Source organism: Diplotaxodon limnothrissa, linkage group LG22 (genome assembly GCF_057381915.1).
Source record: "Diplotaxodon limnothrissa isolate DT_005_m linkage group LG22, D_limnothrissa_male_GT1.1, whole genome shotgun sequence".
NCBI lineage: Eukaryota > Metazoa > Chordata > Actinopteri > Cichliformes > Cichlidae > Diplotaxodon > Diplotaxodon limnothrissa.
This window is the reverse complement of record NC_140616.1, coordinates 25,414,076-25,629,637: the sequence shown is the minus strand read 5'-3', so window position 1 is coordinate 25,629,637 and position 215,562 is coordinate 25,414,076. Positions and strand designations below refer to the sequence as shown.

At 42.3% G+C, this 215,562-nt stretch overlaps 7 protein-coding genes across 8 annotated transcripts; 4 read left to right on the top strand and 3 right to left on the bottom strand.

Moving 5' to 3' along the window:
• Positions 1-4,036: 4,036 nt before the first annotated feature.
• Positions 4,037-22,401, bottom strand: LOC146610017 (SH3 domain-binding protein 5-like). Its single transcript, XM_085346070.1, has 9 exons — positions 22,114-22,401; positions 21,808-21,870; positions 16,503-16,631; positions 7,187-7,351; positions 6,970-7,100; positions 6,491-6,533; positions 6,170-6,386; positions 5,642-6,010; positions 4,037-5,391 (listed from the first exon to the last, which is right to left on the bottom strand). The coding sequence occupies exons 1-9, from the start codon at positions 22,189-22,191 to the stop codon at positions 5,216-5,218; spliced, it is 1,371 nt and encodes a 456-aa protein (XP_085202196.1). The 5' UTR covers positions 22,192-22,401; the 3' UTR covers positions 4,037-5,215.
• A 6,907-nt stretch (positions 22,402-29,308) lies between these two features.
• On the top strand, positions 29,309-36,041 carry mturn (maturin, neural progenitor differentiation regulator homolog (Xenopus)). Its single transcript, XM_085346683.1, has 3 exons — positions 29,309-29,690; positions 33,823-33,945; positions 35,874-36,041. The coding sequence occupies exons 1-3, from the start codon at positions 29,532-29,534 to the stop codon at positions 35,979-35,981; spliced, it is 390 nt and encodes a 129-aa protein (XP_085202809.1). The 5' UTR covers positions 29,309-29,531; the 3' UTR covers positions 35,982-36,041.
• Positions 36,042-38,145: 2,104 nt separating this feature from the next.
• Positions 38,146-44,858, top strand: LOC146610015 (E3 ubiquitin-protein ligase znrf2-like). The gene is made up of 4 exons (XM_085346087.1): positions 38,146-38,873; positions 40,309-40,404; positions 41,680-41,785; positions 43,889-44,858. Exons 1-4 carry the CDS (start codon positions 38,567-38,569, stop codon positions 43,944-43,946), a joined length of 567 nt encoding a protein of 188 aa, XP_085202213.1. The 5' UTR covers positions 38,146-38,566; the 3' UTR covers positions 43,947-44,858.
• Positions 44,859-47,039: 2,181 nt separating this feature from the next.
• On the top strand, positions 47,040-50,989 carry txnl4a (thioredoxin-like 4A). Its single transcript, XM_085346311.1, has 4 exons — positions 47,040-47,174; positions 47,390-47,569; positions 48,797-48,900; positions 50,496-50,989. Exons 2-4 carry the CDS (start codon positions 47,417-47,419, stop codon positions 50,665-50,667), a joined length of 429 nt encoding a protein of 142 aa, XP_085202437.1. The 5' UTR covers positions 47,040-47,174; positions 47,390-47,416; the 3' UTR covers positions 50,668-50,989.
• Positions 50,990-93,697: 42,708 nt separating this feature from the next.
• fam49al (family with sequence similarity 49 member A, like) lies at positions 93,698-109,049 on the top strand. 2 transcript variants are annotated; one of them, XM_085345908.1, is made up of 10 exons: positions 93,698-93,767; positions 99,423-99,544; positions 101,164-101,269; positions 103,989-104,125; positions 104,263-104,340; positions 104,630-104,746; positions 106,253-106,332; positions 106,627-106,753; positions 108,815-108,885; positions 108,986-109,049. In XM_085345908.1, exons 1-10 carry the CDS (start codon positions 93,698-93,700, stop codon positions 109,047-109,049), a joined length of 972 nt encoding a protein of 323 aa, XP_085202034.1. The 2 variants fall into 2 exon arrangements, with proteins under 2 accessions (XP_085202034.1, XP_085202033.1); XM_085345907.1 differs by lacking the exon at positions 93,698-93,767 and adding an exon at positions 95,694-95,766.
• A 20,329-nt stretch (positions 109,050-129,378) lies between these two features.
• trit1 (tRNA isopentenyltransferase 1) lies at positions 129,379-181,962 on the bottom strand. Its single transcript, XM_085346874.1, has 11 exons — positions 181,803-181,962; positions 154,239-154,379; positions 148,462-148,560; positions 147,918-148,075; positions 147,260-147,402; positions 147,028-147,139; positions 142,321-142,433; positions 142,080-142,157; positions 131,415-131,524; positions 130,411-130,528; positions 129,379-130,069 (listed from the first exon to the last, which is right to left on the bottom strand). Exons 1-11 carry the CDS (start codon positions 181,959-181,961, stop codon positions 129,864-129,866), a joined length of 1,437 nt encoding a protein of 478 aa, XP_085203000.1. The 5' UTR covers position 181,962; the 3' UTR covers positions 129,379-129,863.
• Positions 181,963-185,253: 3,291 nt separating this feature from the next.
• myclb (MYCL proto-oncogene, bHLH transcription factor b) lies at positions 185,254-189,722 on the bottom strand. Its single transcript, XM_085346222.1, has 3 exons — positions 189,479-189,722; positions 187,893-188,574; positions 185,254-186,117 (listed from the first exon to the last, which is right to left on the bottom strand). The coding sequence occupies exons 2-3, from the start codon at positions 188,527-188,529 to the stop codon at positions 185,339-185,341; spliced, it is 1,416 nt and encodes a 471-aa protein (XP_085202348.1). The 5' UTR covers positions 188,530-188,574; positions 189,479-189,722; the 3' UTR covers positions 185,254-185,338.
• Positions 189,723-215,562: the final 25,840 nt, after the last annotated feature.

Genomic DNA, 215,562 nt, shown 5'->3' with positions numbered 1-215,562 from the left:
GTTAAGGCTGCCGACCTTTGCCAGCGCCGACTTACCCTTCTGACCATACATACATTACACAAACACCACATGGGGAAGACAGGTCAGAGAGGTATAACAATGGAAAATGCACCACATGAGGAAAGATAAGGAGAAAAAAAACAACTCCCCCCAGACTGAGCTCCAACAGGGAGATCGGTTTGAGAACAGAAAAAAAAAAGTTGTGGGTGCTCCACACCAACGGTGCCAGAATAAAATATAAAGAGTAGAAAGCAGGAAAAAATAGCAAAAGAGGACAAATATATACAATACAGAGGAATATATTCGGAAATAAGAGAAAGACAGACATTGGAGAACAAAATAGCTTCAAATAGTGGCCTGAGTGATGAGGGTCACACAGACCATGGCTCAGATTCATGAGGTGGGTGTTTGTTAACAGTCTGAATGGCCCAGGGGAAGAAACTGTTACTGGGTCTGGAGGTGTGGGACCTGATTGACCTGAGGCGCTGACCAGAGAAGCGGGTAAACAGATGGTAAGCTGTGTAAGGGCTTACCTATGATTTTCCTAGTTTTCCTGAGACAGGAGGATCTGGCAATGGTCTCCAGGGTGTCAGAGGGCAACCAATAATTTTTTTGGGTGGTGTTGATTACCCTCTGTACAGCCGTCCTGTTGTCAGTAGTGGACTCTGTCTATCAAACACCCAGTGTGGAGGAGATGCTCTCCACAGAGGAGCAGTGAAGGCCAGCAGCAGCTTCTGGTCCACGTAATTCTTCCTCAGGACACGGAGGAAGTGCAGCCGCTGCTGGGCCTTTACCAGGGCGTTGGTGTTGTGGGTCCAGGTGAGATCAGGGGAGATGTGGGTGCCCAGAAACCTGAAGGTGGAGATAGATTCAACCCATTCCCCATTTATAATTAGAGGGGAGTGGACCTGTCTGTGTCTTTCCATTATGAGTTCTTTTGTTTTAAGGATGTTCAGCTTTAGGTTGTTTTCGGAGCACCAGCGGGAAAAGTTCTCTACCTCCGCCCTGTACGCTGTCTTATCTCCATCAGAGATGAGTTTAACCACGTTGGTGTAATTAGCATACTTGACAATGACGAGAGTTGGCTTGGTTGGTGTGCAGTTATAGGTGTACGGGGCGTGGGATCTGGTGCTGGATGACAGTCGAGGAGAGAGGTTGGGGGTTGGACTGATTGAGGCTGGTTTGTGAGGAAATCTTTGATCCAGGAGCAGGTAATAGGTGGTCCAGTTTGGTGGTGAGGATGTCTAGTATTATGGTGTTGGTGGTAAACGCTGAGCTGTAGTCCACGAAGAGCATCGTCAAGTAACTCTTCCTGTTCTGCAGATCATTTAGTGCTCTGTGAAAGGTGATGGTGTTAACAAAGAACTTATTTTAAATGGCATCTTTAAGCACTTTGTTTCTAATAGCCTGTTACAAAAAGACAGAATTTGTTCCCATTTCTTTTGTTGAATGTTTGAAAAATGTCAAAGAAAATGCAGTTTGACAAGCATGAAAAACTATTTTTACAACAACAATTTTATTCCAAAACAGCTATTGTCTGAGAACCTGGCATACTCAGCATGGTGTGCAGTGTGTCCTTAAAAAAGTAGCGGACAAAGGAAGTGTCAGGCCTAAAAAACTGCTGTAAAACACCCAAAAGAAGTGAAAATAAATAACCAATCGAGTAAGAGTTTTAATTCTCTCACTCTGTCTGTTAGAGACATGTTTTAATGGTTGCAATTGTTACAAAAGAAGAAGATGTGGTTTTGTGGGTGAGTCTGCATGCAAAAAGATTCATCTTGCTGATTTTCTTCTTGATTGGAAAGTGTAGAGCTGTGAAGGTGTGTGTGTGTGTGTTTTGTCTGTCTGTGGGTGTTTGAGTATGTTTGTGAGTGTTATGCTGGTGGAGTTTCAAAAGTGATAGTTGTTATTAACTACATGCTGAGTGTTTTCCATTTATGTTCCAGTGCATTTAAAAAAACACCAACGTGTGCACAGTGTGACATTTTAAAGAAGAAGAAAAACCTGACTCTTAGTGACAATGTCTTGTACGTACATTGTAGTTACAATATTTATAATTTCATTGTTAAAAGAAAGCATGGCCCCTGTCAGTTCTGAGGTTTTACGTCCCAGGATAACAACATTTTGATCCTTAGCAGGTCTCAAAATTAGACAAACCAAATGTCAGGTGAGCTACAACAACAGTCTTCTCATGAGTGGAAATTCTCCCCAATGCTCAGTTGAATTGTAAAACAAAAAAATCCAAGGGCTGCATCTCAGACTCTACAGGCCTCGGTTAGTATGTTATATGTTAAAGTTCATCACAGTACAAGTAGGAAAAGTCTGAACTAGTATGGCTGGTTTGGAAGGACTGCAGGGTGACAGCCGCTTCTCTCGAAAGAGAACCTGGCAGCACAGCTTAGGTTTGTACCTGAATAAGTTACAAGACTTCTGGAACAATGTCCTTTGGACAGACAAGACCAAAGTGGAGCTGTTCGATCATAATGCACAGCACCACGTTTGGAGAAAACAGAACACAGCATATCAGCACAAACACCTCAAACACTGTTGCTTGGTGGTGGAGGGGTGATGATTTGGACTTCTTTTGCAACCATGGGGCACTGGGGATATTGCAGTCATTGAATTGGCCATTAACTCAGTATAGCAAAGTATTCTAGAGTCAAATGTAAGGTCATCTGTCTGAAAACTAAGTATTGGCTGAAGCACAATCAGGCAGAAACCACGAGGATTTCCCAACCACAGCAGGAAATCTACAACTGCATGGCTGAACAAGAAAAGAATCAAGGTGCTGCAGTGGCCTGGCCAAACTCTAGACCTCAACTTGATTGTGATGCTGTGGTGGGACCTTAAGAGAGTTGTGCATAAGCAAATGCCCAAACCTCAGTGAACTGAAGTTACGTTGCAAAGAAGAGCGAGCCAAATTTCTTCCACAGAGATTTACGAGACTGATCAAGTGGCACAGAAAATGATAATTGGTCGAAGAGGTTCTATAAGCTATTAAATATCAGCGTGTACTCTGTTTTTCTGCATTTTGGCCTAATTTTAAATGAAACCAAACAAATAAAGTGAGAAATCTGATCTTTGCTGTGTTACCACTGAAATGAAACTAATTTAAAAACCTTTAAGAACATTAAAAGTGACAGAGGGCGTACTTTCTTTCTGCCATGACAGCAATTGTATAATTACAGTCATTCAGTTTTGTATGGTAAATGTTTTAATGCACTCATTTGTTCTTACGCAATCTGATTTCTAATAACCTAAAACCACAAACAACATTTAATATGCTGAGAGCGAGATACAGTCTTTTGTGCTCCATAAAAAACAGAACCCAACCCTGTCACTAGGTGTCAGTGTGTGACAGAGCATTGCTGTGCTGTTCCCCTGCCTCAGTGAAACCTCTGGAGTTGATCTGGCACAGACGGGGAGATCACAGGATCTTAAATAACTGAAAGGTAGCTTGCTGGCAGCAGCCTGTTCAGACAGACAGATGGACAAAGATTTTAGAGTGAGAAGTCGTTCTACGATCTGTCTCAGGGCACTAACTGAAGTCATGAGATTACTCTTAAACAGCTCAGCAGAGCTAAAAAAAGAGTGTGTGTCACTGCAAAAAACCAAAACAAAAAACAGCTGACTGGAAAAGGAATCAGCAGGAAAAGCGAAGGTTATCAAATGATACGACCAAATATCCCCAAACAAAACATTGAGCAGATAAAGAACTTTCACATTCAGCAGTTCCAGTCGGCCTTGCTGCCGAGCAAATCTGTAACTCTAGACCATCTTTACTGCACTACGCTGGCAGCTGTGGCAGCACGAGGCAGCTGTTAGTGCTTCATTTGATGACTTGGGTCACTTTTTTCCACCGGTGGCATGTTTTAACATAAAATAAAAAGTTCCCAAAAACCAGGCTGCAGTGATCACCACTATGACAATCAACAACCTGAACGTCTAACACACACCATCAATTCGCTGATGAGTTAGATGAAGTACGTGTTTATTGCTTATTTGGTGTTAAACAGCTACAACGATAACCACACGACATCGAATACAGGAGTATAAATATAGAGTATTTGTACTACAGGGTCAAAAAACACAAGACACACATTCAAAAAGTCATTCGCTCACACATCCGTGCAAACCGGCGACCTCACAGTGCGGTTTGCACTTTACACACATTCAGTCACTCATTCACAAATCCAAATGGAAGACCAGTTCTGCCTCAAAAACAGGGCTCAGTCCCCCACGTGAAGTCTCTTTAGTGTTCAGAGTGTCGCCTGCACTCGAGGTCCTACTTCTGCTCTCCAGAGCCGACGCCGTCGTTCTTCATTTGGAATAAACAGGAGTAGAAGGGAGGGGTTCGAAAATGGACTAATCCTTCAGGAGACAGCTCGTCTTTGTCCCAGTTTGACCCTCACTTAAAGGGGACGTATTATCCTTTATAAATACTATTACAGCGGTGGGCCAAAGTTTTAAAAAATGAGTTCAATTTAGGTACAAGTGATTAATTCAGATTGTTTCAAACACTATGTTTAAGATTATGATGTCACAGAAAGGGGATATTTTAGGTCCACAAACCTGTTTGTTCTCTGGCAACCAATCAAAGGAAAGCTGGCTTAACTGGAGGGTAAAAATAAGGATGAACTGACCCCCCGTATCTGACCTGAAAATCAGTCCAAGAATTTAGACATGGAGTAAGAAAGGAGCGTAACGCTGTTCAAAATAATGAAATGCATGTTACCGGTGCCAACAGTAGCAGGTTAACTATTAAAGTTTCCTGTGTTACCTTGGAAATATCCTGCATGACCCGTGAACATGTTAAAACACAACTGAAATCACCAACGTCTTCCACAGTCTGTAGAGGAACTTTGTCACACAGTCGTAATACGCAGTTTTTTTGGCACAAGATGAGAAGAACTTTGTCTTCTGTAGCAAATACAGAGCAGGAGGGAAGGGGAGGGTCCAGGGGAAATGCAGTGCTGACACTCAACACCACAAGGCTGAAGCAGAGTCCATCAGTCATCCTGTCCCTGATTTCATTTGTTTATAATGAAAGATGTTAAACACGTGACAGCACTGATGTTTAGACAGCACAACGAATGAGACACAAAGTCATGCGGGTGTGCAGCGCTTCACTCTCCTCCCATTGTGTCTTCTGCCAGTGAATCCACTGAGTCTTAAAGCTGCGCATGGCGAGAGTTCGCGCCACGACGCATCCTCGTCACACGCTGTTGAGGAGCAGGATGGACGTGGCGGAGGTGGGAGATGTGATTTCGGGGTTAATGTAGTGGGGGTCTCGCTCATCAGCGGGATCCTCATCTCGTTCTTGCGCTACATTCAAGGTCAGCTTGTTCAGACTGCTCTCCACTGTCGCCTCTGCTCCTTCTGCTCTGTTGCCTGGAAAACACGCAGGAAGAAAAGTGCAAGGAAAGGTTCAATTAAATCAGGGAAATTATCCGACATAGAGTTTTAGACAAAAGTTAACCAGCAACTTCTACATTACGAGTCCTTCACAAGGACTCCTACTTTTATTTTAAACCTGTAACATCCTCTGCCAAAATAATTCCTCAGTCATTAGATTTGCTTTTGTTTGTCAGGAAACGTGCTCAGGATCAGGTTGCACATCAGTGCTCAGTGGGACACACACCTCTCTCCTGGTCGCAGTCTGGAGAGGAGGCGCCGCTGCACTGGCTGCGAGGGCCCAGGAGAGGCGAGGCGTGCCCGGAACTGCACACTGAGTCTGGGCTGTGAGAGCCAGAGGGGCTCGCTAGCTCCAGGACACCGGTGGGGCAAGAGGAGGACAGGATGGAAGAGGAAGAGGGACAGGAGGAGAGATAGGAGGATGAGGAGGGGGTGTGGAGCAAGGAGGACGAGTAAGGTTGAGGCATGTCGACGGGGGTGGAGGCAGAGGTGGAAGGCGAGGAAGAGGTTGCTTGGGGCGAGGAGGTGGAGTGCGAGTCGGCCTCCTCCTCTGAGCTGCTGTGACTGCCCTCTTCGTCGATAGACACTGACACCACTGAAACACACACACACACACACACACACACACACACACACACACGGGGATGTGAGCTTGAAGACACACACATGCAAACGGCTCAACAAAAACAAAGAAATGATAACGCGGCTCGATGACGCGGGTGACTGCCCATCTCCGAGTGGGCGTGGCACTCACTCGACAAACCGTCCGACTCCATCTTGAAGTTGGCGATGTCGTCGCTGCCGCCGTCGCCTTCTGCTCCAACTCCCTGCTCCCTGGTGCCCATGGCGAGGGAACGTCGCTGGGCGTGGATCTCCTCTGAGATGCTCTCCAGGTTGCGCAGCGCCGTGCGGTACTCCGCTTTGGCAACCACAAGTTTGGCCTGAAGCTCGTCCACATGATGCTTTATTTGCTGTGAGAAATAAAACAGTGTTTCTCAGCAAAGACACCTTGTAATAAAACACAGATATATAGATTATGTTTACTCCTTCGAGTCTATGAGTAGGTGATACATACCTCCAGATGTAGGTAATACTTCGCTTTGAGTTCAAAATACGGTCTGCAGGGGGAGAAGAAGAAGAAAAAAGTGAGAGGGGGAGGAGAGAAATTTAGCCCGCTGGAAGAACAACCCTCCTCCGTGTGCAGTCACATTCCACGTCTCTATGGAGGGAGCGCAACCCAGTACTGTCAGCCAACACACAAAACATCTGGACTTCATCAGGTTACAGAAATTTCGCTTCCCCCATTTCTCGAGCGCCACTTTAGCTCAGTGGGTGAGCAGGCAACCACTTGCACCATGGCCAGAGTGCAGTGGCCTGGGCTTGAATCTGACCTACGGCCCTTTTCTGTGTGTCTTCGCACTCTGTCTCCTCTGTTTCCGGTCTATCTTCACTGCTAATCTATCCAGCAAAGGCAAAAACCCCCAACACGCTCGCATAAAAGGTTCAGGCGGCGGCAAACTTATGAGCAGCATTTCCCAAAATCCGATCACAAACCTCGATTTGTTGATGGAGCGTTTCAGTTTCTTCTCGAGCTGCCTCATGTGGCCTATGCAGGAATTGTGGTTGGCTGCTGTTTTCTTGTGCTCTGCTTCGCTGCACGTTCTCGCCTGCTCAGCCTCCATCACCTGAAACGACCGAGAAAAAAAACGCCTGAGGCTAAACCGCTCGTTCAGGATGGAATTTTTGGGCTGTGCTGCATTTATATACTTACTCTCTGTGTGGCGTGGTTAAGCATTTCCTGCCAGGCGGAGTCAAACTGCCGGGTGTCCTCCTCGAGCAGCCTCTCCTCAGCCAGGGCGATGGTCTCCTTGGCTGCCCGCAGGATCTCCACCGACCGCTGGAATTCCTGAGTGGCCTTCTGCGCTTCAATCTGAGCCTGGAGTTCAGGGAAGGACAAGCAGCGGTCAGAACTTATTAAGTCAGACTGGAAACCAAATGTTCCACCTAAAAATACAATTCAGGAGGTAAATATTACTGCTAACATTTCACACATTTCTGATGTGAAACAGCTCACTGCCTGCTCCATATTTTCCCTAATAGAGTACCTTTGCTTGGCTCACTGGTCAAAATAACGCTCATTTATCATCTACTGGTTCTCGGTGCAGTCTAAAAAAAAAAAAAAAAAAGAGCTGCTTATGCTTCTTTCCCTACTTGCTTTAAGCCAGCTTCATCCTGATTGGTTGCCCTTGAAAAACAAAACCAAAAGATTTGAAGAGCTGTGTTCACAGCCAAAGCATGGACTGTGTATAAAAGATGGACAACGGCACACCTCCACATGCCCTCTCATGCATAAGTGCCTTAACTTTAGCCGGTAACTGGGAAAAAAACCCTCTTGGTTCTTCTTAGATTCAGCAGGAAGGCTAAAGCAGCGTATTGTTATTGGTTAATGATCTGTCAATAATAAAACATTAGCCAATGGGTGTGCAGAGTCCCAGTGTCTTTGAGCCAGAGCTGTGTGCCCAAGATGACCATGTTAGAGATATGACATCATTAAGATTAGAAAAATCTACACAAAACTGATCTTGAAACCTGAAACTTGGCTCATAGCTGAAACTTTATCCAGAGTAGAAGAATGACAAAAACTAGAGAGAAGCAAAACAGGTCCCTTATAAATCATAGTGACAAATGACTTAAAATTGCTTTCATGAAGTAAAAGTTCACTAAGTTCTTACATGGTATGAATGAACCAGGAGTCTTTGTGTTGCCTGTGTGTTTAATTTAGGACCCATACCCGCCCTCGGCCTCCCTCCCCTCACACCTCTAACCCTGAACCTGGTTCTGCTTGAGATTTCTTCCTCTGAAAAGGGAGTTTTTCCTTCCCACTGATACCAAAGGCTTACTCATAAGGAGCTTGTCTGACTGTTGGGGTTTTCTCTGTATTATTGTTGGGTCTTTATCTTACAATATAAAGCAACCCGAGGCGACTGTTGTTGTGATTTGACGCTATATAAATAAAACTGAATTGAATCGAATTGGTTGAGTCCTTATGACGCCCAAACAGGCCAACATTCATAGAAAAAGACAACTGAGCCTTGATCCAATTGACAAACAGAATCTTTGTCACTGAGGAAATCTGACACACTGTCAGTGGGCTCCTCCTGCCCACAGTCACAGTTAACAGGAGGGTTATTCTCATCACGTTGGACATATTTGGACCCACTCAGACAGGCATAACTCCAAGGTCATTGCACTGGCTGAATGCTAACATGAAGTAGTTACAGTAACTCCAATTCAATGTCCTTGAAAGAGAGAATAATAATAATCAGGGAGAAACTTTCCCTCTGGTGATTAGTATTTAACAAGTGTATTATTAACAGTACAGCAGTTCAGAGCGACATATTTCATGCTGCCTGTCTGTCGGGTTTACAATGGAACCAAACCTGCTCGTCTACTTTGTGTTTTTATCTCAAAGTGTTTTCAATGGACGATTGTTTCTACTAAATGGTCCTTTTAAACTAAGAAGTAAAGCTGTGTATTCATGTTAACACTTATTATTATGTTAACATGAATGCACAGCTCAACGTCTCAAACATCTATTCTTTAAAATCCAAGAGCGATTTCTCTACCAGCGTTTTCCATAAACAGATGCAGACGCAGAGGAAAGCAAAACCCAAGCTGAAACACATGAATTGGTCTGTATGAATGTAATCCTGCTGACATGACGTCAAGGATAAGAAACTTATGTCACTTTTAACACATAGCCTACACATTGAAGCCTATACTTGGATTTACATTATAGAAACAGTGAAAACAATTATTTTTCTTACTTATTGTGAAGCTGAAATGTAACACAGTAACACTAAAGTCACTGTGTAATATACACCATTACAACAAGAGCACCGGGTCACCTACATGCTCAGCCATGAGGTGAAGCTCCCGGTTTACAGTTTTTGTGCTTTTGTTAATAACAGAGGAAGTTTGGAGCGCTACAGTTATGGAGTCAGCAGCTCGTTGGCCATGCTTAGCTGAAACAACAATACCACTCACAGCTGATGGTTGAATATCTCGGAGGAAAGAAATTTCACTGTTGATTTCTTGCAACAGTGGCATCCTGTTACAGTGCCACACTCAAATTCAGAGAGCACATTAAAACAAGACAGACTGCATGGCTTTGTGCTTGACTTCAATCCTGTGGCAATGAGACTGAAACCACCTGAATTCAAAGGCAATATAGTGCCATCAAAATAGTCTGTCTATGATAGATAGGTACAAGTACAGTACCTGCTAACACTTTTCTGGAGGGGCTTTTTGCCTTTGATTAATAGGTCACCAGTGAGAGGTAGACAGGAAAGAGGGGCAAAGAGAGTAGGGGAAGGCATGCAGCAAAGGGCAGCAAGTTGGACTTGATCCCAGGGCCACTGCAACATATAGCCTGCTCAAGCAGTGAGCTGAACTGACACCAACCTTCTAGCAAGTATACACCTGTATACTTTGAGTGACTGAAAACAATGTGGACAACAGCAGTGTTAATGAGCTACAAAAAAAGTTGGAGTATAACCAGGAGATTTTCTCTGTCCTTGTCCCTGATAGCAACGCACTTCACGTTACTAAGGTCAGTGTAGTCACACAAGCTGTTAACCCGTGTAACGTCGGCCATGTTTAAGATAAACCCAGCAGTGATCAGAGGTCTGCTCCAACTAGGGCTGCTCAATTAATCGAATTTTAATCACGATTACGATCTGGGCTTTCAACGATCATTAAAAATGACTGAGCCGATTATTAGCCCCTCCCTCATTTATCCGCGACACCTAAAGGCCGGTCCGTGAAAATATTGTCGGGCATAAACCGTCCGTGGCGCAAAAAAGGTTGGAGACCGCTGATTAAGAGGACCCGAGGGAAGCCCGGAAAGCTAAGCAGAAGTTATTTGGAGAGGAGAGTGACTGCTGTTGGTTGAAAAGAGAGGTAAAAAAAAAACTTCAGTGGTGTTGCACACTATTTTATATTATTTTTTAAAGTCATTATTCAATACATTGTTATTGTTAACCCTTTAAAGCCTTTCAGAGCTGCACGCTCCGTTTTGCGTAACTATTTTTAAATCCCTGTAGAACCTGGACCGTGTAAGCTAGCGCAATAATTTTTTTTGCATATGAAACCGGAGGAGTTGTACTTACATCTGATGCCATCAGCTTGTCCTCGGTCACGGTTTCCTTCCACATAAAGCTTTGCAAAAATTGCATAAAAAGCGCTTGCAGGAACAAAAACATAATATTCCAGAAACACGCTTTGCCGATCCGATCAGCTGTTCGTAACACTTCCCACAGTGAAACAGACGTCAGCGCGAACTGTCGCATGTCCGCCATTTCCTGGCCGAAACCGGAAGTGACGTCATTTTCGCGGAAAATGTATTTTTTTTTACTTGTACGCCTTAAAAGCCTATACTGGTCATGTTTGACTTTTCTGAATAGTTTCTGGGATGCTTAGAACTCGAATTGCACTGCTGGAAATAGTTTGTTTTGATGCACCTGCTGTTTTCTTTGCAAATTTGCATCATAGGATTGTTTTTTTGTTTTTCCTGCAGTATATAAAAATTGGTGTATCTCCAAAATAAAACTATGAAGACACTCAAAATAAATTTCCTGTTGTTGTAAACTATTTTTTGCAACTTTTTTGTATTTAAAGTTTTGAGGGATAAACCTCTTAAATTTCTCCAAGTAGAAATATATGTAAAAAACAAAAAACAAAAACGATTTTCAATTTTTTTGTAGTTTATTGCACTTTTTTGCAATTAATGTAGTTACTATGGACTTAATGCATACATATTATTAAAATATGGGCTATAACAGTTGCATAGCAACTTGAAATGCTCCCACAAACGGCACTACAACATGTAAAACCGTTTCTTCGCCCGCTTTGAGACGACCAAGCCCTCAGCTGCCACACCACTTCCACCCGCCCCCAGCACTGGCACACTAACACTTAGGGAGCACCAAGTGAGGTGTGTTCTAAGGTCAGTGAATCCCAGGAAGGCGGCAGGTCCTGATGGAATACATGGAAAGGTTCTCAGAGCATGTGCTGACGAACTGACCGGAGTCTTCACTAAAATCTTCAACCTTTCCTTGTCATCAAACACCGTCCCGCCCTGCCTCAAAACCTCCACCATCATCCCCATCGCCAAGAAGACAGCTGTGGCCAGCCCAAATGACTACAGGCCTGTTGCACTTACGCCTGTAGTGATGAAGTGCTTTGAGAGACTGGTCTGTCAGCACATCAGGGCCGGTCTGCCTCCCACTCTGGACCCCCACCAATTTGCCTACAGGAAAAATCGTTCCACCGAGGACGCTATCACCATAGCGCTCCACACTGCGCTGAGTCACCTGGAGCACCGAGGAAGCTATGTGAGAATGCTCTTTCTGGACTTCAGCTCAGCATTCAATCATATCATCCCGGAGATCCTGGTCCAGAAACTGTCTCACCTGGGACTCTCCACCCCCATCTGCCTCTGGATCAAGGACTTCCTGACAAATAGACCACAGTCTGTCAGACTCCTGTCAGTCCCCTCCTGTTTACGCTCTACACATCCGACTGCTCCCCTACCCATCTCTCAAACACCATCATAAAGTTCGCGGATGACACCACAGTGGTTGGACTCATCTCAAGGGGGGATGAGTCGGACTACAGAGATGAGGTCAACAGACTGACTGAGTGGTGTTCAGTTAACAACCTCCAACTGAACACCACGAAAACTAAAGAACTTATCTTGGACTTCAGGAAGGGCAGAGCAGACCCGGCCCCACTTTACATTCACGGGAGCTGTGTGGAGAGGGTACACTCCATGAGGTTTCTGGGCGTGCAGTAGGGCTGAACAATATATCGCATTTGCGATAATATCGCGACATGATCAAGTGCAATTTTCTAACCGCAAAGGCTGCGATTATACTGCGATTATAAGGCTGTCCAAATTACTACCATATCCCAGAATTCATAGCGCGGCCCAGCCAAACTCCAGTTTCCAGCAATGGCGGCCGCTACTAAGTTTTAAAATTACTTATACTAATCTTTCTGGGTCACAAAATAAACTTTTAACATATTTTCAGGCGAGAAAGTAGTTGTGTAAACATCAAATATCTGCTCGGTTTATCAAGATATCCCATATTTGCAAAAGTGCTTCGACGTTTTCAGAGGCGTCTGCTACCCACCAGCTCGACAGCTAGCCGGGAGCTCGAGGGTTACTGATGCAGCCGAGAACGGCACAACTCCCGGCACATCATTTTCAGATCACCGCGGAGTTTCGCTGCTCGGGTTAAACGTAATATATAAGTCACTTAGACAACCTAAAAATGTTATTGTTGGGCTTTTTTCAGTGTTTTGTTTGTTCGTGAGTAAATCGGTTTGGCTGAGATTAAAGTTATTAGATTAGATAAAATAAAACTTTATTAATCCCCCGGGTGGGTTCCTCCTTGGTTTTCACACAGCTGACTAAACGTCAAACAGAAAACTTATTAAACAGAAGTATGAGACAGTCGAGAATTTACACCAGTGTCTGGTTATATTTTAGATAGCAAGAAGCAGACGGCCGAGTTTATTAAACTCCACCGAGACAGCGGTGACGCTAATCAGAACTAGACCGTCCAATTTCACGCCTTTAAATTTTAAAGGCGTGTTTGTGTGTGTGTTTATACAATTGCTATTATGTTTGCACTTTATGTGTAATGTTACTGACTGCAGAGATCAGTAAGATGTGTGTATTTTTTATTTATTAGTTTTATTTATTTAATATTATTTTTTAATTGAATGACTGTCTAGTAGTTCACAGATGTCGAAAAACTGAGTGTGGTAAAGCCACTGATTTTTTTTATATATATTTCTGCAATCTGCACATTGTACTGACTTTCATTTTAATGTTTACACCAGGGTTCCTTGTCAGCACTTTATGCTCAGATGTTTGTAAGCTAAAAATAAACTATTGTGTATGTTCAAATATACTGTTGTGATTGAAGAAGTTAAATAAAAATGTCAGTCATCAATTCATGCATCACCTCATGTCATCATAACAGAGGTCTGTCTTCCAGGAAAGAACAGTTTAAAATTAATGTAATATAGTATTGGCCATACTATATGATGTATTGCTTGTCTTTGTTTAATAATACAGAAGACAAAGACCTTAAAAAATAATCGCATATCGCATCGCAATCGCAATATTGGGGCAAAAAATCGCAATTAGATTATTTTCCATAATCGTTCAGCCCTAGCGTGCAGATATCTGATGACCTCTCCTGGACTGCAAATACTACAGCGGTGGTTAAAAAGGCCCAGCAGCATCTCCACTTTCTGAGAGTGCTCAGGAGGAACAACCTGGAGGAGAGGCTGCTGGTGACATTTTACAGAGCCACCATAGAGAGCATCCTAACGTACGGCATAACAACATGGTATGCAGGGTGCTCAGCTGCAGACAGGAAAGTACTGCAGAGGGTCATCAACACAGCCCAGAAGATCACTGGCTGCTCTCTGCCCAGCCTGGAGGTCACTGCAAACTCTCGGTACCTCAGCAGAGCTGGCAATATCATCAAGGACTACTCTCACCCCAGCAACCAACTGTTTGAACTATTACCGTCAGGCCGACGGTACAGGTCACATAAAACCAGGACAAACAGATTCAGGGATAGCTTCTTTCCCAGAGCTATCACCGTAGTAAATAAGCACAAAAACAACTGAACCTATACCATACCGTCACAGTCATTATATTATGCTGCTATTCATACTGTCATTATATTAATGCTGCTATCCTGTATATATTGTACATACTATTGTTTGAGTACTTACGATTGTTTTTTTTGTACTTTTTATATTTTACATTTATATTTATTATTGAAACTTGCACCAAGGGAGTGGCACTCCAATTTCGTTGTACTCTGTACAATGACAATAAAAGCTATTCTATTCTATTCTAAAAAAAATAATATAAGCTCTGGCGGACTTGGTTCTATGGTGGGTCTTAAAGGGTTAAATAAATATCGTCAAATAATCGCGATCTCAATTTCAGTGAAAATAATCGTGATTATCATTTTTGCCATAATCGAGCAGCCCTAGCTCCAACTCACAAAAAATGTAGAAAATACAAAATCTTTGGCATCAATTGTCGTGACAGTGTTGTTGCTAAGGCCTGTGAAAGGTGACGAGAGAGAGAAAAGAGGCGGAAGATAACAGCTTTTTATTGCGCGCGATCTGCTATTTCAACAAAGTGGTAAAGATGAATCCTTCCTCTTTGTCTCTCATCGTGACCCATTTCCCAGGCTCTAAGAGCAGGGAGGTTGAGGGGGGAAACAGAAGGAGGGTAATAGATATTTAATGAGGCAAAAACAAGAAGAAAAACAGAAAAAAGGAACTGAAACATTAAAACAACATCCATCAAGATGAAGACAGAAAGAGACACAAAAATACCAGAACTTCCCAATCAGAGCAGCTTTTCTCGTTGCTGGCTTGGTGGTGTTTCCATGAAGTGTCAGTGCTGTGTGAGTTTCTGCCTTTTGCAAAAAGCCTGACGAAAAGTCTTCGCTTGAGAACACAATTTGCCATTATCTTCATGGCACAAAAGCACACTGAGCTTCAGACACCACGCACATAATGAATGGGCTTTGTTATCAGTTAATTAAGTTGATGTCATAGAGACCAAATCATGTGACACTCAGAACCAAACAATATGATGTTCTTTGGATCTGAAATAGCCTGGCAGGCTGTGATATGCACCATGGCTGCGTGTGTGTGTGTGTGTGTGTGTGTGTGTGTGTGTGTGAGACTCATTCATGTGTCAGACACAGTCACCCCGTCTGATGTCTAAGTCTCTCTAAAGACATCCTATTTACAATTTCAAACGGGTGAGATGGTTGCAGGGCTGGGAAAGGTGGAGAAAGGTGACTAATACCCAATGTGGTGAGGGTGGGATATGCAGGGCGTGGACACAGACAGCCAGACAGGCAGCGGTGCAGAAGTGAATGCTGGGTAAAAGGGACAAAAGAGAGGACAGTGCAGGAAAATACCCCCCACCCACCCCAATCGTTGTTGGAATGTAAGGGGGAAAACATGGGGGGCGGTGTTTGAGGGGATGTAACTGGCTTATGGGTGGGGGTAGATGGAATATGTGTGTGTCTGTGGTGGAGGGTCAGCGAGGTCATGCATGAGTCCTTTTAAAGTAGGTCGTGTATTAAATATTAAATATTTGTCTATAAATCATAACCAGACAATACGCCAGTTTAAACCCGAGACCGTTATCGGCTTTGCTCTGTTTAAATCACCCAAACACACGCGCGCGCACACACACACACACACACACACACACACACACACACACACACACACACACACACACACACACACACACACACACACACACACACACAAGCAAAGGATTTTGATCCTTTCGTGCAAATGCCGGTCCCATCAAAATTCAAAACCTGCAGTAATCCCTGGCTCTCACGTGTTAATACCAGAAGCAGATGCCACCTGCAGGTATTTTGTCACAGCGCAACAGAGATAAGCAACATACACACACATACGTACATTCACACACACACGTGTACAAAATCTATTTCAGTTTGACATGCAAATGTCAGCCTTCTGATGCATGACTCATAAGCTCCTGCATTGGCTAGGATGGAGGGGTGGAAGCTTCAACAGCCTGGAGCAATAAATGAGATGAGCCACTGCAGAGGGAGAAGCACAGACTTGGTGTCCTAACCTTTAGGTTGTGTTGCCCTGCTTTGTGTCTCCCTGCAGCAGTGCTGCAAGCATGACAAGTACTCCCAGATCCAGCAAAAAGAAACAAATCAGGCCATGCAAAATGTCGCAAGTCTATCACCACGCAGAGACTGCGTGTGTGTGCGTGCATGCGTGAGACACTAGCTTAAGATGCAGAGCTGTGACTGAGTTTAAATATAGGCGTCATGTGACCGTACTCCCTTTAAGTAGATAGAAGCGGCTCTGTTTAAACTTCTCATTGTTAATCCTCAGTAATCCTGCCCTCACACTGTCTGCTGACCTTGGAGTCACTCCCGCTCACTCTTGTGAATGTGTGTGTGTGCATGTGTGTGTACCTGTCTTGCCACTTTGCGGGCCTCCCAGTAGGGTTTGGAGTCATCCACGGCTCGCCCGATCTTCTTCACCTGCTCATCCAGTTTAACTGTTGCCTCAACCAGCACTGCTCGGAACCTCTGACGGAAGTCCTTCACACACACACACAAACACACACACTTAGAAATGAGGAGAGGAACTTATCGGGTCACACTATTAGGTTGGACATGGTAGACTGTTCAAAGCACCACTGTGTCTTCAGTGCAGCGTTACAGAACAACAACTGTGGTTATTATTTATATCTGTGTAATATCAGGCCTTATTGTGGTGTGAGATTTCCTGTTGCCCCCATTAGTCATACCCATATACAAGAGCATGGTTTACCCATGTAACACACAACTGTAGAGTGTGTAAACTATATTTTGTTTTCTTTGTTTTATGCAGTGGGTGTGTCAGCTCTCATTGTTGCTAAGCAGCATTGCTTATGTTTTTTGGTGGTGACCCACTGAATGAGTATGAGTAAGGATGAAGCATTACTGCAGGAGGGCCCAATATCCGTGTGCATTTATGCAGCTACTTTTGTGTGTCTGTGTATGCTTTAATTTGCTGAAGAGGGGTTTAAAAGCAGCTGCATCCTCTTCACAGAGCACAGATCGGCATAAATGAGCGGTTAAAGAGGGAGAAGGGAGAGGGCGCTACAGGAAACACACTTCCTGTGACATCATCGCATTTCCTACGTCCTGTTCCTGCAAAGACGGGTGACACGTCACAGAATCTACAAGGTAAACTCTGTGAGCACGCTGCTGGCCTTACATACTGCTCAGGAAACTAAATAGGGGCCCGATTGTTGGAACTGGGCACGACCATACACAAATATAATGTTTGTGCATTCAAATGCCAAATGTTCAAAACTAGTTTAATCAAACAAATTCAAGATTTATTGTAAACAAATGGAATAACTGCGGTGTGAGAAAGTCTTGAGTCACCCCTTATTTCTTTATATTTTACTAAGAAAGTGGGAAACGTGCAGAGGTTACTGAAACATCAGCAAACATCATACAAGACAACAAAAGAATGAGGTAATGTCAAAGACAAATCTACTGAGAATAAAACTTATTGGATGACTCACTTTTTTTGTTTGAGTCACCTATTCCACGCTGCACCGTGACACTGAAACCTGGGGTTTCCCCACCTGTCAACACCTACTTTAAGCCCTGCTATGACCACCTTTACTCATCATCACAGTCTGAACTCCCTTACATAAGCATACTGGCCATTTCTTTGAGTCGTCTTCAGGAATAGTTCTCCAGGCTTGTTGAAGGACATTCAAAGCTCTTCTTTGGATGTTTCTGCCTTTTGTTTGGTTCTCTGTGAGCATGATCGCACACTGCTTCAATAATGTTGAGGTCCAGGCTCAGGGGAGGCCAATCCATGACTGATAGTGTTCTTTCATTGTGCGCTTTTCTATTCAGGCATGTTTATAATGCACTATCAGTGTGTTTGGTATCACTGTCATACTGAAAAATGAAGCTGCTGATCACACACTGTCCACTTTTCTTGATGGTAGTTTTCTGCATTCAGGGCCCAAACATTTCAACTTAACTGTAATTTATTTATATAGCTTCAAATCACAACAAGAGTTGCCTTAAGGCGCTTTATATTGTAAAGTAAAAACCCTACAATAATACAGAGAAATCCCCAACAATCATATGACCCCCTATAAATGACTGCTTGGTGGGAAGTAAAAACTCCCTTTTAACAGGAAGAAACCACCAGCAGAACCAGGCTCAGGGTTGCCATCTGCAATGACTTGTTGGGGTTGAGTGGACCAATACAGGACAAACACACGCCGTGGAAGAATTTGGATTTGGATTCATGTCTCCATCAGTCCTGTTGTCACTTATTTTCAGTGGCAGCAGGGCCAGATGCATCTCTCAGGTCCTGTTTCAAGGCTTTTCTGGATTTAAAAAAATTCCTGAAAGATACTGCGTTTAACTCAAAGTTCGTCTGGGTGGATGCTCCCCATAAGCAAAAGACCAGAATACTCAAGAGACATTCAAGAGGTGTGTACCCAAGATGATATCCCTTCAGTGACATCATACAGAGCCAAGAGTAGAAAAAGCTTAATTTAACTTTTCCATACAATAACTGCATTATTTCAATTCACCACAGCAAATGTTATATGTATGACAAAAAAATAAGGACATGTATATTAAGCTCGTTAAGGCAGCTCAGCTCATCAGGAGCTGACAGATTCAATTGTTCCTCTGGGACAATAATAAAGAAGACTTAGTTATCGCTTCATAATAAAGGTTAAAATTTAAAATTCTGTTTATTTTCTATGGGAGGCTCATGATGGCACGCATCACAAGGGCACAGTCCCACATCTGCCAGACATAGAAGAGATTTAACGTTGTGTTGGCAGGCAGAGTCAACTGTGGATTTAAGCTCTCCGCCCCAACTTACTCATCCTCTGAATCTACCGTACATCATTTTTAATCAGCTCCAGGCTGCAGGAGGACCCCCTGCAGCCTGCCAGGGGCTCCTTCCATAGTCCTTAGCTCCTCCTTAGCTTTTTTTTTGTTGCCTCCAGATGCATCCATGTTTCTTCTTCTGTTTGCTTGTGTATTCACATCGATCACCCTACTTATAATGCTGTTTCCTGTAAACACTGCCAAAGCTGTGAAAAAGCTGAGCTTTCCAAAAAGCACCAAGAAACAATACGTTAAAAAATAAAATCAGGATATATATATATATATATATATATATTAGGGGTGCAACGATACACAAAATTCACGGTTCGGTTCGATACTTTGGTGTCACGGTTCGATATTTTTTCGATACAAAAAAATGTTCATGCCTTTTTAATTTGTCATTTATTAAAATTATAAATATATATTTTAACTCAAAAGTACAGTTTTTAAATTTAACCCTAACCCTTGTGCGTGTTTTTTATTTTGACAGCGAATGCACACCTGCGGACCACTTATGTGCAGCCCTGGTTATTTAGCTCGTCATATTGCAGCCACAGAAATTCTTTTGTCCATGAAACCATAAAGCTGCACTTTCTTTTTGCCTTATAGTCTGATTTGTCATAACTTCTCAGTTTTGTGGTAAGCTTTTCTTTGGCTGTCACTTCTTCACCCTGACCTGTCTTATTTGGCTCAGCAGAACTAAAATATATATCTGTCTGTGAAGGTCATCGTAGTCAAATATAAATCCTGCTGCTTTTACACACGCACTCACATAAGCTCAGCGATTCTCTGCGCGATCAACCTCTCACATGTTTAAGCTTGCTGCGGGAGATTTCACTTGTCATGTTTGCATAGTAAGCTAACAATTAATAAGACGATGTCAGAGGAATTGGTGCACAAATTATCATCACTCACAGATCAGTGCTGTCATTGCAAAGTGAAAGCAAAAAAACAAGCGCAAATTCAAACGCGATTTCAATATGTCACATATTGACAGTGGCTCACCGATGCCAATGACATAATTACCCAGCTACATTTCTGAAAGAATGCAAAAGCATTGACATATATTTTTCCTTCCTACAATAGCCCGACGGGCAGGGCAGAGATAGATTTTGGTAGCCCGACTGAAAAGATCGCTAGCCCCGGGACGTCGGGCTAGCGATATTGCGAGCCCTGTATCTGATTGAGGAATCACTCATCTTTGGAAAAAGAGAGTTTATTACAGAGAAATGTCTCTTTCCAAAATAAAAGCTATACTATCCGCTTCTTCTGGGCTATATTCTCAGCAGCATAAGGAGAATCATGTGCTAACAGCTGTCTAAATGACTCGGCTAAAGTTAGTAGCATGCTTGTTGTTTTTGTCTTTGCACTAGGATGATGTCTGCGTAAATGTGCAGTCATATTCGTTGTGTTCCCACTAGTGCTTTCAGGTTAATCTCGTTGAAATGACCTTAACGCCACAACACGGCAAATCTCCGTTAACGAGCTACCGCCGATCGCCCCGTGCATGGGGCTAGACGGCCAACACGTTAACGAGCTAACTGCGCTAACACACTAGCTCCCACCCATGTAATTGAGCATTGCATGGCACATCCAACATACTGTTTTACTTTAGTGCATGACTCGCTTACCTTCAGGGTCATACGTCACATGAAAACCAAAATAATTCCAAACGCCAGATCTGAATGAGGGTGGGGGAGGTCCATGTTGTAAGGAGAGCTTAACTTCTGTCTCGCTAGCTTGCCCTGCACTCTTCCTTCTGATGATGCTGTCTGTGTTGAGCGCTCAGTGAATCTGCGTTCGACTACTCCGCCTAGGCTGCACTGTCGAGCCTAGGCGGAGTAGTCGAACGCAGATTCACTGAGCGCTCAACACAGACAGCATCGTCAGAAGGAAAGTTGATAAAATAAATTAAAAATTTTGTATTGTTCGATACATATGCGTACCGAACCGAAAGCACTGTATCGAACGGTTCAATATCGATACGAATATCGTTGCACCCCTAATATATATATATATATATATATATATATATATATATATATATATATATATATATATATATATATATATATATATATATAAAAAGTTAAAATTCAGCTAGAAAACATGGATTAAAACATGGATTACAGGAAAATCTCTCCTCCTGTCCCTCTCTGTCTCTGTGCGTGCTGTTACGGTCATTCCAGCTGTGGTTTGCTGGGTTTGGATGTGAGCGCAGGGCTAATGAGAAACAGAAGAGGCCTACTTTCAGGAAAACAAAAAACTGAGGCCTCGCTCTGGAATGTTTTCACTTTTCCTCAACAGTGACCCAGCTAGCACACACTTGAGCCGAAGCTGCCCCTTCTGTGTGCCGTCTGCCCTCCTGCAGTTGTTCGCTTCACTTTACATCCTTTATTCCTCCATAATGTGTCTGATTCCGGTTTCTGTTCAGACTCCTAAATGAACGTGAGTGTTATGAGCAAATAGATGAATTTCACCAACCGCTCCACGGCAGTGTTTCCGACTAAGACCACAGCTGCACTAGGAGTTTATAAAGTGCAGGGAGGGACAGTTCCTGCTTCAGTTTTTCCACCTCTTCCCACTGATGCACATTTAGTAGTTTTCCATCTTTCGAAAGCTTTCCGTTTAGACTGTTTTAAAACAATGGCACCGTTGCTAGGCAAATCCCTGACACTACAGTGGCAGAGAGACAAATCTCACAGCGCTGACACGATTTCTCACCACTTTAGAGTTTTAAAAAAAGTGAGACTTAGTGACTGCTGGGTGGGTGCCAGAGCTCGGCTTACGCCCTGCTCTCGGTGTTTGAGGGGCAATAATTCTGATGCCAGCAGTGTGTGTTGTTGGGTCTCACCTCCAGCTCACTCTCCCAGCGGTTAATGTCGTCTGTAGACTGGTTCAACTTCTCCAGCTCTCCCTGTTTACAGAAAACACACCAGTGATGGAAAACACACACACAGAGAGGGAGAAAGGGAGGAGTGTGATTAAATAAGACTGGCAATCCTCAGGCTGTGACTCGTGTTAACCAAATTATTGAACTTACAGCTCTCAGTAGGTCATTTTGGAGACAGTCAAAATATGACACACACACAAACGCTCTGACATTTTTTTAACCTACTGTCACTCCACATCTGGAATCATTGTCCTAACCCCACCTTACCTGTATCCTGGGGTCCACTTCTTCCTCCTCGTCAGCACCCTGCAGGTCATCCTCACAGGTATTCCCATTTCGCTCCATTGTCGGAATTTCTGGGAGATTTCTGGTAACCAAACGAGGGTCTTCGGCGCAAACTAAGCGCGACCCCGGGGTGCTGAACAGCACAGGAGCGATCCAAACACCCTCTAACCTTTAGCGCGGTGCATAGCTGGGCTTTTTAAAAGCGGGCAGCGAGTTTAAAGAGACGTCCACCCGCGGGAAGAGCGGACACGCGAACTACAGCGGACCACAACCTCGCGGAGGACGAGCTGCGAACGAAGAAAGCGTTTAACTACAGCGAGACCTACGGCTACTTCCGTTTGGGACATTCAAAATAAAAGCGGCGCGTAACGTTTACAAGCCGGACCTGAAAGGGGGAGGGGCCAGGCACGTGTCTTATAGGGCTTCGAGTTGACGTCACGCCGCAATGCATTGTGGGAGCGCGGCGGCATTTTCGGGGTCTACGAATCAAATCAAACACACTGTGTTGGAACGACGATTACAAGATGCTTAAAAGCAGCTTAAAAGAGAATGGACTGTATAGAGACCGATTGCGTCCAGAGGCGAAGCGGCGGTACTTGCAGAAAATAGCGTGCATTGGAAATGTGGACCCGTATGAAATACGGCCGTGGAGTAGAAACCCTGAAGACTAACCGCTATTGACGTAGCCTGATATATTTCATACCTTATCTGTGGAGTCAGCGCGTACAAGTCGTCATTCAATCAAAGGTAAGTCAGCTCGAGTACAGCGAGTGAAATGCGTTTGATTTCCCTGCAAACATTCAGATTACTGCAGCATAAATTCATTCATGAGGGGAAATTACAGTGAGAACATGTGGAGACTGTTAGGTGGATAACATAGTGAGTTCAGTGCATTGATGAGACACTGTCCTGAAGGATTTAGTTATTCTCTATGGTTAAAGAAATTGCAATGATTTATTAATGTTTATTATAAATAATTCTAATTATACATCTTGCTTCCATATTTGTATCTTGTGTCACTAAAAATACATTTTATTTTAGTTTTATACTTTGATTAATGACCTGCAGAATCTCCTTAACATATTAAGTGATTCATAATTGTCACTTTATGCTTTCTCCATCTCTAAAGTGATGACATCCTTGCATTACATACTTTAGGTTCATTTTCTGCAGGCAGGTTTCTGACAGAACAGACAGATTTAGACTATAACATGCAGCGTTCTATAGATGGACACATAAAGAAATGAAAAATTACATGTATGTGCTAACTTTCTTGACACTTTGTTACATTTATGATAAAGTAGATTAAACACATTTGTGTCGGCCTTGGCTCATAGTTCTTGTCTTTAAATGAACTTTGTCTGTGTGTGTTTCAGGTGCTGCACTCTAAGACTGAATGAACCAGCATTGCAGCCATGGGTCACTGTGAGCATCACAGGGAAGGTTGAAGCCGCCCGCTGCACCTGTATGGCCGGAGTCGCAGAGACCTGCACCCACGTCGCTGCTCTTCTGTCTAAAGTAGACGGAACAGTGTTGATCCGTGGCACAAGGACTGTTACAGATGAACCTGCATACTGGGTTTTGCCTGGTAATAATACCAAGATACACCCAGAGGTTGGCCATAAGATAGACGACTTCTCTTCAGCTGCCCAAAAAAAGGCTCTTGATCAAAACATACACAGACCATCTGTAGTGACAGGTAAAAGGAGCCGTCCTCAAAAAAGAAAAACCCCACCTGCTACTGTGGAGGAGTTGTCACTGCTATAATGCCATCATGTTTTATCTAGGGGTCTAGATGTATGCCTGTAGTGCACTGCTGTGTAAATAACTTGCATTTACTGAATATGTACTGACTGAGTCCCACTGTTCAAAAGTTGAATAAAGAAACTAAATTATTTTGCCTTTTTTTTTTTTTTATTAAAACCACTTTATAGAACATCACATCAGTAACAGTGTAGAATCCATGTCATTTACAGTTTACAAATGACAAAATGTTTACACCAAATCATGAGTGTTTACATGATATCACCCACTACTAACATTACTTTATTTACTGTATCTTTTGAAAAAATAACAGCACAAGACTTAAGAACATTTAACAGGAGCAGGTTTCATTCTTCTCTGGTTTTATTATCACACTGTTCACCAAACGCAGCAAACCTTCACCATCTTATCCAGGAGGGTCACCTCTTCACCCTCACATGGAAGAAGTAATCTGACTGGCATGGTGGTTTGTTTGAAGCAGGTCCCTCGTGTAGCGCTGGAAACCAGTCATGATGTTTCATCCATTTCATCGGCTGGTTTGCTGCAATAATGCCAAATAATTAGCAACTCTATAAATAGACGGTAGTTCTGCAAAATCACTCAGTAGGATGTTTGTTCTAATTTGCTATGAGCTCAGAGCGCATCGAAAATGAAACTATAGGCTATAAAGAGAGATATGAACATATTTAGAACTTACCGGAATGAAAATGTCTGGAGCACCAACAGATATTTGGAGATGGAAGAGAGCTGCACGTCAGCTCATCTCACAGCTGCTATCCAGGCTAGACGCCTTCGTTTGGTAACATCGATACACGAGCTGCCTCATGTCGCTTCCAGGTTGGGAAAGCATAAAAAGACAATCCAACCTTATTCCCGTGCCGGTCGTAAGATCGAACATTGCAGCCGAGCACACAGCAAGTACGAACCATGGCTATGCTATCGCTCCTAGCTTAGACCCCCAAAATGGTGAATCGGGCCAAAATCCTTTCCACGCCCACCCCCGTGACATCACGCTCCGAAGCCCTGTTAGCTTAAAAGTGGCGCTGCGCGTGAGTTTATGTTTGATGGATACTTGCTCTCAGATTATTTATCTGGACATTATATTTTAGTTACTTATAATCTTACTGCACAAGCTTTTTAAACCAGATACAACAGATGAAAGTACCGATAAACGTATTATCGATTTTACCGATAAACAATCACATGCATGATCTGTTGATGTATGCTCAGTCATCCAGGTAAGGACATCCCTCAAGGTTGATTTTGTGTATCTGGACTTAACGTTTTCAGTGGGAGAAACATTTTGTCACTTATACAAGTGACTTCGTCTGTCTCAGCTGACTACAGGTTTGCCCAGCCTTATAAACAGTCCATTTACACAATGACTGAAACTCCCACACTGAATGAACAGTGGGCTTTGACGCCAGTTTCTTGATCATTGCAAACTGTCATGACCATTGATCTGCAACCACCGATCAATGGCTGTATCCCAATTCAGGGTCTGCAGCCTAAAAGTACGCAGCCTTAACGGCCCACAAGGGCCGCGTACTCAAAGACCGCTAAGGCCGGAAGTGCGAGGCTTGTAAAATGGGACGGTCTAGCCTCCGTCGCGCTGCCCAGGTTGCCTAGCAACCATGATACTAACAGCTGGAAACGTTTCATACAGCTTTGTTTGACAGAAATGAAGGAGAAAATCTTTTGTTCATTTGTTTGTTTGTTTCTACATGAGCTTTGATCATTCTCTGTAAGATTAAGGTCAGCTATTGGACGGCGTATATTTTAAAGTAAAGGCTTTAAAACCAAGTTAGTACAAACGTCACATAACTTTGCCGACATGTGGCCAACAGTAATGTTTTAGTGTTCTTCGTTATTAAACATTTGCACATAAATAAGTGACATAATATTCAGTATTTACTTAAAGTTTACTCTTCGGGCGCCCCTCATCCGCCGTTTTTTTCCGGCAAAATTATCCACACCCAGCACCGCGCTATGCATTCTGGGATATGTTGGGCCACGAAGTCTACACCGCCACATCCTTAAAATTCAGGGAAATTAAGGACGCATTTGAGGGCCGCAATTCGAGCAGCCTTTGAATTGGGACAACCTTCGTCGCGTCGCTGCGACATAATCGGCCTTAAAATGCGGCCCATAAGGCTGCAGACCCTGACTTGGGATACAGCCATTGACCACTGATCATTGGCCATAAGTACCAGTTGGGGAATTTTACTGACCACGCTTTACAGCTGTAGGTCATTTTAATTACTTAGGATCTATAGCGGTGGGTAGCTTAGCAGTGTTGGTCAAGTTACTTGAAAAAAGTAATCAGTAACTAATTACCGATTACTTCCCCCCAAAAAGTAATCCTGTTACATTACTGATTACTTATTTTCAAAAGTAATTAATTACTTAGTTACTTTTTAAAAACACGATTTACAACCTGAATAGGTAATAAAGCGATAGATCTTTCAGCCCAATTCTACTTTTTCTGCATAATTCATCATACAAAATGTAATCAAATGGAAAAGTCCTTTTTTAAAACTTGTTTTATTAGTTTTAGTCTTTTAACTTTATGCATCAAGCAAAAAAAGTAACGGTAATCTAATTATTTTGCAATAGTAATCCCTTACCTTACTCGTTACCTGAAAAAGTAATCAGATTACAGTACTTCCCATCTCTGTAGCTTAGTCTATAACCCGGGCAAACATGAGGCCTGGGGGCCAGAATTAGCCAAGCAAAGACTCCATTTCGGACTACTGGACGGCTTTGGAAAATGCAAAGGACGGCATAAATACTTTACCTTTTAAATGTATTTTAATTTGTTTAGCAGCTTTTTCTTCTGGTAATTACCAGAATTACACGTCTTTAAAGACGTTCCCTATTGCCATTCATACTACAGAGTAATACTATGTAATACTAAGTAAATATAGGGCCAGTATTGCTGATAACAATACAGATACTGATACTTTTCATCTTTAAAGACAGCTTAGCAGTGTATCATGATTTATGACTCATCAGAAGTTTGCAAATTCTGAACACACTTTAATGTCTACTAAATCACTGTGATTCTACAATAACGAGTTAACACAATAAAAACACACCTTTCAGCGTTTTATGCATTTTGAAACTGTTTATTTTTGGAGACCTGATATGTAAATGTACCTGTCCCTAAAGCACAACGTATGTTGTTTACATGTGCTATAAGCTATGAATAAAATAGACCTGACAGTCAACACAAAAAGACTTACCGTTATACCGTTATATGTATATTTTTATATATGGTATATGTTTTAATTCACAAAGAAGTGACTTCACACAATTCAGTGAACTTAGAGGATAGAAACAAAGTATCGATCCAAAACCAGCATTGTTATTGATACTATTAATATTTGGATTGATCTGCTCACCTTTGCCCATGAAATAAAATATGTTTAAAATCCCTGGCTTGTCATAACACAACTGATCTACAAAGACCAGGCACTGAACAAATGATACAGAGTACAAAGTACAGTATTTGAATTGATAGTTAGATTAGACATCCTCGCCACAGCCTACTGGTTGGGTAGAGGAGCAGAATGCTCTCTTCACCATGCTGCAGTCCGGGCGGACCTTTGCAGCCCTCAAATCATCTTCTCTCACTCACACTTCTGGTACTGCCACAGTCTTTTATCCTCTGCTATCTTTAAATGTTTTTATCCCTATTTTTTTTTAATATAATTTAATTATTTTATTAATTGATTTATGGTTATGACTGGAGGAATACTTATTTTTTAAAATGATCTGCTGGATATTTGAATTTGAATAAACAATCTATATCAAGTAGAGTCAGTGTAGGAAAGTTACATTCCCACTGATATGATCTGCAGTAATCCAGTGGTGTTATATCTATTCATTTATTATTATTCACTTATTCTTTCAAACCACACCCTGCAGATACATCCCCATACTGTAATATTAGTTTATCACTGAATATGTTTTGTATTTATTTAACATTACTGACTGAATCAGATTAGCAGGATGCTACAGGTGGGATTTGAAGTAAGCCATGTGCTGATAATATTCGGTCATGTCAATTTTAAAACAAATATAAATAATTGTTTTTTGTCGCAATCTACCAAATTTCCCCAATATTATTCTTTTATCTCAAACAGACTTCCTCTTAGACCCGTTCCAACTTGACATAGCCCATTATGGGAGGTACAACAGTTACTGGTTTCACGGGTGTCGCTCGCCCCCTGTTGGTGAGGACTCCGTGGAGCAGGCAGAGTCAGACTGGGCGGCGGGGGGCACTAATGGAAGCGGGCTGGATTAATGGAAACACTGTAGACACACTGTTTATGCAGAAGAGTGGTTCCCAGTACTGTGTGGGCTACATGCCAGTATAGTTTTTAAGGGTCATCAGTAAACAGAGAAGAAAATGGAACAGTTTGGAAATATTTTACACTTATTTTGGCTGCCAGTAAAGCTGATATAGTGCTTATTTCAGCTTATTATTATAGCAAGATCAGTGCTTACTATGTAAGACATGCTGACTTTTAACAGGTTATTTATTTTGTGGCTCTTTTTGAGTTTGACTGACACATACAGTTCCCTTTGTCTAAAACAGATATTGTGAAATGAACAAATGTGATAATTATGGCTTAATCATTTTTAATGCAAAAATGAGTCAGCATTGAGTCTGTATCAGGTGAGCTATTTCCATTATTTAAATAAAGCATTTTTCAGTTTAACTTGTGATTTCCTGCCTCTTTGGAGCTAAAACAGGCCACCTAAACTCACTATTGAGCATCAATATCAGGACCTGGTACGGTAGCTCAAATAAGTCAAAAAAATATAGACCCAAAAGCAAATGTCCATTACAGAGGACATAAATGAATAGGCTGGGTCTCGGGAGGACATACCACTTCATGGTGGGACATAAATCTAACAATTGACCCCGTTTTAAGATGACGGGCGCTCACGTGCTTTCGGTCACATCAGGTGGCCTTCAGAAGAGATGCAGTTGGCATAATGTCGAAAATTGGAAGTCTGTTTGGATGGAAAACCGGAGAAAATGTGTGTGTGTCTGTGTTTTTATTGCTTGCACACTAGAAACCAGTAACTGTGTCATGGCAGCAATGGCCCATTAATATATGATGACCTCACACTCTTTCATATGGAAGTATGGCAGGACTTGCAGGCTGTCGCATGATCTCAGCTCTGTGGGTGATGAGAGCAGGTTAAACGCTTCGCTGGCGTTGTCATCCTCCTGTGCCAGCAGTGAGAAAGTTAGGGTTAGGCTTATACCGTCTCCGTTATGGACGGCTGCCCGGCTCCACTCGTCGTCATCGCGTTTTCTCCAGCGTCCTCCTGCGTATGCATGCATGCGACCGAAGGGCTGATTTCATAACGTGAGGAGGAAGAGAGGAATGGGGTTCTGAGCACGGATGAGCGCCAGACCCCGCTAGGCTGTGTGCGCCAACAGCGTTATCTTTATTCCCGGGCCATGCAGAAGGCGCACTGAGGGAGATGCGGTATAGTGGAGGCTGCTGATGCTGCGGGCAAATCAGCTGTTAGGCCTATTTTGCGTCTTGAGCATCATCGCCGCGACGGCCAAAGAGACAGAGACACCAGGGACACCGCAGAGCGGATAACAGAGGATGGAGTTCAAGCATCTGGTGGAGGCGGCGGAGAAGTGGTGCTCCGGTAACCCCTTCGACCTCATCTTCGCCGAGGAGGACGACGAGAGGCGGCTGGACTTTTACGCAGAGCCCGGCGTCTCTTTCTACGTGCTGTGTCCCGGCGGCACCGACAGCTTTGTAAGTGCTCGATCTCCTGCAAGGCCTCGTCTCTGCGCGCTCTCTCCTAGGTGTGTCGAGGTTCGGCTGGAGGTGCGTTCGGCCCGGGTTTTCTAGCTGATGGATGTGGGAGAGGAGAGGAGGGGATGATGTCATTTCAGTTTGGGTGCACCTCACCCACCCCTCCTCCAACCGCCCTTCTTTCCCCTCAAAGTGTATATGTTGCTTATTTATCCAACATATAATCAACTCTGCTATGGGCACAAAACAGGAAAGCCTTATGACTTTCATAATAAAAGCCGTCGCCATCATGTGGATTTTGCGACACTAAACAGTTCATTTTTATTTCTAAATTGAAATTGATTTAGAAATAAAAATAAAAGCTTCCTATTTCGAGCGTTTATGTTTTCCCCTTATTTGAAGGCAATTTTATTACTTGAAAAACTTTAAAGGCCAGTGCTTGTTGTCACAAATGCAAAAAATATTTTACATTTTTGCCATCATGCCTTTATTTTGAAAGAGTTATTGCTGCTGGGTTTCAGGTTAAGCCTACTCTTATTAGAAATGTTTGTCTAGAGACGGCAAAGTTTACCAGTTGACGTTTTATTTCTAACACTTGATTTACTTTGACTAAATGTGCCTCCTTAGAAGATAATCCAAACAGCTGTGACTGCTATGAAACACTGATTCCTGGTGTTTTCTCTGAAAAGGTCCTAAATAAAAGGGGCGTGGTTGAAGAACCACCCATCCTTCCTTCTCTTCATTACTTTTCAAAAGTGAACTTAAAAATAAGACAAGAGTGAGAAATTTTTAGCTCAGTTTCTTTGCAGTTGAATGTTGTGCTTCGAAGCAACTGCCATTTTTTGATGGGGCCGCCGTGACTCGTTTGGCCCCCGTGCCACCACATTTTTAAAAATCCTGGATACGCCCCTGCTAAACAAGAGACTCTGCTTTAAAAACAGCGTGCACTAACCACTCTAAAGAAACTAGATGGGCTCATTAAAAGCCCCAAACCTCCAACCACACTGCAGCTATGCTGTGAGCTCAGTGTCTTTGTAGCTCCAGCGCTGCTGTGATCAGCCACATGCTGTCTTGAAGCATAGCTGTATCATATATCAGTGTGCTGCAGTGGTGGCGTTATGACTCCTAAAGCCCCAGAGGCCAGGCCCGCCCTCCTCGCTCCTCCTGCTCAGTGACAGGGGCCAACAGGGCGGGGAGCAGATGGTGATGACCCAGGAGCCAGGGCGTCTGCTCGGTCAATATCACATTATGTCCCTGTCTGCGTTGTGTGTGTTTGCAAGCATCGTCTGGACTATCCTGCAGACAGGAGAGCAGCATTAGAGCCGGGGTTTTCCATAGCTGTGCGTGAAGAAACTGTGACGTTTATAGCTGCTGCACAATTAATTACCCAGTCTCTCTGACACACACAGACACACATAAAGCGCAGGTGCTTAAATGCATCATGTGACTCGATGTCTTTTAGCACCAACTTCCTTTTTTCTCTCTGTTTCTCTCTCAGCTCACAGTTTTCTACAGCTTTTTAATCTGGTGCTCGCCAACTGCTGCAGGCCTGCCACTCTCTCTCTCTGTTTTTAACACACACACACACACACACACACACACACACACACACACACACACACACACTAACAGTTCAGCGTCTGCTATGCACATTTAAATAAGCTTGAATAACTCTCTGTCTCTCTGCAGGACTCTTGAGATCTAGTTACTCTCCCCGCGATCAATACTGCTATGAGCAGGACGTCTCACATGCTGTTTTTCTCTGATTCTCTCTCTCTCCCACACACACACACACACACACACACACACACACACACACACACACACACACACACACACACACACACACACACACACACACATGCAGGGCATCATCTTGTCACCTAGCTGCACCATAACAATAACCATAACGATAATTTGTTTCCTTCCCTGTAATTTCCCTCTGGATATGATACAGTAGTGTTTGTTTTTAGCAATCCACATCACCCGTTGTGGCGTTCAGCTGCTGAAAAACAAGAAGAATTGAACGTTCCACGTGACTCCACAGACGCCCCTCTGCTTATCAGAGCTGTAGCTGCCGTACAATCAATTACAGAGTCACGCACACAGCTGTGCTTGGTGGGTGGGGTCAGCTGTTTCAGTGGAGACGCTGGCTGATGTGAGAGTCCGTCCATCGGGGTTGAAGTAGAGCGCATTCCCAGGAAAGTCGGAGCTGAAGAGCCGTTTGCGTGTTTACATTTTCAAGTCGCACCCCCCCCCCCCCCCCCCCCATTCCCCCCTCCTGGGCTGTTTCGCACCATTTCACATGAATCGCTCTCTCTCTTGACTCTTGCAGTTCTTATCTTGAATTTTCACTGAATCATCAGCAGTGATGACATTAAGATAGTTTTTGATGAGATTTTAAGGGACTAATCAACAGATGACGCAGTATAATGAAGTACTCAAGGGATTTCAGTTTTCAACTGAGATTAAATTTCATTGTCTTTTTCCCCAGGATGTTAGGATAACGATGATCACTGTACCACAAATGCTGCAATAACCAACCAACCAACAAAGCCTCACGGCTGCATGTAAAACAACTTTTTGTGTTTGTTTTGCATCTGCTCCTTTTTTGCCATGTCATTCTGCACATTTGATTTGGTTTAGCGGACGACATTGCCTAATACATAACTTAACACAGTGGCCTTTAGACTCTAATTAAACTATAACTATAAACATGAGCCAAATAGAGCAGCTCCAATGGGCTTTGTCATCAGTATTTATCTAACAATTCCTGTAAAGACTTTGAGGTGGCCGACAGTATGTGCTCATGAGGAAGCTGATTTTAATCAGCGTGGAACTCGTACATCTGATGTATCAGATTTACATGGTGATAATTCACCGTGCTTTTGTGCTGACCATAAACACACTCGCTTCCATTTCCATTGAGGTGTGCCTAAACTGTCAGCCCACGCTGTAAACTGATCCCGACTCGAAACTGCACCTGTGGTTTGTGCGTTTTGACCTAAAATACAGACAATGTAAGGCAGTTATTGTCTTTATTGTAGCTTGCCATCGCCAGTGTATGAATGTGTGTGTGAATGTGTGAATGACTGAATGTAGTGTGAAGCGCTTTGGGGTCCTTAGGGACTAGAAAAGCGCTATACAAATGCAGGCCATTTACCATTTTATTGTCTAAGAAGATTGTATCTAATTCACAGAGATGGGAATTGTGTAGTAGTCTGATCTCAAGAAGTCTGTACAAAAGCCTCAAGCCACCCTCATCTGATTACATTTTGCTTTTTAGGAGCCAAAAATGTTTTAATGTGATCTTGATTAGCAGTTCTCCAGGATTTCTTTGGACCTCAGCTGCTTTTTTACTCACTTTCAGTCCAGTCCGTGTTTCATTTTCAGAGGTATGTTTTTAACACTGAGCATCAAAAACAGAACCTAACTCAAAGGACAAACCAGTGTCACCCCTACATGTGACAGGACACTTAGCAAAGAACCAATTTTAAATGGCATCTTTAGGCAGTTTGTTGCTAGCAGCCTGGAGGAAGTCATGAGAGCGGCACAACAGTGAGCATCTGCGGCCATCTGTGAAACACGGTGGAGGCTCCGTCATGATGTGGTGCATCATTTCAGCCAGTGGTGTTTGGGATCTTGTCAAAACTGATGGAATTGTGAAAACAAAAAAGCACAGTGAGATTTTTATTTAACATAAAATACCAACTAAACTGTATGTAAAACATATCTGAAGCATGGCACTGATCCCAAACACACTGACCATGCGGTAAAACACAAAATCGGTCATGATGTAAAGTCTGAACCTCAACATTACTGAAGCAGTGTGAGGAAGTAAAAATCCCCCCAAAAAGCAAAAGAAACACTGAGGATTAAAACAACAGACCGTGTATCAACACAAAGATCATGACAACATGTCTTTCTCAGATTTAGTTGCATTGCTCTGTTTTTTTTTCCTGTGCTGAATCTCGTGTGACTCAGTTTTGCTCACTTATCCATTAATTAAGTTGTGTACAGCCCACATGAGGCTACACCAGTGGAGGAAGTGTGACACTGTTACATCATGTGCTCTATTGTGTTTAAAGTGCATGGACAGAAATTGAAAGATTTTCATGATCTGTGTGTGCAGCATGTGTGGAGTGAGAGCGAGGACTGCCTTCCCTTCCTCCAGCTGGCCCAGGACTACATCTCATCCTGCGGGAAGAAGACTCTGCTGGAGGTGCTGGAGAAAGTCTTCACATCCTTCAGGCCTGTAAGGAACAGAAGCGGGGATGTTCCCGGGGTCGCGTTTCACTTTTGGTTTTTGTACCCAACACACTGCATCAGCCACGGCTCTGTTTGCTGCGTCTTTTGCAGTCCTGAAAAATTCTGTTCTCTCTCAAAATCATCACAACACATACTCTTAGAAATCAGACATTTCACTGTTGGCTTGTTTATCACTCGAGGATTTTGTGCATTTGTGCAATTTTCTTGTCTCTCAGGAATAAGAGAAATGATCTTTATTTCCCCAAATGTAAATCTGAAGCAGTTTTTTGGTAAATAACATATTTAAAAGGTGTAACAAGCAGTAATCAGTTTTTAAAAATCATTCAGTAAAAGGACTAGATGTTGTAGTCCCTAATACTGCTTTGCTTTAAATGGTGAGAATCTTGAGGGATGGCTGTTATGAGGAAAGGCAGCCCAGAAACTTTACCAGCAGCACACATCGTTGTGTGCCTCAACTTTCGGTCTTTTACCCAAGCTAACCTGCCATTTTTTGGGGGGGATTAGAGATCTGATCTAGGTTATCGTATTAAGATTTGGGACACATCGTCAGTAGTGGACCTTGGATTCATCGGGTGTTTCGGCCATTATCACTAGACACCCTCATCCAAGGAGGCCCTGCCAGGGTTGATCAGGAGTGTGTCACTGGTTTATGTGAAATTGTTATTTGTCTTATTCTTTCTTCTTTTTAGTTTCCTACAGTTTATTTTATCCTATCTATTCACTGCAACTGAGAAATAATACTTAACTCTTTAGCATTTATAGAGCCTAACTTCTTTAAAGGGATAGAAAAGGTGATGGAGAGAAGTAAGACAAGAGGGACAAGATAGGAGAGCTGGAAGGGGGGCGCCCGATCTGGCTTCCCACACCTCCCCGCCGGATCGGGCTGTTACTGCTTGGAGGTTATCATCACAAAAACAAAAATCCATTTATCTATTTACTTAAGTATTGCAAGTTTCACTACTCTTAGCGACAGCGCTTCTTTGCCGTCACAAATGTGAAGCAATAATTTTGTGTAAAATGCATCTGAAATATATCAAATCAAAGATTTATTCAAATAATTAATCATGAAAGAAAATAAATTTGGATTAAACTGAGTGTATATCAATCAGGTGAATTTCATTTGAACAGCTGTCGCTAAATTTAACGCTTTACACCGTACTTACAGAGTAAGAATATCTGTAAAGGTACAGTACAATGTACCGTTTTAATTTTTTACGGATATTTTCACGTATTCTATTCCACACATTGAATTTAACATTTACCATTTATGGAAGCCTGCGTAAAAAAATGGATAATGTACTAGCAGAATATTACCAGGACATTTTTTGCCTTTTTTAAAAAAGTGTATGTAAAAAAAACTGCATGAAAATGTTTAATTTTATAATATTTTAATCAATGTTAATAAATAACTCTACAAACCTGAAACTGGTGAGGCTTGGAGACACATTTAGATGATAGTAAGTTACACAAGAGAAAAAGGCGTTTTGTATCAAGTCACAACTGGAGAAAAAGTCAAAGAAATGAAAAATGTTTAGTTTCCAAAAAAAGCTTTACATAATGTGTTACTTGTTTCGAGGTAGAGTTGGGCTGTTCCTGCTGTTTCCAGTCTTTATGCTAAACTGAGCTCACTGCCTTCTGGCTGTAACTGCACAGACGTGATAAGGGTATCATATTATATAACGCTCCCACTGCAAGGTGTGTTTTTCAGCAGTGAATCAAGGAATAACTGAGCAGAATTGGAAGGATTGTTTATTTAGTGGAAGAGAGAGAAACTAGACCGCTGACATAAAGGCTTCTTCTGAAAGACACTGAGTTTGTTTGCTTTGTGATGTTAGTTAGCAAAAAAGAGAGAGAGACAACGTAAACACACTTCATGGTCTAACACTGCATTCTCTTCCTCCCTGTCTCTGTTAGCTGCTGGGTCTCCCAGACTTAGAGGACGACAGTTTTGAGCATTACCACGCTGACATGGAGGGGGAACCCGGGCCCGACCACCAGCAGATGGGGGTCAGCCAGCAGTGATAATGCCCAAGGAGAAGCCCGGGCCTCAACACATTAAGCCCAATCACCTAATGACACACATTCGTACATATTTAAAGTGAACTTGCTTTAAAAAAAACAAAAAAACAAAACAAAACAAAAAAATTGCACCGCCATGTTCTTGAATGTCTCAGTGGCTTTGCTTCCCAAAGAGTGCACGCTGCGGCACTTTTTTTCAGCCCCCTCCCCTTCGCCTCTCAAAATAAAATGAACACACTTACACAACAATTTGGAGGCTACGTGAGCAGTAGCCATGTACAATGCAAGTATCTCAATCATTCACCATCTGGTTAGTTAAAGTTCCACAGCACAGCAGTATTACATCAGCCTCAGCTGTTTCTTACGCAGGAATACAGTCAGATGTTACCGCAATACCCACTCCCCCCCACCACCAACCCCCTCTCAAACGGGGAGATGAATGTTGCAGATAGCCTGCTTTCTTTACCTGACATGCGCAGGGGTGAAAACTAACGGTTTGTGGCAACATGAGGCAATCGGCGCTCTAGCAAAGTTCATTTTCCACCTCATGGAGGGAAAGAGGGAGGGAACTGAAAAACGGCTCTCAGACCCTTCCCTGTTTTAAACACACGCTTAGAGAAGTCATATAGGAAACCGTTTTAAAGACGTTTTACAGTCGCTCCTCGCGTGGAAATCAAAGTGCGCAGCTTTACAGTAGCATGGAACCTTTCCCCCCCCACCCACCCCCATCCCCAAGGTGTGTTTGTGTTAATGTTTCCAAATGCAGCACACCTCAAAAGACTTTCAAGTCACTTTATGAGGATGTTTTAATCATGTAATTATGGTATGACCGTCACAGCTATGACCCATGCTGCAGCTTGATAAGCCCTTACCCAGACTGGGTGTCCCAGACTGCCCCCTTCCAAGTTCTTGTATCCAGTAGTCTTCCTGGTTGTTGGTGGTTCACACTTTGCCCTCTTTTCTTGGCAGCATCTGAGGAGATACCTTCTTTAAAGCTTGTACATCATCATAAATGTAATAAGGGCACACACCCAGACCCCTGAGTGGTATCACAGGGAAGGGGGAACATATTTGTTGTTAGCCACCCTCAGCTTAGCCTTGTTACTTTCTAACCTCAGTATTGTAGTGTCACACCTGATGCACTGCAACGCATCAGGCCACCCACGCCCATCCACAGCTGCCTTCAACCACTAGATCTACATGCAAGACTCTTTCAGACCTTTTACCCATTTACTTTTTTTTGCTTGTACAGTTTTGTCTTCTTTGTTGCCTGGGCGTTCCTCATTCAGTGTATCTTTTGTTTGTCCTCATGTGTGTGAAACTGGTCAATAAACAGTGTGAACAGAGTGTCCCGACAGCTGTTTTTTTCTTTAATCTCAAACGCCACGAGTTAATGAAAGATAAAGCACCAAATATGGAGGGCATTTCATATCAGAGTGGACTGGTGACCTGCTGCTGTGCCAAAGGCCTGCTGGTGTTACTGGGGTTGACGTCACGCAGCCACTCAGGGCCGAGTTAAGCTTCGGACTGAAAAAGGAATCGCTGACAGGAAGTAGTGGTTTAGTATTCAAATTAAAAGCACAGAAGTCATTGCAAAGGTGCCTTTTTCTGTCTTGTCACCACGTGCACATTTATAGGATACATTTGAGTATTTGTAACAGTTATAGAGGCAGGGTTGTGTATTTTTCTGGTTAAGATTTCACATAGGAGGAAAATATGAGCTTACCCACAAAAACTGCTCAACAGTGAATGAAATTGTTTAAAATCTAACATCAGCTGGACAAACTATGACAGTAAAATGCTACTTTTCAAAATAATACCCCTAGAAGTGAAATTTCCAGCAAAAATACACGCAGCAATAAAATTCAGTAGTTACAATCCTGGTAATTCCCCCTTTGACGGCAGGTACTGTACTTCTTATTGGGTCAGTTGTGTGTCACTCAACTTCATATAATAAATTAAGCTGCTGCAAAGCGTGGTACACAACTTGTGTACAATCTTCATAGAGTAAATAAAAGGAATCACTATCTGTCAAATTGAACAATTGGATGCTTTTACTTTGAAAGAAAACGTACTGTGTTCGGTGGAGTTGATTACGGCTGACAGCGTTGGCTTACCGGAAGAGGAGGGAAATCCCTGCTTATATTTTTCTTTCCAGACACCATAGTTGAACACAAAAACAAACTTGAAACCAGACGAGCTTTGGGGTCAACGCTTGTGCGTGTGTTCTCGGCTAAAGCGAAGAAACACAAACCTTGTTACTTAAGAGATTTTCTCTCTCTTTTTTTTTAATACATCTGTTGTTGGAACAAAGGGGGAGGACTTTGAAACGAAGAGGAAAAAGAAAAAAAGAACCTTTGGAAAGGAGGTTTTGCGTCAGTGAGTGCGCACTTTACGCACAGTGCGCACTGTGAAACTTTGACATGTTGAATAACCTCGGCTGTATCGCTGCATACTTGTTTGGCTGCATTTCCTTTGTTGTTTTCGACTCTCCGGGGCTCGCTGTGATCATGTGTCGTGGCTAAAAAAAAACTTCTTTAAGAAAGAAAAACGCACTGACAAACAAAACCCCTAAAACTTGCGGCAGTATGGGGGCCAAGCAGAGCAGCCCTGTGTTTGACAGCAGAACTCGAGCTTATTCCAGCTCCGATCTTCCATCTGGAAATTCCAGCAGAGGAGAAAGGTTTGCGGGGTTCAGGTACACAAATGGACCCGATGGCCCAAGAATCCGGTTCACGAGTGGAGGGCCAACAAATTCTGGGCTCAACATACCGGCCGGCGGCAACCAGAGCCTCGACGGCACAGATGGTGACGATGAGGGCCAGCTGCCCCCAGAGGGACACCGGCTGCTTATAGGGTCCCTGCCGGCCGAACTGTCCTCACGCCTGCTCGGGGGTAAGGCGCAAATTTATAAAAGTACACCTGGAGAGCCCAGGCCCATTATTGCTCAGTGCACACTTGGATTTTTAATGCACTGATTTCCTCTTTGTACTCGAGGTGCACTTCCGCAGTGTCAGTATAGCTTTAATATCGTTTTATGCAGTGCATTTCGCCTTCTCTGATATTACCACTCATTATTCTAACGATTCTAATCAACATATAAAATCCTGCAGCACACAACTGCCCACACTGCATATCCGAGCTACGTTATTATGACTTAAATTTCTATTTAATGTAAGGTACCCTATCATTATTTCTCAGTTTCATCTCCAAAGTTGTATGTGTAATTTTGGTGTCAGAGTTACTTATTATTTTTCCATTTGACATGCGATACCTGGCATATGGTTAAGGCCGTCTGATGACTGAGCCCTTTGTTTTGCACTTCTGCACTTTTATTCCAGCCACAGGTGGCTCTGCTGCACCACGCTTTCTTTTTTTTCCTTTTTTTTTTGTTGGGGGGGCTCTTTCTTCTTCTACTGCTTCTTTGTTTTGCAACACCAGCCTGTTTTGTCACTCTGGCTATGAGAGGGAAGAGTAGTGCACTATGTAGGTCAGCAGATAAGAGCTTCCTGCTGGTTACATATTGCTTGACAGAAACACACACTTGCACACACACACACAACAAACTTCCTGAATCCGCAGGTCTTGCTGTTTCTCAACTGAAGGGGTGTCTCACTGGGCCCAACCTGCAACAAAAGCGGGAGTCAAACTTAACATAACGTAACATTCAGAGAGCCTTTAAACACCAGTGTTGCTGACAGCTCAAAAGCTGTTTAAGCACAGGTTGAATTGAGTTTTCTAGGTTTTTTGTTAGAGGCCTAAAAAGTTGTGACATGATCTCCATATCCAGCTGTGTTCCTGCCCTCTTCTCTTCCTTTTTCCTTACCAGCATATAATTCCCCCGATGAGGAAATGTAATCATTAATCGCACCATCAATAATCTTCACTCACGAGAACCACATGACTGGAACTCTGCAGGTCTGAGACTTTATCTCAGGCCTGGAGGTAAGCTTATCTAACGTCGAGCGGTTCTTGGCCTATTAATCTTTGTGCAGCTGTGCAGATACAGGGGGTCAGAAGGAAGCAAGCGATCGGCCAATCGCATGTTTTATAGATGCTTTTGCAGTAAAGATCACATCTGTGTTTAAGTGTGCGCTTGCAGTAAGTTTGCAGCGCTGCAGTGACATCTGCAAACTGTGTGAGGTAAGCAGATTGTTAGTTTATGGGAGATTTGAGTTCGTGCAGTCAAAAGGTCCCGTAGGTCACAAGATTAAGCACAAGCCAACAGTCCCACGTCCTGCCATGTGTACATATCAATATGAGGTTATGAGCGGTGCACTGCCACATCAGGGTCCCTTAATGTTTTCTCTTTGCGTTTTTTCCCCTCCAGGCTTCCACTGTCCCGTTTGCTCCAAGTTCATGGCGTCGGATGAAATCGAGAAGCACCTGCTCATGTGTTTCAGCAAGACGCGCCTCACCTACAACAGTAAGACTGAGGGGGAGATTTGATTGATTGATTGATTGATTGATTGATTGATTGAATCTTTATTTTGAACATGTTGAAAAAGTATAAAAAAAAAAGATTCTGAACGTCTTCAAGACTGTTATTTTGTTGCCCACTGCTAATTATTAAATGAAACTGCACGTGACAAAGCAAGATCATTAAAATTGTGTCCTTAAGTAATGTAGCAATTCTACATTGTAATAAAATGCTGTAGTCGTTTAAGGTCTCAACCTGCTGCACTGATGTACAGCTGTTCTAAAGGTTACTGTAACGGCCCTGGCTTCTGTGGTTACAGCTAACTGATATTTACGGTGGAAACCATGCGTATGGTCGCCTAAAAGCCCACTGAGCTAAACCAGTGCCCCTGTTTTTACCTTTTTAAAATAAATCTTTTTGTACTATAAATATAAGCGCTAGAGCCTGACTGATAAGACTGTCAGACCAATGCCGATATTTGGTGATTTAAAATCCCGATAAATAGGCACACAAAAAGATTTCCATAATATTTGTTGTTTCTTTTGTTTTAAGTTCTTACAAAGACAAAATGACAATGCGATTTAAAAATAATCTTGCTTTATTTTTACAAGTCGCCAATTACTTGTTTTCCCTTGCCCAACGCCTCTCAGATAATTGTCCCGTTTCAAGTATTAGAGTGCCCCCTGGTGGACAACCTATGCCACGCCAACATTCGTAACATGGTTGAAGGGTGTTTCTCCCACGTTGTCTTCAGTTTTTTTTTTCAGTTTCATTTTGCGACAATTATAAATGCTGAGATAATCCTAATGATAGATCGACAAATAGCTAGAATCAAAATATCAATTTTCCTCGAATAAATGTCAAAATATTTTTCAATTTTAGAAATTTAATCATCATGTGATGTCTAAGCTTTATCTTGTTTGTCGTTATTTTTCCTCATTTTTAATTCTGACATTAGAAACCACTGAAATATAATTATTGTAATGGTCATTACTGTGTAAGTAGCAATTTATTGGTGCAAAAAGCTGTAATGTACTGGTGTTTAGTTTTCACCTCCATTATTAAACTACACCTTCACATTTTCATACAGAGGAACTGGAGAATAAAAAGTGAAATTACATTCAGCCCAAAAAGCAGCACATTTCCGCACAGATGATAGCAGGTATTCTGGTATCAAAGGTTAAACAGATGGTTGTGCGGGATTCGGTGAAGTGAAGATTCGATTTGGTGTGCGAGGCAGCTTTTTGCTCATTTGGTCTGTGTTTGTATTGTCTTTCTCAGAGGACATCCTGTCCAGAGACTCTGGGGAATGTGCCATCTGTTTAGACGAGCTGGAGCAAGGAGACACCATTGCCAGACTGCCTTGCCTCTGCATCTACCATAAAGGGTAGCTAATGTGCACAAACACACACAGATAAACAGAATCAGCTGGAAATACTTTGACTAATGCATACCTCTAATTTTAAACCTGTAGTACGTATATGCACAATATAAATAAACATACCAATTAATGCTCAAAAGGCCATTTGTTGTTGTTGTTGTTGTTGTTAGATGGGAAGATAATAAAGCACTCATGTTTAAACCTATAGACTACATTAATGTAAAGCCAGCTTAGAAAAAAAAATACAGAAAGCAGTTTAAAAACAGGCTGTGAAACTTTAATGCATCCTGTAAAATACTGCACCTCTTATTGTCTATGCATTTTCAAAAAACTAAGACATAAGTAGTTACGTAATAGTGGCTAGCAGCCAGTCTAGCAATTTCACCCTGCTTCTAATCTTTAAGATAAGATAGTGTAATCTTAATTTTTCTTTCTTTCTAGCTTTTACCATTACCTGGTCTATTTGATTATATAGCACCGACAAGTTTGAACCTGTCAGATTAAAAGAAAAAGATCCTGTAAATGGAAAGCATTCTTAGTTTTCTCGCAGAAATCATAAAATTATGAAACTATTACTTGCAGCTAGTCTGGTGATATGTAAGGTGCGTTCCTGCACCTATAGTTCGTTCGATCTGATCCAAATCAGTTGATAATTTTGGAAACTTGTAGCTTTTTCCTGTGGTTTGGTTTGTTTTCACAAAGAAAAACTCAAAGCAAATTCTGAACTAAAATACGTCACAACAAAAAGGTCTGGAGCAAGAATAGTAAATACTGGAAGAAGGTGCTGTGTTGTGGTCTTGTGGATAACATGAAGAATTTACATTAATTTCACAGCTAGTTGCTAACCCAAACCCTGCGTTTGTGTATTTTGGACATTTATGGTACCTTGCAGCATCCCAGAATGCAAAACCTACCTGGCTACAAGAAAGCATTTAACTCAAACCTGCAGCATACACCTTGTAGTTTGCTGGGATCACACCATAAACTAACCGCTGTGGAGTTTGTTTGGAGGTGGACCTCCACGGGTCTCAGTGCGGTTGTTTTGGTGTGCGTTGTGTGTGTTCTTTTGTTAGGTTGGACTAAAACCAGGCTAGCTGTTTTTCACTTTTCGAACAAAATGATGCTAACTTGTCACCAACCTTAGCAGAATATCCCTCACTGATCAGTCCGCTTTGGTGGTTTTATAAGCATTTAATGCATTAAAGCATTCAAAAAGCAGATGTTACAAGGAAACACTATACAAATGTTTTCACTATTTCATATTGACATTTCCTAACAACAGGCTCTTTTCTTTTTAATCTGCATGTTAGCACTTTTCTTAGATGGACACCTATCATCAGCTGTAGAGCTATGTATGTCCCACAGTTAGCATGTAAAGGCTGTAATATGTACAGAGAGATCCTGCTGTTCCCTTTGTTGGTGCAGGTGCTCAGATCAGATCTGGGCTCAAACGTGTACAGAAGGTCGTGAGAAAGCCCCATTCCCAATCAGGAATGGGAATTTAGTTAGTAGTGCTACAGTTTTGTTTAGGAACCTTTAAGCCAGCGAGAGGAATAAACAGTGCCAACAGCGACTGGGTGCTGTCCCCTCTGCAGGCTTTCAGAAGGTGACCAATCGGGAAAACTTTCAGTGAAGTGGGGCCTGAAGGAAGCCTGGGGATAGCATGAGCTGTTCCATGCAGAGGCTGGACTAGGGGGCCGCATAACAATCTGAGATAAGGCCAAGTGTTTTGACTGGGAGCAATGCCAAGATACACTAGAGGAGTCCCAGAATAAAAATGTGGAGTTGAAACAAGCATAATATTTACATTAACCTCATTGGTTCTAAGAACAAGAATTACAGCTTTTCCATATAGATCCTAAAAAATAATAATCAGTGAGAGGAACAAAACGATACACAAGCACATTGGCATAAGTGAATAAGTTCTTCATAATTGTTGTGATAATATTTTATTTTCCATTTTTAACTTAAAAAATATACAAATTAAAATATACATAAAAATATTTTGGTTTTTTTTTTTTACTTCGAGCTGGTTCCATTTGTTGTGTTCACAAACACTAAATATGTTTCCAGCTCCGTTTGAATCAAGCCTCCTTGTTACTGTTGCAGGTGTATAGACGCGTGGTTTGAGGTGAATCGCTCCTGCCCGGAACATCCCAGCGACTAGGAGCTGCAAATGTCCACTACCACAGTACATCACTGGGATCGACTGTGTGCCCTGACCTCATCCCAACACTGTCTTTTCCAGTCACGCATCAGCGCTCCTCAGGGATTATAAGACATTATTGTGTGCAGAGTTTTCACATTGCCTCATGGACTTTGGATATGCCTCCTTAGGTGAAGTGAAATGTTCAAGGAGCCGCACCGGTGGAGTCATTTCAAAATATGTGACATCCCTCGTGTCACCTACTGGCCTAAAGAAGATTCATGAGCTGGGCTGTGTTTTTGATTTGTTTTTTTTTTTGTTGAGCTGGGCGTGGTTTTTATAGGAGAGGACTTCTAAGACCGACATCTCTCTTCAGGAGGGACGGAGGCCAACAGACTGTGGAGAGAGACGATGAGAAGGCTGATGTTGTGCAATATGAAAAGCAGCCACAGGGACTGGGGAGGAGAAAAATGTCTTTATCAGCTTTAAGGGATGATTGCAGTGTTGACGTAAGGAAGCAGATTTCAATGTTATTGCAAAATAGGCTGTTGATATTGTTTGGTAAACAATCATGTGTCATAGACCAAGCAGTCTACCGTGAAATAGTTGGACGATTACCACTCGGCCATTTAGAACCACATTACTGTGATTGCGTAGTTTAGTTGTGGGGGTTTTTTTTGTTTTGTTTTTTAAAGTTGGGTTGTAACATATCTAATGGTGATTCATGCTCGCTCTCTCTCTTTCTCTCTCTCTCTAAAAGAGTGCCATAATGTGCTGCTATGTGATAGACTGGAAAGTTTTTCTATAACCTTTGAACCTTTTCAGTCAATGTTCTTTCTGTTTGTACTGTGATGAGTTGCACAACAATAAATGTTTTGTCTTTGTGTCTTTTTCCTGCATGCGAACTGTTAATGTACATTTGTGTCTTTACACTCGTCCTCCAATTAAAAAGTCATATAAAGTGTGAAGTTTGCATTCTTTCCAACCGACAGCTGTACTTACTTACAATCACGCAAAGGTATTACATAACATCTGCAGTTTATCCCGCAAACATTATTTTGTTGTTTTAATTGTTGAGAAAAATTAAAATCTTAATGGCACCATTACTTTTGACAGTAAGTACTAAAACTAGCAGCTTAAAAAATGCAGGGATGATGTGTGATACCTGTTTAGAAGTCAGTGAGCAGAGGCATGAAGAGCCAGGAGTTATTTGTTTGTCTGAGGACTTGCAATCTTTTCATTGGTTACAGAGTGTTTGGTAATGAAATGTATGCGTGCCAGAGAAGGTATTTTCATATGAGGGCAAAGGACAACAAATTAAAATATGACAATACTTGCTGATGATAGTAGTTTACCTCCACCAAGATTAGACAGCTTTAAAACAAAGTTCTAGGAATCCTGAAAGTCTCCTTACGTGAGTCCAAAAAACGAATCCACATACTACTGTATGCATGTATACCTCTATCTATCGATCTAAGTTCAATCAAACACATTCGGTGAGTTAATGGTTTATACTTGTGTTGCAATCAACTTTTGGATACATTTTCAAGGAGGAGCATTTGATATGATGTAATAAAGTAGATAAAATGCAGCTGTGCCTTAGTCACATTAAACAGTAACCAAATGTAATGTTACTATAATAATAAAAATTAAATCTAATAAAATGTTATCAACTATGAAACATAAACACCTTTTCACAGCCCATGTGTAAAATGAAAGGACCAAAATAGATCCCAAAGGTTGATTCTGTTCATCTGGACGTAGAGTTTTCAGTGGGAGAAACATTTCGTCACTCATCCAAGTGACTTCTTCAGTCTCAGCTCTCTATCAACTCTCTACTCATGGCCATTGATCAGTGGTCTTTGATCAGTAGTTGTTTGCATATTAATGATCAAGGAACTGACCTCCCACCCATTGTCCCTTCAGTGGTGCTAGTTTCAGTTGTTATACAATGAACTGTTTATAAGATTGGGGAATCCTGCAGTCAGCTGAGATTGAAGAAGTTACTTGGATGAGTGATGAAATGTTTCTCCCACTGAAAACGCTACGTCCAGATACACAGAATCAGCCTTTGGGATTTACTTACCCGGATGATTGAGCATGCATCAAGATATCAAGATAAGACCAAAATAGAAGGGAACAAGTTTCAGTAATTAGCCCACAGTACTATGTCATTCTCAAACCTTTATAGAAATGTTTCACTGGGTAAATCACCTTAAATGAAGCTCATCTGAACCTTATTTGTCTGAAAGTACTTTTGTGCAGGGACCTGTAACTGTGTAATGTTTTTCACTGCAACCACAGTATAAACCTGTCTTCTACAATCACTGGTAAAGACCAAAAGTTCTTCCAGATGGGGCGGGGCTATAGGAGTGGGGTGGCTCTGACTTATCTGAAATTTGTTTGCTCCTCTTCTTCACACACATTCATTACTTAAGTAGAAATACAGATAGTTGTATTTAAAAATGCTCTAGTAAATATTAACATACTCATTCAATGTCCTTACTCAAAAGTTTAAAAAAAAAGTACAGGCTCTGAAAGGTACTCTAAACAAAAATAAAAAGTAGCTCTCTGTATTTTTGACAACTAATTAAAACTGATGTTATATTATTATTCTTTTTTTTTTTTTTTTAAACTTAACAAAGGCAGTAAAAATGTGGCTGTATTTGCTGTTGTCTAAATTGTAGATGGGTGACTTTGGCTACATCGAGGTTTGGCAGGTGTGGAAACCCTAAAATTACCTGAAAAGAAAGACGTAGAAACAAGTGACAAGTTGTCTCGGATTGGATTTTCTGAATTCCTATGACTCCCACACCCCACCAACCCCCTGTGCCACCCCATTAAAAAAAGAATCCCGGAAATGCCCCTGCTTCCAGTTAATATTAAGAAAATTCTTCCATGTTGCAGCTGGAAAGGAAAGATTTCCTGAAATCTGATTTTGGAAGTCTCATAAATGAAAATCAGAGGTTACCTAAAGTATAGGGTCTAAACTATAGGGTCAGGACGTCTTACAGTATAATTCACTAAAGAAAAACTTAAAATCTGGCTGCATCTGACTAAAACGTACACACGGACGTGACGTAAACACGTCTGGCGCTGAATTGATGACGCCACGCGCCTAGAAGCGAACCTTCTGCGACAAAGTACACAGCGGCTGTATTATTCAACAAAGTTTCTCTTTCTTAGAGTTGCGAATTGCGTTTTTACCACATACGTGGCCCAATAACACGGATTTATTTACATTTTTAGGTAAGTGTTTCCGAATTTTGTTCACTTCTTTTCATGCAGGGCTCACTATTTCTCCTTCCAGATTTTTCCTTGCTAACCTCAACCCAGACTGCCCCGTTAGCAGCAGGCTTACTGCCTGTTATGACTAACACGAACAAACGCAGAGGTTTTATTGGATGTAATTTATAATATATTACACATTTGCTACTGTTGTAATGAAACGTATTTATTTGCAGCTTAGGAATCAACAACTTTGGATCAACATGTCGTACATGCTACCACATCTCCACAACGGCTGGCAGGTCGACCAAGCCATCCTGTCTGAGGAGGACCGAGTCCTGGTTATCCGTTTCGGACACGATTGGGACCCGACATGTATGAAGATGGACGAAGTTCTTTACAGCATCGCGGAAAAGGTCTGAGTAGTTTAAAAAGGCCACTGTTTGCTAGCTTATGTTTCTTATCTGAACTCCTGTAGAGGGCGCTATTTGTGGGGGTTTAATGTAATATTACCTGAGTGTTAAGCTGATAAAATTTAATATACTTTAAGGTCAATACGTGGACTATTTTACCATTTATTGTAACATTTAAATAAGACATAAAAACTTACAAATTGAAAATATATGCTCAGCATCTTTGGTGGGGTCTTATTCTGGGATGTAGTGATTTTTCTATCCTGCAAATAATCATTCTAAATGCAAGTCTTTCTCTTACTGTTAATTTCAACTTAAAAGGTGAAATTTTGTAGAGCCTATAATTTATACAAATGTAATGCTGGCACTTCCCCCCCCCTCCCTCTCCTGAGTCGTCTTTGTTTTGGTAATTTTGTTTGTTTTCATGGTTCAGGTTTTTCCCAAGTCTTTGAGTTTCAGCAAGTTACCTCCAGTAATTTGCTGATATATGTTAGTCAGTGTGGCAACAGTTTTTATTCTTTCACTTGTAAACTCAAAACCCGGAGGGAAAAGTAGCCATAAAAGACAGTGTGACTTTATTAATTACTCAGTTCAGAGAGCCAACTTCACCCATGTTTCTGGGTCACTCCTTGAGAGCAGTGTTATGGATACAACAAGTCAAGAAGAGGGGGAAAAAAGTGCACTTAGCTACATTTTCGCTATGATAACTGCAGTGTCAGTGCAGTTTGATTCAATATTACTGAATTCTCCCATAGATTAAATTTAGTTTTGTTTTGGTTTTTTTGGCCTTTTAGCCTTTAATGGATAGAGACAGATCGCTAGACAGGAAAGTGGACATGCAGCAAAGGGCCACAGGTCAGACTGGAACCCAGGCCTGCTGCTATCTGGCCACAGGCCTGCTTACCAACAGAGCTAAACCGGCGCCCCTGTTTAGTATTTATTTATTTATTTAAACCCACCCAGATTTTTTTTTCTTTGAGACTTTTTAATGCCTCTTAAAGGGGCCCGGAGGCTCCGTACTACATTGACTGGTCATGGAAGATTATTGCTGATTGTACAACCAAGGCTTTTGCTAGAGGATTTGGCTCTGAGGTAGCAATTTGTTGATGATTTTCCAGATGTAACCTTGCTACCCATAAGAGCAACACTTTTCTTCATTTTTTTTTTTGTGTGTGTCTGTATTTACTTTGTTTTTCTGAACTCATGGTTTTTATATCTGTGCCTTGACAGGTTAAGAATTTTGCAGTCATTTACCTGGTGGACATCACGGAAGTACCAGATTTCAACAAGATGTATGAGTTGTACGACCCCTGCACTGTCATGTTCTTCTTCAGGTGAGGCTGTCAGTGCCAGCTCTGCATTCTGTCACTGTTGTTGTTATTTAGTAGACTGGCATTGCTGAAAGGCACTCAGGTTATTAATTATTAAAGCTAATCAGATTAACAAAACTGCAAAATCTTTTTTTCTTGATAAGTGAGTGCAGTCATTATCCTTACATAAATGAAGTGTACAATCCACTTCTTTCAACACTAAAAGTGCTCAGCTGTGCTCTCCTGGACTCTGCTTCACATCAACCTCACAACACATTAAATAAACAGACCAGAAGACTCTACTAGAAAGGTATGAGGGTGCGTGGGGGAAAACACCAGATACTGATATTTTAATAAAGAAGTTAACATACTCTGGGAATACTTTGAACAAGAGGACACATCTCATGCATGACGGTCCCGAGAAAACTTAACCGAAACACTGGACACGCTTATCTTAACGCAGCTGCCCCCGCAGAACAAGCAATCACTTTTTGATTGTAAGGCGACAAGGTACCTGATGGGAGGCAACCTTTATGCAAACAGTTGCTGTTCGACTTGAATGAGCAGTCACACTCTGAGAGATTGCCGTATGTTTGTAAATACGTGCTGTCTAATTTGTAAATGCAGACAGGTTGCCAGCATGTTGCCATCAGTTTGAATGAGTCTTAGGCTACGTCCACACGTACCCGGGTATTTTTGAAGACGCAGATTTTTCTATGCGTTTGCACCTTTCGTCCACACGTAAACGCCGTTTTCGGTCACTGAAATCGGAGATTTTTTAAAATTCCAGCCAGGGTGGATATTTTTGAAAACTCAGTTTTTGCATTTACGTGTGGACGAGAAAAACGGAGAAAACGCAGCGTCAAAGGTGTGCGCCTTTTTTGACGTCACACTGTGCGCCACGTTATTGTTTCGGTGAAATGAATTTCTACAATACTGTTACTGGTAATTCTACTCTCTGCAGTGTTTAAATGCTTACATATACACACAGTTACTGTCCGTCCACACATATGACTCGGTTCTGCTTCTATGCCCCAGCTTTGTTTACTTTTTCCCACCGAGGCTTCTAGACTTCTGATTGGCCAACATTTCTACACGGTCAGGAATATATCGCCACCTGTTGCTTTGGCATGTTCATAGTAGCGTTTTCCTTCATTTCTGCCTTTACGTGTGGACGGGATTATTTTTTAAAATGAAAACGGAAAATCTCCGTTTTCAAAAATACCCGTGTACGTGTGGACGTAGCCTTTGTCAAAAGCTGAAGGCAAGTCGACTCACCTGGCTGCCAGCTGGTTGTATTCCTATAGTTTATGCTCTGATCATCATCAGGAGCATCATCTATCAGCAGTCTTCCTCATGATTGTGATTGGCTGTATCAAACTAGACAGATGGACAGTTATTTGTTTTTGACTGAAGACCATAATTATAAAAATTAAAAGAAGAACACTCGTAATAATTCACATTATGTCACTGAAATTTCAAAAGGAAAAAAAACAACAACTTCAATTTTTAGTTTTAATCTGTTTTCCACATTAGAACACAGATAGAAACCCAGTTTTTAGTATTTAAATGTGATTTAAAGGAACTTGACATCAAACTTCATTTCATCCCATTTTCAGGAACAAACACATCATGATTGATTTGGGCACCGGTAACAACAACAAGATCAACTGGACAATGGAGGACAAGCAGGAGATGATAGACATTATTGAAACTGTGTATCGAGGAGCAAGAAAAGGCCGAGGTCTGGTAGTGTCTCCCAAGGATTACTCTACAAAATACAGATATTGATTCTTCTTTTACTTCTCTTCTCCTTTTTGTTGGAGTTCTCTTTTTTTTCCATCCCTGCTGTTTTGGACAGAGACTACAAATTTCAGAAGTCGAGGATTTTCTTTTCCAGTATTTTCTTTTTGCCAGTGAAAGAGGACGATATTGTTGTTATTGGTTGTGTATTTGTTACTTTGTGCCATTTGGGGTTTTTGTGTGTGGGTATCAGTTTAACTCGGTTCCTTAATGAACTGATTATTGTGCTTTTTTAAAATTTTCTTGTGTGAAATGAACTGAACAGATCACACACAGTGTACACGGCCCATATATTTAAAAGTTGTAATAAACCTGGATTTTTACTGAGATTTTTTTCCTGAGTAAAGTTTCTGTGGCTGGTAAAGTTTATTTATTTTATGCTTTTTTTCTTCCTGTAAGGAGGACCACAGCCACACAGTGGCTGCAAGATGGGTAGAGACAAATGAGCTTCTAAGTAATGTGTTGATAGCTTGTTGAATGGCTTTGAGTTAGATTTTGTCTAATTAGAGTTTTAGCTCTGATGACCACGCTAGACGGAGAACAGGAATTTAAAAAATGCCTAAGGAGCTTGGAGCTTTTCTGTCCAAGCTCCTTACACTACGATGACCTGGATGACTGAGAACCTTCACAGACAAAAAAACTACGTTTTTCTGTGTCCTCATGTTGAAATCTAATCTCAGTATTTCCCGACCTAGTTGGGTCCACAGGCAATAAACACATAAGTAAATAGTTGAATATCTAACTATTTTAATTCAAACAATTAAAATATAAAGTGCAGATTTTCAATTTTAACACAGTGTTTGACAGATAAGCTGAGCTGAAGATCCAACCTATAGACCTAAAATACAATTCCCTGATGTCTCCACTAGATGGAGCCAGAGCTATTTGGAAGAAGACTGCATCGTTATAACGTTACAGGTTCCAGCCTTACTGCTGAACATTGGTCAAGTGTGCTGTCACAATGACCTAATTCCAATTGTCCCGGCACCCTCCCATTCAGTAACTAGTGTAACTCCGTGTGGATGCCCACTTGGAGCTGCAGTAGTGCCTCGTTTAAGGGATAAGGGTTTAAATGCAAGCTCTGGGACCGCTTTGTCCTCACACAGGAACAGGAGCTTCCACTCAGCACCTGCAGCTAATTCTACTGCTGTCAGATGGATGTGTTAACATAGTCCTTCATCTGCTGTGCTTCACTTTCATTCATCATTTACAAAAATCCGACTTGTCTTTAATCTTTCTTGTTATTAGTATTTATAACAACAATAAGGCAAATAAGAGATTAATTTTTTAGCACAATACAGAATTTCACTAAGTATTCCTCTTATTACTGAAATAGATCATTTGAAATAATCATAACTCAAACGAATGGGGCCAACATCCAGGCATACAAACTTAAATAAAAGATAAGACTTTTTGCTCACTTTCACAGTTTAAATGATTAAAATTTAACTGCTTAACTAAAATATTACCAGACAGCAGCACGGCAAACAAGTGCTCCGTGTGTACACGTCACAAGGATAAAAACTAAATTATGCACATTTTACAAACACTAAACAGGATAAATCAAATTATCAAGCCACATGTAAAAATACATAAATAAAAAATAAACACTATTGCTTACACGAGCTAGAAAGATTACAATATACAGGAAATCGCTGTAGTTTCTGTCAGTTTGATCACATTTTTTCCATTTTGCTTCACATCTGTAGAAAAGTTGGTTTGATGTAATAAAAAAAACAAAGAGACGAAACTATAATAACCCTGGGACATGTTCACACACTGAACTGTTTATGAGTGTGATGTCCTGTGGGAAGAAGCATTTCTTGTGTCAGCCTGTTTCGGAGCTCTTTAGCACCTGCCAGACGGGAGAAATTCACATAAGTTCTGGACAGAGTGTGAAGTGTCTGGGATGGAAAAATAACCCTCAGAGGAGTCCTGGTTACTGTTATATCTCTGCATTTACATTTTAAACCAAAGTATATACATTTTAACACAATTAAAGCTTAGATGGATAATACTTCTGTTAGAAAAACAACAACACTTATAGGTCTTCATAGTTGCAAACTCCCGAAACATCAAGGGTAAGAAAATGAAACCAGGGTTTGAATCTTCCACAGTCTTTGGTTTTAATCTCTATGCAGCATTTAAAGAAAAGGGGGGAAAGAGAGCGGTGAGGAGTTTGAGAATAAGAGAATCTCATTAGTATCCTTCAGCTGTCAGCTCCATGTTTTACAGCTCCTTCCGGTTGGACACCGCACACCAAACGGGAGTCCAATTTGCCGAGTGACAGACGAGGTGAAAGGAGACAAACTCCGTCTCTCTCCGTCTGTTTCGTTTTACGTGAGCGTGTTTGGACCGGAGACACAAAGAACAATCCAGAGAAAACAGCCTGACCTCTTCACCTTTAATCTCACAATCAGGGTGTGTGTTCGCTTCCAGTTCACTGCACTGTATATTTCTGCCCAGTGTGTTGGGCACAGAGAGTAGACAGCTGGCCACTGAAAGGAGATGAGTGAGGACCGAAAAGGGCCAATAACTGCTTTGGCTGCTGCCAAAACCAAACACTCTGACCACACTGACATAACATGTGAAATATCTGTTTTTCAGGAAACAGAAAAATGCAGTGTTTTTAAAGCTGCTGTTGATTTTTTAAGCTTAACATTATGAAAACTAAAGCCAAGAAGTAACCTCACTGCCTTAATTTGTGTACAGTGGCAGGCCTGAGAATATTTGCAGTTCAAAATAAACTAATATCCTCATACTAGTCTGTGTTTATAGACCATGTTGGGAATCTATACACACACCCTTAAGGCCTTGCATGTTCTTTCCACTTAGATTAGCCTGGCATGGCTTTGTCTTTGTCTGGCCTGTCCCTGCAGGGCGCGCACACCATTACTGTGCCACTGTCCTCATATGGAGCACGGGGCCAAAGGCCAACTCCATCGGTCCATTATAATTCACATTATCATGCGTTGTGTTGTTCCCTGTAACTGTTAATCAGCTCAGCCTCCGGGGAAAGTGGAGGGAAACTCCAGTCTAGACGCACACAGTGAAGAGCATGTAGTGGAGTCGTTGCTCTTATGCACTATACAGGGAATGTGCACGCACTAAAGCTGCATTAATCCAGGATCTGTTTTCAGCTGATAGTGTTTAAAGTGGATCTGCACAAAGAAGGGTGCAGCATGCAGACCACGAGGATCATCTGGGTGCCAAGGGGGAAGACACGCTGGCATCTCTCCATCCCTTTCTCTGCTCCCTTTCTCGTCTGACACTAACCATGTGGATGGAGAGGAGGGGGGCAATTGCCAATTTCTGGGACACCCCATCCCCCTAGCCCTGCAGCTTCCCCTGTTGGCACTGATTCAGATGCACACTCATACACAAATATTGTATTTACCCATTTCTCTTACCCGGTGACAGTTTGGTCACAGCCTAACCCAAATGTGTGCCACATGACGATCTGAGCCACTGCTCTCAAAGTTAGCATCAACTGTCATCCTGGGTAAAGCACTGCTGACCCCTAAAGCTAAACAAAGATCTTTTAACAATTTGGTCCACAGAATGAGTCAACATGGCCTTTTCAACCAGATTCAGACTCATTAGATTTTACAAGCCTAAATTAGATTCTTTCTCTATAAATTTAAAGTGAATTTTGTTTTACTTTTGAATTATCTGTTGTATTATGTCACGTTAGCTATGTTTGCTGTGCACACTTACAGTTATGGCAGTTTTGTTTTCACCATACAATAACTCAAAAAATTGTACATAACCTTAAAATCACTGAATTTCCCAGAGGAACCCAGCATAGGGATTAATAAAGTTTTATCTAATCTATCTAATGTAATCTAAAATCAAAATCAACACCTCTACTATGCTGCTAGGTAAAGAGCCAAGCTAGCTAATGAGACAGGCTAGCGGCAAACAGTTCAGAAGAATTTTAAACAGATGAGATTGGCAAATTACAAAAATTAGTTTTTGTTTTGTCCCCCACCCCCACCCCCACCCACAACAAACAAAAACAAATAAGAAAAGCTAAAATATGTTATCAACAAGCTAGCATTTTAGGTAACATCTTAGCTTAACTAGAGCTTAGCTTAGCTTAAATAGAGTGTTATAAAATGCACACACTTATAAACCAGTAAAAGGTAGAAAATGGTAGAAGTATTATTTGATTTTCTACTTTCCACAAGGTTGTGAACCCCTTAATTTTTTTTATTAGCTTTAACTGGAATGATTTAATCAGGTCAAACAAGAAGGAAATACAATAAATCCAGATTGCATTTGAAAAGATGTGAATTTAATCCTATAGCTGTAACATTAAAACCATTGAATCTTAAAGTGGACATTGTAGACCCAGTATACTGGTTCCTGTTATTCATGTATGTGTTTTGACATATGCCACCAACCCAAATGTCGTTGCAGACCAAATCAATACATGTATGGAAAGTTAATTAGCCATACACTTTTTGTTTATGGTTATTAAGACACATGGAAGATATCCATCCATGGTATGTCAAATAAAGTTATTTAAAACTAATATATATATATACATATATATATATATTTTAGGGGTGCAACGATACACAAAATTCACGGTTCGGTTCGATACTTTGGTGTCACGGTTTGATATTTTTTCGATACAAAAAAATGTTCATGCCTTTTTAATTTGTCATTTATTAAAATTATAAATATATATTTTAACTCAAAAGTACAGTTTTTAAATTTAATGTTGCTGAAACAACAAAATTTTAAACAATTAAATAAATCTATCTGCTCAAGAAATCACTCATCTTTGGAAAAGAGAGTTTATTGCAGAGAAATGGCTCTTTCCAAAATAAAAGCTATACTATACGCTTCTTCTGGGCTATATTCTCAGCAGCATATTAAACATATCAGGTCCCCATAAGGAGAATCATGTGCTAACGGCTGTCTAAATGACTCGGGTAAAGTTTGTAGCATGCATGCTTGTTGTTTTTGTCTGCTTCCACTTGTCTTTGCACTAGGATGATGTTGGCGTAAATGTGCAGTCATATTCGTTGTGTTCCCACTAGTGCTGTCAGCGTTAATCTCGTTAAAATGACATTAACGCCATGACGCCGCAAATCTCTGTTAACGAGTTACCGCGGATCGCCCCGTGCGTGGGGCTGGGCGGCGTCAACACGTTAACAAGCTAACTGCGCTAACACACTAGTTCCCGCCAATGTAATTGAGCATTGCGTGGCACATCCAACATACTGTTTTACTTTTGTCCATGACGCGCTTACCTTCAGGGTCATACGTCACATGAAAACCAAAATAGTTCCAAAAGCCAGATCTGAATGAGGGTGGGGGAGGTTCAATTTGCCATGTTGCAACGAGCTTAACTTCTATCGCTCAGTGGATCTGCGCTTGACAGTGCAGCCTAGGCGGAGTAGTCGAACGCAGATCCACTGAGCGCTCAACACAGACAGTATCGTCAGAAGAAAAGTTGATAAAATAAATTAAAAATTTTGTATTGTTCGATACATATGCGTACCGAACCGAAAGCACTGTATCGAACGGTTCAATACCAATACGAGTATTGTTGCACCCCTAATATATATATATATATATATATATATATATACATATATAATGTACATATGAAACATATTAAATAAATAAATAGTATTTGTGGAACTTCACTTCTTTTTGGTCCATATTTAAAAAAAATTTCTTGCTTTTTGTTTGTCAGCTCTCCTATGAACTATGTTCTTAATTACAAATATTTTGTGACTGTGCTGCTGCTGCCACTCGCAGTCTGTGTTTATATATCTGTACATAATCATCCCGTCATCAAGCCTCCATCACTGCAAACCCGCGACCTCGTTCTTGATTGTCCTTCAGTTCACTCTCTCCCCGATCTCCACCTCTCCTCTTGGGTTATATCACGGGCTCTTTTTACATAACTGACACAGCAGGGAGAGTTATCAAGTCTCATCTCCTCCTCGATAGCTTTAGTTCTCTAATTTCTTCAAGGGAAATATCAATTCAGAGACCCGATGGAGAGATAGGACTGTTAGATTTTCTGAGAGAAGAGATGATGAGCACTGGCTTATCTCCAAACTCTGAATCAAGATACTGTTTATTCATCTGATATTTTCTCCTCTTCTAAGATCGACTTATTTGTGTGGGCTTTAGGGTGGGTTTGAGTTTTGGCCCCATTGGGGAATTACTCAGAGTGAATGAACCATTGCCCACAGGTTGCAATAGATTAGCAAGCGGCGATCAGTCATACTGATTATAACCCTAAAGAAACACAAACCTTACGCCATCAGCCAGCTCCTCGCCCGCCTCAGTTCATAAACGCTGACACACTTAGCAGCTGACTGTTGTGTTGGTTTAATTCCTTCCCCCTCCTCTTGTCTGCCTTTTCCTCCACTTAGGGACCTGTGACTAAATGGATTTGCATCTCTTTTTCTGCATCATTCCCAAGGGGGTGCCATCCCTCCATGCGGGACGGTTTACTTAACTCAAGTGAAACAGATACCAGTGTGTACGGGAGAGGAGGTGTGTTTATGCAGTCTGTCGCAATGCTAACACACCTGATGTACTGTACACATGCTGAACCCCCCATCACCCCGGGCTTAATGCACTCACTCCATTCATGGCAGCCACTTCCATTCAGAAGCTTCAGAGCCAATTAGCACCTGCACAGTTCTCACAGGAAGACCAGGCCTCCTGCTACATGGGAAGTGTGATGTTGTGAAATGCCCCAGCTGAACCAACAAAACCAATGCACGTGCTGGTACTCGTGCACAAACGCCCCAACGCACTTGCACAAGTACAAGAGTGGAAAAACTCAATTTCCCCCCATTTTAAGAAGTGGCTCGTGGGTAATGTGTGCAGCAGGATTTGACAAGCAAGAAGCAATCCAGTGATTTTACACATTAAGCTGTGCTCAGGTGTCACTGCTCAGCCTGTAAAATGTTTGTGGCAGCAAGGGAGGAGCTTTGAGAGGTGTCAGGAATTAGTGATGTTGTAGGGGTTAATGTAGCTTTCAAATTTTTTATTTATTTTTGTGAACATCTCAGGGTGGATTATGTGAAAAGAAATTTATTTTTCACTGTCCCATAAAAAGGATTACATAATTGTGGAGGAAATAAACGAAACTAAAATACACGTCTGAATATAATGTTTTACATACAAAATTACACTGTTCATAAGTGCTCAGTGTTCTCGCTTTGGACACACAGCATATGTCCCCATACTTTTATGAGCATGTCGGGAGTGACTGCAGTCATGGCTGCTGTTATGCTACCTACCAGCAAACACGTGAAACTCATGATTTCACTCTTTCTAACAGTACACGTTTGGACATCAGATGATTTCTTCTGATGCATGCTGTCCTAGAGGGTCCTAGAGTCCTAGAGGGAGCTACAGTCATGCATCCTTTCAGGCTTCAGAAAATCCATCCATCTTCTGCTTATCCAATTTAGGCTCGAAGGGTAAAATGTGCGGTACACCCTGGAGTATTTACCAGCCTTATATTCTAAGGTAGAAAGAGTTTGAACAAAGTACAACATGGTGTTACATGTGATCTGAATATAACATGCAATCAAGCTGTTAACATGACTGGGCCAAGCAGATAATTAGCACAGAACGAAATAGTGGACGAATTGTAGCCTGTGGTAGTAACATCATACTATCATACTTCACCACACAGTCTGTAAATTCTTTCTTACTATCTTCAAATTCCAGTGATTTTTATTCTAATGGTGAGATAAGTAAGATCTGAGTGGGTTACATATACGAGGACACATACACATGCACTCATAGCTGACGTCCAAGTGTTTTTATCAGCTACTTAGACACACAAGTATAACTTTTCCTCATTTACAAGAAATGAATAAAGTGATCAGACATAGTAAGAACGTGGGCGGAAAGGGATGTTGATTATTAAATGCTGATGACTTGTTAAAGTTCCTAAACAGTGGGTCTGATTACAAGCTCATAAAAGTTTCTGTTGTAGCCCTGTGGGGATAATAAATTACTTCCACTGAAAGGATGTTATCTTGTAGGGTACACATATTTCATGAGCTATGGTAAAATATGAAAGTTTGGAATTAAAGACTCGTATTCACACAATATGACTGTTTTGTCACGCACTCAGAAATAGGATTAAGTGTCCCTACAGGTACATGCTACACCTAGGGATAAATACAGAACTGGAAGGCAATTATGTGTACTCTTTCAAGTATAAACACTTAAATTCTAGGACCAAAAAACAATTTCTAGTTTAAAATTTCTTTTTGTATTTGGGTATCTCCTGGTAGGGTGGCTTGGTGGAACAGTGGTTTTCACCGTCGCCTCACAGCAAAAGGTCCTGCGATTCAATTCTGCCTGTGTGGGTTCTCTCTCAGTTCTCCACAGACATGCATGTTAGTTATTAGCTTTACAAATTTGCAAATCCAATTTACATCACTAGTGACAGTTAGGATTAACCAAGAATTTGGCTAACTTAATACTCAGACAACAGCACTGGCCAGCTCATGATGATTACATCATCATCTTTAAATCTAATGGAAAAAATACAATTATATACATTCCACTCTTGCTGGGAAACATGTACCTTTTAAAAAAAAATAAATTTCCTTTGAAAATCAGACTAGAAAAGCTCTGTACACTTGCCAGTCCATTTCTAAAGGAATAAATGAGTAAAAATATATAAAACAGATTCACAGATACCGCTTAATACTACTTTGTACCTTTTTTTTAAGCATCTGATTTTGGATATCAAGGTACAAAATTGTCACTACAATACACAAAACTGCAGTAACAGGGTACAATAAGATGAATAAAGAGTGGACAGTAATGTATAGGGCCACCTCCTGTAATAATTCACACATGTGAAGCAAATATTAGCATGCTGTAAATGTTCCACTGTTTTAGTACATTAGAAACACATTGATGCGTAGAGGTATTAAAGGAGTCTTTGGGTAAATGTTTGCATTGGCGGTTTTTCAGAAGCTGCTTTTAGAAATCTAAAGGCAGGCTAATATAGAAATATTTAATTCTGAGGAATTATTAGCTATTAGCCATCTTCAGTGAGTCTAAACTGTGATGTTTTTTCCTGTTGCGCAGTGGGACAAAGGCAGAAAAACCTGCACAAGCCTGAAAATTGATTGACAGCTATACCCTCCTTTTAAAAATGCTGCTGTTTGCTTTCAAAAGCTCTGAAAGCTTCGGGTTAAGCCCTGTTCTTATCAAACAATCGCCCGTCACCCTCGTTCTCTGGCCATTTTCATCACTCCTTCTCCTTGTTCACTGTTTCCTAATCTCTGCTTCTCTGCCTTTACATCATCTCTCTCTCTCTCTGCCTCTTTTTTTCTCTCTTTTCCTCCGTTTGAGCCGCTGTCCCCCTATCTGCCAGCCTGTGCTGGTACATCCCCTTCTCTCTGCCTTTGTCAATGTATTTTGCCCTTATAAGGAGAGAGCACAGGCAGACTGTACTAACCGCATGAGCTTAGCGGGGGTGTTGCAGGGGCAGGAGGACCACGGCAACTGTAACGGCAGGGTGAGATGGGAGGAGGATGGAGGAGAATGGATGGATAGCTGGGGACGGGGGGGTGAAGCCACCAAACTTCTGTCAATGACCACCCCTTCACCCCCACCCACCCCCCAAGTGAGATGACAGAAATAGGCACAAGAGAGGAGGAGGAAGGATGAGAAAGAAGAGGCTAGAGGCTGTAGAGAGATGATGGTGAGGAAAGGCAGGTGAACGAATGTGGGAGTCGGGAGGCTTGCACGTCAGGTCGAGGCTTTAAGAGGCAAAGAGCTTCACAACATCGTTTACCTCTCATTTTAAAAGCCAAAAGTTGGTCCACGCTGATTATATACGTTCACAAAGCTTCCATTTTCTGCTCTAAGCAGTATCTGCATGATGCCAGCTCACCAGCTGCCCACATACTCATCGATACAGAAGTCTAAAATTCAGCTGGTGAGAGTCATGGAGGGAGAGTGTGGGCTTCAGTGTGGTGCATGTCAGTATGGTGCAACGTGACTGGTCCAGGACTCAGATTTTGATGAGAGGAATAAGGCGCCCTTTGACTGGGTGAACCTGATCACACAACACAATTGAGTATGATTACATAACCTAATTATTCAATCTCACCCCAAATGAAGGCAATATATTACAGGCTGTCATATGTAAAATGTAAATGAACAGCATGTTAAACAACTTTCCTGTTACTGCTGTATTTAATTTTAGTTGGGTTTTTTTTGGGGGGGGTGGCTGTAGCTCAGGTGGCAGAGCAGGTCAGCCACTAATCAGAAGGTCGGTGGTTCGATCCCAGGCTGCTTCCTGGCTGCATGCCAAATATCCTTGGGCAAGATACTAACCCCGTGTTTGCCTACTGGTGGTGGCAAGCTACAATGTAGCTTGCCATTGCCAGTGTGTGAATGGGTGAATGACTGAATGTAGCGTAAAGTGCCTTGGGGTCCTATGGACTAGAAAAGCGCTATACAAATGCAGACCATTTACCATTTAAGCACTGATGTTTCTTCTTCCTCTTGCAAGTGATTAGAAATAAAGTAAACCCTTCCTTAATTCAGTAGACTTACAGTCTTTGTTGGTAAACCTGTCCTATTCTCATATGACCAGAAGTTTACGGTGGCTTAAATTAGTGTTGCTATTGCTGTGTCATTGATCTTGCTGAGGGACTTCTTTGGGGTTAACAACTCATTTTTTTTCTACTTAAAGTGGACATGAAACGCTACATGTACAAAAGCTAATTTACAGTACGGAGCCCTGCTCTCAAAAAACGTTTTTCCTGGTGTTGCCTCTCTACCATAGGGATGAGGAGGGATATGAATAATATGGTCATCTCAGCCATCTCAGGTCTGGCTACAAGCATAACAGCCTCTCCCACCTTGGTAAAAGGTAAAAACAGTACATTTCCCAACACTGCACAGCTATCACTTCTCATTGCACATGTAGCAAAGAGGCTACTCTTTGGAAGCATCAACCACTGCTTTTACCACCAAAGGGTTGTGCAGAATTCATCAGTCCATCAGTCTGTCTGTCCTCTTAACTACTTTTCTAGTTTGTTTGTTTGTTTGTTTGTTTGTTTGTTTGTTTGTTTGTTTGTTTTTTATTTAAAATTAACCTAAATAAAATAATAGTGTAGGGCAGCACGGTGGTGCAGTGATTAGCCTTCCGTGACCGCAAGAAGGTCCGGACTTTGACTCCACCATCTGGCCGGGGCTTTTCTGTGTGGAGTTTGCATGTTCTCCCCATGTTTGCATTGGTTCTCTCTGGGTTCTCTGGCTTCCTCCGTACCCTTTTTTGAGTTGGACAAGGCAATCAGCTATGTCCCTTGGATTGTCCTCTGGGGTTTGAATTGGGAGTATGGGGTGTCTGGTTCCTGTAAAACCATTCCAGGGGCTTTGTCCGCACAAAAAGTCGGACTTTTTTCCTGGTGGATATTGGACTCTGCCAGGGCTGCCCTTATACATCTATTCTGTTCATAGGGTCTATGGACCAGATTTCTAGGTGTAGCCAGGTGACGAAAGGCTTCCACTTTGGTGGTCTCAGAATCTCATCTCTGCTTTTTGCAGATGATATGGTGCTGTTGGCTTCATCAGGTGGTGGCCTCCAGCTGCCTCTGGGGTGGTTTGAAGCTGAGAATCAGGACCTCCAAATCTGGGGCCAAATCATGGTTCTTAGTGAAGTGGAGTCCCCACTCAGAGTCAGGTATGAGTTAATGCTCAAGTGGGGGTGTTTGAGTATCTCGTGGTATCGTTCACGACTGAAGGGAGAGAGGAGCTGGAAATGGACAGATGGATTGGGGTCACAGTTGCAGTGATGTGGATGTTGGATTGGTCTCAGAGCTGAGAATAAAAATTAAGCTCTTGATCTACATCCCTACCTTCACCTGAGGTCACGAGCTCTATGTAGTAACCAAAACAACGAGTCAACAATACAACTTGGAGAAATTAGCTTTTTCCGTAGGATGGCTGGTTTCTCCCTTTGAGATAAGATTAGGAGTTCAGACCTCTGAGAGAGGCTGAGAGTGGAGCTGCTGCTCCTCCACATCAAAAGGAGCCAGTTCAGGTAGTTCAGGCATCTGACTAGGATACCTCCTGGGTGTCTCCACGGTGAGGTGTTCCAGATGTAGGACAAATTAGAGCTAGATCCCTCCTCATAGGCTCCTTCATTTCAATTGAATTCAATTTTATTTATATAGTGCCAAGTCACAACAACAGTTGCCTCAAGGTGCTTAAAAAGAATCTAAACAACTCAACCTTTCTGGTGAAATGTGTGCATGTTGTAACATTTCTGTATTAAAGTCTCCTCAGCTCATATTTCCTCACCACAAGCATCACCCCACATTTTACACCTAATGTGAGTTGTGCACTTTACATCTCCTTATAATTCATGAAGCAAGCCTTTATGGACACTTAACTCAGACACCACAGGCAGTCTGTGTCATTCATGCAGTGGCAAGCAAGACAGGTCGACTGACCTAAAAAAAAAAAATCAGACACTGTATAAATAATCCAAGCTGTTCCACCTTGTGTCGGTTGGCAGTTATGCTACGGTATAAATATTTCACCTCCGTATCTCTCTCTGTGCATCGTGGACTGGTCTTCCCATATGGAAAAGATGTATATAAATATTATAAAGTTTGTATCTGTCTTGTGTGAAACTTGTTTGAAAACCAAACAAGAGTGAAAACAGATATAAGATCCCGAGAAAAATTATATAAATGAAACTTGTATGTTTTGGATACTTACAAAAACAATATATGAAAGTGGCCACTTTGATGAGTAAATCATATAAGTCTTAAATGATTCACTATATGAAGTAGGCCACATTTGATGCAAGTCTTTTATAAGTTTTTTCTATTTCTTTTCCATATGGGAAAGGCCCTTTTTTGCCTTCCAATCAATGTAGGAAAACAGACTGCGAAGGCTTTCGATTCCACGGATGAACTGAAAGGAGTTAAACATGGTGATTACCAGATGCAGAGCTTCAAATACCTCTGGGCAGCTTAGCAAACTAAGAGACTGTATACAGTAGGTATCTTTGGAAGCAAACTTTCCCCAGAAGCTTATGCAAATTGACTTACTCATCATCCTCCCTCGGTATCCTTGGATACGAGTTATTTATTCATTTTGGTCTCCTTCACTGCAGAGCCGCTGCCTCTTGGAGCAACGCACGCAGATCAGGTGATGATCATGTGTCTCAGCCGGGGTCTACACTCTCTGCTGTTCACACACACACACACACACACACACACACACACACACACACACACACACACGCACGCACGCACGCACGCACGCACACACACACACACACACACACACACACAGAAAGACACTGATCTGAGTGAGCCCTTTTTCACAGTGTGCTGAGATTTGAATTGATCTTTTAGCCGGTGAGTTCAGCTGGTTGTGAGGGATCAGTAGGAAGCCTCCCATCAAAGACAATGTTTATTAACAGACAACAGGCAAAACTGACTCTCCAATCCTCTCTGGTTTCAAAGAGAACATCTGCTCCTGTGCATATTTGAGTCATTAGGCCAGAGGGTGGTGGTGGTCGGGCTTGTTACAACTGTGAAACTGGAGTGTTTCACTGTTTGAAAGCCTTCCAGATCCTGTTAATGAATGATCAGAGTCTTTTCTGAGATGAGAAATTAAAAGCGGTGGTGCTGGTTGTAATAAGGGAAGAAGAAAATTCAGAAAAACCAGTGTCATCACGCTGACACTGCTACACACCGCCATCAACAGATGCTATTTTTGAAGCTTCATTTTCGAGTGTAATTCCCGAGGATACTTAGGTTTTTGCATTTGGGTCTTTTATTGCGACGCTGGATTGAATTTACTGCACAGCTCATTAACATTGGAGTAAATTTCATTTACCTGAGTAAGGAGGGGAACCAGACACTGTCACTAAATAAATCATAACTGACCAAGGTGCATCATCATAATAAGTCTCACACCAGGTTTATAATAACCTCCCACTCAATGAGCTCGAGTGACTCATGAAAACTCTCTGACGTTGATTCTTTTTTCTTAAGCCTCACAGGAGACAAACTCTCCTACCAGCATTGTGCTGTCAAGCTGAAGAACTTGCTCACTACTGATGAAAAAAATGGTGATGGAGATGGTTCTTCAGCTAACAGGAAGCACTGCAGCCCTACGTCCATGATGAGCTTTTTACTCTGTGGTGGACAACACGTGGCACAGGTGTATCCTGATATATGCACTTCTGCCATGACTTTCTTTGGGTGTCTGCCTGGAGACTTTAATGCTCATAGTCAATACGCTTTAGATTTTCACATAAACCGATGAGCAAAAACATGTTGAAAAGTCAACTAAATAAGTTTCACGATGATGTAAAAGATGTTTCACGTCTTTTCAGATCATTTAAGGGGCCAATACATCTAAACTGTCTAAAGTTTATGCAAATAAATGATCTTGCAACACATACTGAGACATATATAGATGATATAAATGTCTTTTTTACAGTATTGTCCAAAAATCCTGCAACACACCTCATTGCTTTATATTTTGCTTGGGAACAAAAAGGAGAAATGGGTGCAAACATACATGGAAATACAGTATACAAGACAAAAATGACAGCCACTCTTCCACTGAGACCTTTCTGGTGAGGCCTTGGTGAGCAGATGACAAACTGAAGGACCAGATACATCTCTCAGATCCTTTGTCAGGTCTTTGCTTTTTTTTCCCTTCTTGTTTCTTACAGACACGACTTTCTGACACTGTTCATTGTTCTCATCCATTGAGTTATGACTCCTTTTTTTGCTTGAATGAAATAGGTCAGTGTTAAATGACCTATTTCCTCACCCCCCCCCCCCCCCCCAAAAAAAAAAACCAAAAACATTTTTCTAAAATTGGTCAGATAGAAAGATGAAGCTAATTGCTAAAAAACTGCTGCTCAAGCCCTGTTTAAAAAATATACTAGAAAGTCTGGCTAGTGTACTTCTGTTACTGGTCCCAAGCCCAGATCAATGGAACAGCTGCACCAGGAAAGGCAGCTGGGAATTGTAAAACCAGTATCAAACAGCAGATCTATTTAATGTGGCTGTCTCGTGGGAAATAATGAAGGGGCTGAAAGTGCCTCGTGTATACTGTTAAGATGTATTTTAGCTCTACAATAAAGAGAAAATTTACCAGAAATTATTTTATTTTTGAAATTAGGTTGAGCTCAAGCCAGCGTTAATGTGATTATGGTGTTAACATCATTGTAACGAGATTAACGCTGACAGCACTAATATGCACACACACACACACACACACACACACACACACACACACACACACACACATATATAGATATAGATATATAGATATTTTAACCTTTCAACCAATTTCAGACATAAACTGACGACTTTTATACGTCATGACTGACCGAGCAGACGGAGCCCAGAAAACAACCTCTGTAGATGTCTAATGCTTGGTGGCAACATTTTTTGGGGCCTGCTAACCTTCATATCTGGTATGACTATGCAATACTATATATGATGTTATAAATGTGTGAATGTATTGTGAAAGAGAAGGTGTGCAAGCTGCCAGCTCTTGAGTGTGTTTAAGTAATGATGGAGAATATTTGCAAATGTGAAAGTAGAAGAAAGAAGAAGACCTTCTCAGGCAGAACCACACAACAGGGGGGCCTCTGGATGTCTGGAGTTTTGATCTCCTCCATACCCGCTTCACACCCTGGAGGACGGGGCTGTGGCCCCCCCACACTCCCTAGCAGATCATTACATGGAGAAACCTTTGGAATGCAAGCATGCTGATCCACACAGGTATGCACACATGGGTATTCACAGACGCGGACTAAAGCTTTCTTGGCTGCTGCCTCAAAGCACACTGTGCGCTGTCTATCTTGCGTGCTGCACAATATCGTTTATTATTTAGTAAATATTGATATCTATGGCTAGCTAGTTTATTGTGATGGTGCTTTGTTTTCTCTATTATTATGTTGCTCTTTGTTGTTTGCTGTCTCCTCTGTTTGTTTTTTTTGTTTGTTTGTTTTTTTTTCTCCATACAGGTGACCCAGGAGTTCTTTTTTTTTCTCTCTCTCTTCCCCCCCCCTTCTCACCGTCTCTTCTCCCCTTTGGTTTTCTTTCTTTCTCTCCCCCTCTTTCTCTCATTCATTCCCCCTGTCCTATTTATTAAAAAAAAAAAAAAAAAAAAAAAAAAATGACAAAGGATGAACTGAAGCTCTGCCATCACGTAATGTCGCATACTGCTGTTTCTGATGTCATTTAAAAAAAAAAAAAAAGAACCACACAACAGGAAGATCCCCTGTGTACTTGTTAGAGGTTCAACTCTGGTTTACATTTAGGCATGCAGAGGTGTGAGGAGTACAGCTTTGGTGTATCTTTACTGGACTGACTCACAAAGATCCTTTCCTATCAATAATGTACAAAACATTAAGGGTTTGAAAATGTGCAGAAAGACAGCGCTGTTATTTGCTGCTCTCTTTGCTATGCTAGAAGATGGTATTATTAGCTACTACAATGCTAGCATGCTACTTAAGATGAAAGAAATGATCACACAGATAGCTGTGCTGCGTAGACCTCCACCAGAAATGAGTGAGGCAAGTTTTTTTTTTATAGTTACCTCAAATGTCAAATGCTATTTTGACATTTTCCATCTGATTGGCCAAGTCAAAGTTTGGCTCACATTTCTAGGGTTTCGCTTCAACGTTTGCTTTAACCTCTTCAATGCTTGGGGCACCTGTAACAGATACAATGCGTGCAGTCCCATTTTTTTAAGGTTGCCAATTCTGTCACATTGGTCACCTACAATACCAGTAAGGTAAGGTCTATTTTTAATACCGACACAACAACACATTGTAAAACTGTCATCAAGGTTCAAGTGGTCTACATAAGTTACACATCACAAAAACAAGTTAACAGCGTCAATATTATTAGCCCCCTGAAAAATGGATCTTTTTATTGAGCCATAGCACAAACCACTGCTGTGTAGTGATGTGCTTTAATTTTGTGATGCTCAAAACTTTTAAAAGTTAAAAGCAAGGGTTATCTTCCAATTTACACACAGTACAAAACTTCAGCACGGGTTTGAGCTGTCACTTGAGAAAGCATCATGTCAGAAACAAAATAAATCAGTTTAGACTTGAGAAAAAGAATAATTGATGCTTACAAAGCAGGATATGGATATAAGAAAGTTATCTAAGTATTTCCAAGTGTCAAGAACTGGAGTGAAAATATCATCAAGAAATCAAACAGAGCCACGCTGTGGAGAACACGCCTGGCAGAGAAAGGAACTGGAAGGTTTAATAGACCCAGAAAAGAAAACTAGTTGGAGATGTGCCTAAAAACCTCAGAACAACTGCCAAGACAGTATAAAAACAACCTAACCAAGTCAGTTGTCTCAAAGAAGCGAATCACTGGAACTCTACACAAGAATGGACTGTGAGGTTGCAGAACAAGGAAAGCCCCACTTTTACAGAAGAGACACCTTCAAGTCAGACTGAAGTATGCTAAAGACAACCTGGGGAATGATTATGCAATACTGGAATACACTTGAAGTCCGTCGTTTGATCAGATGACTTCAGAGCCACAGAGTGCTGCTTATGTTTGGAGAAAGAAGCCGGGCAACCCAAAGAATACCATCCCCACAGTGAAACACGGTGGTGGGAGTATTATGTTGTGGGGACGCTTCAGAGTTTCTGAAAAGGGAATCTCGTGGAAAGAAGGATATGTGAAGATTTCCAAAGGAAACATCAAGCAATCCGCAGCAAAACTGGTTCAGGGTCATTACTTTGTCTTCCAACATGATGAACCATAATATACATCGCTTTTCCAACACCAAAGAGAAAATTATTGATGGGCCTGCACAAAGTCCATGACTTGAATCATTAAAAATCTGCAGGATGAACTGAAGACTAAGGTCAATTCCAGAAGACCATCTTATCTGGAGGAGCTTGAGATATTCACCAAAGACGAATGGGCTGGGATTTTGAGACTTGTTAAAAACTACAACAAACAACTGCAGGACGTTATCCAGCTAAAAGGATGCACAACTGACTGTTAGCATCAGGGCAGCTAATAATTCTGACCCCGGTAGTTTCAGTTTATTTGTGACATTATTTTCCTTCTGTGTGAAAAAACCCCAGGATGTTTGGAACAGGTGTGTTAAAAATTACTTGTTCTGTTTAACAGGTCTTGGAAAATCCATGGGGAGGCTAATAATTATGTCCTCATCTGTACATACTAGGACTTAAAATTGTTTCATGATTTTCAAAAGGGCTGCCAAATGTTCATGACCAGTCCAGGGTGTACTTCACCACTCGCTGGCATAGACTTCAGTTCCCCTGTGACCCTGAATTGGATAAGCAGAAGAAAATGGATGGATGGATGGATGGATGGATGGATGGATGGGTGGGCTTTCAAAAGGGGTGAATAAACTCATTATGAAGCACTTTTAAGTCTCTGTATGCGAGTGTAAGCTTCTCATTCTCAGAGAACAAGTGTCCTTATATGACCCATGAGGCTTTTAACTGCAGCCATGGTCAGAACATCAATAATGGCCACTGGTCAAGTCAGATTTCCTCACATAACCTGACTGTAAGAGGGCAGCAGGTCATTGTAGCCTCACTCTGCATCGCAGCATCACGCCTTTAAATTTTTGTACAGAAAAAACAGAATAAAACAAACAAACAAAAGGGGGATGCCACAAGCACTGATCTGGGTACAAGACCACCAGATAATAGGCATTCTCTCCACTCTCACACACACACACCCACAAGGACAAGCACACTGAGTGACAATTTAGCCACGGCTCATTTAACCTACAGGCTGTGACCCCGAAGTAAGGTTCCCTACTGGGAGTTTTCACCAGGCCAAATTCTTGCTGAAGGACGAGAGCACAGAGGAAAGTGACGACGCACACAGTCAACCACATACTTCGTAGGCGTTCTAGCGAAAGAGGTGCCCATGATGCTCAAAGTTTCATAAATAGGAGCTCATTTTGTTCACACTTATGTACACTTCGGCCTAGCTGTAAATAAATACACCCTCGTGCTCCCGCTACCCATAACCACAAATAATGCGAATTTCCTTCCCTTTCTGCAACGTGGCAGCGAGTGATGCTCAGCAGTCACCCACACAGTTTGCAAAAAATACCCCCGATGCACATCCCTGCTCATCGCGGTGCATTTTCTCACCGTGCGGACAGAATAAGTCACTCTGCCACTAGAACAATGTCAAACACAATGCAACTCTGCACTCTCTGTGTCTCACACACACTCACACAGCAGTGCCCCCTCCTCTTGTTGCCAGCAGGCTAGTGGGAGATGTTAGTCAAAGGGGGAGGGGGTGTTGTGAGGATATGCTGAGTGTGAGTGTGGTGGGGGTCTTTGTGAGCGACAGAGGTAGGAGGAGAAGGACAGAGGGAGGGGGACATAGCGTTCTATTTCTCATAGACCAGCAGCTGCTGTCTATAGTGGAGAGAGAGAGAGAGAGAGAGAGAGGAAGAGGGAGGGCTGTGTGGCGTGAGGCAGTGCGTGTGCTCAGTGTTTAGGTGAATCCACAACCCTCTGGCTCACGAGGATAAAGGATCCACACAGAAAACAAGAGAGAGAGAGAGAGGGAGAGAAAAGCAGCGCGGGGACTTTGTCTTCTTCTTCCTCTTCTGGCATCCTCTGCGCTCTTTCTCCTCACTTCATTTTCCCGCAAGCCGACAGCAGCTGTTTTTGCTTCTTTTTTCCCTCCCATCCTTCCCTTTTGTTCTCTGCATCCATCTCCGTTTCACCTCGGTCCAGCAGAGGAGGCAGGAAGAGCATAGTCAGAGGCATCATCCTCCCTCCTGCACGCCGAGCCGGTAAGCTGAGCTCTTTTTTTTTTTCCCCTCTCCCTTCGTTTCACCTCTTACCAACGTTCTGTCCACTCAGCACAGGAAGGGGATCGGATAGTCCCACCCTTCACCTTAAAGAGAGGCTGGAGAAGGAGGATGGAGGAGGCATGTGGGTCAGGTTTTGGAGTGAGGCTGGTGGGTGACTTGGGTGGTTAGTTTTAGCAGGGTAGATGGACCGGATGGGAAAGACTAGCCTGGGTCAGAACCCCCCTGTGGAGTAAGGCGGGAGGAAGGGAGCATGTGGGGCTGGTCAACTGGGACTTGTCCTCTTTCACTGCAGTGCTTAGCCAGAGCGCCACAGTCACTGCCACAGTCATATACACATCTCTACACACACACACACTCACACACACACACACCATCAGGGATCTGCTCTGCATGTTGGAAACCATCAGGAGAGCTCATGTGTGCAAATTTCCTGTGAAGGTTGGTGGCTCGGTCATAGGACATATGTGACCTAGAACCATTGCAGCACATGCATTGTATATTACACTGAAACTGTGGGAACAATGTGGATAAATTGCATGCCAGGCATGGCCTCTCGCACATTGAGATCCATTCACCGCACACGCGTTATATCATCTAATTGTCGACGCGTACAAAAGGCGCCTGGCTTTATGCAGCGAGATGAGGTGTTTGAGGTTCAAGCTCAGGCCGGTCATTTCTGCAAACAGACCTGCTAAAAACAATAGCCTCAGAATTGCAACGCTGATCAGAAGGGGTGGGTGCATGCGACTGGAGTGGATAACAGGGAGGAGGGAAGGAAAGGATGGATGGAGGGGAAAAAAACTGAATGGAAAGATGAATGAATGAGGGCTAAGGATGTTTGGACTTTTCAAATGTAGGAAAACAACTGGTGAATGAGAAAGGTGTGCATTTGGAGCAGAAAGAGTGAAGCTACCATGTGACTCTGCAGGTCTTCTTTTTGTGTGTGTGTGTGTGTGGGAGGGAGGGGTGATGTGTGGATGGACAGATGCATTTGAAGCAAGGTAGAAAGAGAAAGCATGTGTGTAAGAGTGGACTGAGATGAAAGGTGTGTAATTCCAAGTATGAGGCTGAATCCATGCCTGCTGCAGCCGCTAGGAATGTGGTTATGATTATGATAATGAATGACTCACTGTAATTTAAGTTTGCATGCATAAATTGGTTTGCATACCAATGTATGTATACCAATCATACAAATGACACACATGAATGCGTATGTGTGCGTGGCCAGTGTTCTATAATATATCTATATGTAGGACTTTATTATACTGTACAGGTGCATGCATACATATTTGAAAGTATGACATGTACAATATGTGATGTATTTATTAACAATTATTATATTTATCACTGTAGCACATGTAGTGACTGAGGTAAAACTGTATAAACAAATATATTTAACTAAAACATGTCTTTAACATTAGACAAAAACTGCTCAATGCGAATCAGTTTATTTATATCTATATATAAAGCATACCAATGTGTTAATCAAATTGTGTGTGTGTGTGTGTGTGTGTGTGTGTGTGTTTGCGTGCATGCAGGATTTTTCAGTCTGAGGTGGAATGGTGGCTGCTATGGTATTTACTCCGCTGTTGCTAGGACACTCCCTTTGAACATTTTAACGGAGCCTTTTCATTGGCTCGCCACGATGATGCAAGAATCCCTCACCCCAAATCTTTCCTGAGCGCCCATAGAAACATGCCCGTTTGCATTTCCCCCTGCTCTCCTCTCCCCCCCCACTTTCCCCCATATCTCTCCCCCATTCTCTCCCATATCTTTTTCTCTTTGTCTTCTTCTCTCTTCTTCATTATTGCTTAATTTATTAATTCCTTGCTCTCAGTAAGTCACTCCTCCCATCAGTCTTCATCAGCTTGCCACTTTCTGACACTTCCTTCTCTCTCATCCAGTCAAAATGCTCGCTGCAAAATGGTGTTGACAGTGTGCGGTGGTGGCTTCCAGCGCTGCACGATCACTCTCTCCTGCTGTCTTGCGGAGGATTAGCACTGTGTGTGTGTGTGTGTGTGTGTCTCACACTGTCCTGTTTCGTCTGTCCATGCGAGGTGAGGCATCATCAGGCTGTTTTCCATGTGTCAGGATTATTAGCCTCGACAAGGCAGAAGACAGGAATAGGGGCTTGGGTGTCACGGCGGAGGAGGTTCTCGTAATAGACATCACCTTATCTATTTTTGTCCTTTCTCCTCCACAATATGTGCAGTTATTGGTGTTCACCTTATCACTGCAATAACCTCAGGTTCACAGCCATACATTATTTCCTGTCATGTATTTCACTGTGGAGTCATGCAACCTTAACAGCTCCAGTCTGTTGGTTAGCACATGTTAAGGGAGTGGGGGTAGAAGATTAGGTTATTTAAGGTTAGGAGGAAGGAAAAAGGGGAAAGTACGAGTAATTGTAGTCTTGTTTTCTGATCTTCTCACTTTTGTAAAGTGTGAACAGAGTTTCTGCCTGAAAGAGTGTTTCGTCAAAACATTTTTGCACAGAATAGTGGCTAGTTAGCTAGTAGTAGCCTAGCCTAAAACAAGTGAAAGTCAGGGAAGTTAGTGATTACATCTCAAACATGCACTCTCTTATTTTGTAAGGTGTCTTCACACAAACATTTGTTTTATTTGTAGCTGTAAACTCAATGCTAGTACTAGCTAGTTAGCTAGCAAGCTTCCCAGAGACCAAGAAGCTCTCATAATAAATCGTCTAAGGGAGCAGTATTAAAAAGGCTTTATGCAGTGTTGATAGTTTTTTACTTCATAACAACTGTACTGGCTGAAACTGGAGGCTCACCACTCTGATTGACAGGTTTATGACATAGGCTACTATAGCATATAATTAAAATAGCTTAACTGGACCTTGCTGCTGTCTATGTGTGTTGGAGCCTTTTTAATGAAATTGTCCAACAAATGATAAGGTCTGCAATGAAGTACACATTCATACCCAAATTTCGCACTAAAATCCCTAGTTTAGTCACCGTGTTTGTCAGAATATACTTCTGCTTTGGAAAAGCTAACATGGTGGCAGTCAAAATGCTAATGTTGGGGCTTATAAATGCCATTGACATCTGGCTGCGTCTATCTTCTGGCTGACATCTTCTGTATGTTTGTGGCATTGTTGGAGTTTGTGCATATTAGTGTTGTCTTCAGTGTAGTATTAGTTGTGGCTGCAAAATGCAGCAGCTAGCATTTCAGTGACAGTCAAACTCTGAAACTGTCACTTCCAATAAGTGGACCAGTTGACATATTCAGTTTGACTACAGGACTCTGTTGAACTTCATGCAGTATGAAAGGAAGTACATGATATACATATTGTACTACATGTAAGTTTATTAAGAGAGCTATCCAAATCAAGTCACTGTGAATTTTCTGCTCATCCTCTCATGATGCTTTGAAATGGTTCTTGTCGAAGCCCAAATTGAAGCCCAGAATTAAACACTTGCCCCACCAGTGCCTTTGGAAAGCAAAACAGTGTTTTAAAAGTATATTTTGGCTTTTTGTTTTAAAGCATAGCCTTCTACGATGTCAAACAAACACGTGAAAGTACAACCATTCTCAGTCAATCCTTTTACTAAAGTACACCATCATCCATATGTTTGCCCATGTGGCCACACAAGCTTTCTCAAAATGTGTGACAGCCCACACTTTATCTCACCACTTCTAATCTATTTGACTTCCCTGCCCATCTGTCCAACAGCAACATCTGTCACTTCAACATCTGTCACTTGAGCTCTCATGCTTGCGTTTGAGGTCTTCTTTTGTTATCATTTGAGTTCAGAGGTCAGATTGGTGTCATAGACAGAGCTGAAATAATTGAGGAATTTGAGATTTGAGCTGTCTCTAGCCGCTAATCTTGTAGTATTTAATCCAGTATTGTCAGGAATTATGGATTACTTCCTGCGAGCAGAGATGATCCTGTTAAAGGGGCATTGGGTGGAGGAACAGAGGGTGTGGGACGAGAGGTGTAGGCGTAGGATGCTGGAGGGCAGTATGAAAGAAGAGCGTTTACTAAATCCAGTATTAGTCAGAAAACTCTTGTGAGATAAAAGACAAAATGTAAATACCACCATTATTAATTCAGTCTTAAAGTCTTAGGACTCTTAAGTAGCTTGACAAACTGGAACATATGCATAGTTTCCTTTCTTGCTGAGAGTAATTTGTAAAGATAGACAACACTTTTATGTTTGTAGAGTAAAGTCAGATTCAGGGTCTTGGTCTGGATTCACGCCTAAGACAGGGATTATGTGAATTTAAACAATACAGAGGCTGCACTTTGACACCGTCCTACAAAAAAGTCAGCATAGATTATGCTTAGGTTGAATTCGTCCAAAAGTGCGCACGAACAGGAAAGAGAGCCACAGCAAACATCACCACAAAGAGAAACAAGTGAAAAAAACAAACCAACCCCAAAGCCCATCAAAGATTTAAAAAAGCACAGACGAGAAATACAAACAGTGGCTGCTGTGGGCAGTTATAAATGTTTTCAACACTCTACTGCAAAGAAGTTTTTTGTCTATCATGATTTCTAGATTCTCTGTGGCTAAGCTAGTAGACCACCAACAGCACAAACATCAACACAAGCAGCCGTTGGGCCTGCAAAGGTCCATGTAGCACCTACAGACTATCAAGACACAATAGCTTTGTATTAACAATGAAAACTAGTGGAAACACTAACATGTGTGCCCACATATAACAAAAACTCCTTACCACTCTCTCTTAAGGTTTCGAATGAATACGCCAACAAATTAGTTGATTTCATTCGTATTGGTAGTTCTCAGTCATATTCTGCAAAGTCATTTCCAGAACAGGAAAAAAGATACAGTTTGGGTTTTGAAATCAAAATCAACTCCAAAGCATCAGCAAACTATTGCTTATTTTTCCGATAACGTTCATATTCAATAAACTTAGTCTCGCTCCATATATTGCTCATGGTCGTCCATGTAAACCAACAAGACTAAAAAAAACGTGTCCTCAAAGGACTTGCTAAAGACTTGCTAACAAGATAAGAAATTTTGTTAGTTAAATGAAATCAACGCGTTCAACTTGTTTTAGAGTAATTCAGGTGTTCTTCAGGAATTTTCTCACGACATTTTGAAACGAACAGGAGAAATTATAAGAACTTTAAGGCCCATTAGAGGGTAAAAAATCTCGACTAACAAGTTATCAAAAGGGCTAATGTAACACGTCCTGAATTCATCCACTAAATCAGTAAAAAACTAGATTCAGGAGCCAGTGAGATTTAATTCTTTGTGACTAGGGAGCCGGGATCTGATAGGTCATCGATATTGCTTTATTCTCAATGCTTGATTGCACTTCTGAAAACTGCTGCGAAGTCTTATTAAACTCTGTTATCATCCTTGTTATGGGTGTTCTGCTGAAACTCTTTGAAATTTGTGCTGTTAAATCCGGGAAGACACAGAGACGAGCCACAGTGAATCCTCTCCAGCTTCTAACTTCGACATGACTTGGCTTGTCAAACTCGTTTTCTTCTGTGGTAGCGAAAGATGATGTAATCAGATTACTTTAGTTACGCTCACCTTGGGTTTACAATAACACCGTGGTCTGTTGTCTGTTGATGAGAACAATGAGCCTCCACTAACACCAACGAAAAGTCCAATTGCTCACCCTCTGGTCATATTTAAGGTCAATAAATGAAAGGTGAAATCAATTTATGCTGGTGGGAGGCTAAAGAGAGCAGAGCGAGGGGAGAGGAAGCAATACTGTGTTGCAATTAGTGTGTAAAAAGTGAAAGACAAGTTATCTACTCTGCAATGGCTCTAACTTCCTTTATAAGGTCTGCTATAAGGCTATATCCTAATGTTTGGTTCGAGGCTAAAGGTAAATATACTTACTGTGGAGTGGAACACTTTCCCTGTGAGAGAAGAATGACTCAGTGATTGTGTATTTACTTTAGCAGCCATTATGCGCAGCGTAATCGAGCATGTCTTTGATCGTTGCTTAAACCTCATCCCTTCGTTTACGCTTTCTTAATTGTTAGCATGTAGCCTACAGCTAGAAAGCAAATGGTTCTACTTCCAAAACCAAAAGACCTTTTCAGTACCAAACTACATTGTTGTGTAAGGGTACACGTTATGGTAAAAAGCATTTACTTACAGTTTGGAAATCCTTAGTGAAACTACATTGGAATTTAGGCTAACTTTAGGAGCTCTTTCCTGGGAAGGTTTACACTTCAGCAATGAGACAAGACACCATTACATTGCCACATCCGGCAATTACTTTTGTCAAAGACTTACAGTTTATAGCATAAACATAAAAATAATATAATTTAAAAAAACACAACAACATTAAAACTTGCCCAATATTGCACCAGTTTACCTTGTACTGCCAAAACAACTTTAGATCCATCTAGGCATGGATGTGGGGCCTCGGGGATGTACTAGGATGTAGGCAGCTGGACCTGAAGGTGGTACTGGAATCTGGAGGTCCGGTGAGTGTCCTGGATTCTCTATTGTGTTCCTCAGGCCATAGGACAGTGTTTGCATTGTGGTGTAGAGCATTCGAAAGGCTGTGCCATGACAGGGTTAATGGGTGGAGTTTGACCTAGTCCCAACAAAGCTTTTAATTCAGCTGCACTCAAGGTTCAAACCCCGATGGGAGAGTTTGGACTTCGTTAGTTTTTTCCAGAAAAAAGAAAGCATTTCCAAACCATGATTAACATTCTGAAAACTTTAACCCAACACATGGCCTATCCCTAAACCGAGTACTACTGTTTCATAAAACCAGTAAAAACTGAAGATGAAGAAGAAGAAAAAATCCAGCTAAGCCTGGAAATTCACTTCCAAGGCATGATAAAATTTTGATTAGCAGGCAGCATGAACTAAGCTGGCTGTGACTACTTTTGGTTATGTACAGCATATTTCTGTTTCTTTTAATGCAGTCTTCACTCAGTTGATGATACTGTGTAGCCTCTGTTATCACTGTAAAGCTGGACAGGTGGGCAACAGTAACTATGGCAGATCTTAGTAAATGTCACTGCTGCTTGTGTGTGTGTGTGTGTGTGTGTGTGTGTGTGTGTGTGTGTGTGTGTGTGTGTGTGTGTGTGTGTGTGTGTGTGCATGCCCTTCCATGGGCAAACTAAGATGCTGGCAGCCATACTTTTATACTGTGTTTGATCAGGCTTGCCAGATTGTACACAGAAACTCCCCCCCCCCCCCCCCCCCCCCCCCTGCCCCTCCGCCAATATGCACATAGACACTGAGATATCCTCACTAATTAGTTTAGCGAGGATTTGTACGACTGTATATATCACTCTTTTTTAATACATCAAACAGCACTGAAAGAAGCTTTTAAGTCCAAAATAAATCACCGGACAGAAATAAACCAGGAAAACAGCCAAGAGCTCAAACTTTCACACCAGGGATCCACCAACATGTCCCAAATGTGCTCTCTTTTTTGTCTGTTCTTATCCTCTTCCATCAGTTTCTCTTTTTTTCCATTCTTTGTGTCAGCTTGAGCCCATACCTCAGACTGCAGCCAGTCTCCTACATTTAAGAGCCTCTGCCCCTCCCAGTGGGACGGGGAACGGTGAAACACCCACCGCATCCTCTGCCATGTGAGACACACTGCAGCACAGTGTGCACAGCAGAGGTGTCAAGGTCTGCTGGCAGACTTTGATGCTAAATATAGATTGGCTCTGTGTACATAAAGGTCAAATTGGGGTTAGAGGTCACCTTGTTCATTTATTCTCTGTGGCCATGTTCCAATGGAGTGAGACACATAATATCTCCCAATTCCAAGCATCACTATTACTGTCAGTTTACCATCAGCACGAGCTCTGGCCTCTTCTCACTCTCCTTCTTGGTCTCTGCATTATGCAGTCTGACATCAAGGTGCATTCATGTTAGCTGTTTTTTAGCAATAAGTGATGCATTTGCTACACTAATGTCATTTTCAGTTAACAGAGAATTTATATTTATAGAGAATTTATATCCAGATTTAAAGCCTGCTTAGGGGCTCTGTGTCATTTAGGTTGGAGTTTAAGGAGCTTTTATTTGTAAAGTTTCACTTTCAGGTATGTGCACTGCTCCTTCCATCCGCTTCATGTTGCCTTCATTTGCCATTTGGAGCAATTTTTCTTTCACTATTTTTATGCACTTGCACAGGAGGATGACGTTTCCATTTTTAGGCACCTCTAATGGGCTCAGTCGCTTTTGCAAACGCAGCACAACTGCCAGTAGACACCAGATCTGCTGGAATCTGCTTTGCTGTTTTGTGCTAAGGAAAAATTGGGCAAGATGTGCATCCGTGGAAATCACTTACCCGGAACTCAACATCAAAGATGGCGCTGAACTCTTCTCTAATTTCCTCTACTTAAGCAAACAGCAAAAATTGTGCAATCAGAAGCATTTTTATCAGGCATGCAGACTTCATGAAATTTACTGTACTGTCAATTTCTCAGTATTTATTTGTCAATAGGGCATCCTTCTGCCCATGCCATAGCTTCTGTTTGATGAAGGTGAATAAGACAATAGATACTGCTTATATACTGGAGCTGGATCACAACTAGAGAGTTTGGAGTTTGAGGCTCAAGATAAGGAAGAGTTTTGGTGCTCGAGTGCTACTTGAAAACAATTATTGTTAAAGAACAGAACAGTGGCTAGTGGGTGCAGGCAAAGAGGGAAGTGGACTAAAATATACAGCCAGACGTGGAATGAGTGGAATGAAAGAGTGAAGGAGAGTTGAAGGGGAGGGGAGTATCACAAGACAGCGAGACTCCAGGGACTTGACTTCAAACTGCCTTTACGTACCGTTTTATAGTAGTCCTCGTCCTTGTGACATTCACTCTCTGTGTTTTACACACACTGTGTCTCTCGCTGCCTCTCTCACTTAAATCCCCTGACTTGACTACACAAGTCAACAATGATAAAGAAATTATACAAAAACAAATTAAATATTTAAAAAGAGATTAAGTTATTTAAGGTATTAAGTGGAAAAGATAGTGACAGAATTTTTTTGTGTTAAAAAAGGAAGCTCTGTTAAAAGCTTTGACCAAATCACATTTACGCCCATAAGCAAAGACAGTTTTTGTTTGGCAGGATTTTTGTCTATAGCCAGTCTTGAGCATCAGTATTATGGGATATTTCATTTTAATATTAAACACAAAATCTCTGTGTGTTTGTTTCTTTGTCTACAAACTCCTGCTTGACCACCAGGAGTCCAGTAAACAAACTTTGCACACAGATAGAGCTTAGGCCCCTGAAGGTTCTCATCTACATCACGCATTAGGATGTCAATATGCTGCCTAGCAACCACCTAGTAACAGGCTAAAATAACCCATTTTTAGCATATAAAGAACATCTACTGCTTGTAGTTTTTCATTTTTGTCAGTGAGGCTTAGTATTGTCAGTTTGCCAACTGCACAAACAGGCCTAACAATGGTTGGGTACATTTTTAGAGTCATATTAGAATATTGTATTGATGACTTACAAAAACAGGTTGAAGCATGTGATGATCTCCTTTTTAACTACATTTTAAAACCATGCTCATCTTCTACCCATGCTTCCTTACTGGTCAAAACAATTTTCAAATACAGTCATATTTTAGCACCTGTGAAGCTGAAATTTTTAATCTAGTTATAACAATGCAATTACGATAAAGCACGCCTCATTTGGTCCAGATAGGGTGGACAGAGGTCAGCTGAACAGGTAAAACAAAGCATTCGACTGGTTCTTACAACCAAAATTTTAGGTCCATAAGATACATTATTACTCAGTGTAATTAAAGTCCATCCTGACTGATGTAGATGATGTTGATTCAGCCAAATGCACGCTCACTGCATGTGGAAGCATCTGCTCTAATGCTCACGCTGTTCACGTCTATCCTTGCAGTTATCGTCACATGTAAAAACACAAACATACACACTCTCCTCTGACCTATATAAAACACAGTGCAAGCAGTCCATCAAGAACAAAGAGCGCCAGCATGCACGCACGCATATTCTGTCTGTCTTTGTTTACAGGTAGTGGGTGGTGGGGAGTTCTAGAAAAGGGGGTTCAATGGGGGAGGGGGACCACAATAACTAACTACCACACACACACACACACACACACACACACACACACACACACACACACACACACACACACACGAGCCCCCCTGCGAGTGCATGTAGAACCCTAAAAGCCTATCCTGTTCTCTTTGATGGTAGCTAATTGGCATCCCGCAACACAAATACAGATAACAAGAGCTCGCAGATACATTCCTTTATGTCCTCTGACAGCCGAAGCACAGAGACAAAACTGCTATTAAAACTGATATATAAAGCTGTAATTTTTCCAGATCTGCTTTGCCAAGTTTGAAAATGCCCCGGAGCCAAGTCATGGTATTCAAATATTAATGACCACATTAAATATAAGGCATATATTAATCTGTGCTGAGAAAGAAAAGAGAAAGAAACTACAGAGGAGAACTCAATTTAATTCCCAAGATTTTCCCATGTTCAACGCTTCAGCAAAACGAGCTGCCGCAGCAAAGGCAAATACACATCAGGTGTTTTTTTTATCCACCTCTGAACAAATAAGCTATGAAATCCCCCAGTCGCTGCCCCACTTCTTTATTTCACTTGAGAAAAGATCACACTGAAGGATGTTCCACTGTAGAAACGGATTCAAGTGCAACTTAAACGAGCCGCACATCTGCCTGCCTGCCATTTTTTTCTGCCTCTCATTATATCCTCTTTTCTTTGTCAGCAGCGCAGACTCACAATGCTCATTTGCAATCGGCCTTTCACGAGGCACCGTGCTCTCCTCCGGACTGGTGTGTGTGAAAGAGAGCGAGAGAAGGGGGAGGGGTAGCGGTGGAGAATCGTAACCTCCTCCTTTGATTTCCATCCCTCCTTTGCACTCCATCTTTTGCTCTCACACTCAGCCTCTCTCTTCTTTTCATTCTCCATCCCACCTCACTTCAAGGAGGGACAGCGGTATCTATTATTGTATATGAATGTGGATGGGGAGGGCCTGAGGCAAATTGGCTGTAACATTCCTTCAGTGGTCAATCTTTGGTGATGGTCTGGCCTTGTCTGACGCTGCTACCTCCCATTCTGCTCCTGGAAAAGTCTCTTTGTCTCCTCTCGTGTCCTCACACACTGCTTGGGCTCTCAGCAGGGTTCAGCGGCCATAGCCAGAGCTGTACCTGTTTCTCTCCAAACCTTAACTTTGAAGCGTTAATAGATCTTTAAAGCTTCATCTAAACACGCTGCCTGACTGTTAAACACACACCTCACTTGTGCACTTGAATGCAAAGTGTTTCCTTACTGAGGCATGTAAGTTATTTTGAAAGAATTCACACACACAACATCAACTATTCAGCCATTTTTGCCCTTCCTTCCTGCTTGTAGGTGCATGACGGGTTTCTGTGGGCTGTATGAGAAGTTGACATGCCACGCAGTGGTCAAAGTTCAACCAATCTGACAGTGTGAGGAGCTCCCAGAGCACTTCAACATACAAGAGCTCCACGAGGATGATGCAAGCCCAGCATCACTCTGGTTGTCTCAGTAAAATAGCCAGCGGTATTTTTTTGACAGGCTTTTTGGATTCTTGGAGAAAACAGGCGTTTTACTGAGAAAGATAATCTCCATGAAGTGACGCCACTTTTGATCTTCAAAGCTTGAATGCAATCAGCACTGAGACTAACGAACTACTTGAGCGTCATCGTCGCTAAGCTGCTGTGCTCACTGTCACGGTGTTTAATATCGCTTGCGGTCATGTTTAGCCACTTGTTAGCAAACTCCTTTCTGGGACACATAACACCTTTGAAATTTACAGGTCAATTATTTACCTACATATTTAATGTTGTAGTGCAAAGCTTAAAAAAGTCACAGGTTTGAGGTCTTCTCTTTCTAGATGAAGAGAACTGGAAGTACAAAATGCCAAATTTCTTGGTTTTAGGATTTTGAGACACATGCTCCGTTACTTTTTGCGCGAGATCAAAATTAGCAGCCATGATCATAGAGACTACTTACAATTAATGTTAGTATAAAAAAAACAGATGTATCCTGTGATACCACACTTATCTGCATCTGGCAAGAAAGGACAAACGAGAAAGTGAACAAGTCAAAATTGCAGGTGGTGAGAAGTGAATGATTGGCTGCATAAAAAAGAAGGTTGCAGAAAAAGTGGAATCTGTGAATCTTCTAATCTGTGTCTTCTCCTGCCCCACCTATAATCCTCTAGTCTGAGTCTCTACATATCAGCTGTCAGGTTGCTGAAAAAAGCAGCTAGAGTGCATTTAAACACTGTCCCCTCCAGCTGGCTCGTCTAACAGTGTCTGCCATCTGGAGACGGCAGAGTAGTCTGATATTTGATTAACATGACACTGATTCACGATGAGGCTCATGAAGGGCAAAAAGACGAGTATTCATTGATTTGTTTTGACCGTTTCCAAATGAGGACGGAATGATTAGCACTTCATAAAAATTTGTTCCCAAATTGTGTTAAACAGAAACACAAATTTTTCAAATAGCTTTTCCTAACCTCATTTTTTGGGGGATGCTTACATTATTTTACTTTGAACATAGAAACGAAATTATTTCACAAAAACCAAAATCTACCAGGGTCAAAATTATTAGCTTATTGCTAATATACAGTTGTGTATCCTTTTTGCTGGATAACATCCTGCAGTTGTTTGTTGTAGTTTTTATTTGTAGTCTCACAAATGTTTCCTGAGCAATCCCAGCCCAGTCTTCTTTGGTGAATCTCTCAGGCTCCTCCAGATGTGCTGGTCTTCTGGCATGACCTTGGTCTTCAGTTCACCCCACAGATTTTTAATGATTCAAGTCAGGGACTTTGTGCAGGCCAGTCCAGAACTTTTACTTTAATCTTCTGCAGGTAGCTCTTCACCAATAGCATGTTTTGGGTCATTATCGTGCTGGAAGGCAAAGTGACGACCCAGAACCAGTTTTCCTGCTGACAGCTTGAGGATTTCTTTTAAAATCTTCACGTCCTTTTTTCTTTATGATTCCTTCCACTTTGTCGAGATTTCCAGTTACAGAAATCCTAAAGCGTTTCATTGTAGGGATGCTGCTCTTTAGCTTGTACACCTCTCCCTTCTTTCTCTAAACTTAAGCAGCACCTCCCTGGCAAAAAAAAAAAAAAGCTTTATGAGCATCAACAGTTCTCAATTTTAAACTAATTTATGTTGTTTTTGCCGTGATGCTTTCTCAAGCTTCAGCCCAAACCCTTGCTGAAGTTTTTATACTGTGTGTAAATAGTAGATAACGCTCAGTTTGACCTTGATTTCACGAGCTTTGAGCATTACAAAGTTAAAGCACATCATTGCACAGTGCTGGTTCATGCTATTGCTCAATAAAAAGGTCTGTTTTTTCAGGTGGCTAATTATAATGACCCTGGTAGTTTTTGTTTCTGTGTCCAAATATAAACAAGTTATGCTTTCTAAAGAAAACTAGTACGATTAGAAAACAAATGTGGCCAATAATTTTGTCCTCTGTATATATATTAACACTGTAATAACACAGATCAGATTTGTGTAAGTAAATTCATCCATAAAGTTAATCATATGAATTATTTGCTCAAATCTTGAAACAGTTTTACGAAATTTTGTGCGTGACATGCTAGATAGCATCCTCATCTTACTGAGTCCCTGAGACCATTTTTCCTTCATTTTTACTCATCTGTATAAAAAAATAAACTAAATGTATTTACTTAAATGTTAATCAAGCACATTAGTCATGAGGACCATTTTTACGCCTCCTGTAACACTGCAGTATTACTCACTTAGTGGTGATTGGATTTTGAAATGAAAAGTTGTGCACTATAAAGGTGGATGCATCTTAAACCCTCGAGCTGTAAATATAAACATGTATGCTGGAAGTAGAGATGAAAACTGAAGTTTGTGCATGGTGAGAAAGCAAACAAGTGGCATGTAGCTTTAATGGAAAAGTGGACCATTTGATTAGCAATTAGCAGATTTAAAAAAATAGTTCTCCATCAAAGTGTGTACTTGAGGCCCTCAAGCAGGGGTAAAATTAGATATCTATTCTTGTCTGGTAAAGGCTCAAATAGTTACAGCTGCAACAAAAAGGGCTCGTGTGAGAGCTCCACAGTTAGGAGCAAGAATAAAGTTCACAATAAGTCTGCAAACTTAAACTGCGCTTGTTAAGTGGATAAACGTGTAAAGGCTACTCACTGAGTTTTCTGTCTGCACCGAGCTGCAAACTCACCAGATGTGACTTTGCATATTAAATTCTTCTACAGTAAAGACGACAGTTTAACACAGATGAACACTAAACACTGCCACAACACATTTAATCTGTGGTTTTTACATATAGCGCCTGTGGATTGGGCTTTAGTCTCTTGGGTTTAGTCTCCTTTGAAAGGCTTGACCTTTGCCCTTTCACTGACAGAATAAACATTAGACTCCTGAATTAGTCCATGACTCCCCGATAAGGTAGAAGACGCGATTCCATGATTGCACAGCACTTTAACACTGCTACAGGAAAGTAAATGCTTTGGTGTCCCCTCGTGCTCCAGATATTGAGCGAAGTCCATCTATCCATCCCACCTCATTGATAACACCAAACTGTGCGTTGCCATGAGAATAAGAGGCTGTGTTTCCCTGGCAACTATTCTGCAAATATCCTGCCTTCCTCCTGTCTGCACTCTCCCCTGATTCAATTCAATTCAATTTTATTTATATAGCTCCAAATCACAATGACAGTCACCTCAAGGCGCTTTATATTGTACAGTAGATTGTACAATAATAGATACAGAGGAAAACCCAACAACCATGTGACCCCCTATGAGCAAGCACTTTGGTGACAGTGGGAAGGAAAAACTCCCTTTTAACAGGAAGAAACCTCCGGCAGAACCAGGGTCAGGGAGGGGCGGGGCCATCTGCTGCGACCGGTTGGGGTGAGAGAAGGAAGACAGGATAAAAGACATGCTGTGGAAGAGAGACAGAGGTTAATAACAGATATGATTCAATGCAGAGAGGTCTATTAACACATAGTGAGTGAGAAAGGTGACTGGAAAGGAAAAACTCAATGCATCATGGGAATCCCCCGGCAGCCTACATCTATTGCAGCATAACTAAGGGAGGATTCAGGGTCACCTGGTCCAGCCCTAACTATATGCTTTAGCAAAAAGGAAAGTTTTAGCCTAATCTTAAAAGTAGAGATAGTGTCTGTCTCCCGAATCCAAACTGGAAGCTGGTTCCACAGAAGAGGGGCCTGAAAACTGAAGGCTCTCCCTCCTATTCTACTTTTAAATACTCTAGGAACAACAAGTAGGCCTGCAGAGCGAGAGCGAAGTGCTCTAATAGGGTGATATGGTACTACAAGGTCAATAAGATAAGATGGGGCCTGATTATTTAAGACCTTGTATGTGAGGAGCAGGATTTTGAATTAAATTCTGGATTTAACAGGAAGCCAATGAAGGGAAGCCAAAACAGGAGAAATATGCTCTCTCTTTCTAGTCCCTGTCAGGACTCTTGCTGCAGCATTTTGGATTAGCTGAAGGCTTTTCAGTGAGTTTTTTGGACATCCTGATAATAATGAATTGCAGTAGTCCAGCCTGGAAGTAATAAATGCATGAACTAGTTTTTCAGCGTCACTCTGAGACAGGATATTTCTAACTTTAGAGATGTTGCGCAAATGGAAGAACGCATTCTTACATATTTGTCTAATATGTGCATTGAAGGACATGTCTTGGTCAAAAATGACTCCAAGGTTCCTCACAGCGTTACTGGAGGCCAAGGTAATGCCACCCAGAGTAAGAATCTGGTTAGATACCATATTTCTAGGCTTTTCAGGGCCGAGTACAATAACCTCAGTTTTATCTGAATTAAGAAGCAGAAAGTTAGCGGCCATCCAGGTCTTTATGTCTTTAAGACATTCCTGCAGTTTAACTAATTGGTGTGTGTTATCTGGCTTCATGGACAGATAGAGCTGGGTGTCATCTGCATAGCAGTGAAAATGTATGCTATGTCTTCTAATGATGCTGCCTAGGGGAAGCATGTATAATGTAAACAGAATTGGTCCTAGCACCGAACTCTGTAGAACTCCATAATTAACCTCAGTGTGTGAAGAGGACTCTCCATTTACATGTACAAACTGGAGTCTGTTAGATAGATATGATACAAACCACGGCAGCGCAGTACCTGTAATACCTGCAGCATGTTCTAATCGCTCTAATAGAATATCATAGTCAACAGTATCGAACGCTGCACTGAGGTCTAGCAGGACAAGCACAGAGACGAGTCCACTGTCAGAGGCCATAAGAAGATCATTTGTAACCTTCACTAAAGCTGTTTCTGTGCTGTGATGAGCTCTGAAACCTGACTGAAACTCTTCAAATAAGCTATTCCTCTGCAGATGATCTGTTAGCTGTTTGACAACTACTCTTTCAAGGATTTTTGATATGAAAGGAAGGTTGGAGATTGGCCTATAATTAGCTAAGACTGCTGGGTCTAGAGATGGCTTTTTAAGTAAAGGTTTAACTACAGCCAGCTTGAAGGCCTGTGGTACAAATCTCTGATGAGATTCGATGATGCAATGGCAGCAGCAGCAGTGTTAATAGTTACACCAGTCAGCGGGTAAGAGTGCTGGAGGTGTGCAAGACGCTCAGTCAGTAAGATGAGCTTAACAAGCTTAAATGAAGACATAAAAATGGAAAGAAGAAAGCAAGAAGCACCATTCACGGGCTCCCAGACTGAACAGATTGTTAAGCGTCTGTATTTTAAATGGTATTACTCCATCAAAACCACCCTGGGACATAGAAAACGTCTATAATCCACAACTGTGTGTGGATTACAGCTGCTTTTAGTGTATGGTCTAAATATGTGAATCAAATATATATAATGCTGTGCAGTTGCTTATGGTAAAAAGAATTGTTACCCGACTCTGCAGATGCTCATTAAGGCAGCTGGAGTAGATTGTCTACCAGTCAGAAGGCTGGTGGTTTGACTCCTCCATGTCTGAATATCCTGAACCCCAAGTTGCCCCTGATGCATCTATTGGAGTGTGAATGTTAGATTAGGTGCTTATGTAACAGAGGTGAAGGTAATTTTTGCACAAGTGTTACTAAAGGAGGGAAACCCTCCTCAAAAACGGACGGTGCAGTGGAGCAGCCAAGGGAATGCACTGAATTAAAGACTGTATAATTAAAATATAATTTATTATATTTAAACAGTTAAAAATGTAAAATGAATTAAAACAACCCTGGCCAGGGAACAACACAATAAACATTAATAAAACACAACCTTAAAAACCCAGTGGCGTCCGCCACGGTATAAAAGTCACTCAAAATTAAAATTCCAGGCAAGCAGTGTGCAAGGGGGAAACCCGGCGGCGTCCTCGCCTTCCTGTCCGTGTTCTCCACTCGGGCCGAGCTCTTAACTCTGCCCGCCGCTTCCTTGTAACACGCCAATCGGCACCGGCCTGTCTCGCCGCGGAAGGTAGAGCACTGTCTCACCGCCTATAGTTCCCCGCAACAGCGTGATCTGGCCTCCAGTTACTCCAGCAGCCGGAGCGCTCTCTCCGATCCCTGCTCGCTGGCGTCGTCTCCTCGTTCACAGCCCACGCCAACCTTTACCAGCCCTCTGGGCTTGCAGGTGCCACCGCCTGACACCATTCACTCCGCCACTGTTGCCTGTCTCTCAAGCCTCCCCTCAAGCCTCCTTCTCTGTGGTCTGCCAGGCCCTCTTATTGACCTCTGGGACCTCCCAGGTGTGATCAGGTTCATAATCAGGTAGGGGCGGAGTCTTTCCAGGACAAGTCACCAATAAATACCATAAAAACATGCAATAAAACTCATAAAAATAAACCAGTGTACAATATTAAAACATTAAAAAGGTAAAACACAGCAAAACATGCATAGTAAAAAACCCTAGATAACTTGTCCCTTTTCCACCCCGTGACACAAAAAGCACCTGTATGAATATGTGTTTGGGTAAAAATCTAGTAAAAAGTGCTGTGAGTGCTCAGTTAATGTAGAAAAGAAATATACAAGGCCAGCTATTTATTCTGCCTTAGCCTGCCAACAGCGGTATGCTCTGCAAGCCATTTTGCAACCCACCCCTAACCGAGCTCCATGTTAATGCTTTATCTGACTCACTCAGGCAGTTTAAATAAATACAGATTAAATTAACAATCTTCTTTGACTGTCGTGGTCTTGACTGACCTGTTTTCAGTTTCTGGTCAAACCAAGGTAGCCTTCATCAGTTAAAAACAACTAGATACAAAGTTACTGGCTATCTAAAGAAACAAGCATGGTTAAGATAAAGAACAGAGCTGAAGGAGAGTGAGTGTGTGGCGAAAAATCTGTTATTTGTAGGTTTAAACAAAGGCTTGAACATTTTTTGGATGACGCCACATGTTCAGTCTGGCCAATTATAATCATATCACAGTCATATTTGTTCCTAATTTGTTGCCGTTACCAACTCTTAACATCTTGATATCCAAATAAACAACACACTACATTCCTGTTTTTCCCCACATTGTCTCCACATGTAGTTGAAATTTACGCCGACTCCCCTCCCTCTGCTTTTTTCTTCTTCTTGTTACCCTCCTTAATCTGTTTCTCTGTCTTTGTCAGGTTGTGGGTGCTGATGCTGTAACCACTGTTTGGAGCTGACAAGCCCTGGTTGATGCAGTGAAGTGTTCCAGTGGGATAAACACAAGCAAAGGTAGGAATGCAAGCAGATAACTCGGAGAAAGAAAAACAGAAGCATACAAAACACCATTCGGGGAAAGAGGAGAGGCAGATTTTCTGAATAAAGATTGGTGAAGATGAGAGCTGAACGAGTGCAGTCGCTGCATCCGTTGCATACAGTACAGCTGCTAAAGGGTTTGATTCACAGACCACTGAATACTCAGTTAGTGACAGAAAGATTGTGGTTAGAGACAGAGAGGGAGAAAGACAGAATAGAAAGGGAATGCGGATGGTATTATTGGTGAGTTAATAGAGGTTAGGCTTGGCAGTGCCATTCCTGTGCTCACTAAATCCACACTGATGAAGCTCCTGGGCTGTAACAGGAGGAATCTTTCAGTGAGAGCTGAAAGGAGGCTGGGAGGCTTAGCGCTGACGCTTGGCTTCCAGTCTGGACCAGATTTGCTTTCCAGGCCCATGTGGGAGCCGGGCTGCGTCTTTATTAAGGCTCGAGGAGCCCCTCGCTTTGGTGTCTCTTGCCGGACTACAGATGAGAGCTGTGTGTGCTGTGCGGTTGCATAAGAGAGGCACTTTCATCCACTCAAACGCCGGCAGACTGCAAACACTGTGCGTGTGAGAGGAGCTGCAACCGGTGGCCACCAAAGACACACTTCCTAATTCCACAGAGTGCTGCGTCTCAGCGCCCAGAGAGTCCATCTGTGATGCATCCAGTGGCTTCGTGGAAAGTTTTAATAGCAAACGTGTGTTTGCGCTACCCTATCACCATTTCCATTCTGCCACTTGGATTTGTTTGCACCCGAGGGCCACCAGTGAGGCTGAATGGCACCTTGACAGAGATGTGCTGCGACAAGACAAGGCCAAAGAAGCCGGGAGAGTGCTGCTGAGTGATGAAATAGGGAAGTGAAGCAGAAAGGAGAGCTGAAGGGGATATTTTTGAGGAACCCATTCTGACGTCAGAAACAAAAAAAGAGAGAAGAGACTTTTCTCTATTTGAGTAGAAATGATATAAACGCACACACAAAAAAAGAGAGAGAGAGACATCTTATGTTCTGTAGACTCACAAGCTTACAACAGCAAAAACAAAACAAAAAAAAGCCCATAGAGCAAATAGAAAAGGAAAAAAACCCACAGGCCTTTAAATAGATGTCTAAAAAAAAGAGAAGTGTGAAGTGGACAGACTGAGGGAGAAAGAGCGAGAGCAGAAGTTTACATCAGTCTCTAAGACAAGCCGAGAGTGGAAACTGGTGGAAACCATCGTGGGACTCCCGTTGTCACTCTGGGATTTACATACAGGAGGCGAGGACGTGCGAGAAGAAGCTGAGGACCAAAGACAAACGAAAAGGCCACACACTCATAGGAAAGCAGGGTAAGAGGAGAGAGGCTGGCTTTAAAGCTTAATGAATCGCGTTTACCATCCGTGCCACAAAATAAAGACCAATCTCATGAGTAGTAACAAGTGAAGCATCGGATCGCTGTTGTGAGCGATTGACCCGGTGTGCGAGTGAGCTGGATGCTGTTTTTTTTTTTTTTCCTTTTTTCTTCTTCATCTTCAGCTGAGAAGATATTACCAGGCCAACAGTATCCTGGCAACCATCAGCCCAGCTCTGCTCTCGGCACGGACCACATGCTGCTCCAGACTCAGTGTGTGTTAATGTGTGCGTGTGTGGCTGTTGTGAGGCTGACACGCACCAACACTTCAGAGAAATCTTTCTTTGCTTTATGCGAGGTTGTGACGTGGATCTCAGCTTGACTTCGCCTTTGTAGTCACCTTGTCAGGCCGAAGATGAGGATCGGTTATTCATATATTCACGGTGTCGGCTCGGTTTGCATCTCTCGGAGCAGGTGGTGGAAAAGTCAGGTCGGAGACGAGGTGCGTTTTGGGCCAACACTCACAGGTTACAGCCGTGACTCAGCACACAGCCGCGTTTAAGCAATTTACCTGCAGATGGAGCAGACACAGAGTACGGCAGGTAACTGCAGTCCTCGTGTGAAACTGTCTCAGCGACCGGACAGTGTAACCCCATCCCTTCCTCTGTGCTGCAGTGCAACACCCGTTCTTGCTGAGTAACAGGGAAAAGACTGTTGATACATTTAATTTATTTTCTGCAAGATGGCATCTAGAGAACATGCAAATGCCGGCTGTAGCTTATTCTTGAAGCCGGAAACTGATAGACCTCAGCTGTGAGCTAACACAGCACATGCACAAACACAAAGGGCACGGCAGAGGAAGTGAAACTTGGCAGCCGCTTACCTTCTGCTACCAAAGCGAGCAAGAAGCAGGAAGACGATTAAAGGCGACCTGTTATGCTCATTTCCAGCTCCGTGCTTTTACTGTAAGAGCAGATGCATGAGTTAAAAATAATCGTTATTTAACTTATATTGGTTATGAGGACAGATGTCTTGTGATTGGATGCCCCTCCCAGTTAAGGTTTGAACTGGGAGGGGCATCCAATGCTGACATATAAAGGATATCTACTCTCACTCTCAAAGTACTCTCTCGTGCGTTTGGCTAAGTCATGTTTCTTATCAACATTTATGATTTTTAAACTACTCAAAAAATTAAAGGAACACTTTCATTGAAGTGTTGGAATTAAACTTGTGGGATATTGATCTGCTCGGTTTAGTAGCAGAGGGGTTTTAATCAGTTTCAGCTGCTTTGGTGTTGATGAATTTAACAACAGGTGCACTCGAGGGGCAATCATGAGACAACCCCCAAAACCATTCCTGTTTTGGGGGTTGTTCGTAGCTACTTGTAGCATGAGGCATGGTTGGCATCAACATAATACTCCAACTCCTCCAGGATGGCACATCAATACGTGCCATTGCCAAAAGGTTTGTGGTTCCTCCCAGCACAGTCTCAATCAGACCTGATCTGACCAAACAATCATGAGGGTGGCTCCTGAAGCCAGGTTTGCATTTGCTATAGAATACCAGGATTAGCAGGTCCATCACTGGCGCTCTGTGATTTTCACAGATGAGTGCAGGTTCACCCTGAGCACATGAAATAGACATGAAAGGAAGTGGAGAAGCTGTGGAGAACATAATGCTGCCTTTAACATCATTCAGCATGACCGATTAAGTGGTGGGTCAGTGATGGTCTGGGAAAGCATATCCATGGAGGAACACACAGACCTCTACAGGTTAGGTACTCCCATTAGGTATCAGGATGAAACCCTTACTTCCATTCCCAGACTTTATGCTGGTGCAATGGGTGGTGAATGACAATCTCCAACTTCATGTGGCACGAGTATGGAGGCAGTTCTTGGAGAATGAAGGACCTGACACCACTGACTGCCCCCCTTGCTGTTATAGGCAAAATAGAGTAATCTGCTCTATAATTTACTTGGATAATTTACTTTGATTTTCAGGGTGTCTTTGAATTCAGCTCTCTGTAAGATGATCATTTTCATTTCCATCAAACAATGTGGGATGCTTTCATGCCTAACACACTACAGAGTCAACATCAGCATAGAAACATCTGATGTGTTTTTTAAGTGTTCACTTAATTTTCTTGAGCGGTGTATAAACAAAAATAAGGAGCTTCCTTAACGGCATAACAGGTCCCCTTTAAGGAGGATGACTTTTTTTGGTGTTTTTTGCTCTAAACTTCCTGTTTAAGCAGTTTTAACATTTTAAAAATCTTCTTGTTCCACAGTATGAAATGTTTTGTGCACGTGTTACTGAAGCTGTGTGTGATTCAGTCAGAGGTAAATCATCAGCATCATTTCAGACACAGAAATAAAATTCAGCTGGCACATCTGATATTTTCATTGAGATGTGGACAACTTAATGCATATGTACTTACTAGTAGTTTGGAGCATAGACGCTCCTGTTAGTGTGATAAGTGGCAGAAAAAGAGCCTCACCAGTTGCCAAATTGATCTTAAATGGGCCAGACCAGTAAAGCCGTTAAACACCTTGAAATTATTATTTTTTAATTCTATGAAATCATTCTGAAAACCTCTGTATTTCATGGAGAAATAAGCTGAAAAGCCCGAGACTTTATAACGTACCTGTCTGACCACAAATTTTATCTCTTGAGCTTGGATCCTTGGGTTCACGCTCTGGCATCTGGCCCTGTGGTCTGAAGAAGTATCTATAGACTGCTGTATATAAAGAGCATTAGAGGGGAGCAGTCTGCACATGGCAGGCTTTTAGTGGGTTACTATAGTAATGTAAACGGATTAAAACCACCGCTCAGCTCGAGCGACTCCCAATGAGTGAGCTAAATGATTCATGGCTGGATTTGGGCCGTGCTGTAATTGAATACAGCATATGCGTATCGGACACAAACTGCGATCGGTGTCATCTGTGACTGGACGTCCGGCTTCGCTCTGCACATATTGCTTAGACAGAAGGATGCAGAGGGGAAAATTAGACAAGTGCAGATGGGTAAGAAACTAAAGTGCGTCTGCTGCGTCCTCCATGTGCCGGTTGTGTATTTTGATGCAGGTTGCCAGATCCAGGGTACTGTATGCATTTTGTTGTTTCCTCCCGTCCAGGTCGCCAGCCATGGGGAACCTCATTAAGGTCCTTGGCAAGGATTTAGAGAACTGTCCACATTTTTTCCTGGACTTTGAAAGTAAGTGGGCGCCAGGGTTGCGTGCGTGTGTCCGTGTGGTTGAATTGTGAGTGTGTGGAGTGGAAGTGTGTGGCGGGGAGGGGGTGGGGCCAGCTGGTGGTGATTTGATGGAGTGTTGTTGAGGGTGTGGTTTGTCATTAACAGACACTCTTTAGTCCCACTCTCCACACGAGGAAACCTTTGTTTCATGAACTTGTCAGCCGTCCACAGAAATCAGATATGATAAGAAGCCAATAAACAGAAACAAACCAAACCAACAACCTCAGAGACTTGACCGTAAAATAGAGAACAGTGACCACAGGTAATTGAAAGCAGCACATGGGGTTTTTGTCTCATAGAAACTCACCTTTTAAAAATAAATCTGTTTCACTGCTCCAGTTTTGAGTCACATACATGACGCGCAGCTTTCATAAAGCGGATGCAAACACTCCGAGCTGCACCAGTGCTACGCAACCAGCTGTACTTTGCATCAAATTATACCAAACTAGAAACAATCTGTTTTTATTACACAGTAAACAAACACAGTCATATCCTAATTACACTGCAGTTATGGGCTAATTAGAACCTGTGCATAATGTTTCTGGATCCAAAAGTATTAAACCTAATTACATCAGGTTTGGCCTTTATTACAATGGGATGAAACACAGAGCAAGACTTTATTCTTTCACTTCATTTTACCGCACGGTTCTCTTGTAATGTGTTTCATTCACACTCTGGATGGGTCCAGTGTTCAGACAACAGAATTATGATAGTTTGGCATTTAAAAAACTGTTGTTTCATTCTCAATTTTCTTTGTATCAGTTTAGTTTTAGTTAGTTTCCAGAGTGGGCAGGGTGAACATTTGTTTTAACACTTTACAAAGGCCCTCGCAGTACTGCAGACATCACAGGCTCAACAAAGCCTCATCAGGCAAGCTGTTAGTGGTTTATCAATGAGTGTATTCCTGTTTTACAGTTTATTTGTATTTTAAAATAACTGATTTTTTTAATCACCTAGTTTTAGCTTTTAGTTTAGTTTTAGTTAACTATAATAACATTGCCTGACTAGTTTTAGGCCAGTGTTAGGCTGTTGGAGGTAATCCTATAACAGGCAGAATGCAGGAAAACTGATACGAGCTCACTAACTCAACAGGACTTGAACGCATCAAGATGCATGTGAAGCAGTTATAATGAGCAACAAATGGCCTTGTAATAAAGTAAAAACATGGTCAACAAAGGCCCAGTAAATGTCCTCTGAGTGCAGTGTTTTCAGTGTCAACCAGTAGAACTGGATACTCTGGATCTGACAGTATATGGAGTTTCTAACTAGATCATAATTAAGGTATTGTGTCTAATCAGAACATATTATTCCTAGTGTTTGTCTAATTTGATAAAAGGAAGCACAGCTGATTAAGTGTTATTAATGCAACAAAAAATAAAGTGCGCCCCTGAAGTATTTTTTAAGTCGTTATCTTTATATTTCATGACTTTATTGCAACTTTTGATTTAAATTTTCTGCACCAGACTCAGGTAGTTTCTTGTATTTGAGTCTTAATGAGTTTCCTGTCTTCCAAAATAAATAAATTCAAACTGTTCTTGCGACAAACTGTCTTGAGTTTGAGGCTAGTAGCGCATTCCTGCGACCTTTGATCTTTAAGTTTGATTGCTTTTGGAGTCGGCACCTCCTCATGAAGGACTATTTTATCTCAGAGGAAACAGTGAGAGTGGGATTAAAGACGTTCTGCGTCCACGTTGTCACGCTCCACCCAGGACATATTCCCATCATGCCATTCCAACAACGTCCTCTCATCCACCTCGACACCCTCACCTCTCGCACAACGCACACCCACCTACACCTCACAGGCACGCACACGCGCGCACAACCCCTCCCAACACCCATCCCCCCATCACCCACAGACTTCTCCCCTCTCTCTGTTCCAGGGGGCTCATGGGAAACCTCCTGAAAGTGCTGGCTTGCGCCGAACTTGAGCATGGCCCAATAGTTTTCCTTGACTTTGAACGTGAGACCATCCGCTTCTTATTTTTTTGAGTTATCCCTTTCTCTCTGTTGCTTCCCCCCTCCTCCCTTTTATTTTTTGGTCATATCATCCATCTTAGCTGACCATTGTGTCATCTTTAGGTCCTTAGTTATATTTTATTTCCTCCTCAGCTCTCCCCCTCCTCACCCCTCCTCCTTTTCTTTATCTTTTTGATTTCTGCTCTGGGGACCGGCATTTGAAAGGCATCTGGCTTTTTTCTGAAGGGTCTTACTCACGCACGCTGCATCCTATTAGACGCAGACAGATGCACAATAGCAGGGTGGCACTGCAGCAAAAAGAAAATAAATTCATTAATGTTAAAAACTGACAACAATAACACTTTGCTCTCCAAAGCTACAAAGAGCTGAGGAGAAACAAACAGAGAATGCCAGTCCTGTGTGGGTTTCTGTTGCTCGGGGATGACGATGGCTAACAAAAAGTCTATCGTCATCCCTCCACCTCCTCATCTCCTCATCCCCTATTGTACGTCTAATCTATTTGTGAGTGTGAGTGTGCGTTAGGAGAGTGAGACTGATAAAGAGAAGCTGAAGTATGACTGCGAAGAAAGGCTAATGATTTCACCTCTGTCCCCTCTTTTCTAATTTACCCAGTCAGTGAAGTATGAACTTTGCAAAGCATCCATCCTAACAAATCTTTTTTTTTACTTCATTACTCAGTGTTAAAATCTTTTTGTAGTTCATGTCAATTTATAATTTACTTTGTTAGCAGGCTCGGCATTTAACACGAAGTTCAGTAAGCGAGCTGACATGTTTAGAGGTTTTCTTGAATTGTTGGGTATCTTTGAGATTCAGATTTTTTTGTTCCTCTTTTGATGAGTTTAAAAAGCTGTGAAAAAACATCTCCAGTGAAGATCTTAACACTGATTATGAATTTTTAAGATGTAGATGTTTTGCACTGTATCCCCAACATGCTCTGCACCTCCTCAAACATCCCCTTCTCCCTTTTAACAGCTGCCTTCCTCCCCCCTCTTTCTTTACCCGCTGTTACAGTGGGAGTGGGAGAGCTCACTGCTGGCAAGAGACGTCAGCCGTCAAATAGGTTGAATTTCCCCTTCGTGTGTCGGGCCTGTGATTCACTTTACTTCAAAAGCGAGTTGGGATGAGTCAGACTCGGGAATGGCAGCTTTGGGAGCGTCCCTCCCCCTCCTCATCCACCCCCCTGTGCCATCTGTGAGCTCTCCTTCTCCACCTGGAGACACACACTCACCTCTGTCACACAGCTTCAAGTTTGGTTTCTCGTTAAACTATTTATAGCTCGGCGCTGATCGCACCTCCCTAACACCATTTGAAGGATAAGATGCAATTCTGACCACTGACAAAAAGATTATCAGGATGGATGTCTGGACTGAGCTGCTGTCTGTGAAAATCATCAGTCAGCTTGAAGTCATCCTCAGACTGAATTATAGCAACCTCTGTGTCTTAAAACATCTGAGAGAAATGGTTTGAGAATCAGGGAAGATACTGCTCTCACCGTGAAGCTGTAATCAGCCAACCTCGGAGAGAGAAACAAACTTGCACACATTGTAAAAATCCCCCTGGGAGCACGACTAAATACAAAAATCAACAAGTGAAGCTTGAGGTTTATCAGAGTTGTGTAATACTGTGATAGTTATGGCCAGATTTCCCATATCCATAATGAGACTTCTGTCACAAACAGTGTGTGCGAATCACTCACTGCACTGTGTATTATAGTTAGGGTCGTCCATTTTATTCAATTATCTAAATTTTGTGTCATTAAATTTATATCGACGACTCCCCGCAGTAATTCCATCCACTGCATGAGCTTTATATATGCAAAGTAATAAAATTAAGTAATTTAGCTCAATTCATTTTAATTTTTATGTTGCTAAATTACAACAACGAATGAACCATAAAAGTGAAGTCGAAACCTTAGACCCTATCCCTGGCTTTTTTCGTTATACTAGCGCATGCTAACACATTCTCTGCTCCGGGTTCATATCATTAACTGTATATTAAAAATGGACATCACAACTGTAATGCAACCAATTGTTTTCTGGAAAATAATTTTTTTAACGCCTCTAATTTGGCATTTTGACTGTCAACCTTCTCTGCTGATCAGCTAATACTGACTGCTAGCTAGCTAGCTTAGCTAATGAGGTGCATCTGTTATTTACTTAGCTGTACTTGGGATGCTAATTTGGCTAATTTGGCTAGCAAAAGACAGGGTTAAAACAAAATAAAGAAAACTACACAGCAACGCCTTTTAGTAGAACCAAAAGTGTGGGCTGGATATGAATGAGAAAACTATATGATCACAATGTAGCCTTGCCTGAAGTATACTATGCTGTATTGTTTGAACTACAGCTTACAAAATGAAATCATTCTGTATTAAGGAAGACTTTAAATTTGCAACTCAGACCATAAATAGTTCTTTAGCTAATAAATCAAATTAGCAGCAGGATAATTGTCTGTAAAGATCTATAATTGATTAATTTTTTCCAACCAAAGGCGTCCCCCCTGCTGGCCAGTATAAAGAATGCAGGTTTAAGGCAGTTCAAGACTGATACCTGAATATGTCCATCTTTTATATAGAACTAATTTAGCTTACAAATATGAGGGCATTATCAATCACAAGATCTTGGCATAATAACTGTATTTAATACAAAGCAATTATGCTATACTTAATTAATACCAAGTAAACATAATGTGTTGTTTACCAGAATAATGAAGGGGGGCATTAGAGAGAATTCACTAATGTTGCACTGCTTGCTGTGCTTATAATGGCAGCTGGTGTGCACGCAGGACAGCAGATATACCTTGATTACTATTTCTCCGCAGGGAAGCAGCGCCTCGGGGTGCAAAAATAATCAGCAGAGCTACCACATGTAGCGAGCTGCCTGGGCACACTCCCACTCTTTATACCTGAGTCAGAGGCAAGAAAAACCAAACACATCGCTGACTCAAGAGAACCCCTCCTAATTGTGTCCCTGTAAGCACTTCATCTGTCCTGCGTGCATACATGAACGAAGCAAAAACTATGACTGGAAAAAAACTGAGATAAAGACTGAGCATGCCCAGAGGTTTCCCTCTCTGCTGCTTATTTTTTCTCACAATTAAACTTAACAGTCATTAAAAAAATCATTTCACAGACGTGTAAAGGGAAAAGGAGAGTGAGAAAAATCTATAAGACTATTACATCAGTCTGATTCTGCTGTTACACCTACCCAGGCTTTGGTACATTTATGCTGAATGGGCAGTGGACATGAATGGTTGCTTTTACAGCGACTGCAGCCCATCAAAATGCAAAACTCTGTTCCCTGACACGAAGCCGACTTGTTATATGAGTAACCACAAACCTCGCTGTGTGACAGAGCGCTCTATGAGTGTCCTGTTATTGTTCTACCTGTAGGTTGTTTATTGGCCAGATTTTAACCTTAGATATTTACACATGCAATGATTACTCGTTGTCTTTCTAATTCTTTGCTAATCTCAGGTTTCTATCTGGCCTTCTAGGACATCATCATCTAAGCTCCTCACTAATGCTCTCCCTTTCCTCCCTCCTCTCTGTATCCCATCACCTCTGCTCTTGATATTTTCATCCCGTCATGACACTTTCACTTCCCACTCCCCGTCCTTCTTCCCTCCCTGCCCTCACAGATGCCCAGCCCACAGAGGCAGAGACGGCCGTGTGGAACCAGGTCAGCGCCGTGCTGGAGGAGGCTCACGGGATCTTGGCCGAGCTGCAGTCCTACAACGGAGCGGGCCAGGAGATACGAGAAGTGAGCATGAATCAGTCGAGCCCCCACTGCAGCATGGGGAAACTAGCGCTCATGTGTGATGCCAGGGTTGGAATTCTGCCGTGCAGCAGGCACCGAATCTAAATCCAAGCAGAAACACCAGAAACATTTCATGCAATATGTCGTTTCCATAAATATAATCAGCTACAAAGCTGGTACACTGGTCCTGATGATCACATGGCACACAATTAACTGTCTTCAGAAACATTAATGAGAACCACTGCTGATAGCTTAGCTGTCAGGATAACTACATTTATAAGTGCTGAATCATTTCCTTTCCTTGCATCCTAACTCTGAGGACACAGATACTGTATGCCGGGGGCTATAGAGAAGATAATGTATTATTAATTCCACAGCAGAGAGAAACTGAGGAGAGTATTATTACCAAACCTGAGTAAAGATAACTAGAAATATATCTTTAGTGATAACATGCAACCAACAGATATCCTGCTCTGCATTTTTTTTACACTGAGGCATTTGTGAAATATTAATCTTGACTAAATATGTGTCAGTTTGCACACTTTTCCAGGACAGAAATGGGAACATTTAGATGATCCGGGTTCAAAAAGTCTTCTTTCATATTGTTGGCAAATTGGAATAAAAGGGTTTTTTTTGCAGGAGGGATTTTGGAAATCTGTGTTTATCACTCCATAACAGCCATTAAAAAGTCAATTTTCACTGTGTTTTAGCAATGAAAGGGGCCATAAATCAGGCTTTGAAGGGCTATATGAACAGCTGATTGTGTAAAAACCATCAGGATAGAGACAGAACAGTAAAGCTGTTCGAGTGGCGCTTTTTGGCTCAGAGAATTAGAAAAACTCATAGTTCTTTCTTTTTTAAAAAAATTGGGGATATCTGCTGGCAAAAGAAAGTGCCGTCACAACAGGATTATATGTCTTATATATTCAATAGAATAATTTACAGGAAAACAAATAATGACAGTCATAAGGGCTTATTATGGAGCTGATATGTATTGATTTGCTGCTGAAAATAGCTCTGAGCAAATGCACCAATTTCCTCTTGTTTAAACAGCTTTAAGCACTGAGTTAGCCTCTGCAAAATGTTTTTGTGCCCTATTTAAAGATTTACACCAAAAGTAGGCGCAAAACGAATATATATATCCACACAATGCTGACTTTGACAAATTTGATTACATGTAAATTTTACCTCTAATTTTTTTTATAGGAGTACAACATAGAAGGCACATTGGCTTTAATGAAACTCGAGGAATGACTAATTAAAAATGAATAATAATTTGAAGAAATAAATGCTTGATTTTATACATTTCAGTTACATTTTACCCAAAATAATTATTTAATGTTTATGAGGGCAAATAATTGTTGTTGTTTTCTTTCAGTGTAAAGAAATTGAGAGTTGGGATTAACATGTTTTGATTTGATTTATTTATTGATTGTTATTTGTTGATGCAAAGAAATATAAACCATTTATACTTTTTCTTATCATATTGATCAGGTGAGATTATTTGAGGCCAATTTGAGTGTGTGATACTGTGTGTGAGATCACTGGTCAGAGGAAAGGACAGGGAACAAAAAAGATGGCAAGGTTTTTAAAAGTAACATCTGTCTGTTACTGGGCTGCAGGCCATCCAGAACCCGGGCGACCTCGCTCTTCAGGAGAAGGCCTGGAACGCAGTGTGCCCTCTGGTGGCCAAGCTGAAGCGGTTCTACGAGTTCTCCCTCCGACTGGGTGAGTGTGGCCGTTGCAGTCTATGAAAGCATTTCAGAGAGTGATGTAACCCCATCTCTGGTGGCCATGTTGGAGCTGAAAGCATCTGTAACATGAACCTAAAATCTAAAGAGACGGCATTTGCTGTCAGCTGCTCATTTATGAGCGAAGCAGGGTTGTCAGCTGGGTGGATGTGCTGCAGAGCCAGAAGAAGGCAGGAAAATGAGTGGAGATGAGGTGATGGGTGCACCCCTCAGATTAAAGTCTCTGTCCTCTGTTTATCTCAGTTTGAAACAGCTGTTTTGGTATTTAGCATCTGTGCTTCATTGCACAGGCTAGAGCTGATCGTACTACAGCACTAGCTATTATACTGCTTTTTCTTTTGTTGTTTTTTTAAAATTGGCATCTTTTCAGCAATTTCAGGATGTGATAAATCCTGTTAAGACTGACTGATGAATGCAGTCAAAAGTGTCCACGCCGCATATGTTACCTTAAACAGGAAGGAGGTCCGTTTAAAGTGATAAAAACGGGCCTTGGCATTGCTGAGAGCTCCATCAGCATTGTGCCTTTCCAGGCTTGACAGCATTCCTCAACAAACACACACACACTCACATTCATACTCCATGATGTCCTCTCAGCCATCTCTGCAGCATCCCGACCCAGCAGCAGCCAGGCAGCCGTTGCTACGGAAACAGTGGTCCACAGTGGTCCAGCGCGGAGAGAAAGAGAGAGAGTAGAGAGAGGAGTATGAGCAGAGAAATAGAGTTCAGCTGCCGCCTCTGCGCTGCCTTCCAATAATACTTTCAGTCTCAGGGACATTGTGTTCTCAGATTACCATACAATGGGAGCTGGCCAATAATTGATGATAATGTCTGGCGGCTAATGTAGCTATGAGATTCAGTACAATAGAGATCACATACTTCCATCATGCTGAAGAGAAAGGGTGGCAGTATGTCCCAGCACCACCTTTTGCTTTATAGTTATTTGATCAAAGGGGGAAGTAAGGGGTGGAGAGGTCCAGTTTAACATTAACAGCTGCTGCATCTCTATAAGCTGTCAGAGGATGGAGATCGTGCACTCTGTGCTCTCGGCAGGAGCGAGACTGGGGTATCAGCCCAGGGCCTCAGATGAAACAATTCCATGTTGTATTTATAGAAGGCACTCGTGCATTTTTAATGCAGAGGAAGGGATGGAGCCCCAGGAGCTTTTGCTTCTGAGGCATCAACACCACTGTACGTACAGCCTCTGGAGTCCGGCTATGGAGTGTGATTTGTTGCAGACTTAGTTTAACATCATGGATGACACGGGTGGGATAACCATGGCCACTGCCTCTGCAGTCACAGCCACACTCAGGCTGTGTGAGCAGCTGTAGCTTGATCTGTGAACATGCAACATGCAGTCTTTGTTTTAGCAAGGAGCGCTCTGTTAAGCCTGTGGTCACTGAGGGCAAATAAAATCCTGCTGAGAGCCTTAATGAAAGTGAAACTAGCAAGACAATAGCAAGGAGAGCATGCAAGTGGGTATTTTGGATTTCATGCTAAGCAGAAAAACATTCATCATGTTCACCATCACGACCGATGTCTGTTTACCAGTTCAGGGAGGTACTACTGCATTTGCTTCCAAAAAAATAAATACATAAAATGTTGGACTGATCTGCCTCTAATCATCTCACTCACGACCTACAAACTGAAACTGCTCCCTGAGAGCTCTGCCTCGAAGTGTAGCTAAATATGCAACATTAAAAATGCAACAGACATGCTGTTTCAAATCCCGTGGCTCCACTGACTGTATATAAAAGATGGAAATTGCCACTGTGACGAAACCTGTTGGTTTGTTGAATTCAATTTTGGAACTTTATGCAAAGAGTAAAAGTATGGAACATAAAACTTCTTGCATGTCCTCTTAGGTCACGAGACTGCAAATAGTATAGATCTGTCAAATTGTGTATAGCATATAGTGTTTGTGGGAGCTGCCAGCCACAAGTGGCCTGTCTGCCGAACCGCAGTCTTCAAACGTTCTTTCTGCTGTGATAAAGCCATTTTGGTGTTTATACCGTGATAAACTTGACCCCTTGTCCCAGGTGCCCACGCTGAGCTGTTGCATAAAGAAATAAATAAAGAAATTCTTTCCTTTGCTGTCAAAAACGATTTCAGTGTAGAGGCAGCAGTCCTTTACTAAATTTACACCTTTGTGCATCCTAACGGGACACACATCAGAGAAAGACTTTTAAGGCTCATGCAAAATGTAGAAGACACGCTGGTAATGATTTCCTTTTAGGAAAGCAGCTTTTCCGTTCGCATACTTTCACTTCCTCTCAAGCTTTATTTCTCAGACCAACTGTTTGGCTCCCATTCTAAATTTTTGGACACCTGAATAATACAATAATACAGAGAAAACATCCAACAATCAAACAACCCCCCTTTGAGCAAGCACTTGGCGAAAGTGGGAAGGAAAAACTCCCTTTTAACAGGAAGAAACCTCTAGAAAAACGAGGCTCAGGGAGGGGCGGCCATGTGGTGTGACTGGTTGGGGTTGAGGGGAGGTAGATAAGACAAAAGACACGTTGTGGAAGAGATTGATGACAACGATGATTAATTGTATGTATTTTAGAGAAAGAAAAAAGAAGAAACACTCAGATCCTGGCTAGATTAGAGAGGATTACATAAATCTGACCAAACTAAGATAAAACAGCCAGGTCCTAGCTGGACTGGATGAATTTCTGACTTGGATCCATTTGCAGAGAACGCCTTGCGCAGCCTGCTGGAGGCGCTGACGAGCCCGCCGTATGCTCCCATGCAGCACCTGGAGAGAGAGCAGGCCTTGGCCAAGCAGTTTGCCGAGATCCTCCATTTCACCCTCAGCTTCGATGAACTAAAGGTGAAGGAAATCTTTGTTGTTGTTGTTGTTGTTCTAATTACAGCCCTCAGATGCTGACCTTTACTGTACTGAAACATCAATACGGTCGTTGAGCAGCCTTTGTGAAACTAAATGCCACCTTCTCTCTCGCCGTGCAGATGACAAATCCAGCCATTCAGAATGACTTCAGCTACTACAGGAGGACCATAAGCAGGAACAGGCTGAACAACCAGCAGGTGAGGCAGGCCTGGCTCCGGCTGTTTGCACTGCATACATGATCAAATGGTTCAGCGCGGCTTCAGTTCCCCTCTTTAATCATTAATGAAGTGGGGGTGTCCGTTTCCTTCCAACGACGCAAAGACGTGTACAATCAATATTTCATCTAACTTTCGAGTTATACAAATTAACACCAGGGTTGCCTCCATCATTACGCTCTCCTTTCACCAGCTGTGTGACATGATTATCGGATCGTCTGAAAACAAACGTTTGTTTTAAGTGTGACATCTGTTTTGTTTCGGCGCGCAGCTGGAAGCGGAGAACGAGGTTAACAACGAGATGGCAAACAGGATGTCGCTGTTCTACGCCGAAGCAACACCAATGCTGAAGACTCTGAGTAACGCCACCACCAAGTTTGTCTCAGAGGTACACGTCATCCACTCACTGCTTACATGTGTTTATGGCTTAGTCCACATTTCCAAGAACAACATTCCAATCAATAATATTGAATAAAGTAGTGGTGACACAATTCATCCTCAACAATGAGTAAAAGACCAAAAGTATTCAATGCAGACAAGGTTTCTGGTAGTATTACCCCATTTTTTGGATAAAAGTCAAATGTAGCTCTTTGGAGGATAATTCTACCAGCTGTAATTCAGTGAGTGAATCTGATCAGCATCATCCCTTTAAATTTAACTCGATGTCTTTAGTGTAACCTAACACTGACCAGGAACACCACAGCTGCTCTGCACCAGTCAGCCATGTCAACACAGCACTGTAGACCAGGGGTAGGCAACTCCAGGCCTCGAGTGCCGGTGTCCTGCAGATTTTAGATGACTCCTTGATCCAACACAGCTGATTTAAATGGCTAAATTACTTCCTCGACATGTCTTGAAGTTCTCCAGAGGCCTGGTAATCAACTAATCATTTGATTCAGGTGTGTTGACCCAGGGTGAGATCTAAAACCTGCAGGACACCGGCCCTTGAGGCCTGGAGTTGCCCACCCCTGCTGTAGACTAACCACTTTAGCAAGTTTCTTGAATTCTACTGTATTAATTTGCAGTGAAACTTTCATATATGACAGTAAGCAGGCCCCAGCTGATGGGGGATAGAGCTGCTCCAAGTGTGGGGCGACCAAGCAAAAAACAAAAAAATAAAATAATGATTTTTATTTAGAGAAATTAAAGAAACAAGAGTACTAGATGTCTCCTGCTAAACTGAGAGCAAATGAAAGGACTGGGTTGTTAACTGCTTTTGGGTTCTAAAGAGGGGCTAACCCAAGTTACAATGACCAGTATAAAAGGGAGTCCTGTTTCCCTCACTGTGGGGGTCTTAGTCGTAGACGTGGTCATTGTCAAGACATCTGGGTGTAACTAAAGTAGAGTCAGTAGAGTAAAGTAGAGTCTGTCAGCACAGAAGTGAAGCTCAATAAAGCGAATAGAAGAACAGAGCCCTCTATATAGATTAGATCCGAATTACTGTGTGTCTCTATGTACAGTCTGTTTTTGCTGTGCTTGTAAGAAAAAAAACAAAACCATATACTTCCATGGTACATTCGAGTTTTCACCTCAGGCGGCCATGTTGAACTGCTGTGTGAAACATCCGCCTTCTCCTGTCAAAACGCAGTTTTACGGGCGAGGCAGCAGCCTTTTGCTAACTTTACACCTCAATGCATCCTGATGGGCCGCACGCCACACGGAGAAAGACTTCAGAGGTTCGTGCCATATGTAGAGGGCGTGCTGGGGATGAACGCCTTCCAGCATAGCAGCTGCACAGTCCTCATGCTTTTTGCCCTGCTTTGTCGCCACCTTGTGGCAGAACATTTTGGCGCAGGCAGTGCAGTAAAGTGTAGAGGACTTTCTCACATTGTCCGCTCATCCAAATGGAAGCCATTTTTACATCTTCTTTCATTTCCCTTTTGTCTTTCATCAGAATAAGACCTTGCCCATAGAGGACACCACAGACTGCCTGAGCACCATGGCCTGCGTGTGTCGCGTCATGCTGGAGACTCCGTAAGTGCTTCTTGTCTCCCCATCTTCTTTCGCTCAGTCCATCTCCTTGAATGTCAGAATCCTAAATTCGAATTAACAGGCTCTTTCACTGTGCCGTATAATATGTCAGTAATTCAATAGATCGACGCTCAGAGTCCTTCATGCTAAATGTGAAATGTTTAATCTTTATTCTGTGTGTCTTTGTGTGAAGAAACTCTCATCTATAACTTGTTCACTGGTATTTGGTGGACACCCCCAACCCCCGCCGTGCCCTCTGTTAAACAGAGCAAATATTAACTCCCGTTTTTGTCCCAGGGAGTACCGCTGTCGGTTCACCAACACAGACACTATGCTGTTCTGCATGAGGGTGATGGTGGGCGTCATCATCCTGTATGACCACGTTCACCCCGTCGGGGCTTTCGCCAAGACCTCCAAAATTGATGTGAGTACAGCAAATACTTGCATACTTTGAAAATAATGGCCCTCTGTTGCATGTGTAAAGCAAAGGAGGTTAATCTAGTGTACCTGAGGGGTCCTGCTAAGCCAACAGTTTGGTTAGGCTGGTCATCAATCACAAAGCTTTAGTTGACCAGTTGCATTCATTTCAATCTCCATATTTTTATTACTGAGCTCCACCAGAGAAGATCTGCACGACTCAAAGCTCAGAATAATCTTTTTATGTCATAACAGCTCAGATTATCTGCTCTCTGGAGCATGTTTGTAAAGAAGTGTGATGAGTGTTGAGTAACAGACCTAGAAAAAAATGAAAATATTTAAATTTTGCATAAGATGGATGGAGTTGTTAATAGCTGGGTATTGTGAGCATGAATGTAATGTGGGCTTTGTTATGATTGATGCAAATCCATTAGCTTCAAATCCCCAAGTTTCATACCAAGATGAATGCCTCTCTTAAATGTTTTTGTCTTTTTCTACCCATTTATTACCAGGACAAACTGATAATAAGGAATTACAAATAGACGAGCACAGAACTGATACACGCTGTCCTTTATCAGTGACCCACATCTTCAGCTTCAGTTAATTGACGTTGGTGGGCATTTGTTCATGCACAGCTCTCTTTAACTCCTGTTGCACTTTGATTGCAGCACATTTTCTTTTTCAGACCTTTTGTTGTAGAGTTGCTGCTGTGCTTGGGAACCAGCTGTTTTGACAGATGGCCTCACATTTGACTGTAGAGTACTTCAATATACAGAGGAGCTCATGGTTGACTTAATGACAGCAAGGTGTCATTAAGGGCTGCAAAACAAGCCCAAGTCATCACCCCTCCACCACTGTTCTTGACAGTTGGTTATGGGGTGTTTGTAGTGATATGCAACGTTTGGTTTTCTCCTTTCTGCGCATTACGTAGTGCTCTCCACCAAAGTAGAGATATCAAACATCTCCACTTTGGCCCTGTCTGTCCAAAGGGCATTGTTCCAGAAGTCTTGTGGTTTATTTGGATGCAACTTTGCAAACACAAGACATGCTGAGAGCAGAAGCTTTCTCATGGCAAACCTTCCAGTCAAGCCGTACATGTTTAATCTTTTTCTAACTGTACTGAATTTTAATGAATGCTAAAATTTAACATTCTAGCCGAGGCCTGTAGAGTCTGAGTTGTCAGTCTCAGTTTCATTTATTTGCTGCATTTCATTATAGTTCATCTGAGTGTGTTTACAGTAGATAAAAAAACCACCAAATCCTGTGTAGGTTTAAGATGAAAATAAAAGCTAACACACACACACTCGTAACTGCAAGCCTGCGAGAACTTAGTCTGTTTTTAAATGCATGCAAGGATTTGACTGACCTCACATCAGCAGGACAAGATGTTCTGGGGAGCTAAAAGGTTCATGAGAAGGAATTCAAAGGTAATTCTGTAGTCAACTGGGAACCCGTGAAGTCACTTCAATAATGGGATAACATGTTCACATTTCTATGTACATGTTAGGAGTCCAGACAAGTTAAAGTTGTCCTACTGATGATTCGGATAATCCCGGTAGTCGAACCTGCTCGTGCTCGATATGAAAGCTTGGATCAGTTTCCCAGAGTTGGTTTGAGAATTTTTAACTTGCGGGATATTAAGTTCCTGAATATGATACAAAAAGCTGTGATCACTGTCCGAAAACGACGCCATGGTTCATGGTTCCTGACCTGCTCACCGAGTTTCAGAGAAAAGGATGATGCATTTAAGACGTAGCTCTTGGGTTTCTGTGCAGTTTCTCTGGGTACAGGATGGTCTGATCTGGGGTGAATTTAGCTTTTATAGAGGTGTTCACACTTCCTGTTGATCAGTTAGTCAAGTGCATTTGATTGGCGGCGCCTGGCTGCTACTTGCCCTCGTAACTCCTAAGAAAGCAGTGAGGGTGTACTGAGACAGGAGGCTCTTGACAACATTTCATAAATGTGTGCACGTGAGTTTGGGTTTTTTGCAGCAGCAGTACCAGGACATGATGTGATGTGAGCCCGCTGACCTTTCTCTAATGCCCTGTGTTGTCTTTGTGGTGGGCAGATGAAGGGCTGCATCAAGGTGCTGAAAGAGCAACCGTCTAACAGTGTGGAGGGACTCCTGAACGCACTGAGGTGAGTATGAATGTAGAAGAGTAGAAAGGTACAAATCTCCTCCTCCTTCCTCGCTCTGAATAAATGTGAATGTGACATGAATGTGCTTCTGCTTCTTCAGATACACGACACGGCATCTACACGATGACAGCACCTCCAAACAAATCAGGGCCCTCCTGCAATGAAACAAAGAAGAAAAAGAAGCGACCAGGAGGGGAGGAGGAGGGGAAACGAAGGAGCGCACTTGAAGGAGGAGGAAACAAACGCTGATAAACCTGTTTGTTTACAACGAACAAAGAGAAAAATCATCTCCGGGGTTAAGTGCGACCTGATGACAATAAGAAGAGGAAAATAATTATATATATTGTCAGCTGTCCATCATTCTGTCTCTCATTTTGTAAAGTAAGAAAAGAAGAAAAAAAAAGAAGCCAGAAAAGAAGATATAGATATATATTAAGAAAAGTGAAACACTGAGCAGCAGGTGAAGAATAGGTAGGATTAAAGAGGAAGCTATATTGGAAGATTTAAGGTCAGAACCAACTGAAAGTGTACGAAACAAAAAAGGAAGAAAAAAAAAAAGAGGGTTAATGTTCCAGAAGTAGTCTGACGAGTATTTTTGCACACACTTTGAAAACATCTCCTTCCCCAATGAAATCTGATCCCAAACTGGTTCCCATTGCTTGAACTGGAGGGGCTCTCCTTCAGCTGCACTGGTCTCCACCGACGGGTGAATCATAAAGCAATGTGATGGATACACTCCGGAGATTTGCTTTTACCCGTTTCACTTTCTTTCTGGTGCAGCTGGAGGAAAGCAGGCAGGCGGAGACGGGACGCCTCTGTTTTTGCCCCGATTTCTTCCTCATCATCCATCTATCAAGTATATGCTTTTTTTTCCTTTAAATTTCTCCTCATCACCAACAAAAATGTAAAAAATAAATAAATAAATAAAGAGCCGCCCGTGTCGTGTGCCCCAATGCCGTTTATGTTCCTGCACACAAAAACCATCTTGCCAGCTGTCTGGCTTTACTTGAACTACGTCCTTCACTCTCTCCATGGTGCTAATGTGGTTTATCGCAGCTTCTTATCTGATATCGTTTGGCTGTGATGTGGGACATACAGTGATTTTGTCATCCTCTTCTTTTGTGCACAAGTTAGCCACGATGGCGAGTGAGCCTTCAGCATCTCAGTGCGTAAAAAAAGGGGGTCAAATCTGAGAGGGCGTTTTTAGGGAAACCGCAGCACACTTTTAGTTCTTCACCCAGTGCCAAAGCTTATTCTGTTATTACATCGCACGTGAGTCAGGCTTGAGGGTTTGATGGTATTATTATATCACTCATCTTTCTTTTCTTTTTGTAAAAGAGGATTAAAAAGCCGAGACACACGTGAAAAACAAGTGGGAAGGTGGTCCGATTTACATACATTTTAAGGGCGATCTGAGTGTTCCGGTGTAAATACGTGAAGCTTTTCACAGCGGGCATCCACATGTTCCCCGTCGGGGAATATGAAAAAACCACCATCACAAACTCACACATAAAAACTCGAGTGCTTTCTTTTAGAGTGAGGTTTAAAAAGTCCATCAATAAGTGGGAAATAAAAATGAAACTAAAAATGATCCAAAAGGAGATTCAAAAGAAGTGCTGTAATGTCTAGAGCCCTTAGTTACTTATTTAATTTGACCTTATAATATATTTTCTATACAGGGGTATGTGCGCGAGCATATTCTGTATAAATACATAGATGGCATGTTGCAAAAGTTCTGACAGAAATGTGTAAATAAGGTGTTTTTATTCATTTTTAATCGTTCAGTGATGCTGAAATTGGGTATGTGTTGTCTCTCAGAATTACCATGCGTTTGGCTTGGACCATCGGACTTGCCGTAGTCATAGGTTTCAGAAATTCAGCTTCATTAATGGCGAATGAACCGGAGGGAGGGGAGGGACGCCAAGTGGGGAGGGGGCCGGGGCTGTCCATTTGCTTGTTATTTTGTATATTTTGTGCAACAATAAACTTGTCATTTATTACATTCAACAACAGCCGTCCTGTGTCTGTTCAGTCATGTGTAGGAGTAATGGTGCTGGGGGTGTGATGTCAAAAACTGCAAGTGAAAATCACATTTTTCTATAACAGGGCTGTCAAACATAAGGCCCGCGGGCCAGAATCAGTCCGGCAAAAGCTCCAATCTGACCCATTAAACAGAAGATTGGAAAATGTAAAGAAGGATGTAAATTCGAAAATTTTTACTATGTTTTTAAGTTTTACGTATTTTCCACTTCCCCCTTGGCTAGTCGTACTGCATCACACCAAACTAAATAAGTAAAAGATAAACAATGAAATGACAGAAAGTTCCTGTTTTTTCACCACTATAGAAATGTAGGATTTTTATCACGAGCTTGCTGTAAAAACAAACAAAAGAATAAGAGGACATCATGTCAATTAACAAAACAAATGTTCAATTTATAATTTAGGTACATCCTGTATGATGAATTAACAGAACTTTTTCTGTCATTTTAAACATCTTTTTCTTACAATTTAATCCCAAAGCAGCATGTCTTTCGCATGTAGAAAAACTGAGATATGTTGCTGAAATTGCACTTCTTTTTTTTTTATATTAAAAATGTGTAGTTAGACTTCTTCACACTGACAGGAAGAGAAGCTTCACTGCTCCAGCCCACTTAAGATCATAGCAGCCTGTACTCTGCACACAATGTAAAATAAACGTGACGTCCCCGCTCTAAGGTAAACTCTCAGTAACAGTGGTGTAGTCTGCGGCTTTAAATTACAGGAAATATTTGACTGGAAAGCAATTAAATGATTATATTCAAAGTCATTACAAATTTGGAATAAATCATAAAGTGTTAGTTACTTTTCAGTGTTTCCTTTGGTTTAACTCAGTCCAATGAAGACACCTAGTTACATGTGTGAGTGTTTAATGTAAAGAAACAGTTTCACAGTGTGTAATATTGCGTAGGTCACAGTGGTTTTGCAATAGTACCCACAGTGGGAGGGCAGGTGACTTTAATGGTGCAGGAATTGGTCTGTAACTGCAGGATGTAAACTCCAAATTTTGCACAAGAATGTAAAACTTTTTTTTTTTTTTAACTAGAATTATTTGCCATCAATCCCCATAAATCTGTTAAAAAACTCTCAGAGTCAAGCTACTGCTCCTCCCAGTTGAAAGGAGTTGGGTGAGGCGTTTCAGGCATGTCCTACGCCGAGGAGGCCCTGCGCCAGACCCAGGACACGCTGGAGGTTACATCTCTTGGTTGGCTTGGAAAAGCCTCGATGTCTCCCTGGAAGAGCAGAAACTGGATGGACTGATAAAGAACACAATCCACTGCATAAAAAATATAAAAATGTTAAAATTGGATTTAAACATTTTAAATAAACCAATAAAAATTTTATTTTCATGACTAAAACAATCCACTGTTGCAGGCTGCAAGAATACAAATGGAAAAATCTAAAGTTTTAAACTTTAATGAACTTCAAATAAAAATAAAATATAATTTACTCGATATGCTGACCAAACCACGGTGCATCCTGAATTTGAAAAAAACAAAAAAACAAACAAGGCAAAGTAATGGAGGCTGAAATGTAACATTTAGACTCAATTCATACACTTAGCCCAACATAACTCAATGCCAAGCAAGAAGGTATCTGATGTAATGTTGCAAATGCAAAATCTTCAATCGGCACATGAATTTTTAGTTTTGCTTTAGCCACGGTCAGCTTGTCAGAAGGAGACACACCTGAGTCCTGAATTAATGATTTGTATTAAGTATTCATTAATGAACATTACTGTGTTGTAGCATATCAGTCTCCCCACCGAGAGCTACTGCAGGATGTATTCCAGTCACTCACCACAAGGGGGCAGCAAACGTCTTTATGAAAGACTACAAACCAACTCAAACTGCGCCTTCTCTGCTTGTTCCCATCAAAACGGCAGAAATGTAATTCACCTCAGCACAAGAGCCCTACCAACACTCACTTTGGCAGCGTGATGAACATCAAACAGTTCACGAGGTAATTCATGCGGTGCTCCAAATAAGCAGTGCTGTTGAGCAATTAAACTTCAGGTATGGTGCGGCACCTGTTATGATGAATAAGCTGCAGGAACATTCAGCTGAGAGGTCAGTCTGACTGAGCTGTGCTGTAAGGTGTGATTGTTGGAGGGTGTAAAGTAGGGCAGGAGATAGGAGAGCTTGTCAGAAGTTATATGGAAATGAGAGCAGCGGGCTGCAGACACTGAACCATGTTATGGGATCAAATTCAACAACAGCTTGAACAGAAAAGAAAGCGGCTCTAAGAAAATATTATAGGCTGTAAATATCAAAGTGGGCTTATCAGCTCATCCTACTGTTTTCTAGATCGCACCTTTTGAAGCCTCGGCGTGAGTCGACTGAGTTATAAGAAAAACTCCACAAAGACCAAAACCCACTTTGTGTACTGAACTGTAAACGTGATTATTTCATGGCTGAAGTTGAGCACTTTATCACAGGAGTCTGCAAAGATTTACTCAGTCGTGGAGCATACTTGCCAACCTTGAGACCTCAGAATTACAGAGACATTCAAAAGGGCTGTGGGGGAGGGGTTGTATACATATACATATACATATATATATACAAAAAACTTGAATTTTATAATGTTGTTTTTATCAGCTAAAATAAGTTAAATGTCGCAGTTATTATTGTCTGGCCGGAAACAGCGGGGGTGTCCACATTCAGAAGCTGTGTCCACCTGAGGACCTTGCCTTTAAGTGACTTATATATATCATGTTTAACCTGAGTAGCGAAAGACCGCGGGGGTTTGAAAACGATGTGCCAGGAGTTTGCTGTTCCGTCGGCTCAGATATTTGAAGTTTACGCAGCTACATTCTCGCCTGAAAATACACTCAACAAAAATATAAACGCAACACCTTTGTTACTGCTCCCATTCCCCATGGGATGGACGTAGAGACCTAAAATTCATTCCAGATACACAATATAACCATCCCTCCCAAACAGTGGTCACAAATCAGTCCAAATGTGTGGTAGTGGGCACATCTGCCATATTGAGATAATCCATCCCACCTCACAGGTGTGCCACATCAGGATGCTGATCTGACATCATGAGTAGTGCACAGGTGTACCTCAGACTGCCCACAACAAAAGGCCACCCTGGAATGTGCAGTTTTTTGCGCTATTGGGGGTCTGGGGACCCAGAACCGGTCAGTATCTGGTGTGACCACCATTTGCCTCATGCAGTGCAACACATCGTCGCATGGAGTCTATCAGATTGTCAATTGTGGCCTGTGGAATGTTGGTCCACTCCACTTCAATGGCTGTGCGAGGTTGTTGGATATTCGTGGGAACTGGTACACGCTGTCGTATACGCCGGTCAAGCACATCCCGAACATGCTCAATGGGTGACATGTCCGGTGAGTATGCTGGCCATGCAAGAACTGGGACATTCTCAGCTGCCATCTGCCCTGAACAATGTGAACCATGATTCATCCGTGAAGCGCACACCTCTCCAACGTGCCAGACGCCATCGAATGTGAGCATTTGCCCACACAAGTCTGTTACGGCGACGAGCTGGAGTCAGGTCAAGACCCCGATGAAGACAACGGGCATGCAGTTGAGCGTCCCTGAGACGGTTTCTGACAGTTTGTGCAGAAATTGTTTGGTTGTGCAAACCAATTGTTCCAGCAGCTGTCTGGGTGGCTGGTCTCAGACGATCTTGGAGGTGAACCTGCTGGATGTGGAGGTCCTGGGCTGGTGTGGTTACACGAGGTCTGCGGTTGTGAGGCCGGTTGGATGTGCTGCCATATTCTCTGAAACGCCTGTGGAGACGGCTTATGGTTGAGAAATGAACATTCAATGCACGGGCGACAGATCTGGTTGACATTCCTGCTGTCAGCATGCCAGTTGCACGCTCCCTCATTGCTTGTGGCATCTGTGGCATTTTGCTGTGAGACAAAACTGCACATTCCAGGGTGGCCTTTTGTTGTGGGCAGTCTGAGGTACACCTGTGCACTACTCATGATGTCAGATCAGCATCCTGATGTGGCACACCTGTGAGGTGGGATGGATTATCTCAATATAGCAGATGTGCCCACTACCACACATTTGGACTGATTTGTGACCACTGTTTGGGAGGGATGGTTATATTGTGTATCTGGAATGAATTTTAGGTCTCTACGTCCATCCCATGGGGAATGGGAGCAGTAACAAAGGTGTTGCGTTTATATTTTTGTTGAGTGTATGTTAAAAGTTTATTTTGCAACCCAGAAAGAGTAATAAGAGTAATATTAAAACTAAGTAGCTGCAGTAGTAGTAGCCATTGTTGGAAACTGGAATTGGATGGGCCAATCTGGGATATGGTTTTTCAATTTTGTTATCCGGGTGGAAAATCGGGAGAAATTCGAGAGAAATCCGGGAGAATGGTGGCTCCGGGAGATTTTCGGGAGGGGCATGGAAAAATTGGGAGGGTTGGCATGTATGCTCGTGGAGTCAGCCTCAAGTGGACATTTCAGGAACTGCAGAATTACAGTTTGTTTAATTTTTCAGCTCTGGCAGCTGCTGCTTAAGAAATACAGACAAAATGATGGAAATGTGTCTCATGCATAGCCATGCATTTCCCTGAGTAAATTCGGCAAATTCTAGGAAGAAATTATTAAACGTCAGATACAAAGTTTTCTTTATTTCTGGTAAATGTACTTTTCTGCTATACGATGGAAATATCAAAACACAAAAACCAGGAACCAAATATACTGGTAGTTCCCAAAAAGTTAAACCCTTTGCTTCTTTCATAGTAGGGGAAATACATTTCTGATCCCCTCCTGAATTCACAAGTTTGCTCACTTACTAAGAAATTGAACAGTTGGATGTCAATGGAGAGCAACAGAATATCAACCAAAAATCTAGAAAAAAAACCCAAAACACAGTACTGGGAAAAACATTGCTCTTCTTCTACCCTGAAATCTATAGCATTTCTCTTCAAACCACACAGTTTGAAGAGAAATGCTGTGTGTGTGTGTGTGTGTGTGTGTGTGTGTGTGTGTACGTACTTCTATCCATGGGTCTGGCTTTGGCTTCGTGCCCTAACTGCCATGTAATAAATAAAGAACCAGTGTCTCATTTTACTTCCCTAATGTCAAATGTATTCAAATTTAGAGGTTAATGAATCCTTCGCAGCTACTTACTGTCTTTCAACAGACCATGCAAATAACAACAATTTAAGAGAAAGTCACATCAGATACTTGAGTGAGCACCAAACTGTAGTTGTATGTTAATTAATTGCTGTTAGTAGTCTGGGATACACTGGATTCATCCATAAAGACATCTTTGATAACACAATTTATAATAACACAAATTATTAAAACATGTAAATAAATACTTTTCTGGGTTTTTTGCTTATTTATTTAAACGATGTCTCCGTTTGACATAAACCAGCAGAGCTTACAGAGTCATCTCAGATATGGAAATGTCCTTTTCTGTTAGATTCTTTAAACAAAGTTATCTCAGATAACTCAAAAAGTTCCCCTGAAATGTTTTGCAAATTCCCCTATTACTTTGTTGTTTTGCTCTCTTCCCTTCCGCACGACGGCCCGGCCCCCAACAGATCAAGTACTAACCGTTAACTGTCCTCAAGGCGAGAGCACCTTATCAGCATAAATGAGCGCGATACACGTTCAACAGTGGTTTCCCTCCTCTGGGTTCACACGCGGCCTTTCACTGAACTTGGACTCACACACGCACACACACACACACCAGTAAGCATTTTTCCCGCCCACTCTGTCGTTCCCTCTCTAACTAGTCCTGGCATGGCTTACTTCATATCAGCAGACAGTCATTGTCCTCGCGGGCCACAATGTAAATCAGCCTGAGCGGCGTCGGAGTGGTTAGCAACTGCTCTGTTGTACAAATGTGCTGACCAACTGTGCTGAGCAACAGTTCTCTCTGCTCTTTAACAAGCCCGTACATGCCTGAATGTGCAAGCGCGACATGAGGACAACCGTTCTGTGGCAACTTAACATAAAAGATTCAGCGATAATTTAATGCATTCATACTTCAAATTTGCAGCTTTTAGTAAAGCAGGACAAATACATTTAACACAATGTTTGCCCTGCACATGGCAGCCTATAGTCACACAATATCCTTTTGAAGAGGAAGTTAAAACTCCTTTCAAACTTCACTGTACATGTTTAAGCTTGTGATCTTAGCGCAATCTGTAAGAGTAGCTTTGCGTTATTCAAAATTACTACTACTACTTGTACTACTAATGAATCTTATACGTGGCCTTCTGTCTGAAACAACCCATTTAAGCGCTCTTCCATCTCTCCTCAAGCCAGCTTTGTAAAAAACGCTCAGTAAAAGTAAAAAAGCATTACTTGACACCACTTTACTTTGTTCTGATTGGCTGTCCCTTGTAAATACAAAGTGGGAGGGGCTATGTACCTAAAATGACTATATTTGGGATATCCACTCTCACTGATGTCATACGGAACCAACACTTGAAAAAAACTAAATGAAGTGATTAAAGCGGTCTGCTTTTTTGTAGATTACTTTTACATTCACTGACATCATTATTTGCACTGAACAATTGCACCAGTGTACCAAATATAAGATCTAAATAAGGAAAAGTTTAATAGCCTTTTTAAAGAAAACAGCTGTGACAGAGCTCACTGCTGTGCATGTGTGGAGCTGAGCTGCAGTATCGCCATCATCTGGTCTGTATCGACACAAATGCGTGTCTATAGCTAACAATGCTCACGTTATTAAAAGACATTTGAGCACCGAGTATGAAACCACGTGAAAATCTTATACTGCAGAAGAAACAACCCAACAGTGTTCCAAATTGACCGAGATGTCATTTCGATCCAGCGACAGGGTAACGGGCTGTCGAGGATCCCTGATGCACAAGGGGAGCAAAGGCTGGCAGCGGTGGTCCAATCCAACATTTTCAACTGTAGCTGAAATTTAAAAAAAAGACATTTATGCTGGTTCTGATAGAAAGATGTCAGAATACACAGAGCATCACAGTTAGTTGCAAATGGGCCTGCATAGCTGTCAGGGTGCCCATTCTGATCCCTGCTGAAACGGTTAAAAGCACCAACAATGGGCACGTGAGCATCAGAACTGGACCTTGGAGCAAAGGAAGAAGGTGGCCTGCTTTGATGAATCAGTGTTTTCTTTTACATTGTTTTTATGGCCATCAGAGGCAGCGTGATGGTTTGGACAATATTCTGCTAGGATCTTGGGTTCTGCCATCCATGTGGATGTTACTTTGACATGTACCACCTACCCTAAACAGTATTGCAGACCAAGTACACCTTTTCATGGAAACAGTATTGCCTGAATGCTTGGGCCTCTTTCAGCAGGATAGCACGTCCTCCTACAAAGTAAACATGATTTAGGGAAGGTTTGAGGAGCACCACAACGTGTTTGAAGTGTTGACTTGGCCTCAACACCTCAAACTCACCTGATTGTTGTAAAACAGAAACATGCATTCAAAATTTATACACCTGGCACATAGAAAACGTTGTAACTGAATCCGTGAGGTACAAAAACTAATGCACAACTGTACTTGTTTATAATCAGCAGGGCACACTGCACAACTTATCTTCCTTGGATCAAATATCACACATTACTGTGTCTACTGTCCTCCGAGTACACAAATATTTCTCAAGCAACAGGCTGACAAATTGCACAACACCAATATCAAAGTCTAATGGGAAGAACAAAACAAAAAACAAAAATCTAAATATTTGTGCCTTGGTATGTCCACTGGAGGAAAAGGTCACTAGAAACCAATACAGAGGTGCTTCAAGTCATCACCTTTATCCTTTAATGAAGGACTCATCTCCTGAGGGGACTGATGTCTGTCAGGATAACACTGTCCCCATCTAAATGTAGAGTGTGCAAACTTTGACCCAGATAGGAGATTTTGGACCAATGTGTAAGTCAGTGCTCTCCACCACTGTCATCAAAAACCTAGAATCAGAGAAAATCTTTAGGAGACTGACCTCTGGAAAACATGCACGTCTTTGTGCTGAATCGCACCAAGAGCAACTCAGAAGCAGTATGCTGAATCTGCACAGGGTCTTTTATTTTGAAAATGCTGCCCTCGTGTCTGATTTTCCACCCTTCCCGCCTGCTCTGTGCAAAGCACACCTTCCAGGGATGCTTATAAAAATGCGCCGTGGTGCATTTGGTGGAACCAAAAGCAGCTGCAGTGACTGCATCAGGACCAGAATGCAATGCAGCTACGTTCATTGTATTCCTAGACGGATGTTTCATCCTGCCAAGAGACATCCTGAAACTCGAACAATCAATGCCAGGAGACATTTTTAAGCTGCGCTGGCCATGCACAGTCGGGGCAACTGTGCATGGCCAGTGCCTGTAGTCCTAGTAAGGTCCGACTACAGGCTGTATATACGAGTTACACATGGTGGTAGGGCTGCCACAAACGATTATTTTGATAGTCGACTAGTCACCGATTATTTTTGCGATTAGTCGACTAATCAGATCATCATCCATTGGACGTACAGCGTACAGCTTATTGCACCAGCAGCATCTGGTCTTATATAACTATCATTAGCTTACAGCTTGAAGTGTTTGTGCTAACTAAAAATAAAGACAAGATGGTAGTTTATTAATTTTTAATGAAATTTGCAGATTGTTTCGGTGAAGTTTAATAAACTCCTTGCTTTCTAAAATATAACAGGACACCGGAGTATATTATCCAGCGTCTCAAACTTCTGATGATCAGCTGTCTGCTTGAAGTTTATTTAGCTGTGCAAAAACTATAACTTTAATCTTAGCCAAACCGATTTACTCAGGAACAAATAAAATACTAAAGAAAGCCAAACAATAACATTTTAAGTTATCTAAGTGACTTATATATCATGTTTAACCTGAGTAGCGAAAGACAGTGGTGGGTTTGAAAACGATTTGCCGGGAGTCCGGTGTTCTCACGGCTCTAGTTAGCCTTGCCCCCGCCTAGCTAACGAGCTAGTGGGTAACAGACGTCTCCGAAAACGTCGGAGAGCTTTTGAAAATATGTGGTGTCCTGATAAACTGAGCAGATATTTGAGGTTTACACAGCTACATTCTCGCCTGAAAATATGTTAAACGTTTATTTTGTGACCCAGAAAGAATAGTAAGAGTAAAGTTAAAACTAACTAGCTGCCGCCATTGTTGACAACTGCGCTGGGCTGCGCTATGAATTCTGGGACACAGCTTCTTCTTCTTCGGGGTTTAACGGCAGCTGGCATCCTTGTACATGCAGTGCTGCCATCTTCTGTTTCAGTCCGTTATTACACCCTTAAATCCTACTACTCATTCCTGTGTCTTTTGTGATCTTACAAAGCTTCAAACGATGCGTCGACTATTAAATTAGTCGTCGACGATTTTAATAGTCGACATAATCGTGACTAGTCGACTAATTGTGGCAGCCCTACATGGTGGGATGTAAAAGAAGTCAATGTTGAGTTGCATTAATGCTCAACTCTGTCTAACAGGCAGTAGGGGGAATCTAGAGAACTCTATGGGTAAAAGACCCCTCTGCTTCGTGCCCCCTGTAAACACTGACTCGATGACTTTATGATGTTAAAAAAAAAAAAAAAAAAACTAGATTCAAGTCCCAGTGATTTGTATCGTGCTAAGAAGATCATTTTGCAAATTATGGCTCTCATTAAAGTTAGTAGAGGTATTAGAATATCTGCTTATTGATACAGGTTGAAATATAAGTTTCTGCATTACAATGTACTGAAACAAAATATTTTGGAGTTGTGAAGTATGTGTGTGTTGTGCTTAATATGCTTAATGTCTTCATATAATAAGGCGCTTTGATAGGAACTGCATGAAGTGGCGTGTGAAGGAGCGCACGTGTGTGTAGGGCTGCTCGATTATGGCAAAAATGATAATCACGATTATTTTCACTGAAATTGAGATCACGATTATTTGACGATATTTATTTAACCCTTTAAGACCTACTATAGAACCAAGTCCACCAGAGCTTATATTATTTTTTTACATGCTGTAGTGCCATTTGTGGGAGCATTTCAAGTTGCTATACATCAATACAACTGTTATAGCCCATATTTTAATAATATGTATGCATTAAGTGCATAGTAATTACATAAATTGCAAAAAAGTGCAATAAACTACAAAAAAAATTGAAAATCGCTTTTGTTTTGTTTACATATATTTCTACTTGGAGAAATTTAAGAGGTTTATCCCTCAAAACTTTAAATACAATAAAGTTGCAAAAAATAGTTTCCCACCACAGGAAATTTATTTTGAGTGTCTTCATAGTTTTATTTTGGAGATACAGCAATTTTTATATACTGCAGGAAAAACAAAAAACAATCCTATGATGCAAATTTGCAAAGAAAACAGCATGTGCATCATTTCACTGTGGGAAGTGTTACGAACAGCTGATAGGAACGGCAAAGCGTGTTTCTGGAATATTATGTTTTTGTTCCTGCGAGCGCTTTTTATGCAATTTTTGCAAAGCTATATGTGGAACGAAACCGTGACCGAGGACAAGCTGATGGCATCAGATGTAAGTACAACTCCTCCGGTTTCATATGCAAAACAAATTATTGCGCTAGCTTACACGGTTCAGGTTATACAGGGATTTAACATTGGTTACGCAAAACGGAGCATGCAGCTCTGACCGGCTTTAAAGGGTTAACAATGACTTTAAAAAAATAATATAAAATAGTGTGCAACACCACTGAAGTTTTTTTTTTTAAACTCTCTTTTCAACCAACGGCAGTCACTCTCCAAATAACTTCTGCTTAGCTTTCCGAGCTTCCCTCGGGTCCTCTTAATCAGCGGTCTCCAACCTTTTTTGCGCCACGGACCGGTTTATGCCCGACAATATTTTCACGGACCGGCCTTTAAGGTGTCGCGGATAAATGAGGGAGGGGCTAATAATCGGCTCAGTCATTTTTAATGATCGTTGAAAGCCCAGATCGTAATCGTGATTAAAATTTGATTAATTGAGCAGCCCTATGTGTGTGTGTGTGTACGTGTACAACAGCTGTTATTGGCATACACGCCATCTAATGTTACACTGGGTTTTATAACACACTTACATAAAAGAGCCATGTGCTGTTACACACACGCACACACAGACATACAATAGCACAGTTTTACAACATTTGTAAATTAATACTAGAGTTCCAACTCTTTAACTTATAAATAGTGCAGGTTTAAAAGTTTATATATTATTATTTGTATTTTAAATTTGCACCAATTTCAGATCAACAGCTACATGTTTATCTTTGTGGCCATGAGTGAATATGATCTCACCACTCTGACCACTTCACTGGTAAATCCGAAAGCGTGGCGATGTCAGTAAAATCAAAATAAAAAAGGATTCACACAGGAGTAAGTTGAGTAAATTAAATCATATTTACAAATGAACACAGAACACAAATCTTTAAATAAAGTTGCAAAATCAGAGATTAGACTTTCCAAACTCTAAGATCAACAAGCTTTAGCTGATGCTCCTCTTTGGAAGAGAGAACAATTGGCCTTGAATCCCCAAAAGCTTCGACTACACTGCTTGTCTGCTCATTGATGGTCAAGCTGTGCATGGTTGCAGTTGCACAATTAATGCTGTGTTTATGTCCTCCTAATGAACAACCAGGAAAGTCCACAAGTCCAATAAAGGGGAAAGTTGAGTGTATATATAAAGCCAGACAATATTCCAGCACAGAGACCTTTGATCACAATGGGTTAAATAACTTGTTGCATAGTATTCAGACTAAAAGTAAAGACTGTTCATTTAAGATAGTAGGTGCAGCCCTATGCTGTCACAGAGTCCTGGTGAGCAGAATAAGGACGATTTAATACAATGCACCGACTGACCTTCACCCTGGCAGTGAAAGCGTTAAGCTCTGCATTAGGGGAGGCTCCCAGCTCCGCCCACCTCACATCTATTTGCATATCAGGCGGGAAGCGGACGCTCTTTGTTGCTGCTGAGCGCAGCCAAAACCCCTCCCACAAAACACCGCACTGGCGGGAAAAAGCCGGCTACAGCGCTTAACTCACTGACAATGGCAATGTGCGCACACACACACCCTTTGTCTCACACTCTGTACACTGCAGAGAGTACATTGCTCCCAGTGCACAGATACGTCCAATGAAAATAAGCACACAAACACGCATGCTTACACATAACTGAGAATTAGGCTGCTTTGATAGTCCTTTATGAGCCAGCACACCCATTTCCTGCCTAAGAGCAAAGGTGAAAAGTAAGTGGACAGACACACAAAAGAGAGGAAAGATGGACAGCAGTGTGGAGAAGAGTGAGAGAGAGACACACACACAGACCCAAGAAGTGTGAGGACGGAGACATTTATGAGTCCAGCCAGACACAATACATCAAGTGCAAACAGCTTTATCTAAAAATAAGAGCACCATGCATACAATACGTAACAATAGAAAATGGGCAAGCACTGCCCTGGGAAAAAAAAGAAAAGAGTTCACTGGGTTGCTGGAAAAACAGGAAGGCATGTCATGCTCTGCACTGGGGAGGGTAGAAGAAAAAGGAGAAGGAAAAAAGTACAGAGCAGCCCCCGCATTACATAACCAAGGCAGGAAATATGCAGCAGAGAGCGAGAGAGGACAGACAGAGAGACTATAGGGAGCCATGCATAAGCTGCACCTATGACACTTTCCTTAAAGGCTTTTCACATCTTATCACATCTCCTCCTCTCCCTTTCCTTCTGTCTCTCTTTCGTGTACTGCGACCACTACAGGAACCAGACAGTGTGACACAGAGACGGAGAGAGAGGAGAGAGAGAGAGCTGCATGAACTCAGTGAACCTAGTTCCTCCCTATAGAGAGAGAGACACACACACACACACACACACACACACACACACACACACACATATAAATAAATGATGTCTGCACTTGGCTCTGGATGCATACATCACATTGAAATGTTATAAAACAGCATCTCAGGATTAGGCTGCAACAACACTCATCCCTCACTGAGTAGCTCTGGCCATGTGTGTGCAATTCATAATGCATACAGGTGCAAACACGCAATTATTACACCTATACTGCAGGAGCTACAAACACATGCAGTAGCCACAGAGGTAAGAAGCGACCGCCTTGCATTTTGTTGTGGTACTTGTAATAGAAAACAAGACTAACACATTCGTGCACGCACGCACACACACAGAACAACACAATACGCTTTTATCTTATCGAGTCACACCTTGCAGTGTTGTGTTTCTCACAGGTTTGTGAAACTCCCTTTGTCCTCATCCTTATATGCATGGAAACAGTGTGGCCCCAGCTCGCAAGCAGGGATTCACAAACACACACATACTGATCTTTATTGAGAAAAAAGATGTCAAAGGCTACAAATGTGAGCTCCTAGCATCTTCTCTGCTCGCACACTGAGCGGCTCACCGCCTGATAGTTGACCTTTTGCTGGTTTTAACCGTCTGCGCCTATAGTGTCAACAAAAGAGATACACATTCTCAGACAAGTCCTTCACACGCCACAAAACGAGATTAAAAAGGCTGTGTGGTATCTATTATTTTGCCCCCCCGGCAAAGACTCGGCCTTCTCTGGTATCTCCAAGAATTCTCCGCACAAGCAGAACTGATATTTCTCTTCATTTCAACAGTGACTTTGGCTACCACCTATCTGATTAGATGCTTGCATGTCTGCCTGTGTAGATACGTGCAAGCATTTTTTTTTCGTCTCGCCAGAGCCAGATGGCAGAGAATGTTTAGTCAAACGGGATTAGAGATTAGGATTAGGTGGACTTCAAATTACCTAGATGCACAGTCACTGGGTGACACACTACTACAAGCAGAGCTCTGAGAAGCCCACAAAGCTCAAATACAGACGTCCATTGAGCTCAATTAGAGGACAAACTAGAGAAATTAATGAGGAGAATGATTAAAAATAAAGGTCTGACTGGTTAAAAAGACAGTATCACAGTTACTTTACAAGAAATCATCAAAGGAAAGTTTACTCAATTTCTTTTATTAGGAAGTTCCTTGAGAATAGTCACATAGCTATCTCTATGCTATGCTAATTAAACAGCTACTGCCTCAGCTAATCTTAGCATAAAGACTGAAAACAGGCCGCTTCTATTTATAGGTGAAAAGCACCAACAGAAAGTGCCGCAGGAATGAGCTGGGAAACCAATCTAACTCCAGTTGACCCACTGTTGGTCCTAAGCACTGGGCATTAGGCTAATTAGGTACCTTAGATAAAAGCTTTTACCTCTAAAAGCTTTTAGCTAAGGTACCTAATTAGCCTAATGCCCAATTTCGCCTAGCAACAACCAGCGACCACTCTTAAACCAGTTGGAGAATACTCATTTTTACCTTGTGACTGGAGGTTGCCAGGGGGTCGTGACTAGTCTCAAGGCTTGCGCAAGTGAGGCCTTGATGTTAGCAGTTCATCTACCACCATGTTGGTTTTGTAGAGCTATATTTTGACGTGAGGACCAGTGCTAAATTATCGGCTAATGCTAGCAAACTTGATTAACATCTGCATCCAGAAAGTACTGCAAAACACAGACACCTACTCATAGGGCTGCTCAATTAATTGAATTTTAATCTAAATTACGATCTGGGCTTTCAACGATCATTAAAAATGACTGAGCCGATTATTAGCACCTCCCTCGTGCTTTACTCTCGCACTGCTCCTGTAGCAAATCGAGCGCACCTCTCTGCGTTTCGAACACACGTCACAACAATTAAGAGGACCCGAGGGAAGCTCGGAAAGCTAAGCAGAAGTTATTTGGAGATGAGAGAGTGACTGTCGTTGGTTGAAAAGAGAGGTTAAAAAAAACAAAAACCTTCAGTGGTGTGGAAACATTATGGGTTCGCGGAGTCAGACGTGGATCAAGTACCGTAGACATAGTGTGTAAACGTTGCTACGGTGTCGTAGCTGCACCACAGAGCTACACTGAAAAGTTCACTAAACATAGATGTTTACATTTTTCATTTATTTTTTATATTGCAAACATTTGCACTGTTATCAGTATTTGCACACTATTTTATATAGTGATGGGCAGATGAAGCCCCATGAAGCACTGGAGCTTTTCATCCAATTGGTTCACCCCAACGCGAAGCTTCATGAAGCTTCATTTGCTCTAGCAGGACACCTACTGGACGTAAAAATAATAGCTGGCATGAATTTGAAGAGTGTGGCATTTTGCACACAGCCTGTAAATGTCAACAACAAAAGGAGTGTGTAAAACATGTATATTGTAGTGATGGCAGTATACTGTGTATATTTATGCTGGCAGTATGGAAAATGATTATTTGCGGCAAAGTTCGAACCGCTTCATGAACCAGTCACGTGGTACAGCCGGGCAGCGAGGCTTCGGACGTCATCATTTTCAGCTCCTCCCATAAATGAAGCAAGCCTCGATACGCGCTTCGCGGAAACGCCCCCTCCATTACTCGACACACGCTCCGAAGCCTCGATACAGAACGTCCCATCACTAATTTTATATTATTTTTGACAATCTTTAAAGCCATTATTCAATACATTGTTATTGTTAAATAAATATTGTCAAATAATCGAGATTTCAATTTCAGTGAAAATAATCGTGATTATCATTTTTGCCATAATCGAGCAGACCTACCTGCTCATTACTGCTAACAGCCTAATGAAGTACAACATTTTCAGTCATCAAATCTGAAGCAGAATCCTTCTGCCTGTAGCGCTGATAAAGCCGGGTTATTTGTCAGATAATTCCAGTAATAATGCTCTAAAAGGCACTAGCAGCAAAAACACGGTTGAGAAGTCCAGTTCAATGACTTAAATGACTCCAATTAGTGGAGAGAGGCCTTGAAGAAACCCAAACATTGTATTTAAAGTTTCCTAGCCTTGTCTTTCCCTCCTTTAAATTGTCAGCAGCCTCCTTTCAGTGTCTTAACAGTACAGATGGAGTGCACCTTAATCGAAGAGTTTGGTTGGTCTAGAAACTGAAATTAACAGTACCTCAGCGGTAAAAATGCACTTACTGCTTGAAAGAAAAGTAGACCAATCAAAATGTTTTCATGGGTATTATTCGAGGTGGCCAATTGCAGGTGCTTATGAACAACTAGCATGGAAACATACTTAGCCTCCACCTTTGGTAAACTGTTTAGAATCTCTTTCTGTTGAGCTGTCAGGCAGGCTAATATCAGCTCTGCTCTGGAGAGTCAGGCTACCAATGCGTGAGGTTGTGTGAAGTCTGGTTTATACTGTTGATTTACAGCCCACGCAGGAGGCAGTATATGGAGTACTAAAGGCCAAGGCCCCAAGGTGAACAGGCCAGACCAATGGACATCTTTAGGCTACCGCATGTACAGTTCCCCTATACTGGGCCTCATGTATGGGGCGGTATGTGCTCAGAGCATTTAAAAATACTGACTGGCTATGGTGAGGACTGGACAGAGAGAGGGAGAAGCAGAAAAGTGCTGAAACTGGGAGAATCATTGTATGGCTCACTAACTGATGCAGCTATGCATGCAAACACATGCACATGCACATACATAGGGTAGATTTAGAAGAAGGGTGGCAGCTGCAGCTGCAGTACACCACCCCAGCCTGTTTCAAAGCTTTATTCATTCAGTGCGTGCATCGATGACACGTTGCTTCACAGTGTGCACATCGCTAATTAGCCTTGTGACTGTGGATACTGGCATTCCAGTCAAGGTGCTTTATGTCACCGAATTGCGCAAGCTTGGCTCTTAAATGTGAGCTGATTCAGTGGTGCTTGGAGGTGCCAAGCCAGACTCGCTGAGCCACTCAAGATAACTACACACCATGTGTAAAATTACTAAAGAAAATGCGAGGCATTCAACAGCACGTTGGATGCCTGACAGTAACGCTTTTTCCTCATTCAAAGATCCCTCTCGTTGGTTTTTTGTCATTACAGAGATCACCAAGATGAAAAAAGTACTGCAGTGGAAAAAAATAGAGCCGTAGCTGATTCGAAATGGACAACAGAAGGAAAGAAAAACAAACCATCCAAACAGAGGAGTGGTTATAAAAACCAGACACGAGCCGTACAGTGACCTTTGCTATCACTGTGACTCCCGTACTGTATGGTAATACCCCAGTAAGCTGGAGGCCTGACCCAGTTTGGAAAGAGAGAGAATGTGGAACACAACTCACGCAGACAGACGCACACTTCCAGCTATTATGCTGCTGGAAATATTTTTAGCCATGTGGATGAGGTCAACTTCTGGGAGCCTGTGAACTAAACTCTGTAATTCCTCAGACTGTAAGACCGCAACTGAAAACTTAAAGACAGAGAGCGTTAACGCAGGAGCAAGGTGAGGAGACGGAAAAGCACCGCCAAAGAAAGCCTCTGGAGCGATGCCAGGTATTGTGGCTTTACAGCGGGGGGAAGACACGCCTCGGGTTGAAAGCGGTACGGCACGCTGCCGGATAAACAAAGACCTGCAATCACCGCTGTGAAAACACACTCCTCTCACAGCCTGACCTGCTGGTGGTTTACACCGTCGTCAGGGCTGAAATGAGCTCGGCTGGGCTCCACTCAGGAGATAAACCACGCCAATCAGGTGACTAGTGAACAAAAGACCAGAAACAACATATTTCATGAGTGTAAAATGAGGTGGCAGCCGGCAAACAAAGGACCAAGCTCAGTGCTGTGTCAGCAGGCCAATGAGAGCTCAATGAGACCAAGGTTAAACTGCTGCTGTCACATCGAGAGACCCCTGAAATCCAATTTTGTGCTTTCTACTTCTCGTTTGAGTGGCATAAAAGCACCGTCACTTGGATAAATACAATTTAGACTTCCTAGGATTATGAAAACAACATAATTGGGATCCAAATGCTTCTTTCCCAAAAGTCCAAACTCGAGCCAAGATGAGAGAAGGAGAGCGTCCGATCACCTAAAGAAGTTATCGTCAGGTAAACCTGGGGAAGGACTCGTTATGTCATCGAGGGTCTCTCACCTGACCACATGGGGTGACGTGTGAGTTGGTTGGCAGTCCATCAGGGTCTCTGCATGGCTGCAGTCTCCTAAAAGACCCGAGTCTGCTGCAGCTTGGCTCTGTCTTCCACAGTGGGTGGAGGCTGGAGGTCCACAGCTGTCTTTACTGTCAATGCTATAGCGTTAAGTCCGTGTCCCCCCGATTTCGCCCCCTAAATGTGTATGTAATTAGTTCTGTTTGTCTGTAACGGTGTAGCATCCACAGTTTTCAAGATATCATCTTCAAGTTTTGCGTGATGGTAGACCCCAAAACCAGCACGAGCTGTTCAGTAAATCAGCAAAAACTTCATATTACCCACAATCTTTTTTATGGATCATTTACCAACTTCACAACAATACACTAGGCCTCAGCAGACAACAGTATCTATGTTGGCTAAGCATTTGACCTTGACCTTCATTGTTAGTGCGCGCTCTGAGTGCTCATTTCATTTGAATTCTCTATAAAGTTTTGGGAAATTCCAAAAAGAGACTTTTTTTTTTCCAGTTTAATAAAAATATGTTTAATAATAAAATATTTTATGTCACAAGATTACAGGTTCGGAGCATGAGCTGAGAAAACTTTGGGAGTTTATTTGAAATAAAGGTGACCGGGCCTAATACTAACAATCTGTCCTGAAGCCTGAAATGCTGACAAACTAGAGAGTCCATAGCAGTGGTATATACAGCACAGTCTTAAAAAATAGAAAAATAAACCTCTCTTAAAATTTACATTAGATTTTCAGGCAGTGTTAAAAAATAAATTATGATTTGTTTTTTTTATTCTTTGCCTGCACACGCCATAAATCATGTACTTCATTCACTTCGGTCTGTGTTGCTACTGGAAAGAAAAAGAAAAAAAAATGCTGCAAGAACCTGAAGCTCGAGGGCTTCAGCATCTATGAAGGAGGGATTTTTTGTTGGAATTCAGGAATTAATAAATAAATTCGATCCTATGGAAACCAGGAATTAATCATATAAGTACTGGATGGAGACCTGAGTGAAGATGGATGTGGATCAGAGTCAGTGCAGGCTTTTTAAAGAGTCACTGGTACTTCCTCATGTGTCGTCCCAGAAGAGTCCTGATCACCGCTGCCCGGAGCAACAGTATCACAAGAGTCTTTTAAAAGAGTCTCTGCTGCAGAGTCGGAAGGTGCGCTGGTCCTCTGCGACTGGTCACAGGATGGATCGCACTTCCTCTTCTTCCTCACATGATAGTGATGCTTCTTGGATTTCAGGTGAGCTGCGGGTACAGAGGATAAACGACACGCCTTGGATATATTTAGCAAGACAGACAGAGAAACAGACCAAGTCACCAAGAGGCCAAGTCACAAGACTTGGTGCAACAGGGCCCAGAGGTGATCAGGTGAGCATGTAGAGAAAAGAAATCTGTTTTTGGCACTGGGCATGAATCTCCACAGAATCTTAAGGCAGCGCTAAACAGTCAAATACATAACATGGTACGACTTCTTTAGTACTTCTCAGTTTGCTTGTCCTCGGTGCTTTGATGAACATGTTAGTATCGTTAGCAAACGTCTATATTCACATTCAGCTTTTTTCCCCCCCCACATGCTTATGCCTCACCTGTCCACTCCAGGTCACCGATGATCACTTTGTCACACAGGTCACACGTGTGGTGGCTCCGCTTGTTTCTCTGCTCCGCCCCCTGCGCTCTGACTGGTGCAATAGCTGGCTCCTCATGCTGAGAAGTGGAGCGAAAAAAGTCTGGTTTTTTAAGGTTTTAAATCTGAAAAAAATATTTATGATGTGCTAAAACAAACTTTTAGGGAACAAAAAAGGGAACGGAAGCAGAACATCAGATAGGCAGCAGAGTAAAGCATGATTTATGGTCCCATAAATGTGCCCGATTGTGTGATCCTCCAAGATCTTGTAATGGAGAGACGTATGAGTCTACGGAATGCTGAATGGTTGACAAGTGGAGTTCACTGGGATGGGTGAACCGTGGAAAAACAAGCAGTTTGGTAATGCTAAATATCACAAGCAAACAAGTAACCTAAATTCGGCTAACAGCAAACGTGTTGCAGAAGACAATTTTATACAAACAAAGGCCTTTTTTCCTTTTTCAACCAAAGAACAAACTAGACTTTGACATCGAGGTCACTGAGATTCAAACATTTTTAATAGTTTCATCCGTGATGTCAATTTTAAAATTCTACGTTGCCTCGTTCTCAAATTATATTATTCACAAACTCGGGTGTCCACACCACCCGCCTGGCGGTGTGGCAACAACACGCCATCGCCCTTTGACAACTGAAGGACAAAAAAGAATTAGGAAATCGCAGAAAGGAAAAATTAATAAAAATGGGACAAAAAAAAGCCCAAATAAGGCAAATCCAAGGAAGAAGGGCATATGCTCAAAAGGAGGAATAAATAAGAGCAAACAAGGAGAGGAACACACTAATGGCAAAAGGATGAAAGGAAGGAAATGTAAAACCACAAAGTACGCAATGAAAAGATAAAGAATGATAAAGAGTAGCGAAAGGAACTGAAGTAAAAGAGAAAGATTCCACAGCACCAGATGAAAGCAGCCAACAGGAAGCTGCCACTTTAGACTGCTGAGGCCACACCTTACTGAGGCTGTCCAGTATCTGCAGTGCAGGGTCCAGCACCGTCTCCTCCCACCGTGACACGTCCGTCACATCCAGGCCATACACTGCAGGGATGTTGTCCCCTGGTCCTGTACACACATACACACAGAAAGGTCAAAAACACACACTTATACATTTGACAAGGACAACGAGGACTTGATTTGATATTGGATTCAGTGTTTCCAACGATTTATTTTTAATAAACAGGTGGAGGGGAAAAAAGCCTTGACAAAAAAACTTTCAGACCTCTGACAGTGACAGTGCTCATTGTACACAAATAAATAAATAAATAAATATATAAATAAAACAATGAAGCTCCGGAGGGTCTGTCTGCAAACTACAACGGCTGAGACAGGCCAGTTCAAACTGGGTAACGCACAGGAGCGGCGATGTGCTGGAGCCGCACCCTGAAGCTCCATCAACCTGCTGACTCACACTGGCTCGATAATGTCTCCCCCCTCCTTCCTCCCACCCTCGTGTCTTGTGCGCCGTCTCTCTTTCTCTCCCGCCATCAGTCTCGCTTCAGCTTTCACTCACTGTCTCACCCTCAAACTCTTCCACCCCCGTGTTTCTATTTTGCATCAGTCAGCAGTCTCCGGGCCAGGCCTCGGGAACGCAACGGCAGCACCAGACCTTGCCCCGCTCCTGTCTCTGTCTATCCCAGCGCTCGCCTGCATCCAGAGCCGCTGCCCTTCAAGGCGTACCGTGGAAATTTAGATCGGTGCAACTTGCAGAGAGTGACTTCTAACAGATGCAACTTTTTAATGATTAAATAAATGAGCAGGAAAACAGAAAAAAAGAAAAAGAGTCTGAGCTCCATTTTTTGACTCTTTCAGTGCACACTACGACACATTGTCACACAAGTTGTCTTCACTTTTTCCTTTTATTGTACTAAAGAGTTTTTCCTCCAGATGGTTAGAAAATACAAACAGACAGGGTTTTAAATGACATTCAAAGCTAGCTAGATGGTTATCTTTTCAAGGAATCAAGGTTACGACTGCGGTCTGAATGCACGAGAGAAGCGCAAACTCTGAGGCTGTACTCAGACACGACGCAGCGAAAAGAAACCAACCTGACTCCAGATGAGACAGCAGCAACCATGACTGAACAAACGTGCAGGTGCAGCAGAACCTTATTTCAAACCTTCTTCATGCTAAAAACTGGAGCCTACATTACCCAGAATACAACTCGACAGCTTACAGCTCGGGGATTTGGTTGTGCTTTTGCGCCTTCATGTTCGGTTCGGTTGGCTGAGAGGGAAAATTTGCGAAAATGCCCGGAACGACAAGTCGGAAAGCCGGAGAACATTTTTGTCTATAAGTTGCCAAGCTTACAGAAAAACATGGTGGATGGCGGTAAATGTTAATGAATGGGTCAAATGTACAGTACTGTGCAAAATCCTTCCATTAAAAATAAATAAATAAAAAAAATCTGCTTCCAAGGAGCCAGACATTCGTGTAATTGTTTAATTGTTGTCTGGTGTCTTGGTGCAGCCACAACAACCTGGTGCTGAATGCCCAGAAGACAGTGGAGATTATTGTGGACTTCAGGAAGCACACAGCCCCACTCCCCCCCATCATCCTGACTGACACCCCCATCACCTCTGTGGACTCATTCCGCTTCCTGGGTACCACCATCACCCAGGACCTGAAGTGGGAGCCCACCATCACCTCCGTCATCAAGAAAGCCCAGCAGAGGATGTACTTCCTGAGGCAGCTGAAGAAATTCAACCTGCCAACACGGACGATGATGCAATTCTACACTGCAATCATCGAGTCCATCCTCACCTCCTCCATCACCGTGTGGTACGCTGGAGCCACTATCAGGGACAAACAGAGACTGCAGCGTGTTGTGCGCTCTGCTGAGAAGGTGATTGGCTGCAGACTCCCATCTCTGCAGGACCTGTACACCTCCAGGACACTGCGGCGTGCAGCCCGGATCTCAGCTGACCCTTCTCACCCTGGACACAGTCTGTTTGACCTGCTCCCCTCAGGCAGGAGGCTCCGGTCCATTCGCACCAGAACCTCTCGCCACAAGAACAGTTTCTTCCCCTCTGCTGTTGTACACATGAACAATAACCATATGACTGTCCCCGCCACTAACACATGACCCTACGCTGTGTCACTGCATCATTTCATGTTTGGCACTGATCACCACCTGCACTCATGTATATATCTTTCTACGTAGCACTCATAATTCTTATTCTCATGTATATATCTCATGTATATCTCATGCACATATCTTTCTTTCTACATAGCACTTTAATTCTTATTGTCTGCACTGAAGCACCGCAGCAATTTCCTAATGTTGTAAACCTCAACATCTGGCAATAAACCCATTCTGATTCTGATTCTGATTCTAAAGTGGTTTCGAGGAAATGGTTCTCCAGGCTTTCTGGAGCTCTCTCTCAACACTTCTTTGGACAATGTTTGCTTTTCACCTCAACCACTGGCAACTTCTGATTTTGCCTCATATACTGCATTACCCTGCATGTTTGCAGGTCACAGTCACTGCAGCCGTTTCCCTTTTTTCCATCAAAACACAACAAAACCACATTGCATACTTCTGCATGCAATGCATATAATTTTTTACATTGAATGCAATTTAAAAAAAATAAACGTTAGACTGTCGACACCTTAAACACAAAGGAATAATATATAACACATCATCTCTGTAGCCACTCCATTATGTCCCCAGTTAGTTAGAGGTTAGAAAAACTCATTCTAAATTAGGCAAACTGGACAATCTACTTAACGCGTGAATCTGGGGTTGTTCTGGTTTTCCAACTTTGGTAACTCAAAGTCTGATTAGAATATATGTGTGTTAAGCTCACACTCTCAGGTAAGCGAATCCCATTATCCTATAAAGCGCTGTTTGCCAACTCAATTATGTCTTAATCCTTTCTACACAAAGTCAACTGTGGATTTGAGGGCAGCAGACATCCTATAGACTGAACTCCACTGGGAGCCGTCTGGGCCTCCATTATCACAGAGAGACACAGAGTCCTGACTGTATGACTAACAGTGTTGACTTTGTCAGAGGACTGACTGTGGCGCTGTGTGTGTGTGTGTGTGTGTGTGTGTGTGGGAACAATGAGTCCCCATACAGCCACACCCGGCAGCTCTACACTTACAATTCACTCTTGGTACAAACTGCAGTTCAACTGCCACTGGGTGAAATTTGCATATTGTAGGCTTAATCTGCAGTCAGCGATTTAAACACGTGACATATTTTATTCTTTCATGCTGAGACCAGCTGTGCTTAAATTAATCTGACACAAGGTTCAAATGCAAAAACAAACAAAAGGCTCCTTAATAGCAGAATCTCACCCTGCACCTGCATCATTTGGCTTCACAGCATGTGTTTTTTCCCCTCCTCTTATCTGTGTGGACCACTTATCCTCAAAACTTTGTCCTCAACTCAGTCGGGCTTGTCTGTGTGTTGTCAAACAGCAGTTACTGTTAATCAAAGCCTCTGATTCTATTTGCATGGTTCCTGCATGTGAGTGTGGAGGTAAGTCTTTTGTGTTGGCGGCACAATACCAGGCAGGTGGCGGCGGCAGCAAGTGTCACCTGGCGTACCTGCACCAGATGCAGAGTTGGCGATCTCGCCTTCAGGTTCTCTAATATTTACTTCACCTCAGCAGTGGGCATTCTGCGCCCTCCTGTTGACACTATCTGTTTCCTTACTTTGTGTTTTTATCTCTCTCAGCACCCTCCTACAATTCCCTTCTGCAGTCGCTAACCTCCCCCCTGGGCAGAGTGGAGCGGTGGTAAATAAAAGGGGAGATACTGTACGGTGGGCTGCCAGATGCTCCACAATGATTCTCGTTTGGGATCTGGTGAAATTTAACCCCGCTAATCCGCAACATCTCGAATGAGAGTTGATAAGAAATGCCGAAGGGACAAAGGGCGGGGTGGTCGGTGTGGGCGCGCGCACGCACACTTGGAGAAAACACAAAGCGTGAGCGCTGCCTTTCGAGTGCACAGGGGAGATGGCCATGCCAACAATAAGGAGCAGAATCTGTCGCTGGGCAGCTGCCTGCCAGCGCCGGGTGTGTGCGCGCGTGTTGAAACAGTCGTCCACCTGTTGCAACAAGCGGGCGAGAAGTCATTTGCTGTGTTATCCTTGTGTTTGCTGAGTGAGGATGTGCGGCTGTGTGTGCTTTGCTATAAAAGCTCCGCTACCAGCCTCAGCGCGATGTCCCCTGGCCCAGCTGTGCTTCTTTGGCTGCCACCCACACTGGAACACCGCAGCTGCCGCTATTGACTCAACAGCCTCCTTCCCCTTTCCTAAAGTTCCTCTTCCACTTCTCGTCTCACTCAGCTCCGTCGTTTAACTGTTGTTTGTGATCGAATTTCTGAAGCAGGTTGAGTACGGCTGGTTCAAGTTTCCTTTGGGAGGTAGGGATCTGTAAAGAGTGGACTTTATTTCTGGGGATTTTTTGTGGAATGAGGGAATCTAAAATCTAAGCTCTTTATACATTAAGCTGCATCCTCACACAGGAAGCATTCACAGTGACATGGTAACCTCAGATCACAGAAAGTAGGAGCAGAACATAATCTATTAGTGATGAGAAGTAAGCAGATTTTGAGAAAAACTTTATCTCAGCCTCAAGGTGAGCAGTTGAAACCGCTACCAATGAGAGCGCAGTATACTGGTGATTAATGCAGCTTATTTGCACACTCTTAAAGAGATAAACATTCTCTAAAGAAGTATTAGGTCCCCACATTTCCGGCTACCACAGACTGACTACAATCATATCGATCAATCGGTTACAAATGATCATGAGAAACATGGTGGATCAGCCCAACACTACACGGGAGAACCTTGTTAATGATCTGCAGGCAGTTGGGACCACAGCACCAAAAACACCAAATACTGAGTCGTGTTTTGCTTGGGGTTTTTTTCCACTCAGTGACACGCAAATTAATTTATAACTTTTACGTAATGTGTTTTTTTCCCCAGATTTCTGGTTGATATTCTGGCTGTAACTATCATAAGAATTAAAGCCTGCAGCAGGATGAACACGTCATGTAGATTCACAAAGCTGAAACTGATCATCAAACTACACCGAATCATTCAGGCCGTTCACCAACACTGGACACACCTCAGAGTCCAAGTGCAAAGTACAGTAGTGCGTTTCAAAGAGAAGAGAGGAGAAGCGTGGCAAGCAAATCTGTAAATGCAGTTGGATCTTCCTAAAGTTCTTTGACACATCGCTCAACAGCAAACAGCAGCCTCACACTCCACAGAAATTAAAGTGTGCGAGAGAAGCTGCCGCATTAACCGAAAAGTGCAGCGGAAGTCGCTTTGCTTTAATTAGCTGTGAAGTGTGAAGATGAGCTAAGAGTGCAGGCTAGCAGTTCCTGGACTTTGCATAAACAAGAGATCAACTTCTCGTAAGTGGAAAAAAACAACAAGTGGCACCAATTGTTTATACGGAAGACTTTAGCATCCTTCACCTACTTTTTTTTTTTTTTTTTAAATGGGCAAACTATTTTGGGTCAGCATTACTGCTCTCACAGTTCATAGACCAGGAGTGGGGAAGTCCAAGCCTCAAGGGCTGGTTACCTGCAGGTTTTCGATATCACCCTGGGTCAGCACACCTGAATCAAATGATCAGTTCATTACCAGGCCTCTGGAGAACTTCAGGACATGTTGAGGAGGTCATTTAGCCATTTAAACCAGCTGTGTTGGATCAAGGACACATCTAAAACCTGCAGGACACCGGCCCTTGAGGCCTGGAGCTGGACACCCCTGACATAGACAGTGAACTGCCCAGATAGTTTTGAGGCTCAGACAATGGGACTGTGAATACAAATGGATGGAATTCATAAACCATTAAACCCCATAAAGGAGGCAAAATTACAAAAAAAACCCCAAAAACCTGGCAATGTCCAAATACTTACAGACACAACTATAAGTCACTCTATGTTTTTCACAATGGCAGATGTGTTTTGTAATGAATGACTGTCTCTCCTGATTGCCCGTCTGCTGAGCGGAGGTCACAGAGAGGTCTCTTTGGCAACAACAACACAGTCTTGTTTTTATCCATGGTATGAGATTGCATTTATTTATTTGTGTGTGTGTGTGTGTGTGTGTGTGTGTGTGTGTGTGTGTGTGTGTGTGTGTGTGTGTGTGTGTGTGTGTGTGTGTGTGCGCGCGCGCGCGCGTGTGTGAGAGAGAGAGAGAGAAAGAGTTCATGAAGGTTTCACACTTGCTAGTGGACAAGGGTGTAAACTCACCCCACACCTGTTGCCTCAGCTGGATCAAATTACTCTCCCTTCTTTAACCAACCCAGCCGTCCATGTGCCATTCCTCTCAGTCGCCCTCCATCCATCCTTCACTCACTCATTTACTCCTGGGACTGAAAGACACCTATCCCCCTGTTACTTAACGCTCACGAGGCCTTGGTCAAACTACACCTGCGTAACCTGGTTACAAGGTGCTGTTTGCACTTGTATGCCTGCCTTGTGGGAGTTTTACTAAACAGAGGGAGCTGCCTCATCTGCATTAGATTCAGCACCTGATAAAAGGAATATAACCTCAGATTACTATGTAGTTTAAGGGTAATTAAATCAACTAATTAACTCCACCCCCCTCGCCACGCACACACTATAGGTGTACACCCACACACAGCCCCAAATAAAGGCAAGTCAAATTAAGCTTGATTTCTTCTAAGCTGGCTGACCTGGTGCTTAAATCCTCACAGCAACCAGAGCTGAGTCCATCAACAACCACGTATCCTGCTGAGAAGTATTTAAAGCACTGAACGCCCACCAACTCTCGCTCTGACATTTGCTACTAAACGTGAACCGTAAAACTGGGTTAAACTTGTGCCTTCGAGGCATGTGATTCAGCCTACATATAAAGTCAGCATTCAGATTATGTTCTAGCTTCTTTAATCTACTTCATTGTTAGCCTGACTGAGGCTCTGTCGTTTTCAATTTGTCTTTCCCTTTGACCCACTAGTTTCTGCATGCCTGGGTTGGTCTGCGCAGACCCCAGCGACCCTGTTGCCCGTGTTTGTGTGGTCGGGGCACATTCCCAGCAGCTCTGTAACGCTTCAAGAGATTAGCCTGCTCAGCTGAGGCCTGCCGGCATCTGTGCGGGCATGTGTGGGACTCGGGCGAAACAGAAAAGGAGGTCAGCAGTCAGAGCAAGACAGAGAGGTCAACGGAGATGATGCAGAACAGAAAGGTGGATGAGAGCAAAACTTTGGTTAGGGGCATCCCCCAACCAGGGGTAGCATTACAGGGCTGTCCTTGGGCAAATCTTTAATTAATCTAATATGTGTGTTTTTACTATCTGAGCAGATGTGACTAACTCAGACCTTCCCCAACTCTCTTGGTTGGCTCCAACAGCCTGTAGATTGATTTATTTTCAAAGGAACTGGGTCAGATTTTACAATAAACGCCCCGCTGCCCTACAGCCAACAGTATTCTGCTAGTTACTGACACTGAGAATTGACTGGATCCCAATGATACAAAAACTCCAGCTGTAAACAAAAGCTGAAGCGCGTTACCTTTGTAATGCTCAAAGTGTGTAAAATCAAGTTAAAACTAAGAGTTATTTTACAATTTAAACAGTCTAAAAACTTCAGCATGTCTTTGAACTGTCACTTGGGAAAGCATCGTGCCAAAAATAGACTTTTTGGCATTTTTGGGCTTTAGAAAAAGAAGAAGTGATGCTCAAAAAGTAGGACATATACAAAACATTATTACAGCGTTTCCACGTGTCAGGAACAGGAGTCAAAGTATCATCAAGAAATTCAAAGTGAGCCACACAGGACAGAACAAGCCTAGGAGAGGCAGGAAGTGAAAGATTTCAAAGAATCTGGAAAGGAAACTAGTGAGAGATATGCCTAAAGACTCCAGAACCAATGCCAAACACAAGTGAATGACTTAATCTAGCTGGGAATTGTAGTCTCAAAAAAGACAGTCACTAGAAGCCAGCACAGGAATGGACTGTGAGGCTACAGAAGAAGAAAAACTTCCCTTCTCAGAAGCGACACCTTCAAGCCAGACTGAAATAGCTAAGGCAGCCTGGAGAAAGATTATGCAATACTGGAATATTGCACATCCTTTGGTCAGATGAGACGAAACTAGAACTAGACGCTGCTTATGTTTACAGAAAGAAGGCAATCAACCCAAAGAACACCACCCCCCTTAGTGAAACACGGTGCTGGAAGTATTATGCAGTGAGGACGCTTCAGTGCGTGTGGAACTGTAAATCTCGCCAAATAATTCTGTCCTGATCTGTAACAATGAAACACTTTACCATCTCTGCACAGACACCGACAAAAACAACGTCAATGGAGTCAACAGCAAGAACAACATGTTTCCAGAACCACACAAACAGAGAAGGTCATCCGGCAACACAGTCCCTCATGACTCAGCTTTTGCAGCAAAGCCACCCTACAAGGCTGGTGCATTGGGTAATTAAATATGAGCTTGTACATTCTTATCTAGTAACACGAAGGCCTTCTTCAAGCCATTTATCTGGTGCCTGTCAAAAAGGCTGTCCTTCAAATTCTTCCTTGTGATAACTTAACTGTGCAGTGTTTTGGTATTCGCAGCAAAAATCCTTCAAATGACTGATGTGTTTCTTCAAATGGACTTCCTGGTAAATTTGTGTGTATTACCAGAAGAAACACGACGCCAGGGATGGTTTATCTTCACAACAAAGATACTTTCTTAGTATATCCGTTTGTCTAGTCACCCTTAAAATTGAGACCAATATCTTTATACTTTAAAAACTTTAGAAAGTTCTTGTTATCTGCTGTAACTTGTACACTCAACTCTTTGAAACAAAAAGAATAAATAAATAAAGCAAGCAAAAATGCAGTCCTCAGTAAATGCTACAGTAGACTACTGCTGCACATATTTCCAAGGGACTACTTTTTATAGCTACTCTTGGTCTGACTCAAAGAGATGTTTGCCTGATTGACGCTGTTCTTGCTCTGGTTTATATTTCTCTAATCCAGTGAATAAAAACGATCATGGTCCATAAATTAAAAAAAAAAAAATACCAACAAAGTTCTGATCATAACATCCACAAATTTAACAAAGCAAAAGTATTTCCTCTGAGACTTCATTGGATGGGAGGTTGAGGTCTTTGAGGAGAGCTAATCTCCTCTGCTGCCACCTGCATTTTCAGGCCTGATGCAGCAGACAGAGCACAGTCTAAGCAGGGTCTGTGTGTGTGTGTGTGTGTGTGTGTGTGTGTGTGTGTGTGTGTGTGTGTGTGTGTGTGTGTAAGAGGGGGGCAGTGTTATATGGATTGTCTAAAGGCAGGACACACTTAAAAGCACACACGTGAACACAAGTAGACAATCTTAGACAGATTACTGCATGTTTCTATGATTATAGCTGCAACACAGACAGACGCGTGCACACATGTGATGTAGTCCATATGGCGTGTGCAGCGGGTAGGCAGGCGGTCAGAAAGAGGGGTATTGAGGTTTAGGGCCTGGCGTGGCCTTAAGCCACTTGGGCCTAACAGGATTAGGAGGCAGGGTTACTGCAGGGCATGCTGCCGGTGGGACCAGGTTTCCTTTTCAAGGGAAGAGAGACGCACTACACACTCTGCTCTTACGCACTCTCTACACTTTAAACTGACTCACGGTGGCAAATCACCACTTTCCAATCTCAGGTTGATTTTGGCTGCGGTGGGCAGTCTTGTCCGTTCTGCAGTGGCAGCTGCTCTGGCAGGTAACCAAACACTGAAGTTCATTTCTATGCATTTGGAAGCACAGGGGGTTGAAGCTTTCACAGGTCTTAGCTGCAGGTGTGCGCTGGGGATGGATCTTGAAACATTATCCAATCACTACGTCACAGTAGTGCGCACATGCTGTATAAAATCAAATCTAACTTTGTCCCAGTGATTAAATGAATGCTGTGGTTTTCCCTGCTGAGCTACACGGGATGTTTTCAAACCGTAAAATCATTTTGCAAAAATAAAACTTGGATTTAGATGTTCACCAAATAAGGAAACTGAAGCCACAGTTTATGGTTTCCATCGAGGCTTTTGTTTTTTAAAACAGAAATCAATGAGTTGATTGTGCTTACATGTGATTTATTTGTGAAAGACGTCAGAGTGGTGTCAGCCTTTCTACAGCTGTTTGAAAGGAACCACAAAACAGCTCCTTGGGGAGGGAAGACTGTGATGAACTGTGATGAACATTAACATTAATTTTGCCTTTTTGCATTAAAATTGTTATGAATATACCAGCATATCAGTCGAATATCCCGATCAGGCAACAATGGCAACTGAGGTGGAATTAATTAACGTTCACTCAGGTTTCTCTGCTGTGTCGCATAAATTTTCAGCTTACTAAACGTTCAAAAACTGTATGATGAGGAGCCGAAAGACTTTAAAACAGGTCGCAAACATGTCTCTGTTTGCCTGGAAGGGGCAATAACAATAACTGAAACAAAAGCTTTAAAAAGGTGGCGCACGCACACGCCATCTCTGTACCCAGGAACACAGTACAGTGGGCTGAGAGGCTTATTGTGTCTCTAATAGAGTGCACGAATCTCATCTTGTTACAGAGTGCTGATTGCTAAGGATCTGTCTGCAGCACCAATACACCCCCCACACCCGACTCACACACTCACTGCATGGGTGAATGGTACTCACGTCTGAGGAAGCGGTTGCGGACCCATTTATTCTGTTTGCGGGCGTAACGCCTTGTAGCTATCTTCAAAGCTTCTATACCTGAGTGAGTGAAAAACAAGCTGGTCGTTAGATGAAGCACAAAATGAAGGGAGGACAAAAAAAACAAACAAAAAACAAAACCTGATTGTTGTGGTTGATCAGCAGTCCACCAGCCAGTGCATCCAACTCCATCTGAGTGACTTTGATCAGGTGTTTCTCTAACCTTTGTCTCGCAGAGAGTCTTTCTCCTGCTGGGTGCTGCTTTCCGGAGCCGTCAGGTAGTCGTGAAACTCCTTAAAACCGATCGACTGGAAAATCCCATGTTGATAGTCTTGACTGAGAGGAGAGGAGAGGAGGAAACATTATCCATCAACATAAAAGCTTTCGGCCTTCAACTTGACATTTATACACTCGCTGGTGACTCATTTCATCCTTTCCTCCTCCATCTCTCTGTCGCTTCCTAAACTCTTAGCGAACAGATGTGAAGCCCTTCAAGAGAGAAAGTGACAGAATGACACGAGCAGACGGAGGGACCCATGGCTACTAAAAATCCTGTATGGTGACCAGGGCTGACACAAGGCTGGGGCAGAATCCTCTGGTGAACTTGCCAGACGGAGCATTTTAGTAAATGTCAGAGCACACCACCCCAATTTGAGCACTGCAGCCAGTTCAAGGCTAAATCAGGCTTTTCCAGGTGCTAGCAGTAGCAGAATAACTGCTGTGACAATATCTGTAAAATACATTCTCATCTGATTATTTTCCAGTTTTCCTTTATTTAGACAAGGCAGCCTGAAACTGACCGGAAATACTTTAGCTTTTGTAAAGCAGTACAAAATAGGCCGCCGATTGTAGCGTTTGTAACGCTACAATCTTACTTCTTGTGACTGCAGTCAGCACTAAAAATCGTTCCTCTGTGAGACCGATTCCTGTTAAAAGGGCGTTCTTCATTCCCACCATCGCCAAGTGTGAGGGGATGAATTTGTGCCTGTCTGAACAAAACAGTGACGTGTCAAACTTTTATGACCTTGTTTTTGTGATAATCAGAAATAGGGCTGCTCGATTATGGCAAAAATGATAATCACGATTATTTTCACTGAAATTGAGATCACGATTATTTGACGATATTTATTTAACCCTTTAAGACCTACTATAGAACCAAGTCCACCAGAGCGTATATTATTTTTTTTACATGCTGTAGTGCCATTTGTGGGAGCATTTCAAGTTGCTATACATCAATACAACTGTTATAGCCCATATTTTAATAATATGTATGCATTAAGTCCATAGTAATTACATAAATTGCAAAAAAGTGCAATAAACTACAAAAAAAATTGAAAATCGCTTTTGTTTTGTTTACATATATTTCTACTTGGAGAAATTTAAGAGGCTTATCCCTCAAAACTTTAAATACAATAAAGTTGCAAAAAATAGTTTACAACAACAGGAAATTTATTTTGAGTGTCTTCATAGTTTTATTTTGGAGATACAGCAATTTTTATATACTGCAGGAAAAACAAAAAACAATCCTATGATGCAGATTTGCAAAGAAAACAGCATGTGCATAATTTCACTGTGGGAAGTGTTACGAACAGCTGATAGGAACGGCAAAGCGTGTTTCTGGAATATTATGTTTTTGTTCCTGCAAGCGCTTTTTATGCAATTTTTGCAAAGCTATATGTGGAACGAAACCGTGACCGAGGACAAGCTGATGGCATCAGATGTAAGTACAACTCCTCCGGTTTCATATGCAAAACAAATTATTGCGCTAGCTTACACGGTTCAGGTTCTACAGGGATTTAACAATAGTTACGCAAAACGGAGCATGCAGCTCTGACCGGCTTTAAAGGGTTAACAATGACTTTAAAAAAATAATATAAAATAGTGTGCAACACCACTGAAGTTTTTTTTTTTTTTAAACTCTCTTTTCAACCAACGGCAGTCACTCTCCAAATAACTTCTGCTTAGCTTTCCGAGCTTCCCTCGGGTCCTCTTAATCAGCGGTCTCCAACCTTTTTTGCGCCACGGACCGGTTTATGCCCGACAATATTTTCACGGACCGGCCTTTAAGGTGTCGCGGATAAATTAGGGAGGGGCTAATAATCGGCTCAGTCATTTTTAATGATCGTTGAAAGCCCAGATCGTAATCGTGATTAAAATTCGATTAATTGAGCAGCCCTAATCAGAAATCCTATAGAAAATAGAAAACATTCCCTGAGACATCCCTCCAGCTTCAATACATAATCAAGAAGTGCAAACAAGTGGAGTGGAGCTTTATGCTTCACTGCAGGACAAATTCTTGATACGAAGTGATGACGGAGTTGCCAAGTATGAAACAAATGTCTGATTATTGCTTAGAAATGCTCCATATGTGCAGTCTGGGCTTAGATTCTAGCAAATCCACATAGCGAAAGAGCATCCTACTTTGGCGACTACCTGTTATGGGAATTTTCACCTTCACTAGCTGATGTCTGAAGATGTAAGAAGTGCTTAACTGAGTATCCACCCATATTTGTACCAGATATCAGAACTAATAACTGAATAATAACATTTTGCACTTTGTGTCCTTTTACTTGTTATTTGCAGGTAAGGTTTCTACATTGAAATGCAAATAAGATATCTTTATAATAAAACACACACACACACACACACACACACACACACACACACACACACACAAAATTGCTTTTATCTAATTCTCTTCCTCAAATACACTGCACAGCAAATATTAGAATAAAAAGGATTATTTCAGGTCCCTAATTTCTAGGCTTGTAAGAGAAACAACAAGAGGAAATAACAAAAATAAATCTGGCTAGACAGGCAGAGACAGAAATTTGAGAATAGCGTCTGAGCACAGGAAATGTAGAGTCAATGGAGGGAGGAAAAGAAAGACAGAGGAAGAGAGGGAGGCAGGGAAGGGGGTGGAGATCTGACCTTGATGTCTGGCCACAGCAGCCAGCTGGGGATGGAGACATGAGGGCAAAGCAGAGAAAGACAGACAGAAAGAGAGAGAGAGAGAGAGGGGGGGGGTAAAGTGCATGGATGATCAGATTGCTCAGAGGGCAATAGAGGCAGAGATGGAGGGACAGGGAGGAGGACGAGGGAGGTGAGATAGGGTGATGAAATAAACGAAAGGGAGGGGAACCGGAAGGTTCCTGGGCAACGTTCCACCAGTGCATCAACTCCCTGCAGCCACACCCCATCATACACTATCAATATCGACTGCCAACAGAGACACACAGCAGTGTTCACATCTCTCTTTCTTTTTGGTCTTCACATTTCATGTCACACACAGGACATGGAAAGACAAAGTTAACAAAAATGTAATGTAGTGATGTAGATACAAAATAAAGACAACGAATGTTAAATCTCAGAATAGCATGAATCGTTTTTTACCTGCCTACTTGGAAACAATATATAAAAAATCCGAATACCATATGGAAACTGAATACAATAAATAAAATGCAGGTTATCTTGTGTATTGCAGCATATGGTGAGTAGGTAGCTGCTAGAGCTAAATCTAAAAATGTCCTGGTAGAGATAGTGGGGAATAGTTGCTGCCAAAGAAAGTGTTGCTGAACATAAAAATAAACCCTGAAGAATCTGTCTTGTCAATTAAGCAAGGTTAGTGCTTTTACCTGAGAACACTGCAAGGCAATCCCCCCCAAAAAAGAAACAAACAAAAAAAACAGAAGCACAACTCCAAAGAAAAAAATAAAGCCAAATGTCAAAAACTGCTGTCCTTAGAATCTGATGTTTTTATAACTTGGCCAACTAGTATGCTAATTTTCTATCAGCTCTGACTTATAGCCCGGAGCTAGCCTGGAGCAAGCCATGAGCTACCTAGCTAATACTAGTGTTAGCTAATGATGCACAAGCTGTACTAAACAAAATGGTGAAAACTATGAAAGGCTTAAAAAAATGACAACTCTTAATTTTCAGTTTCATAATTTAATTTCCTTTTTCCCCTCCCAAAATTAACATCTCAATTGATTTAACAGTGCTAGCTGCAAGCTAACTTTTAATTTACAGTATACTGTAAACTAGCAACCCCTTGTAGTGTTGACTCCCATGCGCTACCATTTTACCATCTTTTCCAAATATGGTAACATATTTTGTTTTCTACCTCTTAACAAGCCTCAGCTAAAGTTAGCATCAAATGAGCTTACACTGAAACCTAGCTAACCTGCGCTAATATTAACAGATCGCTCGAGAATTCTACACTCTACTCCACATTAATTTTTGTTTATCAGATGGAAATTATCTTCAGGGTTAATTCGGCATTGTTTCTGACAGAGAATGTTGTTTTAACCTAATTTCAAGAAAACATATTTTTGTATAGGGCCAGTTGAGTTTAACTTATTGAAGATGGTTATTGAATTATGATGTCAATGAGAGCACATATCATTAATATAGTCATCTCAGGATTATGGACATCTGTAGCACTAGCTGTGGGAACAGAAGCCCCACCAATCTATAACTTTCTGTTTGTGAGAGGTAGCCAATCACAAAAGGGGAAAAGGGGGCAAGTGAGAAAGGAACCAATCCAAAGCTTGTATAAAAAAAGGATTATTTTGAGCTGTTAATCATAAAAATTCTTCTAGTACAATCCAAGAATACAATTATAGAGTTATCTTCAGCATGGAATTAAAATTCTTGGAGGCACTAAAGTAATTAGCAGAAAATACTAGACTCCCCTGGTAGCGTCAGACATAAATAGGCTTATCCCTTATTATTAATAATTACTGGACATTCTAGAATAATATTAGTCCCACAAGAACAGAAGTCTAAACACTGTGGGCTTTATCTAGAACAGCATATTTCTTTGACAGGAGAAAAAAACAAACAAATAACCTAAAAAACCATCAGGATGAACAGGATCTGGTTGGTTGCGTTCATTCAGGTGAGCGGACACCTCACCTTATTTCCTTACCTGTTGTCCTGGATTTTCTGTCGATTGTATCGGATGTGGAAGTCTCTAAGCTCCTGTATCACTCCTGCAGACAACATATCTTCTACACGAGCATCCAGCCGCTTGTCTAGAGCTGAAGGACAGAAAGAAGTAGATATGACAAATGTAGCATGGAAATAAAGACACTTTCCACATTTCAAAGCTTGTTTTATTCCCCCACACAAAGAGCACATCTACAAGTCTCCCTCCTTACCCTCCATGTCAGCATGCAGCCAGAAGATGCAGGGGTCTTTGTACCTTAGCGGCCCCCCAAGACCATCACCGCCTTCCTGCCCCCTCTGCTCCTCCAGCAAGTGGCTATGTGGAATCCCCGTCTCTTTGTGGATTTGCAGACTCCTGTGTAAGTTTTAAGTTCAAATCAAACACTTGAAATCCACATGTACTATGAAGTTTTATTGAACTCCTTGTTTATAAGGCCTGGGAGGGTAAACTGAAATTACATAACAATCCGGTCAAATGAAGAATACAATTTAAAAGTGGTGAGAATGTTCATTATTGCTGCACCAGGGGCATATCCTTCAGAAAAATGAAGACATAAAACAAGAAAAAATACAAATAATTATGAAGAACAAACAATCTCTCAATCCTTTTCTCACCAGGATACTTTCAAAGTGAGCTTCAAAAACCAACACACCAAAACTCTCGACCTGTTGAGATTTAAATCGAAACCAAACTTGTGGCTGTGTGCTCAGGTTAAGAGGAAAAGATCATCCTTACCAGCTCATATTAAAGAACTGGGTAACTTAACCTGAGGCCAGAGTGCATGCTACACATCATGGAGCACAACACATGCCCCAACACAACATCCACATCACTAAAACTGACAGATTACCCTTCACCAGCTGTATCACCTGGCTATCTTGCGCTTGTCATTTGGGTGCAACATGGCAGCCATATCGGGGTCCACCTCGGCCAGTCGTTTATGCAACTCAGCTCCTCCCAGTTTCTCGAGCTCGAGCTTCCTGTTCGGAGACCCATCCCCTCCGTCCCCCGGCTCCTCGTTCTCCTGCTGCGAGACAAGTTGTATTTGCAAAACCTGCCCTCGAACACTGCCATTAAGCTCCTGCTTCCAAATCTTTAACACATTACAAGGTCCGTTTAGAGCGGTGCCTAGAGTCAGAAGTAATGTGCAATGAAAACAGAGATTAAGATGAGAAAAAGCACCCGTGGCAGTTTTATTAACAGTAAATGACTATGCAGCATGAAGAAATGAAACTAAAGTGAAATATTACATTATCTTCAAGCTGCGAAAGCTTAAGCACTCTGGCTTAATGTTGTTATCAAAAGTAAAATGGGTAAAGATAATAAGACATTTATACATTTAAGAGATTAACAGTACAAAAGACAGAAAGGACAGAGAGCGGTGTATTCAAGTTGAGCATCTATGACACTTACGCCAGTGTCCAACAGGACTTTCCACAGCAGAGACTCAATGTAATAGTTTGTTCCTCCAACAATGATTGGCAGTTTGTTCCTCTTGTGCATGTCATCTATGTTGGAATGTGTCAAGGAAGAAGTTTATCCCAGCGTATTTTGCATGGCTTAACAATTCCAGGACATTGTTGTGCATTCATGTACAATCTAAAGTAATTAAAAATATCATTATTGTTTAATTGAGGTAGAAAGAGTGAATACATCATATTCCTAATGAAAACTTTATGAACCAGTATTTCAGGAATTCTGGGTTTTCCCTTTATGCTACTGTTGAAGTTAACAGCATCAGTAGTATTTCAAAACACTCAAATATTATTGGACTTAATGGATGGATACATGAAATTTGTTTGTATTTTTATTTGTGCTGCCAAATATTAACGCGTTATCACAGATTACACCATCATCACGATTAACGTGATTTAAAAAAAAATATAATAATAACACAATTAACGCATCTGGAGTGCAGAATGGCTCAAAATCCCTGAAATGTTTCCGTCAACGCATTTCGGGCAGTTTGTCCAAGTAGAGTTACCTTCGAACATGCGCAAATGAGCAGTTGATCTGGTAGTGACGGGCAGCTGAACCAGTCAGCTCAATAGTAGACGTAATTACATATTAAAAGATTTCCAAAGGGAAGAAATTGAAAAAATAAGAACTGATTATATCACCTTCCCTATCCCTTCTAAAGGGAAAGAAGTCCAATTTAAAATTTTGAATAAAATTTACCCGACAAATAGACTCCTTGGTGATAGATTCAAAATAGAAACTGGTAATTGTGTATTTTGTGAAACAGAAGAGGAGGATTTGGACCATCTATTCTTTTTGTGCAATTTCATACAAATATTTTGGTTGGATTTTCATACCTGGCTTTATTCCAGTGGGATTCAAATTACCCCATTTACCTTAAATATGATAATGTTTGGAGTGTTTTTGAAAGAAAAGAAAGCTAATTATGGTGTTAATGTGTTATTAATCTTGTGCAAGCAATTTATAAATAAATGTCGTTTTTTTAAGACCAAACCAACGCTAGCGTACTGGAAAAACGACTTAAACCTGTTGGTTAAATCTTTGACTTTAGTTAAAAAGAAAAAGGCTGCTTTTTTTGTTTTCTTTGTGGAAGATTTTGATTTAGTGAGTTAATATTCTGTTAAATTAAGTGACCCCATCTTTATATTTTCTTTTCACTATGTATGAAAGTTGCTAATATGTAAGGAATGTTTATTCTCTAAATGTGTAATATATGGTGCATTTTGTCTGTATGTTAATTTTACTAATAAAAAAAATAAAATAAAAAAAAAGTCAGCTCAATAGACTATGTGCACGTTAGCATATGCTACTTCCGGTGCGGAAACTCCTGTGGGGAGCTTTGTTTCCGGTGTCCTATTCGCGCCTGGTTTACGGTCCAAAACAAGTTTAGCAAATGAATGAATCAAGCGGCGATTTACATTTCTATAGATGTCTTGGGCATTTACCCAATATATCTGTAAATGATGTTCATCGACTTGTCGATATTTTTTACCCCGCACCTCCGAGCAAAAGAGAAAAGGGATTCAAATGTTATATTTCTCAGTATCTGTAAACAGCTGTCCCTCGTTTATTGTGGGTGTTATGTTCTAAAAATAACCAGCGATAGGTGAAATCAAGTAGCCAATTTTATTTTTTGACGGTGCAAAACGTTTCGTGGACATCGTGGACATACAGCACTGCACTTCAGAGTCACACTGCTAGTGATCGATGCAGCGATTCTGTACTGTACAGGAGAGACGTCACGGAGGAGATCGTCTGCAGCGATCAGGACACAGGACACAGGACACAATGTGACATAAAAAAAAAATAAGCATGCAAACTTGCACTAAAAAAAAAACGCGAAACAGCGAGGTGAAAGGTGAACCGCATTATAGCGAGGGACCACTGTAATTTTGAAGGTAAGTCACAACATACCCTTCTCGTAAATACTAATGTATAGAAACCCTTACCAGCAATGATTCATTTTTTGTGTGGCTTTTTTTCACGGTTTGTTAACATGTTGTGTAGGTGTGTACTTGACTAGCTGATATCGACTTAACGGGAAACATCTGGTTTGACTATTCTTCACCTGTAGTTTGAATGCTGAACATTTGCCTGTTTAAATCATAAGACCAGTCACTATACAGAGATGTGCTTCTGAATGTGGACTGTGTCTTCTGCTGCAGTGATGCAGTTCTGCTTGTGTTGAGTGACGTAAACAACTGATCGATCTAAACTCTTTAAACGTCAAAATTGATCATTAGATTTTTTTCATGACACAACAGCAGTGAGTGTTCCCACCTTCTGCTCTTTGTAACTTAACGCGATCTTTCTGTTTTTGAGTTTTGGACATGATTTTGGAGTAAATCTTCGCAGTAGCGATTGACTGCAAAGTAAAGCTACCGGAAATGCACAACCCCACATCCGGTCTCAAACCAGGAAATTAGCATTTTCTCGTGCACAGGGTCTGGTAGATGATAAACGCACACTGGCCCCCTCGATGGGAAATTTGAGTATTAACAGACTAACAAGACGGAACAGTCGACCGACATAAAGTATTATGCACATTGTGCAAGAAGGAATTTTCTTTTTACCGAACACTTCCAGCTTAAAATATCACATTAACGCGAAGCACACGTTAGTCGGGGATGCTGCTAGCACTTTGGCTAACGTGTCACCCAGCTTGCGACAAACCACTCACGGAGCTTCGGGGGCTCATTAGTCTACCTCGGACATATTGACTGACACAGTTACCAAGTGGATTGCACCAAACTGCAGACCTGTTAATGTAGTTGAGAACACGAGCTTTACATAGATTTGGTTCCTTGTTTCAAGGACATGAAGTGCCTCTCCAAGAGTGACGGAGAGAGAGGATAAATGTCTACAGAGTTTTTTGTTAACATGTTTATTGAAAATCTTGAACATTCATGTTAAGTGCGTATATTTCCCCTTTTTTCTCCAGTCTGTTTGCTCATGCAAAATGATTAATGTAGAATTAATGTAGAATAAAAATGAATGATATTTAATCGTGATTAATCAAAATTAATCCACAGTAACCCTGTGATGAATTTGATTAAACATTTTAATTGTTTGAGAGCACTAATATATATTATATATTAGTGAATACTTAAACTTTCTAAAAAGTTGTATTTCAGAGGAGAGAACCTGTGCTAAAAGACTGAAGAAAACTATTGAAATTCTCTTTGAATTTAAGCATACATCCTCTGTGTTGTTTCTGCATTTACTTCATTATATTGCATAAATGTCAGTTACAAGCTTAAATATAAAGTTGAAAAAATGTAATTGCAGTCAGGCTATTGATCAAATAATTGCGATTAATTACAGAAAATTGTGCGATAGTAGTTAATTTTTTTTAATCTATTGACAGCACTGATTTTTATGGTTAATATTGACAACAAATCTGAATAAAAACCTGACTTGTATCTATGTTGCTATTTTGACTCTGAACATTTGTAGCCATTATTCAGAGGAGGTTTATGTGAGAATCAAACAATCTGGTGTCTTAGCTCAACACAAAATACTCTTAAATCAGCCAGCTCCTGAGTACAAAGGTCGTGCCCAATTTGATGTCCAATTGCCCCCATGAAGGAACAGTGCAGGTAATAGTCCAGTAAATTCAGAGAAAGCAACTGGGCTCAGGTTTCCTGTCTCCTGCACGCTCCAGGCCTGGACGATTCTCCTGACATCTGGAGTGTGAAATCTGGCTATGTCAGCTTTAAACTTCTTGTACTGTGTCATTTGAATAAATGTCCTCAGCCTAAAGATGTGGAGCTTTCCAATAAGGAAAAAAAAAAAAGCAAAAAATATGGTTATGTCTCGGAAAGAATTTAAAATCTGTGTTGCAGAACTTTGATTCTGGTCTTTCTTACCCCAGTAGGCCTCTCATGTCATGACCCATTACACCTCCTGACCCCTGGCTTAAGACTATTTATGGTCTGCCGAATGTATTTCAGACTGTTGTGGAGAAAATATAAGCAATAGAAATGCTTCCACCTGGGCAACCTGAAACTTTTGAAAGACCAAAAAGTAGACAGCTTTGAAACAAATGTCAGAGGTGTAAACTTAATATTAGCAATTTAGTTCAGCTTAATCAGAATTATAGTGTCTCCTTTAATTTCCACCACTTGGGCAACAAAAGGCTGGAGGAATACTTTGGAACGTAAGAGGTTAATTGGCAACAGGTCCGTAACATGATTGGGTGTAAAATGACTGTTTTAGAGAGGCAGAAGTAACAAGATTATTTACAAATTGTGGAATAATTTCAGAATAATAATCCTCAATGTAAAATTGTGACATTGTATATCTCATTTACCTTGCACAAAATCATCAAAACATTATGAGAATATGGAGAAGTCTCTGTGAGCAAGGGTCAAGGCCAAACTAACTAAATAAATAAATACATTGGATGCCTGTGATCTGCAGGCCTTCAGGTGATGCTGCGTAAAAAAATCGGCATGAATCTGTCCTGGAAATCACTGCATAGGCTCAGTGACTCACTGTCACTGTGAACACAGCTCACTGTGCTATCCACAACTGCAGGTTAAAGCTCCATCGTGCAAAGAAGAAACCGCATGTGAACATGATCCTGCACCATCATCATCTTCTTTGGGGCAAAGCTTGTTTAAAATGGACTGAGGCGAAGAGGATCATTGCATTCTGTTTTTATTTAAATTCGTCCCACCTCTTTTGTAATTGTAATTGTAAAATAGAAAAGCATAACAGGTCCCCTTTCAAAAAAACCTGCAGGTCACACAGACAGAGCCTGTGTGCCACACCTTATTCCTTCTCCCTCTTTTTCTGTCGCATCTTCTCTCATCTTGCACCTTGCCTTCTCTCCCCTCCTCCCTCCCTCTGGTCGCCTACTTTCTCCACTCTGGGATGATTAAATAAATACCCGACCAAACAAGATAAAGGCCCATCAGCCATCGTCACTCATCACTTGCAGAGGAGTGAGGGCGACTGCCGGCAAACAGCGAGGAAAATTAAGGGAGGAGAAAACAGAAAGAGGGATGGAAAACTGAGCAAACAGAGCCACAGAGGAGGAGGTCCAGAAGGAGAGAGTTTATGTGAACGGCATGTAGAGAGAAGGCTTGATGGCTGATGAAGAGTCATTACACCCATTAGGCGTCTTAACCATCTTGCACACTCCTTCCTCTTTTTCCTGATTTTCAGTTAAAATCCTCCAGCTCTACTAATCTGTATTCATCTCTTCCCGTTTCTCCCTCTTTCCCACCAGCAGGCTCGCGGTGCACTGAGCCTATTCTTGGAGCTACCGCATCCCCTCGCTGCGCTGGTGAGGGTGAGAGAGAGAAAAGCGAGTGTCTGTGTGTGTGCGTGCACCCCATCCTGATCTATTAATACCCTCTCTCTAGTTATCGCCTCCTCTCTCCACATCTGTGTGACGGCCAGTGTCTGCAGGAGGGTGTGACTGCCCAGACCGTGTGTAGATTTACCACAGAGACTCCTCTATAAATACAGTCTCTAGAGATCTCTCGCTTTTCATCTTCACTGCAACATCTGCAGCAAGACACAATGACAAAACAAGGATGCGTGCACACTTACAAAAATCAATTACTAAGAGTGAAATCAGTTCTTTCTCTGCAGTTACTACCGGTACTTGATAATTGGGGTGGGGCATTGTTGTAACATGCGGTAAGAGGTGTTATGGAAAACACTGCTCCCATGCTTTCACATGGCTCCAAAAAGGATATCAGTGCCACCGCTTTGTTCCTGAAGTCTACCACCGTGTAGGTGCTCACTAATGGGTCCACAAAGCCGATCATGTGATGTGTGCATTGGTTGCGCTCCTCAGCTGTCACCTTATTAGTGACAATGTCCAGGCCCTGGTACACCTGAAGGCACACAAAGAAAGGAATCAACAGGCAGGAAAAACTACCACATAAAATAAAAATATAAATAATTAGCCATTACAAAAACCATTACAGGAGCTATTACAGGATAATTCAAAAGGGGAAGTTAAAATTCCTGGAAGATAATTAGTACTGCAACATAATTAGCATGATTGAGGTTTCTTGTTTAGCGTCATGTGCACATTGCTCATGCACATACAACCACCGGTCTTGAGGGAAAAATGTGTGTTCCCTGACCAGTTGGCTGGTGGTTGCTGGAGGTTCTTAGGTGAAATAGGTTGTACCAAAAACCTCCTTGCGATAGCTTTAGTTACTATCAGACTGCTGCGATCACCTGCAGTTTGCATGGAAGACACCAACATCTCCACAAACACTGACTACTAACCTACCCTCAGTAAAGCTTGAAAAAGTGCAACACAAACTGGAAACTGAGAATGCAGCCAAAGTCATTCAAAAGGAACAACCTTGTACTCTGAAGGGAACAGTCTCCGTTTGCAGACAAGTAATCCCCCATGGAAACTACGATCAAATAGGGTAATCTGCCTGCGACCAAAACAAAGCACTGTATACCAGCAGTCCCCAACCCCCGGGCCATGGACCGGTACCAGTCAATGAGTCATTTGGTACTGGGCCACGAGAGTTGAGGCTCGGGTGTGAAATGTAGGGTTTACGGGGTTTTATCTGTTTATATTAGGGCTGGGCGATATATCGAGTTTTTTAAAAATATCGATATATTTTCATACGAGATATAAGATGTGACAATATCGTTTATATCGATATAGTCTATGTTACGTTATAATTATACTTGTGGAGCCGCAGGTTTGCCTCTCTTTCGTCCACTTTTGTCTCTACGCTGCGTTACTCGGCCTCGCCTCTCCTTCACTGAACACAACTCCCCCTCCCCCATAGCTTCACCTGCAGGCAATGACAAGATGAAAGCGGAAAATCTCCGTTAGCGAGTTACCGTGCGTGGGGCTGGACGGCGTCAACGTGTTAGCGAGCTAACCGCGCTAACGAGCTAACCGCGCTAACGACGTGCAGCCCGGAGGTGCTGCACGGCCTAAAATCCTTTCATTTTCTCAAAACTCGACAGTGCGCCTTATGTATGAATTCTGGTTGTGCTTACTGACCGCGAACCGATTTTATGTGGTACACAGCGCTCATCAATCTGTCAAAAAATGTTTTAATATGACTTTGCTAAGCTACGGAGCTGCACCGCTTGATGGATTGTCGGAGGATTACGGCTACCGAGGAGGAGCCTCGCGGAGTGATACGTACTGTGTGTGTATAAGGACCACAAATGGCACCTGTTCAGAGACGTGGTGCAGCTGTGAAATCTGTCTCTTTGTTATTACGCTCAGCATCTATTAGTTTACATTTTGACTGCACAATTGTGAGCTTTTTGTTATGCACAAAAACAACATTGTTTTCTTTTATTTATGGACCATGATTATTTAATAAATGCTGATAATTTATTTTTGAGTAATTTCTTCATGTACATCTACGCTGTATGTAAATAAAAGTGCCCGTGTGACATCTGGGACACAGTGTGACTAAGAACTCTCTTTTTGTTCTTAACTTATGGCTTTAAAAAAAAAAAATCGAGATATATATCTTATATCGCCATCCAGGTAAAAAATATCGAGATATGAATTTTGGGTCATATCGCCCAGCCCTAGTTTATATCATTATTTTTTATTGTTTTTATCGTTAACTCTGTTTCTCTGGGTCTTTTCGTGCGTTATGGTAAATGGTAAATGGCCTGTATTTATATAGCGCTTTACTAGTGCCTAAGGACCCCAAAGCGCTTTACATATCCAGTCATCCACCCATTCACACACACATTCACACACTGGTGATGGCAAGCTACATTGTAGCCACAGCCGCCCTGGGGCGCACTGACAGAGACGAGGCTGCCGGACACTGGCGCCACCGGGCCCTCTGACCACCACCAGTAGGCAACGGGTGAAGTGTCTTGCCCAAGGACACAACGACCGAGACTGTCCAAGCCAGGGCTCGAACTGGCAACCTTCCGATTACAAGGCGAACTCCCAACTCTTGAGCCACGATTGCCCCTATGAATAAAGCTTCTTTTTTTGGGTACCGGTACTGGTTTTATTTTGTTGTATTTATCAGCGACACCCTAAAGGCCGGTCTGTGAAAATATTGTTGGACATAAACTGGTCCGTGGTGCAAAAAAAGGTTGGGGACCGCTGCTGTAAACCACTTTGCGACCAAGTTTGCTTTCATTGTTGGAGACAACGACTCTATAAAAAGACAAACTTTTCTACATTCATTAGATAGAAAACATACTTTTGTTCTTCATGAAGGTACCCATTTCAGATACTTGCTGTCTAGCTAAGTTACAGCTAGCCAGCTGACAGCATCCTTGTTGAGCAATAAATGTAACTCTGATTTTATATCTGACCTAGTGCAAAAAAGACATTTGAGGGTAGCTTGGGGTGAAAGACTATTTTTGAATATGGTCGAATAGTTTCACGTAATTACAGAGTAGTATTATGTTTAAAAACCCTAGGTAATAACTCCTAATGCTAAGAAATTGCTTGATAACCAATGCAGCAACTAGCTGGCTAACTTTAGCCTGCTTGCCCGCTAACATAATTAGCAAAATAGTACATGACGCATAAGTGTTTGGTGGGGGGGGTCTTCTCCTAATTTGGAGTTTGTGTTATGGTCTGCATTGGGTACCAGTTGGTAATTAGTGGACTCCATTTCAAAGCTAACATTTGCTAGCATTGGTCACAGCTGACTTAAGGAGCAGGAGAAAGGCAATGAGGCAAAGCACTGAAAAGCACCACATCACCACAGCCAAAGTCTCTCCCACAGAAATTAGTCCACAGGGTGTCAGAAGTCACAGTGAGAGTCTGGAAAGGTTTCTCTTTTTTTTAAAGTTACTTTACAATCTAGTCAGACATTTACAATAAAAGGGTGTGTTATGTAAAAGTTACATAGAGCATGCTGAAAACAGTATTTCAGGCTATATTATGTGCTGTAAGACCGCATGTTTATTGAATGTTCTCAATCTGAGAAATTATAAAACCCAGGGCAACACAGCAAAAATAGCTTCTATAAAACAAATAGGGTCGGGGATTGAAATCTGGGCTAGTATGAGACTGTGCGTGTGTCTTTCAATGTCAGAAGCTGGTCACAGAGCTATTAAGGGAAAGGAAGGATGAGTGCTGTCCGTCTTCCATGTCAAATTGCTCTGGCCATCCCTGCAAATTATGACACGCATCTCCCGTCAGCTTTACATCACCCAGCGATGGAGCTCCCTCTTGGAATGTGACAGCTGGGTGTCACACAGTTGTCCGTCATGATTTTCACACTCGAACAGAGTTGAGAGTTTTAGAAAGGGATATCTTGGGATACAGAGCACATTTCTTGCTAGGCTTCTCTTGTTAGAAGCTGTGTTCAGCCTTTTAAACTTCAAAGTCGTTTTCTCCAGCATTAAAATGTCTGAGATGATCACACACATCAAAAGCTGATGCGCTCCCTTTCGGTGTTCATGTGCACTCCATCTGCAGTTACTTTTTACATGAACTGAGATGTTTTTAATTTGCACTGAATATGTTCACCTTCACATATGTTTGTACAAACCAATTATTTCCCCCCATTTGCAATTACAGTTCAGTTACAGAAGTCATTTGATGACATAATATCTAATATTTTCTGGATCACAGAATAAGGAAACAAAGAAACTTGAATTCATCCATTGCACAAGTGGGAGGGAAATTGGAGTGTATCATTAAGCTCGGTAATAATCAGACACAAAAAAGAGACAAAAGATCAAGAGATCATTACAACCGGATCAAGTCATAAAATGCCCTGAAAGAAAAGTAACTCATGATATTTATCGTTCAGCAGAGTTGGAGCTCCTGGGGGCCAAGGTGTTAAACGCTAACGCTGCCCAACCTCACCATCACACACCCCACCATTATCTTCATGCACCTGGAAAGGAATCTCAAGACTGCGCTATAGGTGGGTGATAGCTGGTGCTCGACAATCTCTGTTGAATGATGGTCATTCACAGTGGGCGTACATGACCTCCTTTACGCTTGAGTAGAATTACGGGGAAGGCATTCGGCATCTACCTGCAGCGAGTATTTGTTGTCAGATTGGGGCAGTGGCAAAAACATCTGACAACCGGTCTAGCTTACAAACAGCTAAAGTTAAACCGAATGTCAAAAACAATAAAGCGTCTACTGCGGCCACTGTTTTTGCTTTTCATTTTTGATATTTGATGATTTTTTTAATGCTTCTCTGGTCCCCGATGAATGCCGCTGGCGCGCCCCTTCTTTATTACGACCTACTTATCACACAACCAGCATTCAACCAATGCATAGGCCATCTGCATCCAACAACATGTGGTTGGAATTTTGGACGACTACACGGTAGCACGTTTGTGGAGGGTGAAAACCCCCTTTCTGCACGCTGTCCCAACAAAAACCTGAACGCAGATGGACCACAAATTGCATTCAGGAGTGCTTGGTGGGACAAAGCGTACTCCTTGACTGCCACTGGAAGGTAAACTTGGGGTGATCAGGGCAGATATTCCCTCTAAAGCAGAGGGGAAAGAGAAGAAAAAGGAATAAAGAATGCATAGGCTGGTGTATGGATGATTGATGAACTCTTGAAAGATACATTGACTTTTCACATAAGTTTCCTATACTTCTGAGCTGTCTCATCTTTTCTTCTCTTTTCTCTTTTTCTTACTACTCCGACTCGTTCAACAGCGAATCTTTGGTTTTGTAACGTTCATCATTTTTCACGGCAGGAAAAAACTGCTCCCAAGTGAACGTAAAGAGTGACTTTATCCATTTGTCCATTCATGCTAAACAAATAACACTTGTGTGTCCATTTGGGAGGGTGCTTTAGTCTTAATAGCTGGCTGTCTGCTTTGATTAAAGGCTGCATTTTCCTATGCTGAAATACTGAATAATAGTGTGTTTCACCAAGATTTTATTTATATATATATTTTTTGAACTCAGCCTTCTGGTTTTATGTGGACAGGATTTAGGTCCACTGGTAATTTTTGACTTGAAAGGGTTTCACAAAGTTTTCCTGGCATCTTCAGGGGGATTCACTTTCTGAGCTACAATCACATACTCTGAATGGATGACAGTAGACTACACACAGATGCTGTGCAGAACGTGGCCTCAGGGCTGTATTTATATGATAAAGTGGTGATGGCGTGTGGGAGGAATGATATTAGCCACCACTGCCTCTGTCTTACGTGAAAGCTTGTTTGCCATATATGTACTGTTCATCATCAGCAGACATATACACCACTACTGGTATACCAACGTGTGGCAACGTAAAGGCAAAGCCAACTCTGAGTATCTGAACATCTCCAATGTGTGTTAGGCAACCACATCTTAAAGTCTTTGGAAATCTGCTATAGGGTCGGAATACCATTTTTCCCCAAAGCTATTCCTTCCTGATAACCACACCGATTTATTGGTGAGACAATATTATAATAATAATAATAATGGATTGGATTTATATAGCGCTTTTCAAGGCACCCAAAGCGCTTTACAATACCACTATTCATTCACTCTCACAATCACACACTGGTGGAGGCAGCTACAGTTGTAGCCACAGCTGCCCTGGGGCAGACTGACAGAAGCGAGGCTGACATATCGCGCCATCGGCCCCTCTGGCCAACACCAGTACGACGACCAGGACAGAGAGCCCAGGGATCGAACCGGCGACCTTCCGGTTACAGATGCGATTCCCAACCCCCCTGAGCCACGGTCGCCCCAAATACATATTAGCCGTTTTCCGATGTATCAGTGTCTGGATTTATAACAACCGATAAACCAAAATTTAAAAAGTAAAGAAGAGATGGGAGAAACACCCCCAATCCAAGTTTTGAGTGTTGGCACGCCACAGTTTGCCCACCAGAGGGAACCAAGCAAGAATCAGGCAAAGTGTAAACAAGTTAAAAAAAACAAAAAACCCTACACATTACAAATGTTCTCGAGTTCTTGTAACTGGACACACTCATTAAATAAGGTAGAAATAAAGAAGTGAAACAACTACATTCTAACTTCCTTACCTTTGCAATTTTTAGAGTTTTGGGGCTGTTTCTGTTTCCATTTAACTGCATCTGTAAGCTGTATTCATGAGCGTGTCTCAATAACTAGCTTATTGCATGATGCTGCTTCCAATCGTTCTGCATTAATTTGGGGTAAAATATTCCAAATCTACTCGTCTTATATTGTTATTTTCACCCAGTCAGATTAAGCTCAGAATGATTAAGTCAGCACAAACCAAAGATTGCTGTTTTGTAATATCTCAAAGTTGTTTTTCTTTTTAGGAAGTATTTTGTGGTGCACGCCTTGCCCACATCCTCTTGAAACCTGCCTGACATTGCTACTAAGCATCTTTTTGTATTCCTGTAGCATTCAAAGTCAGCAACAAAATACAACTGTTTATAATTTGACATACACTACACGTGTTAATCAATAGAGCTGTGCAGGCTATTGATCAAATCCTCTGTCAGAGCCTGTGTGGATTGCGTGTACCTCTCAAAATGTTCTTCATCCAAAAGAGGGGAGCAGTGCAGGGCAGAACAACCAAGGCAGATAAATTATTTACGGCTTCTCTGCACGACACCACCCTCAGCCAAGCGAGAGTTGGATGCAAGAACGGATGGAAGGATGGATGGATAGATGGATGAAGGATATGAAGAGCAAATCAAGGAGGATGAAGATTTAAAGGGGTTTCTCTTTTTTTGGAAGGACAACAGCTTTAGAGAGATGAAAGGAGATGAACGGGCAGAAGAGGAGACAGAACAGCGCTGTGTACTTGTTACAGAGAACAGGATGCTCCCTCACAAATTTGCACACATTATCTACCAGCAGCCTTCCTGCTCTGTCTCTGACAGACACTCTCACACAGATTGTACCGAGAGGAGACAGGATGATGGTTAGAAGGATGGCAGCATGAATGGTGAAAGAAAGACCGATAGATGCTCAGAGAGACAGCTGGTATTTCTCTGTGTGTATAGTAGATAGAATTATAGAGAAAGACATACAGGGATGGCTGTGTGTCTCATTTTGAGCCACCCCACCTAGCATATTAACACAACTTTGTTAGTCACATGGTGAAAAAACCAAAGACAACTTTGAAACAGCTCTGTATGGTCAATTTAGCATCCCCCCCTGCTTTAACTAACATCACAATACAATACAAAGTTTAATTTATTTTATCAACTTTTATTCTGACGATGCTGTCTGTGTTGAGCGCTCAGTGGATCTGCGTTCGACTACTCCGCCTAGGCTGCACTGTGAGCGCAGATCCACTGAGCGCAGCACAAGCTAGCAAGACAGAAGTTAAGCTCGTTGCAACATGGCAAATTGAACCTCCCCCACCCTCATTCAGATCTGGCCTTTGGAACTATTTTGGTCTTCATGTGAAGTATGACCCTGAAGGTAAGCGCGTCATGGACAAAGGTAAAACAGTATGTTGGATGTGCCACGCAATGCTCAATTACATGGGTGGGAACTACTGCGTTAGCGCAGTTAGCTCGTTAACGTGTTGGCCGTCCAGCCCCACGCACGGGGCGATCGGCGGTAGCTCGTTAACGGAGATTTGCCGTGTTGTGGCGTTAACGTCATTTCAGATTAACGCTGACAGCACTAGTGGGAACAAAATGAATATGACTGCACATTGCCAACATCATCCTAGTGCAAAGACAAGTGGAAGCAGACAAAAACAACAAGCATGCATGCTACAAACTTTACCCGAGTCATTTAGACAGCCGTTAGCACATGATTCTCCTTATGGGGACCTGATATGTTTAATATGCTGCTGAGAATATAGCCCAGAAGAAGCGTATAGTATAGCTTTTATTTTGGAAAGAGCCATTTCTCTGTAATAAACTCTCTTTTCCAAAGATGAGTGATTTCTCGATCAGATAGATTTATTTTTTTATTACTTTGTTTCAGCAACACTAAATTTAAAAACTGTACTTTTGAGTTAAAATATATATTTATAATTTTAATAAATGACAAATTAAAAAAGCATGAACATTTTTTGTATCGAAAAAATATCGAGCTGTGACACCAAAGTATCGAACCGAACCAAACCGTGAATTTTGTGTATTGTTGCACCCCTAATATATATATATATATATATATATATATATATATATATATATATATATATATATATATGAATGAATGAATGAATATATATGTATGTATGAAGTGAGTTTGTGCCATTCATTCATTCAAAAGCAGGTGATGATTCTAATTTCGCCTTAAAGAGGACAAAGACACCCAGAGAGCAAGAGCTGGCAGACGTGTAGAAGTGTAAACAAGAAAAAAGAGAAAAGAACTGCTTGAATGGAAGATATGAACAGAAGGAAAAACAATTTGAGGGGGAGCTGCAAATGAGAGGAAATAAAATCAGAAATAAATTAAGACTTCCAGTCGAGGCGGTGGAAATGAACTACAAATTGGAGCGATGCTCAAGCTCAGAGTCATAAAGGAATCAAAGATAAAAATCAACACGCCTAATCGTGTTTACCAGAGGTGGGACCAAGTCATTGTTTTGCAAGTCTCAAGTAAGTCTCAAGTCTTTATCCTCAAGTCTCAAGTCAAGTCTCAAGTAATGTCAGGCAAGTCAGAGTCGAGTCTCAAGTCACTGGTGTAAAAGTCCGAGTCAAGTCACAAGTCTGAAACTTTGAATTTCAAGTCCTTTCGAGTCTTTAAAAAAAACAAACGAAAAAATAATGTTGCAGTTATATGCTAAATGTAAATATTAGACCATGTAATTTTAAAATCTGTGTTTTTCTCAACACATACAAAATAGTGAACTTAGAAAATATACACAAATTGTAAAATTGCACCTCTTTAAAATGCAGCTCAATTAAACTTAGCTCCAAGAATAATTTTCACCGACAGTTCTGAGATACGCTGCATGTTATTCTTGGATGCGGTTGTAGGACCAGCTTTAAAATCGCATGACAAAAATATCATACACATTAAAAAAAACTGTATCACCAACGTAGCCTGGAAAACATTTGCTAGTTAGATGAAGTCAGCTATCTCATCTTAGCATATTTATATGCATATTTATAATCATACGGTTCTTGGAGTGAGTGCATACACTCATGAAGTTTAGTAACTTCCGGTCACTGCAACAAGCCCAGGTACAGTTTACCGACGGATGGGTGCAGGACCTTGAAATGCACCGTGTAGAACGAAAGACCATCGTACGTATCATAAGTTTACCAGTCTCACAAATCGTCTTCATAAATACACATTCGTTAACCGTTTATTAATATAACCTTTGAGCTCAACGGTAATTAATTAGTAGTGGAAATAATTTCTGGTAGCATCACAGAAATGTAGCAGTGACAATAATATTGTATGCTGTAATCGTACTGGGCAATTAGTGATACAAAAAACCTGTTTTATCCTGTGAATAAAAGTATGTGTTTTTGTCAGTGTACCATAATAACAGAAGCGAAACGCAATATTGTGTCAGGACAATTTACTATTTATGCACAATAAATAAAGGAGCATAGCGCGACAATTTCTGTTCAGCGCCAGACTTGCTTGTAACCTATATCACCAATTATGTTAAGAAAAATGACGCATTAACTACAACAGCAGACTGACCTTTGTGTAAATGCTTGGAGCAGACTAACCTGTGAGCTGGAGTGTTCTAGGACGTTATATTTGATCTTTGAATGGCTGCAATCCAGTCGCCTCTTTGTTACTTCGGAAACATGGCTCGAACAATTTCTCTTCAACGACGTAATCCGATAACAACCGATCTCTTTACCCGTCGGCTTCCCGTGGCTGTCATGCGACCGGCTATTGCAGTTAATAATACAACAGCTTCTTGACATTTTTGTGTTTCTTTTTATCGCTGTGTGACTGATTTTAATTGAAAGCCTGCGTGCGCTAGTACCGCTTGCCACGAGTTCCCAGAATCCTTTGCGGTTCTACCCGTGAATGACGTCACATTTTCAATCTCCATATAATATGCATGTTAAATTTTATATTTGGGGTAAAATATCAAGTCTTTTCAAGTAAACCGGTTCAAGTCCAATTCAAGTCCCAAGTCATTGGTGTAAAAGTCCAAGTCAAGTCACAAGTCTTAGAACATTTTTTCAAGTCAAGTCTAAAGTCATAAAATTAATGACTCGAGTCTGACTCGAGTCCAAGTCATGTGACTCGAGTCCACACCTCTGGTGTTTACACGTCTTCTGGAGGAAACTGGAAGAAGATGTCACAATAAAATTGAGATTGGGTGACTAGCACAATCGGGCGCCTTCTTTAAGAAAGCATCTGAAATGATGTGGGGAGAAAAAAAATTCCTTTCTCAGCTGGCTTGGAGAGAGAAAAGAAGAGGCCGCTGTTAGAGAAACAAAAGGCTGACAAAAGGTAAAGGATAGATTTGAGGTGAGCAAATTGTTTGCCTGCAGCTAATGCTGGTCACATCTCACACCAGCTGAAGACCACACCAGAAAATCCTCTTTGGAGTTTTAAACTGAAGTCCAGCATCTTCATAGAAACGACCACATGCACACTTTACAGCTACTTATAAAGAGATCACTGTGATTTTTACTCCAAACCATCCCAGTGTTAGATCACCCCGCACACACTGTAAAGGGCATTTTCTGAGAAGTTGCTGATGAAATGTTTCACATATTGCACTCCTCACTTTCAGCTTTTTCCAATTTCAGATGTCATAATTCACGCTGATGCACTTCAATGGAAACCCAGCTAATGTGGGTTCAGCTGCCTACTCCTTCCTGCCTCGCTTTTAAATGGATGTGAGCATGTGGCTTGTGTGTGAGTAGGACAGGGGAGTGTGTGTGCGAGCTTGTATGTGAGACAATGAGCTCAGTGTTCGAGCTCTGCGGAGCCTGCAGCCGGACTGCCTGGCCAACCTTATGCCCTGCACGAGACAGCTGTTCCTCTGCCACATAAAGGCAAAGGGGAGGCGCACGGGCAAATGAAAGAGGGCAAAAAGAAAACAGAGAAGGGTGAGGAAAGAATAAAGAAACACACACAATCACTCGGTGAGACACAAAATAAGACACACAAAGAGCAAGAAAAGGGTGAAGGGAAATGAAACAGACCTTTCAAACTACTGTTGGACCGATGTAATGACTGTAAAGTATTGGCATTTCAATAATGTGCTCTCAGAATTTCACTCTGTAATGATAGCTGCCGGAAAAATGAAAATACAGACATTTTCCAAATTTCCCGGGAACGCACAACTCGGATCCACTGAATTTGTTTCTGTGGCAGGAATTAATCTAAATTAGATGAGTCCATTTAGGAGCAAATGATGGATAAAGCTCATCTTGGTAGTTAAAAGTCTAATTTTCACTGTGCAGCATGGCCCGACTCCGCTCACTCTTTTTCTCTTTTTTTTGGAAGCACCTCACTTAAAGTTTGAGGCAAGCATAAAACAATACTAAAAAAGCTTACATGAAAACACTCCAGACTGCTGACTGGCGAGTGAGAGCAATCAAAAAGCAATGTGCCGCACTGGACATCAAACCCTGCTTCTGTAATTACTCATAAATATAAAGAATTGATCCATTTAAATACTCAGGATTGAGCCCCAGTTTGTGGAAGCTGTCATGTTGCCTGCTGTATTGAATACAGTGGCCGAGATGAACATCACTGTTCCACCAATCATGTTTTATGTAGAGAGTGGCCACATACAAAGTATGTCACAAAGGCATGACATACTATGTATGACACACTATGTACCACCATAGTACAAATTTGTATCTGCAGCTTCACATTCTGGATATGAAAGATAATAGCTATGTTTTATCATCTTTCACCAAAGAAGTGAAAACCTGAGAGAGCACAACCAGCATCTGGATAAAACGTCATCCTCTTCCTCCTCATCTCAAACCTCATCTCCTGAAATGAAGTTAAGGCTCTAACAAATGGGCATGAACATCAAGATAATGTTGCACTTACATATTGTCAGCACATTAAACATGTGACCCTCCCGTCTCCTAACAACAGACAAGCGCTGAATAAACAACAAGAGCAGAGGATCATAAGCTAACATTATGCCAGTTAATGTTAGGCTTGACCTGTGGCATTCCATCAGGAGAAGCTAAATACAGACATAAGTTAATGTACCAAAGTAAATCGGTCTCTCTCCTTTCCTTCTTGTGGCCACAATCTGATTTGTTGCTGAAAGCTACGCTTACTTTTTGCTTATAGGATGCTGTAGCTGTCTCTGTTATAAAGGCATGTCCATCTCCCACTAACAATGACTGGAGCTGCGCAAGTTGAGAGGCCCGCGGCTTTTATCTGGTGAATGCGAGCCACAGATACAGAAACTGTATACTCCACAAAGCAAAAGCATATGAATCGCACCTTAAATTACTATCTGATGATGTGCCAATCACAGCTGTTCCATACAACGCGCTGCTTAAAATTTCCCGGATGTAGTCTCAATGTAAAAAAATCCTTTAAAAGCCAGACATACCAGAGATAACAGACCATAAAATTCAAAAGCCTGACGCAGTAGAGGGCAAAGAGCTCGTCACTCAAATCATCATCATCCCCTGTATGGATGTGCTTTGGATTTATGGTAAATGCTGTTAATTGACAGCGCCATATGTGTGTGTCACAACTAAACTACCAAACTGCCTGAAAGACACCAATAATGCAATTTGTATGTTTTCATATCCAATCCTAGTTGTGAGATGACACAAGCAGTTTTTAACCATTGCACTGTTTCTGCAACAATTTGCTGCCCGGTTCCAAATTTTCTGAACTATGTTGCTACCACTGAATTCAAAGCAAGCACATATTTTTCAAACAGCAGTCAAACTTCTCAGTTTAAACTTTTAATCTGTTATTTTCATCCCGTTTTCAATTAAACAGAAGTTTTAAGTAATAGAAGATGTATTTTATTCTGCACCTGGCTCCAAAACAAAGTAAAGTCCAGTCAAAAAAAAACATGTCCAAGAACGGCTGAAAGAATATGACCAACATGCCCCACCCCACAACCCACAGGGTACTACCATGAGTCCAGATCTCTTCTAGGCACATTAAGGGGACCTGCACTACTGTGCAAGGTAGGCGTGGATTTTAATGTTGTGGCTGATTGGTGTAATCTCATAATCCTTAGGCTATAATTAAAGTTCGCAAAAGTCTAAATGACATTTAAGTGATGCACGGTCATGCTCATAGTCCCAGTGAGAGGCTTATAAATGTTACATTTTACAAAAAAAGAAAATGATAACTCGTCACATCAATACCATATGTTGCTTAAAAAAAAAACAAAAAAACTATTGGACACTAGGGCTGGGCCATATTATACCGTTCACGGTAATACCGGTATAATGTTAGGCAACGATAGGAAAATGAAATATCGCGATAGAATGGGAGTAAAACGCGCATGCGCAGTGCCTTTGTTTTCATACGCACATGGCCGATTGTTGGTTTGTAAAAATGGTGCAACTTCCGTGATGTGGAACTGGTTTGGTGTTTGTCTGTCAGATACACAACAAAGCACATTTTTTTGCAGAACATGCAAGCGGCTGTTGTTATTGTCGTGTTTGTCGGACTAAGATGCTCTTAAATCTGGGAGTAATCTGGGTCCCAAACTCCGTATATTTGACTTCAGGTCAAACAACACTGCAGCATCACTGAGAGTTGAAAACTGTCTAAATTCTTTGATCTTTAATAAAACGATCAGCATTGCTGCTTTACCAGGTGTAACTATAAAGTTTAACTTCCAGGCATCCATGAAAACAAAAGTTATTACATTTAACGGAGTTAGAAGTTAGCAGGAAGCTATCGGAAGTTAGCTCGCTAGTTTCGCTAGTTACCTAAGCATGATATAGCATGTTCTGACTGAGAGATTTCTGAAAAAATTCAAACGTACAGCTCTGCTATCACTTCCAACATAAATGAAGACAGGAAACTAAACAGCAGTGACGTTTGTAGGGTTACTGAAGTTGGGCTAGCTGGTATATAATGATGTGCTACGTGATCGCTAGCGACACAGCTATGTTAGCATAACATAAACAGTGAAGCTGGAGGACGAACACTAACACTTTTCCACTTATAAAAGTTAACGTGAAGGTTCCTCATGGTTAGAGACAAATGCAATCGCATGGCAGGATGCTGTAAACGGACCAAACTTCAGTCAGGAGAACAACTGAGATAATCCATCCACAATACAAGGTTAGTCATTAATATACTGCAACAACATGGGAATAGCTCAGCTGCCAGAGAATTCAACATTAATGAATCAATGGTACAGAAGTGGAGGAAGCAAGAAGAATGAGTTTAATAAAGTTTGATTTATCTGACTGCTTTGTTTCGCTTAATGTGCCTTATAATCCCGTGTACCTTATGGTCCGAAAAATGCGTACTGCACACTAGGGCTGGGCGATATATCGAGTTTTTTAAAAATATCGATATATTTTCATACGAGATATAAGATGTGACAATATCGTTTATATCGATATAGTCTATGTTACGTTATAATTATACTTGTGGAGCCGCAGGTTTGCCTCTCTTTCGTCCACTTTTGTCTCTACGCAACGTTACTCGGCCTCGCCTCTCCTTCACTGAACACAACTCCCCCTCCCCCATAGCTTCACCTGCAGGCAATGACAAGATGAAAGCGGAAAATCTCCGTTAGCGAGTTACCGTGCGTGGGGCTGGACGGCGTCAACGTGTTAGCGAGCTAACCGCGCTAACGAGCTAACCGCGCTAACGACATGCAGCCCGGAGGAGCTGCACGGCCTAAAATCCTTTCATTTTCTCAAAAATCGACAGCGCGCCTTATGTATGAATTCTGGTTGTGCTTGCTGACCACAAACCGATTTTATGTGGTACACAGCGCTCAGCAATCTGTCAAAAAATGTTTTAATATGACTTTGCTAAGCTACGGAGCTGCACCGCTTGATGTCGGAGGATTATGGCTACCGGGGAGGAGCCTCGCGGAGTGATACGTACTGTGTGTGTATAAGGACCATAAATGGCACCTGTTCAGAGACGTGGTGCAGCTCTGAAATCTGTCTCTTTGTTATTACGCTCAGCGTCTATTAGTTTACATTTTGACTGCACAATTGTGAGCTTTTTGTTATGCACAAAAACAACATTGTTTTCTTTTATTTATGGACCATGATTATTTAATAAATGCTGATAATTTATTTTTGAGTAATTTCTTCATGTACATCTACGCTGTATGTAAATAAAAGTGCCCGTGTGACATCTGGGACACAGTGTGACTAAGAACTCTCTTTTTGTTCTTAACTTATGGCTTTAAAAAAAATATCGAGATATATATCTTATATCGCCATCCAGCTAAAAAATATCGAGATATGAATTTTGGGTCATATCGCCCAGCCCTACTGCACACTGCAGTTTAATGTTGCAAAGCACCTCTTTTTAACTTCAGTGGATATTATACATGGTTATGCTCAGGATATGTCAGCCCATTTCTACTGGAAATGCCTTTGGGTTAAACTTTCAGCAAGGAATTTGCATTTGCACTGTTACATTTTTATAAAGCTTTAATGTACATAAAAACCAGCTTCTTGTTTACGTGAAAATAAATGGAAGGTTGTCTTTTTGCGCTAGTAATGTTGTGGAGTTGTATTTTGTCTCGCATCAATTATATCGTCAGTTATATCGTTATCGCAAATTTTCAAATATATATCGTGATAAATATTTTTGGCCATATCGCCCTGCTCTATTGGACACCGTCTGATCAACACATGTTATTTAGTAACACACGAGTGTTTTTGCAAATCAAACGCAGATCTAATCTGTGTTTGTGCTGCAGTTTGTATTTCATGAGCTCCGATTTCAGCGAGCCCACGATGATGATTTAAATCACACTGCAGCGCTCAAACAGCAAAGCGACAGCGTGCTAAACATTTAATACTAAAATACCGAAAGCTTTGATCAAAAACCAACAGCGTGGTCAGAGGGAAGCTGTCGATAATGGCACGGTTCAGCCTCCCCGAGGCCGCGGCACATGCTCCGGCACATAGACTGTAAGCTCTGTCTCCAGGAATCCTTTCCTCGGTTACGCTCACAAATGAATACTGCCCATTCTCTTTCTACCCCTTCTTTCCTTCCTTCCCCTCAAGGCACCATCCTTCAACAATTTATCCCTCCATCTTCCTCTCCTCTGTCTCTCTGTGGGGAATGGCCCAGTAATGCCAGACTAATAAATCATTCATGGCGTAGCCCCACCGCCCCCTCTCTTCCTCTTCCTCCATCCTGCTATCCTCCTCTCCCATGCTGCCTGACTGTGCCTGACCGCATCACCACACCCGCAGACTGCAATTCACTTACACACACACAGAGACACACAAAATAGGAGTTTGTCAGTTTTGTGTTGTTTTTCTAGAGCTCTGCTACACTGGCTTAGATTACTTCTAAAGGTACATAATAAAATGGATGTGGGAGGAAGCATTGCCTAAGTTCCAATGCACACCGATCTGTCAAAGCCCAGACAGGTCACAGGCTCGGCAGACACACAGAGAGAGACACGCACAATGAGAGCGAAGGAGGGGGAGGAAGGGATGACTGCTTGAGAATTAGAGGGATATAAGAGTGTAGGATGTGTCTGATGTGTAGACAAGCACCATGCCTCTGTGCGTAGCATGCATGTGTAGCGTGTGTGTGAGTGTAACAAGCTCTGGCCGGTAATAAGCATAGCCTGTGAACGAGCAAGCTGCCTCACAGGAGTGAAATCACAGCGACACAACCATCACGTTCTAAATTTACAACTTAAAAAGGCAAATAAGCCCTTTGGTGTTTTTCACTACAAAAGACCCCCCCCCCCCCCCTCCTCCACTTTCATAGGAGTATAAGAGCCACGATGACACAAGGCAGCTTTCGCGCTGCTCGGGCCCATTTTTCGCATTCGGCAGCAGATGAGTAAGCCTGACAAATCATCCACCCATTCGCCGCTCATGCAGTCCTTAAGAGAAACACAGCGGCACCTTCTTTCAGACGCGAATAAAGCGAAGGGTCACAAGATATACGGCGCGCATGTGCACGACCTGTTGTAAATCGACCCCATCCCCACCCCTGCGAGGCACGCCTTTCACACAGTCCAGCGCTGTGCTTTTACGCTGTTCCTGGAGATGAATATGTTGTTAGTAAATCCATTCAACGTGCGACTGTGAGTAAGCGAGAAAAATCTGTTCACACAAACAAAAAACAATCTGATCTAATCTGAGCGGATGCAACCGCTGCTGACTGATCTTCATATTTACCCGTGTGCAGGGCTTGGCATTTAACTATTGCGTCATCTGTTCCATTTTGCTAGCGTGTGACGAAGAGCCGAAAGCCTTTCAAACAGGTCGGTCATTATAACTTTTGTTTCGTTTTTTTTTTTTTTTTTTAATTGAGTGGAGTTCTTGGTCTCCTTGGCACAAAAAAGTGGGAAATAAACAAAAGCATGAGAAAATATCGCAAGATGTGCACAAACTTTGAATTTGAAGTATTAACAAAACTGTATTGCTGGTTTTGCATGTTTGTACTTAGGTGGTCTTCTTCTACTACTACCAATACTTCTGTCAGCTACTAGCTTCAGGGGCTGCTACAGCAGATCATCTGCCTCCATCGCGCCCTAACCCTACCATCTTCTTTTGGAACAACAACCATCCGCATGCCCTCATTCACTGCATCCATCCGGACTTCTGCTTCCTGAGTGGACAACTCTTAATACCCAACAAAGACAGCACTTAACTACAGCTTTATGACAACAACGAGCTGCTCTACCTGCCACCAGTCTTTTGAAACTGTCTTGACCTGTTTCCCTACTATCTGCATGTGTCTGCAAAAACAACACAACAGGCTCATACGTTTCTTAGTTTGGATCCTTGTTGGGTCTTTACAGACACGCTCATCCACAATTTTCCACTTATGTCTCAGATGTCTCTTAAAATTTGCTGATGTCCTGAAATTTTCTTGGGAAAACAAAATATCCCATGTGTTTGTTGTACAAGAAGCCCAAACTATCAGATATCACAAACCTGAATCACAACTGAAAATATGGGCAGTGGCAAATAAAGTGAGGGATCCACAGAGTACCTTTCAACAGTTTGTTATTAACAATAATGTCTTGCAAAGCACTGTCAGTAAGTAAGCGATGCCCTGACAAATCATCCTCTCTCTCAAGGTGATGCTTGATTAACAAATGTCCGTCTGTCGCAGCTCATCAAAAGCTCGTCTGAGCCAACCAAATTCTGCATCATGTCCAATCAGCGCGGCGGCAGTGCGTGAACACATCTCTCCTCTCTAGAGGGAAACGTCTGCACAGTCTGCCTTTTCACAATCTCATTCATACACCGAAGACTAGAGCAACATTATTACCTAAACTCTTACTCAGAGCACGACGCTGCCTGGATGTGTATTCGAAGGAATCAAGGGCAGTTGGCGACAATCTGCTACTCAACCATCTGTGGACGCCACTATTTACAAGGAGGCTGCTGTTAAGTTGGAACCAGTCAACCCCACAAAGGAACAAAGGCCTTCGGTTCAATCCCCTTAAACAGCTGTACACACAAACATCCACAAATCACAGAACAATGAGAACACACAAAACAATGAGATTCGAAAAACCTTGACAAAACATCAAACTGCAGGCTGCCTTTTTCAACTCAAACTGATGCCAGCTGAGTCCAAAAATTCTCAATGAAATCTGAGTTCAGGACTTAAATCTGGTCAAACGGTGCTTCGGATTTATTTGGGAGTCATCCCTCCCTCAAAGAGAATCTTTGTGTGACAGTTTTCCCCCATGACCACCTCCGTTAAGTCGCATCCTTCAGCAGCCTCCCGAGAATGTACAACTGATCAAAGATTTGCCGTTTGCGTCACCAGTAACAGCAGCCTGAGTGGATCTGTCACTCTGGCTGCTCATTTATGCATTTTTATTTTCCATTTTCCCCCAGTCAGAGAGAAGGACGCCATTCGTGACAAATTTACTAGTGAACAATCCGCTGTATTGAGAGTGTATCGTCTCAATGTGGGACGAGCTCCAGCTCCACTGCTTTGTACTGCAGCTACTGACGACTTCAGTTCTGGAGACTTGCTCCAACTGGAGGACATGCAAGTGGAACCAGACATAACATCAGCTGGGGAACTGGTTCATGTGTGGCTGAACAAAAGCTCACCTGGCACTGCAGAGAAGAATAAAGACTACCAGCCAGCACTGCATCACCATTTATTTATCACAAATTATCTGATAAATAAAGAATTTGCAGATAAAGGTTCTGTTATAAAGAGCTTTTTTTTTTTTTTCAAATTTAATTTAGGAAACCATGTGTGCACACATACACATCCCCTTGCCACAGTGGATCAATGATCAAATTAAAACAGCCAAACTTAAGTCCCCCCCAAAGACCTTTTTAATTGAACCTTTACTTGAATCAAAGGTCAATGAAACCTGTAAATTGGAGAGAAAAGGAAAAGGAGAAAAATGGTACAATCTAATCTCTGCAACCAGTACAAGAAAAGGAATTACAGAAAATTAAACGCAAAAGGGCATCAAGTCCAGTTAAATTTAGCTAAAGATATGCTGTAATGCAACTACTAACCCAGTTCCGGAATAATCTAATAGTGAACATGTGCACCTGAGGTTCTCTCTCTGTGCACCATCAGGAGCTTTAAATAACTGCCTATTTAACACAGCTCAGACTTGCAGACACCCGGTGCGATGACAGGAACAATGAAGGCTGTGAAACTTAAAATCAGTTGTTCCAATTCCAAATGCTCTTACTGAAGGACCTCTGCTGGTCCCTGGACCCCACTTTGGGAACCGAGGGTTTACGCTGCTCGTCAGAGCCTCATTCAGTGACAGTACAGCGAGCCACTTGTGCGTTTGCCATGGATAGCATGTTCGTTTAATGAGTGAATAATATCCCCCTGCATGTCCAATGAACTGTGGGCTGGGGGCCGGGGCTGTGGTCGGGAGGGAAGGAGAGGGGGGGTGAAGGAACACAATAGGAGTGTTAGGGAGTGTGGGAACCGATTCTCCACGGGACAATAGGCACTTCCCAGTGGCCACAGCGTGCCCATTCACTCTCAGCTGCCGGGCCCGGCGTAGCACGGCGCTGAATATGCACCAGCTCAGCACAATGCTGCTTTCTCCCAAACAAGCCCAGACTGTTTCCTATCCCAAAGACAACACAGGCCAGCTCTAGCCTATACACAGCCCCATTCTCACATAAGCAGCCACTTTCTCACTCGCTCCGTGTCTGCGTGTCTCTCCGGCTTTCTCTCGCTGTCACACACACTGACAGGAGGCAACAAGGCCAGATACTGTAAGGAGGCTGCGGACGGGGCTGCCGTGCTGTAACTAGGCCACAATTTCTCTCCAACCAGGGCCGCTGGTTGCCGAGATATTCTGGGCTGAAATGTTATTAGTGTAACCCAGTTTGCCCAATACCAGGTGACTGCTGGAAGAGGCAACTCCCCACAGGGACAGACGCTCTCAAGGACAATGCACATCAAGAAGCAGGTAGACGGGGGTTGGGGAAGGAAGGTGATGGAAGATGTGATTAGTTACCAAATAAGAGAAAGCCCCGCAGGACACCGGCATCTGTGGATAGCTGGATTTTTTTTTCCCCCCTCTGTGCATTTCTGCTCTATAACATGAACCAGACTCAAACCAGCACCCAGCTTTCTCTGTGAGAAGTGAATGTGCCTTTCTGGTTGCTGTGGTAACAGAGCCTGGGAACCAAACGGCAGGGTGGGGCTGAGAGAGAGGTGAGGGGATGACACAAGTGTGAGAGATTTTAAATGTCACTGCTTTGACACAGAGACACGCACAAAGAGGCGTGCCTCCATCGCTGCAGAGAACATTGCACTCATTTACATTCATTTCCCTAAAACTGACACAGCCTGTAACCTCTACCTGACCCCTACCTCCACCAAACCTTTACTCTGCTTGAAGTTTAACAACTCGAGTGAACAGGTATATCTGTGTAGTATACAATGCTGTGATACTGACTGTATTAACCATGAAAGACACCAACAGAACAACAGTCTTAAAGCCACGTTGGAGAAAGGCTGGCAAACTCATGAGACTCACACCAGCACTGCAACAGACTGGTGACCTTTCCAGGGAGTGCCTCGCCTCTCGCCCTATGACAGCTGGGATAGGGTCCAGTCCCCTCCTTCCCTACGACCCTGATAAGCAATTAAGAAAATGGATGGATGACTAACTGAATCAGAGGTTGGCATAAAACAACTTTCTGACACGCTTCAATTTTCCTGAAAATGCAAATCCGGCTCAGTCTACTCACGTACAATGCAGTCCACATAAAGGTTAAAGCAGTCAGCAAAAACAGCTGCTTTTCCACGACGCCACCAAGTCAATAAAATGCATGCAATGCGATTACAGTTCTGCAAGTAGGCTGCCACCTGGACATATAAGCCTGAACACGACAGCCACTCATAGTGTGTGTGGAGCATTTCCTGATGTAAAAGAATAACAGTCACTCTTTAATTGTGTCCTTGCACTCATTTCTACAAATCTCCATTCAACCTTAAGATTAAACAAACTTCAAAATCACTAGAAAATAATAAACTTGCAATATCACCCTTTAATTTTCTCAAAAATCAACAGTGTGCCTTATAATCTGGTGCACTAGATTATAAGGCAAATTCGCATTCTGGTTGTACTTACTGACCTCAAACCGATTTTATGTGGTACACGGCGCTCAAAAATCTGTCAAAAAATGTTTTAGTAGAACTTGGGTAAGCTAGGAAGCTGTACCGTGACGGTTCCCGAGGGTTATGGACAAATGCAATCGCATGGCAGGATGCTGTAAATGGCCCAAACTTCAGTCAGGAGAACAACTGAGATACAGTGGGGCAAAAAAGTATTTAGTCAGCCACCGATTGTGCAAGTTCCCCCACTTAAAATGATGACAGAGGTCAGTAGTTTGCACCAGAGGTACACTTCAATTGTGAGAGACAGAATGTGAAAAAAAAATCCATGAATCCACATGGTAGGATTTGTAAAGAATTTATTCGTAAATTAGGGTGGAAAATAAGTATTTGGTCACCTCAAACAAGGAAAATCTCTGGCTCTCACAGACCTGTAACGTCTTCTGTAAGAAGCTTTTCTGTCCCCCACTCGTTACCTGTATGAATGGCACCTGTTTGAACTCATCATCTGTATAAAAGACACCTGTCCACAGCCTCAAACAGTCAGACTCCAAACTCCGCCATGGCCAAGACCAAAGAGCTTTCGAAGGACACCAGGAAAAGTATTGTAGACCTGCACCAGACTGGGAAGAGTGAATCTACAATAGGCAAGCAGCTTGGTGTGAAAAAATCAACTGTGGGAGCAATCATCAGAAAATGGAAGACATACAAGACCACTGATAATCTCCCTCGATCTGGGGCTCCACGCAAGATCTCATCCCATGGGGTCAAAATGATCATGAGAACGGTGAGCAAAGATCCCAGAACCACACGGGGGGACCTGGTGAATGACCTGCAGAGAGCTGGGACCAAAGTAACAAAGGTCACCATCAGTAACACACTACAACGGCAGGGAATCAAATCCCGCAGTGCCAGACGTGTTCCGCTGCTGAAGCCAGTGCACGTCCAGGCCCGTCTGAAGTTTGCCAGAGAGCACATGGATGATACAGCAGAGGATTGGGAGAATGTCATGTGGTCAGATGAAACCAAAGTAGAACTTTTTGGTATAAACTCAACTCGTCGTGTTTGGAGGAAGAAGAATACTGAGTTGCATCCCAAGAACACCATACCTACTGTGAAGCATGGGGGTGGAAACATCATGCTATGGGGCTGTTTTTCTGCCAAGGGGACAGGACGACTGATCCGTGTTAAGGACAGAATGAATGGGGCCATGTATCATGAGATTTTGAGCCAAAACCTCCTTCCATCAGTGAGAACTTTGAAGATGAAACGAGGCTGGGTCTTCCAACATGACAATGATCCAAAACACACCGCCCGGGCAACAAAGGAGTGGCTCCGTAAGAAGCATGTGAAAGTACTGGAGTGGCCTAGCCAGTCTCCAGACCTCAACCCCATAGAAAATCTGTGGCGGGAGTTGAAAGTCCGTGTTGCTCGGCGACAGCCCCAAAACATCACTGCTCTCGAGAAGATCTGCATGGAGGAATGGGCCAAAATACCAGCTACTGTGTGTGCAAACCTGGTAAAGACCTATAGTAAACGTTTGACCTCTGTTATTGCCAACAAAGGTTATGTTGCAAAGTATTGAGTTGTATTTTTGTTATTGACCAAATACTTATTTTCCACCCTGATTTACGAATAAATTCTTCACAAATCCTACCATGTGGATTCATGGATTTTTTTTTTCACATTCTGTCTCTCACAGTTGAAGTGTACCTCTGGTGCAAATTACTGACCTCTGTCATCATTTTAGGTGGGGGAACTTGCACAATCGGTGGCTGACTAAATACTTTTTTGCCCCACTGTAATCCATCCACATTACAAGGTTAGTTATTAACATACTGCAACCACACGGGAATAGAGCAGCTGCGAGAGAATTCAACATTAATGAATCAATGGTACGGAAGTGGAGGAAGCAAGAAGAATGAGCTGAGTAAATTTTGACTTATCTGACTGTTATGTAGGGCTGGGTATCGTTTAGAGATGGACCGATCCGATATTACGTATCGGTCCGATACTGACCTAAATTACTGGATCGGATATCGGAGAAAAATAAAAAAATGTAATCCGATCCATTAAATATAACGAAAGCACCTCACAAAACTTGCAACACGCCGTAACTCACCTCAGAACGTTAGCACGTCGGAGCAGTATGCATCACGTGATAGAGCGGCTGTGGCATGCGGGACCTGTCGGTGGTCTGGATAGCATGTGGAGCTTCGCTAGCAACCCGGCATTTCATCTCCGACAAAGTTATCCCGAGAGAAGTAAAGCAAGTGTGTAAGTCCATCTCTGAATGTTTGTAAAGCATTCCTGCGTTAAGCTTAACAAGCGACTGCCTCTCCTGCTGCTACTTCAATGGTGAAACTGCTTAACGATCAGCTGATCGGCTTTTCTGTCGCGAGTCCGTGTCTCTAGTTTGCTTTTGGCCCACTTTGCACCAGAAAGAGGAAACCAGCGGCTGAACAACAGCAGCACATTTAAGCTTGATAAGCTGTTGTTAGAATTTATTTATTATTACTTTCTACTCGAGGATCTTTTTCTACGTAGCTGACGCTGGTAACTGTGCAGGGGCGGATCTAGCAAAGTTTAGCCAGGGGGGCCGATAGGGCATTAACAGGGAAAAGGGGGCACAAAGACATACTTTTCTTTCTTATTCTCATTTAAAATGTCTAGCTTTTAATAAATAATTATCTGACACCCAAAGTTTTAATTTGATGTAAAATGAATAGAAGTCAATTACTGTATATAGTAACTATTAAGTCTAATATATATACCCTAGTAAGCTATAGTACTTTTTCCTTTGGGAAGGTACCATCTGTGCAGTCTGCAATTTTGTTGAAGAAAGATGTTGAATCTATTTAATATTTCTTGAAAAATAATTTATTTCTGTGCATTTTTTTTCACACTGCATCAAATTAAGGTTGATTACGTCGATTAAGCATCATGAGGTGGAGCATGAGGGGTGGTTCCCTATTTTTTATTTTTTTATTTTTGTTGTTGCTGGGAGTTGGAACCCTATTAGTTAGGTTGCTTAATATTTATGCTAAGTACTCTTTAAAATACCTGAATAGGGAGGATGGTGTAGGTTTAAGTTTATTAGATTGATCAGTATTGCTGAACTATGAAAAATTTTTTTTTTTGCATACAGGTATAACAGAATAGCTTTAGTGTAGTTGTTTTAAACTTGAGTATGAACTTATACAAAATGCAGCAAGATATTTAAAAAACAGTTTTGTTGATTAAAAAACACTATATCGGATTCATATCGGTATCGGCAGATATCCAAATTTATGATATCGGTATCGGTATCGGACATAAAAAAGTGGTATCGTGCCATCTCTAGTATCGTTTAGGTTTTATCTGATACCGGTGCCAAACCGGTACTTTTGAAACGGTGCCGGTGCTTAAACGGTGCTCAAACCGGTGCTTAAAGAATGGAGAACACAAAATTGGTCCAAAAACCTCTCATGTTCAGCTGTTTTTTGTAAAAAGATAACAATGTTAGCCTTTTCTGCAGCTATGGGGCATATATGGTATCACTCTTGGCTGGAAGCAGTGCTTAAACAATGGAAAAAACACAAACTTTGTCCAAAAACCTCTCATGTTTAACTGTTTTCCACTTTTTCTTTGGTCATTTTAGCCTTTTTGGCCAGGGTGAAGGGAGTATCTGCCATCAAACAAGAAGACAGCCGCATGTAACTACGACGGTGTTTGCTAGTTCACCTTACATGCGTTAATGTAATAACGTGGTTAGCCTACTCAACGTAAATTACACACGAACAACATTAAGCTACTCACGCAGAGAAGAACGGCTGCTGCTGCCATCATCATCCGTCATCATTTCTGCTACACTAGCAGGACTAGGGGCCAGGACTGTACTCTTCGGGTTCTTGGGGGATGTTGCTAACTCTGGGTCCGATAACAGGGACCACACCCGCAGTAGATGTGCTTGGTGTGAGGTCTCACAGCAAGCTATCAAATATGGTGCATTTCTCGGCTTTTAAAAAAAACGCTATGCGTAGCCAGGTGTCTCATCAGATTTGAGGTGTTACCTCCTTTGACAGTATCACAGTATCAGCTTAAAGCACTTGTTGCAGGCTGCTGAGTTTGCATATTTTGCTGTGAAGTACAGCCAGACTTTTGACCGCTTCGCCTTGGACATTTTTAATCTGTAGCTCTGCTCTTATAAATAATATTTGTTTTTACTTTTTTTAGTTATAATGACGTAACATTGATTAGTCTATATTGAGGTCACATCAGATTAAAATGAATTCAGTAAATAACCAGATGATATTTAAGTGTTACCTTAACCTATCGTCTCCACTTCAAATGACACACTTTGTACAAGTTCCGCTTTAAACTCCTCACTCCTTAGCTACACCAATAACTTTTTATGGGTGCTGGTGTGTATTCCAAATGATGAAACAAACTACTCTGTCTCCCAACTCTCTTAAGGTTGACTGCCTCCATTAGCATTTTTCATTTTTGATGTTATCCTCTGATAGCTAGCTTGTTAGCTTGAAGGTGCAGTAAAGTTGCTGCTGCAGCAAGGAGGGACAAAACTTTCTGGTGCCTGGTCAGAAATTTGGCCAGATTTGGCTTGCAGGTGTGACTCATCTATATTCATGCTTACGCTGTGCAACACTGCACAGGTTCCAACCAAAGATATCACTCTGACAAGTCTTTCTCTACCATAGTCTTCACTGCTACACAAGTATGATTTTTATTTTTACTTATTTATTGCAAATAAATGAGTAAAAATGAACACCTCACTAAAAATGGTGATAGTTGAGTGAAGTCCTGACATCTATTAAGCACTTCCTATATGTATTTTTCATGCTTGATAATACAGAGATCCATATGTATATGTATTTTATGTTACTGAATAATACCATCCAACAACCAAGAGCTAACCTCAGAAAACTACAGCTCCTCTAATGATCTAAAGTTGGCTCCAAAACCAACTCATTCTCAAATTCAGCTACAAAATTGTGACAGTGGCTATGAAGAAACTTTTGGTTTCTCTGTAGACAATCTCAACTTTCAGAGCAACTTCAGAGGAGGTATGTGAGGCAGAAAAGAACTGACAGATTTGCACCTAGCTTTGGTGAAATGCTACTACCTGTTAATAAGCTTGAATTAGCAGGTTTTTGTGTTTGCACCTGCACAGTTTATGCTAACTACGCTTGCTAGCTTTAGCTGATGACAGTGCACTTCAGCCATAGAAGAATAAATACGGTCAAGTTTGCCTCCAAAAAGGGCCAAAGTACCAACACTGATGTTTTAAAATGCAACCAGAAACCAACATCAAGGTGGTTGCGTCCATCTTTTATATACAGTCTGTGGGTGCTACAAACCAAAGCTAAAGCAGATCAGACAAATTTTGAAACACTTACCCCTCCGCTGCTCGAAGACCTCTAAGGTAAGCGTTACATCTGTTAAACTATGCTATAATGACCGTCTGACGAAGTTTCATATTTTACGTCTTGACGTTTTATTTTCCTATTGTCTGCTATCTGGCGCACTGATCTGGCCTTCTACGTCTTCTCTATTAGTCAGCACCACCTTACATGACGTGCTGCTTCTCTGAATTCGGATCTACCTTATTTATTTATTTATTTTCACGTTTTGCTCTCCCTTTCTCCAAATATTTCAACAACCGGAGGGTCATGTAAAGCATAATGGCTGCCATGTCAAGGACTCCCTGCGCATTCCCTCGTGTTCCTACCTGCATGGAGTCGGCGCTGATTATTTCCCCCTGAAGCCGTTTTCCGATCTCGATCGCTAGCTTAGACTTGCCGGTGCCGGTAGCTCCCAAAATCACTACTAAAGACGGGACCATTGCTCTCCGCAGAGCACCCTGCACGCTCAGAGTGGAAGCCGCCATGATGCTGCGTCATCGGCGCCCAGCTGACGACCGTGCGCATGCGCTGTGAGCACAGGAGACAGGAGGAGGGTTCTGTTGCCGAGCAACGGGGAGCCGTTACTGCTGTAACATTATTATTATTATTATTATTATTATTATTACTACTACTATACTGGTTCAGTCTTGTCGCTGGTATAAATTAAATTGACTGGATTAAACGGTCTTACTGGCAGTAACCGGTTCCGTCCAGTTCCGAATTAACCAGCAACCAAGTTATCATAACGGTAGATGGCTTTGATGCTGTATTTTTGCACCAATCAGATCGCTCGTTGCTACATTCAGGGTACCCGTGCGATGCTTTTTGCAGATACATTTAACCGCATAGTTGGCACTGTTTCTATGGAAACTGCCAGCGCTCTGCAGTAGTGAGCAAAGATGTTTATTGCCATGGTGAAGATGCTACCAAGAGTTACCCTGGAGACCGCATAGAAGAAACACTGGATGAGGAGTGGGGGGATTGTGTTCACTCATTCACAGTGTCTGTGTGTAATAGAATTGGATGCTGCACATGTCGAGCTCATATTGTGGGTTCACAAATTACCCTAGGATCTTTTATCTCTGCTTAAGTGCAAATCTGCACTTTAATTGAATCCTTGTTTCATTTTAAGCCTGTTGTGGTGGTGTAGAAGTCCAAAATTATGAAAACTGCAATGCTGTTTGTACCTCACAAAAGGAAAAGCTTTTCAAAAATTTTACAGCTTTACCCCCAGAATAAAACTTTAAAGAAAGGGTGTCAAATACAAGGCCTGAGGGCCAGAATTGGCCCACTAGACAGCTTTGGAAAATGTGAAGGATGTCATAAATTTTGGACTTTTAATTCTATTTTTCTCAAATTTTGCAGCTTTTCCTGCTGATAAGACCTCCCCATGGCCATTCAGGTTTTTTTTTTTCCCAGCTGACTATGTTGTGAAGCGCTACTGCGTGCGCATACGTCAGTGCAACAACACTGACTGGCAAATAGGTTTCCCGTTTCTGCTGTTGATTGTCTGATTCCTGTGATATACTCAAGAAAGAGAGACAAATGATTGATTTATGAAGTCAAACCATGGAATTTATTTACTTTTCTGACTTACTCTTCATACACTGAGGCTTATGAGGTACAGGAAAAAGAAAAGTGCTGAGACAAGGTCCCAAAAAAACAAAACAAACAAAAAAAAAACAAAACAAAAAAAAAAACGAATTCACTGCTACTATGACTGTGCTACAGCAGAAACCAGTGACCATCACACATGGGGGGGGGGGGGGGGGAGACAAGCAAACAAACAAACAAACGAAACAAAAACAACAACAACAACAACAACTACTACTATGTAAACCACTGTCATGGGTGTACCCTGCTGGGGGAAAAACCTGACTGGGTTTACTGGTGGTTTGTGCTGAATTAATGAGCATTAAGGAGGAAGCGGGGGGGAAAGCACACAATTCTTCAACCAAATCCATTCATCTCCTGCTCTTAAAGCTCACTTTCTCCCATCTGTGGTGGCTCCTGAGGTTGTTACAAACAGCATAATAACAGGTTACCCCCCCTTCCAAAAGCACAGTCTACAGCCATGATACGAAAGCTGCAGTCTACATGGATTTTCCTGAGAGCGAGTGAAGCTGGAAATAAAACTCATCGTTTACAGTACTCGATCCGGGGCTACAGTGTCCTATTGCATGGCTTACAGGACAACAGGCACCACCAGGCTTGCACAAAAAAGAAAAAGAAAAAGCAGAAAGCATCGACATCAAGGCTACACACAGCCGAAAGTTTCATCAGTAGATCCTCTTAAGTCCACACACCATCCATAACACCTGCACTAGATCTAAGAGCGTTACAGCTATAGTGATTGAATTGTTTGTGGTGGGGTATCCAATCAAGATACACAACTTTCAGCACATAAACCACCAATAAAGCCCAGTCCACTGCGATTAACCAAAAAACAGTCATTAGCTCACACTGAAACACAACTTGGTAGGAAAATATAGTATAAAAACTTCTGACTGGTCTGATTTATTATTTAAACAAATGAAGAAACCCCAGAAACACACAAGTATGAAAACAAGGAGGCTCTGAAAACAGTAACAAATGAAAAACATTGTGACAAAGTGACTAGTGTGATCAACGTTCAAAGTGTTTTATTTTTACTTTTTTTTCCTTTTAATAATCATTTTATTAACAAAAATAGAAGCTTTGAGTTGTCTCTGAAAAGCCAGCAAGCTTGAGCCAAAAAACAAAAAACCAACTAGGGCGAGTATAGTAGACAGCTCTGGTTTTGGTTTGGAAGGGACTGTACAGGAAGTGTACTATATACATAACATCCAACTGGACAGTCTACATACACTGAAAGGCTTCTAAAGGCATTACATCAATGCAAAAAACAGGAAAAAAAAAAAAAAAAAGACTTCATGAGACAGCAAGATGAAAAAACATACAGCTGAACCTCAGTGGGCTTCATCTACAGGCATTTTTTGAGGGGGGGGGGGACAAAGATTTCAAATCAGGTCCTAAAAGATTCTCTTAGTTAACTAAGGGATGCTGACATTCATCTTCTGGCTGGTCTCCATGGCACAATACGAAAAGACAGGTGGGAACATTCTTGGGATTTTTGCTAAATTTGTATCTTCTCCAAATAACGCAACGAAACAGAAGGGCAAAGCCGATGCTTTTGAAACGTCTGACGATTGAGGGGGTAAGACACCGAAAGCTGCAATCTGGAACCTGCAGGCAGAGGAGTCGGGACTTCATCTGCTCGAGACGGACATGATAACACTGCTCCGCGTCTCTGGCTGGCCAGAGGTTAGAAGTAGTGTGAAGAAAACAAGAAAGGGAAAGAGATTTGAGGACAATGACAGATAAAAAGAAAAACAAAGGGTCAACATGTTGGATATCAAGAACTTGGAGGCCATGTGATGGAAAGTACACAAAGACATTTCAGGGGGGGATGTCGCAGCTGTGCAAGCGCAACAAGAGTCTGTCATAATCGAGGAGGTGGTGCAGCAGTTAACGACACAGTCGCGGCAGTTTCGTCAAACAAACGCGGCAGGCCGTAACAAGCGACAGTGTGGGCTTGGGGGGAGGGGGGGGGGGGGCTGGACAAACCTAAAACTGAAAGCCCACGCATACACCAATCCACGGATACCCCCGTGTGATCACCAGTCCCTAAGCTTGCTGTCATGACTGCTTGTGGCCTCGTCAGTCACTCAGAAGCTAATGTGCAAACCACAAAACAAACAAAAGAAAAGGAAAAAAAAAAATGAAATCCACCCGCACTATTCCAAGTGAACATTAGTGTTTTTTCATCCTCACAGAGTCCCGTTCAGTCCTGTGAGTGTACGTGTGAGGTGCCGGGTCAGATTCAGGAGCGCTTAAGCTGCGCCAGCCTCTGCAGCAGCTGCAGCTGCCGGGCTTTCAGCTGCTTCCTCTCCTGAGCCTTCTGCCGGTCGCTGGCGTGCAGCTGCTGCAGGTACTCAGTGGCTCGGGTCAGGATGGCCACCTTGGGAGTCTTGGGGCAGTCCGCCAAGCCCGGGATCTCGTCCCGCAACGACAGAAAACGTGAGCGCAGGTCGTTCCGCCGCTTGCGCTCGAGAAAGTTGTGCGCCTTGCGCTTGTCGGTGTCCTCGCAGTCGGATGACTGCGGGCTGGAGAGGTGCAAGAAGGAGGGGGGCTTTGAAGGGGATCTCTGGGGGTGAGATGAGGAGGATGAAGGAGATGACGGCGAGGCGGAGGAGGTAGGAGAGGAGGCGCTGAGGTTAGGTGACTCAGACCTGGCCACGGTCATGTGAGGGTTTCTGCTGTCCAAATTCACTGGTGCGTGGCCGGGCCGGGGCTGGTGGGAACTAGAGTTCTGGGGAGGCGGCGGCGTCACCTGAGCCGATGCGTTCTCCTGCCGAACCCTCTTCCGCGGCGGCTCGGGTGCTGTCGGCAGAGTGTCCGGGGAGGGAGCGGCGTAGTTGTGCTGCTGTTGGTGGATTGAGATGTGGAAACGCTTCATGCCGGGGTCGAAGGGGTCAGCTCGTACTGTGATGGTCACTGGCTTGCGGGTGTTGACCAGTCGGCGAGGTTTACGCTGCTGCTTGTGCTCCACCGTGACCACATCAATCTCCTCTTCATCCTCATCTTTGTCATCATCATCATCTGAAGGGGAAAATAAAAAGGTAAGAAACTGGATAAATGTGTGTCCAAAGAGAAGAAAGACACAGAGTGAAGCGTTTAAGACTTAAAATGCCAGCTGAGGTGAGCAGCCTGACTGACACGCTCGCTCTAGCCTCCCGCCTCCTCAGGCCAATTAAATGCTTCTGCGAAAAAGATATTCACAGAGCCTCGCGAAACCTGCATGATCTCCCTCACTCACACACTCTCACCAAGGCTCTGAATCATCACTGCATTAGTTCAGCTCCCTGAGTGGAAATTCCCCCTCTTCATTCATGTGCACAGAGTGAGCATGAGAGGGAGAGACAGGTTAGGCTGTGAAGCACTCAGGTGCTTCTTCAACTTGTTAAAATGAGCCGACTAATATCCAGCGCTGCGAAACCCATTTGTTCCTCTATTTACTAGAGTGGAAACAGGGTTTAAAAGAAATAAATAAATAAAATAAAATAAAAATTTTGACTCCATTCCCGCAAATCGAGTAGACTCCCAGGAGACTTTCAGCACTCTTATAGATTAAAACACACTCTTAAGTAACTAAGATCACAGCAAGAAGAGGGGACAGACACAAAGCTGGGAGTAAGGCGACCCCAGCTATTATCCTCAGCAGCACTCATGTGAAAAGCAAGTCTCAAGTCTCATATTACAAAAGCATACAGGACGGACTCTCCAGAGTAACCCTATAATAGCTCTTTACTGAAGCTTTACCACACATCTGTTTCCCGGGCTGGCTCATTCTCCTCCTCTCAGAGCTCCTGTCTCTCCATGAAATGCTCAACACTGTCAAAAAAAAAAAGAAAAAAAAAAAAAGGACTGTGCAGGCCCAGCCTGAACCCTCCTGAACGGGCTAATCCCCCACTGCTCCTATTCACAGCCCGGGCTGGCTCGGCCCAAATACACCCCCCAACACAATTGGCGCCGGAGCCTGTTGAGCGGAGGAATGCAGCAACAAGTTCCCTTTGTGGCATTCCACACACGCTCCGAGCTCGACATCACATGGCAGCCCACATACCAGACTCGATCATATGGGTTCGGGGGAGTGGGGAAAAAAAAAAAATATACAAAATTGGGAAAAAGTAGGTCTTGTCTCAGGGAAAATTTAGGCGAGACAGAATAACTAAGGTGTGTGTGTGTGTGTGTGTGTGTGTGTGGGGGGGGGGGGGGGGGGGGGGGGGGCTTCTCAATCCCTCCCAGTTACATAAAGTTCCAATAATAAGTGTTCTTTATTGAATTCATGTCAAATTTGAGGTCAGGGAGAGCCGGCAGAGAGGATATTGTTATCATAAGTCAGACTGGAGGAGAGGAGCAGGGAGAAGTAGCAGCTGGTCTGCTGGATCCCTGCCAAGCAGCAGATGTTTGGATGGGTGTGTCGCTCTCTGGGCTTCAAGCATGTGTTGCATGCACCAAAGGTAACGCAATGCAGTCACCATCATGTGCCATGCCAGCCATTACTGCCAAGATGGCTGACCAAAGCAATAAAAATGTAATAAAAATGACTAAGTTCAAAAACAAAATACCTAAAAGTCACTGATCCAAGCAAACAAATGAAGGAGACTTAAATAAAACATGACTGGGCGGGTCTGGAAGTTCCAGTGTGTTAAGTACTGTGTGTGTGTGTGCGTGTGCGTGACAGGGATGTGGTGGAAACAGAACAAGTAACTATGGCCACTGAACTACCTGTTCAACGTCACTGTGACACACAACTGCACAGAGAAAGAGCTACCATTCACGCTGTACATCAGTGCGCTTCACCTGTTACTGACCTGAAGAGTCGCTCTGTGATTCGGAACCAGAAGACACTTGTTTCTTGCATCCGCCTGTTATCGGGAACGTGAGAACCGCGGTGGGGTCCACGCAGTCCGCAGCCAAGCCGCCGAGGGCAACAGTGTCACCGGGGCCACTCTGCACCCTCCCGGGGGAGGTGACAGCGGACCCGGCTGCGACTTTAGCGGCCACTCCGGTCCCGGGACAGGCAGAGTACCGCTCCCCTACAACTCTCTCCAGCTGCTGTCCGGCCGAGAAGCCGCTCCACATGCAGTCCTGGATTATGATAGAGCTTAGGTTCCCGAACGAGTCGCCGGTCGTAGCCAGCTTGCACGGCACATCCTGCTGATGCTGCTGCTCATCCTCCTGCCCCAAGAACTGGGACACCCACTCCAGCTTGTCTCCGAGAGACGGGTAGAGCAGTCCGACCCTGCCCGACCCTTCCACCGCCCGGATAGGGGACATGGGCGGGGTCGGCACAAGCTCGAATTTCTTCCATATGTCCTCGCTGGGCGCAGTGGACTTGAAGAAATCCTCGTCCGGGTCGTGGTCGTCGTAGAAATAATGTTGGTAGTGGTCGAGGTGGTCCATGTCCCAGTTTTCATAACGAGGCGCGGTGGAGCTAATGCCCGGCATGGGTGGCTGGAGGCAGCGGGGTGAATCACTCCCTGTTCCCGCTGTCTGCTGAGACACACACACAGAGCCGACAGCTGGATCAGAACTGAGCCTCATTCGCATCAGAAATAATAACACCGCTGTGCGTATTTTGTTTTTAATCATTTGTTTATTTATTGGGGGGGCGGGGGGTCCGACCCTGTGGTAAATGCATAATGCATCTATTTTCATGCATCGCTGCCTGTTAGATAATGATGCAGTTTATCCTCGTAAACAGCGACCTGCCTTTGAGGAAATAAACCTCCACCTTAAAAAAAGAAGGTGTAACAGATGACTTAAATCACTAGAACCTTGTTTGCAAATCGGTAAAGACTTCATAAGACAGTATTTGGAGAGAGTGGTAGTGGAGGTGAAGACACTGACTTTCAGGCATAAAGATTCTCCGCTCACATGCCGCAAGGTTTAAACAACAAAAACAAACCAAAACCAGAACACCAGTCTTGCTGCAGCTGTTGAGAAGTTCAAAGTTTCGCAACTGTCTCATTACATAACACTGTTTTAGTAGTAGGATACTGAAGGGAGGGGGCGGGGGTGTTCCGCTGACTGCTCAGCAGAAAACAAGGCGATTAAAATGGGACTGAAAATAGATTAATTGGACAGACAGGCAGCAGGTAGCAGCCCCGGTACTCCCGGTGAGGCTGCTCAGACCGGAGAGCCGCGCGTAAAGCACTTTATTTGGCTCCTCCTCGGCTCGACTCCTTATCAAGCTCAAGGAATTCAGCTGCGTCTAAAAAGCCGATCAGTTAATTAAGCAGCGGGCGCGCTGGAGATGCGGCTTTTCCATTCGTCAAACCCCCAGTACACACCCCTCTCCGAATAAAATTAAAATAAAAACTTTAAGCGGTTCACTTATTATCTAAACCATCCACGTGTGCGTTTGGGTGTCAGCTGTGAGGAGTTTTTTTTTTACCTGGTGCCCAAAGTGAAAAACCTGTCTGCGTCTTCATGGATCCGCTGTGCGTAATTACACCACTAAGAAAAAAAAAAAAACACAGAAAAAGCAGCCACAGTGATTCCTTTACAAGCAATCTGCTCCCAAATTGAGCGTCCCTCCCTCCCTCTGCTGCTGCGCTCGGTGTCTCTCTCAGGTGGTAAACAGTCACCGAGGGTGAACGAGTCCGTTTGGTCGCGGTCCCACCGCTCAGAGGGCTGGATAGGCTTCGGCTGTGGTCACTTTCTTTGCAGACTGCTGCACTATATGATCCGGGGGAAGGACTCTTGGCTATTCTGCATAAGAGGCGGGTCGTAGTAGGAGAGCCACGCCCGCCGTTTAAAGGTGCAGCACACTGAAAAATAACAGCCCGGAGCGCAAAAGCGAGAGTGCGAGCTGAGTGTTATGACACAGATTTTGTAAGGTGACAGCGCGCTGCTTTTGCAATAATTACGCACACGTAATAAGAGCGTGTTTATTTGTGTCCGTGCACATGCACAAGCATTTGCATGTGCGTGGGAAGGAGAGCTTTAAGGGTTGATTTTCTGCATCATGTGTAAAAGAAAACAGAGAAAACACCATATGCTGGAGTGTAGTGCAGTGAGGCTCTCAGGCATTTTGCATAGCTTTAGAATTTTTAAATGCTATTGCCTGCTGAGTGAACACACACACGTAAACACACACAAGCACGATTTAGGCTGCTGTTTCCTCCTCTTTTGTTTGTTTGCTTGGCTCATGGAAGTTGGAGTCGAACAGGTTGACGGTCCTTTGCTAAGGTGTCTGTTTCTCTTTGGAAGTAACAGGTGGCAGCTGATCGTGTGGTTTATTGCAGTTAATAAACAGCTGTGTAATTGTTTGTTTGGCCAGGGTGTTCCCCACCTTTTGCCCTATATGGCAGCTGGGATAGGCTCCAGCTGTTGGATGGGGGGTGGATTTGTAACCCCCCAGCTCTTAGTAATAATAATAATACATTTTATTTAAATAGCGCCTTTCAAAGCACCCAAGGACACTGTACAACAGATAAAAAACTGGAAATATACACAATGATAAAAATAGAAGATAAAAGTTAAAACATACAGAAATTTAAGAATAGGCAATTTTAAACAGATGAGTTTTGAGGGTGGACTTAAAAAGAGAGAATGAACTAATATTTCTGAGGTCCGGGGGTAGGGAATTCCAAAGTCGAGGGGCAGAGCAGCTAAAGGCCCTCCCTCCCATTGTGATCAGACGAGCAGAGAGAACAGAGAGAGAAAGAGAAGATGAAGATCTGAGGCAGCGGGATGGGAGCTTCATCTGTAATAAGTTAGTGTTTCACTGAGCTTATGTTCAAAGCTTTCTGCACGTTGAAATCTGTGATGATTTCAAGGACTCATGTATATTTCAGTGTTCTTTTCATGTCTGACTGAAAACCTGACGGTCAGTAACACTTCCTATGACTGACAACAAATTAGCAACAACACTGTTTGAAAGATTTGGCTCACAAGGCACTTTGTGATAACCCTTTTCCATCTCTTCTCTTCTCCATGGTTATAGAACTGAGGGGTGAAGGAGATACTGTGCGTGTTTACTTTCGTGAACCACAAATCATTCAGTGGTGTATCAACTCATAATTCATCATCATATTTTGGGAGTCACTGTCGGTGGTTTTGTTGCCTCACTGAATAATGTCACAGCAGCTTTGGGTTGTTTTTTTTACCCCCCTAACTAATACCTCTGGTTCTAAATGTTTTTTGTTGTTGTGTATTTATGCATTTGTTCTCAATTCTGGGGGTCAGATTTAAACCAAGTAAACACATCCATCCATCCATCCATCCATCCATCCAATTCAGTCTTGCTAATAAATGAAAATGTAAATAGTACAGAAGAGAGAAAGGAAACACCCTTCAGTGTTATGAGTGTTGAAGCTGCATAGTTTGTCCACCAGAGGGCACTCTGCAACTTCCTGTTGGTCGCACAACCAGCTGCTCTGAATTTAACTTTAAATTAAGTATTTTCATTACTTTGGTACTGTGGAAAAACAAAAAAGCTAGCATAATTTTGCTCTCCAATTTTGATGTTACTGTTTTCGAGGCAAAAGCTGTTTGTCCAATTTTACAGTATGGTTAAAGTAACAGAACACTTTTAAAGTCACAGCTTCCTTGGCTTTCAGACTTTTTGAGAAAAACTCTCCTTCTCCTTTTTTACTTCTGGCTTTGACTTGGTTACCAACCGGCCTGTCAGTGCACTGTTCCAGAGCAGATGCTGTACAGCTGCTTTGTGAGATCACGACACCGTGTGAATCACAACGTAAGATCGTATAGCTGTATGAAATCTTGATTCATGTGTTGGGATGTAAAAAAGATCCACTGGTTAAAAAAATAAAGGGCTATAATATGGATGGGCAAGTTCAGCAACAGTGAAGGGCAAGCAGTTATTGATATGTGTGTGTGTGTGTGTGTGTGTGTGTGTGTGTGTGCGTGTGTGTGTGCGCGTCTGAGTGTGCACTTCCTTCATGTGGACATATGGCTGCAGTATCTGGTGTCGACCATGCATCTGACAGTCTGTGTAATCAATATCAAGCTTATGATGTAAAGCCCCCCCTCTGAGAGCGTCACACACACACACACACACACACACACACACACGGACAACTGCTGACACTTGTTTTTCTTGCCATATGAAACCAACTCGCTAGTGCCATTTTGGAGTAAACCATCCCGCACACTCTCTCTTTAGCACGATGACTGAAGAACATCCTTCCCATAACTGCCCCTCTTCAGCTGCCCCTCCAGCTTGAAGCAGACAGCGTGAAATCCAAGTCTGTCCACCTCATCATCCCATCAAACACAGCAGACACCACCCTCCTCATTTTTCTTTTTTTTTTTTATCTCAAACCCCATCTTCCGTCACTCATCCTCTATTTATCTGTCTTCAGTTCTTCCTGCCTACTTTTCACTATGACCTCCTTCATCCTTTTATTCCCAGTCACCTCTGATCAAAAGATTTTGACCCTACATGAAGCCGGGAGACTTTAGAGGGTTATATCTCCGTTTTCCCAGAAGATTCCCTACAAAGACGCAGTACTAACAGACTGGAGAAACAGAGGCCGCAATCTCTCAGTTTTCCCCATCTGCATCACTTTCTCTCTCTCTCTCTTAGCCCTGATATCTCCTTCTCTTGCCGCTTTCATCTCATTCCTCTCTGCCCTCTGCCTTGTTTCCTACTTTGAAATGTTTAATCTGCCTCCCCTCTTTGAATTAATCATCAAACGTGAATAAGAGCAAGAACCCGCTCCTTAAAGTGTACAAAGAAATGTCTTTTTAGATAAAATAAGTAAGTGAGTTTAAGGAGTCCCTGTGGTTCTCATCATTTACATGTACAAGAAATTGTCTTATTCAAAGACAACATTTAATCGCAGTATGTAAATTTGATTTGGGGAAAAGGCAGATCCCTACATGGATGTGTTGTGGTGAGGCTCAGTGGGAAAACACTCATTTGCACCAGTTCCCCTATGGATCTGTGAAGCTTTTTGCATGAAAATAGGAGGGGTAGTTTGTGATGCGCACTGATCTTACTGATACATATAGACAGTCTCATAGGATTACTGAAATATTATTACTCACGAGGTCCCAATTAAGTGCTATCTTCTCCCAAAATAGGGACACTCATAGTGTTGCGATGCACTTTACATATTAATATAAAACAGCATGTTTTCTTGTGCATAACCAAGCTGTTTTTGAGCCCAAAGCTATCTAAAGCCTGCACGGCCACTGATTCGGGATCAGTGCCTATGGCTTGCGTCAGCAGGGAAGAGACAAATCTACACTTTGGAGTAATTTGTGTTGGAGAATTATTGTATTAACAGCTTTGGAAAGTGCTCAAAAACAGTGTTTTTTTTAAGACAGTTCCTGAAGAAAATAAAATCAGGTTATTAAACATTAAAGTAAACAATGAGGAAACTTCCACTGTTATCGAGTACCCACCACCTAAAAACGTCATTTTAGCCTCTCCCCCCTAAAGCCATCTTTCTGGCTTCCCCTTGCACTCATAAATTTAAACAACAGGTGGGCGGGCCTTCTGCATTGACTTCTAATGAAGTATTACATCTATGTACTGTGGACTCATAAAGAATAGTGAAGTTACCCATTGCATCGCCTCCCGTAAGTCTTCATGCACATAACTAGTGCATATACATCTGATTCTTTTTCTTCAAATGCTCCCTGCAGCTTTTGTTATGGCATACTGTGCATAGAACAGGGTATTATTTCAATGTGATTTGGTTGCTTCTAATCATTAGATTAAATTGGATTAAATAAAGCCGCAACGATCCCCATGGGGTTGCTGGAGCAGCAGCAAACGATATGAGTTTATCATACAGAATATGCAGATTATTAAAACGATGACACTTAATATGCAAAGAGAGCGAGAAAATTTCTTTAGTAGAATATTAGTGGGATGTGAATAAATCAGCGTAGGCTACCTTAAATAAACTTGTGTTATTTGAACTTATTAGATTTACACATGGATACGTTTGCTGCAATATACTCAGTTTCCTAGCAGTTGGCAATGATGTATCAGAAAATAACACATTGGTTTGGGTTCTTTACTAAATACACCAATCAAGTCATCTTCTGTCATGAATACGATTATTTATGGAACAGATAATTATGTCAGTGGAAGGATTTATTGTATCGCAGAAAGAAAAGTAAAAGAAAAACACCCCAGTGAAAAAAATGAAATGGAGTTGGATAGCGAATGATGGCCAGGAATGTGAGCATAGAGACGGGAAAACAAGTCACCACCACCCCCCTTTCTTGGGTCACCCTTCCCGTCATTTCTGTAACCACCCCCACTGCACTCGACTCTTTCCAGACTGATCAGTGAGCACCTAGTCTGGATTCCAACCATCAGTGTGTCTGTGGCGTCCGCAAATTCACTTCATGTAATCTGTGAGACAGGAGAGGAAAAGTGACAGCTGCTACCCACTGGATGGTGTTGACCTCCTGCTGAAACACACACAATACAGAGTGAGTGGATTGCCTTTTGGTCCAGATGCTCATTACATTGAACTACAGAGACATATGTCCATAAAGTGTATATACAGAAAATCTTCTCAAATCTTTAACCCTGGAGAACCCATTGGGTCAAATTTGACCCCATGGTTTCCCTAGTAAACCAATGGTGTTGGATCTGACCCCATGGGTTCTCCAGGGTTAATACTTTAATGCACAATTTTTCTGATTGTCTGTGAACTCCTCCTACAGGAGGAGGATGAGGAGCTGAGGAACCAAACCTGGCATGCAGATACATCTTAGACCACTGAAGGTTCTTATTTACTATATGTGTCCGGCAACCACCTACCAATGAGCTAAAATTACTCATTTGCAGTTTATCTAATGTGTAACACTTTACAAAAGCATGTTGTCAGTTCAGTTTTGCGACATGTAATTTTTAAGCACCTAGAAATATTTTATGCTTGATATATTATGAAGTCACTGTGGCTAGCAACAATCTAACTAAAACTACAGATCAAACAATATTCTGGCATGGTTATGTAATAATAATAATAATGATAATAATAAAAGTAATGATGCAATATTTAAATTGGCTTTTCATATCTGATGAACGTCTGTTTGCTCAACTGGCCTAACTGTAAGCCAGGTGGCTAAGTGTGAATGCTAAAGTGGGCTACAGACTGCTAAAGGGAGAAGCAGCCCTTTTGGCATTGTGCAGATTTCCTATCCGGTCGTTAAGTGATGACGTGACAAATCCTACTTCTGGGCCTAAAGTAGTCTGCGTTTAATATGGCTTTTGTGTTGTTAACATGTTTAATGTTTTGTATTTTCTTCTATTTAATCTCAAAAAGCTCCTAAAACAGTCAGTGATCACTGTTGACCTCCCTCGGCTTTTATTACCGCTAATCATTTATTTAAGTTCAGTTTTTAAAACCTTAGGATGTAACTACAGCCCAACCCATGCAGCAGTATATGAATGACTAACCTCGTATTGTGGATGGATTATCTCAGTTGTTCTCCTGGCTGAAGTTTGGTCCTTTTACAGCATCCTGCCATGCGATTACATTTGTTCCTGACCACCGACAACACTCACTTTAACTTTTATCGAGTGGAAAAAAAGTTAGCTTGTTTATATTATGCTAACATAGCTGTGTCGCTAGCGGTCACGTAGCACATCATTATATACCAGCTAGCCAAACTTCAGTAACCCTACAAACGTCACTGCTGTTTAGTTTTCTGTCTTCATTTATGTTGGAAGTGATAACAGAGCTGTACGTTTTCATTTGTTTCCAAAACCCCGCAGTCAGGACATGCTATATTGTATTTAGATAGAAGCTAGCGAGCTAACTTCCTGCTAACTTCTAACTCCGTTAATTGTCATAAATTCCGTTTTCATGGATGCCTGGATGTTAAACTCAATTGTTACACCTGGTAGAGCAGAACGCTGATCATTTTATTAAAGATGAAAGACTTTAGACAGTTTTTCAACTCTCAGTAATGCCATAGTGATCGTTTGATATATGGACCTGCAGTGGAGTTTAGGCCCAGACACGGCTTGTGACGTCAGACTTAACGACCAGATTTCCGTGTTTAACTTTTTAGCCTTTTTTTTTTTTTAATTTTTAAATTTCTTTTTAGTGTTGTCAGAGTTAACGAGCTAACCGCGCTAACACGTTGACGCCGTGCAGCCCCATGCACGGGGCGATCCGAGCTAACTCGCTAATGGAGATTTGCCGCATTAATCCAGTTATGGCATTAACGTCATTTTAACGAAATTAACATTGACAGCACTATTTTTTTCATGTAGTTCTGACTGTACTTGGTAAGGTGCTAACTTGCCAACTAACACTTCTTGGCCTGGTTAGCAATTAGCATCCATAAGCACATTGCACATACAGATGATTCTAACATAGAACTAAAGCTATGCAAGCATTTCACAGACTTCTTTAGTGCAATTTATATCGCAGCAGTCAGTTTTATTTATTTGAAAAATATGTATTTAAAAACATTGCAGAAGAGACGGATGCCACAAACACGCTTGAAATGGCTCTGCTGAAAGACTCAAAGCAGACAGCTAGCAGCACCAGCTGCTTGTGTTAGGGCCATAAACATATAAATACACAACCATTGGTTGGCCAGTGCAGCCACAGCTTTAATCATAGATAACTTAAGCCTTATTAATGCAGTTTGAATGAATGGCTGAGTTATAGAAATATTTTTAACGCTATGGGAGTGTGTGAGTCTTGAGTCACTTTTTGCAGTTTTAGCATTTCTGCATCAGGTTATGGGACTATTTTAGCTGCTAGATCAAAATCTGATTATAATTCCAGGGCTGCCTGTTCACACTGCTCAATGTGTCTATCATTCCTTATCAATCTACCACCACATTCATCTTGAATAGTTTCTGAGTGTTAAACTCCATAAAGGCCCATTAAGATTTTATTTTATGACCTTTATTTTTAGGTTGCTCATTCAGTTGTGAATACCTACAGTTACATTGAACGAGGATTTGGTACACTCACGTTGCCTGTGTATTTGTGGACTTTCCAGCAGTGATTGTGAGAATGAATTCCTTTCAACTAGAAAATCGAAGCATCATATTTTCATTAACTGACAGAGTAAATTACACAACATCTTGTTTGTGTCTCATGCCCGTCACCATATAACCACAGCAGTGTGTAAAAAAACAGCAACTTTGCGTAAACAAATGAGAAATTGATTTTAATCACATGGCAGCACAGCTAATGATTATCAGTTACAGAAAAGGTATGGAGGTGACAGCAAATCCATACAACCTTGTGAGGCTATAATACAAATACCAAAGGTACTCTCAGGTGTAACGCGTGGACAGATAAATGAACTCTGCTCCTTACATTCGTCTGTTCCCTGCAAGCCATCCGCACTGATTGACAAGCAGTTGTTACTCAGCTGCTCCTCTTCTTTCTTCAGTGACTTTTATTGCATTCTTGGTCAAAATCAATTCTGGAGGAACAGCCTGTCAGCACAGACTGTACCCCGGGAAAGATACGCACACAGAAAAAACGCGAGAAGGCATGAGTGTTACAAAGAGAGTGGGGTATACGGGATGTGCCAGAAAGCAAGGGAATGAACAAGGGTCTGCAGGAGAAGAGTATAAAAGGAGTGGGGGGATGGAGGGGGAAGATGCTGTGCAAAATAAAGAGTTAGCAGGAGGGTGGGAGGAATGTAGACAGGACTGGGTGAAATGAGCGATCGGGTAAAAAAATTATTATCCATCAAGCGAGCGAGGAAAGGGAGAGAGGGGAGAGAAAATGAGAAATCAGGGATGCGATGTGATAGCAGTTCACAGGAAGAGAAAACAATGCAATTGCATAACTGATTTGGCAGGGCTGTGATTCTGAGCATTCTTGAAACGTTGCTCACACTCACAACTACACACACAACCACAAACACTGGCATGCGCACGATCTTGCACACCCAGTCAGTCAATACAAGAGGACAGATTATATCGCATAGATGCACACAAAGTGAAGTAAACAAATACACGCTAATAGCCTGCGAGTGTTTTTGCTGATAAATCACCTTCTGTTTTTGTGTCTGTGCTACGTAACTGTTGTCAGGAATTTGTCAATGTGTGTGAGTGTGAAGTTCTTTCTGTGTTCTAATCAACACAGCTGATTGTTTTGAACGTTTCTGGCCTTCTGCTCCGATGCCCATCACGGTTTTGCCCGTTCATCACATGAATGCCTGGTTTTCTCAAATAACAGCTGGTTAATGCAAATTTGAAACAAAAATTTGAATTTGCGTACAGCGAAAAAAAGAAAGAGTAGAAAGGCAGAGGAAAGATAAAGAGATATCAAACTAAAACTTGTACAGTTACTTTAGTAACTCAACCTTGTTTTAATATACCATACCAGATAGATCAGTTTTAAGATGCAGAAATGCTCAGTGTCAGTTGCTTATGTCAATAATACAAGTGCACTGCAATCAAGTGGCAACCTCTAGAGCTTCAGGCAACACAGAAGCTGAATAATCTTTCATTTCTCTGCAGACAAGTAAACATAAATACTGATTCAAAAAAACGAACATGGTGCCAGCCTAAATACTAATACTGAGGCTTGAAAATCCATCATCTAAGAATGAATGGCTGATGTCACTTTGTTGGTTATGTCCATCTTTTACATACAGTCTACTGTGACCAGGGTTGTAATGCATTCCAAAGTAATCACAAGTGTTGGCAAAGAGTAAACAGTCACTATGAACATTATAGAAAAACTAAAAGCTACAGTGAACACAATATGCCAGACTTGTACACAGTTCATAATGCTAACATAAAGCTAGCAGCTGGAGATCCTCAGACTCAGAATGAGACTCAAGTGTGTGTGTATGTCAACTCCGGCAAAGCAGCTGTTTTTATTTCTTTCATTTATTTCTACACGTGGTTTTTCCTGACCTAGAATCACGGTCACAATAATGTTTTTCTGCTAAATGCTCTATCAGCTGTTTTCAACCAACTTTTCTGTCAGCTTTGTGGTAACACACAAATCATCTTCTGTATGCCCTCATTTCCATTTCTCTAACAAAACATAAAGAAACCAAGGGTGGATCGAGACTTTTGCAGAGTACAGTAAATGGGTAAAATGAGTTCATGTTAAACTTAGACACGTCATATATATCATTTCTGTGCCACTGCAGCTTTTTGTATGTGTCCTTTGGTTTGTTTCCTCTCTGCAGCGACTCACCACATAGTTTTCAGCACTCAGACATCTTGTGGTGAGAACTGATGTTCTGACTCGTGACTACCTGACTGGATCACTGGCCTTGAAGTTGAAAATGCAGAGAGACAGCAATTCTGTTTAGCCTACATGTCCCCCCCTCCCCAATGCATTCAGCTGCATTATCGTCCATTGCTCTGTGTTTTATAAGCCGTGTACAAAATATGGATAGCTCTAACCACAAAAGGCCAAACTACTATAAAGGCTAAAGAAAACACAGTTTTAACTATTGAATTAGCCTACGCACACTGCAACACAAGTACAATTTTATTGAAGAACTTACAGAGAAAAGCCTGAAAACTGAAGCTGAACCTGCGCTCCGCTCACTGACGGGGACAAGCACTTCATCTGGCTTTTGAACACAATGGAAGATGTAACCTTGACAACCTGATAAGGAGCTGTCAAAACAAAAGCCAGGACAAAAAACAAACAAAAATATCTGTCGAATATAAAAAAATACCACATAGTTGAGAGGTACCGGCTAGATATAGTCGGGCTCACCTCTACGTATGGCTTGGGCTCTGGAACCAGTCTCCTGGAGAGGGGCTGGACTCTGTCTCAGTCTGGAGTTGCCCCTGGTGAGAGGCGGCGGGCTGGGGTGGGTATCCTAATATCCCCTCGGCTTGCTGCCGGTACGTTGGGGTTTTTCCCGGTGGACGAGAGGGTTTGTTCCCTGCGCCTTAGGGTCGGGGAATGGGTCCTGACTGTCATCTGCGCTTATGCGCCGAGTGGCAGTTCAGAGTACCCAGCCTCCTTAGAGTCCCTGGGGGGGGGGGGGGGGGGGGGTGCTGGAGGGTGCTCCACCTGGAGACTCTGTTGTCCTGCTGGGAGACTTCAATGCTCACGTGGGTAACGACAGCGAGACCTGGAGGGGCGTGATTGGGAGGAATCCAAGCGGTGCTTTGTTATTGGACTTCTGTGCTAATCACAGTTTGGCCATAACGAACACCCTGTTCGAACATAAGAGTGTCCATAAGTGCACGTGGCACCAGGACGCTCTAGACCGTAGGTCGATGATCGATTTTGTAATCGTATCACTAGACCTGCGACCATATGTTCTGGACACTCGGGTAAAGAGAGGGGCTGAGCTGTCAACTGATCACCACCTGGTGGTGAGTTGGATCAGGTGGCGGGGGAGGACGCTGGACAAACCTGGTGCACCTAAACGCGTAGTGAGGGTGTGCTGGGAACGTCTAGCAGAGGCCCCAGTCCGCGAGATCTTCAACGCACACCTCCGGCAGAGCTTCAACAGCATTCCGAGGGAGACTGGGGACATTGAGTCCGAATGGACCATGTTCAGCGTCTACATTGCCGAAGCTGCTGCATTGAGCTGCGGCCGCAAGGTGGTTGGTGCCTGCCGTGGTGGTAATCCCCGAACCAAATGGTGGACACCAGAGGTGAAGGGAGCCACCAGGCTGAAGAAGGAGTCCTATCGGGCTTGGTTAACCTGTGGGACTCCGGAGGCAGCCGACAGGTATCGACAGGCCAAGCGGAATGCGGCTCGGGCAGTGGCTGAAGCAAAAACTCGGGTGTGGGAGGATGTCGGAGAGGCCATGGAAAAAGACTTTCGGACTACCTCGAAGAGATTCTGGCAAACCGTGAGACGTCTCAGGAGGGGAAAGCGGTGCTCTACCTGCACTGTGTATAGTGCTGGCGGAGCGCTGCTGACGTCGACTGAGAAAATTGTCAGGCGGTGGAAGGAATACTTCGAGGACCTCCTTAATCCCACTGACACGTCTTCCGAGGAGGAAGCAGAGTCTGGGGATGAGGGGAATGACCCGCCAATTTCCGGGGGCGAGGTCACTGAGGCAGTTAAACAACTCCTTGGTGGCAGAGCCCCTGGTGTTGATGAGGTCCGCCCCGAGTTCCTGAAGGCTCTGGACGTTGTAGGGCTGTCCTGGTTGACACGCCTCTGCAATGTTGCGTGGAGATCAGGGGCAGTACCTGTGGACTGGCAGACCGGGGTGGTGGTCCCCATCTTTAAGAAGGGGGACCGGAGGGTGTGTTCCAACTACAGGGGGATCACACTCCTCAGCCTCCCTGGGAAAGTCTATGCCAGGGTGCTGGAAAGGAGAGTTCCTACGCTAGTCGAACCTCGGATACAGGAGGAACAATGCGGTTTTCGTCCTGGTCGCGGAACACTGGACCAGCTCTTTATCCTCTCGAGGATACTTGAGGGTGCATGGGAGTTTGCCCAACCAGTCTACATGTGTTTTGTGGACTTGGAGAAGGCATTCGACCGTGTCCCTCGGGGTGTCCTGTGGGAGGTGTTGCGGGAATATGGGGTGTCTGGCCCATTGCTACGGGCCATTCGATCCCTATACAACCGTTGCAAGAGCTTGGTTCGCATTGCCGGCAATAAGTCGGACTCGTTCCCGGTGGGTGATGGGCTCCGCCAGGGCTGCCCTTTGTCTCCGGTTCTGTTCATAATTTTTATGGACAGGATTTCTAGGCGCAGCCAAGTGGCGGAGGGCTTTCGCTTTGGTGGCCTCAGAATCTCATCTCTGATTTTTGCAGATGATGTGGTTCTGTTGGCTTCATCGGGTGAGGGCCTCCAGCTCGCACTGGAACGGTTCGCAGCCGAGTGTGAAGCAGCGGGAATGAGGATCAGCACCTCCAAATCTGAGGCCATGGTTCTCAGCCGGAAAAGGGTGGAGTGCCCACTCCAGGTCGGGGATGAGTGCCTGCCCCAAGTGGAGGAGTTCAAGTATCTCGGGGTCTTGTTCGCGAGTGATGGGAGAAGGCGTCTGACAAGGATGCCCCCTGGGCGCCTCCTGGGTGAGGTGTTCCAGGCATGTCCCACCGGGAGGAGGCCCTGGGGCAGACCCAGGACACGCTGGAGAGATTATATCTCTCGGCTGGCCTGGGAACGCCTTGGTATTCCCCCGGATAAGCTGGAGGAGGTGGCTGGGGAGAGGGAGGTCTGGGCCTCTTTGCTTAGGCTGCTGCCCCCGCGACCCGGCCCCGGATAAAGCGGGTGAAGATGGATGGATGGATGGATAAAAAAATACCACCTTCACTGCTTTTTCAATTAACTGGAAGCAGTAAACGTCGTGTTTTTTTTCTTCTAAACAGCAGTGTAGCAACACTTGAAATCTCATTTTCTAGATCACCAGATCAAGTGAGATTTTTCCACAGGTTATGTCAGAAACTATAACCAGAGCTGGCTACACAGCAGAGGAAGATGGGCAGAGAAGAAAGGAACCGCTCCTCGTAATCATTTCTAATTAGGACTAATTGCATTTTGGAGAGGAATGGTGATGCCTATTTGCCCTGCAGCTGTGTTTTCCCACACAGCGATGATTCCAAATAAAACACGACTGTCAACACCAATCTCCTCCGTGTTTTCTCGTACTTCTCCGCCTAATTTATTTGAGCTCTGCAAGTCTTTTTTTAGCAGTCGTTCAATGGAAGCATATTTACAGATGTAAGGTAAGCAGCAACCAAGTGGCACAAATGTTTTATTTAATAATCAATATTTGTATATTACCAGTGGATACTGCTTGAGTCTTAAAAGCTTAGCTGTACAGCGCTGCAGCTGCCACACCTTTACTCTTTCAGTTACCTCCTTTACAGATGTCCCTGCTTTTTCTTAAAAGCAAAAAAGCTAATGTACATTCTTAATCAAATGCAGGGAAATTAAGTCAGGGACTACTAGATGTAGCTAAACAATATAGGCTTTTCCCCATATGCTTTTGACCGATGCATTTATGTGAGCCTACAGACGCTGTAGGCTCACATAAATGATTCAGATGCATGCAGACTTTTCTCTGTGTCTGCTGGATGAATAGAGCAACTGTTTGCTCACTGAACTGGCAGATCTGCAGGCTTCAATAACTTGGCTTTAACCCTGACAACATCATCAGGATCATTTTATTAGTCTGAAAGGTCATTCCAGATTATATGAGTTTGGACGGCCCTCTTTGAAGTATGAATTGTACTCACTGGGATCAAGCAGCAATCTTTGGGGCTAACTGCTCTCTGCTAGGTCTCATAACTGCAATTTTTACTCACATGAAGTTTACACTGTCTTTATTTTAAGTCCCCACTCACACAGAGACTGGTTGTGAGTGCTTGCTGCAGGTCAGTGGTCCCCAACCCCTAGGCCACGGACCGGTACCCATCCGTGACTCGTTTGGTACCGGGCGGCAAGAGTTGCGGCTCGGGTGTGAATTTCATGTTTGTAAGGGTTTTTATCGGTCGTTAGCGTTATTTTTTAATTGTTTCCCCGGGTCTTTTCCCATGTGTTATGAATAAATCTTCTTTTTTTTTGGTACCGGTACTGGTTTTATTTGGTTGTATTTATCTGCGACACCTTAAAGGCCTGCCTCTGAAAATATTGTCGGGCATAAAACAGTCTGTGGCACAAAAAAGGTTGGGGGTCGCTGCTGTAGGTGGCTGGCAGCTGCTGTGAAATCAGCTGCTAAAAACCTGGATTATACTGGCCTACAGACCAATCAGTGATCCCTTGTAGCCATTAGTCAGTTGGAAAATATTCTCCAACTAATTGACAAGTGGTTGTGAGAGGTTGGCTGCTGTTGCTAGGTGAAATTGGCTGAAAACAGGTATGTGGTGCTCCTTGGGATTGCTCTGGTAAATATCAGGCTGTTGCGATTATTAGTAGTTTGTATGAAAGACAGTGAGTTGCTTAACTGCTCGTTGAGTACTAATGAAACTGTGCGGACTATGACACAGACCGGAAATGGAGAGAGTTCCCCTTCAAAGTAAAAGTTTGCTCCTGTTTAAGTATGTTGGTTTGAGCCGTGAGGAAAACTTTCACTCGAAGGTTGCACGTTTTCAAGTTTCACTGCCATTATGTGGTTAGTTAATAAGTGTTTGCAGACAGGTCAGCGTCTTGGACGTTTGTGGTGCACCACTTGCAAACTAGTTGTGGAATAAAAAGTTTTGCCTATTGACTGGAAGTTTCCATGTGTGATGTCACGCTAGCTATAGCCATCTTTTAGGTACAGCCTTTAATCGGATTAAAATACGTATTTAAAATAGTTTAAAATCCTGCGTTTCTTGCTTCAGTGGTTTCATAAAGACGGTCCAAAAACCAAGAAAACTCCGGTGCACTTTTCTAAAACATAATACTACCCAGAAAAGAGGTCTATTATTTTGTATGATTTGCTCAGAGTCCATGATAACTCAAGTATGCATATGAGGTAGTACTACAGAGCAGACGGAGTTCCCGTTTTCATACGCTGGAAGACTAGAGGCCAGCTCAAATCAAAAAATTCCAATCTCTTTCAGCAAGCAGCCTGAGGAAAATCCAATTTTCTCTTTCAGTAATGGCAGCTGATCATTGAGAGGAGAATCCTTTTTACTTCCTCTTCTCGCCAACAAAACCGTGGCGTGAGTGTGATGGTAGTCCCCACAGTCAGTCAGAGAAGGTGTGCTGAGGGCGAGAACATCGTGTAGTTGAAACAGTAGCATATACGCAACAGTATATACTGTAATATTTGTGATGCTTTTTAAAAAATATACCACTCTTGATAAAAAGTCTTATATTTGGGGAGATTTTCTTCATTGTCCAAAATTTGCCTTAAAGCATCTTCTGAATGACACACTGTTCAGTCTTCTGTTTATATTCATTTAATCTGTTTGGCTCTTTACTTGCCTGCTCATCCTTCAACCCCCCCAAATCCTCCTCCACTCCCCCAGAAGCAACCCCAGAAGTAGCAATTGTCCCCCCCTCCCCCCTACACACACACACACACCCCCGTTATCCCTGCTGAGGAAGACACAATAGTTAACATTAACAATACCTCCTTCAGGCAGCTCCTGCTACAATGTAACCAGGCAGCCACTTTGTCTGTGCGTGAATGTGTTTGTATCCTTGGCTCATTGTGTGTGGGGAGCATATGGCCTTCTGACATCACAGGCAGAAGGTCAGTGCCTAAAAGGAATTCAAATCATTCTGGGAATCTTCCTTTTTTTCTTTTTTCCCTTAACAAATTTAAAGTGCCCGTACTTGAAAGCGCAGGCACACAAGGGCATTCATTCAGATGGGATCTTTTTGGATTGTTTGATGCACTCAGATTTTAGCCATGTTAGCCTCAATCTCTTGGATTACAGCAGTGTTTAGGGTCATGATGCTTGCCCAGTTTTCACTCTTCTTTTAGCTTTGTTTTTTTCTCCAGTAAAATGAGAAAACAGCTGGAAATGCTACACTATGTGTACCATCTAACATCTGTGCAGCTCAACCACGGGAAACTGGAAATATCACACATAAGAGGAGCGACACTGAGGCTGATTAAATATGACTAAAATTCAAAACAAACACATGAAATATAAGTCAATCTGAAATATGCTCTCAGGCTGTGGGAAACCCTAAAGTTAGAATATAATCTAGATAATTACATCCAGTAATTGAATCATTGCAGCTTTGAGTACAGCTCATAGACACAGGCTATTTCCATTTTCTGATACTTTATACTTGGCCCTGTTTTATGTTTATTTTCTTTCGTTAGTAGAATTTATTGTGAGCCAGCTTCGTGGTAATAGTGCTTAAAAGGACATGTATGGTGCTCACTTTTATTTGCCGCATTTCCGGTTTCTGCTGATGACTCAAGGTGCTTTTAACTGCAAGTCACATTTTCTAACCATACATTCATACTTCACTTTATTCTATACACTTCAGGCACTTTATCTACCTCACATTCACGGCCAGTTGAGAAGTACCAATTAATCTAACACGCATGTCTTCGCAAGATAGCCCGAGTTTCCAGGCTCCAGCTGACTCAAACAGGAGCCTTCTTGATGTGAGGCAACAATTTTATCCACACCACCAGCTTTATCTTTGCACAATTCAACGAGTTTAACTCTTTACCCATTGAAAACCTGTCATGTTTTTTATACCGGCCTATAGAGAAAAATGATTGGCTTTGTATCAGAAGTTACTGAGAGTGGTCTCCTTTGGAAAAACCAGGAACGTGTACTAACAGTTGTCAAACTACGTCTTTATTGAGGTGTCAGAATTTGTTGTTAAGTGTAGCAGTGAGGTCGTCAAATGTCGTGTTTATGGGGGGAAAGAGAGTTAAAATAATTGTTATCTTATGGTGGAACTAGCATTTAGGTGTGTGCATGACAACCATATTACACATCAGGTGATTACATTTTTGCATGATGCTTTCTTTATTTGCTAACATAAAGCATCATGTGTTCTATGATGTGCTGCAATAGGCGTAGAGATGCACAGAAATTTGCTTTAATAAATACAACATTAGCTCAAATCTACTGGCTAAAACATAAAAAGCAGCCTTGACTTTGTTGAGCTCGAGCGGTGGAAAGCGTGGAGACTGTGCGAGCCTCTGTAAGCATGCTTTTTATTAAACTCATCAGGTTTAATTAAGTGGGAGGCATGTGTTACATCTTAACTGGAAAAACAGAAAAATTCTAAAGTTTCTGGCCAAATATATATATATCTGTGAAAATGTGACTGATGAGCAGAAACAAGTGAAAAGGCGGCAATAAAGAAATTCAGCAAGCTCGGAAAAAAGGAGACAAGGATGGATCAAAAGTGCTGAGTTTGGATAAAGTGACTAACGGGGGAAGGGGTCATCAGGCCCCCAGGGAGAGGCTCTCTGATGGTGGGCTCTCAGGTGGCAGGCTCTCGCCTCGGGGCTCTGGGTGGGATTCCATGTGTCAGTCCTAGCTAGTGACAGATGCTGCTCTCTGTCTCTGAAACAGGAAAACTAAAGCCACTAAACATCAGGCGATACTGTAACAGCAGGAGGAGGGGCATTTACAACAGGAAGGAGAGATGAAAAGTGTGTAGGGGGGAGGGTCATTGTTGTTGCAAATTTTAATGTATCTTTTCTAAAATAAAATTTAAAAAAACGTGTGAGGCTATCATTTTTATCCGTGCACGTGTTTAGATGTGGTGATGGTAAATCCAGCATTGCAGTTTACATGGTTTCCCTTGAGTTCTCTTTAGCAATTCCACTCCCTTCTACCTACATGGAGCAACTACAGTCAGACTGTGTTGCTGACATAAAGTGTGTGTGTGTGTGTGTGTGTGTGATGGCAGTAAATCCACCCACGCTCAGGTTGTTATCATCCAGCCTGTACCTGGGAATATTTTTTACAGCCTTGACACTTTCTCAGCGAGGAGTTGGAGGTAGAAATGATAATCATGGGTGGGTCTGTGAGATTACAGCAGTTTGCTTGTATGTGCCTGAGTCTCTTTGTGTGCACTTTTGCATGTTTTTAAGTCAGCGCGTGCTGGCTGTGTGTAACTGTTTGCTTATGTCTATGCGAGGTTCCCAAGTGTGTGCCCCTGTTTGCATGTTTATGCCTCCCGCCTGACTTTGGTTGATGTAGTATCCTCCGGGGAGGCAGGTCCTCAGATCACGCCTGCCAATCATGGAGATTGATCAGTCTCGCGCCCCTCCCTCTCTCATTCCAATCCGATCCCCCTCGCCCTCTCCACCCACTGTGAGCCCCCTGGTGATTAATCACTCACTCACTCAGACAGGTAGCAGTGACATCATCCAATACTTCCCCTCCTCTGCTAAAAGAAACACAGTGAGGCCTGGTGGTCAGCTCAGCGATGAAAAGAGATCAGATAAAATAATCCTCTGCAGTGGTGCGTGAAGAAGTTGCACGTACTTTCTCTTGGATTCACTTTGCAATATTGAATTCAATTTTAATTAAAAAGCACTTCATCACAACAACACCTCAAGGCACTTTATATGAGGTATATGCCCCACAATAATGGAGAGAAACCCCAACAATCACAAGACCCCCTATGAGCAAGCACGTGGTGACAGTGAGAAGACAAAACTCCCTTTTAAATGAAGAAATCTCCAGTAGAACCAGGCTCAGGGATGGGTGGCCATCTGCCATGACCGGCTCGGGTGAGGGGAGTGGTGTATGAACACATAGTGAGTGAAAAAGCAACACAGTGCATCATGGGAAGCCCCCAGTAGCCTGGGCCTTTCACGGCATAACTAAGGGAGGACAAAGGAGTTTAGCAAGGTCTTAAAGACATAATTTGCTTTGCAGGCTGGGAATAAGATAGATGAACAAGATCATTCTCCATATTGTCCTGAATATGAACAAAAAAAGTACTTAAAGAGCGATCCAAAACAACACTCATCACATCTTGCCCATTTTATTCTTGTAAAATACAAACATTCTTTACATCAAAACACACCAGAATTTTAAGTTATGTTAAAGACTAATGAAATAAATAATGATTAAAATCACCCTAATAAATAAGAACTGCTTTACATGCTTGTACACAGAAGCTTAGCCATGAAAATATCTCACGAACTTTTGGCGACCTTTTCACACTTCAGCCCTGGTTTCGGGCTGAATTTTATATTTAACATAAAATCTTCTTAAAATGTGACTCTGACCCTGAATCTATAGAAATAGGTGCCTATATGGTCACTGTTCATGAGTAAGCCATTCGGTGGTCAGCTGAATGCCTGTTTAATACATAGAAAAAGAAAAAGAGGAAAAAGTGGATCTGCCCGGGTATTATATCAGTGACATTCACAAAATTAATGCACACTTGTGTACTTTTTGCAGTATTAGGGTTGTCCGTTGCATATAGGTTGTTTCCTATTAATGACTATTTGTGGGCCTTTGATTTGCTTTTAGTCTGGACTATCTGGAGAAGGATGTTTATCTTGTATAGTCTCTGATTAACTGAAGTAGACGCCCATCACCACAACACAGACCTTTACTGCGCCCTACTGGCCGTGCTGTCTCCCTGCACACGTGATCAGTCAACAAGTATCACTGCAGTGTTCAGTGATTTATAGGCTCATCGAACATTCATTAGTTACAGCTGTCCAAACACGAATACCTAATCAGCTAATCACATAGAAACAGCCCAGTGCATTTAGGCCTGTAGACGACCTGCTAAAGTTCAGCCTGAGCATCAGAATAAGGAAGTAAGATGATTTAAATGACTTTGAACACATCACGGTTGTGGTCAGTTTTAATGAAGAAGCCATCAACAAGCTCTCTGTGGGTTAGTCCAGACTGAACCGATTTGTTCTTGTACTGTGGTTCCATGCTGCATTCACAGAACCTGTCATTGGACAAATACTCCAGTAGGCGGAACAAAAGGGACAAAAATGTAGACTGTGAGGAAACACTTCACCCTGACAGCATCCATCCACTGTTTTTAACAATTAGAAGTTTTAAAACAGACTGAGGTGACACGTTTTACGGTAAAAAAAATATTTGATATAAAGAAGAAACTATTTAAGCTGAGGTTTATTGTGTTTGGTGCTGAGATCCAGCAAATCCTTTCTGACACAGCAGCTTAGGTAGGTTTGAGGTATGAACAAGGATATCTTACTTCAAAGTAGCAGAAGCTGAGGCAGTTCAGTGATTCAACTTAGTGACGCTTCACCTTATGGGATGAGTCACAAATATTCCAGCAGGTGGTAGCAAAGAGGCAAAAAACTAAAGAGTGAGGAAATAATTTCACCCAGTGTAAAGAGGTTTCACTGCACATTTAATCCCTCAGTACAAAAAAAAGAAGCACAACTTCAACAGGAACTCCCAGTTTTACTACATGATAAACAAATGCTGCTGTAGTAAATGAAAGAAACCTGTCAGCACGACTCTTTGGGCTTAAACTAGAAGAAATACATGTGTAAAATCACAGAATAACTTCTGGCAGCTCCAAGTACCCAGACTGCCCGGTGATTATAAAGGAGCAAGTTTTTTTTTTAAATTTAAAGACGGGATTTTGTTTTGTTTTTTAAGGTTGTGAAAAATGAAAAAAAGAAGATTTTACCTGCTTATCTGTTACTTTATTTATTACTGTGTAGTATTAATGGCCATGAGGGAGGTTTATATCAGGAAGAAACAAAACAAACACAGTCAAAAGTCCAATATGTATCTCTTCCTTCATTTTTTCCAAAGCCATCCAGTGAACCAGATTGGAGTCATTGGCAGGCCGATTTTGGCCCCCCGGGCCTTATGTTTTGACACCCCTGCTCTAGAATACATTGCTCTGTACTACTACATTAAGCAGTGGTTAACAACTTTAGATGAGTGTCAGGCGCTTTTACAGTCACATGCTCATAAAGTCTGTAGCATTGTTAAAAGGCAGTGAGAGAGCTGTCCTAAAAGTCGCTAGAAGTCTCCAAATGACGTCATCGCCTAATTTGCATAATTGGTCATGCTAATGTAATTGTAACCTACGCTGCTGGAGAGAGAAATAACATCGTGGAAGAGACATGAAGTGAGTAAAAAACGTCCTAAATGCAGTTTGAATTTATTTAGAACTACAAATTAAATTTCTTTTAGCAATTATTGTTTTTTAATGTCACAATTCCAACCCTGCTCCTTTATCCAGGCCTGGACCGGCAAAAGTGACCCGAAATTGGCACTCTGGTGGAGTCACTTTGTGTGTGAGAGTGTGTGTTTATAAGTAGTTTTAAACCTTGTGATCCACAAAACAGCATAACAGTAAAAGAAGAACTGACTGCGTTACAGTCAGTGTGGGAGCAGCGGCTTCGTTCCTGCGCGATTCATTTGCCGTTTGGACGCACAGGTGTGAACGTCTCCTGCTCTGATAGCAGCTGGGGGAGGACTATCCTCCGCCTGTGAGCGCTTTGGCACGGGTGAGGTGCCCACGGCAGCACCGCTGCTTGGTGAGAGTAAGAGCGATCCGCGTTTTCACGTCAAAAAGTCGTCATAAATAAGTCTCCAATAACACCAGAAAAAGTCGCCAGATTTGTCGCTAGTTAGTGATGGCCAAATGAAGCTTTCTGAAACACTGAAGCTTGTATTGAAAAACGGTTCATTACTCGAAGCTTTTCAACACAGTCCTCTCTGGTGACATCTGGTGGCCAAAAATATGAAGAGCAGCTTGAATCCACAAAATAAAACCAACTGCTTCATTATGACTGCCCACTCGACAGAGTGGAGTTCTGTCTGATATTGGGCCGCTGTTGTGTTACTTTAAACATGTATTTTTGGGGGTGAAAAAAAATGTGGTTTATTTGTTTAATAAATAATTTTGACCAGTAAACTCTCCTTGTTTAAACATGCACCATGGTTTGGTCTTTCTTTGCTTGTTGATGTTGGTTACAATAATTGAAAAATACCACATTACATATAATATACATATAATAATGTACAACACATTATGGAGTATGCTTCTGCTGTGAGGTCCTGCCACCATGCACTTGTGCAAGTGCTAGACGGGTATATTTATAAATAATATTATATTAGGGACATTTTCCTATACATATTTGTGACCTGGGGGTAGAATTGATTGTGAAATGGAAAGGAAAAATGCTTATTAACTTGCAAATTAAAAACATGATACATTTAAGGTAACCCTTTTTCATTTTTATTTAAGAAGAGAATTTGTTCTACTGTGCGATGGCCGAACCTGTTCCTTTTCGTGGAGATAATTTCTCCTGCATTAAGGAAAATCCCTTCACATGGCACAGAGGAGGCTGCAGTGCAGAAAAACTGGTAGAGATGCAGTTATACAGTCTACCTGGGCCCCACAAACTATCAGCTAAAGAGAATAAATAAATTAAATTGCTGCACATTTTGCAGACTAACATTTTAAGATTAATTAAAAAAAGATATATTTTTATAACATTAAATGTAAAGAGTCAAATGGAAGTTTTTCTAAAGTTATTTAATGATATTTATAATATGAAAATCAGATTTTTGACATTTTAAGTTTTTCCCGTTTTCAGATAAAATAAACACGCACAAAACAAAAGCAAACAGCCAGAACACAAAGCTGTAAAACCCACCCGATCGACCAAAATCAACTCAAAATACTCCCACACAACAGAACCCCCTCTATTCCTCACTGGCTCCAAATCTTTCAGTAGAAATATCAGTGGTTCGCTATCTGTCACCACCAAACACTCCACAAATCCTGCGAATGATCCGCTTCCTTATAAACCACTGAATCAGACACCGAAGCAGTTAGGCTCTAAATGAAGCTTCGGACGTCACTGATCACGTGACTCTGGCCAAACGAATCAAGCTTCGACACAGTGCTTCTGAAGCAGTGTGTTCATTTTTGTGACACATGCACCGGAGCGTCAGCTTCAAGCGGGACATCACTATCGCTAGTCGCTTTTTAGAAAAAAAAGTCGCAAAGGGGGTCTGAAAACTCGCTAAATATAGCGACAAAGTCGCTAAGTTGACAACACTGCTCAAGGAATGACCAATTCTCTGCCATAACCTGGAGCAGAAAAGCTCAGGTGCCTTGCCCACGTTTTTCACTGCCCGTAGTCTCTCTCATACATAGCGGTGGGTTGACCTCTACTGGCCACGTTAAAAAACTACCAACTGAACAGCGATAAACCGTAACTACGGGGCCTTTGTACAATTATTTTCTGACATTGTCTTCTCATGTTATATTTCGCTAACTCATCTAAACTCAAAAGAGTGAAACTGGATGGTTGTTACATTTACAAGAGTCTAACTTTTAAATTTTTAGAAAATAATTTGATGTTTCTATATTGATTGTAATTAAATCATGTACGATCTGCATTAAATTCAACAACTTAACACTTGTTAAATTTATTGTTGTTGAGATGACGTGATACAATCTAGCAAGAGTGGTAGTATCCCCAAAAGTTGATTCTGTTCATCTGGACGTAGCGTTTTCAGAGGGAGAAACGTTTCATCAAGGAAAACGCAGCGTTTTGAAAACGCTCTCCAAAGTGGATACATTTGAAAACGCTGTTTTCGCGTTGCAGTGTGGAGAGCGAACCCAGAGCCTTTTCGAAAACGTTGACACATTTTAGTCATGTGATGCAGTATTGTCACCAATTAAATTAAGATAGCAGATGTTTTGTTTGCACTCAATTTTGACAGCCCTATTAAAGATTAATATCAGTCTGTGCATGCTCCAGATAGCTTTTCTTCAAATTCTTTAATTCTCACTCGCTTTTGCAACTTTGTACTTTTGTGTTACTCGCAGCAACAACTCCACCTCACTGTTAGTCCATTTAAAAAAAACTCGGTGCTTTTCCTCGACATTTTGCTGCGATGTCTCAAAGAGCTGGAAAGTAAATGCATGCACAGTACTGGAACGTAAGCGTTTTTGGCTGTTTCAATGTCGACACACAACTCTGTAAAACAACTGAAAACGATAGTGTGGACGTGGAGCCAGTGTAATGTTTACACTGTATCTGGGCCAGTGTAAACATAGCCTGGAGAAGTCACTTCACAAAATGTTTCTCCCACTGAAAACGCTACGTCCAGATGAACAGAATCAACCTTTGGGATTTACTTACCAGGATGATTGAGCATGGATCAAAAAGAGTGGTAGCAGTTGCCTGAATTTGCAATATCACAAGAGATTTCAAACCACAGGAAAATGGATTTGCTTAGAGTAAACGACACATTCACACTGATCACACATCCAGAAGGCAAACGCACAGTGGAGGCCAAGTGGGTTCATACAATTAAGTATGGAGCTTAATGCAACTGACTGCCCAGTATGACTTGGAGCTCCACCTGATATTAAAACAGCTTATCTGCATGCTCCAGTTGACTGCAAGGTTATGTGGTACATAACCATGATACTGGAGAGGATTGAAATGTCTGACTGCAAGGGTAGATCAGCTCCATGTGAACAAAAGCTAGACTTTGATGGTGATGCAAAACCTGCTGATTCAAAGAAATATCGTGAGATTGTCAGCAAACTATCACAATACCTATCTGACCCAAAAGAACAACACTGGATAACAACTAAACGTGTGTTGAGGTGCTTAAAAGGAACTATGAAACACGGATTGTGTTACAAGAAAAGGCAAGAAAAAGCGAGCAACTTTGAGTGAGGACGTGTCTAATAAAGTGGCGTCTTTTTCAGTGTTTCACCAACAACAGAGTCCACATGTTATTATTCCTCCGTGAAATGTGTTTATTAGACCAGTATTCCTCCCCGTAGTATGACTGCACCGACACGTACAATCTGCAGTAAATTGTGAGTCACAGACTTTAATTAACATTTGTGTGATTCATTTAAATATTCTTCTCCCAAAGGTGAAATGCTTACAAATACATACGCCGTAAGGCCAGCCGCGAAAACACAACAGATGGTAGGCGCTTTTACAGTCACATGCTCATAAAGTCTGTAGCATTGTTAAAAGGCAGTGAGAGAGCTTTTTACTCCAGAATGATTGAACCTCTCCAGACGATCAGGAAATCAGAAAAATAAATTAATGTAAAAATAGCAAATCACACGTGTGAATCATACATTCTCTATTCCTGTTAACAGTAGGGATGGGTATTGAAAACCGGTTCTTTCAAATTCAAATTTTATTTGTCACGTACACAGTCATACACAGTACGATATGTAGTGAAATGCTTGGACAACTGCTCGTGACCTAAAGAAAACAAAAAAGGAAAAGGCTATGAATAAGATAGGAAATAAATATGAAAAATTAAAAAGGGTAAATTTAACCAGGAAGCAGTGGCGTGTCTAGAAAATTTTTGTTGGGGGGGCCAGGTAGGGGCACAGATTTGGAGAAGGGTGGCAGATTTAATTGGCAGATAATGTTTTAAAAAAAAAATTCTACCAACCCTTAACCATAATTCAATAATCCTATAAACCTAATAACCAAATGCACTTTTAACTCTTATTAGAATGAGATTTTAACCACTACGGTGCAAAGTTTTTAGATACTGCGTTGATAAAGTACAAGAGATACAATCAGTGCTTTGTCAGTGTTTACTCAGCAGTCAAGGACAGCAATATTTGCATAGTATTTTTACTGACATATAGTGCACATATGTTTTGGGCAAAAACATTTTTGAAAATTAAAATACGAGCATTTGTAACAAACAATTGACAAATTAGCCAATGCAAAACTTTATCTGCCTGTTAAAAAAAGAAGATAATCTTCTCACAAACTGGTGTTTGATTTTGAAACAGGAAAAAAGTGGGGAAACAACTGAAAAGCCTAACATTTGAATGAAACCTGAAAGCAAGTAAATACTTTCTATGCTGCCTTATCGTAAACTTTGGTAATATTGATAAAGAACAACACTGGCTGATGATAAAATACAGTCAGCTGGCATGGTGACACTGCCAGTATTAACCTGCAGGGCTGGACTGGGACAAAAAAATTGGGCATTTTTACTACAGACAGACCCACCAGGTAGTAAAGCCATAAAGACTTTGACTGAAAACAAACCCTGTTGTGACAGTGATGTACAGTCTTGTTGGTATATGTATGATTTCTATACATTTTACGTCAGATAAAAACTTTGGTTGTAAGATTTAGATAATTATTTAATAAAAACTAGGTATTTTAAATGAGAATAAGAAAGAAAAGTATTTCTTTGTGCCCAC

Coding starts and splice junctions, on each gene's coding strand:
- trit1 (XM_085346874.1), bottom strand. CDS start 181,961: ATGGCGGCTTCCACTCTGAGCGTGCAGGGTGCTCTGCGGAGAGCAATG. Junction 148,076..148,461: donor AAGTCCTGTTGGACACTGGC/GTAAGTGTCATA, acceptor CTTGTCTCGCAG/CAGGAGAACGAGGAGCCGGG. Junction 142,158..142,320: donor AGACTCTCTGCGAGACAAAG/GTTAGAGAAACA, acceptor TCACTCACTCAG/GTATAGAAGCTTTGAAGATA.
- fam49al (XM_085345907.1), top strand. CDS start 95,694: ATGGGAAACCTCCTGAAAGTGCTGGCTTGCGCCGAACTTGAGCATGGC. Junction 104,341..104,629: donor ACAGGCTGAACAACCAGCAG/GTGAGGCAGGCC, acceptor TTCGGCGCGCAG/CTGGAAGCGGAGAACGAGGT. Junction 106,754..108,814: donor CCAAGACCTCCAAAATTGAT/GTGAGTACAGCA, acceptor TGTGGTGGGCAG/ATGAAGGGCTGCATCAAGGT.
- LOC146610015 (XM_085346087.1), top strand. CDS start 38,567: ATGGGGGCCAAGCAGAGCAGCCCTGTGTTTGACAGCAGAACTCGAGCT. Junction 40,405..41,679: donor GACGCGCCTCACCTACAACA/GTAAGACTGAGG, acceptor TGTCTTTCTCAG/AGGACATCCTGTCCAGAGAC. Junction 41,786..43,888: donor CTCTGCATCTACCATAAAGG/GTAGCTAATGTG, acceptor TTACTGTTGCAG/GTGTATAGACGCGTGGTTTG.
- LOC146610017 (XM_085346070.1), bottom strand. CDS start 22,191: ATGGAGCGAAATGGGAATACCTGTGAGGATGACCTGCAGGGTGCTGAC. Junction 6,534..6,969: donor CGCTCCATCAACAAATCGAG/GTTTGTGATCGG, acceptor CTCCCCCTGCAG/ACCGTATTTTGAACTCAAAG. Junction 6,387..6,490: donor AGTATTACCTACATCTGGAG/GTATGTATCACC, acceptor TATTTCTCACAG/CAAATAAAGCATCATGTGGA.
- myclb (XM_085346222.1), bottom strand. CDS start 188,529: ATGCCGGGCATTAGCTCCACCGCGCCTCGTTATGAAAACTGGGACATG. Junction 186,118..187,892: donor ATCACAGAGCGACTCTTCAG/GTCAGTAACAGG, acceptor TTTCCCCTTCAG/ATGATGATGATGACAAAGAT.
- mturn (XM_085346683.1), top strand. CDS start 29,532: ATGGAGTTCAAGCATCTGGTGGAGGCGGCGGAGAAGTGGTGCTCCGGT. Junction 29,691..33,822: donor CCGGCGGCACCGACAGCTTT/GTAAGTGCTCGA, acceptor CTGTGTGTGCAG/CATGTGTGGAGTGAGAGCGA. Junction 33,946..35,873: donor TCTTCACATCCTTCAGGCCT/GTAAGGAACAGA, acceptor TGTCTCTGTTAG/CTGCTGGGTCTCCCAGACTT.
- txnl4a (XM_085346311.1), top strand. CDS start 47,417: ATGTCGTACATGCTACCACATCTCCACAACGGCTGGCAGGTCGACCAA. Junction 47,570..48,796: donor TTTACAGCATCGCGGAAAAG/GTCTGAGTAGTT, acceptor GTGCCTTGACAG/GTTAAGAATTTTGCAGTCAT. Junction 48,901..50,495: donor ACTGTCATGTTCTTCTTCAG/GTGAGGCTGTCA, acceptor TCCCATTTTCAG/GAACAAACACATCATGATTG.